Source organism: Schistocerca americana, chromosome 3, assembly GCF_021461395.2.
Source record: "Schistocerca americana isolate TAMUIC-IGC-003095 chromosome 3, iqSchAmer2.1, whole genome shotgun sequence".
NCBI lineage: Eukaryota > Metazoa > Arthropoda > Insecta > Orthoptera > Acrididae > Schistocerca > Schistocerca americana.
In genome coordinates, this window is record NC_060121.1 from 360,881,402 (window position 1) to 361,104,845 (window position 223,444).

General features: G+C 43.3%; 1 protein-coding gene across 1 annotated transcript; it reads left to right on the forward strand.

Annotated features, from left to right (window-relative positions):
• The first annotated feature begins 99,044 nt into the window (after positions 1 to 99,044).
• On the forward strand, positions 99,045 to 213,125 carry LOC124606082. Its single transcript, XM_047138047.1, has 6 exons — positions 99,045 to 99,073; positions 148,400 to 148,594; positions 167,150 to 167,310; positions 179,563 to 179,775; positions 189,926 to 190,142; positions 213,052 to 213,125. The coding sequence occupies exons 2-6, from the start codon at positions 148,447 to 148,449 to the stop codon at positions 213,123 to 213,125; spliced, it is 813 nt and encodes a 270-aa protein (XP_046994003.1). The 5' UTR covers positions 99,045 to 99,073; positions 148,400 to 148,446.
• The last annotated feature ends 10,319 nt before the right edge of the window (positions 213,126 to 223,444 follow it).

Sequence of the window (223,444 nt, forward strand, 5' to 3'; positions counted from 1 at the left end):
GCTAAACTTCTACAAAGTAAAGTCGGATGGATGAAGGAAGATGGACCTGGCATGGAAAAGGACAAAGAGGATGGAATACAAATAAATGAAGGAGGGAAAATTAGGAAGAAGAGAAATATTTGGCGTAGATCAGATCTATATATTGGTTCTTGGAATGTGAGATCCCTATATCGACCAGGAGCACTGAAAGTAATGCTGGATCTAATAATGAGTCTGAAGCAAAGTATAATAGCACTACAAGAAATTAGATGGACAGGGAGTGGAGTTTTAGAAAAGAAAGAGGCAAATATATTCTATAGCTGCAGTGAAAGAAATCACCAGCTGGGGACAGGATTTGTTGTACATCATCAATTGAAGCATTTGGTTATAGGGTTCACACCCATTAGTCCAAGATTATCAACACTCAGGATAAAGAGGAAATTCCAGAATGAGATTTTCACTCTGCAGCGGAGTGTGCGCTGATATGAAACTTCCTGGCAGATTAAAACTGTGTGCCCGACCGAGACTCGAACTCGGGACCTTTGCCTTTCGCGGGCAAGTGCTCTACCAACTGAGCTACCGAAGCATGACTCACGCCCGGTACTCACAGCTTTACTTCTGCCAGTACCTCGTCTCCTACCTTCCAAACTTTACAGAAGCTCTCCTGCGAACCTTGCAGAACTAGCACTCCTGAAAGAAAGGATATTGTGGAGACATGGCTTAGCCACAGCCTGGGGGATGTTTCCAGAATGAGATTTTCACTCTGCAACGGAGTGTGCGCTGATATGAAACACAGTTTTAATCTGCCAGGAAGTTTCATATCAGCGCACACTCCGCTGCAGAGTGAAAATCTCATTCTGGAAACATCCCCCAGGCTGTGGCTAAGCCATGTCTCCGCAATATCCTTTCTTTCAGGAGTGCTAGTTCTGCATGTTTCGCAGGAGAGCTTCTGTAAAGTTTGGAAGGTAGGAGACGAGGTACTGGCAGAAGTAAAGCTGTGAGTACCGGGCGTGAGTCGTGCTTCGGTAGCTCAGTTGGTAGAGCACTTGCCCGCGAAAGGCAAAGGTCCCGAGTTCGAGTCTCGGTCGGGCACACAGTTTTAATCTGCCAGGAAGTTTCAAAGAGGAAATTCTTTACCTACTCCATAATTAATGCCCATGCACCAACAGAAGAATCCGAAGAAGAAGAGAAAGAAGTATTCTATGAATCTTTGGAAAGAGTATATGATGAGTGCCCAGGGCATGATATTAAAATAATAGCTGGAGACCTAAATGCTCAGGTGGGCAAAGAACAGATTTATAGACCGATAATTGGCCCCACAGCAAACACGCAACAAGTAATGATAACGGAGCAAGGCTTATACTGTTCGCAGCATCTAGAAATATGGTAATAGGATCAACACTGTTCCCACATAAAGAAATTCATGGAACTCACTGGATGGAAACACAGTAAACCAGATTGACCACATGTTGATAAATGTGAGACACAAATCGGACCTATTGGACATGAGGAGTCTCAGAGGCCCAAACATAGATACAGATCATTTTCTGGTATGGGTATGGGTGAGGGCAAAGATATCTAACGCAGCAAAAGGAGACTGACCCAGGGTACAGAAATATAATATAACAACTTTAGAATCAATGGAAGTAAGAGAACAGTATCAGGAGAAGATAACTCGGATTCTGGAAAACGCTGGAGAATATAACAATATTGAAGATCAGTGGGAAGCGATAAAAACGACGGTGGAGACATTGGCAAGAGAGATACTTGGAATTGGGGCAAGACAAGTAAGACCATCATGGTTTGATACCGAATGCAAAATAGTAACTGAAGAAAAGAACATATAGAAGGACACTGCGATCACACTGTACGAGGAGGATAGTAGAAGAATACAAAGAAAAACGGAGGATTGAAAAGAGGCCTCACCAAACAAAAAAGAGACAATGGATGAAAGCAAGTTTCAAAGAAGTGGAGCTCATGAGAAGCAAAAATGAAATAAGAAAATTCTGTAGAGAGGTGAATGCAGCACAGAAGCCTTTTGGTAGCGAAACAAGCTTAATAAATGATGAGACAGGGAATATAATAAGTGAAGGGAAGGGAATATGTGAAAGATGGCGCAGGTATTTTGATAGTCTCCTCAACCCTAGAATAACTATGCCAGAGAACCCAACAGACACGAATAGGGAAGAGGACCCACACAACAACACTACCCCACCAAATATAGAAGAAGTGAAAACTGCCATGAAGAAACTGAAAAACAACAAGGTGGCATGGACAGATGGTATTCCAGCAGAACTGTTTAAGCAAGGAGGCAGAGAGCTGGAACGAAGCCTTCTGAAAATGGTCACCAGAATATGGGAAAGAGGAGAAAATGCCCCAACAATGGAAAGAGGATATCATACGTCCCATATATAAGAAAGGAGATAAGATGGAGTGTGGCATTTACAGAGGGATCACACTACTTAATTTGGGATATAAAATACTCTCTAACATACTATTCGACAGAATACTCCCAATCATACAGAGGGAGACGGGGCCGTACCAATGCGGATTCCTTCCTGGGAAGTCAACCACAGATCAAATATTCACCTTAAGACAAATCCTGGAAAAAACAAGCGGATACTTAGTTGGCACGCATCACCTCTACATAGATTTCAAAGCAGCTTATGATAGCATAAATAGAGAGCAGTTATATCAAGCTCTAAATGAACTGGGAATCTCTGAAAAGTTGGTAAGGCTGGTGAGAATGACAATGAGCGAAACACGAGGTAGTGTAAGAATAGGAGGAATGATGTCCGACACATTGAGTATTAAAAATGGAGTGCGACAAGGGGATGCATTGGCATGCCTTCTCTTTAATGCCACCCTGGAGAAGGTGATGAGAAACGCAAACCTTCTGAACAGAGGAACGATCTTCTATAAATCGGTGCAGATACTGGCCTATGCAGATAACATAGATATAATAGCATGAACCCAAAAAGCAATGGAAGAGACATTTACAGCTCTTGAACAGGCCTGTGGGAACATGGGGTTAATTATTAATGAACAAAAAACAAAATATATGGCAGCTGGAAAAGCACATAGAGAAAATATGCCAAATGTAATAACAATGGGCAATCATACATTTGAGAGAGTTAAACATTTCAAGTATCTGGGCTAGACAGTTACACATCTAAATGATACCTCCTTTGAAATTAAGCAGGGATTAATACTGGCCAACAGAGCCTATTTTGCCCTAACAAGACTTCTATCCTCAAGGCTCCTGACTTGTACCACGAAATTAACTATGTATAAATCACTTATACGACCAGTGCTTACATATGCCTCTGAAGCCTGGACATTAACAGCTAAAGATATTGAAAGATTGGATGCATTTGAAAGAAAGGTACTTAGACAAATTATCAGCCCAATCTGTGAAAGAGGAAGATGGAGTAGGGATACAACCACGAGTTGTATACCATATACAAAGACCAACCCATCAGAAGGATAGTGAAATCATCCAGACCGAGGTCGACGGGACATGTGGCTCGCATGAATGATACAGAAGTATTAGAAAGAATATTACAAGGAAAGCCAGGAGGGCAGAGAGGACGTGGTTGACCAAGAGCCAGATGGAAAGATGGAAAGATGGAGTAATCAAAGATCTTAGGAAGATGGGCTATCGAAACTGGAGAGTATTGGCAAAGGACTGAGAGAGATGGAAGGAAATTGTAGAAGAGGCCAAGGCTCATCATGAGCTGTAGAGTCAAGAAAGAAGAAGAAGGACAATTCCTATTACTCAGAAGGGATCAACAAATTAGAACAGCATTGGACAAAGTGTGTAAGTCTAAGAGGAGACTATTCCTATTATTCAGAAGGGATCAACAAGTTAGAACAGCATTGGACAAAGTGTGTAAGTCTAAAAGGAGACTATGTCGAAAAATAAAAAGGCTTACCCCAAACACATAAGTAGTTTTTATTTTTGCATCGACTTTTCAAATGCCCCTCTTAGATACAGGCAATATTGATTGATCTATGCAGACCAAACTTGGGTTACATTTAAATTACAAAGGGAAACTTTTTTGTGTGAACAAGTTAACAGATTAGTTGAGAAAAGACTCAAAACAAATAAAATGCTGAGTTCAACAAACTGTACAGTCAAGGAAGACCCGCCGGCCATGGTGGTCTCGCGGTTCTAGGCGCTCAGTCTGGAACCGCGCGACTGCTACGGTTGCAGGTTTGAATCCTGCCTCGGGCATGGATGTGTGTGATGTCCTTAGGTTAGTTAGGTTTAAGTAGTTCTAAGTTCTAGGGGACTGATGACCACAGATGTTAAGTCCCATAGTGCTCAGAGCCAACCATTTGAACCATCAAGGAAGAGACAGTTTCTTTTTTAGAGAAAATTGTGAAAGTTTAGTTCCAGAGTCATCACAAAGTACAGATACTTCATGTAAAACACAGGTTCCTAATCGCTTAAAGAGAAAGAAAAGCAAATGCAAATGACTTACTCTCATGCAAGTCAACATTTGCTGTATTAGGAATAAATTATTACAATTGGAACATTTTTGTAAGATAAAAAAATGATGTATTGTGTATCTCAGAATATTGGATTACAGGAAACCAAGTAGCACTATTATGAAACGGAAAGTTGCGACTTACTGTATAGTGGAGATGCTGAGTCACAGGTAGGCACAACAAAACGACTGTGAGTTATGTGTGTGTGTGTGTGTGTGTGTGTGTGTGTGTGTCAGACATTTTGTTGCGCCTACTTGTGACTCAGCATCTCCGCTATATGGTGAATAGCAACTTTCCTTTTCATAATCTTGTTACATTCCGCCCTGGATTTTCTATTATTTGAGGAAATCAAGTAAATTTTTTCATATCTAATGAGTAGATTCTGGCAGTTATAATGTGCAGAAATGGGAGAAAAAACAGGGGGCTGCAATATTTGTCAGACAATATGTAAAATTTTCTACAATATAGGCAAGCTTGTACTGCTCTGAACTACATGGAGAATTTAGTTGTATAAGACTGATCGAACACAATATCATAACTGTCAGTTTGTTTGGATCTGCAAATGGTGATGTTAATTTATTGTTTGAGAAATTTGAACAAATGATGAGAAAAATTTTAAGACTCAAAACAAATGTCACCGTGCTGTCCAGCTCCAATGGGTTCAACTCAAAAACATTTTTAAACTTACTCAGATCATTAAATTTATATTATGCTAACAATAGTCCAATAGGTGGGAATGCCTGTTTGGAAAATATTATAGTTAATTTCTCAAGAGACCTACACTATACACAACCAGATAATGATTATGTGACTACAAATAAGAAGGCATGCACTTTGCGAGTTAGAAGTCAGGAACAGGAATATATTAAGTTATTCACAGACTGCGTTAGAAACACAAATTGGGTCTTTGTTTATGAATATGATGCAGATAAATCAACAACAGTTGATTAATATTTCTTGAAGACACATATTGACTTATGGTACTCTTGCACACCACTGAAAAGAAACAGTTCTAAACCAAACAAAAAAGCAAAAAAAAGCTTGAATGGTACACTGATGATGTTGCTAGTTTCAGGGAAAGAATGCTTCTATGAAAATTACATACAAGCAGCTCTGAATGGATGCAAGGCTGCCTCACATATTATAACACAAGAATCCACTTCTATCAAGACTAAAGATGTTCTGCGTGAGCCAGAAGAGCTCAATAAATACTTTACTAGTACAGTAAATGAATTAAGGTCTTAAATTAACCAGTTGAACACATCAGAAACTGATATCCTTGCTGATCAGTTTCCTAGAGCACATGAATTCCCTTGGGATCTTGTCATGCTGTTTCAAAACGGTCCAATAACAATGAATAATAAGCACCCGTAATAGTTTTACGCTTTTCCAGATAGCTGATGAGGATTATCCCTCCACTGACAGTGGCGAATTTGATTGTGATGTTGGTGCTGTAATCCATCTGGGCCTGAAATGAGATACATGCATGCACCAAATGGACGAAGGATCTCACCTTGCGCCCACTGTCTGCTGCCACTAAAAACCCTGAAAACACAATATCATTCACACTGGACTCGCATTCAGGTGGACGATGGTTCAATCCTGCATCCGGCCATCCTGATTTAGGTTTTCCGTGATTTCCCTAAATCTCCCCAGGCAAATGCCGGGATGGTTCGTTTCAAAGGGCACGGCCGACTTCCTTCCCCGCCCTTCCCTAATCCGATGAGACCGATGACCTCGCTGTCTGGTCTCCTACCCCAAACAACCCAACCCCACAATATCATTCAGCGTGAAGCGATACTTGCGGCCTTCCATTGGCGCCGAATGTTGAGGAAGGTGGAGCAGATGGAGCAGTGTCCAATGGCAGAGACCATGAAACATTTCCGTTGGCAATGGTCCATCTCCTGGACGCGACCAATAGGAGGCAATAAACAGTTGCAGTGCTTGATCTGTGGTGTGCGTAGTGCGAAGTATGGGTATCTGCTGCTTGAAGGTTCTGACAAAACATTCCGCTTCTCCATTGGACTGTGGATGGAATGGTTCACTAGTTGGATGCCGTATGCCATTGTGTTCACAGAATGTTTCAAATTCATTTGACATGAACAGAGGGCCATTGTATGACACTATGACATCAGACAAATATTCGAGCCAAAAAATAGAGGACAATGCCTGAACTGTGCTATGTGACGTTGTTTAATTAATTGACACAGCAAAAGGAAACTTGCTGTAAGAGTCTACCACAATCAGTAAATGCATGTTCCAAAAAGGTCCCGTAAAGTCTGTGTGCACTCATTGCCATGGTGATTGCGACTTACGCCAAGCAGAGAATTTTTGTGGTGGAGCAGCCAGATTTTCCACACATGCCTGATACTGTGACATCATTTGTTCTATTTGGGCATCCATACCCTGCCAAGTACAGTGTCAACATGCTAACTGCTTCAGATGAACAATCCCCCAGTATCCTTTGTGAAGTAACTGCAACACTTCCTTTTGCAAAGCTTTGGGGCTCAACACACATGACTGTCCACTGTCATTTTGAACAAGAATCACACCTTGCTGCGTAGTGAGGCTATGCCAACGTGCAAAGTATCAGTGCATTACAGAGTTCCTTATGCTATGCAATGAGCAAGGCAAAGTGGTGCAAATGTATTTTAGCAAAACATTCAAATCAGAATCAACTTTCGTGGCCTGTGCAATTTTCCAATAGTTCAGAGGAAAGGATTGAAGTAATTCAGAATCCTGGGCATTGATGTGACAATAAGGTGCAGCAGAAGCATCAAAGTCTGCATCAGGGCTAATGGGAGGACGTGAAAGTGTGTCTGCATTACCATGTTGAGCCGTTGGACGATATACAATATTGTACTGGTACTGAGACAACAACAAAGCCCATCTTTGCAATTTTTGTGCAGTTCATACAGGAACCAACTTCATCAGATGAAACAAGGACTGCAATGGCTTGCGATCCATTACTGAGTAGAATTTTCTGCCATACAGATAGTGGTGGAATTTGGTGACACCACACACAATAGCCAGTGCCTCTTTCTCTATTTGTGAATAGTTACCCTGAGCTTTGGACGACACTTTTGATTCGAAAGCAGTAGGCCTGTGTTTATCACCAAATCTGTGCGAAAGCACTGCACCGATTCTGTAAGAGGAAGCATCAACTTGCAACACAACCGATTTGCCAGGATCAAAGTGAACCAAGTATCAATCACTGAGTAATGCATCTTTAAGATTTTGAAAAGCTTCTTGGCACTCATCTGTCCAAACAAAGGGAACATTCTTGCAGTGCAAGTAATGCAATGGAGCTGTGACTTCAATAGAGCTGCAATTTGGGCAGCATTCATTATGAACCGAATATAATAGTTCATTTTCCCTATGACTGACTGCAATTATGTGACACTGCCAGGAACTGGCAGGTCACGTACAGCTAACACATGTGATTGAAGAGGATGTACACCTTCACTGTTTATGACATGGCCAAGATACTGCAACTCAGGTTTAAAAAAAAAAAAAAAAAAAAAAAAAAAAAATCACACTTGTCAGTGTACACTTTAGTCCTGTATCAGATAACACACCAAACAAAGCACATAAATTTTTAATGTGCTCTTCAGATGTATGGCCTGCTGTGACAGTTTGGTACTTGAGCAGCCAGCTGTTTCAAACACCACTGGAAAATCACTGATGCAGAAGCACTGCCAAAAGGCAAATTCAAATATTGAGACAATTCCAAATGAGTGTTCACAACACACATGGTTTGAGATTCTTCATCTTGTGGGATTTGAAGATATGCATCACGTAAATCAATTCTGGGAATGTAGTGACCAGTGGCTAATCTGTCTTTGAGATCCTCTGAGCATGGCAATGGATAAGTATCAGTCACAGTTTGTGAGTTGACGGTACAGTTAAAGTCAACACAGAGCCAAATGCGACCTGAAGGTTTGGGGAGCAAAACCAGTGGATTTGTGAACTGACTAGCTTGTATGGGTGCAACAGCTTTGCAATCCTGCAATTCATTAAGTTCAGCAGTGACTTTGTCCCGTAATGCAATGGGAACAGATGTGGCCTGGCAAAATTTCGGCTGAGCATTGTCTTTCATGGTAATATATGCAACAAAATTATTAGCCTTGCCTAAACCTCCAGGGAATTTTTTTCAGCAAGCTAGCTACACTGTCTTTTGCATGGAGTGCAGACACTGACAACACATTGTCCAGAATGTTAAAGCCAAACAAATCAAATGAATCAAGACCAAATATGTTCTCACAGTCGTGTGATTGTAGTGCCGTAAAAGTCACTGTTCGCATATGTGAGTGATATATGGCAGGCAACGTACATTTTCCGAGAATGGGAATGTCTTGTCCATTACAAGCCATCAGGTGCATGCTAGGTTTAGACAGGCATGGAGAGCCTAAGACTTCATATGTGTTACGATTCAGCAATGTAACAGAGGCACCCATGTCTAACTGAAACTTCACATTTTCCACTGATAAACAGATGAACAAAAAGTTTGTTAGACTGGTGTAGCACTGAAGAAACTGTTTTCTTTCTAGTTCCCCAAAGTCCTGTGGCTGGGCTTGAATACACTGCATTGATTGCATGGGCCTTGTGACTAGATTTTTGAGAGTGGAAGGAATTCTTATGTTTGTTCCATTGCAAATATACAGATTGTATATGACCTTTCTTGCCACAAGCATAACACTGCACTTGTGTGGACAGGCAATCTTGATGTGCGTACCATGAATAGCACCGAGGGCATGACTTAATTCTATTCACTGATGTAGCTGCCTATTTAAAGAATTATTTACACAGCTTGGTGCATGCATGCTGTTGATACCTACTGGCCCAGTCGTGAGCAAGGGACAACTCATCCTGACAAATTGGTGGCTGCTCAAACTTGTTGGCAGCCATAGTACCTGAATAAATACTGATCTAGAATTTCCACTTTGTGATGAAATGATGGGTCTGTTTCAAAATCTGTTCTCCATGTGTGATATTAGTTATGTTGCACACAATCGCATCACACTACATGACATCTGAATATAAAGCACCACAAGCACATCTGAATTTGCATTTCCTTGTTATACCCTGCAGATCTATTACCCTCAGTTATAGTTAGAGAACCTACAACCTGATCATAGGAAAGTCCACTTGGAGTGGTGTTAGGGAACAATTTCTGAATGAGGCAAAAAGACTGAATTTCCCACCGCTGACAAAAAGTAATGGGCGTGGTGTTAGGGAACAATTTCTGAATGGGGCGAAAGACTGTACTTCCTACTGCTGACAAAAAATGTAATTTCATAGTACCTGATAATTTGTGAGCAAGGATGTGGGCATCATACTGTTGCAACCACTCGAGCCATTCCTCTTCTTTTTCGTTAAACTGGCAGAAAGGCAGTATGGCATTTGGAGCCACAGTTGTTGCATGTTGGTTGGGTGGTCACACTGCATTTGTTGCTTGGTTGGCCAGTAACTGCTGTAAGGGTTACAGTCTGCTGTGTCTGAAACTGAAACATCTGTGTTAGATGCATTGCTATCTGAGGTGCCTGAGCAGGGGGTGGGAGAAGTGGGTTGCTCATTTTGGAATAGGCAAATGCAATAAACAGACAATGCAAGCAATGGAAATAAGCACATAGGCAAAGAAAATTTTTGCAACGACCACCTGAAAACACTGAATAGAAAAAACACTATCGGAGACACTGTTAAAACATGTAAACATGCACCTGCAAAGAAAAGACAAGGTAGAAATAAGGCACCAGCAAAACACAAAAGCCCACGACAGAACAAAACAGAGACAATCTGTGGAAGTTGGTGGTTCTGGGTTTGGCATGTTAATAGGTTGTCAGTATGTTATTGCTCCTATATTGTCGACACCATGTTATTTGAACATCTCATTGTCACATTGTTGTATCTAGGATTCCTGCATACTCAGTTCACTAGACAAACAAACAACTCATATTAATGAGTATTATTACAACAAAACAAATTCAAATACATGACATGAGAATTCTTGTAGTCCTTTATAAGAGGGTCACTCCAAAAGAAATGCACACTTTTTAAAAAAAAAAATCCATCTTTTATTTTACATGTTTGAAAGTTTTACATTGTGTAGATACATCCTTTAGGAACATTATTTTCATTTCTCCACATAATTTCCATCCCTCTCAACTGCCTTATGCCATCTTAGAACCAGCACCTGTATACCCGCACGGTAAAATTCTGGACCAACCTGTTGGAGCCACTGTTTGGCAGTGTGCACAAGGGAGTCATCATCTTCAAACCTTGTTCCATGAAGAGAGTCTTTCAGCTTCCCAAAGAGATGATAGTCACATGGAGCCAGGTCAGGACTGTAAGGCGGGTGTTTCAATGCTGTCCATCCGAGTTTTGTGATCGCTTCCGTGGTTTTTTGACTGACATGTGGCCGTGCATTGTCGTGCAACAGCAAAACATCCTGCTTTTGCCGATGTGGTCTAACATGACTCAGTCAAGCTTGAAGTTTCTTCAGTGTTGTCACATATGCATCAGAATTTATGGTGGTTCCACTTGGCATGATGTCCACAAGCAAGAGTCCTTTGGAATCGAAAAACACTGTAGCCATAACTTTTCCAGCAGAAGGTGTGGTTTTGAATTTTTTTTTCTTGGGTGAATTTGCATGATGCCTCTCCACTGATTGCCTCTTCATCTCTGGTGAAAAATGATGGAGCCATGTTTCATCACCTGTCAGAATTCTTCCAAGAAATTCATCTCCACCATTCTCATACTGTTCCAAAAGTTCGTTGCATACCATTTTTTTGTTTCTATGTGAGTCACTGTCAACATACTGGGAACCCACCTGGCACAAACCTTTTTTAACGCCAACACTTTCAGTATTCTGCAAACACTTCCTTCTTCTGTCCCAACGTAGCGTGGCGATTCGTTCACTGTGATGCGTCTGTCAGCAGTCACCAATTCGTTAACTCTCTGCTCATTGTCTGGAGTGTGTGCAGTATGAGGCCTGCTGCTGTGAGGACAATCCTCAATATTGTCGTGCCTGCTTTCATCACGTAACCTGCTTGCCCACCGACTAACTGTACTGCGATCGACAGCAGCATCTCCATACACCTTTTTCAACCTCTTGAGGATGTTTCCCTCTGTCTCATTTTAACAGCACAGGAATTCTATGACAGCACGTTGCTTCTGATGAACGTCAAGTGTAGCAGTCATCATGAAGACATGCTGTGATGGTGCCAATCACAGGAGCAGGTTGAACTAAGTTTGAAAACAAGTGGGAAGGATCTATCTATACACTGTAAAACTTACACACATGCAGAATGAAAACTGTATTTTTACAAAAATAGTGTGCATTTCTTTTGGAGTGACCCTTGTACATGATCACCCACAAGTGCAATGACACAGGTGTGTCACAAGCAATGGGTGACATAAAATAATCAGTCTCCTTCAGAATAGACAAACACAAGTAACACTTCTGGTCCTAGCGACCGCTTCTAACAAAAGTCTGTGAACTGAACTGCAGTGACTGCTGATCTCTAACTTTGCTACATAGAGATTGTTAATGAAGAAGCTACGATGTGTCGGCTAAGGAAATGGCTGATTTTAGGCTGCTATCGAAATGGGCTGCCACCACTTGGGTGCAGCGTTTATGTCGTCTTCACCTAGGAGCCGCTTATGTCATGTTGTCATCCTGGAGGGAGGTCAGTCAGCATGCGGTTGATTGACCTCTTCTCACAGTCTTCTCTTCTCTGTCATTCCTGACTGGCAGACCGGCAATGACTTTATGGTGTAACACTAAATACACAATGAAAAAACAAAGACAATACACCTTATATTCAAACCACTTGCTTTTATTGTGAATAAATACCTTGAATTTGGAGTTTTCCCTTACCAGCTAAATATTTCAAAAGTCATACCTATATACAAAAATGGGGGAGAAGCATCTCCCCGAGGACTAAAGGCCAGTGTCTATCGTTACTATCTTTTCCAAAATATTTGAAGCAATTTTTCATATACGGCTTAGTAACTCCTATGGGGAACATAACTTTCTTTGTACAGGGTGCCCCACAAACATACAGTGGCTTAAATTACACTTAAAAGGTTTTGCAAAAAAATCAGGCAATGAACATGTCATACCTTGAAAAAATAATGAATAAATGTGAATCACAGAAGGTAGTGGAAGTGACCATCCATGTCTTGTAAATGCAGTTGAACACAACACTGCAGATTCTCGAATGTTGTAGCCAGAACTCTAGTGTCACTGTGTGGATTTCATAGATGATGTTCTCTCGTAAATCTTACAAGTTGTGTGGTTTGTTCCTGTAGACCTTGCCTTTTAGACCACCCCAGAGGAAAAAGTCAGGTGTTGTCAAATCAGGTGACCTTGGGGATCACTCTGATGGGGAAAAATGATTCACCCTCAGCCATAGTCACTTGAGAGATGTTGCATGTGGCACCATCCTGTTGGTATGAGCTGAGGGTAAGTTCTTCTTTGTCCAGCTGGTTCACAAATTCCCGAAACATTTTGATGTAAACTGCACTTGTCATAGCAGACTCAAAAAAAAATTGGTCCAATGGTGTGACACTTGCTATTGCACAGAATACGCCAATCTTTTTTGAATGCAGGGGTTGCTCGACCAGTGCATGTGGATTTTCATTATGCCACAAATGTGTCTTCTGAGAGTTTACATAGCCAGAGAGATGGCACTACACTTCATCACTGAACCTGTATTCCTGGCCTTTGAGCAATAAATTGCTGAAACCAGTGGCAAAATGAACGCAATTGTCTTTGTCATTGCCATTCAGTTCATGAACAACTGTAAACCTGTATGGATAAGAGGTGATTTTCTTCACCCCTCTGTGACATGTGCTCCGTGACATTCCACATTCCTGAGATAAATGTCGAACAGACTTTGCAGGAGTGGCCAACAATCATCACTTCACATGAGTCACTTTTTCTTCCAGTAATGGCAGCTGTCCTGCATTGTGAAGGTCCAACACTGTTCCACTCCTCTTCATCTTGTTCACTAACTTTTTTATGCAGCATTTAGACAGTGTATGTTGGTCACTAAACAGTTCAACAAACATTTGCTGACAGGTTTTAATGGAACCAGTAATCCAATATTGTTTCACAAGAAACACGTGCTCTTTGACAGAATAGTGATACGGTGTCACTAAACACTGAACACTATGCTCCATCCACAGCAATGTGTGAAAACACAGTGTTGCATCAAACAATTTTGCAGAGTGTAGTGTTGTCATGTCAAATGTTAGATATTACATGGTGCAATTTCAGTGGAATTGCTACACAAGTTTGTGCAGCCTCTTTTGAGTGGGACACCCTGTAGTAGACAGCATGGTTTTTGACAAGGAAAAAATACCAGTACTGCTGTCCTTTAAACGTGTTAATCAGACGTTAACTGCATTTGAAAATAAGATTATGGTCTCTCTTGATCTATGTTATTTGAGTGAGGCCTTTAACTGTATTCCATATGACAGCTTGCTAACTTAACTACAGTACAGTGGAATAAATAATAAGGCATTAGAAATAATTCAACCTTATCTAAATAACAGGAGGCAACTTGTGTCAGTATTCTTCCCTGAAGAAAGTTACATCTGGAGTGCCCCAAGGCTGTGTCCTCGAACTGTTCCTCTTCATTGTTGTAGTTAATGATCTGCCACATTATGTTGGGCTTCAGTGGGTTATCTGATATGCTGCCGACACAGCTTCAATCACCACAGATCAAGATAGGTTAAGTTTATGGCATAAATCGCAGGATACACTCTCCTTAACACTAAACTGGTTCACATCTAATAAACTACTGTGCAATCCAGAGAAAACTCAACACCTGCTGCTGGGACTAGCTAAAGACATAGAAGCAGAATCTGTAAAACTGTTTGGAATATGTATTGATTCCAAGCTAAACTGGCAACTCTATATTAATCATATCTGCAGAAAGGCATCAAGGATGTCCTATCTCATATGGAAGTTACCTGAGATAGTGTGAAATGAGTATTTAGGATAGCTTACTTTGGACTTTTTCAGTCTCTCATATCCTATGGGCTGTTGTAATGGGGTCACTCATATCATGACGGTGATTATTATGGTACAAAAAAAAGGTGCCAAGAGTAAAGTGTAAGGTTGGTCCAAGGGAACCCTGCTGCCCTTTATTCCCTAGGACCAAAATAATGACACTGATAAATCTTTATATCTATGCATCATTGATACATGCAGAAAACAAAATATCAGAGTTTGGCACCAGAGAGAACATACATTGCCATGACACCAGAAATAAGACAAGAATTGACAATTCTAGACATAAGCCAACAAAAACAGACAACTCTCACAAAGTGATCTGCTTGAAATTTTTTAATAAATTTCCACATTCTACAGTAAATACACCTTTCAATAATTTTAAAAGTAAGTTGTATAAATAGTTAATAAACAATCCATTCTACAGTTTATGAAAATTCTTGGATATTAGTAGTATAGAAATTGAGTTTTAGGATTAGCATTACAATTCTGTACAACGGGTTAATGTAGGATAAATTATTTGTACATGCAATATGAATAGTAAATAATATTGTGCTTACTACTGTATATCAATGTATAGCCCATTATGCTACATGTAGTCAACAGCTAATAACAAATCTGATTCAGTTTAATAATTCATGGTTGCAAAATATTGACACAAATTATTTGGAGAAATATGGAAAAGCTGGTATAATCCAACCCCGAGGAAGATTAATTTGTGTTCAGGAGGAGCATAGCAACATGAGGTGATACTGACCCTATGAATTATTGTAGAAAATATGCTAAAAAAAGGCAAACTTATGTTTATAGAATTTGTAGATTTAGGGAAAGCTTTTGACAGTTTTGACTGGACCACACTCATTGAAATTTTGAAGATAGCAATGACACAGTATAGGGAGTGAAAGTTTGTTTGCAATTTGTACGGAAAACAGACTGAAGTTATAAGAGTTGAAGGAATGAAAGCGGGTGGCAGCAACTGGGAACCCTCACATATGACTTGGAAGAGCAGTTAAACGGAATGGTCAATATTATTATTATATAACAGGATATTATTATATTATATTATATTATATTATATTATAACAGGAATATCAACAAAAGAAAACAAAGGTAATGGAATGTAAAAGACAGTAACAGCAAGTGACAAGTTTTGCAATTTGGCAGCAAAATAACCAACGTGAGGTTGAAACAGAGAGGAAGTACAATGCAGACTGACAGTAACAGGAAAAGTGTTTCTGAAAAAGAGACATTTGTCTACATCTAATATAAATTTAAGTGTTAGGAAGTTTTTTCTGAATGTATTTGTATGGAGTGTAGCCTTGGACAGAAGTGGAACCCAAGCAACAAACATTTCAGACAAGAGGAGACTATATGTTTCTCACACGTGCTGGCGCAGAAGGATGTCAAAGATTAGATGGGTACATTGAATAACTACCATGTTTACCCGATCATAAGACAAAGTTTTACCCCAAATAAATAATTCAATAAATACAGTCATCTTATATTGCAGATTAAGTTATTGCTGCTGGGGTCAACATTTTCCATTGTTTCAGTATTATGAGAAGGAAAGTTACTACTCACAATATAGCAGAGATATATACCATCAAATTACCAATCTCTGGGTGCCACGCCTTCTTCCACAATGACCTCTGCCTGTTCAGATTCTGTCAATCCTTAGTGCTCACCAATATAGTCCTGCAAAACCATATCAACCAAGCCCAAACCTACTTGCAGTACTCTCTCTCCATTCACAAAATTCTCCTGCTATGCAATCCCAAATTCCTGGAACCCAGAATACACATTGAAACTCTTGCTCTGCAGGGACTTGAGCAACATGCACAACACCACCTCAAAAAGCTCTCCATCCTGCTCACTTCCTACTCCCGCCTCGGAGTACCACTGTCCACCACCTCTACAATGATCTCCAACCCCCACATCCCCTCATAGCTGACAAACCCTGTCTGGTAGACCAACTACACTTACTCCACCCTCCAAAACTCCCTCCCATCACCACACAGAATACAGAACCTAAACAGACCCACAACACAGTCATGAACCTTTCCTCCAGAAGCCCTAGCCCCATAGACACATCAGTCCTTTCCAGAGGCCTCACCTTTTGCCCCACTCCCAAATTCAATCATGCAGGGGTTGTTAAAAACCTTCTCTCCTTCTCCCGGTCCCTACAGTGGAAACACTTTTTCACCACCATCCCTACCAATCAGACTCAACCAAAGACCAATGTTGAACCCCGCCTAACTCAGTTCACTCCTCCATCCAACCGTCATCCATCTCTCCTGTCCCCAAACCACCCCCGTTAACTTTCAAGAATTTCTTAACCTCGAACCTTGCCTCGCCATCATTCCCCAAATTCCTCAACATGCAAACTAACCTTACATACACAGAAAGAACTGCAGGTCATCATCTAAAAACTGATCCTGACCTTATAATCCTACCTGTGGATAAAGACTCCACAACTGTTGTTTTGAACTGCAAGGATTACCTGGTGGAAGGACTCTGCCAGCTGTCGGATACTTTTACCTACAAACCTTGCCACAGTGACCCCATTCCAGTAATCCAGTAGGATCACCAGTCACTACTCAAATCCTTAGACCCATCCCAGAAACTCTCCCCGGAGTCCATCTCTCTGCTCACCCCTACCACTCCCCTCACTCCTACCTTCTACATGCTTCCTAAAGTCCATAAACCTAATCATCCAGGACAACTGATAGTGGCTGGTTACTGAGCCCCCACTGAGATAATCTCTACTCTCATAGATCAACACCTTCAGCCTATTACCTGGAACCTACCCTCCTTTATATGAGGTTTGTCTCTAAAATAAGGTTCCCGTGGCCCTACAGTCCTGAAAGCACTGTTACAGTGGATCCCGTGATTCTGTAGTGTACCTTGGTTCCCCCACTCCAAATCCCCTCCCTAGCGAGCTGCCTGCAGAGCTCAGTCTTGGCTTGGCAGCCGTACGTGATGGATCTCCCCCTCGCTTCGCCCACCAGGTGTAAGCTGCACTCGGTGATCCGTTTCCTATCTGCAAAAAATATTGCGCCAGCAGAAATCCATTCCCAGCTATGCAAAGTCTATGGAGACAAGTTTACAAGCATAAAATACATGCACAAATGGTGCAGAGAGTTCAAGAACAGGCGTACTGATGTCCATGATGAGGAACATTTCGGACAGCCATCAGTTTCTGACGAAACAATCACAGAAGTGGAGGCAGCGGTGCTCTCAGATCGAAGAGAGATGGTTCGTGAGCTCTCCAAAATGATCCCTGATGTCAGCAAATCCTCTATTGACAAGATTGTGGCAGAGCATCTAGGGTATCCTGAGGTTTGTGCAAGATGGGTGTCAAGAATATTGACCGAAGACCACAAACGTCAACGCGTAGAAGTGACCCAAGAACTTCTTCAAGGTCATGGAACTCATGGCGAGGAATACCTCGACTCCATCATCATTGGAGATGAGACTTGGGTGCACTACTGCACACTCAAAATCAAAGAACAGTCTAAAAAATGGAAGCACCCAGAGTCGCCGAGATCATGAAAATTCAAACAAACATAAAGTGTCGGCAAAGTGATGGCAACAGTGTTTTGGGACAGGAAGGGGGTACTGCAGTGTGAGTTCTTGCCCACTGGCACAACAATCAAGTCTTCTGGGTACTGCACAACACTGCAACAATTGTGCCATGCAATTCAAAACAAGAGGAGGGGCATGCTGTCCAAAGGGGTTAATTTGCATCAGGATAACACTTGACTGCACACCGCTAAAGCCACCAATGAGCTCATCGCAAAACTCGGATGGGGTATTGTCAAACACCCACCCTCCAGCCTGGACTTAGCCCCAAGTGATTACCATCTCTTCCCTGACATGAAGAAACACCTGGGTGGAATGCATTTCGGCTACAGAGAAGAGCTGGAAGAAGCGGTTCCCAGGTATCTGTGTGGCTTGGCGGCAAATTTTTTTGACTCTGGCTTTCAAAAGCTCATACACCAAATGGAAAAATGTATTGACCTCAGTGACGACTATGTAGAAAAATAGGTTAAAGTCTGCACTTTCCAAAAATGTATGCATTCATGAAATTACATGTTTTACACTGTGAAAAAAAGTTGGGAACCTTATTTTATGGACACCCTTTGTAAAACATACCAACCATTTCCTCCGCCAATTCTCCACAGTTCCTGTCTCTTTACCACATGGTGCTCTGCTTGTCACTATTAATGCCACTTCCCTGCACACTAACATCCCTAAGGCCCATGGCCTTCTGCTATCGAACACTACCTTCCCCAACACCCAACGGATTCCAAACTGACAACTCCTTCCTAGTCATTATGGGCAACTACATCCTCACCCACAATTGCATCTCCTTTGCAGGCATTACCTACAAACATATCTGGTGTACGACTATGGAAACCTGCATGGCACCATCCTATGCCAACCTATTCATGGGCCATCTAGAGGAATCCTTCCTAAAAACCCAGAATCCTAAAACCCTCACCTGGTTCAAGCAAGAAGTCCCTTCCATATAGTCTAGCCACCTGTGGTCATTGCATCTGCAGTGACGAGCAGTCCCTCTCGAAATATACCAAAGGTCTCACTGAAGCCTTCACTGACCATAATTACACTCCCAACTTTGTAAAAAAACAAATCTCACGTGCCTTATCTTTCCAGTCACCCACCACTTCCCAAAGTCTCATTGTCTGGCCACAGAGGAGCATTCCCCTCATAACTCAGTACCACCCAGGACTAGAGCAACTGAATTACATCCCCTGCCAGTGTTTCCATTACCTCTCATCATGCCCTTCAAATGAGAAACGTTGTGCCCACTATCCTTCCCACCCCTCCCACAGAGGTATTCTGCTGTCCACCGAACCTACACAATATACTCATCCATCCTTACACAACTGCTGTTCCCAATCCATTATCTCATGACTCACACCCTTTTAATACCTCTAGATACGAGGCCTGTCCCATACGTCCTCCCACCACCACCTACTCCAGTCCGGTCACTAACATCACCTATCCCATCAAAGGCAGGGCTACTGGTGAAACCATTCATGTAGTCTACAAGCTAAGCTGCAACAGTGCTGCATTCTATGTAGGCATGGCAACCAACAAGCTGTCTGTCTGCTTGAATGGCCACCGACAAACTGTGGCCAAGAAACGAGTGGACCACCCTGTTGCTGAACACACTGCCAAACAGATATCCTTCATATAAATGACTGCTTCACAGCCTGTGCCATATGGATTCTTCTCACCAACACCAGCTTTTCTGAATTGCACAGATGGGAACTTTCGCTGGAATACATCCTACGTTCTCATAACCCTCCTGGGCTCAACCTTTGTTAGTCACTGTCCTCACCCATCCAGCCCCTTCCCTGTTTGCATTCCAGCACTACGCAGCCATCATTCCACGACCACACCCAGTCTTTTTATTTCTCTTCTTTTCCATTACTCCCCCCCCCCCCCCCAAACACCTCTCCCCTGGCCTCAGTCTAACCTGCAGCACTTCGCTGTCTGTCAGCCCCATCACTATCCCTCCCCCTCCCCACTCCAGCTCCTCCTTACCCCCATCCAGTCGCCACTCCCATCATGCACTGGTGCTGCTGCTGGCAGTGTGGTTTCAGTTGTCTGAGATGCAGTTGTGTGTGTGTGTGTGTGTGTGTGTGTGTGTGTGTGGGTGGGTTGGGGGTCGGTGTGCACATGTATGCGCTTATGTCTGTCTATTGTTGATGACGACCTTAACAGCTGAAAGCTATAATTGTGATAGTCTTTTTGTTGTGCCTATCGTGACTCAGCACCTCTGCTATATGGTGAGTAGCAACTTTTCTTCTCGTAATATTGTTACATTCCATCCTGGACTTTCCATTGTTTGATTTTTACATTGTTTAATAGATTCACATAAGGGTTGCATTGCATTTACATTACGTTGCATTAATACTTGTTCCATAGATCATGAATATGAAATTTTGTAATGATGTGGAACACATCAATTTAACATAAGGTTTAAAAATTACTACTTCATTTCTAAGAATTCATCTACTGCATAGAAGGAGTTGTCAGATTTTTAATGCTGTGAGGTAAATGACTAAAGACTTTTTTTTCAGCATAATTCACCCTTTTGTGTCCCAAACTTTGATTTAACCCAGAATAGTGAAGATTATCCTTTCCTCTAGTGTTGTAGCTAAGCAGTTTGTTATCATTTTTGAAGTGGGATGTATTATTAATAACAAATTTTGTAAGTGAATATATGTATTGTGAAGGTACTGTGAATAACACTGGTTCCTTAAATAAATCTCTACAAGGTGATCTTAGGTGGGCTCCAACTATTATTCTGACTACAAGCTTTTGTGCAGTGAATACTTTATCTCTTGATGATGAATTACCCCAGAATATGAAAGCAGTGAATGGAAATAGGCATAGAAGGCTAATTTACTGATATGTTTATCTTCAAAATTTCCAACAATCTTTTGGAATAGGTAGGTGAACTCAAATGTTGATATCAACCTTCTAGATTCTTCCTGTTAAATGCAAAATAAACCATTTGTGCACTGTCCCACTCATACCACAATACTTAAGCTTATCTAGAAGAATTTCATGATTCACATAGTCAAAAGCCTTTGAGAGATCACAAAAAATCCCAGTCAGTGATGTTTGGTTATTCAGACTATTTAATATTTGATCAGTGAATGCATATGCAGTATTTTCTGTTGAAAAGCCTTTCTGAAAACCAAACTGCCATTTGTTAGCACTTCAGCTTTGCAAATAAATGAAGTTACTCTTGAATACATTACTTTTACAAGATGAAGCTTTGGCTGCTGAGGTTCTGTACAAATTTATTTTGAACCATCCCAAAGGGAGGGGCTTAGCAAACAACACTTGCATTTGAGTGCACTTGAGATTTCCTGATATGCCGAAGTGTTCAGTACAGTATTGATCCTTGCTCGAACAATCATGTGACATTTGACTTGTGGCACTAGTGCAAGGAATAAACTAGAAACTATGAACTAGCCACTACAAAAGCCAAAGGCTCTGCTTAAAAGTAGACAAGTCTGTCAACTGTTGTATTTGAACTGGTTTGTAATGGAAGTTCTCATAACTGTACGTGTATGGATATCATACACATATGCAACTTTCTAGGGTAATATTCAAAGGCGAAAATCTTGTCCATCAGAAACCATTACTTAATTCTGAACCCAAGTCAATAATTTATTTGGTTATGTGAAACAGTAATGATTCACCAAGTGGGTTGCAAATGAGAAATTCGTTCGTTGTTCACATATCAGAATGCTGGAGGAAAATGTTACCAACTTTTAATCAACTTTAGAACAAGATGGTGACACTTAGCTGAAATGAGAAAGAAAATCAATGCATAATTAAATACCGGACAAACGAAATAAATCACATTAAACTGATTGCAATTGTAATCACAAAAATAAATTACAGCGTAACGTGTTGTGGAGACACCACCAACAGATGTCACTAGATCACGGGATGAGGAAATACCAAATCAGAGTTTTAAGGCAAATGACCACAATCACGGCTGAAGGCCTCACACGCCAAGAATGGCAATAAACTTAAAAAATCGAAACGTGCTGTAAAACCGCAAGTACAATAGCAAAAGTTAATTTAAAAAACAAGCAACTGATCCAGATGGTGCTCCAAGAATCGACCTCTGAGAAGGTCTGGCAACAAACACTTTCACGAGTGATGAGATAGGCAGCCAAGAGTTGTATTCACTTCTCAAGATGGTAATTCGGACTAGTGGCAGACTAACGAATGACTAATGATAATCTTGCTGAAGCTACCTGACTTCCGATAATCCAAACGCAATGATGGAACAATATGCCAAAACCAGAACTGGTGGTCTGCAGTACGTCCAGAATACTGTGTTTAGAGAGCCCGGAACGAGAAAGGAATGACTATCACCAGAGTAGAAGAATCACCAACCGGCACTAACCCCCAGGGCACGTAACTGTGGCGTTAGAGGCCACCAGGCAAGAAAGATTACCGCTGGTTGAAGTTAACAAACAGTAACAAGTTGAACGCAGTAAATAGTAGGCCTAATAAGAAGTCGAGGAAAGCTAATCAGATCCGCCTTCTCCAAGCACTCCACTCGCTGCCCTTCACCTTGGCGACACTACGAGCAGCAACACGAACCCAGGTCACTGGCGAATCGTGAGATATCACAATGGCGGAAGTTTCTCGACTTGGATTGAAATACACTCATCATAAAGCTTGTTGGATCCGGTTTATTTTTTCGACGAGGTCGTGCACCCTCGTGACCACAGCCCTTCCATTCGGCAGTCCAGACATGCTGCCAGCGGTCCCAGCGTGTTCTCACACTGTGCGGACCTGGCTCTTCCTGAGTCCCCAATCGAACTCGCCCACTCACACGACCCGGAAAAACAACGACGTCGCCCCAATGATAGGGCAACAGTTACTATAACCACCGCTGCTGCCACTAGCGGACTGGCAATGCTTGCGAAACCGAGTGGCACCAGTCAACACGAGAAGAAGCCACTCAACTGCAACCATGCCAACTAAACGATACCGTCTGATCTCCAAGAGAGGGCGGAAACCTACAACAGCACCAACGCGAGCCGCAACATGGCTCAACCTCCCCCTCTCAAGAACAAACCAGGGGACAAACCCAACTAGCGGCCCAACCAAACTCAATTCGATTAAGGTGGACTCGATATTGCTTACTGGTACGGTTGTCCTTAACCAGAAGCTTAACTGGGCCTAAAATCCGCATAATCGTACATGGATCCAGTAAACGGGGAGTAAACTTACCAAGATTGCCAATACGCACCTCACTTCCCGGAAAATTACGGACATACACCTGATCCCCCGGCTTATCCCTGAAGGCTCGTCGATTACGGTTATAAAGACCAGCTTGTCTGTTGTGGGCCCTGAGAATATTGCACCTCGCACGATTCCAGTTTTCTTTGATGACCTGAAGGGTGATCTCCACAGGAATTATATCTTGAATTCCCAGTAATTTCGAAAGGGGGGGATTAAGAGGATAAGCAAACATCAAGGAAACGAGTAGCCTTCATAGCCTCATGGCTGGCGGTATTGAAGGCAAAGCTAAGTCAAGGCAGACTGGAATCCCACTTACTGGAAGACTTCTGATGAAAGATAATCAGTGCAGATTTAAGGTTGCGATTGACCCTTTCCACAAAGGACCCCTGCGGATAATACGGAGTGGTAGTTACACACTTTACACCGCTTTGAAAACAGAAGGCCTTCAAGTGAGCCGAAAGAAAGGCCAGTGCATTATCACTAACGATTTGCTTAGGAGGTCCAAAAACACTAAATACGTTAGTTAAATGCGCAATGGTGGTGGCAGCAGTCACATTACCACTCGAAGAAGCCAGGTAAACCTCGAAAACTCGTCAATAATAATTAATAAATACCGATGGCCCCTTTTGATGCGAGGTGAGGGCCCCACATAATCGATATAGAGTTTGTCCATGGGGCAAGATTCACGCTCAGAACTAAGGAACCCCCGTTGAAGAGCGTTATTCGGTTTGGCCACACGACACAACTGACACCGAGAAACCATTTCTCTAGCGTCTCGGTCAATAGACGGCCAAGTCAGATGCTCCTTAATCTTCTGCAAGGTCTTATAGGTTTCTAGATGGCCGCCAATCAACGAGTTGTGAAGATAATGGAAAACCAGGCATACTAGAGTGCCTGGTAGACAGATCTTAATCTTCTTGGTGCGTCCCACCCTTGTACACCAAGTGCCTTTCCTGATAATGTATTCATCCAAACGCTCCTCCGCCGAAAGCAGTTTCTTAATGGGTCCCCAGGTGGGGTCCTAATCCTGATGGTCGGCAATGTCACTAAACATGACACAACTAAGATTGCCTTCCGAAGCTTCTTGGGCGCCTTCACTGGATGGTCCGCGATCTTATTCTCAGTGCCTCTAATGTGCTTAATCTCGAACTGAAACGCCAAAATGCGTACCACCCACCACGCGATACGGCCAGTTTTACGCGGTTTGGCTAGCACCCAGCTTAAGACTTGATTGTCAGTCTCTAGCTGAAATACTCTATGTTCGAGATAAAACCGGTACATATCCAGCGTCAACAAGACGGCCAATGCCCCACGTTCGTAAATAGAATATTTAAGCTCGGTGCTGCTTAACCAACGAGACGCTTTTGCTAATGGTTGCCTTTGATCCTCGAATTCCTGGAGGAGGACTGCCAAAATTCCTGCATTAGATGGGTCAGTTTGGACAGTAAATTTCTTATTAAAATCAGGCACTCCGAGAACCGGAGGATCGGCTATAGCCGCCTTAATGTGCTCAAACGCGGCCTCTTGAAAAGGTCCCCACTCAAAACGCACCACTTTTCGGCGCAGTTCATTTAAAGGAGCCGCCGACTGAGCAAAATTAGGGACAAAACGCCTAAAATAATTCGCCATCCCTATGAACCTGGCAATCCCTCGCTTATCACTGGGCGGCGGAAGGGCTCTCAAGGCCTTAGTCCACTCCTGATCAATGCGAATACTCTCGCCTGATACTAGGCGACCTAAGGAGGATACCTGCTGCCTGTCTGGGTTTAACAGTCAAACCGGCCCCCTGCAACCTAGCAGAAACTTGCTGGATGTGTTCCAAATGCTCTTGAAACGAACAACTATAAATTACCAAATAGTCCAGGTAATTGTAAACACAGACCAATTTAAAGTCTCCAAGAATATTATCCAACAAACGAATAAGGACGGCTGTGCCAGTAGCCAAACCAAAGGAGACCCTATTAAACTCAAACAGATTCCAATCAGTACAAAATGCTGTAACGTGTTTACATTCTTCGGTTAAGGGAATCTGATTATAGGCTTGATTCAGGACGAGCACAGTCGAGCCGTGGCTGGATGTTACGCGTTGGATTAAACCTTGGTTGCTATTCTGTGTTTAGTCTAACGCGGTTATCGCGACCATGGTGTTATCCTCCCTCTCTCCGCGAGTGGCAGCAGCGGTGTGTATCGATGTTCGCACCTTGTACTCTCTTTGACCTGGCGTTTATAGTTTCGGCTGTGCGGTGTGCGATGGGGCAGTTGGTCGGTTGGCGTGGAGCAGCGAGGAAATCTCTGCTGCATGTAGTTTGGCCGAGGCCGCCGGCGGCGTCCACGCGCGGTCCTAGTGTGTGCTGCTGTTCCCGTTGCTACGAGGTCCGTGGCTCACTGATCTTGGACACGAAAGTTGAGTTTTGGCTTAATCTACCAGCAAGTCACGACAGTTCACATTGTGTCGTTTGGATTTCGTTGTCGGCTGTTGGGACATTCTCGCGAGCAACAACGTGTGTTTTCAAGTTGGAAAATTTTAGCCAGCCTCCGGTGGAGTTTAGCTGTACTTGGTTATTTCGAATTGAAGTGTACCAGCGGAATCTTCTGCCTTGTGGCCGTTAACGTTTTGGTTACCTGCTCTGGCCGTTGACGTAATTTCAGGCAGTGTATTTTCCTCGTCGTGTTGTCGCTGTCCGGCACGGTGTGTAGTTTGTATAATTGGTTGTGGGCGCCAATACCTTCTACGTTCTTCCATTGAACTCCCTGTTGTATGCTGGTCGGGTGGAGCGGAAGTTATCTGGTCGGTGGGTCCGTTGACTGTCTGTCGGTTGGGTCGACTGCCTGTCTCACCTAAGCGAACGTTAGTGTTTGAATTCCAGGCCGACCCTTGGGTGTACTGCCTTTTCTTATTACAGAAAACGAGCGCATAAGGCCCAAATAGAAGATCAAGGGCTCTAACTGTGAAGAACTAAAAAGAGTGTTTCAGTGGCAAGGAAGTCCATCGCTGGGTCATAATGTAGACGTTAAAACGGAAGAACTGGGAGTGGCTATACACAGAGCAGATACCTGTCAGCAGACGTCATGCTAAAGGAGTGCCTTGTATTTGGACTGAGACGCTGCAGAAATTAAGATGAGAAACAAGAAGAGTCAGGAAGCTATATCAGAGCACCATGACCCAAAAGCAATTCGTGGAGGCTAACTTAGAAACCTATCCCTGGGGTTTACCATATAAAATAGTCTGCGAGAAAATACGATCACCAACAGTCTTATCCACGCTCAAAAGGAATGATGGGACGCTAACAGAAAGTTGGGAACAGTCAGCTGCCACGCTAATGGAAGCACTAATTTGTGACAATGGAGAAGAAGGCGCGAAGGATGATAGGCGTAGGTTACGGGAAATGTTATGGTAAGACTACAGAAACAATAAACTTGTTTATCCCTTCGCACAAGAAGAAATTAGGTAAATAATTTAAAGACTGAAAAAGGAAAAAGTCTCCAGGACCGGACAGGATCCCCACCGAAGTAATAGAAACCTTATGTGACCAATTAGATAGCTACTTGTGCGATCTGTACAAATAGTATCTCCTCCAAGGAAGAGTCCCTGCGCCGTGAAAGAACGCTGAGATGGTAATAATTAGTGAAGGGCAAGATAAGGGTCCAATAATACACACTATTTTGTCTTTTAAACATTCTCAACAAGATATTTGAAAAACTATTGTGCAAAGGATTACAAGGTCACAGACTGCTACACGGGATGAGTCCTCAGCAGTACGTGTGTAGGAGACGCAAATCAACTGAAGACGCAATTAATAAGGCGATTTCGCTAGCGACAGGTACTCATTCTAAGTACACTCTAGTAATGATGACTGATATTGCTGGCGCTTTCAATAACATATGCTGGCCGACTATCTTTGGTTGTCTTAGAATTTTGGAGTGCACAGAAGCTCTTTATAATTGCCTGAGAGATTATTCCCACAGGCGACATGCTTCTTCAACATGCCCAGGAAGAAAATAACGAAGACAATAACAAAAGGCTATCCGTAGAGGTCAATGCGTGGTCTAGAGTTTTGGGATGTAGCACCAGAGCTGGTACTGCCGAAATTACATGACAGCTGTAACATAAACTGACTGGTGGCGTTTGCAGGTGACGTGTTGTTCGTTGTAAGTGGTGACCTCAGAAGAATTATAGAAGACAAATGTAATGCGGCCTTCCAAGAACTTGAGGGCTAGTATCGAAGTGTTAAATTGTCACTAGCACCTCACAAAACAACGTCCCCCCTGCTTAACGGAACCTAATAAGAAACTCTGAAATAAAATTAAATGATTTAGCTATTAGGAGAAGTGCAGTAACGAGAGAGCAAGGGGTGCTTCTGGACAAACGTCGTAACTTTGCCCATCATGTGGAGGAAGCAGGCAAAAGAGATACAAACGTGGTGAATAAAATTCCAACCACTGAAATAGGCGATTTCGGCTTCCGTTGAAGACGACCAGAGATTACCACTAATCTATATTAGTATCAGTCGTAGGGCATGGTGCGAGCTTTTGGGTTCATAGATTACAGCTAGTGAAGCCAGCCTCAGTAGTGAGAACAGATCAGCGAGAAATGCTATTCCAGTTGCCTTAATTTACAAACATTCCAAAACTAGTGCAATATTAATTCACAAGCAGAAATGTTTTTAAAATCATATTTAAAGTTGTAATCATAAGACCTGTTTACATACAGGATAATCAGTCATCTTGTTTTATATTATTTTCTAGAGAATCCAAAATGTGAATTTTAGACAATGAATTGTATTAAAGAATAGGATTGACACTGAAATTAATAAATACACATAACTGAAACATGTTTTCTCGAAGTTCTGACTCCTAAATTTTTGTAATTTAGTGTGTGAAATGAGATGATGAGCTGTGCCATTTATGACTCATTTAATGATCTTAAACAATGATTAATATGTGTGACAGTAAGAAAATAAAAGTACAATTTATGTAGACCTAATATTCAAGTAATCTCATGTATTGCATAATTCACTTGAGAAGTTTGTCACCTACTCCTATACGAATCTGTTATTGGGTATTTCATTATGTAGCTCTTCTAATTTAGTAATTACACCTCAACCAGGAGTATCTCTAGTTGAGGGCATGAGGTGGCATCAGATTCAACCTCCACATTGATGACGGGAGTCGCCATTGACTGTTAAAGATCGTGGTATGGGACACATGGAGCACTGTGCAGCATGAAACACGCCAATTTGATGTAGAACAACAACAAGTGAGCATTTGTGGTGTACAGATTATCCACCTCACACATGTACCTCTGTTCACTGCATATTATAGGGAACAGAGATTAAAATGGCCGGGACCATCACCATTTGATGCTTGAGGATGAAAAGAATTACCCAGGCCGATGTGTTACTATGCAAATTGGTACACATCAGTTGCAGGGTAGGAGTAAATTGGCAGCTGAGTGAAGACAGACATCTTGCTTACCAACAGGGTAGTGCTCGATTCTGTCTTGGGTTTGTTCTTCCAGCAGTCTTCGTTGTATGTTAATAGTGATACACAGCTGTATGTATAAGTTTACTGATGAAGAGTTGGCGGATATGTGTCTATTATATGGGTTTACTCGGCTTTGCCGCAGTGGTAACACCGGTTCCCGTCAGATCGCTGAAGTTAAGCGCTGTTGGGCTGGGCTAGCACTTGGTTGGGATAGCGGTGCGCTGACCACATGCCCCTCCCTATCCGCATCGAGTGACACCTGTGGGCTGAGGATGGCACGGCGGCCGGTCGGTACCGTTCGCCCTTCATGGCCTGTTCGGACGGAGCATATGGGTTTACTGAATACTTCGGAAAAGTGGCACAACAACACTATGCCGAGCTTTTCCTGTAGCAATGGCAACCACTTCATATTAGAACGTTTCTTCTGTGGGTTGTCGCATTACTCTGTTTTACGTGGTGTACATTTTGATTATTGTATATTATAGGCTTCTTCACTGTTGTGAAGGTATTTTCGCAAAAATGTTGCACAGGAAAATAGTTTTAGAGTGGAGAATAAAATCTTTGTACCGCTTGGGATGATGTCCTGCCATAACGTGCCTGGCCAGTATGCATTGGTTGTGCAAAGAGGTAAACATTCAGGGGTGCCAGAACACAAACAATCAAGGAGCACATTGCCACAGACTGTGGGAGAGAAAGCATCAGGAACACCTGATTCTGCACAATGACATCACTGCAAAGGAGGCATAACAATGTTCTGTTAGTGGATTACCTTCAACTCAACACTTTGCAAGAACCTATTTCCAGGCTGCAAACCTTGCATAAAAGAATGCTCTGAAGCTAAACATTAGTCCGGCAGAGGATGCTGACTGGCTAGAGAAACTGGGTATGTTTTACCACCCATATGTGAGAATCACATCATCAACCAATATATAACACTCCCCTCCCTTTCACTCAGGCTCAGAGTCTAGTTATTCTGTTTGCATCACTGATATCAGATCCGTTTCTTGCAGGATGACCTGTTGACATACTAAAAGGAGTTGTCTGCCGCTGGAATCTACTTTTGCGTGTCTGCAGCCTTCAGCTTTGAGGGGGAGGAGATTTTAACTCTGTGAGCTGCCATTGCCGCCAGTCCTACTGCAAGCTGTTCAACTTGGCAGCAGGTCCCAGGTGCCGCCATTCCTTAGTAGTGCATGTACCGCATCACTGGCTGTCTGCTGGGACTGCGCTTCAGTCTGGAACCGCGTGACCGCTACGGTCGCAGGTTCGGATCCTGCCTCGGGCATGGATGTGTGTGATGTCCTTAGGTTAGTTAGGTTTAAGTAGTTCTAAGTTCTAGGGGACTGATGACCACAGATGTTAAGTCCCATAGTGCTCAGAGCCATTTGAACCATCTGCTGGGACTTCCCATCAGGCTGTCCTCCATGTCAGGTTGGGATTTCCACCTACTCACCATCATGTCAACCATCATCAGGGGTTTGCAGATTTATGGGGCAAGCCTAAGCGCAACTATGCTCAACATGGGTGCTGAAGCTTTTCCACAGGTGTGCTAGGCTGTAGGCATATGCCGACTGATTCACTGCCATGCATAGATCCACGAAACTGGCTCCAGGCAACCACAGGCAAGTACTGACGTGCCACTCAGCATGTTCCTGTGACATGGACTCAGCTGAGCTGTTTCCAGGCTGTGCCAAGGAGGAGATTGAATCACTGTAAAACTCTCAGCAATAAATGGATGTTAATTTAATGTTGCCTCATTGACGTCTTCTCCAACTGTCCTGAACTCTCTTAGGGGGTCACATCCGATGAACCCCTACAGAAACAAGGGTGACTGCAGTAAAAAACTGAATAAATCATAACTCCATTATTATTCTGTAATGAGCTGTCAGAGATCATCAGTCCCTTATACAGAACTACCCAGAAGTTATCGCTGAACAACCTTTGAAAGTTTACTTTTGAATGCATTACGGGAACAGCAGTGATCAATGTCTTGTAAATAATTACTATTAAAAACAGTCTTGATCACGATTTATTTAACAAGGTGACCGGTTTCGACCACTACTGTGGTCATCTTCAGACCATTGAGTAGGAACCCCTTTCTGTTGGAGAATCACAGTTGTGATTCTCCAACAGAAAGGGGTTCCTACTCAATGGTCTGAAGATGACCACAGTAGTGGTCGAAACCGGTCACCTTGTTAAATAAATCGTGATCAAGACTGTTTTTAATAGTAATTATTTACTTTGAAAGTTTGTTGGTGGAGTTCTGGTCCACCCTTAACAGATATGATAAATTTGATTATGGCATTGCTTACTGGTGTGATAGTATCTTAAAACTGTTGTAACAATGAAGCACCAATTGAATATAAGGCACTAGTGGACAGCAAACACTGTGAATGTAGACAGCCCTCAGCCCCTATTGTCTCTTTAAGGTTAACGAATGTGTCAGCTACTGTGGGAGTCAACACTGACAAAAACAAGGAAGGGGAGGGCCATGCGGGGTAGCCATGCGGTCTGAGGCGCCTTGCCACAGTTCGCGCGCTCCCCCCGTCGGAGGTTCGAGTCCTCCTTCGGGTATGGGTGTGTGTGTTGTCCTTAGCGTAAGTTAGTTTAATTTAGATTAAGTAGTGTGTAAGTCTAGGGACCGATGACGTCAGTAGTTCGGTCCCACAGAAGCTTACCACAAATTTCCAAATTTCCAAGGAAGGAGAGAAGTCGCGATGGCCGGTGGCAGGAATCCAAAATCATCTGTACAAAACACTTTCTAATTAACAGAAAACTTTATTTCTAAAAAGAAGAGGGATATAAGTTAATTTGATTCCTGTGCTTCTTGTACCTGCTGTGCCTTCACATGCAATTGCATTATTCGCTATTACTACTCACAGAACGCAGGCTAACTAACATTTTCCTATGACTCAGTACTGATGCTCTGTAAGTCAGTGACTGAACTGCACCGACCAGCGATGGCCGGCTGGTTAAATCAGCATAGGTTGGGGACGCTGAAATCGTGTCTCCCTGGAGGTGTGTCTCTGCCCCCTCTTTCCATTGGCGCACAGATCAGCGCCTTGATGCCGTTTCGCGGCGCTGCGCTGGTCGGTGTGTAGTCGATGATTTAGGTTCAAAAATGGTTCAAATGGCTCTGAGTACTATTGGACTTAACTTCTGAGGTCATCAGCCCCCAAGAACATAGAACTACTGAAACCTAAGGACATCAGACACATCCATTCCCGAGGCAGGATTCGAACCTGTGACCGTAGCGGTCGCGCGGTTCCAGACTGTTGCGCCTAGAACCGCTCGGCCACCCTAGCCGGCGATGCTTTAGGACTGCACACTGAATACATATGCAGCAGTGTGTATGTGATAGTTATTTTTCATTATTTTTTTGCATGATGCATTCGACTTGCGATATTTATGGCAATATTTCTTGCTGAAACAAATCTGCTGCAATATTTTTGCTGATATATTGTTGGCTTCATGAGAAATAGTTGTGTACATCAAGGCCATTTTTACTAAAGACAGTATGTTTAACTAGGAAATGAGCTGTTGTTCTGAACCTGTTTGAAACAACCGAAGTTATGTTAAGATTTATTTTATTATGTATCTGTCACGCAAGCTAAGGACATTATAACCAGTGAACAGAGTGCTTCTCTGATTTAAGGTCTAGTGCGTATGGGTCATTTTTGTCATCGTGACAAAAACTTTTCGTCACTGTCACGTCACATCATCAAAGTGGCGTGAGCTCATGATGGATGCCGGTCATTAAACTGGCCGGCCATTGTGACCGAGCGGTTCTAGGCGCTACAGTCTGGAACCGCGCGACAGCTACAGTCGCAGGTTCGAATCCTGCCTCGGGCATGGATGTGTGTGATGTCCTGAGGTTAGTAAAGTTTAAGCAGTTCTGAGTTCTAGGGGACTAATGACTTCAGAAGTTAAGTCCTATAGTGCTCAGAGCCATTTGGTCATTAAACATAGTTTTTAAATCTAAGCGTCATTTGTCAATAGCCTACGGATTTAGATGAGTCAGCCATTCTGTGCAAGCTCATGAGACCTAAAATAAAAAAATCATAAAAGTGAATATTGGGAACACATCATTTGGAGTGGTAGCCTAATAAGTCGATAATTTTACACATTGATTCATGAACTCCGACATCATCCAAAGAACTTTTTTCAATATTTTTGAATGGGTGTTGAAAGTTTTGTTAATTACTTCATATTTTACCTGCATTAACATAAAAAATACGAATATGAGAGTGTCTGTTCGAGCTGAACACAAGTTGTCCCAAGAGCTTGAAAATATTCAGCTGATTTCTTCCCAGCCATCAATTTTAATATTTATGCCCGAATAATCCTTCAGATTTTTGCCGAAAAGTGTTGGTCTTTTTTCCACTTCTTCTACACTGAACAGCCTAAGAAACTGGTACACCTGCCTAATATCGTGCAGGGCCCCCGTGAGAACGCAGAAATGCCTCTGAATGACGGGGCATGGACTCGACTAATGTCTGAAGTAGTGCTGGAAGGATTTGACACCATGAATCCTTCGGGGCTGTCCATAAATCCTAAAGCGTACGAGGGGGTGGAGATTTCTTCTGAACAGCGCGTTGCAAGGCATCCCAGATATGTTCAATTATGAACATGTCTGAGGAGTCTGATGGAAAGCGGAAGAGTTTAACCTTTGAAGAGTGTTCCTGGAGTCACTCTGTAGCAATTCTGGACGTGTGGCTTGTCGCATTGTCCTGTCCGAAGTGCCCAAGCCCGTTGAAATGCACAATGGACGTGAATGGATGCAGGTGATCAGACAGGATGATTACATGCGTGTCACCTGTCAGAGTTGTATCTAGACGTACCAGACGTTCCATATCACTCGAACTACACACGCCCCACACCATTACAGAGACTCCACCAGTTTGAAGAGTCACCTACTGACGAGCAGGGTCCATGCTCCATGGATTCATGAGGTTGTCTCCATACCCGTACACGTCCATCCGCTCGATACAATTTGAAGCGAGACTCCTCCGACCAGGCAACATGTTTCCAAATATCAACAGCTCAATGTCGGTGTTGACATGCCCAGGCGAGGCGTAAAGCTTTGTGTCGTGCAGTCATCAAGGGTACACGAGTGGGCCTTCGGCTCCAAAAGCCCATATCGATGATATTTCGTTGAATGGTTCGCACGCTGGCACTTGTTGATGGCCCAGCATTAAATCTGCAGGAATTTGTGGAAGGGTTGCGCTTTTGTCACGTTGAACGTTTCTCTTCAGTCATCGTTGGTCCCGTTCTTACTGGATCTTTTTCCGACCGCAGCGATGTCGGAGATTTGATGCTTTACCGGATTCTTGATATTCACAGTACATTCATGAAATTCCCACTTCATCGCTAACTCGGAGATGCTGTGTCTCATTGTTCGTGCGTCGTCTATAGCATCGCGTTCAGACTCACTTAAATGTGGCTAACCTACCATTGCAGCAGCAGTAACCGATCTAACAACTGTGCCAGACACTTGTCTTAGATATGCGTTGCCGATCGCAGCGCTGTGTTCTGCCTGTTTATGTATCTCTGTAATCTAAATCGCACGCCTGCATCAGTTCCTTTGGTGCTTCCGTGTATAAGGATATCATTATCGATATAGTCTTCACGCACAGTCGTATTGTGTGAAGACGTAGATGCAACGCTTGCATGTCACAGGGTCGATGGTCGGAGAACAAATGCGGAGCGGAGAATGCACGGAGAGTGACAATTTTGTCACCCGCGGCTGTCAAAACCTATTGCCGCAATGGCAGTTTTGTCACAAGCATATTACAGGTTGGCAGACAAAAGTGTCAACCGGTTGTCGCGTCGTAACATGCGCTCATATATTCACAGACGGGACAAGAGTGACGAAACAGTCACGGTGACAAAAACCACCCGTGCACTAGCCGGAAGGTATTTCTCGACATTATTTTCCTTTTATGACACAATTCGATAATCACAAAATCTGCGTTGATTTCGATCTTTCGTGAGCATGCTACCCATACTTGACAATGCTACGGATTGAACCGAAAACATACTTCGCTGTAAAAACAGAATCGAAAATAACTATACGCGAGCTAGTGGAAGAAATTCGGTGTGGTCGAAATACTTTGACCGGTTTTATTGTTCGGTCGCTCTAGTTGGCGAAACAAACTAGAATTAATATGGGCAGGAGGGATAGGAGAAACAAACCCCGCCTCACTCACTCAGGGTAGCCAATCTACACCCGTGTTCTGTGTTTCTGCGAAAGCAGAACTGACACATGGTAATAGGAATCGCCGAACACTTCTGGTGTTGTGAGGGCGTAATTGAACTCTGTGATGCACACTTATTTCAAATAAGAAACCATCGGTTAACGCATAACACAAAGCAGTGGGTAATGAATATGGCGCAATTGCTTGTTGACGTGAACGACCTCTACCAGTATTAGAAACAACCAAACCACCTAAAACTGCAGCGTTAAATTATCTCACTTTTCAACTTTAGCTACAAGACAAACGTACTCGTTTCTTTGGTCTAAGATGCTAGGCTCCATGGCTGAGTGCTACGTTGCACTATGGGGCGAGTATTTTATACACACCACTCAACTACTCATAGTTGGAGTGGAACCAGAGCATCGATCGCAGTGATACTTTGTTATAACTTTTAATGTTTAATATGATATCGATTAATCTCACTTTCCTCTGGTGGTGTCACTGGTGAATGCTGTGAAAATGTGGTCTCTGGTTTGGCGAGATTTGTTGGTTAGTTTTCCTTGAATCCTTTCTTGAACTTACAACATAATACATTGGAACTTGTTGCTGTCCTATTGCATATATAGTTTTTTAGTATTACCTCTAAATACTTATACGTTGTGATGTGTTTAAGATGTTCACCACTAAGCTTGTAATCGGTTTATGTAGGATTGTTGATCTCTGTTACAGGCATTATACTGCACTGAGTCACTTTTAAATGTACCATTTATTACACCAAGTGGAAATTTTCTCCAATTCTTTTTTATTTTCACTTACTATATTTTCCCGCAAACGACAATATCGTTAGCGAACAGAACTATAGCGTATGCATCGTATCTCATAAAACGTTTACCGTATATTTATTGACAACTCTTGTCTTAATCAGGAGAGGAATATGTTGTAGCGACCTTAATCCACGGCCGCGCGGGGTAGCTACGCTGTCTCGGGCGCCTTGTCACGGTTCGCGCGGCTTCCCCCGTCGGAGGTTAGAGTCCTCCCTCGGGCATGGGTGTGTGTGTGTGTGTGCGTGTGTGTTGTCTTTAGCGTAAGTTAGTTTAAATTAGATTAAGTAGTGTGTAAGCTTAGTTTGGTCCTATAGAACTTACCACCACCCCTACCTTAATCCATGTAAAACCATTCTCTGACTGAAATATGGATTGAAAGCTTACACCTATGACTAACTATCCCTTCCAGATTGGACCATACACAATATTTGTTGATGGCCATTCACAACTTCAATAAAACGTTTCCGGGTATGTGACCACGTCGTCATGTTTATAAAACGAATATATAAAGCCATTGGTGCCATTTTGCCTTGGTTACATACACTATCTGAGCAGAAGTATGGGGACATCTACTAGTGGACATTAATATGGGTTGTGTCCGACCTTGTGACGGCTTGAAATCTGCTGGGGACTCTTTTCATGGTATCTGAATGTCTGTGGAGGAATCGCAGCCCATTCTTTCTCAAGAGCCGAAACCAGAGAAGGTAGTGATGTTGGATGCTAGTTTGGAGCGAAGTCGACGCTCTAACTCATCCCACAGGTGTTCCATTGGGTTCACGCTGGGACTCTGGGCTGGTCAGCCCATTTCCGGAATGTTAATGTTCACAAACCATTACCTCACCGATCTTCCTTTCTGATAGGGTGCATTGTCATGCTGATACAATGAGCGTGTCCGAAAGTTTCCTATACTGCGTCCACGGAGTCTTTCACGGCGGCATGTCTGAATAAAATCGTCTCGATGTTCAAGCCGCGTCAGTTCGAATTCTCGAGTTTTCGATGGCTAGCTCTGCCATCGTTGTCAGGAGAAAAGACACTGATTGTCAGGGTTGGTACGGTTTCCTCTTATACAGGGTGAACATCAATAAAACCGACAAACTGCAGGGACGGATTCCTAAATGGAATTGGAAAAAGGTCCTATGAACATGTGCCCGGAAATGGACAGTGTGTATGAAACGGCAACAAATCGTCCTGGGACACTACGGAACTGCATCGCGTCCACCTCATAATAGAAGTTCAAAGTGGCCACCACGGGAATGCAAGTGATTGAGATGGTAGCGGTTGTCATGCAGGATACACATAATCGTACTTTGGCGTACACCATTTTGGCGGGTCACTTATCTGAAGCTTGTACTAGGGTTCGTCTTAACATCCTGTAGACCCGGTCCTCCAAATCTGGTGTACGCACAGTCTACCACCTCCCGCTATTTTCGTCTGTCTGAAAGGACGTATGATCACACAAGCGCCCAAAAAAGCTTCAAATGTTGTGTGATGTGGTTGGTGTCTGCGAGGGTACTTGTTTTGGTATAGCCGTACTGCCTGTCGACCGTTTCCACTTCCTTGGCCGTACACGAACACCATCTCGATTTGCTCCCGACTTGGATACGGAACATTCTGCTGCTTAAAGTACGCTGCGTCAATCACACAACCTGCAACACACAACTAACACACGACACGTTGTCAGAGGAACTTTCATTCGTCAATATCGATGCATTTCCGAACACACATTTCTGAACACATGTTCATAGGACCTCTTTTCCTCTATTTCCAGTTTGAGAGGGCCCAAACAAAGGGTGCGCGGCAGTTGAGTTGGGCAGTTCGTAGCAGGTCTGGCCCGCCGCAAGACCAAGTGACGTCATGTGGCGCAGGGGCCGGAGCAACGTTTGAAAGTGCCACTCCCGCCTTCCTACAAATATGAAGCATCCATCGTTGCTTCCTTTCGACTCCCAAAGCTCGCCCCCACGCCCTACTAAGTATGTACCCTTGCTCTCTGTTAAAATAGTTGCTGTTCATTCTATTTTCAGCCGCCTCTTTTATAATGAAGTCCCACCATGTTGACGCATGAGCCAGACTCATGTTTTCAAAATTTTGTGTCGGTTTTGCGGGCAATGGTCAGCTACGACCGAGTTGTCAAGCTCCCTTTGTTGAATATGTCGCTTGTGGTCACGACAGCGCTCTGCAACTGTGCGAATTGTCTGACCTATATAGATGCTGCTGCATTCGCAAGGGACATCATACACACCGGGCACACGAAGGTCTATACTCTATGTCATCTTCAACAGGGGGCAGGATCTCTCGTATCCTGGGAGCGGGCCTGGAACGCTGGTCTCCGTACATGCCTCTGTAGCACACGAGCTAACTTGCTGCTCGTTGCCCCACAGTATCGCAGGAAAGCAGCCGGCTTGGCCTCTTCTGTCGACTCACAAGTCGTCCTTCTTCGGTGGCACCCGAAAGTGTATCCAATATCTCTCTTGCTATAACCATTCTCTGTGAACATGTGTCTCAAATGCTGCAATTGAGACTGTGCAGCCGGCCGAAGTGGCCGTGCGGTTAAAGGCGCTGCAGTCTGGAACCGCAAGACCGCTACGGTCGCAGTTTCGAATCCTGCCTTGGGCTTGGATGTTTGTGATGTCCTTAGGTTAGTTAGGTTTAACTAGTTCTAAGTTCTAGGGGACTGATGACCTCAGCAGTTGAGTCCCATAGTGCTCAGAGCCAATTGAACCATTTTTGAGACTGTGCATGCTCGTCGTCAGTAATAACTTCTGCTTTGTGTACTAACGTGTTCAGGACCGCTCTTTTGTGTACAGGGTGGTGAAAATCGGTGTTCAAGAATTGATCTGTGTGCGCCGGTTTCCAATACACTGAATGACGAAGCCGGCCTCCTGCCTTCTGTGCAACTAAAACATCCATTAATGGTAGCTTCCCATCCTTCTCAATCTCAATGGTAAATTTAATGTTGGATGGACACCGTTCATGAGATCGACGAAATGTTGTAGTGCATTTTCACTGTGAGGCCATATTAGGAAGGTGTCATCGACGGAACTCGGGAAGCAAGACGGAAATGCTTGGGATATGCTGAAACGATGGGTGCAGTGCTGTGTCCCAATGCCAACCACCACAGATGAACTCTGGAACCAGGTGAATGCAGCTCGGATGGCTAAACCACTGCACGCCATTCGCACCTTATAACGTCAATGCCATCACACATGGAACAAGCTATCAGGGTCCTTGGCGGACCCTGCTACTAGACAACAGGAAACTTGCTGAAGCAAGGTGGCTGAAGTGCTAATCATTTCTGCAGAACATCCTAATGTACATGTCCTGTAAATATGAACATAATATCTCTAGTCGCTCAAAGCGTTCTTTTTTTTTTTAACGTGAATGTACTTATACACTTCATTACTTTCATGAAACTGAAGGATATTTTGATAAAAGGATATTTCAAGAATATACACTCCTGGAAATTGAAATAAGAACACCGTGAATTCATTGTCCCAGGAAGGGGAAACTTTATTGACACATTCCTGGGGTCAGATACATCACATGATCACACTGACAGAACCACAGGCACATAGACACAGGCAACAGAGCATGCACAATGTCGGCATTAGAACAGTGTATATCCACCTTTCGCAGCAATGCAGGCTGCTATTCTCCCATGGAGACGATCGTACAGATGCTGGATGTAGTCCTGTGGAACGGCTTGCCATGCCATTTCCACCTGGCGCCTCAGTTGGACCAGCGTTCGTGCCGGACGTGCAGACCGCGTGAGACGACGCTTCATCCAGTCCCAAACATGCTCAATGGGGGACAGATCCGGAGATCTTGCTGGCCAGGGTAGTTGACTTACACCTTCTAGAGCACGTTGGGTGGCACGGGATACATGCGGACGTGGATTGTCCTGTTGGAACAGCAAGTTCCCTTGCCGGTCTAGGAATGGTAGAACGATGGGTTCGATGACGGTTTGGATGTACCGTGCACTATTCAGTGTCCCCTCGACGATCACCAGTGGTGTACGGCCAGTGTAGGAGATCGCTCCCCACACCATGATGCCGGGTGTTGGCCCTGTGTGCCTCGGTCGTATGCAGTCCTGATTGTGGCGCTCACCTGCACGGCGCCAAACACGCATACGACCATCATTGGCACCAAGGCAGAAGTGACTCTCATCGCTGAAGACGACACGTCTCCATTCGTCCCTCCATTCACGCCTGTCGCGACACCACTGGAGGCGGGCTGCACGATGTTGGGGCGTGAGCGGAAGACGGCCTAACGGTGTGCGGGACCGTAGCCCAGTTTCATGGAGACGGTTGCGAATGGTCCTCGCCGATACCCCAGGAGCAACAGTGTCCCTAATTTGCTGGGAAGTGGCGGTGCGGTCCCCTACGGCATTGCGTAGGATCCTACGGTCTTGGCGTGCATCCGTGCGTCGCTGCGGTCCGGTCCCAGGTCGACGGGCACGTGCACCTTCCGCCGACCACTGGCGACAACATCGATGTACTGTGGAGACCTCACGCCCCACGTGTTGAGCAATTCGGCGGTACGTCCACCCGGCCTCCCGCATGCCCACTATACGCCCTCGCTCAAAGTCCGTCAACTGCACATACGGTTCACGTCCACGCTGTCGCGGCATGCTACCAGTGTTAAAGACTGCGATGGAGCTCCGTATGCCACGGCAAACTGGCTGACACTGACGGCGGCGGTGCACAAATGCTGCGCAGCTAGCGCCATTCGACGGCCAACACCGCGGTTCCTGGTGTGTCCGCTGTGCCGTGCGTGTGATCATTGCTTGTACAGCCCTCTCGCAGTGTCCGGAGCAAGTATGGTGGGTCTGACACACCGGTGTCAATGTGTTCTTTTTTCCATTTCCAGGAGTGTATATGCGTAGTAGAAACACACTTTAACCAATAATAACCTATGTGGCACAGAAGTTTAGACAAATTGAGGAATGCGAACGCTTACGTGACATATGCGGTTATGTGCACGATTATTGTCATGTAAACGTGCGCGTTTCTCCAAAGCATTCATTTTCTTTAGTTTCACTTCAGCATTTATATTTTACAAATTGTTATTTACAGTGATCACAATTGAATTGCCTGTGTTCTTCGTATGGTGTGCATAAATCATGCCATCACTCGTAACACTCACCACATTTTATTCAACTCTCATCACATCCTGGAGAGAGAGACATAAACATTATTCTTTTAGGTTCCGTCCCCCCCCCCCCCCCCCCCCCCCCACCGCCTTCTGATGTGCTTGGTCCAAATCGTCACTTATGAATTTGAAGGTCCCTTGGTTGCTGCACTTTTTTTTCACTTTTCATGTCACCTTGATCGGTTGAGGATTCGTCCTGGTGAGCAATTTTGAAGCTTTTTCCTTCAGACTTGCTTCCTTTTTCTTTTCTTCTTGCTCTTTTAACCTTTGCTTGTTCTCAATGATTTTCTTGTGAGGCGAAGAAGTTAGAATCTTTGATTTCCGCTCATTTCGTTATCTCTTTTTTAAGGTTTTGACATTTAGGTATCGGATGAATGTTGATGAGAAGCATTCGAGATGAAATTAAGGGACTGGCGCATTGATTTCCTTGATCACTGGCGTCTGATTATTGACCTGTGTCGTCTTTCATGGTGGTATCTCCTGCTTATCTCTCCTACTGGTCACCTGCCTCACCATAATCATCGCTGGAGTGAATGCTGGTTACTGATTCATCGAGATCTTTCGCCACTTGTCAGTCGACTTCTCTTGTTTTGGCTAGTAAGAAATCTTCTTCCGAGAATACATCTGGATTGTGAGGGTAAATCCATGTGTCACGGAAAGAAACTACAACATTCCAAACAGTGCGCAGAATAGACGGGACGCTTTCATCTGAGTAATAGCTGTCCCTGCACTGCTTCTATGTCTTTTCTCAATTTCTTCTACATAAAATTTCTTGAATGAGACAAATATGACTTTATCTAACGACTGTAATATACGACTTGCATGAGGAGGCGGACTTAACAATACGGTACGAAGTTGTCTGCATGATACTACAGCCTAGAGGGTACAGTGAGAGAGGCATGGTTATCAAGTGCCAGTAAGCCGGAATAATCTGTAGAAGGCTTAACATGTTTTTCGAAGTGCTGCAACTGGACAAGGAAAAGTTGAGCATCCATGTAACCTGATTCACTCACCAGGCCAAGAGATCCTGCTGAAGCATTGTTGGGTAGCTCTGGTTTATTCTGCTAATGACGAGAAATCAGTGCAAGTAGTATGAAAATCCAGAAGGATTAAGACAGCATAGGACTGTTACTATTTGACCTTACTCTACTGATTTAAGTTTCTTTACAAATTTCTTCTCCTTTGTCGCCACAACTTTGGGAGTCTTCTAAGGAACGGTAGACATGTCAGTCTCGTCCATGTTGTGCAGCCTACGAGGAGGGAGCTTGTACTTCTTCAGAAATTCTTTCAGATTCGGAAAGTGCCTTTCTACTTGTACCTTACTGAACCCTACAGCCGGCCGATGTGGCCGTGCGGTTTTAGGCGCTGCAGTCTGGAACCGCGAGACCGCTACGGTCGCAGGTTCGAATCCTGCCTCGGGCATGGATGTGTGTGATGTCCTTAGGTTAGTTAGGTTTAACTAGTTCTAAGTTCTAGGGGACTAATGACCTCAGAAGTTGAGTCCCATAGTGCTCAGAGCCATTTGAACCATTTGAACCCTACAACCCTTCCTAAGCTGTACTGCTCTGGTGTACATAAAGAGAGGCCATAGTCTTGAAGGAAACGGAATACACGATCTTTTCTTGGAACCTTCAGTTCATTGTTAAAGTGATACTGTAACCCATTCTGCTCAGCAAATTCATACTCCTCTTTCATGAGTATCTTACGGCTCATTCCGAAAAATCTATCCTTGAGATCTGTAATAATGTGGGGCTGGCTGTGCTTCGATGTCATCATGGAAAACTTTACTGTATCTTCCCATGGAATTAGCTATGATACCGTAACTAGAAGAATAAAATACTAATTAAAAATAAAATAATTATATTGATTATTAAATGTAAATTTAGAGAAGTTTAACGATCCCAGACAGCTGAGTTAATGCTCACCAATTTGAGTCTTTTTCTACGGGTTGCTTCACTGCAGCCAATTTTCTTCGCAACAGTCCTCTGATTGGCTCCCTCAGTATTATGTTTTCTCACTTCATCATATTGCCTCCATGAGACCTGATTTGTCGGATTTTAATTTGTATTTTCCCATTTTATTCAAACTGAAAAAACAAATAAATACGAATAAGTGCGCTGTAGGCGAGCTGTTCTAGGCTCTTCAGTCCGGAACCGCGCTGCTGCTACGTTCGGCCGGCCGGAGTGGCCGTGCGGTTCTAGGCGCTACAGTCTGGAGCCGAGCGACCGCTACGGTCGCAGGTTCGAATGCTGCCTCGGGCATGGATGTGTGTTATGTCCTTAGGTTTAAGTAGATCTAAATCTAGGGGACTGATGACCATAGATGTTAAGTCCCATAGTACTCAGAGCCATTTGAACCATTTGAACGAATAAGTGCTCTCACTAGACAGAAACAGACATGGAGTGAAACGCTATAACTTCTACCAAATACACTCTAAACATGGAGGTTATGTGTACAAAGTCTGAATATGGTACACATTCTTGACTTGACCGACTGTATCAGTGTTTCGTTTGAGCTCATATATAGATGGAACTGGTTGTGCAACTACCGGCTAGAAATGTGCTAATCAACAAAAGTAGCTTTATCCGTGGTGTTAAAATCAATCACGTTCATTTATTTTGACGACTTTGAGAGCCTATCTAAGGTCACTGTAAAGTTACAGTCAAAACAATGAAAAATGATACCTTACTTGTATCCCTGCAATAATCACATAAATAATGCTGTTATACGATTACACCTTCTCTTCACAGTCACACTACCACTCTAGATAGTCAGCTGTTATTCTGTGGTGCCAATAGCTGAAAAAAAAGTGTGTAGACTTACCCGCCTGCGCCCAGTTACCCTTCATCACATTAAATAAACAGCGCTTTTAACAGGCGGAATGTCCAATATGGACATTTTATGACTTCTCATGCAACAAAGATTAAAAAAGTAGCAAATGAAGAGTGGAAACAGAAGTTCTAAGTGCCATTTTTTTTTACAAAAAACGCATTTTCATTGCTATTATATCCTCGTTATTTTGCTGGATGTCTCTAGACTTGATCCAGCCGTTAATATTGAGGCACTTGTAATCATACAAGTACAGAAATAGAGCTTAGGTTTTTAACTTGTAGAACTGTAGTCACCAAAAACCAGTTTTCATGTCTTTTAAATGTTGGAACTCCGGAGGCAAGCACAACTTGGCACCAGTACCATGTTTCATCCACTAATGATGTCTGAAAGGTTTGGTTTGGCAGCTGGATCAATCTAGAGACATCCAGCAGAATAACGAGAATATCATAGTAATGAAAATGTTTTTTTTTTTTTGTAAAAAAAAATGGCACTTAGAACTTCTGTTTCCACTCTTCATTTGCTGCTTTCATAATCTTTGTTGCAGGAGAAGTAATAAAATGTCCAGGTTGGAATATTGTGCTCTGTGAAACTCGAGGACGATATAGCTAAAGTAACATAACAAACCAACAACTTGGTGGAAATGAGTGAAAGTGCAGGAGCATGTTGCCAATAGTCTCCCTGTCGCGCACGGGAAGCTGCACATCACCTGGCGTGAGTTCAGCGTGACTATACCTCTAAATGAGGCTGGCCCCGCAACACGAGGCGGTTGAAGGAACGGGAAAAGACAGTCTGTGTTAATCAGAGAGCAAGTACAGTCCAATGTGATGGTGTTCTTAATTACAACATGATCTGGAGACAACAGTTGGACGACTTAACAGGAAACGGAATCATTGAGGACGAAGTGTGACGAGTGTAGTCCATGAGTTTGCTATTGCTCACAGCATTGTTTCACGTACTTGGGGGGCGTTCCGAACACAGCCTTGCTGTCCGAACTAAAGGGGTTGGTCGACACGGTCATCTACAGCCACTGATGACCGCTACATTGCGCAACAAACAAGGAGGGACCCATGTCAAACAGTGCGTGAAATTGCACCCACATTTAATAGCACTGCAAGGCACACAATCTCACGCTCCACAGTGGCATGGCGACTGTATGAGGGTGGGCTCTTCACCTGACGACCAGTGTCATGTTCCGTTGACAGCCGCACATCGACAACGCCGTTTGCGATGGTGCCAGGAACATAGGGACTGGACCAACGGGGAGTAGGGTGGTGTGGTCTTCTCGGACGAGAACATAGTCTGAGTAGTGGTTTTGGGCATACCTCATATGGCGACAGGTGGGAACACGTAATGCACCCGAGTCAATCGTGTTCTTCTTTGTATTATATTGTGGGGGAGATGTACTATCCTGCGATCGGCAGCAATGAACCAACAATCAAATTTGAACACACTTTATTTAACTAAAACGCCTTCTTGGCGTGCACTAATTTTCAAACGCAAGGACAGCAAGAAACACAACAATTCTTGTGGTGACAAAAGCCAGAGAAGAGTACAGGACAATGAAAAGAAATAATAACCAAAATACTATACTACAAAATTACAAGTGGCGTTACGCCCAACAAGATACAACTTTCTGCTGAAGGCTACGGCGAGTGTTTACTAGGCTAGAGTCGGTGTAGGTATTGGCCAGAGCTGTCCTAGCTGCAGATACACACTGCCTGTCTGACTTTTTTTTTTTACTTTATTGTTATTTTAAAACCTGTACAACAGGCAGGCTGTCAGCAGCACACTACGCTGCTCTTCAGCCATAGAAGACACAAGCAGCAAAAACAGGGAGAAGACACATAAGTCACAGAGCGGTGGGCAATAAAACAGGAGACACATAGAGACAATCACGGAGCCGTTCACACTCGTCGACAATCCACACTGCTAGCTGATGAGACGACGCACAACCACTGAAGATGATGATGGCACTGGTGAACGATGGAGGGGACGGTGAACACTAAACACTAAACACACAAAACACTGATGGCGGCGACCTCCGGCGCGCGAATGTCCACGTAACGTGTGCGAGTCCGGGGACCTGCCAAGAGGGGTAGAAGGGGGAGGTGGGGGAGAGGGGAGAAAAAGGATGCCAATGGCTGAGGAGTCGGGGGCAGGAGGAGAGGAACAGGGGAGGGGAGGCCCAGGGGAGGAGGGGGGGAGAAAAGGAGGAGGGAGGGAAAAGGGAGAGGAGGGAGGGAGGGTGCCCGGAGGAATAAGTACAGGAGGAGGGCGGGAGGATCAAAGTTGGTAGGAGGGGTAGATGGAAGGGAGGAGGGCATCATCAGGGAGGGGGAGCTGGCGGAAGCCACCTTGGGAGAGGGTAAGGAGGGTGGAGAGATGGAGACCTGGTGGGACGTGCGAATACAGGCGCGGCAGCGGGCGGGGGTGGGAGAGGATCGGGGAGACGAGCGGGTGAGGAGGATCGAGTTTGCGGGAGGTGTACAGGATCCGTATCCTTTCAAGGAAAAGGAGGAGGTGGGGGAAGGGGATGAGATCGTAGAGGATCCGCGTGGGGGAGGGGAGACGGATGCGATAGGCGAGGCGGAGAGCATGGCGTTCAAGGATTTGGAGGGATTTATAAAAGGTAGGGGGAGCGGAGATCCATGCTGGATGGGCATAACAAAGGATAGGGCGGATGAGGGATTTATAGGTGTGGAGGATGGTGGAGGGGTCCAGACCCCACGTACGGCCGGAAAGGAGCTTGAGGAGACGGAGGCGGGAACGTGCCTTGGCTTGGATTGTCTGGAGATGGGGAGTCCAGGAGAGGCGACGGTCGAGGGTGACGCCAAGGTACTTACGGGTGGGAGTGAGGGCGATGGGACGGCCATAGACGGTGAGACAGAAATCAAGGAGGCGGAAGGAAGGGGTGGTTTTGCCTACAATGATCGCCTGGGTTTTGGAAGGATTGACCTTGAGCAACCACTGGTTGCACCAAGCGGTGAACCGGTCAAGATGGGATTGGAGAAGGCGTTGGGAGCGCTGTAGGGTGGGGGCAAGGGCAAGGAAGGCGGTGTCATCGGCAAACTGGAGAAGGTGGACGGGGGGTGACGGCGGCGGCATGTCCGCCGTGTACAACAGGTACAGAAGGGGGGAGAGGACGGAGCCTTGGGGCACACCGGCAGAGGGGAAAAAGGTGTAGGAATCGGTGTTATGGATGGTGACATAGGAAGGACGGCGGGAGAGAAAGGAGCCGATCAGACGGACGCCTGTCTGACTCTGCTGGCGTGCTTATAACACCGATTCGGCAGAGTGCTACACGTAGTCACATTAGTTCCAATTGGGTGATCTCCGTCACGTGGCTTTTCACGAAGTAGTGTCGTGTTTATGCGGGAATTCTGTTTACGTTTACATCCACTGGCGATGTTTTGGTCTGAGCTCTTGAAGGGAGGTCGGCAGCCCACCTTGCTTGTCTGTTGTGCGGGCCCTCCGAGAAGGGGCGGATACGACACTTATATGGACATACCGATCTCCAAATGTTCGGACACGATACACACTCTGACCAACTGTGAAACTGTACTCCTTTCCCGTATGTTTCTTTTCAGGGGTGCAGTCGCTCCTGGCTTCGCTATTATACGTGACAATACGCGACTGTATCTAAAAGCGCAGGTGGGGCAGCTCTTGAAACGAGAGGGTACTAGGCGAATGGAATGCTGTGCCTGGTCTCCCGACTTAAAAGTCTACTGAGCATGCGTGAGATGCGTTGGGATGACGAATTACAGGACGTCTTGCATCAACAACCATCCAACAGTTGTCAACCACACTGGTGGAGGAACAAAACGTCCCATCACAAGAACTCCTTGTGGCCAGCATGGGAGCACGTTGCAGAGCACGTACTGCCGTTCGTTGTGAGCACGCACCCTACTAAGAACAATGACCCGCCTTTTGTAATGCCCAGGGGACCGTCATATATTGTGATGAGTTCAGCGTAACTATTGTCTTTGCTTAAGAGTGTCATTTCTGTTTGTCTCGCTGCGTATTTCGTTCAGTTACCTTCTGTACTATACTGTGCCAGTTCGTTCTATGTGGGTTCAAAGTTTCATCGAGCCATGTTCTTGACGATGACACATTGTGCGACGGTTGCTTTCGTCGTTAAGTTTTGCACACCATTGTAGTTATGCCAGCATTAAACTCTGGAGCAAGCCTTTCGTTCTGCAGCGGAGTGAGAGCTGACAGACAGAAACTGTGTTCCAGGCCGCGATTCGGAGCTTTGTTCTTCGCGGGCAGCACTCATACTGACAAATCTATCCATGCACGATTGACAACCCTCCCTCAAATTAAAAAAAAAAATGGTTCAAATGGCTGTGAGCACTATGCGACTCAACTGCTGTGGTCATGAGTCCCCTAGAACTTAGAACTACTTAAACCTAACTAACCTAAGGACATCACACACATCCATGCCCGAGGCACGATTCGAACCTGCGACTGTAGCGGCCCCTCGAATTTCAGTCTCGACAGCAGCTCTCCCCCGCTTTCCAGACTTCACAGATCTCTCACCACACATTGCTGGAGTAGCACTAGTGGAAGAAAAGATATCGCTTTGGCGCAGATTAGAAGTTTCTTTCCAGTGGGAGTACTTCAGTCTTTAGCGGAATGTGTCCTGTTTCGGAACTTCCTGACAGACTAAACCTGTATCCTGGACAAGAAACAGATATCGGAACCACGCCTTTGGCAGGTAATGATCTTTATCCACTGAGCTACGCAGGCACGACTCACGACCTGCCGTTACAAGTTCAGTTGTGCCACTTTCCCGTCTTTCCAAACTCACCCTGTAGAAATCAATTTCTGTGTCCGGCTCTAGTACCGGGTAACAATAATGACACTGTTTGAGGGAATATGCGCAGTGACAGTCGCCTTCACTTACGCAAGCGCTGCAGACAGGCCTCATTTCAGAAGGTGTTGACAGTTTGTAGCCTGCTCATTTCTGGTGCAAACACCGCCCATTAAATGTCTAACGCAACAATAAAAGTTCTAAGGCAGGGGACCCTAATTCCGTCTCTACTCCTAATTTCGTCCCCACAGATAATTCCGGTTGCCACAGTCGATAACTAATATTTAGCTGCGCGCGAAGCCATCGTCTTGTTGAGGGAGTCTGTTCCGTGCATCACGTTTAGCTTCCGTGTACGAAGGAACTGACTTTTTACGCTGAACTGAATGAGTGCAGCAGTCAGGTTAACAACCTGCTATTCATAACGTGGGCACATATTTGTGTACAAATATTGGCCTGTATGTTTAATGAGTGTCTTGTAGTTTCTGGCGTGTAAACGCTGTAGTCAACAGTTTGAGGTATGTTAGTATAGCGGCCATTTTAATAAGCATGGAGAGGTTCGTAATTTCGTTTACCTTGCAGTTGGTAGTTTCCTCCCGGGAAATAAATTTAGAACTGCTACAAAAATCTTATTTTATCTGCTTTTTATAAACTTTTTTCTTAATTTTTGAGATGAGGGAACGCAAGCAGTGGGATAAAGAGGCCATGAAACCGGCTACTAAAGCAGTGAGAAAGAGGGATTGGGTTACAAGCGCTCAAGTAAATTTTAGAATCCCTCGAGCAATATTGAAAGACAATGTAAAAAGATCTGTGTATAAAGATATCTGTCTCGTAAGAAAAGGAAGGTACGATGCTCTCGTTAGAAAACCTAAGGAAACAAACACAGTCAGGAGAAAATCCTCTGGTTTGAGTGAAAGTGAGTGTTGTGGTAACACGTTTGTTCAAATGGTTCAAATGGCTCTGAGCACTATGGGACTCAACTGCTGAGGTCATTTGTCCCCTAGAACTTAGAACTAGTTAAACCTAACTAACCTAAGGACATCACAAACATCCATGCCCGAGGCAGGATTCGAACCTGCGACCGTAGCGGTCTTGCGGTTCCAGACTGCAGCGCCTTTAACCGCACGGCCACTTCGGCCGGCAACACGTTTGTATGTCGACTGATAACGAAGGTAGTGATGAAGGTGAAGCTGAATGCCCTGCCTTGGTAAGCTGCATTCATCTGATAACTACGGGGAGAAATGGATTAGTTGCACGAAATGTTTAATTTGGTATCATGGAGGATGCTGTTCGTCTACACAGACAAAAATTCACACGTGAATCATGTTTAAAAGGCTGAAAATAACAATATTGTCCCTTCACGATATTTGTGGTTCACATTAGTGCAAATGTTTGATACTATTAGACTGGAAAAATACACATAAATTAAATATGTTTTTCAGAATTATTATGGGAGACGAAATTGTGAACACTTTTTTTGTATTTATGTTTCTGCAGTGTTGAAGTATATGTCAAGTACTGGCTGTAGTATAACAGTGTGGGTGTAAACTGCCAACAAATAGAGAATAAATTCATGAACATATATAACAATTTTTAGCTTTGTCCATAACGTCTGGGTGCTTATACAGGCCCTAAGCTACTAAGGAGACGAAATTTGAGCTACGTACCTTAATAAATTAATCTAATAAATGTGAGCTTAGGTCCCGTTTCTAAGAGTGTCATTACAGTAATGCCAACGTCAGCATATGGTAAATAATCTACGATCGTTGTTTTTTACGATTTTGACAGCCGTTACTCGGTGAGCACCTCAAGGAAGTAATTATAGAGAGTAGAAGCTCGGTTTCTTGTATGAAACCGGCCGTACCCTTCTAAAACGAACCGTGCCCTTATGTTTCTTAAGCGACTTAAGGAAATAATAGCAGACGTAAATCTGGATGGCGGCACGGGGAAGTGAACCAGCGCCATCCGGAAAGCGAGTCCAGTAGCTAACCCCAGTGCGCCAGCACTCTCAGTCTTGAGCAGCTGAATGGCAGCTCTTAAAGGCTGTGACGTAGCAGACTTGCCACGTGGCGACGGCGGAGCTTCCGGCACTTGTAGTGTACGTGACCACTGCGCGTCCTATCGAGCGGCTGCCATGGTGACAGCACAACAAAACACGTGGGCATCACGGCGGCGCTTCTCTCGACACGTTTCTGCTGGTGAAATCTGATTCCTGCCGCTGGTCTGCCCCCTCGTAAAATAACGACCTACTTCCAAGAGGCAACTGGACTCTGACCAAGAGCTTTAGCCGAATCACAGGCACGTGTGCTATCTGCGTCTACATTCAATACTACATGGCGGAGCGTACTTCGCATTGTATCAGTTATTAAGGCTTTTTCCAGTTCCATTTACGGAAATAAGTTCAAGAAGAATGTTTCCGTGCGCTTTGTAATTAGTCTAAACCTGTCGTTACGATCGTTACAGGAGCGACTCTTAAGGGGTTTCAGTGTATTCCTAGACTCATCATTTGAAGTTGGCTCCTGAAAGATTGTAAACAGGCGTTTTCGAGATAGTTTGCGTCTGACTTGCAAGTATCTGCCAGTTCAGTTTCTTCGGTATCTCCGTCACACTGCCCTTCTCTGCACACGTTCAATATCCTCTGTTAGTCCTATTTGGTATGGGCCTACACACTTGAGAAATGTTGTAGACTGACTTGATGTGTTTTGTAAGCCACGTCCTTTGTAGATACGAGGGCCGTATGAAAAGTCCGTGCAAAATTAAAAACTACTTGCGTGTTTGGGGGAAACCTTTTTTATTTTTCGATATAGTCTCCTTTTAAACTTATACATTTCGTCGAATGCTGTTCTAATTTGTTGACCCCTTCCGAATAATAGGAACTGTCCAAGACTGCAAAATCGCTATTAGCTGCAGCAATCACCTTCTCGTTTGAATAAAATCTTTGTCCCGCCAGCCGTTTCTTCAAATTGGGGAACTAATAGTAGTCCGAGGGAGTCAAGTCTGGAGAATAGGGGGGATGTGAAACGAGTTTGAATCCTGTTTCCACTAATTTTGCGACCACAACTACTGAGGTGTGTGCTGGTGCATTGTCGTGATGGAAAAGGACTTTCTGCGGCCCAAATGCCGGTGTTTTTCTTGCAGCTCGGTTTTCAAACGGTCCAATAACGATGAATAATATGCACCTGTAATAGTTTTACCTTTGTGAATCCCAAAAGACAGTCGCCTTAACCTTTTCGGCCGAAGGAATGGTCTTCGCCTTTTTTGGTGTAGATTCTCCCTTGGTAACCCATTGTTTAGATTGTTGTTTGGTCTCAGGAGTATAATAATGAAGCCATGTTTCATGCACAGTGACGAAACGACGCTTTAAGTCCTGCAGATTCTTCCTGAACAGCTGCAAACCATCCTTGCAACACTTCACACGGTTTCGTTTTTGGTCAAGCGTGAGCAATCGTGGAACCCATCTTGCGGATAGTATTCTTATACCCAAATGTTTATGCAATATATTATGTAAACGATCATTCGAGATGCCCACAGCACTAGCAATATCACGCACCTTAACTGTTCTGTTATCCATCACCATATCATGGATTTCATCAATGATTTCTGGAGTCGTAAGCTCCACAGGACGTCCAAAACGTTGAGCATCACTCGTGCCCATATGGCCACTCAGAAAATTTTGAAACCACTTATAAACTGTTATAATCGAAGGTGCAGAGTCACCTTAATACTCATCAAGCTTCTCTTTAGTCTCCTGGCGCGTTTTGCCTTTCATAACGTAATGTTTAATCACCACACGAAATTCTTTTTCGTCCATTTTTTGGCAATCACTCGACTTCCTTGATTCACACAATGCCAAACGCAAAGAAATAGACCAATATGGGTGAAACTTACAGTGCGTTCTTTCCAAAGATGCTAATAATTAAACATGACCTCGATATGAGCCGGTGGTGCCATCTCTCGGACTTTGCATGGACATTTCAAACGCCCTACATAGACTGCATTCCCCTAGTGTTCCACCAATGGAATACCTGATTTATAGTTACAGAAAACAGCATAAAGACATCGGTGTCTGCAGGAAAATTAAGAGTGTCTGTTGGAATAGTTGTGCACAATGACATTCAGTATACTAACAAATTCAATCAGTACGTGCCTTTACTTTATATGGGTAACAGACACCATTAGTGTGAGCGCGTTGTGTACACAAACCACGATTGTGGCAATGCCACGTCCCTCCAGATCCTTGAGCGTCATGCACTCCGCCTCGCCTTCCGTATACGCCTCCCGTCCCCCACACGGATCCTCTATGATCTCATTCCTTTCCCCCATCTGCTCCTATTCCTCGAACATATCCACATCCTCTACACCTCCCGCCGTCTTGAACCCCCTCACCCCCTGGTTGCTCCTCTCCTCTCCCATCCCCGCCCCCTGCCACGTCTTCACCGTTGTGTCCCCCCTACCCTCCATCTCTACACCTTAAATCTCCTTTCCCAAGGTGGCTTCCATCAACTCCCCCTCCCAGATGATGCCCTCTCTCCCTCCTATCACCTCTGATCCTCACTCCCCCTCCTTTCCTCTGTCCTTTCCCTGGGCTCTCTCTTCCCCCCTTCCGTCCTGTTTTCTCCCCACTAAACCTCTCCCTACCTCCCTTCTCCCCCCCCCCTGAGTCCTTTTGTCTTCCCCTCCTCTGCCTACCCCACTCCCTGTCGCGTCTGCCCAGCGCCCCCCACCCCTCTTATGAGTCCTCATCCTCCATCAGCTCCTTTCCCGGCTCCCCCCCCCTTTTTTATTTTCCCATCATCTGTGCAGTTTCCCCCCACCTGCTCTCGGCTGCGGTATGTCACATTTGCCAACTTTTTAGTGCAGTGTTCCAGTGACTGTTCAGTGTTGTTCGTCTTTCTCGTGTTGCGAACAGAAACCATGCTGTGCTGGGTGTGAATTTTATGTCTTTTGCGAACAGAAACCAGACTGTCGCCGTGTTTTTTTAATTGTCTGTCTATTGTTTTACCTGTCTGCTTTGTATGTATTTTCTTAGCGTCATCATCCCTCTGTTCTTTGTTTTAAGTTCCACGATTTCTTTTCACCATGTTACTCTTTAAGTCTCCGATTTTATCGCCTGTTTTTATTATTTATTCTCTTCATCTTTCTAACAAAGTCTGTAGGCTGAAGAGCGGCATACTAAGCTGCTGCCAGCCCGCCCCCTTCGGGGGGAATTGAAATGCAATAAAGGGGAAAAAAAACAATGCCACGCGGAAGACAATTATCACGTGATGAAAACGCAAAAATCGGTGCGTTCAAGGAACTGGTTCTCTAATCGTCAAACTGCCAAGAAATTGAACTGGTCAGGTACAGTGATTGATTATTTCGTTAAGTTTCTTACCAAATTCAGTATTGTACCACGAGTAGGGACTGGATATCACTGCTGAATCACGAAATTCTTACGAAAGGCATGTTGCACGCGCACGATAGATTCGCCGTAGCGAAAATAGCACTCCACCGCCAACGCACGATATTGCTTCGACCAGTGCGACCATTGCGACACGATTACTGCCTGCCACCTATAGGATGAAGCATGACGCTCCGCACTAGTAACAGACGGTGACACCGTCGCTGTATCTTGTTTTTAGCGCGTATTACTCAAATCTGAAATCGTCAGAACGTTGTGAAAGACCTTGTATCATAGGAAGAAGACAGCATATTCCCACACACGAAGTTATCATTCTCACTCACACACTCTCTTTTCCTCCGACCAAAACAAGACAGACAAGACTCTATACTACGAAATGGATAGCCAGGAACACGATTACAATAGATGGCTGCCTACCTAACGGCTTAGAGGGGCATCAAAATTTTGATTTTCCATGTTATTGGTCAAATTTAAAAAAATTAAAAATCCTGTCATAATCTAGTCTTGAAGAGGTATAATCTTAAGTTAAAGGTTTAATACAGTAATACACATATTACAGTTAGGAACCGTGTAGCCCTACATGTCTTGATGCGGCTATACTCACGGTGCGTAAATTATCCGCGACTTCCAACATACTATAGACATAATTTCAAATCTTTAAGATACTTTTTCTCCCTAGCGCCCTCCACTATATTTTCACTGTTCCCTCAGTAAGACTTCAGCACCAACCATGGCGTTTTAATTTATTACTTCGTTACTACTAATTCTGTCCGCAACACATTTCGGAAACACTATGTTCATGTATCAGTAAATGTACTTCCAAAATTATATCATTTTACGACACATAGTTCAGTACATACGACGTCATAAACCTTGAGATGCGTGAAAAACGAGCTTTTTTCTAAAACGGAAATTAGATTACCCAGACGACACTTATCCAGTGTTTGACTCCGAAACCACTTAGCGATTTCTAACAAACAAAAAGCATAATCTACAACTTCTCTAAACTTTTTTTACTTCTCTACTTAACGTCAAATCTTAATGCGGGATAGCCGCTCGGTCTCGGGCGCCTTGTCACGGTTTGCGTGGCTTCCCCCCGTAGGAGGTTCGAGTCCTCTCTCGGGCGTGGGTGTGTGTGTTGTCCTTAGCGTAAGTTAGTTTAAGTTAGATTAAGTAGTGTGTAAGCGTACGGACCGATGACCTCAGCAGTTTGGTCCCATAGCAACTTACCACAAATTTCCAAGTTTAGCACATTAACTCATTTGTAAAGTAATCAGGCGTGTAAAGCCGTTTTATACAAGGGCGTTCGACTCTTTAAAGATCCGGTCGGGGGAGGGGGGCGGGAGGCGTTGCTGATAATAATATATCATAAAACAAAATATTAAGTACTGTCAACATGAATTTGTTTTATTATCAAACACACCACTTATTCAACCCGATATTGCAGTGCAGTACCTGTGTATTCTGATTACGGTGCAAAGTTCCTTTGGAGAGGCAAGCATGTTCAAAGAAACAGACGCTGTGGTAACTACAGCCGTTATGAAAGACATTAGATGTATTCGCAATTGCGGATAATGACAACCATCGGCTGTACTTTGCATCTTAATAAGAATCACACAGGCACTGCAGTATCGTATTTCTCTGCCGATACCGGGCAAGCGACATCAAAGTACAGCGTCTGACCTGTACGGGAATATACATAACGGACGGATTTACGAGTCCAGGTCGTAGACCCATGGTTGACGATATATGGAAGTTTGGTTCTGGCCGTGAGTCGTGCACGAATAGCCAAATGGTAAGGCGACCGCTCGCGATAAGTGGGAAATCCGAGTTCGTGCCCCGGTCCGGCACAGATTTTCACTGAGGGTTTTAATGAAATGAAATTAAATTTAAAAAAATAAACAGTTACCTTTTTTTAAAATTTGTTTTTTTTTTTATTTTTTACTCTTTCTTTCAGTCAGTACGCACGAACTTTGTTGTAGAACCTCTTATTTGCGTGTGGTAATAAAAATTCATTTAGACAGAATTAAGTAAATTTAAAATTACGTGAACTTAGTCAACCCTCTCATGCTGATAAATTCATATTAACTGATTAAGAATATTTAGTTGAGAATTAAATCCTTTACATGATTTGGCCTTGGCACACATTTTCTAAATGCAGTGGTTTTTTTTTTAATATTTACTGAATTCCTTCCCGGCGTTAGCTATGGAACACAAGACTGTCTCTATTAGCAGAAAATGGTTAAATATTGCCAAGCCGACGTTTAGTTATCATTGATAAAACACACTTCACTATACATTTAAGTTATTTGAAAGAACCAACAAATTGTTAAATATCAACGTAAACTATCCGCCTATGAATGCACAAATGTGAAACTAGTAATAAATTACGTCAGTCTCAGGATCGCTGTAAAAGAAAAAAATTTTCTTAATTCACTGCTAATTTTTATCTGCTCCCGATTTACGGGTTTGGTAAATTTTTCTTAGCGGAACAATTTTTTAAATGTGCTGCCACTGCAAATCGTTCGGTCGCGGCACAGTCCAGCAACACCGCTAAAAATGCTGAAAATTCTTTAAAGAAATATTATAGATGACATGGGCAAGCTAATTTACATTAGTAATACACACTTTTGATAAATTATAATGTATTTAGACCACAACAATAATTCAACTTACATTAGTTTGTAATTTCTCCTCTAATGGCGGCTAACTCTAGGTACAGACAGAAGTCTACCCATTCATAAAATGCTACGTCACAGCTTCCTGTCACTCTCAGCTCTCGAGGAAGACGACAAAGAATACACACTATGTGGTGGTTTTTATACTACTGCTGACCATTAACATCTCTTTGTAATCTTACGACATTATTTTCCTCTGTGGCTGAATTTTACATTTTTGTTATCGCAGATATTGACCCATTTCGCAATTACATTATGAGTATAGAAATATTACCATTCCAAATACATCGAGAATATTACTACAGAAAATATTACAATAATAACGAATGTCCTTTACACAAAATTAAATAATTTTTTGTTAAATAATTACAGTATATACAAATTGCTTCATAGCGGCGTATATGGTACAATTAAATTTTAGTTTATCAATAGTTCGAGTTTGCCAGGGAACGTTACAGGGTGGTCATTATTTGCAATTGCGAATACATTTAATGATTATCCAATCGGTTCTAAATGTAAGTAGAACTATGGTTGCAGACAGGACATCGCTGTTACGGTATTCTACGGTAACCAGTTCTTACGTACCTTCCTCTGACGGGATCGTGTATGCAATGGGAGTCCACCCCCCCCCCCCCCCCCCCCCCCTCAGCGTCAGTTACGGCCTGAAGATCGATGTACTGAGTCATCGAAACTGGCTGCAATGTAATAAAATGACATCGAAACGACGGCTGCAGAAGTTTCATTTTATTACGTAACGTTGTGTTTCATTTTATTATGTAAAGTTCTGCTTGTTGATCTAACTGGACGAATGGAAATGGGCCTCGCCACTCATTCATAAATTGTTTACAATGACTTCTTCATTAATTAAATTCAACATTTCTTCACAAAAACGTTTTGGGTTCACGTAATCTCTTTAAGAGTTTGTACAGTTCGAATCTTCTAAGGATGATAGTGTCATTAGTTGTGTAAAATCCGTACAACCGTTTTGTTTGTATTTCAGCGTGTTGTGTCACACCAGTGAGATGAACGATACGGGCTTCTATCGATTGCAGCTCTCGCACTATCGATGTTTTCAGGAGTTCGCACTGACGTTAGTTTCAGAGTCTTCTTTATCGTCTTTAACGCACGTAACATTTACCGTTTCATTAATGAAACGCCGCTCCAGTTGCTTTTTTTTAGAACTTTAAGAAGTTCACACGACCGGTTTCGGTCTTTATATTACGCCATTATCAAGCGTATGTAAAACTACTAATATCAATACGTAATATGATCCATAATAAATCCATTTGACTTATACTGTTTTCATCACTTGACGGTGCTTCTCCACAGTGTAAGTTTATATTATTTCTGCACTTGAACCATATGTATGTAAGAATAGTGTCTCATCTCTTATTATAAAAAATAAAAAATGTATGTATGCCCATATATTATGTATTAATATTTGGCACCCTCAGATGCGCTTAATAACAGCCTAGTACACTGAAGCGCCAAAGAAACTGGTATAGGCGTGCGTATTAAAATACAGAGATATGTAAACAGGCGAATACGGCGTTGCGGTCTGCAACGCCTTTACAAGACAACAAGCGTCTGGCGCAGTTGTAGAGCTTTGGAAATTGGAAATTTGTGGTAAGGTCTTATGGGACCAAACTGCTGAGGTCATCGGTCCCTAAGATTACGCACTACTTAATCTAACTTAAACTCACTTACGCTAAGGATAACACACCCCCATGCCCGGGGGAGGACTCGAGCCTCCGACGGGGGAAACCACGCGGACCGTGACAAGGCGCCCAAGACCGCGCGGCTACCCCGCGCGGCTGTTATGTCTTTGGTCGTAGGGTTAGGTACTGGCCCCTCCGACCAGTTAGCCAGCTAGTTTGCAATCAATAACGCACATCGATATCTCCAATGCTGAGATGACAAGATCTTTATTCGTCCGCTCGGAAATTAATGCAACTTGGGCCACCCTTCTCTGGTTCTCGTGCGTCATAAGAATAACTGTGATGCCTGAAGGAAATTCTGTGCTTCAACCATATAACATAGAAAGTTCCTGCGATGTAAAGAAAAAGGATCGACCGAGGTGACGCAGTTGTTAGCACACTGGACTTGTATTCGGGAGGAAGACGCTTCAGATTCGCACCAGGCCCTTCAGATTTAGATTTGTTTTGATTTCTCTAAATCGCCCAAGGCAAATTTCAGGAAAGTTCCTTTGAAAGAGAACTGCCAATTTCCTACTTCATCCTGGTGCCCCGCCTGCAATGACCTAGATGTCGACGGGAAGTTAAACGAAATCTTCCTTTCCTGCTTGAAACAAATTGGTTGTGTTCTTGTTTATTCCACATCCATATTGAGAGAACGTACGTATGTTCTCAGTAGAACGAAAACAGGGCACAGGGCCACATCACTAACGTAACTAGGAGCAAAAAACACACTATTTGAGTGTTTTTTTGGCATTGCATCTGGGGTTTATGGGCCAATAGAGACTGGTGTAGCTTATTCATTTCTGTAACATTTTCGAGGAGTGCTGTAAATATATTTAAATAATTAATCATCATTTTGAGAATACATTTGCCGGCCGGAGTGGCCTAGCGGTTCTAGGCGCTACAGTCTGGAACCGCGCGACCGCTACGGTTGCAGGTTCGAGTCCTGCCTCGGTCATGGATGTGTGTGATGTCCTTAGGTTAGTTAGGTTTAAGTAGTTCTAACTTCTAGGGGACTGATGACCTCAGAAGTTGTCCCATAGTGCTCAGAGCCATTTGAACCATTTTTGAGAATACATTTCACGCTTGTGTCCCGTTTCGTTGTAGTGTCATCACAAACCCGGCAGCTGGTCGAAGGTGTGTGTATGTCAACGTTATTGCGTATATACATATAAAATTATGCAGGGTGAATCAGAACTCCATAGATATATTTCCAGAGGTGGTAGTATGGGCTAAAACAAGAAAAAATCCAGTAAACATTCGCTTTTAAGTGCGTGCTTAAAGAGCTATGAACACTTTATCATCGCTACTGTGAGACACATTTCTTCTACCGATCAAGTGCTCATAACTTTCCATGACGCATTGTAGAGCACACGTTTCACGGACACTTTTTCTTGTTTTGATCCATGCCACCTCCTCCCACAATATCGAAAGCAAAGAGCTTGCAGTAGGAGAGATGGGCTTCATAGTATCGAAGGTGAACAAGACTCATAGCTCTTAAGGTATGCATGTTAGAGCCCATGATTATTAGACATTTTTGTCTTGTTTTTTGTCCATACCACCACATCTGAAATTTGTTGCTGGTACTTTCAGTCCTCCCTGCATGAATATACTGACGGGAAAAATTCGCAGCACCAAGGAGGAGCTGTGATAGACGTATTTCTGCATCAGAAAGGTGACGTCTATTGAAATTTTGCGCCAGTCACGTAAGTGGCACTAGTAGAGCCGCTATGAGGATGCAGATCAGGGTTCTTTAAATATACACTGTAACGGTCGTGAGCATTAGTTACCTTTGAGACTGGACGTGGTGAGCTCATGTTAGCCAAGAATGCCTTTAAGGCGACCAATACACCAATATCAATCCTTCACCAAGTTTGAACGAGGTCCTGTGATATGGATACGAGAAGCTGGACGTTGCTTCTGCGGTATTGCAGAAAGACAAGTCAGGCATGTAGCCAATGTAAATGACCGCTGGCAGCGGTAGTCACTAGAATGTACGATCGCAAGAAGACAGATCTCCGGACGGCCATATGGAATTACCGAGAGAGAAGACCTTCGTGTTCGACGTATGGCCCTGACACGTCACACTGCATCTGCAGCAGCAATTTGAGTAGCAGTTGGCACCACAGTGACACAACGAACGGTTTCAAATCGGTTACTTGAAGGACAGCTCTGAGGCAGATACCCTGTAGCGTGCTGAGTGGTGTCTAGCGAGAGCTCATTCGAGGGCAGAGTGGAGGCCTGTTGTGTTTTCTTATGAAAGCTGGTACTGCATTGGTGCTAGTGATGGCCGTGATTTGGTTAGGAGGAAGCAAAATCTAGACATCATTTGGTTAGGAGGAAGCAAAATCTAGACATCCTGGACCTACACGTGGAGTTATGGTTTGGAGCGCGATTGCGTATGACAGCATGAGCACTGTCGTGGTTACCACACGCACACTGGATGCAAATCTGTACGTCGATCTGGTGATTCGACCTGTTATGCTGCCATTCATGAATAGCCTTCTGGGGGTGTTTTACAACAGGATAACGCTCACCCATATACCGCTGCTATAAACCAACCTGCTCTACAGAGTGTCGAGATGTTGCTTTGGCCTCTTCGATCACCAGCTCTGTCTCCAATTTAGCACATATAGGACATCATGAGATGACAACTCAAGCGTCATCCATAAACAGCACTAACCGTCCTTGTATTGACCGACCAAGTGAAACAGGCATGGACTCAATCCCTCAGACTGGTATCGACACCTGTACAACACAATGCATACACGTTTGAATGTTTGCGTTCAACATTCTGACGGTTACAGCAGCTATTAAATGTACCAGCATTTTACATTGGCAATGGTTTACCTCACATTTACATTAACTTCTGATGTTAATCACTATAATATATTAGCTAGAAAAATGTATTCGAGAAATTTCGTTACTCTACAGTAATTATTTTTTGATGTTCCCATATTTTTCCGTCAATGTATGTATGTACATACACATACATACGTATACTGAGGTTACAAAAGTAGTCATGGGACAGCGATATGCCCATATACAGATGGCGGCAATATCGCGTACACAACGTATAACAGGTCAGTGCAATGGCGGAGCTGTTATTTGAACTCTGGTGGTTCATGTGAATATTTTTCCAAAGTGATTGTGGCCACACGACGAGAGTTAACAGACTTTCAATGCGGAATTGTAGCTGGAGCTCGACACATGGGACACTGCATTTCGGAAATCGTTGAGAAATACAATATTCCGAGATACAGTGTCAAGAGTGTGCCGAGAATACCAAATTTCAAGCATTACCTCTCATCACGGAGAACGCAGTTGCTGACGGCCTTCAGTTAACGGGCGAGAGCAGCGGCATTTGCGAAGAGGTAGCACTACAAACAGACAACAGATCTACGTGAAGTAACCACAGAAATCAATGTGGGGAGTACGACGAACGTATTAATTAGAACAGTGCGGCGATATTTGGCGTTAATATGCTATGGCAGCAGACGTCTGACGCGAGTGTCTTGCTGACAGCACGACATCACTTGCAGCACTTTTCCTGGTCTGTGGCAAAGCCACGTCTCCGCAATATCCTTTCTTTCAGGAGTGACAGTTCTGCAAGGTTCGCAGAAGAGCTTCTGTGAAGCTTGGAAGGTAGGAGACGAGGACTTGGCAGAACTGAAGCTGTGAGGACGGGTCGTGAGTCGTGCTTGGGTAGCTCAAATGGTAGAGCACTTGCCCGCGAGTTCGAGTCTCGGTCCGGCACGCAGTTTTAATCAGTCAGGATGTTTCATATCAGCGCACACTCCGCTGCAGATTGGAAATCTCATTCTGGAAACGTCCCACAAGCTGTGGTTAAGCCATGTCTCCGCAATACCCTTTCTTCCAGGAGTGCTAGTTGTGCAAGGTTCCCAGAAGAGCTTCGGTCAAGTTTGGAAGGTAGGAGACGAGGACTTGGCAGAATTGAAGCTCTGAGGACGGGTCGTGAGTCGTGCTTGGGTAGCTCAGTTGGTAGAACACTTTCCCGCGAAAGGCAAAGGTCTCGAGTTCGAGTCTCGGTCTGGCTAAAAAATGGCTCTGAGCACTATGGGACTCAACTGCTGAGGTCATTAGTCCCCTAGAACTTAGAACTACTTAAACCTAACTAACCTAAGGACACCACAAACATCCATGCCCGAGGCAGGATTCGAACCTGCGACCGTAGCGGTCTTGCGGTTCCAGACTGCAGCGCCTTGAACCGCACGGCCACTTCGGCCGGCAGTCTCGGTCTGGCACTCAGTTTTAATCTGCCTGTATGTCGGAAGCCTACTGATAAGCACTCTTACAATTCTATTCTGTGTCTTTGTGTAATAATTACCGAATCGGTTTGCTTATGGATGCTGCTATTACTGGGCAGTTTCCTCCAAATTTGCTCTGGTGCCTAACGAATAAGCCATATCAATTCAAATTACTACAGACGCATGTAACTGAAAAGTGACATCTTGATCGCTCCATTAGCAAAATATTCCGGACCAGCCTCCGATTAGGATCTCCGGCGTGGGAGCCGGCCGGTGTGGCCGTGTGGTTAAAGGCGCTTCAGTCTGGAACCGCGTGACCGCTACGGTCGCAGGTTCGAATCCTGCCTCGGGCATGGATGTGTGTGATGTCCTTAGGTTAGTTAAGTTTAATCAGTTCTAAGTTCTAGGCGACTGATGACCTCAGAAGTAAAGTCGCATAGTGCTCAGAGCCGTTTTCTGGCGTGGGGACTGCCGTTGGGGAGATGGCTGGTGGGAAAGCATCAAAAATCTGAAAAGGAAAATACTAAGGCTCAATTTAGATATAGTGGGAGTCAGTGAAGTGAAATGGAAAGGAGACATGGATTTCTGGTCATATGAGCACAGGGTAATATCAAAGCAGCAGAAAATGTTATAACGGGAGCAGGATTCGCTATGAATAGGAAGGTAGGGCAAGGAGTAAGTTACTGTGAAGAGTTCACTGATAGGGTTGTCCTCATCAGAATCGACAGCGAATCATCATCGACAGGGTTCAGGTTACATACCGACATCGCAACCCGAAGCTGACGAGACAAAGTATATGAAGATATTGAACACGTAATTCAGTACGTCAAGGGAGATGAAAAACTAATACTTATGGGGGACTGGAATGCGGTTGTAGGGGAAAACTTAGACGAAAGTGTTATTGGAGCATATGGGCTTGGTACTAGGAATGAGAGAGGAGAAAGATTGAGTTCTTCAAAATATTTCACCTAGTAATAGCAAATAATCTGTTCAAGAATCACAAGAGGAGTAGGAGGTATTTGGCAAAGACTGTGACATACGGGAACATTTCAGTTAGATTACATCATGGTCAGGCAGAGATTCCGAAATCAGATATTGGTTTGTGAGTCGTACCCAGGAGAAAATATAGACTCATATCATAATTTATTACTGATAAGGAGTAGCTGAAGTTTAAGAGATGAGTCAGGAAGAATCAATGCGCAAAGAAATGGGATACTGAAGTATTAAGGAATAAAGAGGTACGCTTGAAGTTATCTGAGGCTATAGATAATGCGATAAAGAATAACTCACTAGGCTGTTCAGCTGAAGAGGAATGGGCATCTCTAAAACGTTTCCGCTACAACTTGCGCCCGCCGCGCAGACGAGGCATTCTTTCGTGTGATCTGTTAATGGAACTTACACTACACTGACCGCAATTTGTTGATGAGATTTGCTTTCGTACGTGACTGCGCGTGGACTTTAATACTGGGTGGGTACCTTCTGTTTATGTAGCACGAAACTTAGGGGGTAATTATATTATCTGTGTGCCTTCACTGTGTCAGTGTATTTCGCCCAATAAATTGTATTAGTAACAGAAGACTTCAACTGTAGGGACGAGTAATTCCGAACTCGTAGTGCACCGATATATTAGGCAAATTTTACCCGGATTTTAAAAAAACAGTTTCTTCTCCAGCTGCAGGAAAAAACGTCAGTTTGACGGGAACTACTGGAACAACAGCAACAGCAAGTGTCTTTACTACAGCAGCAAATCACAGCGTTGTCCATCATGAACGAGGCGACTTCGGCAGTTCCACCAACCCTTCGTTTCTTGACGGCTTACAATCTATCCAATTCAGACCGGTAACAGCCATTTTTTCTTTCGTGGTCTTCACATAGTATGTTGGGTTTGCTCCTAAGTTGTCCCCACGAAAAATCCTGATAGTTTGTTTTTTGATGACCTTTGTAAACTGTTGTTGGATTATTAAGGGTGACAAACCCGTGTGGCATCTGCTAGATTGAAATTTTACTGGCGCTGTAAACGAACGTCGGAAACCTATAAAGACTGGGTCACTGACCTTCGAGGTCTTAGTCGCCGCTGCGACTGCATTTTCTGAAGAATGCCACTGGTTGTAAGCTGATTCTTTTATTCAGGGCTTGCTTCTCCAGAATTCGCCCGACGAGGAAGCACGCGCACAGGCTTTTCGGCATTCGGACCCTTACATAGACGAAGTCCTTAAAATTGCTCAGGCTTTCCAAGTCGCAGAGGAAACCGAAAGCCAATGGGAGGCTCAGACCGCAGTGTCCGCCATCACCACTGGTTCGATTGCAAACACTTCCCGTAAGCACGATAGGAATTAAAACACTCATGTTTCCCACTCCGGTATGTATGTTACGCCGCTCCACCACATCGATCTGGAGACATGCGAACAGGGCAGCGACACTTCAAGTGTCTTCGAACGATCTCTCTCTCTCTCTCTCTCTCTCTCTCTCTCTCTCTCGTAGTTCACTTTCAGAATCTTTTCGGAGTTTACCGTCTCGACGGAACTCCAATCCACGCACTTTTCCCTTTTATCCTCAGTGTTCCCACCGACACCCACATCTGTTGGACACTTGTTTTTCGTGCGGCATTTGGGGCCACATTAATGGTGTGTGTCCGTCGTCTGACACCCGCCAACTTAGGTACGATGCGGAGTCTGGTTCTGCCATTCCCTCCCTAGGTCGAACTCGTCAATGCTTTCCTAATGAAGAAACATTGACTCATCCTGATAGTGGTAAACCTGTCAAATTATTAATGCTACAAGCGAATGGTTGGGAAGTTTCTTTTCAGGTGGATAGTAGCTCATCCTCTTGTATTAATATACGTTGCGTTAGATGCTCCTCCGCTACTATCCTTTGCGTAGGAAAGTAACGGCATATGGTGGCCATGATATAAACGTAAAAGATGTTGTTGGCATTAAAGTCTCTTATAAAAATATTTCAAGGAATCTGTAATTTTTTGTTATTACATCTCGTATGGTTAGATGTTTCCAAACAGTATGGGTTTCGTCTTTCTAGTTCCCTCTTTCCAGTGAGCCTGTAATTCATTATCGTTTTTGGCAATCTGTTTTCTGTCATTCTATCATACCATTTCATTCTATTCTCATCTGCCTCATTTATTACAGCCTCTTACATATCTCACGAACTTCATCTCTGCTGCTTGTATACGTGATTTTTATTTCTTTGTTACTGCCCATGGTTTGGAACCATATTCAAAAGTACAACAATAACTGTGTAGACTTTAACTTGTGTTTCTTTCCTTGTTTTTCTTGCTAAATTTCTTTCAGTTGTTCCGCAGATATCTTGATATTTATTAACCTTCTTCTCAATGTCTTCGTCCTAGGTAAAACTAATATCATGTCCTAGATAGCTGAAGTGGGATACTTGGTCCAAATTTTTTTCATTTGCTATTATTTTCGATCTGACTACAATCTTTCCTTTGAAAACCATTATTTTTGTGTTACTTACAGATACAATTAAGTTGTAATATATTGCGTTTTGGCTCAGTCTTTACACTGCAGCAAAAATTCATTTAAAATCAGAGTAACTACCTCGCTTCTCGCGAGCGTACCCCATCCCGCACGTCCCGACGGACGATGTTACGACAAAATTACACTACTGGTCATTACACCAAGAAGAAATGCAGATGATAAACGTGAATTCATTGGAGAAATATACAGGGTGATTCAAAAAGAATACCACAACTTAAAAAATGTGTATTTAATGAAAGAAACATAATATAACCTTCTGTTATACATCATTACAAGGAGTATTTAAAAAGGTTTTTTTTTCACTCAAAAACAAGTCCAGAGATGTTCAATATGGCCCCCTCCAGACACACGAGCAATATCAACCCGATACTCCAACTCGTTCCACACTCTCTGTAGCATATCAGGCGTAACAGTTTGGATAGCTGCTGTTATTTCTCGTTTCAAATCATCAATGGTGGCTGGGAGAGGTGGCCGAAACACCATATCCTTAACATACCCCCATAAGAAAAAATCGCAGGGGGTAAGATCAGGGCTTCTTGGAGGCCAGTGATGAAGTGCTCTGTCACGGGCTGCCTGGCGGCCGATCCATCGCCTCGGGTAGTTGACGTTCAGGTAGTTACGGACAGATAAGTGCCAATGTGGTGGCGCTCCATCCTGCTGAAATATGAATTGTTGTGCTTCTTGTTCGAGCTGAGGGAACAGCCAATTCTCTAACATCTCCAGATACTGTAGTCCAGTTACAGTAGCACCTTCGAAGAAAAAGGGACCAAAAACTTTATTAGCTGAAATGGCGAACAAATGTGCAACTAAATGAAACTTTATAGCTCCCTTAATTCGCCGACAGATAGTGCTTAGCTCTGCCTTTTGTCGTTGGAGAGTTTTAAATTCCTAAAGTTGTGGTATTCTTTTTGAATCACCCTGTATTATACTAGAACTGACATGTGATTTCATTTTCACGCAATTTGGGATCTTGAGAAATCAGTATCCACAACAACCACCTCTGGCCGTAATAAAGGCCTTGATACGCCTGGGCATTGAGTCAAACAGAGCTTGGATGGCGTGTACAGGTACAGCTGCCCATGCAGCTTCAACACGATACCACAGTTCATCAAGAGTAGTGACTGGCGTATTGTGACGAGCCAGTTGCTCGGCCACGATTGACGAGACGTTTTCAATTGGTGAGAGATCTGAAGAATGTGCTGGCCAGGGCAGCAGTCGAACGTTTTCTATATCGAGAAAGGCCCGTACAGGGCCTGCAACATGCGGTCGTGCATTATCCTGCTCAAATGTAGGTTTCGCATGGATCGAATGAAGGGTGGAGCCAAGGATCGTAACACATCTGACATGTAACGCCCACTGTTCAAAGTGCCGTCAATGCGAACAAGAGGTGACCGAGACGTGTAACCAATGGCACCCCATACCATCACGCCGGCTGATACGCCAGTATGGCGATGACGAATACACGCTTCAAATATGCGTTCACCGCGATGTCGCCAAACACGGATGCGAGCATCATAATGCTGTAAACAGAACCTGGGTTCATCCGAAAAAATGACGTTTTGTCATTCGTGCACCCAGGTTCGTCGTAGAGGACACCATCGCAGGCGCTCCTGTCTATGATGCAACGTCAAGGGTAACCGCAGCCACGGTCTCCCAACTGGTAGTCCATACTGCTGCAAACGTCGTCGAACTGTTGGTGCAGATGGTTGTTGTCTTGCAAACGTCTTGCAAACGTTCCCTCGTCCAGGGATCGAGACGTAGCTGCACGATCCGTTACAGCCATGCGGATAAGATGCCTGTCATCTCGACTGCTAGTGATACGAGGCCGTTGGGATCCAGCACAGCGTTCCGTATTACCCTCTTGAACCCACCGAATCCATATTCTGCTAACAGTCATTGGATCTCAACCAACGCGAGCAGCAGTGTTGCGATACGATGAACCGCAATCGCGGTAGGCTACAATCTGACCTTTATCAAAGTCGGAAACGTGATGGTACGCATTTCTCCTCCTTACACGAGGCATCACAACGTTTCACTAGGCAACGCCGGTCAACTGCTGTTTGTGTATGAGAAATCAGTTGGAAACTTTCCTCATGTCAGCAAGTTGTAGGTGTCGCCATAGGCTCCAACCTTGTGTGAATGCTCTGAAAAGCTAATCATTTGCATATCACAGCATCTTCTTCCTGTCGGTTAAATTTCGCCTCTGTAGCACGTCATCTTCGTGGTGTAGCAATTTTAATGGCCAGTAGTGCAGACAGACTGGAGGCCCCCGTGGTTATTATCCCTTTCTCACGGAGCCAGTGGGATTCACCCCTTGCGATTGAGAAAAGCTGGATGGTTCTTCCGATGACATGGCAATTTGAGACCGTTAATGCCCCTAGTCATCGTCGATACTACACTCAAGCGTATAGGCATGCGTATTCAAATACAGAAATATGTAAACAGCCAGAATACGGCGCTGCGGTCGGAAACGCATATATAAGACAAAAAGTGTCTGAGGCAGTTGTTAAATCGGTTACTGCTGCTACAATGGCAGATTATCAAGATTTAAGTGAGTTTCTACGTGGTGTTACAGTCGGCGGACGAACCATGGGACAGCATTTCCGAGGTAGCGATGAAGTGGGGATATTCCTGTGCGACCGTTTTACGAGTGTACCTTGAATATCAGGAATCCGGTAAAACATCAAATCTCCGACATGGCTGCGGCCGGAAAGAGATCCTGCAAGAACGGGACCAACGACGACTGAAGAGAATCGTTTAACGTGACAGAAGTGTGGCCCTTTCGCAGACTGCTGCAGATTTCAGTGCTGGGCCATCAGCAAGTGTCAGCGTGCGAACTATTCGACGGAAGATCATCGAAATGGGCTTTCGGAGCCGAAGGCTTACTCGTGTACCCTTGATGACTGCACGACACAAAGCCTTACGCCTCGCCTGGGCTTGTCAACGCCGACAATGGTTGATAACTGGAAACATCTTGCCTGGTCAGACGAGTCTCATTTGAATTTATATCGAACGGATGGACTTGTAATATGGAGACACAATTAATAAAATGTTCAGGGCGATTGTGTCGTTGTCTAAAGTTGTTTTTTTTTTTTTTTTTTTTTTTTTTTTTTTTTTTTTTTTTTTTTTTTTGGTCATCAGTCTACTGACTGGTTCCTGTGCTAACCTCTTCATCTCAGAGTAGCACTTGCAACCTACGTCCTCAATTATTTGCTTGGCGTATTCCAATCTCTGTCTTCCTCTACAGTTTTTGCCCTCTACAGCTCCCTCTAGTACCATGGAAGTCATTCCCTCATGTCTTAGCAGATGTCCTATCATCCTGTCCCTTCTCCATATCAGTGTTTTCTACATATTCCTTTCCTCTCAGATTCTGCGTAGAACCTCCTCATTCCTTACCTTATCAGTCCACCTAATTTTCAACATTCGTCTATAGCACCACATCTCAAATGCTTCGATTCTCTTCTGTTCCGGTTTTCCCACAGTCCATGTTTCACTACCATACAATGCTGTACTCCAGACGTACATCCTCAGAAATTTCTTCCTCAAATTAAGGCCGGTATTTGATATTAGTAGACTTCTCTTGACCAGAAATGCCTTTTTTGCCATAGCGAGTCTGCTTTTGATGTCCTCCTTGCTCCGTCCGTCATTGGTTATTTTACTGCCTAGGTAGCAGAATTCCTTAACTTCATTGACTTTGTGACCGTCAATCCTGTTGTTAAGTTTCTCGCTGTTCTCATTTCTACTACTTCTCATTACCTTCGTCTTTCTCCGATTTACTCTCAAACCATAGACTGTTCATTCCGTTCAGCAGATCATTTAATTCTTCTTCACTTTCACTCAGGATAGCAATGTCATCAGCGAATCGTATCATTGGTATCCTTTCACCTTGTATTTTAATTCCACTCCTGAACCTTTTTTTTATTTCCTCGATGTACAGATTGAAGAGCAGGGGCGAAAGGCTACAGCCTTGTCTTACACCCTTCTTAATACGAGCACTTCGTTCTTGATAGTCCACTCTTATTATTCCCTCTTGGTTGTTGTACATATTGTATATGATCCGTCTCTCCCTATAGCTTACCCCTACTTTTTTCAGAATCTCGAACAGCTTGCACCATTTTATATTGTCTAACGCTTTTTCCAGCTCGACCAATCCTATGAAAGTGTCTTGATTTTTCTTTAGCCTTGCTTCCATTATTAGCCGTAACGTCAGAATTGCCTCTCTCGTCCCTTTACTTTTCCTAAAGCCAAACTGATCGTCACCTAGTGCATTCTCAATTTTCTTTTCCATTCTTCTGTATATTATTCTTGTAAGCAGCTTCGATGCATGAGCTGTTAAGCTGATTGTGCGATAATTCTCGCACTTGTCAGCTCTTGCAGCCTTCGGAATTGTGTGGATGATACTTTTCCGAAAGTCAGATGGTATATCGCCAGACTGATATATTCTACACACCAACGTGAATAGTCGTTTTGTTGCCACTTCCCCCAATGATTTTAGAAATTCTGATGGAATGTTATCTATCCCTTCTTCCTTATTTGACCGTAAGTCCTCCAAAGCTCTTTTAAATTCCGATTCTAATACTGGATCCCCTATCTCTTCTAAATCGACTCCTGTTTCTTCTTCTATCACATCAGACAAATCTTCACCCTCATAGAGGCTTTCAATGTATTCTTTCCACCTATCTGCTCTCTCCTCTGCGTTTAACAGTGGAATTCCCGTTGCACTCTTAATGTTACCACCGTTGCTTTTAATGTCACCAAAGGTTGTTTTGACTTTCCTGTATGCTGAGTCTGTCCTTCCGACAATCATATCTTTTTCGATGTCTTCACATTTTCCCTGCAGCCATTTCGTATTTGCTTCCCTGCACTTCCTATTTACTTCATTCCTCAGCGACTTGTATTTCTGTATTCCTGATTTTCCCGGAACATGTTTGTACTTCCTCCTTTCATCAATCAACTGAAGTATTTCTTCTGTTACCCATTGTTTCTTCGCAGCTACCTTCTTTGTACCTATGTTTTCCTTCCCAACTTCTGTGATGGCCCTTTTTAGAGATGTCCATTCCTCTTCAACTGTACTGCCTACTGCGCTATTCCTTATTGCTGTATCTATACCGTTAGAGAACTTCAAACGTATCTCGTCATTCCTTAGTACTTCCGTATCCCACTTCTTTGCGTATTGATTCTTCCTGACTAATGTCTTGAACTTCAGCCCACTCTTCATCACTACTATATTGTGATCTGAGTCTATATCTGCTCCTGGGTACGCCTTACAATCCAGTATCTGATTTCGGAATCTCTGTCTGACCGTGTTGTAATTTAATTGAAATCTTCCCGTATCTCCCGGCCTTTTCCACGTATTCCCCCTCCTCTTGTGATTCTTGAACAGGTTATTCGCTATTACTAGCTGAAACTTGTTACAGAACTCAATTAGTCTTTCTCCTCTTTCATTCCTTGTCCCAAGCCCATATTCTCCTGTTACCTATTCTTCTACTCCTTCCCCTACAACTGCATTCCAGTCGCCCATGACTATTAGATTTTCGTCCCCCTTTACATACTGCATTACCCTTTCAATATCCTCATACATTTTCTCTATCTGTTCATCTTCAGCTTGCGACGTCGGCATGTATACCTGAACTATCGTTGTCGGTGTTGGTCTGCTGTCGATTCTGATTAGAACAACCCGGTCACTGAACTGTTCACAGTAACACACCCTCTGCCCTACCTTCCTATTCATAATGAACCCTACACCTGTTATACCATTTTCCGCTACTGTTGATATTACCCGATACTCATCTGACCAGAAATGTTTGTCTTTCTTCCACTTCACTTCACTGACCCCTACTATATCTAGATTGAGCCTTTGCATTTCCCTTTTCAGATTTTCTAGTTTCCCTACCACGTTCAAGCTTCTGACATTCCACGCCCCGACTCGTAGAACGTTATCCTTTCGTTGATTATTCAATCTTTTTCTCATGGTAACCTCCCCCTTGGCAGTCCCCTCCCGGAGATCCGAATGGGGGACTATTCCGGAATCTTTTGCCAATGGAGAGATCATCATGATACTTCTTCAATTACAGGCCATATGTCCTGTGGATCCACGTGTCTTTAATGCAGTGGTTTCCATTGCCTTCTGCATCCTCATGTCGTTGATCATTGCTGATTTTTCCGCCTTTAGGGGCAATTTCCCACCCCTAGGACAGGAGAGTGCCCTGAACCTCTATCCGCTCCTCCGCCCTCTTTGACAAGGCCGTTGGCAGAATGAGGCTGACTTCTTATGCCGGAAGTCTTCGGCCGCCAATGCTGATTATTTATCAAAATTTAGGCAGTGGTGGGGATCGAACCCGGGACCGAAGACGTTTTTGATTATGAATCAAAGACGCTACCCCTAGACCACGGGTACCCATCCTAAGTTATTTCACTTCACAACCCGACGTTTCGTTCCCATCTGCGGAGGACATTTTCAAGGAGGATCGTAGCTTTGCCTAACGTCCATTTCACACCATGGCTCGCTACGGACTACAGCAAAATTCCGCTTCCGCGAGCTTTCGTGCAGTGCCGTGACGTCACATGTTTTGAATACGCGAACGGAACTGGCCGGTGTCGACTGCCTACGTCCACTGTTTCTATCATCCCATGTGGAAGACTGGTACACTTCAGCACCGCCATCCAAATTTCATCCAATTTCACGCCCTCCTCCTTCCTATTATAATTCCTGGGGTATTTCACAATCTCTATGGCCTCTCTGTATAGGCTTTCGTGGTATCCGTTTGTGGCTGCCAGTGCATGTGTCCGGTCAAAATGAATTGATGGTCTCTTGGCTGTAAAGCATGTTCCGAAACAGCTGATCTGTCAATATTCCCTCTTCTGAAACTGCCCTTGTGCTCCTCGAGTCGTTTTTTGACAGTTCTTTTTGTAGTACCCACGAACACCTCCCCGCAACTACACGGAATCCTATCAATTCTATCTTTTTCCAGTGGTTATTTTACATGATCTTGTATCTTCCATTTGGATGTGTAAATTACCGCAATGTTCCGCTTTCTCAAGATTTTTACTATGCGGTCAATCACGTCCTTAATGGAGACAACCTCGTAAATCCATGGACCCTGCATGTCAGCAGGGTGGAGGCTCTGTAATGGTGTGGGGTGCATGCAGTTGGAGTGATATGGGACCTCGATATGTCTAGATACGTCTCTGATAGGTGGTACGTACGTAAGTATCCTGTCTGATGATCTGCATCCATTCATATCCTTTGGCTTTTCGACGGACTTGGGCAATTCCAGCAGGAGAATGCGACACCCCACACGTTCAGAACTGCTACGCAGTGGCCCCAAGAGCACTCTTCTGTGTTTCAACACTTCCTCCCCTGAGCCAGGGCGGCCGAGCGGTTCTAGGCGCTTCAGTCTGGAACCGTGTGACCGCTACGGTCGCAGGTTCGAATCCTGTCTCGGGCACGGATGTATGTGATGTCCTTAGGTTAGTTAGGTTTAAGTAGTTCTAAGTTCTAGGGGACTGATGACCTCAGAAGTTAAGTCCCATAGTGCTCAGAGCCATATGAACCATTTTGAACCGCCTAGAACCGCTTGTTCACAATGGCCGGCGAATGCTAGTCAGAGTATTGCATTCTCCGCATTTACACAGCAAATGAATGCAGCGTAAATACCTCATAGTTTTTTATACTTATGTTTTTATTTTATGTCTAGTTTACTAGTTTGCCAGTAACTTTATTTAAATGTTGATTGAAAGTGCTGTTAAAAAACAGTGCTAATTTAAAAGTGGTCAGTCGCATGTGTTAGCGGAGAACCCTTTGTAAAAGAATGCCAAAAGACACTTCTGACCTAGCAGGTGTAAATAATTAAAGTTTTAAACATGGCTGCGTAGTCAGCGACAGTTCACAAATTAAAGTTAAAGCAATTACAGCCCTCGGTCGCAAAATTTAAGTCTTTTGACCTGGTTTTGACACTTCACTTGACCAAGGGCTTAAACTTTAAGGTGTAAATAATTGTTTAAACTATATTCAGCGACAATTCATGCTTATTTGCGCACGAATGCTACCTTATTTATTTATGACCCAACTATTATGTATTATAAAACGTCTGACTGTAACCGAATGATTATAACATATCTTTTATTTAAATATTTTTGTAATATAAGCATGTCTGTGGAGCTTGACAGCGACGTATTTTTGGTGGGGACACAGCGGAGGCAAGTGGAGATGGGAACTGTTCGAGTGAAGAGCTCAAGGGAGCGATTCGGGGCACTTTGTCAAGTGTAGGAAGAAGACAGGCCTGCCTAGGGTATCGTACGTGATTCATTGATGGAGACGATTGATCCTGGGCGTTGAACGGCTTTTGAAGGGACTCTAACTCACGAGAGGTCTGAATCTGCTCTGCCTATGTTACGGAACTGAGGACAGACGGAGTATGGCTTACTATTCTTTGTATCGGTAATGTTAATTTATGAATCATCATGTTGAACTCTGAACTGTTTTGAGCTGATGAATATTTCGTATACTGTGATCACAATATGGACTTTGTTTTCGCTAGTTTTTGATAACTGATTAGTTTGGGGATTTTGCTACCATTCTCGTAACGCTCTGCATGTAACTTTACTGCAGTTGATAAGGGTATTTTCTGCCCGTATTTTAACGGAATATCGTACGACCACTTCCCGTTTATTTGAGATGTCTTTTTTGAATAAACATTATTCAACATAATTCTCTGTCGCCTACATCAATTACAGACGTTAGAATAGAACCCTTGTTATTAAATTAGTCGTTTAACTTTTACATTGTATTTTTGCGTATTTTAATAACTCAGTTCTATTCAGTGCCAAGACTGACTGCAGGATCACAGCTACAGGTTATTATTTGTAGCGAATGAGCTGCGAGGCACGAAAGCAGACGTGCACGGCCCGACCTTATGACTACATCGAGCCATTATTCTTTTTAAACAGAACCGTGCGTAGCCCAAGTACCCAAAGTACGAGTAACTGAAGGTAAAGAAGCAACTGATTTACTGTTTAGGAAGAGCAAGTGCTGAGCAGTAGCCGTTAAGTAGTGTCGCATTTGGGGCCTCGTTCGGGATATGAGCCTAATCCCTTTAGAATTGCGATTGTAATTCTAGCTCGTTACAATATTTTGAGATCTAGGCCCCAAACCTGCTACGTGATAGACAGGTTGTGTGGGGGTTAGAGCATGCGTGCTTGAGAATAAAAAAAAAATGGTTCAAATGGCTCTGAGCACTATGGGACTTAACATCTGTGGTCATCAGTCCCCTAGAACTTAGAACTACTTAAACCTACTTAGAACTTCTTAAACCTAACTAACCTAAGGACATGCCCGAGGCAGGATTCGAACCTGCGACCGTAGCAGTCGCGCGGTTCCGGACTGAGCGCCTTAACCGCGAGACCACCGCGGCCGGCGCTTGAGAATCGATAGCAAAAGTTGTCTGTGGGGAAGTTAGCAGCGGACCTTGAAGAAAGAAGATGGAGTATACGCCTAGGAGTCCTGAGTTCGAGTCTGCAGCGGCCAGCAGCAGCGGAGACCTCGACGGCGGCATAGCGGCAGTAGCGGTAATGGCAACGCGTGCTACCGGCGGCTACTTCGAGTTCATTGACAGCGTCTGCATTTTCGTTAGCAGCAGTACCGTCGAAGCATCCCACTGTGTTGGCGTCCAAGAGGCTCAATGCTGCCCAATGCAAGAAGCATTGGCCATCGTTTACACAGGTAGGAAATTTCACACCTATCTGCATGGCGTCAAATTGCACCTGCTGACTGACCACAAACCACTACTCACACAGTTTGGACCGCATTCTAGCCTCCTGGACAGAACGGCGCAAAGGCTGCAAAGATGGGCATTGTTCTTATCAGTCTATACCTATGACATCCTCTATAAGCCGCCCAGCCCCCACGCAAACGCCGATCCATTGTCCTGGCTTCCAGTGGGCCCAGATTCTGAATTTGGTGTACAGGAAGTGGTTATATTTCAGGTGGACCCTTATTCTGCATCGACCGTGCACGATTTTCCCCTTGATGATACTTCGGCCGCAGCCCAGGCCAAAGAGCAGACCCTTCGTCCTGTTGAGTTACTTGTTGGTTTAAATACAGGTGGCCGCAGCGTATCTTGGCAAAGGACAACAGTGTCCTCAAAACTTTCTTTCCTTGTAAAAGAACAGCTTCTCCCTCCATGATGACGTTCTCCTGCTGCAAACAGAACAAAAACTGCCTGGGGTCGTTGTTCCCCCAGCTCTGCGCCCCGGGGTTCTTGAACTCCTACAGTTGGGTGACTGGGTGCACCCCATGTGAAACAACTGGCATACCACCACTGATACCGGTCGTCCGTCGACGAGAACATCAGAACAATGGTCTGGTCTTGCACTGCATGTGCTCAGACACAATCTGCACCATCAAAGTGTTTTCGTCCTGGGGCTCTGTCAGGCCCTTGGAAGAGACTCCATAAAGACTTCACTGATCCTTCCTTTCTTGCATCAGGTTAGTTGCGATAGACTCATACTCGAAATATTTGTATATAGGCTTGTAGTATCATATTTTGATACCATCTCACGAGCATTCTACAGTTGGTAAAAGAATTGCAAGTTTCCGTTTGAGCCGATAGTGGTCACGCGGGATCTGGTGGACCCAGTTGTGTGTGCCCTCTGAGCCACGACTTCAGCGGCTCTGCACTACGAACGCCCTCTGCTTCTGCAATATAGGATGGCCAGTGGCAAACACGGAGTCTATTTGCACTTGGAGCCTCGGCGCTATGACACCATCGTTCATATTAACTGCAGCCAGCCTCATCGTAGTTGAAATTGTATGAGTTGGACTCAGATTCTTGCTGCATTATTTGTAACTAGTCTCAGTTTATTGGAGAAATGCGTGTCAAGTAAATCTTCTTTTTATTGTGGTAACTTGTTCGCTAATCATTCTTGGTCCTGTCCAGCTTTCCTATGACGACAGTTTATGCACCACTGTGTAGTCTACCTCTCCTTACAATGGAGTATGTGGTCATACACGACACGACCTCATGGGCTTCAAGCCAATGACGAATGTGATCAAGGCCCTGTCGCAAATCTTTGCCATATTCAGGCCATCGTCTCTAACAATGGCCCCCAATTCACCTCTGCCATTTTCCTGTTTCTGCGACGAGCACAGGATACAAGACCCTCGTATGGCTATTTCACCCTCAATCCAATGGGGAGGTGGAATGGATGCAGCTGACTTTCAAAAAGAAGAAGGTGGTCGTGGCAAAATCTACCCTGAGAACGAAGTCTTTCGCGAAAGCACTTACATGTAAAACATTCTCGGTTTTCTTGCCGCGTCAATTCGGGATACAATCTCAAGCTTTCGACGATAGCCTCCATCGTCAGTCAGTTGCTCCTGACGGTGACGATGGAGGCTATTGTCGAAATCTTGCGATTTTATCCCGAATTGAGGCTGCAAGAAAACCGAGAATGTTTTACACATCAAATCTACCCTATCAGATGATGCCCTCACCTTTTTCTTGGCCACCACCTGACACCCCTCTCTTCCAGTACCAGCTGCAACAGGTCTGCCTTCCACAAGTGCCGTAGTCTTGGCGGTACCTGCCTCCATGCAGCCTGAAGTCCTCGAGAGGGAGATCCAGGAGCGTCCGGATTCGGCTCCAGCGATGGCCCCCCAGATCCAGTTCCAGAGCCCCAGGTGAAGCTGGCACAAGCTGGGGAATGGGGCGGTACCACATCTATGTGCGAGGGAGGGAGCGATATGGAACTGTCACACTTGTTGGAGATCGATCCCTACCTCCAGCTCTCTGCACTGGTAGTTTTACGCTCTACTAGCTGTCTCCACAACCAGCGTTCTGGGTAGAGGCCACACCCTGCGCCACACCCTGCTGCAAAGGTCACTTCTCCTGGCAGGACCACGTGACCACCGACCGGCTATAACCATGAGCCCGCCGTTCAGAGATGGGTGGCATTGTCTCGTGTGTTCTCTTGAGGGAAATTTCACTTTACTGACCGCTATCTGTTGACGACATTTCCTTTGATTCAAGACTTTTGATGGACTTTAATATTGACTGGCTGTCTTATATTTGCGTAACACCAAACTTAAAAGAAATTATATTAACTGTGTAGCTCTACTATGTCACTGTATTTCGCCCATTAAATTGTGCTCATAATTGCAAACATTGCACGCTGAGTGCATGAAAAATTTCATTTATATTTGTGGCAACACTGCGTGGCTTTATTCTAAGATAGTTCGATTCTAGAATTGCTAATCCATTTCCTTTCTAGGAACATTTTGTGTATACTGTAAATTGTTATGAGCATATATTTCAGACATGGCCCAAATGGATGTCGTCCTACAACCAGTTCTAAACATAGTGCAATAGCTGGCAGCAACACAGGAGCTCGTGGTGGCGTGCTAGGCCCGACTCGAAAAGCACAAGGAATACTATCGGTGAGTGGAGTCCTGCAACAATTATATCCAGCGGCTAGAATAACAATAACCCAAGAATTATATATCAGGTGATGTGGTGCGAAAATAATTTTTATTAATATATGGAGGATCCGCTGTTTTTCATCTTCTTCAGGTATTGTCACCTACTTGTGAACAAGCGACTGTCGTATTCTGACGTTAATGAATGGCTTGCAACATATTTCCACTCGAAAGTTCAAGTTGCTGCTCACATAGATTTCTTCACTGTTTCTAGAAGTCAAATCAAAGCTATAAAGACTGGATTAATCAGTTACAGAGCAGGACATAGGAATGTAAATTTCATTGTCAAAATGATTAATGGAAAAAATCTTATGGCGACTGACTAATTCGCGGCATGCGTATCATGAACGTCATTGACAATAAATTAAAGAAGGACCTGCTTAAGCTAACAGACCCATCATTACAAGATTGTTTGCCATTGATCTGGGCATACGAACAAACGCATGTATCTGTGGAAGCGATAGAGTGCGACGATGCTGACGTATTCGTTACACTTCAACAGCCGGCATTGCCAAGCAAACAGAAGGCCAGACCCGGAAATCACAGTGTGTGGATGCTACTCGAGGCAAACAGGTAGATGTGGCGTAAAAAGCAGAACAGACGATTGTTAGTGTCGCAACATGTGTTGTAATTGAGAATGAGATTTTCACTCTCCAGCGGAGTGTGCGCTGAGATGAAACTTCCTGGCAGATTAAAACTGTGTGCCGGACCGAGACTCGAGTTCATAGAGGTGAGATGTGCTAAATGAAGGAAACCGCCAGAAACAGTGGCACTCAAACATACATCATGTAAAAATTGAAAAACTTTCACAGAGGAAACGTCACTTGAACGCCACCTTTGCAGGCAATAACAAGTCAGAATCTGTAACTCATAGAGTTGACAAAGCACCAATCAATTTTCAAATTTACACATGGTCGTCAATTTCAATCGTTAACTAGCACGCACATCGAAGGTTATGGATACCAAAGTTAGCAGACTTTCAAAGTTCGCTGTTTAGTTACTGTAGTCAGTAGATGCCGGTCAAACAACAATTTTCAACAGTTGTGTAAAAAATTCGTAGTTGTAAGTTCAAATGAATCGACGAATTTAGTAGGACTGAATCTCTTCAATGTTTTGGGCTTCACTATTCAAGAGGGAGCGAATCAAATTCAAACTCACATCCCGAATACAAAGTCAGCTCTTGTAAAAATATGACATTTTTCCGACGGGAAGAGTAGTGTCTAATGTTGTTGTTGAGTTGTTTTTTGTGGGAAGAGACCAAACTGCGAGGTCATCGGTCTCGTCGGAACGGGGAAGGACGCAGAAGGAAGTCGGCCGTGCCCTTTCAAGGCAACCATCGCGGCATTTGACTGGAGCGATTTAGGGAAATCACGAAAAACCTAAATCTGGACGCGGGATTGAACTGTCGTCCTCCCGAATGTGTCGAAGGAAGGCATATGTTATGCTGATGCCAAAAATGCGGTTTCGAAATTTCGCGACGCACTCGGCATATCTTTTGTTAAAAAAATGAAGTGAAGCAGGAAATCAAAATAACTAGAATGAGTTTACCGAAGGCATAGGATCTACATCTACATCTATATCTACGCACATACTCGTCAAGCCATCGTACGGTGCGTGGCAAAGGGTACCTTGTACTACTACTACTAGTTGTTTCCTTTGCTGTTCCACTCTCAGACAGAATGAGGGAATGAATACTGTATGTGTCTCCGAATGGGCCGTAATATCACGGGTCTTATCTTCGTGATTCTGCAGTCAGCTTCAAAAGCCAGTTCTCTAAATTTTCTCAATAGTCTTCCTCGAAAAGAACGTCGCCTTCCCTCCAGGGATTCCCATTTGAGTTCCAGGAGCATCTGCGTGTTTTATTCGGACCTACCGCTAACGAATCTAGCAGCCTGCGTTTGAATTGCATCGGTGCCTTCCTTTAGTCCAACCTGGTGCGAATCCCAAACAGTCCTGCAGTACTCAAGGACAGGTCGTACTGGCATCCTATATGCAGTTTCCACACTTTCCCAAAAATTCTCCCAGTAAACCGAAGTCGATCATTCGCCTTCCCTACAACAATCCTCACATGGTCGTCCTCTTTCATATCATTCATAGTCCCGTGCCGTTTTACCTGCAGACATTTGAAGGACGTGGCTGTGTCAAGTAGAACATTACTAGTGGTGTATCCGAACATTACGGGTTTGTTTTTCCACCTCAACCGCATTAAGTTAAATTTTTCAGCACTTAGAGCTAGGTGCCATTCAGTACACCAACTAGAAATTTTGTCTACGTCATCTTGTATCACTTTCGACACTTTCCCGTACGCCACAGAATCATCAGCAAACAACCACAGATTGCTGCCCCCGTTGTCCGCCAGATCATTTATCTCTATAGAAAATAATAGCGGCTCTGTCACACTTCCCTGGGACACGCTACCCTTGTCCCCGATGAACATCTCTGATGAACACTTGTCGTAGAGTACAACATACGGGGTTCTATAACTTAAGAAGTCTTTAAGCCACTCACATACCTGGGAAAGTATTCCGTGTGCTCGTACCTTTGTTAACAGCGTGCAATGAGGTATCGTGTCAAATGATTTTCTGAAATCTAGAAATATGTAATCTGCCTGTTGCTCTTGTAATCTTATTCTCCCGCACATTACCTGTTGATTATCACTCATTTCCTAGTTAATTTCTTTTAATAAACTCCGAGAGGACTAAGATTTACAAATAAACTTTTTTACTTATCTTCTTTTCTCGGGAGTAGCTCCAGTTAGTCATGTCTAGGGATTGATTCTTCGGGCTGAAATTTTGGACAATGTTGGTTTCAAATGACATGATAATGTTTAAGTAAACCCGCTCCGTAATTTCTTTTCTTGTAATGTTTGTTATGTCAAATTTTTCTATATCACACCGTCTTTTCAATTTCCACTTCATTTTCAAAAATTACATTTTTATTGCCAAGCATAAAAACACGTCCGATCACATCAGAGACATCCCCACTACTACTCATTCTACGGTACTAACAATATTCCAAAGAGCTCACAAACAAAAGGAGTTTACAAACTTTCTTGACAAAAGAAGATTCTTCACCAAGTTATATCATTATTTTGTAAATGAGTGCAGAAATAAATTTAATAATTAGCGTCAGATTGCGTAATTAATAATAGGAATTTTAAGTATGACAGATATTTCGTAATTTCAAATTTTTCCAAAAGAAGAGCAATTTTAACTGTCCATTCAGAGTTAATACATATCGATTGTTATAAAGTAATAAAATAATTTCTTTTTATACATTTTTGCCTGAAATGTAATACATCGTATACAAAATCATATGAAATTCTTTTAGGAAAACAGCTGAGATAATATTAATCTATACAAGATTCGAAAATATTTTTGGTATCAATTACTTCTGATGCATAAAGGTAATGCTAGAGGATGGTGTCCCTATACACCCTTCATCCATAGTTCGTAGTATATCATGCGATAAACGGACGCGCTGAGTTTCACATGAGCGATGATGTCTAAAACGGTACTGATTCGTTGACCAGTAGTCAATGGCAGACGTCGATCGTAGTTGTACGGAAACCAAATGGCTCACTTCAATTCTGCGGATATTTCAAAGCGATCGTTAATTCTCGATGCATTACTGTTTCATATCCTATACCTCGCCAGAAGAAAAGATGTCAAAACAAGCTGATGGTGTGTACTTTGCCACGCTAGACTTAAATGAAGCATTTTTGGAAATTCTTTTGGACGAAGTCACTCAGATTTATGGCGACAGACACTTCATTTGGTTTCTACTGTTACAAACGGTTACCTTTCGTAATAGCCAGCGTACCGAGTTTGTTCCAGCTATATTTAGGTCAGTTGGTTTGGAAAGCTCTGAACACTGTGAACTATATTGATGCATTGTTGTTTCAAGTACAACTCCACAGGAACTCTTGTAGAATTTGGAATATGTTCTCAAAATACAGGGCGTTTCAAAAACAATGATCTGATTTTGGATGATGATAATTACGAAACATGAGACGAGATAGCAAGGAAATGTGTGTTGTTTGAAGGGACGTGGCCTGGAGTTTCAGAAAATCGCCGTTAGATGTCAATCTATGCGTCTTCTCAGGCATAAGTAAGATGGTGTCCGCTCAACAGAAGCCGTTTTGTGAGCTGTAGTTTGCAAAGAGTGAGTCAGTGATTTCGGTGTAACGTGCTTTTCATCGACGGTTTTGTATCGATCCGCCTGCACCCAAGAACGTTCGTTGTTGGTATCGCTAATTAGAAGAGACGAAGAGACAGGATGCTTGTGGAAAGGTAAGAGTCCATGTCGACCTTGCACTTCCGATGGCATGGTGGAAGGAATTCGGCAAACATTTCAGCAGAGTCCCTGATAGTCTATTCGCCTCGCAAACGCAGAATTGGCAATGCGTCATACGACTGTATGGGGATTGTTAAGGCGTTGTTTGGTCCATAAACCACACAGACTACAATTACTGATAAAAGGAAACGGGATGACCTGAGTAATGCTCTATTAGAATACAACGAAGACGATATTGGTACCAAAGTTAATTTTCAGTGATGAAGCAACATTTCATATTAGTGGTAAAGTAAACTGACATAACGTGTGTGTATGGGGACTGCAGAATCCTCACGAAAGAGTCTCACGTAAAGAGAACTTTTCTTGTGAAAAAGTGTAGGGTTTCCTGTTTCTTAAGGAAATCACTGTGACTCGAATGAGCTGCCTTCAAACACTGCGGAAATGACTTTTGCTACAACTTCAGAAGGACTCTGATGATTTCATTTTCAACAGGGTGGCGGGCCACCACAGTGGCACAGCAACGTACATCAATTTCGCAATAACACTCTGCCTCAACGCTAGACAGGGCATACAGGACTCCGAGACACTGCCCTGCATTCTGGACTTCAAAGATCGCCAGACATGACCCTCCACGATTTTTCTTGTGGGGATATGTGAAAGAGCGTTCATTTCCCCTTTATCTCTGACATAGAAGAAGTGAAGAGCAGAGCAACAGCCGCCATAAATTCTGTAAAATCAGATACGTTATGTGACGTTTATCAGGAATTTAGCTATCCTCTACATATCGTTCGTACTGCTGCTGGTGGACGTATAGAGCATTTGTAATAGCACAGCTAAAACTTTAAGATTTTGTGACTATTTTGCAACGCATACTATGTTGGTAATACGTATTTGTCAATAAATATGGAGTTTTGAAAGCAGATCATTGTTTTTGAAACATCTTGTACTACAAGCGGCACATTTGAAATACAACGAAGATAAGTGCATCTTTTTTCAACGGGAAGTGCAGTACTTTGGACACATACTGTGAGCATAAGGCATCAAGCCAATGACACAACATACTGACGCCATTAAAAACCTTCTGGCTCTCAAGAAAGTCGAGAAATTACGCTCGTATTGGGACAAATAAATTATCAGAAGTTACTGCCTCATGCAGCTTCCATCAGGGAACCACTGCAGAAGTTGCCATATAAAGGCATCTTGTGGAACTGGAACAGTGAATGCCAACATCAGTTTACAAATTGAAACAATGTTTACCTGACGCCAAATGTCTTACAACATATGATCCGAGCAAAGTTACAATTACTGCAGATGCCTTAGACTAAGAAATAATCACCGTACTGCGACAACCGTTCACATGGACATCATGGTTTGAATGACTCTGAAAATGACATCAATTGTATTTGCGGACAAAAAGTGAGACGAACTGCCAAACCCACAGGACAGGACAGGTAGTTTAAGTTGTGGAAAGAGGCCAAAATAAGCGGCTGTCAGTCATACTCGAACATACAACCTTTCGTTTGATCAAACATTACAAGAGCCAAGAAAAATTTTTGTTTAAAAAAAAACACAGCTTTAGTTTTGGAACTTAATTAGCAGCTGAATGCGCCGTACAATCTCATGCCTTAAGGGGAAGACCACTTTAATTTAAAAACGGCTGAAAGCCAATAACCTAAAGCTCAACCAAAATCAAAAATTTAAAACGCAAAGCCTTATCTTACAACAGTTCCTTAATTAGGCCGAAGGCCCAAAGACCCAAAGAATCTGACACTTTAAGAGCAAAACAACTTAATTCACAATCAGCTGAAGACCCAACACTTGAGACTCAATAACATTAATTTTAAAAATGCCAAAGGCTTTACGTAATACAGTTCTTAAATTAGGCTGGAGGCCCAAACCATCGGACGCCTTAAGGGCAAAACAACGGTAATCTAAAAATCGGCTAGAAGCCAAACAAGTACAAACAACAAGAACAAACAAGAAAAGGCAGTACACCCAAAGGCGCTCAGAAGTTCTGAGGGTCGGATTGGAATTCAAACACTAACGCTCCCTTAGGTGAGACAGACAGTCGGCCCAACCATTGTCGATCCGACGACAACTCAACTGACAGACAGTCAACGGACCCACCGAAAAGCTAACCTCCACTTCACCCGTCCAGGACACAACAGGGAGTCCAATGGAACAACGTAGAAGGTACTGGCGCCCACAACCAATTATACATTGAGCTGTCAAACTACACACCATTCTGGACAGCGACAACACGATGAGGAAAATACAATGTCTGAATTTATGTCAACAGCCAGGGCAGGTTACCGGAACGTTAACGGCCACAAGGCAGAAGATTCCGCTGATGCACTCCAATTCAAATAACGAAGCACAGTTAAACTCCACCGGAGGGTGGCTAAAAGTTGCCAACTTGAAAATACACATTGTTGCTTGCGGGAATGTCCCAACAGCCGACAACAAACTCCAAACGACACAATGTGAACAGTCGTGACTTGCTGGTAGATTAAGTCACAACTCAACTTTCATGTCGAGGATCGGTGAGCCACGAGCCTCGTAGCAATGGGAACAGCACCACACACTCTGACTCCACACAGAGGCCGTCAGCGGGCCCGGCCAAAGTACGCGCCGCGGAGATTTCCACGCTGCTCTACGCCAACCGACCAACTGCCCGCACACAGCCCAGCCGGAAACTATAAGCTCTAGGCCAAAGATAGTGGAAGGTGCAGATATTGATACACACTGCTGCTGCCACCCGTGGAAAGAGAAAACAACAGCATATTCGTGATAAGCGCGGGAAACTAAACACAGAATAATCCAACGCACTGCATGAGCCAGCCACGGCTCAAAAAGTTTCATGGTTGTACTGACGAACGTAAATTTATTATTCTCACAGATCATAAACCTTTAGTGGCTATGTCTGGACCGAACAACTACTCCTACACGGACAGCTCGAAATTTGCGGCACTGGGCGTTATTTCTGTCGGATTACGACTACATACTCAGGTCCACAGCACAACATGCGAACGCAGGTCTGCTTTCGCGTATGCCAGTAAGGTAAGACAATATGTTTAACTCAAGATTGATGTTTGTTTTTCATCAGACATCAACGGTCAAGACACCCTGAAATATTTCCCAGTTTACTCAACTTTAATTGCGAAATTTGAGCCTAAATATCACGTTTGTTTAAGATCAGACAATATACTCAGACGAAGTGGTCTAATGATAAGAAGTTACCTAATAAAGAAGAGATTAAATCTTATTAGAATATGACGCATTCACTTACAATGTACAAAGGTGTCATTCTGGAACGTTCAAAAACAGGCAAGGCATGAGCGGTTATTCCTGCGGTGCTTAAATCTAAGGTATTACAGATGCTACATCGGTGTCATTGGGGCATAGTTCGTACCAAACACAGAGCCTTGCTACTGGAAATATATTGACAAAAACATTGAAATTGTGTTGGCTAAATGCTGCCTACGCCAAAAATGCTAGTCAGCTCCATCTTGACGGTATAGTCCGAGGCTACAGGCGTCAGAACTCTGGTCGTGTCAGCATACTGATTTTCGCTTTGAAGCTGCTGGTTCATCCTCATCTGTCTCCATACGTGTATTTGTGATACGGATGTCGTCGGTATCTTCAGCCTTTGTCAAAGGTCTTCTCTATCGGAGGACTGTCGCAGTATAATGTTTTTAAACTGAATGATTCAGTACTCATTTCAGTGTACAAGGATGAGAAAAAGACATCGATAATAGGCTTAGTCATAGAACTGCTCGGCAATGCTATGCATAAGATTAAATGTTCGCATAGAATCGCAACGTGACATAAAAAGCAAAGCGGCCACACTGTGCTCGCATGCATATAGGCATAACTCCTAAGGCAGGGCTTCACAACATACGTGCTCGCGGAGCAAGCTGTGAGCAGCAAGGCACGAGCACGGAGCAGCGCCAGCACGCTACCCCCACTACCGAACCAGAGCGGAGAGTGGGGAGAGTCACGTGGGGCACACAACAGCTGCCGCCAGTCAATGTAAATCCGCGGCCACCTGCAGGGATATCACTCACGAATTATTACTGCGACAAATGAAACAAATAAGGAGAATGTACACATGCCACATAATTTTATTAGCTTAGTGTATGCCTCTACATTCGCATTAATTTGTGAACTGTTACACAATAAAAGGTGTCACTGAAGTGTGGGATTCTCGAATATCTTGTACTTTTTGCCCTTTACAATTGCGTCTATGTTCGGAGTAATTGTTCTTGTGCATTTTAGGCGCAGCGTGCAGTTTAAATTTCGATCAGACAATGCGTTTCTCAGGCGCGTCTTGTTACATTTCATTGCAGAGAACAGATGTTCACAAACATACGTGGAACCGAACATTGATATTATTGTAGCCGCCAGTTTGTGCAAACGAGGAAATCTATCCTGAGGGAAGTGTCTGTAGAATTCCAAAATGTTTTTCTTGTTCTGAAATTTGTCTCTGTATTCTCTGTCACACTGCAGGTCAATAATTTCTTCCTGCAGCTCAGGACGAATCTCTTAAATATTCGCTGAATATGGAGAGAACAGATCAAAATCACTGTCTAGTGCTGTCAGATCTTGAAAGCGCTGATCAACTAAACTATGTGAATAACGTTCACAGTCTTTGTGAACATCTTGCATGGATGATAATTTAGGAAAATGAGCTAGGTTTCCTGTTTCCAGCTGACTCATCCAAAGTGTCAATTTCATTTTAAAAGCTCGTATTCGATCTATGAAATGAGTAATTAGCAGATCTTTACCTTGTAGTAAAATGTTCAAAGCATTCAGATGGCTAGTTAAATCTGCTAAGAACGCGAGATCACATTCAAACGTGCGCGCGAATTTCCCCTCCCTCCCCTCCCTCCCAACTCAGCGACCTTACACCTGCTCGCGAGCACGCGCCTGAGCAGACGCGAGTACTCGCGCTCAAAACCGGCCAGTTGTTAAGCCCTGTCCTAAGGGAACGTACATTAATTACATTAGTTCAAAATGAATGGAATGGGTGTGGCAAAATCTCACCAAATCTCATTTAAATCTCATGTTGGCTTTTTAATTCAGAGAATGTATATTATTATATGGACAATATTAATCCTTATGGGCTATCTGAACTGAACTGAATGCTGCACGTATGTGTATCCCCAAGGTTCCCCGATTTGAAACAAGTGCTGCACAAGTGTCATATTCCATTCGACGAGTTCTCTGCTGCACCATTAGAAATGACTGCGTGTTAGGCAATGAGTCAGTCGTGATATTCTTGAACGCAAATAAAGCCGATATTACTGTGTTCAAGGTGAATGTGTATCAAAACGTTTACAACGATATGCGAAGCTGAATGCTGGCAAGTCGAAACACATGTGGCAGCAAGAAGTTAATCGTTTGTGGAAGGAAGCTAAACTGAAGTTCACGGACAAGAATTGTCTTAGTGATCATATAAATCAAGAGACTGAAAAACTGTGCCATCGTACAGTTCAAAGGGAGTTACAAACAATGTTGTCTTTCATCTGCAAAGTAATTAAATGTTCAATGACGTACAATGTATATAATATTCCAGTAGATATCAGTATTTTTCAGGGGTCTGTCAAAACAGTCAATACTATTTTCACGGGGCCTGTTTTTGTCCGAATGCCTCTGTCTGTCTATCTGAATACTACTTAGGGTTGGTATGTTTGAAATAATGCTTTCAATCATGCGCTAAAAACACTGTTCAAATCACTTTCTAAATAAAACATAGTTTTCTTAAAGTGTATTAATCAATCTATGAAACAAAAGTACCTTTTTTACGTATTTTTAGCCAGTTATGGGGTAACTCTCACATGAGGGGGAGGAGTTCCCAGCACATATCACGGGGGAGAGAGGAGGGGTCCAATCACATCTCACCAAATGGGGGGCGGAGCACCTAATTAAAAAAGTACTCCTCGTGTAATTAATGAACGTCCCCTAAGGCTGTTTCCTTATTGAGAATCAGGAGAGCTGACTGAGGGATCTTCCAATACAGCCGGCAGCCACCCTTACTAGGGCTTCCAGCAAAGGGACCCAGCTGCATCGAGCCTGCAAAGAACTGATGGAAGTGGATGTCAGGCCTCCCATCTCAGATCAGCGTAAGGATGTCAAAAAGGCGGAAATTTGACCGGCTGCCCCCTTACTATATTTTTTTTCTTTATTGAATTTCGATTCCCCCCGAAGGGGGGGGGGCGGGCTGGCAGCAGCTTAGTATGCCGCTCTTCAGCCTACAGACTGTTTTAAAAAGGTGAAGATAATACATAATAAAAAACAGGCGATAACATTGAAGACTTAAAGGGTAACATGGCGAAAGAAAATTCGTGGAACTTAAAACAGGACAAAGTGATGATGATGTTAATAAAAATACATACGAAGCAGACAGGAAAAATAATAGACAGACAATTAAAAAACACGGCGACAGTCTGGTTTCTGTTCGCAAAGGACATAAAATTCACACCCAGCGGCAGCATGGTTTCTGTTCTCAACATGGGAAAAGATGAAACAACACTGAACATGCACTGGAACACTGCACTAAAATATGACATACCACAGCCGAGAGCACGTTGGGGAAACTAGACAGATGAGGGGAAGATAAAAAAGGGGGGAAGGAGAGGAAAAGCGAAGGGGAAGGAGGCGGGAAAGGAGCCGATGGAGGATGAGGACCCATAAGAGGAGTGGGGGGTGCTGGGTAGACGCGATAGGGAGTTGGGAAGGCAGAGGAGGGGAATACAAAAGGACTTGGGGGGGGGAAGGGATATAGGGAGAGGCTTGGTGGGGAGAAAACAGGATGGAAGGGGGGGGGGAGAGGGTGCCCAGGGAAAGGACGGAGGAAAGGAGGGAGGAGGGATCTGAGTTGATAGGAGGGATAGATGGAGGGCTCTTACTATGGTATTGCGTGGGTTTTCTGTGGTGCCACAGGCGTTCGCCAACCAAATAGCCGGCCGCGGTGGCCGTGCGGTTCTGGCGCTACAGTCCGGAACCGCGGGACTGCTACGGTCGCAGGTTCGAATCCTGCCTCAGGCATGGGTGTGTGTGATGTCCTTAGATTAGTTAGGTTTAAGTAGTTCTAAGTTCTAGGGGACTTATGACCTAAGATGTTGAGTCCCATTGTGGTCAGAGCCATTTGAACCAACCAAATTCGCACACTGGCAAACAGGAAAGCAGGACGCTAATGAAAACAGCTGGCTTCATCGGCTCCCCCTCCCCCCCCCCCCCCCCCCCCTCCACGCTCGCCTCCACCCTCACACCCACAAGGGCGGGATGTTGTATACCAGGCAGAAGGTACATAACAAATTCCGCGAGAGACCGCTACCACCTAGGCACAACTACTCACATGGTGTCTCATTTACGTGTAGCAGCATCCAGATGGTGCTGACAAACCGGAATCTGTGCCTCTTTCCGAACCACTTCCTTTTGGGCATCGTGTACGCCCACAGACAGTGTGGACAGAGAATAGGGAATGCTGTGAACTACGAACTACACTCCTGGAAATTGAAATAAGAACACCGTGAATTCATTGTCCCAGGAAGGGGAAACTTTATTGACACATTCCTGGGGTCAGATACATCACATGATCACACTGACAGAACCACAGGCACATAGACACAGGCAACAGAGCATGCACAATGTCGGCACTAGTACAGTGTATATCCACCTTTCGCAGCAATGCAGGCTGCTATTCTCCCATGGAGACGATCGTAGAGATGCTGGATGTAGTCCTGTGGAACGGCTTGCCATGCCATTTCCACCTGGCGCCTCAGTTGGACCAGCGTTCGTGCTGGACGTGCAGACCGCGTGAGACGACGCTTCATCCAGTCCCAAACATGCTCAAGGGGGGACAGATCCGGAGATCTTGCTGGCCAGGGTAGTTGACTTACACCTTCTAGAGCACGTTGGGTGGCACGGGATACATGCGGACGTGCATTGTCCTGTTGGAACAGCAAGTTCCCTTGCCGGTCTAGGAATGGTACAACGATGGGTTCGATGACGGTTTGGATGTACCGTGCACTATTCAGTGTCCCCTCGACGATCACCAGTGGTGTACGGCCAGTGTAGGAGATCGCTCCCCACACCATGATGCCGGGTGTTGGCCCTGTGTGCCTCGGTCGTATGCAGTCCTGATTGTGGCGCTCACCTGCACTGCGCCAAACACGCATACGACCATCATTGGCACCAAGGCAGAAGCGACTCTCATCGCTGAAGACGACACGTCTCCATTCGTCCCTCCATTCACGCCTGTCGCGACACCACTGGAGGCGGGCTGCACGATGTTGGGGCGTGAGCGGAAGACGGCCTAACGGTGTGCGGGACCGTAGCCCAGCTTCATGGAGACGGTTGCGAATGGTCCTCGCCGATACCCCAGGAGCAACAGTGTCCCTAATTTGCTGAGAAGTGGCGGTGTGGTCCCCTACGGCACTGCGTAGGATCCTGCGGTCTTGGCGTGCATCCGTGCGTCGCTGCGGTCCAGTCCCAGGTCGACGGGCACGTGCACCTTCCGCCGACCACTGGCGACAACATCGATGTACTGTGGAGACCTCACGCCCCACGTGTTGAGCAATTCGGCGGTACGTCCACCCGGCCTCCCGCATGCCCACTATACGCCCTCGCTCAAAGTCCGTCAACTGCACATACGGTTCACGTCCACGCTGTCGCGGCATGCTACCAGTGTTAAAGACTGCGATGGAGATCCGTATGCCACGGCAAACTGGCTGACACTGACGGCGGCGGTGCACAAATGCTGCGCAACCAGCGCCATTCTACGGCCAACGCGGTTCCTGGTGTGTCCGCTGTGCCGTGCGTGTGATCATTGCTTGTACAGCCCTCTCGCAGTGTCCGGAGCAAGTATGGTGGGTCTGACACACCGGTGTCAATGTGTTCTTTTTTGCATTTCCAGGAGTGTATTTCGCTTTCACCTTGTGATGGCGGACATGGATATTCTTCTGCCGAGAGGCTGAGAGGTATATTAGAGATCTACCACAACTACGGTTCGCTTGTTTTGGTGCAGTACATACGTGACGTAGGAAATGGTAGGATTATTGACAGTATTGGTAGCATTGGTAGGAAAATAAACTTAAGTGAATATCTGAGAGAAACTGGCAGTCGACGACGTCTCCTTTTTTTGTTTTGCACATATTTATAACCGCACATCATTCAGTGTTAGACTGCTGTGTCTTTTATATCCTTACAAAGCAGAAATTGCATTTCATAAATAACAAAAATTAACTGACTGCGCGACTTCTGCGCTCTTATACAACCAAAGCAACTACTTTTGATGCAAGCACAGTTTACATGCACTAACATAAAATAATCCAGATAATTAGTGTTGTTATTTCGTACACAATGTAACGTTCTTCATCATGAACAAAGGCAAGGATTTCCTGTTATTATTCCTAAGTGCGAAATTTGTTTATGAATAGCAGAAAAATGTGTTATAAAATCTCTACGAAGCACTGAAGCGGTGTTTGATTTGTTTTTGTTTTGCGTTTTTTTAATAAATTTTGGTTTTATTTGATGAATTTGCATTTTCTAGTGCAGTATAATGAACCTGTATTGTTTTTCTTTATTTATACTACAACATCCCTTTGTTTCACGTTATAAATAAACAATTTCCGAATAAAATCTGAATTAAACATTGACAATTTCAATTTTGATATGAAATTCTGTTTATTTTTAAGTAATAGATAGGAGGATAGGCATGTAAGAAAAAAAATATTCGCATGTTATGCTGCTATATATATATATATATATATATATATATATTCTCACTCCGTTTCTGGATGGTTCACCGTTTCTAGTTTCTAGGTGAATCTAGTAAGTCACTGCATACACATACAATGAGATCGAAATACGGTGACGGCCAATAGGTATGCTACAAACTTAATGTACAGGGAACGCGGTTACGATCCTAACTGACCAAAGGTACTACGAAAACTACAGTAGTCTACGATTAGTGGTGATAGTTTGCTGCAGGCTATGGTAGACTTACAGCTCTACACAGAACACAATATGCCGTAGACACAGACAGTTTCACACCAGCGATTAGGGAGTATTGTTCAGTGCCTGCAGTTAGCTCAATACAGTACTCTGAAGAGTATCTTCCGACTTAGTAGCCACTATTTACGAAGAACTACAATCGATAACAGAGTGACTGCAAACATTACCTTCAGTGATAGTGACTTAGGTTTTGAACGTCTGTCTATTATTTATTTGCTGCAAATTTAGATACCTGTTACTTGACTTTTGAAACATCTAATAAATATTACAGTTTTCGTCTGTCATCTTTCTCGTTTTTTTTTTTTTTTTTTCTTCTTTGACTGCAATATTTGACAGGGAATATATACTTAAAAAAAAGACAAATGATTTGAGGTTGAAATATAAATAAAATTTCGTTGTTTTAAGAAGAATGTAAAAAGATGATAGGGTAGAGGAGAGATTGTTAGTGCCATGCCCTCGGAATGGTTTTATCGAGCTGTTGACTGCCAATTACAACAAAATAATTTATAGTTAGTTGCAGAGAAATGATATTGCTGATGCTATACGTTAACATCAGGTATTCATCCAGGTACTTTCTTCTTAGCTAGATTGCCGGTGCCCGCATCTCGTGGCCGTGCGGTAGCGTTCTCGCTTCCCACGCCCGGGTTCCCGGGTTCGATTCCCGGCGGGGTCAGGGATTTTCTCTTCCTCGTGATGGCTGGGTGTTGTGTGCTGTCCTTAGGTTAGTTAGGTTTAAGTAGTTCTAAGTTCTAGGGGACTGATGACCATAGCTGTTAAGTCCCATAGTGCTCAGAGCCATTTGAACCATTAGATTGCCGGCACCTTACACTACGTTTAGTATTCGTAATCCTTAACTATTATTTGACTGATATGTGCAATTTATCAGTACATTTGGCATGTTATGTCTGATTCATAAATGTAGGTATCTTATTTGCTGTTACATTTCATCTTCCTCCTCCCCAGCCTCTTCAATGTCACTGTTGTCATTGCCACTGTGGGTGTCGCTGTCTAGCCTCTGGAGATTGTTGTTACGTTGAATATAGGGGTGTTTGTTATGCCATGTCAGCAGGTGGTCTTAATGTGTTGTTTTTGAAATACCATCTGTTAATGCGTTTAATTGTGCCCATTGATCTTGATCTCTTATTGCTGTGTATATATGCATTTCTATTTCTGTGCAGTCTAAGTGTAACGTATGTCTGCTGTTCGCATATTGCCCGCAGAAGAACACAGTGTGTTTTGGGGAACCTTCCTTCCCGCATGTGCATGTGTGTCTCAGAGACACACAGTTGAAGCGCGTGGGATGAGGTCCGTATCCAGTTAAGAAAAGTACTATAACGCGGCTGGGATTGATATGTTTCATTCCCAACCGCTCCCTTATATCAGGGAGAAAGTTGTGCAGTTTACATCCCTTATCACTTAGTCCGCACTCACTTGCCATGTATTCAAATGCCAACATTTAAGGTGACGTATCGTCTGTATCGGTACACCAGTCATTGTTTGTACCGTATCTAGCCTCCCCATATTTATCTAGTATCTTGCAGCTTGCAGCTCTGCATTTGATCGTGATATCTATCGGGCGTTTTCCGAGCACTACACATTGTGCATCCACTGAGGCGGTGCCGAAGGCTCCTGAAAGTCTAAATAGGACACTTCCCTGTCCTTCTCTCAGTAATGCTTTGTTCGTGATCAGTTTTAGTCTGCGTGCCTACGTGCTAGCTGCAAAGCTGAGTACTGATTCAAGGAGCGCACAGTGGTATGTCCGTAAGGCTCGTGGAAGTAGTTCGTACTGTTTTGGATTTAACCTCACCAGTCTGTGTATCATTTTTCCTGCTTTGTCTGTTGTTAGCCTTATGTGTTCGTGGAAATTGAATTACTCATTTATGTACATCCCAAGATAATGTGTTACATATGCTCATTTGATGTTCGTGTCTCCTATTTAAACTGGAGGATTGCTTTGGAGTGATCCTTTCAGTAACGTGTATGTTGTTTTGTTTTCGGCTACCTGAATGTGTTGTTGTGACACTACTGTGTAATTGTTTGTAGTATTCCACCGGCTTTCTCTTCTAGCTGGGCTCTGTTGTTTGCAGTAAATACAAATAATAGGTGATCTGCGTAAGCGACAATTCCGTCTGACGTGTCATACCCATCTAGAAGTTGCAGGTTTTGAACAGCATTACCCCACGCATAAAACTGTACCAGAGTACCATTTTGTGACATCCTCTTAATAAATGTTATTTGTTATTTCTGATTGTGCTGCCGCACCATTTTTGCAGTGTCGCCCTACCAAACAAGTTTTTGTTAGCAAGCATGCAAATCAGCCACCAGAAAAGAACTGTAGCAGGGAAATAGTTTTCTGCTACCGTGAATGTTTGGGCTGAATTAATAGTAACATTCAGTTAGTACATTTATAACAGAATGAAACCTCTGTACTTAGGTTCCGGGAGGGGCAAGGTAGGGATGGGAAAAACCGACTGGCTGAAACCGATACGGAAATTTTAGTTCTGAGTAACCGGTATTTTTTGCCATTTTTTTGGTCTCGGTTATAACAGGTATTTTGTTTTTTACTTATAAGCAGTTAAAAACTGATATATCAATTTCCCATGGCAGTGGTGCAAATTTTTTTTTATTTTTAAATAACACTTTTTTAAAAACGAGTTTGGTAGGAAGTGCTATGGATTGAAACTTCCTGGCAGATTAAAACTGTGTGCCGGACCGATACTCGAACACAGGACCTTTGCCTTTCGCGGACAAGTGCTCTACCACTAGAGCACTAGAGCACTTGCCCGCGAAAGGCAAATGTCCCGAGGTCGAGTCTCAGTCCAGCACACAGTTTTAATCTGCCAGGAAGTTTCATATCAGCGCACACTCCGCTGCAGAGTGAAAATCTCATTCTGGAGTGCTTTGGATTCTCAAAGATTCGTATCGTCTTTGAATAACGTTGTTTCACGTTAAAGGAGTCAGTATACAGATCAATACATAAGAAAACTAGTATTTATATACCAACTGGAGAATAAGTATTGGCCAATGCATTAATTTATTATTGAAATTTTGTCACGTAATCGCTTCTAGTATAATTTCCCTATTATCTAACTTGTTCGTTAAATATTTTGAAAAAGCATTTTTAATTTTGTCAGTAAAAAGTTAGTTGCATTAAAGTCCCTATCAAGTAGTAAATATATATATTTGACTACAACATGGGTTTTCATTTCGAAATAATCAATGAAAAAGAATGTTACAAATTTGATACGAACGCCATTATTTGTCCGTCATTTCTAGGAAATAATTAAAGAGCAACGAATTTATGGGATCAGTAATAATTTAAGAACTTAGCAATTCATTAATTTTTTGCAATAAAAATAGAAAGTAGTTGATCTGCTGCCTACGTCTAAATACTGTGCCTCTATCTGCATGTAGCCCTTGGTAAAACACGAAACTTAATACGGAAAATATTCTCTAAACACATTTTTTACCCTTTAGCACTAACCATTCGTATGATTTTTGAGACTAGATATAAAAAGTTAGAATCAGTGGGAGAAAACTGGTGATTTTGTTTGTAGTGTTCGACCCCTCATTATTTTACGAGAAAAGCAGTAAACGATGGATGGAATACGTTTTCTTTTTTTGTTTTTCCTTTATTGAGTTTCTATTCACCCCGAAGGGGGCGGGCTGGCAGCAGCTTAGTATGCCGCTCTTCAGCCTACAGAATTTGTGTTAAAAAGATGAAGATAATAAATAATAAAAACAAGCGATAAAATCGGAGACATAAATGGTAACATGGCGGAAAATCGTGGAGCTTAAAACATAGAACAAAGGGATGGTGATGCTAATAAAATACATATGGAGCAGACAGGTAAAATAATAGACAGACAATTAAAAAAACACGGCGACAATCTGGTTTCTTTTCGCAAGAGACATAAAATTCACACCCAGCCACAGCATGATTTCTGTTCGCAACACATTGGAAAGATGAGCAACACTGATTGTTCACTTGCACACTGAACTAAAAAGTTGGCAAATATGACATACCACAGCAGAGGGCAGACGGAGGAACCTGAGCAGATGATGGGAAAGAAAAAGGTGGGGGGGGGGGGGGGGGGGAGAGGAGAGGAAAAACGAAGGGGGGAGGGGGGAAAGGAGCCGATGGAGGACGAGGACCCATACGAGGGGGGGTGGGGTGCTGGGCAGACACGACAGGGAGAGGGAAAAGGCAGAGCAGAGGCTCAAATGGTTCAAATGGCTCTGAGCACTATGGGACTCAACTGCTGAGGTCATTAGTCCCCTAGAACTTAGAACTAGTTAAACCTAACTAACCTAAGGACATCACACACATCCATGCCCGAGGCAGGATTCGAACCTGCGACCGTAGCGGTCTCGCGGTTCCAGACTGCAGCGCCAGAACCGCGCGGCCACTTCGGCCGGCAGAGCAGAGCAGGGGAACAGAAAAGGACCCGGGGAGGGGGATACCTTTTTTTTTTTCTTTATTGTCGTTTTACACTTTACACGAGGTGGGCTGGCAGCGGCAACAGTATGCCGCTCTTCAGCCACAGGCAGTACAAGAGAAAAAACAACGGAGACACAAAATGAACATAACATAACGGTGGACAAAAAATAGGAGACACAGTAACGAAAAAACACGAAGCCGTTCACACACGAAGAAAACCAAAGAAACTGTTAGCACTGTACATGAACACTGATGATAGAGATGACACACGTGAATGATGGAGCGTGGGCGGCGAAAACACTGAAGCACAAACACGACAGCACACACACAAAACCGATGGCGATGATCTCTGGCGCACTAATGTCCACTTAACGTGTGCGAGTCCGGGGAACTGCCAAAAAGGGAGAAAGGTGGGGGAGGAGGGAGAGGGGAGAGTGGAGATGCCAGTGGCAGAGTAGATGGGGGGAGGAAAGAAGGTATGGTGGGTAGGAGATGCCCGGGTGGAGGAGGGGAGGAGGGAGAGAGGGTGCCCTGAGGGGAAAAAAAGCACAGGAAGAGGAGGATCAAAGTTGATAGGAGGGGTAGATGGAGGGAATGAGGGCATCATCAGGCAGGGGGAGCTGGTGGAAGCCACCTTGGGAGAGGGTAACGAGAGTGGAGAGATGGACAGCAGGTGGTACGTGGGAATATAGGTGCGGCAGCAGATGGGGGTGGGAGAGGATAGGAGAGACAAGTGGGTGAGGGGGATCTAATTTACAGGAGATGTAGAGGATCCGTATCCGTTCAAGGAAAAGAAGGAGGTTTGGCAACGGAATAAGGTCGTACAGGATCCACATGTGGGATGTGATAGGCGAGGCGGAGAGCACGGTGTTCGAGGATTTGAAGGGATTTGTAAAAGGTAGGAGGGGCGGAGATCCAGGCAGGGTGGGCGTAGCAGAGGATAGGGAGGATGACGTTTTCTTTTATTTAGCTACTTTATTTGATATTTTGAGAGTATGCCTAGTGCGAGCGAATTTAAGTATTTTTCAGTCTTTGTTCGATGTCTACCTTTAATGCTGAAATAACAGCAACAAAAAAATAAAAAAATCGGTTATTTCAGCAACCGGTTGTTTCGTGCGGTTTTTCCATTCACGTTGAACTGGAGATGGAAAGGCTTCAGCGATAACCGCCGTCCCTGGAGCAAGAGCGCCCTCTCGCCTTCATTGCTGACTCCTCTGCCTGTATAGCTGATCGCTTGGTCGTGCACTGCCGCGTGCGTGTGTAGGAGCTTGCGTCGTGTGAGACGGCAGACTCGAGCGGCGCAAATAAGCAGGAATCAGGTCAGGTAGAAAGATATGTATAGTGCAACACGGCCATTTCCAGCGGGGAGCGAGGCTGTCCGTCCGTCCGGGCCGCTGCGTGACTGATTCGGCGGCCGGGCCTGACAGCGCGGGCGGGCTCGCTTAAGGCGCACGCCGAGCACCTTTCGGGGCCGACGGAATAGGGCCGTACACATCACGCCCGGCTGAATAATTGAGCGGCGCCATCGACCGGAAGCGGGAAGCGCCATCCAAGTGGCAGGCGGCCAGTGCGACGGCCGACAGCGCCGTGGGAACACCCTGCCTGCCTGCCTGCCTGTCTCGCTGCGTGCGCCGACCGCCGCGGCTCTCCACAGCGCCGCTAGGGGACAGCGGCACCGCCACCTAAGTCACCACGTAAGGCGCCGCGCTCCTCCGGAGGTTCTGGACCGAGTGAAACATCTTCATAGAATTACTACTGATTAGCATTTTGACCTAATGCCAACCTAACAATCATTTGCAACCGATTATTTATTACGATCACAGCTGCTGCATAATATACACTGAAGAGCCAAAGAAACTGGTACGCGTGCCTAATACCGCACAGGGCCCCTGCGAGCACTCAGAAGTGTCGCAACACGACGTGGCATGGACTTGACTAATGTCTGAAGTAGTGCTGGAGGAAACTGACACCATGAATCCTGCAGGGTCGTCCAAAAATGTCTCTGAGCACTATGGGACTCAACATCTGAGGTTATCAGTCCCCCAGAACTTAGAACTACTTAATCCTAAATAACCTAAGGACATCACACACATCCATGCCCGAAGCAGGATTCCAACCTGCGACCGTAGCGGTCGCGCGGTTCCAGGCTGAAGCGCCTAGAACCACTCGGCCACACCGGTCGTCCACAACTCCGTGAGAGTACGAGGGGGTGGAGATCTCTTCTGACCAGCACTTCGCAAGGCATCCCAGATATGCTCAATATTGTTCACGTCCGGGGGGTTTGGTGGCCAGTGGAAGCGTTTAAATTCAGAAGAGTGTTCCTGGAGCCACTCTGTAGCAATTCTGGGCGTCTGGTGTCTCGCATTGTCCTGCTGGAATTGCCCAAGTCCGTCGGAATGCACAGTGCACAGCAATGGATGCAGTTTATCAGACAGGACGCTTATGTACGTGTCACCTTTCACAGTCATATCTAGACGTATCAGGGATCCATCACTCCAACTGTACATGCTCCAAACCATTACATAGCCTCCACCAGCTTGAACAGTCCCCTGCTGACATGCAGGGTCCATGGATTCAGGAGGTTGTCACCATATCCGTAGACGTCCATCCGCTCGATACAATTTCAATCGAGACTCGTCCAACCAAGTAACATGTTTTCAGTCATCATCGGTCCAAAGCAGGTGTTGACGGGCCCAGACGAGGCGTAAAGCTTTGAGTTGTGCTGTCAACAGAGGTACACGAGTGGGCCTTCGGCTCCGAAAGCCCATATCGATGATGTTTCGTTGAATGGTTCGCACGCTGACATTTGTTGATGGCCCAGCACTGAAATCTGCACCTGTTTGCGGAAGGGTCGCACTTCTGTCACATTGAACGTTTCTCTTCACTCGTCGTTGATACCGTTCTTGCAGGCAGCAGCCGTGTCGGAGATTTCATGTTTTACCGGATTCCTGGTATTCACGGTACACTCGTGAAATGATCGCACGGGAAAATCCCCACTTCATCGTTGCATCGGAGATGCTGTTTCCCATCGCTCGTGCGCCGACTATAAAACCACGTTCAAACTCACTTAAATCTTGATAACCTGCCATTGTAGCAGCAGTAACCGATCTAACAACTGCACCAGGTACTAGTTATTTTATTTAGGCGTTGCCGAACGCAGCGCGTATTCTGCCAGTTCACATGTCCCTTTATTTGAAAACACATGCATATACCAGTTTCTTTGCCGCTTCAGTGTAGCCTCTTTACTAGTTTCTTCCATTAGTGCTCATCTTCATATACCCTCACAGTAAAAAATCGCAACCCCAAACAATAAGTAACGTAGAGTAAAGAAATTTTAGGAATATATTTGCCTTGGTAAACATTTTTAACTTATTGACATTGTAAGATCAAAGATTAATGTAAGCATGAAATAAGCCATTGAAAAAGTGAAATGATGGAACATTAATAACAGTTATAACCGCCAGAATGTTGAATGCAAGACTGCAACATGCATGCATTATGTTGTATAGGTGCCGCACGTTAGTTTGTGGTATGCAGTTCCATGCCTGTTGTAGTTGATCGGTCAGTACAGGAATAGTTAATGCTGTTGTGGGTGACGCTGGAGTCGGATGACATCCAATTTGTGGTCCATTGGAGACGGAACTGCTGATAGAGGCTGGCCGAAGTGGCCGAGCGGTTCTAGGCGCTAAAGTCTGAAACCGCGCGACCACTACGGTCGCAGGTTCGAATCCTGCTTCGGGCATGGATGTGTGTGATGTCCCTAGGTTAGTTAGGTTTACGTAGTTCTAAGTTCTAGGGGACTGATGACCTCAGAAGTTAAGTCCCATAGTGCTCAGACCCATTTGAACCATTTTTTGCTGATAGAGTAGAATAAGGCAACATGTCGACGCTCTCTACAGCACGTCGGAATACAATAGTGGTGTACGGTCGAGCGTTACCCTGTTGGAAAAAACACTCCCGGATGCTGTTCATAAATGGCAACACAATTAGTCGAATCACCAGATTCACGTACAGATCTACAGTCAGCGTGCGTGGGATAACCACGGTAGTGCTCATGCTGTCATACGAAATCGCACCCCAGACCATAACTCTAGGTGTAAGTGCAGTGTGTCTAGCACGCAGACAGGTTGTTTGCAGACCCTTAGCTGGCCTCCCAATAACCAACAAACGGCCATCACTAACACCGAGGCAGAATACACAACAGACCACCACCATTCCTTCCAATGTGTCCCCGCTTGACACCATTGTAGTCGCAAACGGATGTGGAATGCAGTCAGGGTGTCTGTACCGGAGCTGTCTTTGATGTAGCCGATTTATAACAGTTTGTCTGCTCAAATTGCTGCTGCTGCTGCAGAGCCATACGCCGAACACGATGGTCTTCCCTCTCGGTAGTGTCACTTGGCCGTCTGGAGCCTGGTCTTCTTGCGACCCTGTATTCTCGTGACCAACGCTGCCAGCAATCATGTACAGTGGTACATTCCTGCCAAGTCCTTCAGTTTCTCGTGGTCCTATTGCGCGACCTTTTCCAAACTCAGTGAGGTGCTGATAATGACGTCTTTGTTGTCGTGAAGACAACTCACCACTTCCAATCTCAAAGGTAGCTCACGCTCATCATCACCTTTAGATGTTTATTTGCATCAGCATTACTAGCGCCACTCTTATGCAACTGGCACAAAATATGAACAGGTATCATCTTTGCCGGCCGGCGTGACCGAGCGGTTCTAGGCGCTTCAGTCTGGAACCGCGCGACCGCTACGGCCGCAGGTTCGAATCCTGCCTCGGGCATGGATGTGTGTGATGTCCTTAGGTTAGTTAGGTTTAACTAGTTCTAGGTGACTGATGACCACAGATGTTAAGTCCCATAGTGCTCAGACCCATTTGACCCATTTGAGCATCAACTTTCAGATGTAGAAACACGCCTACCAATTTTCGTTTGGTGTAGCGATGTCTTTCCCGTCAGAGTATACAAAATGGAAAGAAAAAATGGGAGACAAACGGAAAGCGCCAAGGCAGCCTCCTGCATTATTAAATATACGGAATCGTTTGAAGTAAAATATGCACGGGGGTCATTTTTTCCATCTTCGATCGGTCGCAAAATAGAAATGGTGTAGCACTTAGGTGCGCCTTCCAGTTACTTCCCTACATAGCCACCGCTCCCACTTAGACATTTGTATTATGGTTCAAATGGCTCTGAGCACTATCGGACTTAACGTCTGAGGTCATCAGTCCCCTAGACTTAGAACTACTTAAACCTAACTAACCTAAGGACATCACACACATCCATGCCCCGAGGCAGGATTCGAACCTGCGACCGTAGCACATTTGTCTTAGCGTGATACGAACTTTCCAATATCTTTGCCGTAGAAGGCAGCCGCCTGTGATTTCCGCCTATTCGCTATGCTAGCCTGCAGTTCTTCGTCTGTGTCAAAATGCTGCCCTTACAGTCAGCGGTTCATGAGAGACACGAGACGAGAATCAGAGGGAGCCAAATTCGGGCTTTCCTATCGAAAGCGCCTCAGCAGCGTGTTCGTTGCACCTGAAATATGCGACTGACAAGGGAATCTCCCCATCGCACCCCCCTCAGATTTAGTTATAAGTTCGCACAGTGGATAGGCCTTGAAAAACTGAACACAGATCGATCGAGAAAACAGGAAGAAGTTGTGTGGAACTATGAAATAATAAGCAAAATATACAAACTGAGTAGTCCATGCGTAAGATATGCAACAACAAGGATAATGTGAAGTCAAGAGCGCTGTGGTCTCGTGGTTAGCGTGAGCAGCTGCGGATCGAGAGGTCATTGGTTCAAGTCTTTCTTCGAGTGAAAATTTTACTTTCTTTATTTTCGCAAAGTTATGATCTGTCCGTTCGTTCATTGACGTCTCTGTTCACTGTAATAAGTTTAGTGTCTGTGTTTTGTGGCCGCACCGCAAAACCGTGCGATTAGTAGACGAAAGTACGTGCCTCTCCAATGGGAACCGAAAACATTTGATCGGAAGGTCATAGGTCAATCGATTCCTTCACAGGAAAACACGTCTGATATATTCTATACGACACTGGTGACGGCATGTGCGTTACATGACAGGAATATGCTGTCGACCAACCTAACTTGTACACTTGGCGAATGGGTAAAAAGATTCTTCTACCTTGCCCGAATTAGGTTTCCTTACGGATGTGATAATCACTCCCAAAAAAGTGATGAAAACATAAGAGTTTGTCACATAAACTGAAAATAAAAAATTATACTTTTCACTCGAGGGAATATTTGGACCAGGGACCGCTCGTTCCGCAGTTGCTCACGCTAACCACGGCGCTCCTCAGCTCACAGCCTCCTTGATGTTAATTATCTTGCACATCAACTACTCAGTTTGTATATTTTGCTTATTTTTTCACAGTTCCACACGACTTCTTCCTGTTTTCTCGATGGATCTGTGTTTAGTTTTTCAAGACCTATCCACTGTGCCAACTTATAACTAAATCTGAGGGGGGTGCGATGGGGAGGTTCCCTTGTGAGAATTGTCGTGAAGAGGGAAACGCATGGGCTCCATGAAATCAGCCGAAACCCCTCAGCAGCACTTCGCCTTTGGCAGGAGACACAATTTTCTAGGCATCTTGACACGCTCACTGCGCGCTCAGAAATGAAAAGTGCTACTTGATGCAATAGACGGGCATACTGGAGACGTTGGGCAACACGATGCGCAAAACGTTGTCGTGATTTTAGTTTCGCGACCGTTCGCAGGCTGAAAAAAAAAAAAATTCGTATACTGGAAAACAAACCTGGCGCACAAATTGTAGGACTTGAAACAGTCGAAATGCGAGAAGTTTTCAGTAGGAACTTATTGTCTTGGAAATAATCCGAAGCCAGATAAAGCTCTGGAATGTCAGGAACAACAAGCACAATCAGTTCATATACGCCATAAATTTAGTAAAGATAATGTAATATTTTCGTGTACGTGAGGATGGGTGTAACTGGACTTAGCATCTGAACACTTTTCGTTGCATGTACGTGACGTACTATAGTATTATATATCCCAGGCGTTGGATCGGAAAGGGAGGTCCAATTGAATGACCAACTCGCTTCTCTGATCTGATACCATTTGATTTTTGGAAGAAAACATTCCCTGTGCAGAGACTGTGATTGCCTTCTTGCAAGGTATTATTATTTTTATTTTTGACTCAGTCACTTTTTATGACACAGTCATAACCAGTTTCGGCCTTCAAAACGCTTGAACACTTGATCATCAAATGCTGCCCATAGCATTAGAAGATGGTCTTCGATGGCCTAAAATGGTTATCACGGTATCACAAAAAAGTGATTGAGTCAAAAGCAAGAAAGATTTTTATTTGTTATCAAAAACCTCGACTACGTGACAAAAATTTTCGGCAAAGAAACACGTCTCACCAGGATACTTGTAGCATCTGATGGGGTTCGTAAATGAATGGTGTACTTGGCAGAGGGCGCCAGAATTATCTGCGAAGGCGTTATGCCAGTATTGAATGTGGCAGTTGCCGTTCTCAACACCTTCGTACATTACCTTCGATGAACTTGTTCCTGACACTCCAAAATATGCAGGATGTTAAAAAGAAGTGTTCCGTATTTTGAGACGTGGTGGTGTGGACCGAAGAAGAGACAAAAATGTCCAGTAGACGGTGTCTAAACTGCATACCTTAAGAACTATTAGCACTTCATCTTCACTATTGCGAATCACCTCTTATACTGGTCAAAGCTCTTAAGGCATGAATTTTGCAGCCCATGTTTACTGGACATTTTGTCTTGTTTTAGTCCATACTACGCCTCTCGAAGTACGGAACACTTTTTTTTAAAAAACTCTTAATATTATCCCATACATTTTGAGCACCCCAAAAAACTTTGTCGAAAAGTAAAATAAAAAAAAAATGTATCAAGCAAATATTCTTTAGCTAACAGGGGGGACATTAACCAACATGGCTCTCTTTCTTGTACGTTTGTTTGTAAAGAAGAGGCGAACAGCGGTACGACGTTTTTTAGATAATATCCTGCGTTTTTTTTATTCAGTAGCCCACTTAGCCTCCTCACATATTCACATAAACTAATATTAAAATTAATAGGAAATAGAAACAGGAATTTTTAATACCATTTTGTAGAGCTGCAATCCACTATGGGTACAAAAGGGGGTAGAAAATTCAAAGGCGCCCATACTGCTGACCATGGACTGTCACACACTGCCCCAAACGTTGGATGAAAGAATTCATTGCTGTTTCCAGCGTTGGTGCTGAGGTGAATTACAAACAAGGACAATAATTTCCTGTACGGAACTGTTGCAGTGTCGTGGAACACAGAGTCTTTTAAGCATCCTCAAAGAAGGAATTCCACATGTCAGGGGTCGAGCATGCCAATTCACTATTCCTGCACTCTCTATCAATCTGACAAGATATCTTCCGTTCAGACCACGATGTGCAAGCAAAGCATTTTTTCTGGTCCGCAGCTCGTGGTCGTGCGGTAGCGTTCTCGCTTCCCGCGCCCGGGTTCGATTCCCTGTGGGGTCAGGGATTTTCTCTGCCTCGTGATGACTGGGTGTTGTGTGCTGTCCTTAGGTTAATTAGGTTTATGGAGTTCTAAGTTCTAGGGGACTGATGACCATAGATGTTAAGTCCCATAGTGCTCAGAGCCATTTTTGAACCATTTTTTCTGGCCATCCATAGACTTGGTACCACATAATCATTCTGAATCTTAGTAGCACTTCACCCAGAACACGAGTATGAATTTATGTGTGAAAGATGCCATATGCCCTTCCATTTAGATTCCAATTGATGAAACAAGGGCCAATAATTGTACACCAAGAATGCCACACCAGACATAAACTCTCCATTGCGGCTGATGTTCCAGCCGCAAGACATCATGGGTTTTCTCTGGAACCAATAATGCATGTTCTTTGTCTTTGCCTGTCCTTTACTCGAGAAGGAACATTCGTCGGTAAAAATAACATCGGAGAAGTAGTTCTGGTTGGCGAGAATTTGCTGCTGTGCCCACGATTCTGGAAATTATTCTCATGAAATACTTGATGTAAGTGTACCTGATAAGGGCGGAAATCATGACGGGTTACAGTGCGATGTACACCGATTTTAGGAATGCGAATCGCCTGTTCAAGATTTCGTATGCTGACGTGTGCATTCACTCCAACAGAACCGAAGACAGTAATTTTGTCGGCTCTATCTGTGCGAGTTGTGCTATGATTATATTGTCTTGGGTTGAAACTACCCATTTTCTAAAATATCACAACAAGACAAGGAAACAACCGTCGAGAATATGGGTTCTTTTAGAGTTTCTCTGCCTCAGTAGCATTAGGTTTACGTTCATCCACAACAAAAGGAAAGTAACGATGAGGCAGATTTTAATCAGGGGCTACCTTGACTGTAAATACTTGCAACATATTGTTCAAAAATACCAGAGCACTGTACCACCTGTACCTGTAGCATAAATAAGAACACGATGGCAAATACTGTTTTGCTGTCTCACATTCATCGTGTTCAATGATTTTAGGAATACGAAACACCTGTTCAAGCTATCGTATGCTAAGCTGTGGATTCATTGCGACACGACTTATAACAGTAACTCTGGCAGCTTCGTGTTATGATTGTGCTGTCTTAGATTGAAACTGCCCGTTTCCTGGAGCATCACAAGAAGACAGGGAGACAACCGCCAGAAATGTGGGTTCTTGTAGAATTCCTCTGCCTCAGTAGCATTAGGCTTACATTCAACATTCATCTTATTTTCATTGATGTACATTGTACTCAGGCAAATTTTCAACTTAAAACAGTTGATGGGAGCGTAAGAGTCAGTAACGTGTCTGGTTTTTAGTAACATCAAGTTTACGTGAGTCGTGCACTGTGATGGGTTTTTGAGCATATTCGAGGAGAGGAGGTGGATTATCGGAAAAAAAGTAGGGTTATACTTAAAAAAGACATGCTGCTGTTCATATCTTCTCAACGAACAAAAATACAACAAAGGCGATCATGCCGGTTGAGGGGAAACGTTCATGAAAATTTTCACAAATACAATATAAACTGAAAATGTGAATTTTCAGTTTATTTTGTATTTTTGAAAATTCATGGTGAAACCTTCTTTATTCCTAAAGTTTCAATGATGAAATCACATGAAAAATAATTTAATATATGATGCGACCTTCCTGCCACACCCACTTCAATACTAGCTCTGTGAACAACTATTTCGGGATCCATCTAGAAGGCTGTGATATATACTCTTTGGTGTTCTAGATCATCTGTGACTCTTGTCTGTGATATGAAGGGCAAGAAGTTGGAAGTAGAAAAGGGCACTGGTGGACACAACAGACTCTCAAAGAAGATGATATCGCTCTTCAATTGCACTATGGCAAGGCTATCAGACTGAACCTATCCAATGTAAATGACATGGAAAGTGGAGTGTGGGCTATATATTTCCATATGATTTCACCAGATAAACATCCCGTTCATCATCTGTGCCACATTAGCTGGTGTAAATATCTGCAGGCTCAGAGCAATAACAGCCCCTTCGTTCACAAGGAGAGGCTTCCAAATTGTATCCTGGACGTTGTCAAGCCCACTTACAGGTTTCTGGCCGAGCCTGAACTTCTTAAAATGTGTGTTCATGCCAAAACCTAGAACCAAATGAGCTTCTAAATCCAGTAATATAGAAACGGTGCCTTAAAACAAATTTTCTCCTACAGTTATCAGAATTGCAACTTATGATGCAGTTCTTGTATTTAATGATGGAAAGGTAGGGAGGATGAAGATATTAGGAAGAATACCCTTTAAGATAGGAAATTTCACTCAAAGCATCTTGAGAAAAATAGATTTACAGTGCTTCAATGTAAGTTGAATATCTGGTAAGGGAAAGAAGGCAGAAAACAGGAAACCAGAAGAGAAGCCTTGAAAGAAATGAGGACCTGAGTACAAAGCAGGGGCCTCCTGAAGAGATGGCATTAAAAGAACGTTGCGTTCAACTTTAAATTTCGCTTTATGAATTTTTTTAAGTTTATGTACCTTTTTCTCAGAATCTATGAAGACTACAACTATGAATTTTGTACAGTTATTTCTGCAAACCCAATAAATGTTGTCTCAAGAGTAAATTTTGAAATTCTGAGAGTAAGCTGATATATAGGAGAAGAGTAATGGAATTTCGCAAGAATTTTATAATATACTTACAGAATTATAATTAAAAATTATTACAATTTTCCTGTTATATGTATTCACAAAAATCTCAAGAGAGAAGCTTACCCTTTGCAAAAAGATTGAACAGAGAAAATTTTGTAGCAATCTCTTGAATACTTTATGAAAAAAGGTACATATATTTTTTTGGAAATAAAATTTTAATTCCATAAAAAAGTTAAATATGTATAATGCAAGGAACTTAAAAGTAAATATGTTAGTTTAATATAAGCATGGTACAAAATTCTTTGCCATATCTTCAAACTTGTGGATTTGGTGCATCTTTTAAATAGTATGTGTTTTTCTTGAACGTCCCTCTTTAACGTCGCATTGGTTGCTAAACATTATTTGCCTGATACATTTTTTGAAATTTTGTTTCTGGATTAATAGTTATTTGGGAAGGACAAGATAAATGGGACATACCATATATATTACATACTTAATGTACTTAATCTTGTACAAACTGAAATATTGACGCAGGTATGGAGTTTTGAATGGCTTTCGTGCTAAACCATCATCACCAAAGAACACTCGACGGTGGTATAAACAGTTTGAAGAAACAGGGTGCCACTGTTAAGGCAAAAGGCCTGGTCGGCCAAGCGTTCCTGAACAAACAGTGGAACAAATCCGCCGAGCATTTGAGCAGAGCCCCTGCAAGTTTACGCGTAGTGCTAGCCGAGAACTTGCGTAACCGCACACAACAGTGTGGCGTGTGTTACTGCGTCGATTAGCCATCAAACCATATCGATTACCACTGGTACAAACTCTTCGAGATACTGACAAAGTGAAGCGAGTGGACTTTAGCAATGCTATTCTAGAGGACATGGAAGATGACCCTTATGTCACGGTTGATATTCAGCGATGAGGCAACTTTCCATATTAGCGATAAGGTTCACCGTCATAATGTGCATATATGGGGGCTTGAAAATCCTTATGAAACAACTGAACATGAACGTGATTCACCAAAAATGAATGTTTTTTGTTCTGTTTCGCAAAGCAAGGTTTATGGACCCTACTTTTTTGAGGAAGAAACCGTAACAGGACAATCATATCTTGCAATGCTTCGGAACTGGTTATTCCCATAACTTTAAACTGACAGTTTCATCTAACAGCAAGATCGACCACCACTACTGGCACAACAACGTGTACAGTTTCCTCAATGCCAACATGCCTCAACGTTGGATAGGGCGTACAGGACCGCGAGACCAGGCTTTACACTCTTGTCCTCCTGGGTCCCCTGACTTAACAACATGTAATTTCTTCCTATGGGGATATGTTAAACAATGTGTTTACTTTCTTCCCCTACCTAGTGACATTGATGAACTAAAAACAAGAATATCAGCTGCTGCAGCTTCAGTGACAGAAGACACCTTACGCTCAGTTTGGGATGAATTCGGCTATTGGCTGGATGTCGTCTGTGCGGCCAGTGGAGGATATATTGAACATTTATGATGGATTTTTATTAACTTCTGTCTTTTCTGAGTAATTTAGTATGCAATTTTATGGTGTTAAGCCCTTCTTCCTATTAATAATTCTATTTAAAATCAGGTCATTCTTTTTGGGACACCCTGTATCTATGTAATAGACAGCTATCATGGTACCTTCGATTATTATCACATGTCCCATGAAAGACAAGGTTAATATCCCCAAAAGCACACTACTGCCCCAAAATGCTGCGTCCGTGGCGCAGTCCATGTTTCGAACAGTCCTTCGCTAGATGACGACGCATCCAGATGGGACCATCGAGCTGGTGTACTAAGAAACGCGATTCATCTGGCCAGCCGAAACGTTGCTATTGATTCACGGCCCTATCTTGATGGTGTCGTCGGACATACGTGGGAAGGCGTAGGGGTTGTCTGCTACGAAGCTTTTTGTACTGCAGTGTGCGCTTCTACGGTCTGCTCCGAAACAGTTGTGCCTGCACCTGGAATGTACACCGTTGTCAATTAGCCACAGATCGCCGCCTATCCTCGTTTGCCTGCTCGACCAAGACCTTATCACCAACTCGTGATTTTATCGCACTTCAACCACTCTGCATAGATTCTCAAGATAGCGCACGCGAGCAGCAGACTAGCTTCGCCATTTCCGAGATGTTCGCTCCCCGGCGCCGAACTTCATCGTCGAAGTGTCTTCACGGATTTAGCCCATTTGCAGCTCATGTATCTTGTGAGGCGCCTAATTTTTGTACCCAAAATTGTTTTTGTCCATTTAAATACCATTCTTTGCAGAACTAACAGTTCATAAAACAGCATTGCGGTACATTAATAACCGAGGTACAGATATCAACTTCTTCTTTAAACAGAACTGAGCTATTTTTTCCGCCAGAATACCAGACCTCCATGAGACAAATTCGGCGATCTGGCTGTTTCTGTGATCTGCAAAGATCTAACCGAGTAAAAACACATTGACCATTCTCATATAAATTTTGTACTGTTGCTGCGGTCGTTGAATGCTCTGCAATCCAAAAGTTTAACTACTCTCCAATGAATCTTGCTTAATGGGGAAATAGGAACTGTTAAAAGTCTACGATAACACAAGTAAAAATATTCTGGCAAACATGGTTCCACAAACCAGCCGTTTCGAGGAAGATGCGAATGTGCGGTTACCAGCTTCATCTGACTTCAGTACCAAGAACACTGGCGGAAAACAATCGCGACATCAAAAGATAATTAATGTAGACTAATGAAATTTCCGGAATATACAGGGTGAGTCACCTAACATTACCGCTGGATGTATTTCGTAAACCACATCAAATACTGACGAATCGATTCCACAGACCGAACGTGAGGAGAGGGGCTAGTGTAATTGGTTAATACAAACCATAAAAAAATGCACGGAAGTATGTTTTTTAACACAAACCTACGTTTTTTTAAATGGAACCCCGTTTGTTTTGTTAGCACATCTGAACATATAAACAAATACGTAATCAATGCCGTTTGTTCCATTGCAAAATGTTAATTACATCCGGAGATATTGTAACCTAAAGTTGACGCTTGAGTACCACTCCTCCGCTGTTCGATCGTGTGTATCTGAGAGCACCGAATTACGTAGGGATCCAAAGGGAACGGTGATGGACCTTAGGTACAGAAGAGACTGGAACAGCACATTACGTCCACACCTTTTTATTGGTCTTTTTCACTGACGCACATGTACATTACCATGGGGTTTGAGGTACACGTACACACGTGGTTTCCGTTTTCAATTACGGAGTGGAGTAGAGTGTGTCCCGACAGGTAGAACTACAACGCATTCTCTGTTAATGCCCATTGACAGAATTACACTCGATGATTAAAGTCACACATGAAACGGGTGAAAGCGGTGACGATGCAGTATGCGCATGACACTACTTTGACTCAGTCCACCGGCTCTCGCAATGTCCCGTGTACTCATGCGTGGGTTCATGGCAACAGCAGCTAACACACCAACTGCACCCGCTTCTCCTGTGACAGGCCTGTTACGGACCCGTTTGCGTGCTACGACCATACCTGTTGCATACAGTTGGCGGTAGATGTTTTGCAATGCGCGGCACGTTGGATGCTCTCTGTCCGGGTACCGTTCTGCATACACCCTGCAGGCTTCAGCTGCATTTCGTCGACACTCGCCATAGATGAGTATCATCTCCGCCTTTTCAGAGTTCGAATACACCATGGGCACAGTTCCTACAACACTACACTATCACAGACGTCTGGTAACACGGTGTGCTACAGTTGGTCTGCGTGCGGAGACGAATGCAGAATAACAATAGCAGCAAGCGCTACATCCGGAAACTGCGACAGCTAGACCAAACCACAACAGTGCACTACAGCCACACTCGTAAACACGGTCGTCATCTAAACATGTCCCTGCAGATGCTGCTCGCCGACCGTGGCCCGTGTTTTTTACAACACGCAATTGAACGTCGGAGGTTTCAAGCGTCAACTTTAGGTTACAATATCTCCGGATGTAATTAACATTCTACAATGCAACAAACGGCACTGATTACGTATTTGTTTATATGTTAGGATGTGCTAACAAAACTAACGTGGTTCCATTTAAAAAAACGTAGGTTTGTGTTAAAAAACATACTTCCGTGCATTTTTGTATGGTTTGTATTAAACGATTACACTAGCCCCTCTCCTCACGTTCGGTCCGTCAGTATTTGATGTGGTTTACGAAATATATCCAGCGGTAACGTTAGGTGACTCACCCTGTATTTGTATGGGTAACACATTCAAGTGATTAACATCGCAAATTAATGTAAGCGCGAGATAAGCCACTGCAAATGTGAAATGCTGGTACATTAATAGCAGGTGTAACCACTAGAATGTTGAATGCAAGCATGCAAACGTGCACACATTGTGTTGTGCCAACGACGGATGTCAGTTTGTGGAATGGAGTTCCATGCCTCATGCACTTGCTCTGTCAATAGAGGGGCATTTAATTGTCCTTGTGGATGACGCTGGAGTTGTTGTCCGATTATGTTCCATATGTGCTCGATTGGAGACAGTTCTAGTGATCAAGTAGGCCAAGGCAACATATCGACACTCTTTTGACCATGTTTGATCGCAACAGCGGTATGCCAAATACTGCTGAGCCTACAGTATACAATATGAAGAGACACATGACTCGAATGGTCAAAGGTTCGTATCACTCGGCAATTGCGAATGTAACGTCGAAATTCTGCAATTAAATTCATGTAAACGATTTATAACAGTTTGTGGTGTCCCTGCAGTGCGAAATACTTCTGAAACTGGTGCAGCAGTTGCAGTAAGATGCCCCAGAGCCAGATCACAAACACTATGGTCTTCCATCGTGGTAGTGCCACTTGGCCGTCTGGAGCTTGGTCTTCTTGTGACCGTTGCCAGAAATCATGTATAGTGGCTACATTCCTGCCAAGTCTTTCTGCAGCGTCGCAGAAGGAATGTCCAGCTTCTCATTACCCTATTAGACTTCGTTCACACTCAGTGAGATATTGATAATGTCGCCTTAAAGGCATTCTTGACTAACATCAAGTCACAACATCAAGTCACCACATCTAGTCTCAAAGGTAACTGACGTTCGCATCTGTTACAGCGCGTATTTAAAGCAAACCTGATTTTTATCCTCATACTGGCGCTACTAGCGCCACTGTTATGCGACTAGCGCAATATGTGAATAGGTATCATCTTTCAGAAGTAGAAAAAGGTCCACCAACATTTGGTAATGCCACACAAGTCCTTCTTGGTGTTGTGATTTTTTTCTATCAATGTATTATCCTGGTTAGTACACATTATTTGAAATGCAAACCTTTCGATTAAGCATCCCATTTATTTCAGATCAAACCACACCAATGGCCTACGATTGGGGAATCTGGTGCATTTGTGACGTGGCACCATCACATTGTGCAGCTGATGTAAGACATCTAACGCGCCTAGATGGTCGTAAATGGACAGGTCAAGAAGGGCGTTTTCATCGGCCGCTACGATCACCTTACCTTCATCCTGTGCAATTTTCTGTCCGGGATCATCTCGTTGATACTCTTGAAGAACTGGGAAAGTATTGTCACGATGCACGCGAAGATGTGTGTGCGTCTGAATGAATTCGTAACTCATTGCAGAGATGAGTGCAATATTGCTTCCAAACAGACAACATGTGGGACACTTTCATCTAGTACGAGTCTACTATAAACTGTCAATGTGCGGTGCTGAAACAGTCTTGCATTTCTTCTTGAGGTAGGACGTAGGTGAATCGTGAATCTCATTAAATGGGACTTTGAAAAGTTTACACTTCAAGTACATTTGTAGTAACGAGGACAATATTTCGTACTGAAGTCAGTGGCAGCTCATAACCACAGATCCACACTTATCTCTGAAGTGGCTTGGTTGCGGACCTTTTATGCTAATAATTATGATACACTCTTGTAACTCAACAGGGTATAATTGATAACAGTTTGCAAAGTACTGCACTGGTACATGGGGAGTCGCGACGAAAAAATTGATACATGACACTTGTGGTGGTCTACAAATGTCCTCTCGCCCTCTTACGCCACCGACTTACTTGGTCGTAACCGTCTGAAGTTCATTCCCTTTTTTCGCTAAAATCTTCCGTGAAGATCAAACAAACTTTGTTCTTGCAGTTACATGTCATACTGTTGGTGTCTGTGTAAATTTTACGTCATAAGTTTGTGAATTTAGCGTAAAAATTAACAATTAAATAGTATGTTTCTTTGCTCCTCTTACTACGAGACTATTGCCATTGTAAGGTGTAAATTTAGATCAAATTTACAAAAGTCTTTTTTTTCGCTACCAGGATGTTAAAGTTTAAATTACTGAAATTAACGAAATAAAATGTTGCAAAAATCTGACCGATTTAGGTCGGTAGCTTAAGATAGTGAGAGAGTATTGAAAATCTCGCGCATCTCTCATGTACTGTAGCGCATGTGGTTTCGACAGACCAATTTCAGGTGGATTATCACCTTGATATATCACATTTATTCTCTATCAAATTGTCTCGACTTCCCCTCTACCACTGTGGTACGTTGTAAACAGTTACCGCATATACACATCTGATTTCACGACTGTAACTTCTACACCGCCTCCGTTGATGAGGGGCAGCGTAGAAGGCTCCCATGCGGAGGACCCATGTTCAATTTACTGTAGTGCTAAGGGCTTTTTCTTGGATTTTCCCTTAGTGGAAGGATTGGCAAGCGATGTACTCAGCTCGTGATGCCAATTAAGGAGCTGCTTGAATGATATATTATACTAGAACTGACATGTGATTACATTTTCACGCAAGTTGAGTGCATAGATCGTGAGAAATCAGTACCCAGAACAACAACCTCTGGCCGCAATAACGGCCTTGATACGCCTGGGCTTTGAGTCAAACAGAGCTTGGATGGCGTGTACAGGTACAGCTGCCCATGCAGCTTCAACACGATACCACAGTTCATCAGGATAGTGATTGGCGTATTGTGACGAGCCAGTTGCTCGGCCACCATTGACCAGACGTTTTCAGTTGCTGAGAGATCTGGAGAATGTGCTGACCAGGGCAGCAGTCGAACATTTACTGTATCCAGAAAGGCCCGTAGAGGACCTGCAACATGCGGTCGTGCATTATCCTGCCGAAATGTAGGGTTTCGCAGGAATCGAATGAAGGGTAGACCACGAGTCGTAACACATCTGAAATGTAACGTCCACTGTTCAAAGTGCCGTCAATGCGAACAAGAGGTGACCGAGACGTGTAACCAATGGCACCCCATACCATCACGCTGGGTGATACGCCAGTACGGCGATGACGAATATACGCTTCCAATGTGCGTTCACCGCGATGTCACCAAACACGGATGCGGCCATCATGATGCTGTAAACAGCACGGATTCATTCGAAAAAAATGGCATTTTGCCATTCGTGCACCCAGGTTCGTCGTTGAGTACACCATCACAGGCGCTCCTGTCTGTGATGCAGCGTCAAGGGTAACTGCAGCCATGGTCTCCGAACTGATAGTCCATGCTGCTGCAAACGTCGTCGAACTGTTCGTGCAGATGGTTGTTGTCTTGCAAACGTCCCCATCTGTTGACTCAGGGATCGAGACGTGACTGCACGATCCGTTACAGCCATGCGGATAAGATGCCTGTCATCTCGACTGCTAGTGATACGAGGCTGTTGGGATCCAGCACGGCGTTCCGTATTACCCTCCTGAACCCACCGATTCCATATTCTGCTAACAGTCATTGGATTTCGACCAACGCGAGGAGCAATGTCGCGATACGATAAACCACAATCGCGATAGGCTACAATCCGACCGTTATCAAAGTCGGAAACTTGATGGTACGCATTTCTCCTCCTTACACGAGGCATCACAACAACGTTTCACCAGGCAACGCCGGTCAACTGATGTTTGTGTATGGGAAATCGGTTGGAAACTTTCCTCATGTGAGCACGTTGTAGGTGTCGCCACCAGCGCCAACCTTGTGTGAATGCTCTGAAAAGCTAATCATTTGCATATCACAGCATATTCTTCCTGTCGGCTAAATTTCGCGTCTGTAGCACGTCATCTTCGTGGTGTAGCAGTTTTAATGGCCAGTAGTGTATATAAAATGAGGCCTTGTCGGAAGGCTGTAAAAGTCGACATGACAACACAACACTACGCTACAACAATCTCAGAAGTATAGATGGAACAAAATATTTGTAATTACGTTACAGTACATGAGGGTGTCACTAACTATTAATCAGTTGGGAAATAAGCACCAGGATCGATATCTTAATTAGGGGAGCGTCATATTTGTCGAACGACATGATGTTTTATTCAAAAATCTTAGAAGTAAAACTTCCAGTATATCCAAACTCCACTCGTGACTCACACGTAGTCAGAGGTTATAAATATCGGCAGTGCGTAACGTATTGATGACGACAAGAAGGGCATCCGGTCAACTCATAAATAACCATGCGACCCTGGAACTATGCGGGACAAATGCCCAAAAACAAGGAGAAGTGCAGAATGTATTGAGGTGGCTGAAGTCCCGTCGAAGCGACACACTTTATTTGCACGCGGATACTGTAAAATGCTTCATATTTCCTTACATACAGAATTAAACAGTTGCACGGTGCACAGCAACACAATTACATAGCCTGATTTCCGTTTCATAAACTCATTTTTCTACATACACTGCGTTTCAAACGAAAACAGTTAAAATAACGTGATATTTTGCTACTGTTACATGTTTTAATCTTCCCGTCTTTTAATAACATAAGATACTCTGATGTTAGATGCTTTTCTATTAGTTCTGAAGCATGGTGAATAGCTGCGACTAAGTTTCTGGTGGCACTGCTCTGATACGTAAGCGATGTTGTAAAATTGTTTTTAGTGTCTCAAGTTGTTCTTTGGGAAGGTCACTGTAACAAATCCAAATAATTTTCTTGGAATCAGGGTATCTTGGATCTTACTTCATGTACAAAAGTATTTTGGACTCACGTTTATCCAGAAAATGTTCGATGCTATACTATTGTCACAGTACGAGAGGTATTCTGTTGCTCAGAATCACCTTACTTGTGTTTTCCTATATACAAAAACTAAGGGCTTGATCCAAAATCAGGAGAGATAGTACTAAACCATCACAGAGCCTCCATCGCATCTAGCGATTGATTGTTATGGTACGCTTTACAAAGATCCCATCAGTTAATTTTTGGGATCTATCAGAGCGGAGATGAAATCTAATTCTAATGGAGAACTAGAAGTCAATAATAGGAAATGGAAGAGAAGGCGAAATAGTATGGGCACATGGAATGCGGAAAGAAATAAAATGGGAAGTCGTCTAATAGCATTCTGCTTTGACCATAAATGAATTATTGGTAACGGTTGCCGGCCACTGTAGCCGAGCCGTTCTAGGCGCTTCAGTCTGGAACCGCACGACCGCTACGGTCGCAGGTTCGAATCCTGCCTCGGGCATAGATGTGTGTGATGTTCTTAGGTTGTTATTTTTAAGTAGTTCTAAGCTCTATGATGACGTCAGACGTTAAGGCCCATAGTGCTCAGAGCCATTTTTGAGCTAACGGTTTGTTTAAAAAGAATGAAAGTATGTTCTGCACTGGGAAATGTTCTGGGAATATCGGAAGGTTTCAAATAGATAAGTTACGGTAAAACAGAATAGCGGACCAGATTAAAACTGCAAAAGATCTCTTGAACAGACGTGAACTGGCCGTAATTTGTTATGAAGTATAGATTCCAGCTGACGAAAGTGGAGAAACCTAGGAAATTAAAGAGATGAGAAGTGGATCAATTGAAACAAGAAGAGGTTGTTGAGAGTTTCGAAGCGATCATTGGGAAACGAGTGACAAATTCATACCAGTGCTGACTAACTACAGTTTGCAGCCCCGGATCTGAACATGAACTGCTGGGCATATCGAGATCGGTAATGATTAGTAACACGGATAATGATCGAGAGACTGTTCTTCATTCAAAGGAAAAATACAATAGAAGATTAATGAGTGGCTTTGAGAGACGGTATAGTGAAGGCAGTATAGGAACAATTAGGCAAAACAACTAGGGCTGGTCGAAATGCTTCAATAAAGCAAGAGATATTAAATTTAACTAACGAAAGAAGAAAATAGAAAAATGGTGTAAATGAAATAGATAACAGAGAATACAAATGTTTAAAACTGAGATAGAAAGTACGAAATGGGAAAATGATTGTTTAGAAGCGGAAGGCAAAGTTGCAGAAGCATTGCGTGAATATAGGACAGATATATGCCACGTGTCAGACAATTAAAAGAATTTTCAGAGAAAATAGAGAATTTTATGAACATCAAGAGTTACGATGACAAATTATTAGTAAGCAAAGAAGTGAAAACTGAAAAGTGGAGTAGACAACATTCGCTCATAACAATTACGTTCCTTGGGAGAAACTACCAGGACAAAACTATTCCGTCTGGTATGAGAGTTGTCTGAGACAGTAGCAACACTTCAGATTTGAAAAATAATGTAATAATCTCAATACGAAAGAAGGCAGATACTGATAAGTGTGATTATTACAGAACAATCAGTTCAGTAAGTCTTGGTTGCAAAATGATAACACTAATTATCTACAGTAGAATGGAAGGACGAGTAGAAACTGAAGTGGAGGAAGATTATTTTTAGTCTCTGAGAAGTGTAAGAATGCGTGAGTCACTACTGATGCAAAAGATAAATTTCAGAAGCACAAATCTCCACGCGTTTGACATCGTTGACTACAACGAAGTCTCTGAATTTCTGAAGATATCACGGATAAAATATAGAGGGCTAAAGCACATCAACAACTTGTAGAGAAACCACACAGCAGTTATGAGAGTCGAAGGACGTGACGGGGAAGAAGTAGCTGAGAAGGGAGTGAGACGCGGTTGTGGACTTTACTGTATGTCACACAGTCTGTGCATAATGCAAACATTAAAAGAAACGAGTACAGCGGGAGGAAACAATTATTTGTAGGCTACCTATGATACTGTAACACTGCAAAAGTCTTGGAAGATAAGACGAACAGAATGAAAGTGTCTTTAAAATAGGTTATAAGGCGGGAGTCAGTAGAGCAAGGGCACTGGAGTTACTCGAATTAAGTGAGGTGATGATAAGGGGAATTCATTTAGGAAATGAGACAGTGAAAGCAGTAGACAAGCTCTGCTGTTTGGGTGGTAAGCTCCCTTTGACAGTAAGAGGATATAAAACGAAGAGTGGCAATGGCAAGAAAAGTGATTTCAAAAACAGAAATTTGTTAAAATAGTATATAAATTTAAGAGTTTGGAAAGTATTTGTGTGGAGTTTAGCCTTATACGAATCTGAAATGTAGACGATAACTAGAACATTTGTTATGGCGTAAAGTCAAGCGCCGGCAACCCTGTCGGGAACGAGAGAGAAGAGAAGGCGGTGAGAAGAAGTCAGCCAATCGCACGCCGACCGACTCCTCTCCAGGACGACAACGCGACAGCAGCGGCCCCTATGTAAAGAGGACAAACGCCGTGCCCGACTCGTCGCGGCCAGTTCTATACCAGCTTCAAGACTAGAGACTTGGATAGAAGCGTCGACTCTGATCACTTGCTTCTACTGTCTATGTAACACAGACTTGAGATTATCTATAGTGAAGAAACTTGATTATTCCGCATGTCGCCCTTTGCTTGAGACACATCCGTGTAATTGAGAAATATTGCCTCTATTTCATTTTGTGATAAAACTCATTAATACGATTTGTTTGAATTGTTTGTTTAGCGAACCGATATGGCAGGGTTCCTAGACCCCATATTTGACGACAAGGCTGGATTTAATAACATATAAGAACAGAGCGGAAATATTTGAAAGCTGATGTTGGAAAAGAGTGCTGATGATTAGAGCTAATGAAGAGGCATCGAATTGAGTCTGAGAAAAAAGATGACTAAAAGAAGGGACACAACGTGAAGCACCAAGAACTAGTCGTTTGGTAACTGAGTCGGTGGTAGCAGCTGTAAGAGGAAACTAAATTTTATCTACAATAAGCAGGTTCAGATAGATGGTGATACTTGGAGGATGGACTAGCTCCACAATTACATCAGAACGGTCATCGGATTTAGTTCTTACCAATTTGATCACCATCTACATCTTATGGTGTGTGACGGAGGGTGCTTGTTATTTACTCTTCTATTCACGAGTGGAAAGAACGATTGTAGGAAAACCGCTGTATAAGGTCTAATTTCTGATTTTCACGTATTGGTCATTTCGTGAGACTGGAGGATTCCTCTCGGAACACAGACATTCGGAATTTTAAAAATACTCTTCTACGTGATGCACACATAGAGCGACATGGTGAAGTGGTTAGCAAACTGGATTTACATTCTGGAGGACGACGGCTCAGATTCTCTTCCGGTCTTCCAGATTTAGATTTTCCATCATTTCCCTAAATCATTTCAGGCAAATGCCGGGATGATTTCTTATAAAGGGCACAGCCGATTTCCTTTCCCCTCTTTGAAACACTCCGAGCTTGTGCTCGGTCTCTCATCACCTAGATGTCAGCGGGACGTTAGATTCTAATCTCCTACTCTTCTTCCCTGACGCATGACCCTCTACTGCAACTTTTGTCATTGGAATCTGTTATCGCTGTAACGCTCTTGTGCTTACTGGACGAACCCACGATGAAACTCGCAGATTTTCTTCAGATTTTTTTCTTTCTCTTCTATTATTCCTGGACTGTAATGGTCTCGTACGAACGAGCAATTCTCAGGAATAGGTCGGTCAAGTCTTTTGTAAGCTGTTAAATCCTTCTTATGGCGGATATTCCCATCCCTAAGGGCAAAGGCTTTGCCACTTTACATCAAGCATAACAGTCAACAGGTCAAATGGCCCGTCGAAGTGGCTTACAGCACAGCTGCGCATTGAAGATCGGACTCGTAGTAGTGGCTTGCGGTGAAAGTTGCGATCTGTTGACTGCTACCTGCGATTGTTGTCTCTTGGCTGACGTGAAGCGACGAGAATGCAATACAACTGAACGGTACCAGTCTGGAGGGAACGGTGGAGGTTGTGAGGAACCGGGCTGTACTCAGTCTCCTGAACACGACCTGTTTTGCCCATTACAAGCAACAGTGTCGTGAGCACATAGAGACACAAACAAGATGGGAAAGATAACCTGTACCGACCTTACCGTCAATTTTAGTATTTAACTGACGACTGATGACTTTGGATATTACCACTCTCAGGTTTGATGTACGAACGCTACTCAGCAACAGATTTTGATTTACTGTTGTGCAAAGACGTGCACTTTCGACTATCGTGCACTTTACGTTGGAAAGAGTTTATGTGCAAAGGAAAACAGAGAGAGAGAGAGAGAGAGAGAGAGAGAGAGAGAGAGAGAGAGAGAGAGAGAGTGATGGCGACGGAGTTTGCTTTGGCTGGAGGAGATAATTAATTGCCTTTCGACTCAATTAACGGTGAGGTATAGAGAGGAGCACAGTCTCATTGACAGCCGTATATTTATGGAAACAGATGTACAGAACGATTAAAAACTGGGAGGGTCTTCGACGTGATGGCCACTTTACACTGCCTATTCATGTGGTTACTGTCTTGTTTCTGTGATCTAGGACGCCGGCACGGTAGCTCAGCGTGTTCGGTCAGAGGGCTGCTCGCCCTCTGTAATAAAAAACTGAGTAAAGGAATCAACGATCAACATGAACGGATGTCTTGTGACGTCCGCCCAGACCAAAACACAACGAACAATACCGAACAAAGTGAAAAAAAAAGAAAAAAATAGGTAGCGTCTTTGATTCATAATCAACGTCTTCGGTCTCTGATTCGAATACCGCCGCTACTTAAATTTTGATCAATAATCAGCACGGACCGCCAAAGACTTCCGGCATAAGAAGTCAGTCTCATTCTGCCAACAGCCTTGTCAAAGAGGGTGGAGGAGCGGACGGAGGTTCAGGGCACTCTCTTCTCCTAGAGGTCGGAAACTGCCACTAAAGGCCGAAGAATCAGCAATAATCAACGGCATGAGGATGCAGAAGGCAATGGAAACCAATGCATTAAAGACACGTAACAGGACATGTGGCTTATAATTGGAGAAGTGTCATAATGATCTCTCCATTGGCAAAAGATTCCGGAATAGTCCCGCATTCGGATTTCCAGGAGGGGGCTGCCAAGGCGGAGATTACCATGAGAAAAAGATTGAATAATCAACGCAAGTATAACGCTCTACGAGTCGGGGCGTGGAATGTCAGAAGCATGAATGTGGTAGGGAAGCTAGAAAATCTGAAAAGGGAAATGCAAACACTCAATCTAGAAATAGTAGGCGTCAGTGAAGTGAAGGGGAAAGAAGGCACGGATTTCTGGTCAGATGAGTATCGGGTAATATCAACAGCAGCAGAAAATGGTATAACGGGAGTAGGATTCGTTATGAACAGGAACGTAGGGCAGAGAGTGTGTTACTGTGAACAACTCGGTGACGGGGTTGTTCTTATCAGAATCGACAGCAAATCAACACCGATAGTTCAGTTATACATGCCGAGGTCGCAAGCTGAAGATGAAGAGATAGAGAAAGTGTATGAAGATATTGAAAGGGTAATACAGTATGTAAAGGGAGATGAAAATCTAATAGTCATAGGCGACTGGAATGCAGTTGTAGGGGAAGGAGTAGAAGAAAAGGCTACAGGAGAATATGGGCTTGGGACAAGAAATGAGAGAGGAGAAAACTAATTGAATTCTGTAACAAGTTTCAGCTAGTAATAGCGAATATTCTGTTCAAGAATCACAAGAGGAGGAGGTATACTTGGAAAAGGGCGAGTGATACGGGAAGATTTCAGTTAGATTACATCGTGGTCAGCCAGAGATTCCAAAATCAGATACTGGACTGTAAGGCGCTCCCAGGAGCAGATACAGACTCAGATCACAATGTAGTAGTGATGAAGAGTAGGCTGAAGTTTAAGACCTTAATCAGGAAGGATCAATACGCGAAGAAGTAAGATACGGAAATACTAAGGAATAACGAAACACGCTTAAAGATAAGGAATGAAGAGGCTCTGCGCAGAATTGGAGAGGAAAGGAATATGTGGAAAACTCTGATAAGGAGAAGGGACAGGATGATAGGACATCGGTTAAGATATGAGGGAATGACTTGCATGGTACTAGAGGGATCTGTAGAGGGCAAAAACTGTGGAGGAAGACAGAGATTGGAATATATCCAGCTGATAATTGAGGAGGTAGGTTGTTAGTGCTACTCTGACATGAAGAGGTTAGCGCAGGAGAGAAATTCGTGGCTGGCCGCATCAAACCAGTCAGACGACTGATGGAAAATAAAAATGAAAAACGACATATTTGTTCTGCCAGATCTGGTAATTCTTTATTCACAACAGATTAGGATCTTCATATGTTGTTTAGTTAACTTTAAGTTTAAATTCATCCTTTACTACACCGTTTTGGTTGCACGTATATATAATGATCACTAGTTTCTATCAATATTTGATTTTTAGATCTATGTATCCATACAGAACTACCTAGTACAATGCGTTTGTGAGCTTTGGTAGTCCAAATACAAGTCAAAAAGACAACATGGCTCGTTTTTATTCAATGTTGATTTTAAATTTAACACTGGAATAAATAGGGAGTATGTTTGCTGCATGCGGACGCGGCAAGAGAAGGCGACAGGTCTGAACATCTGGTGACGCTGCTGGCCATGGTCAGCCGTCTGCTGGCTGCTCCTTCAGGGTGTAGCGGCTGCGGGAAAACTGGCACCCCACATGAGACACCTCAGATGTCGCTTGATTTGCCCAGAGTCTGTGCTGCCGAGGCACCTTGATGCAGAGAGACCGCGCTGTCCTCTTGTAACACATCACTGGAGGAGAAGGTGAACGTAGGGACTGTGTCTGACTTCGCGCACTCGCCCTACGAGCGGACACTTGGTTGCTCCTTCAGCAGCATACGAACAAGCTCAAGGCAAGAGGGTTTGCTAGCTTTCTGGATGTCCAATGTTAGGCACGTAACGGATCCTGTTGGGGAAATAGCGTCCAGGGCGGGAAAAAAGACAAAGGTGCTCTCGGTATTTCTGCTAGGGAGCCTCATCCGAGAGTTGGACGATGCGGCTGCAGCCATCTTCAAGTTGGGCCCATGTCGACACCAGTGACTCCTGTTGCTTATGCCCTAAGGCCATTCTCTGTTCCTACAGGCAGCTGGGGGAAGAGGTGAAGAGTGCTGGCGTGGCTCGCGGGATGTAAGCATAGTTCAAAATTTGCAGTGTCATACCCCTTGACGACAGGGGTCCTTTTGTTTGGAGAAGAATGCAAGGACTCAACCAGAGGTTCTCTGTCTAGGTTTGAACAGTAAATTTCCTAAGCAATCGTGTAAATATGTTCCTGAATTTACCGCCCTCCAGGAAAGCTGTCATGCTCTGTGAGAGTTAGATGAAACCCGGTGCACATACTTAATGGGGCCTGTAACGTATATCGGAAAGACAGAAGGGATGGGAGTTTATTGCAATCGACAATTGTGTTTATTCAGATCTAAATTGAGCCTACCTGCTAAGTTATGTGGACGCCAGTAAATGGCCTAGGTGGACTTAAACTAACCATCCGAAGATTTTACTGTCTGCCCTATTCTGCCGTAACAGTTGTAGTATCATTCAAATAAAATATACGCAGGAGTATCCTGATCATGCAGTACCACTTCTTGGTACTTCTAACCTGCAGAGTAGCTTGAGAACCGGCAGAAATTTATTCAGGAGGATTGAGGAATAGGACTGTCATTTTTGATATCAATAAGTTGGTAAGTTTAGAGACGTGTCATGCCGCAAGAACTAAATTATATTGATGTCATAACAAAACTTACGCGTATATCTCAGAGAATTGATGGTTGGCACTCAATTCTAGAAGTGTGCGAGGCTTCTGTAATGAAGACCCCAGGGGGGAGGGGGGGGGGGGGCAAGTGGCCACTCTACTCTTGCCCGCCCCTCCCCCTTCGCCCATGCGGACGTCTGTGCCGAGTGTAGACTAGGACGCCTATGAATTCGTTGCAGGTGGTACGGATAGTCAGTCATCCGATGAAGTTTTGAACGCTTTCTCCGTATAGTCTTGAACAACTAAAGCAACAACCATCACGCATTGGAAATATTTTAGACCTCATAGCAACAAACCAGCCCTGAGGTTATCGGCAGTGTCAGAATAGAGGCAAGGGTTAGCCATTATATCTTCTGCATGAAGGTTATTAAATCCGTCAAGAACCCAAGGAGATATTCTTTTCTGGAAAGATGAGATAAGCAGTTGTTAGCGTCCTACTTGCACAATAAATCGATGTTATTTATTTCCAATATGACAGATGGAGAAGTATGTGCCTAGTAAGCGGACTAATGACGGAAAAAGAAAGACTGTTTAATTCTCGGTTCAAAAAAAGAACATAGAAAAGTCGACAAGCAAGTCATAAATACGCTTGTCCATAAAGAGATCGATGCGTGAAGCCACGTTCGTCGTTATCGAAAGATCTCGCCGAGAATCCAAAAAATTCTGACTCTACATAAAATCAATAGGCGGGCCGAAGGCCTATATTCAATTACTCTTACAGTAGTACTGTGTGGCAATAGCAGAAATAAGAAAGAAAGCTGAAAGCTTAGAATTAATATTTATAAAAGCACTCACGCAGGAGGATCGTACAAATGTAACATCGTTTGACTGCCGCACAAACTCCTGTTTAGAGAACGTAGACATAGCCATCCGTGGCGCTGATAAGCGTTTAAAAGAATTGAAAATGAGTAAGTCATCAGGTGCAGATGGAATCATAATTCGGTTTTACAAAAAGTACTTTCCACATCGGTCCCATACTTAACTTGGATTTATCGCCGATCTCTCGCTCAGAGGAAATGGAAAAAAGCACAGGTGACACGTGTGCATAAGAAGGGTAAAAGATTGGACATGCAAAATTATGCCATCGAAAACGCTGCAGTGACGTCCTCATCGCCCCGTGCAATGTGTGGCTGAGAAATATCATGGAGAAGGAAACGCATGACTGATACGTTATTTGGGGTTGCATGAAATAAGGCGAAACTCGCAGTGTGGCTACTATTCTCGGCATCTTTAAGTCCTCAATGTGTGCTCGGAACTGAAAAGAGCGGCATGACGCTATTATCTAAGGGCATAGTAGCGACACTGCCCAACACATCTGTGCAAAGCTTCATCGGGTTTTCACTGTCGTTTCCATGTTGCGACCTATCGGACCTTACTTTCCGAATACCCTTCTTAAGTTTGAGTATTATAAATTTCCGCGAGAGCTCCTATTCACAGATAAACATGGATTAAGAAAGCACTGCTAGTGCGAAAATGACCTGACCGTTTTGCTGCACGATATCCTGCGAATCATGGATGTAGGGCAACCTTCCTACAGTTATGGAAGGTGATCGGTAGTTCCCTACTGCAGACTGTTAACGGAAGTCCCATCATACGGAACAGGTTCTGAGGTATGTGTTTGGTTCGAAGACATTTTAAGTAATAGAATCCAGTACGTTCTCTTGGAGAGTGAGTTTCATCAGAGACTAGGGTATCGTCAAAATTTGTCCAGTGGAAACTGACAGAATCGCTGTTCTGCACATTTTTTTTTGTCATCAGTCTTCTGATTGGTTTGATGCGGCCCACCACGAATTCCTCTGCTGTGTCAAGCTCTTCATCTCAGAGTAGCACTTGCAACTTATGTCCTCAATTATCTGCTGGATATATTCCTATCTCTGTGTTCCTTTACATTTTTTGCCCTCCACTGCTCCCTCTAGTACTATGGAAGTCATTTCCTCATGTCTCACACATGTCCTATCATCCTGTCCCTTCTCCTTGTCAGTGTTTTCCACACACTCCTTTCCGCTCCGATTCTGTGCAGAACGTCTTCATTCCTTACATCATCAGTCTACTAATTTTCAGCATTCGTCTGTAGCACCACATCTCAAATGCTTTGATTCTCTTCTGTTCCGATTATCCCACAGTCCATGTTTCACTACCATACAACGCTGTGCTTCAAACGTACATTCTCAGAAATTAAGGCCTGTCTTTGATGTAAACTTCTCTTAGCTGGGTAAGTCCATTTGGCCATTGCTAGTCTGATTTTGATGTACTCCTTGCCCGGTCCGTCACTGGTTAGTTTACTGCCTAGATAGCAGGATTCCTTAACTTCATGACCAACTTTGACGTTAAGTTTCTCGCTGTTTTCATTTCTGCTGCTTCTCATTACTTTCATCTTTCTTCTATTTACTCTCAGTCAATATTCTGCAATTATTACACTGTTCATTCCATTCAGCAGATCATGTAATTTTTCTTCATTTTCACTCAGGATGGGAATGTCATCAGCGAATCGCATCATTGATATCTTTTCACCTAGAATTTTAATTCCACTCCTGAACCTTTCTTTTATTTCCTTAATTACTTCTTCGATGTACAGACTGAACAGTAGGGGAGAAAGACTACAGTCCTATCTTACACGCTTTTTAATCCGTGCACTTCGTTCTTTGTCTTCAACTCTTATTATCCCCTCTCGGTTCTTGTACATATTGTATATTACCCGCCTTTCCCTATAGCTCCCGCTAGTTTTTTTTAGAATTTCGAACATCTTGCTCCATTTTACACTGTCGAATGCTTTTTCCAGGTCGACAAATCCTAGGAACGTGTCTTGATTTTTCTTTAGTCTTGCTTCCATTATCAACCGCAACGTCAGAATTGCCTCTCTAGTGCGTATAACTTTCCTAAAGCCAAAATTGGCGTCATCAAACACATCCTCAATTTTCTTTTCCACTCTTTTGTATATTATTCTTGTCAGCAACTTGGATGCATGAGCATTCAAGCTGATTGTGCGGTAATTTTCCCACCTGTCAGCCCCTGCAGTCGTCGGAACTGTGTAGATGATGTTTTTCCGAAAGTTCGAAGGTATGTCGACAGACTCAAACATTCTACTCACTAACATGAATAGTCATATTGTTGCCACTTCCTCCAATGATTCTAAAAATTCAGATGGAGTGCTATCTATCCTTTCTTTTCCTCCAAAGCACTTTCAAATTCTGACTGGAATACTGCAACCCATATCTTTTCTAAATCAACTCCTGTTTCTTCTTCTATCACATAAGACAAATCTTCCCCCTCATAGAGGCCTTCAATCTACGCTTTCCTCCTATTCGCTCTCTCCTCAGCATTTAACAGTGGAATTCCCGTAGTACCCTTAATGTTACCACACTTGCTTTTAGTGCTACCGAAGGTTGTTTTGACTTTCCTATATGCTGAGCCTGTCCTTCCGACTATCATTTCTTTTTCCATTTCTTCACATTTTTCTTGCCGCCATTTCGTCTTAGCTTCTCTGTACTTCCTAATTATTTCACTCCTCAGTGACTTGTATTCCTGTATTCCTTGAACATTTTTGTACTTCCTGCTTTCATCGATCAGCTGAAGTATTTCTTCCGTTACCCATGGTTTATCTGCAGTTAGCTTCTTTGTATCCATGTTTTTCTTTCCAACTTCCGTGATGGCCCTTTTTAGAGATGTCCGCTGCTCTTCAACTGTACTGGCTACTGAGCTATTCCTTATTGCTGTATCTACATCCTTAGAGAACATCAGGCGTATTTCGTCATCCCTTAGTATTTCCGTACCTGACTTCTTTCATATTGATCTCCCTTGCTAATCTCTCAAACTTCAGTCTGCCCTTCATCACTACTATATTCAGATCTAAGTCTATATCTACTCCTGGGTACGACTTACAATCTAGTATCCGATTTCGGAATCTCTGGCTGACCCTGAAGTAACGTAAAGGAAATTTTCCCATATCACTCGGCCTTTTCCAAGTATACCTCCTCTTGTGATTCTTGAACAGAGCATTCTCTATTACTAGCTGAAATTTATTACAGAACTCAATTAGTCTTTCTTCTCTCTCATTCCTTGTCCGCAGTACATATTCTCCGGTAACCTCTTCTTCTACCCCTTCCTCTACAACTGCATTCTAGTCCCCCATGACTATTAGATTTCCATCTTCCTTTATGTACTATATTACCCTTTCAACAGCCTCATATACTTTCACTATATCATCATTTTCAGCTTGCGACGTCTGCATGTATACCTGAACTATCGTTGTCGTCTTTCGTTTGCTGTCGACTGTGATAAGAACAATCCTTCACAGAATTGTTCCAGTAACACAATCTCTGCCCTACCTTCCTATTCATAACGAATCCTAATCCCGTTATATCTTTTCCTGCCGCTGTTGAAATTATCCTGTACTCATCGGACCATATATCCTTGTCTTCTTTACATTTCACTTCACTGACGCCTACTGTATCTAAATAGAGCCTTTGGATTTCCCTTTTCAGATTTTCTAGTTTCCCTACCACGTTTAAGCTTCTGACATTCGACGCCCCGACTCGTAGAACGCTATTCCTTCATTGGTTATTCAGTCGCAAGGCCACCTCCCCCTTGACAGTTCCCACCCGGATATCCGAATGGGGGACTATTCCGGAATCTTTTGCCAATGGAGAGATCATCATAACATTTTTTTGAATTACAGGCCAGATACAAAAACAATCTAATGGACAGAGTGAGTAACAGTCTACGACTGTTTGATAAAGTGGCTGTGGTGAATGGGGAAAGTGTCGGCGTTGAGTGATTCTCGGAGGATACAGGATGACATAGAGAGAATTTCTATTTGGTGTGATGAATGATGGTTTCTTTTAAATGTGGAAAAATTTAGATTAATGCTGGAAAGTAGGAAAACTGTCCTGTATTGTCGGAGTACTGTAATGGTGATATGCTGTTTGATAATAAAGTCGATAAAATGTGTAAGCGTAGCGTTGCAGAGCGACGTGAAAAGGAAGAAGCGCATATTGGCCCAAGATAACTGGGTTTTTGCGTTGTTCTCCTCGTTTCATCATCACTCATAAAAGTGGCGAGATTGGACTGAGTAAAGGTTGGGAATTTGTACGGGCGCTGATAACCGCGCAGTTGAGCGCCGCACAATCCGAAACATCATTAACATCATAATGGTCCACCCCCATTGGGAAATTTCTAGGAATGTCCAGCTCGTCTACAAAGAAGACTGTGTACTTGTGCGATCCTTTCTTGAGTATTATTCGAGTGTTTCGGATCAGTACCAGATCGTATTAAAGAAGACTTGGAAGCATTTCGGTAGTGTCCTGCTGGATTTCTTACTGGTTGGTTCGATCAGCACGAGAGAACTTAAATGGGTATCACTGGAGGGAAGAAGACGTTCCTTTCGACAATCACTATTGAGAAAATACAGAAAACCTGCATTTAAATCAGACTGTAGAACGATCGTACTACTGCCGACTTACTTCCGGTGTAGGGACCGCGAAGACAAGATAAGAAAAACCAAGGCTAATATGGAGACATACATAAAGTCATTTCCTCATGCCACATTTGCAGCTGAAAGAGGAAGGGGATGACTAGCAGTGTACCGTATGCTGTCTACGGATAGCGTATGTGGATGTAGAATGTCGTAAGATTTCTCAACTTCGCTGCGCTCTTGGATCCAGAATATTCTGTCTGGATACGGCTGGTAGCTTGAACGTTGTTACAAGAATCTGACTATCAAGTATCGAGCGAAACCAACCGAGAAAGTAAATGTGTAACTGAGGAAATAAATTAAAATTCTGATAGAGTTAACTGGGGGAATTAGCACTAAAACGACTATTCACGTTGGTGTGTAGAATATGTGAGACTGGCCACATACCATCGAACTTTCAGAAAAAATTCATCCACACAATTCCGAAGATTGCAAGAGATGATAGGTGTGAGAATTATAGCACAATCAGTTTAACAGCTCATGCAACCAAGTTGCTGACAAGAATAGTATATAGAAGAATGGAAACGAAAATTGAGAATGTGTTAGATGACGACCATTTTGGCTTTAGGAAAGCTAAACGCATCAGCGAGGCAATTCTGACGTTGCGGTTGATAATGCATAAAGAAAAATAGAGACACGCTCCCAGGATTTGTCGACTTGGAGAAAGCATTCGACAATGTAAAATGGAGCAAGATGTTCGAAATTCTGAGAAAATAGGGGCAAGCTATAGAGAAAGACGGGTAATATGCAATATGTACAAGAAAAAAGAGGGAATAATAAGAGTGGATGACCATGAACGAAGTGCTCGTATTAAGAAGGGTGTAAGATAGAAATGTAGTCTTTCGCCCCTACCGTTCAGTCTGTATATCTAAGAAACAATTATGGAAATAAAACAAGGGTTCAGGAGTGGAATTAAAATTCAAGGTGAAAGGATATCAATGATGCGATTCGCTGATGAGATTGCTACCTCGAGTGAAAGTGGGGAAGAATTACATGATCTGGTGAATGGAATGAAGTCTACTGAGTACAGACTATGGCTTGAGAGTAAATCGAAGAAAGACGAAAGTAGTGAGAAGTAGCAGAAATGAGAACAGCGAGAAACTTAATATGAGGATTGATGGTCACGAAGGAAATAGCGTACAGGGCTGGAAAGAAATCCAACGTGCACTCGGTTTGTCCGCCGGGGGGCCTCATCCAAGATATGGAGGCGGCCTTGCCTGCGGCTATCGAGCGTACGGGGTGCAGTCGTCAGCAAGTAGTTGCTCACTTCGGCACCAATGATCATCTTCGCTTGGGTTCTGAGGCGATCCTCAGTTCGTACAGGCGGCTGGCGGATTTGGTGAAGACCGCTGGCCTCGAACGCGGTGTGCAAGCACAGCTCTCTATTTGCAGCATCGTTCCCAGAGTGGATCTGGGTCCTTTGGTTTGGAGCCGAGTGGAGGGTCCCAACCAGAGGCTTCGTCGACTCTGTGACGGTCTTGGCTGCAGATTTCTAGACTTGCGCTATTGGGTGGGGAATTGTAGGACACCCCTAGATAGGTCAGGGGTGCACTACACAAAGGAAGCGGCTACTCGGGTAGCAGAGTACTTGTGGCATGCACATGGGGGTTTTTTAGGCTAGCAGTAGTGCGAGGTGTCCTGATGAACACTCACCAGTCGACGAGCAGGCAGGGAAATCAGTGTAAAGACACTTCAGCTATCAAGATATTAGCAGTAAATTTTCAGAGTGTTCGGAATAAAGTTCCTGAATTTACTGCCCTCCAGGAAGCGTGTGGCGCGCAAATTATTCTCGGGACTGAGACCTGGCTGAACCCTGAGTAGGAAGTTCTGAAATACTTAGTGAGGGTTGGAACATGTATCAGAAAGACAGATTATACACCGTAGGAGGTGGTGTCTTCATTGCAGTTGACAAAAATATTGTGTCTACTGAGGTCGAAGTAGAGTGTGATTGTGAAGTTATCTGGACACGTTTAACAGGGCTAGGGGAAATAAAGTTAATTGTGGGGTGTTATTACCGGCCACCAGGTTCCGCCGTGACAGTTCTAGAATCATTGAAAGGGAGTCTGCACTCTGTATCGCAGTCGGAGGCGACTTCAACCTACCAAATATAGACTGGGATGTCTATGGATTCATTACAGGTGGTACAGACAAGCCGTCGTGTGAATTACTTTTGAAGACATTATCCGAAAACTGTCTTGAGCAGCTAAATCGACAGCCAACACGTAATGGAAATATTTTAGATCTGGTAGCCACGAACAGACCAGACCTCATCGACGGTGTCAGTGTCGAGACAGGGATTAGTGATCATGATGTTGTCATTACGACTATGGTTACGAAAGTTAAAAAGTCGGTCAAGAAGGCTAGGAGATTATTCTTGCTAGAAAGAGCAGATAAGCAGTTGCTAGCATCCCACTTAGTAAATGTATCGACTTCATTTACTTCCGGTACGATGGACGTGGAAGAATTATGGACAAATTTTAAACACATTGTAAATCACGTATTGGACAAGTATGTGCCGAAAAAGTGGGTTACGGACGGAACAGACCCACCGTGGTTTAACAGCGCAATTCGGAGAATGCTCAGGAAGCAAAGGCAGTTGCACTCGCGGTACAAGAAAGATCGGGAGAATGAGGACACGCAAAATTTAGTAGGGATTCGTGCTGCTGTAAAAAGAGCGATGCGCCAAGCATTCAACCGCTACCACCGTCATACCTTAGCAAAAGATCTTGCTGAAAACCCAAGGAAATTCCGGTCTTACGTAAAATCGGTAAGCGGGTCGGAGGCTTCCATCCAGTCACTCACTGATCAGTCTGGCCTGGCAACGGAAGACAGCAAAACGAAAGCTGAAATTTTAAATTTAGCATTTGAGAAATCTTTCACGCAGGAGGATCGTACAAACATACCGCCGTTTGAGTCTCGTACAGATTCTCGTATGGGGGACATAGTGATAGACATCCCTGGCGTTGTGAAGCAGCTGAATGGGTTGAAAATAAATAAATCGCCAGGTCCTGATGGGATTCCAATTCGGTTTTACAGAGAGTACTCTACTGCATTGGCTCCTTACTTATCTAGCATTTATCGCGAATCTCTTGCCCAACGTAATGTCTCCAGCGACTGGAAAAAAGCGCAGGTGACGTCTGTATATAAGAAGGGTAGACGGACGGATCCTCAAAATTACAGACCAATATCGTTAACATCGGTTTGTTGCAGGATTCTCGAACATATTCTCAGTTCGAATATAATGAATTTCCTTGAGACAGAGAAGTTGCTGTCCATGCATCAGCATGACTTTAGAAAGCATAGCTCCTGCGAAACGCAACTCGCCCTTTTTTCACATGATATCTTGCGAACCATGGATGAAGGGTATCAGACGGATGACATATTCCTTGACTTCCGGAAAGCATTTGACTCGGTGCCCCACTGCAGACTCCTAACTAAGATACGAGCATATGGGATTGGTTCCCAAGTATGTGGGTGGCTCGAAGACTTCTTAAGTAATAGAACCCAGTACGTTGTCCTCGATGGTGAGTGTTCATCGGAGGTGAGGGTATCATCTGGAGTGCCCCAGGAAAGTGTGGTAGGTCCGCTGTTGTTTTCTATCTACATAAATGATCTTTTGGATAGGGTGGATAGCAATGTGCGGCTGTTTGCTGATGATGCTGAGGATACAAGATGACTTGGACAGTATTTGTTATTGGTGTAAAGAATGGCAGCTAACACTCAATGTAGATAAATGTAAATTAATGCAGATGAATAGGAAAAAGAATCCTGTAATGTTTGAATACTCCATTAGTAGCGTAGCGCTTGACACAGTCACGTCGATTAAACATTTGGGCGTAACATTGCAGAGCGATATGAAGTTGGACAAGCATGTAATGGCAGTTGTGGGGAAGGCGGATAGTCGTCTTCGGTTCATTGGTAGAATTTTGGGAAGATGTGGTTCATCTGTAAAGGAGACCGCTTATAAAACACTAATACGACCTATTCTTGAGTACTGCTCGAGCGTTTGGGATCCCTATCAGGTCGGATTGAGGGAGGACATAGAAGCAATTCAGGGGCGGGCTGCTAGAGTTGTTACTGGTAGATTTGATCATCACGCGAGTGTTACGGAAATGCTTCAGGAACTCGGGTGGGAGTCCCTAGAGGAAAGGAGGCGTTCTTTTCGTGAATCGCTACTGAGGAAATTTAGAGAACCAGCATTTAAGGTTGACTGCAGTACAATTTTACTGCCGCCAACTTACATTTCGCGGAAAGACCGCAAAGATAAGAGAGATTAGGGCTTGTACAGAGGCATATAGGCAGTCATTTTTCCCTCGTTCTGTTTGGGAGTGGAACAGGAAGAGTAGATGCTAGTTGTGGTACGAGGTACCCTCCGCCACGCACCGTATGGTGGATTGCGGAGTATGTACGTAGGTGTAGATGTACATTAAGTTAAGAAAGTCTACTACCTAGGCGGCAAAATAACCGATGACGGTCGGAACAAGGAGGATATCAAAAGCACATTAGGACTGGCAAAAAGGGGAGTTCCTGATCAAGAAAAGTCTACTAGTCCTTAAAGTGAGGAAGAAATGTCTGAAAATGTACGTTTGGAGCACAGCATTGTATGGTAGTGAAACACTGACTGTGGGAAAACCGGAACAGAAGAGAATCGAGGCATTGGGATGTGGTGCTACAGACAAATGTTGATAATTAGATGATCTGATAAGATAAGGAATGACGAGGTTTTGCGCAGAGAGAAGAAAGGAATATATGGGGAAGACTGACAGGAAGAAGGGACAGGATGGTAGGACATCTGTTAAGACATCAGGAAATGACTTCTGTGGTACTAGAGGGAGCTGGAGAGGGCAAAAACTGTAGAGGAAGACAGATTGGAATACATCCAGCAGATAATTAAGGACATAGGTTGCAAGTGCTACTTTGAGATGAAGAGGTTGACACAGGAGAGAAAAAAAAAAAAGTTGCACATACTCTTGTGACGAAGTCGGCAATACTAATTTAAAGGTGTTTGCAAGGCAATATTAAAGCTGTGGCATCATTTCCATGTAAGCTGTTGTAAACAACTAAGATATTTAAAAAAACGTCATTGTATTCTGCGGAAAGTTACTGTATTGTCTCACTTGTCGAAACCAGTTTCAATCATCTAATCTTCTTCAGTCAGAAGCTTTTACCAAACAGGATGTATTATCATCAATACATAACTTCAATTTTGCGGCGAAGTTTATAAGGCAAAATCCTTACAGTAATAAATTAGAAAAGTCTCACTATTATACTTGTGAAAGTTTTCATGTCCCTTGCACAAACTGTTTAACGTAACACCGAGCTAGGTGGTGCTGTAGTTGACACCCTGGAGGCACACTCGGGAGTGGGCGGTTTGAAACTTAGTCTGGCCAATCCAGATTTAGGTTTGTCGCGATTTTCCTAAATCGATCCAGATAAATTTCGGGCCCTCCCCCCATGAACCATGGGCCTTGCCGGTGGTGGGAGGCTTGCGTGCCTCAGCGATACAGATAGCCGTACCGTAGGTGCAACCACAACGGAGGGGTATCTGTTGAGAGGCCAGACAAACGTGTGGTTCCTAAAGAGGGGCAGCAGCCTTTTCAGGAGTTGCAGGGGCAACAGTCTGGATGATTGACTAATCCGGCCTTGTAACACTAACCAAAACGGCCTTGCTGTTCAAATGGTTCAAATGGCTCTGAGCACTATGGGACTTAACTTCTGTGGTCATCAGTCCCCTAGAACTTAGAACTACTTAAACCTAACTAACCTAAGGACATCACACACATCTATGCCCGTGGCAAGATTAGAACCTGCAACCGTAGCGGTAGCGCGGTTCCAGACTGTAGCGCCTAGAACCGCTCGGCCACTCAGGCCGGCGACCTTGCTGTGCTGGTATTGCAAGTGGCTGAAAGCAAGGGGAAAGTACAGCTATAATTTTTCCTGAGGGCATGCAGCTTTACTGTATGGTTAAATGATGATGGCGTCCTCTTGGGTAAAATATTCTGGAGGTAAATTAGTCCCCCATTCGGATCTCCGGGGGGGGGGGGGGGGGGACTACTCAGGAGGACGTTGTTATCAGAAGAAAGAAAACTGGCATTCTACGGATCGGAGTGTGGAATGTCAGATCCTTTAATCGGGCAGGTAGGTTAGAAAATTTAAAAAGTTAAAGTTAGATGTAGTGGGAATTAGTGAAGTTCGGTGGCAGGAGGAACAAGACTTCTGGTCAGGTGAGTACAGGGTTATAAATACAAAATCAAATGAGGGTAATGCAGGAGTAGGTTTAATATTGAATAAAAAAAATAGGAGTGCTTGTAAGCAACTACAAAGAGCATCGTGAACACATTATTAAGGCCAAAGTAGACATGAAGTCCACACCTACCACTGTAGTACAAGTGTTAGGATTGTCAGAGTTCTTGGTGCAAGTGTTTACGTGGAACTGTGTGTAACTTCTGTGATTTTCACTGAGGCGTTATGAATGCTGTCTGCGTACTGGAGTAGCAGTTAGTCGGTTGCGACAGAGCAGCGAGGAAGTCTCCACGGCGTGAGGTCAGGGTGGGGCTGCTGGCGGCGTGCAATTGCGGTTCCAGTTGTGTGGCACTTGCTGCGAGAGCTGCAAAGTTCGTTGCCCACCGAACTTGCATAATGGAGTTGAGTAATCAGTGAACCCGTTATGAAATCTCAACTGCTGTGACGTCTCTTCGTTGATTACTGGTTGTTGCTTCCTGGGCTGTTCCCACAAGCAGCAATGTGATGATGTGCTGGAGTTGGCGAAATTTTGCAGCCGTCTTCCTGTATGGTGTTTAATTTTTGAAATGATAATATATTAGTGAAGCGCACCAGCGGCATCTGCTGCCTTGTGGCAGTTAACGTTTTGTTTACCTAACCTGGTCATTAGCGTAGTTTTCTGGCAGTGTATTTTCCTCGGCGTGTTGATGCTGTCTGGCATGTCGTGTAGTTCGACAGCTTGATGTTGTTCTCCCTTTTTCTTTGAGTGGTTATTGTGCCTTGACTGTGTTTAGATGCCAATTATTAAGACATAGTTCTGCTGCAATCCTCGTCCTCACTGATATTTTTGGTTGTTGTCCCATTGGTCGGGTGGAAGGGAATTGATTGGGTTGTTGGTTGGTTGTTCAGTCATCCCTAGGTCGTGCTACCACCCGATTATTTAGTGTTACGCTTGGCTGGTTGTCTCATCTAAACTGCTGTTAGAGTTTCCTCCCCAGGCCGACCCTTGGAACACTTCTGTGCACCACTGTTCTGTTGTTTGTGATTGTGATTTTCTTTTGTCACAAGTACTGTGCTAGGCCTTCAGCCGTGTATTAATTTTGTCTGTTCCATGTTCAGTATATTGCCTTCAACTGAACCTTATGTGAAGTATTTTAAGATTAGGCCTTCAGCCGTGTTTTATTTAAAATTCTTGTTTGCTCTGTGTTTAGGACATCAGCTGCATTTGTTTTAAAATTTGTGGCTTTCAGCAGTCTCTTTAATTATCTTGAATTCTTAAAATGATCTTTAGCAGTACTGTGTAAATGCTTATCTTAAGGTTTGTCTTTAATCATTTTGAATAATTGTTTGGGCCTTCTGCTGTCTAGATATTTCAAGTTTTCTTAAGATGGTGTCTGTTGTATTGTGTAAATGCTTGTATTTAAAGGTTGCTTTTTATGATGTTGAAATATTATTGGGCTTTCAGCTGAGGAATTAATTTAAATTTTCCATAATATGTCTTTTAGCCGAAATTGGTAAATGCTTGCCTTTTAAAGAATTTCCTTTCTTGATCTGAAATATTAATGAGGCCTTTAGCCGAGAAGATATTTTAATTTTAACTTAAGTAAGACCTTCAGCCGTTTGTCTAAATTCTTAAGCCTTAAAACGAAATATTTAAGGATATTTTAATTTTACTTAAGTAGGGCATTCAGCCGTTTCTGTAAATCCATGTCTTTTAAAAGGAATTATTTAAACCTTATTACTGAGAAGTTATTTCGGCCCTCAGCTGTGAATTGGTTCTTGTTTTAAAGAGAAAACTGTGCATAGTGTTTTCGAGGAATAAAGTTATGTGTTCTTGTGTAACTAACAGTAACTGATCTTGGCCCGTTTCCACAACCTGAATCACTCTGTCCTGCGACACCACACTGCAATATTGTTCTGTTTAATCATTCGTACGTGTATGCGTATTTGTCTATATGCATGTATAGTATTTATACGTGTGTGTGTGTGTGTGTGTGTGTGTGTGTGTGTGTGTGTGTGTGTGTGTGTGTCTTACACTCTCCGCAGTCTCACTAAACAAAGCTTCGTTAGACGCCATCCAATCCTGAGAGTGGCTCTTTTTTATCCGGTCAGTGGTACATTACAACAGAAAGATTGAAGATTGCACACTGTTTCCATGTTACATCACAGCTTTATACCGTACCACACTTCAGTGAGAAGGAACGCGTTTACGAGTAAGATGCGACCGCAGTGCCCTCTTTCTTGGACTCTGCATCCCCGTAGACTGACAGTGGGAAGGAAGGAAGGAAGCCAGTATTATACTAGCATAACAGCAGCTCCTTCATTTCTAATATTCGCAACAGTCAACACTCGACTAGTACTCACTCCGTTTCTGATCTCTGTGATTAGGTTATAATTTAATACCATAAGGCTCAATCTTTTAGTTCCCACTCCACTTGACTCTAAGCCCTTTCACATTTGCAGATACACATGCGATGCAAAACCTTTCTTTTAACACAACTGTGTTTGTTGCGGGATCACATCCTCTTAGAGCTTCTTAAATGTAATCACAATATTCATCGACTGTTCTATTTATTACAAATTGGACTGCAATTCCTACCCCAGGTCATTTTCGTGTTGTTACAGGTGTACAGGTGCTGACGACTGGTGACTACTTCTGTGTTATCAGCACCTGTAACCACTTGAAAATGACCTAAGGTCGAAATTGCAATTCTAGAAAGTGCAATAAATAGTACAGTCGACGGCGAGTATGACATCCTTCCCTTTCAGTAGTTGAAGAGCCTATTACTGCTTAGGTAGTAACTTATTAGCACTGTTAGGTAGTACACGTACATTGAGAGAGAGAGAGAGAAAAGGAAACATAAAATTGGGATTGTTGGCGCGACTTAGACAAATGAAACATCATGCACCATGAATACACAATAGAGCTGTGTTTACTGTTAAATTTATGCGAGTTACAGTGAACCAGTAGTGTCAACGGCAGTATACCCGAAGAATTCAGAATTCCCAATTGAACATATCAATAACATGCACTGTAAGCACTCTTGAATTTTACGTAAAATTTATATGTGAACTGTTTTAAATGGAAAATCAGTATCTGTTGTGAAATAGGACGCCCCTCAAATATTAATTTATGTAGAGATGACTTTCATCTAATAAAATGCGAGGAACCCTGATACGTGTTCCCTGAAAACTCATGCATGTAAATTGACCGTTAAGTGAAAACAGGAATGTTTACTTTTACCAGGATCAACTGAATATTACACCCAAAAACGCAAGGAAGGCTCATAAAAATATAACATGTAGAGTATTCACGCATCTGCCAAAAACAAAAGTTTCCCGGTACGAAAGTACTTCACGAAACATATTGGATGCATATGATTGGCTACTCCGTTCTAACGTAATGCCGGACACCGCACAATGCACGAACTGCTTCAGCAAAAGCCGATAATCCACTTCGGCATTGGAACAAAAACAAATAGATATGCAAATGCGAAAGTAACACTAGAAGACAACATAAATATGCACAAGCCGTTAAAAGCAGATAAAAAATAAAGACTGAATGATTTTAGTCTCACTGATAATAACAGCAGTTATTTACAACAATGTGAACTGTGTTTGAATTTAACAGGTCTGCAAATTTATGAAGTTTATGGCAAAAACTGGTTTAGTCAACGAAATAACTTATATTTATTATTGTGAATGTTAATGAGAAAACTGGTTCAAAACTGCATGTCATTTACCTGAAACACAGTCACCAAAAATATAATAATTGGCATATAAAGTTCTTTTCGCGAGTGTTGAGCTTTTGCGTGATAAGTCAATCCTCACTTAGTGTTGTTGGTCGTCCGCAGCTCGTGGTCGTGTGGTAGCGTTCTCGCTTCCCGCGCCCGGGTTCCCGGGTTCGATTCCCGGCGGGGTCAGGGATTTTCTCGGCCTCGTGATGACTGGGTGTTGTGTGATGTTCTTAGGTTAGTTAAGTTTAAGCAGTTCTAAGTTATAGGGGACTGATGACCATAGATCTTAAGTCCCACAGTGCTCAGAGCCATTTGAACCATTTTGTTGTTGGCGAGTTGTCAACGGCCATATTATTGGTCCATAATCCTTAAGCGTGTAGTCCAGTGGTTTGCTTGCTGAATATCTTGATCATAGCAACTCCTTTTGAACGCGGCAGGAACGCGGAGGATGACTGTAGAATCATCTCGCGCATCTACATGAAGCGGTGAAAGTAGAACACACATCATTCAAATAACGCGTGACGTATCCCGACATCATAATGCTTGTTATCAGTTTCCAGTCACAGTTTTAGATTTATAGTTTTCCGCTCGGTCGGTGGTCGGCACAGTTCACGTTACCTGCCATCATACACTATGTGATCAAAAGTATCCGGACACCCCCAAAAACATACATTTTTCATATTCGGTGTATTGTGCTGCCAGGTACTCTACATGAGTGACCTCAGTAGCCATTCGACATCATGAGGGAGCAGAATGGGACGCTCCGTGGAACTGGACTTCGAACGTGGTCAGGTGATTGGGTGTCACTTGTGTCACACGTCTGTACGCGAGATTTCCACACTCCTAAACATCCCTAGGTCCACTGTTTCTAATGTGATAGTGAAGTGGAAAAGTGATGGGACACGTACAACACGAAAGCGTACAGGCCGCACAGTTGAAGAGTCAGTCAGTCAGCCAGTCAATCAGGCAGCAGTAGCCGACCGAGACAAACGCAGCAACACATAAGCAAACCGCTTTTGTGACATTTACGAGTTCCTAACCAGGAGCGAATTTTATTCTATCATCTGTGTGCTTTAACAGTTTCGTTTCTTGAGTTTCTGCGTGTAAATTTGACATCTAATAGCCACAGTTATCGCGTTTCCGTTTGCATCAGAAAGTAAACCGATTTTGTGACATATTAAAAGTTCCTAATCAGGGTCAAATTATTTAGTTTCACTTGAGTGCTTCAGTAGTTAGGTTTTTGAATATCGGCGTATTACTAGACACAGATCATGCGTTTTCGTAAGGGTCTACAGTAGAGTTGCGCAGCACGTACCGATAGTCCGTTTATCTGAATAGTTTAGTTTTCCACGGTCTTTAGTATGGACAGGGACTGCGGATGCGAACCCAGTTGTAGACACTTCGCTCTCAGCTTCAGTCTGTGATGGTTTCGGTTACATAGCTTGAGGCTGCAGTGGATGGGCACCACTGTTGTGGGCCGGCCGTGGGAATCCAACGGACGTCCAGCACGTCAGAGTCCTCCGATGAGTCCTCACCGGTGGCAGACCCAGTTACTGCTCGCACTGAGGCCGACCCCTCACCTGTGGTCGAGTGGGAGGTTGCCCCGGGGCGAAAGACTTCCCAGGCGGCCGCAAGTAAGGTCTCCCCCCGCCGGTTTGCCTGACAAACAGGTTCCAGGTGCTGTCTGTGGCTGTCGCTGAGCCGCATGCTGTCGCCTGTCCTGTTTCAGAGGAAACCACTCAGCCTGCAAGATCCGGGCAATCGCAGAGGGTGGGATTATTGTTAGTTTGGGGCTCCAACGTTAGGCGCGTCATGGGGCTCCTTAGGGACTTGGATGACAAGGAGGGGTAAGAAAAACAATGTGCACGCTGTGTGCATACCGGGTGGAGTCATTCCAGATGTGGAAAAGGCCCTCACGGATGCCATGAAGAGCACAGGGTGCAGCCAACTGCAGGTAGTTGCTCAGGTCGGTACCAATGATGTGTGTCACTTTGGATCAGCAGAGATTCTCTCTTGTTTCGAGCAGCTAACAGAAGTGGTAAAGGTTGCCAGTCTTGCTTTCAAGATGAAAGCAGATCTGACCATTTGCAGCGTAGTCGACAGGATCGATTGCGGACCTCTGGTACAGAGCCGAGTGGAGGGTCTGAATCAGAGGCTCAGACGGTTCTGCGACCGTGTAGGCTGCAGATTCCTCGACTTGCACCAAAGGGTGATTGGGTTTCGGTATCCGCTGAATAGGACAGGTGTCCACTACACGCAGGAGGCGGCTACACGGGTAGCAGGGACCGTGTGGCGTGGACTGGGCGGTTTTTTAGGTTAGAAGGTCTCGGGAAAACACAAGAAGAGCTTCAGTCACAAAGGGTGCAGGCCGAACACAGGAAGAACGTAGATATAGAACCATTGGTATAACAGTTGTAAATTGTCGCAGCTGTGTTGGGAAAGTACCAGAGTTCCTAGCGCTAATAGAAAGCACTGGTACACAAATCGTTACAGGGACTGAAAGCTGGCTAACGCTGGATATAAGCCCAGCCGAAATTTTTGCGAAGAACCTAACGGTGTTCCGAAAAGATAGGCTAAACACGGTTGGCGGAGGCGTGTTTGTTGCTGTCAGAAATAGTTTAACTTGTCGCGAAATTGAAGTAGATACTTCATGTGAGTTAGTGTGGGCAGAGGTCATTGTTGGCAATCGTAATAAAAGAATGGTTGGATCCTTTTACCGATTTCCCAATTCAGGTGATACAGTTGCTGAAAGGTTGAAATAAACCATGGGCTTGATTTCAAACACATACCCGACTCTTACGGTAATAGTTGGTGGTGACTTCAATTTACCCTAGATATATTGGCGAACATGTACGTTTAATTCCGAAGGTAAGCATAAAATATCATCCGAAATTGTGCTTAACGCATTCTCTGAAAATTATTTCGAGCAGTTAGTTGATGACCCACGCGAATAGTAGACGGTTGTGAAAACACACTTGACCTCTTAGCAACAAATAATCCTGAGTTGATAACAAGCATCAAAACCGATGTAGGGATTAGTGAACACAGGGTTGTCGTAGCGAGACTGAATATTGTAATCCCCAAATTCTCGAAAAATAAGCGAAAAATATACCTATTCACAAAAGCAGATAAAAATTCACTTGTGCCTTCCTGAGAGACAATCTCCACTCATTCCAAATTAATAATATGAGTGTAGACCAGATGTGGCTTAAATTCAAAGAAATAGTATCGGCAGCAATAGAGAGATTTATACCAAATAAACTAACAAACGACGGAGCTGGCTCTGAGCACTATGGGACTCAACTGCTGAGGTCATTAGTCCCCTAGAACTTAGAACTAGTTAAACCTAACTAACCTAAGGACATCACAAACATCCATGCCCGGGGCAGGATTCGAACCTGCGACCGTAGCGGTCTTGCGGTTCCAGACTGCAGCGCCTTTAACCGCACGGCCACTTCGTAACGACGGAGCTGATCCTCCTTGGTACACAAAACGGGTTAGAACATTGTTGCAGAAACAAACAGACGCAAAATCCCCAAGATTGGCGATCCTTTACAGAAGCTCAAAATTAAGCGCGGAGTTCAATGCGAGACGCCTATAACAGTTTCCACAACGAAACTTTGTCTCGAAACCAGGCAGAAAACTCAAATAGATTCGTGTCGTATGTGAAGTATGTTACCGCCAAGAAACAGTCAATGCCTTCTCTGCGTGATAACAATGGAGGTACTGTCGAAGACAGTGCTGCCAAAGCAGAGTTACTAAACACAGCCTTCCGAAATGTCTTCACAAAAGAAGATGAAGTAAATATTCCAGAATTCGAATCGAGAACAGCTGCCAACATGAGTAACGTAGAAGTAAATATCCTTGCAGTAGTGAAGCAACTCAAATCACATAATAAAAGCAAGTCTTCTGGTCCAGACAGTATACCAATTAGGTTCCTTTCCGAGTATGCTGATGCATTAGCTCCATACTTACCAATCATATACAACCGTTCGCTCGACGGAAGATCCGTACCTAAAAGTTGCACAGGTCACACCAATATTCAAGAAAGGTAGTAGGAGTAATCTACTAAATTACAGGCCCATATCGTTAACGTCGATATGCAGAAGGATTTTAGAACATATATTGTGTTCGAACACTATGAATTACCTCGAAGGAAACGGTCTATTGACACACAGTCAACATGGGTTTAGAAAACATCGTTCCTGTGAAACACAACTCGCTCTTTATTCACATGAAGTGCTGAGTGCTATTGACAAGGGATTTTAGATCGATTCCGTATTCCTGGATTTCCGGAAGGCTTTTGACACTGCATCACACAAGCGGCTCGTAGTGAAATTGCGTGCTCGTGGAATATCGTCTCAGTTATGTGACTGCATTTGCAATTTCCTGTCAGAGGTCACAGTTCGTAGTAATTGACGGAAAGTCATCGAGTAAAACAGAAGTGATTTCAGGCGTTTCCCAAGGTTGTGTTATAGGCCCTTTGCTGTTCCTTATCTATATAAACGATTTGGGAGACACTCTGAGCAGCCGTCCTCGGTTGTTTGCAGATGACGCTGTCGTTTATCGACGAGTAAAGTCATCAGAAGATCAAAACAAACTGCAAAACGATTTAGAAAAAATATCTGAATGGTGTGAAAAGTGGCAGTTGACCCTAAATAACGAAAAGTGTGAGGTCATCCACATGAGTACTAAAAGGAACTCGTTAAACTTCGGTTACACTATAAATCAGTCTAATCTAAAAGCCATAAATCCAACTAAATATCTAGGTATTACAATTACGAACAACTTAAATTGGAAGGAACACATAGAAAAAGTTGTGGGTAAGGCTAACCAAAGTCTGCGTATTATTGGCAGGACACTTAGAAAATGTAACAGACCTACTAAGGAGACTGGCTACACTACGCTTGTCTGTCCTCTTTTAGAATACTACTGAGCGGTGTGCGATTATTACCTGGTAGGACTGACGGAGTACATCGAAAAAGTTCAAAGAAAGGCAGCACGTTTTGTATTATCGCGAAATATGGGAGAGAGTGTCACAGAAATGATACACGATTTGGGCTGGAAATCATTAAAAGAAAGGCGTTTTTCGTCGCGACGGAATCTTCTCACGAAATTCCAATCACCAGCTTTCTCCTCCGAATCCGAAAATATTTTGTTGACACTGACCTACATAGGGAGGAACGATCACCACGATAAAATAAGGGAAATTAGAGCTCGTAAGGAAAGATATAGGTGTTCATTCTTTCCGCGCGCTATAGGAGATTGGAATAATAGAGAATTGTGAAGGTGGTTCGATGAACCCTCTGCCAGGCTCTTAAATGTCATTTGCAGAGTATCCATGTAGATGTAGATGTAGGGTCGTAATGTGTAATGGGCAGACTTCTATCCAGACCATCACACAGGAATTCCAAACTGCATCAGGGTCCATTGAAAGTACGGTTAGGCGTGAGGTGAGGAAACTTGGATTTCATGATCAAGCGGCTGCTCATAAGTCATACAACACGCTGGTTAATGCTAAATGACCCCTCGCTTGGTGTAAGAAGCATAAAAATTGGATGACTGAACAATGGGATAACGTTGTGTGGAGTGACGAATCACGGTACACAATGTGGCAATCTGATGACAGGGTGTGGGTATGGTGAATGCCCGGTGAACGTCATCTGCAAGCATGCGTAGTGTCAACAGTAAAATTCGGAAGCGGAAGTGTTATGGTGTGGTGTTTTTTATGGAGGGGGCTTGCGCCCCTTGTTTTGCGTGGCACTATTACAGCACAGGCCTACGTTGATGTTTTAAGCACCTTACTGCTTCCCACTGTTGAAGAGCAATTCGGGGATGGCGACTGCATCTTTCAACACGATCGAGCACCTGTTTGTAATGCACGGCCTGTGGCGGAGTGGTTTTGGAAAGCCGACTTCGTGCCATGCCTCACCGACCGACATCGATACCTCTCCTCAATACAGCACTTTGTGAAGAATGGGCTGCCATTTCCCAAGAAACCTTCCAACACCTGGTTGAAGTTATGCCTGCGAGAGTGGAAGCTGTTATCGAGGCTAAGGGTGGGCCAACACCATATTGAATTCCAGCATTACCGGTGAAGGGCGCCACGAACTTTTAAGTTATTCTCAGCCAGGTGCCCGAATACTTTTGATCACATAGTGTAGTTGTGCTATGATCCGCACACCGTGCATCCAAGAGTAAAGCTGTTAACATCAGTTCACGACAAGGAAGTGCGTTACCATATTTCCGTTTAACTCTACGGTCCGCGGTATGTACTAAAGGGTATGTGCTGTCTAGAAACAAAACCATGCAATTACAGCATTCACACAGCTTCGTCGTCTGAATATCATAGTTCTTAAGATTAACCTGTCGATCGGCAGGCCGGACAAATAAGCTACGCTATACGTATGGCTATTCTTTCAATCTTTGAGGGACACATCTAAACCACAAAAACTTATCACTGATGAAAATTAATTGACCTCGGCTACGCCAGACGGTGCACTCGCACTCGCGTGACACGAGAATGAAATTCATGCTATAGCGCCAGACTTTTTGTTAATCAAGAAAAGCATTTTGAGGCACCAGCTGTACATATATATACACCTGTATCCTCAACTTGCATCAGTTTTAGCAAACATAATCATGCAGAGAAAGCTGGCCTTAAATGAAATTCAAATAGGTTACTGCTGCATGTCCAGTACAAATTTGCTCCATAATAATAAGCGTACGCCCAATAACCCTCTAGACACCGTCAGGACATCTTTCTCAATACTTTTCTGTGTCGACCTATCGATATCTTTCTACATCACTCGACACTTATTATTCAGCACTACACCGAGTATTACGATTTACAGTTTCATATAAAATTGCAACATATCATTATTTTGCCCATGGAAAATGAACTTGAACATCTTAATATACGCACGAACAAATAACATCAGGAAAAATGATAATAGCAGTTACATTCACGACAACTGTTTTGTATCCCGCGTGGATAGGCGGCGCGTGGATCTGCTCCTGCAAACTGAAGGGTAGGCCGAATGTAGGAAGCGAGTAGGAGCAGGAAAAGGTGAAGTACTGCGGTACTGCGTATAAGTTAAAATTCTTTTGCTGGTGTATGAACATGTACAAACTATAATATTACTTAACTTTGGCTGAGATGAGCACGTAGTTGCGAAGCCGTGCGGGTATCAACGCTAAGAGCTGCTAGTAGTGAGACAAACTATCATTGAAGTAACTGAAGTAACGAAGTCTGTAATGACTAGCTCCCTATGAAGTTGCTTGGTCGTCGGCTCGGAATCAAATGGGCTGAATCTGGATCGGCGCTCGTAGAGCTGCGCAGCGTCGGCTAGAGGGCGCTGTCGTCGGTGTCTGTCGTAGTGCCAACCTAAGAACTTGCACCTAAGCTGTGGCATTGTAGCGATCGATACCAAAAACTGCTTGATGCAAACGGAAAAAGAAGTTGTACAAAGAAATGAATTTACACAACTCACCGCAAAGAATTCTATCAATCACGAAGATAAAGCGGAGAAAAAGGAAATACAGGAAAAAGGAAAAAAAATGTTATATAGTGTCGTAACGTTATCTTTACACTGTAATTCAACATAATGAAACATTCCAGGGAATCCCAACGCTGTGCAGGTGCGTGTCCCAGAGGCATGTAGATCGCTGAGCGGCAAACGGGCGAGATGGCAGCGACGGTGGCGGCACCGGCGGAGATGAAGCGCGAGGTGCGCCAGCAGCGCGCCAAGATGTCGCTGCGCCGCAAGAGGGCGCTGGCGCCGCTCCAGCAGCAGCAGGTCAACGGCCTCTACGTGCACTCCAGCCCGCCCAGAGGTACGCCAACGCACGCTCACCGCCACCACTACCCTGAGGCAATGCTGCTCAGCTACGGATACAAGATGGGGGCGTCACGAACACTGCCAGAAAAGGAAATGTAGTGTACTAACCACTGATATAAACAAGTGTCCCATGATAAAAAAGAAGCACCTAGAAGACATGTTCAGATGTCAGCTTGTCTTCGTACACGGTGGGTATGTAAATGATTGGAATTGCAGTTTTCTGTACAGGTAAAGTAGTCATCAGAGTGCATTACTGTTGTTCGTGTTGTTGTTACCAGGCCTAGTAGGGTATATAGGCTAAATCACTTAAAACTTGCACCACAGATATTGCGGAAATGGAAAGTGCTATCGAAGTGCGGTTTTCACAGAACTGATTGGCACTGAGGATCTCGTATTGTCAGCCAATAAACATATTGCAATAATACTTAGATAGAATATCTTTTGTGTTATAATTTCTAAGACTTTCCCGGCGATTTGTTGTCATCTCGTAGAATCGGGTGTACTGCCGGTGGTCCGCGTCTTCCCAACACGATATTTCGACGTCGTAACTGGGCATCACCATGCTACAGAAAAATGCTGAAGATTAGATGGGTAGATCACATAACTAATCAGGAGGTATTGAATAGAGTTGGGGAGAAGAGGAGTTTGTGGCACAACTTGACTAGAAGAAGGGATCAGTTGGTAGGACATGTTCTGAGGCGCAAGGGCTCACCAGTTTAGTACTGGAGGGCAGCATGGAGGGTAAAAATCGTAGAGGGAGACCAAGAGATGAATACACTAAGCAGATTCAGAAGGATGTAGGCTGCGGTAGGTAATGGGAGATAGACTTGCACAGGATAGAGTAGCGTGAAGAGCTGCATCAAACCAGTCTCAGGGCTGAAGACCACAACAACAACAACAACTGGGCATCTTCATCAGGTGTTCCCTGAGACTGGTTGACGAGCTGGCCTTCTCCCATATTTATGCCTGGGCGGTGTGTGGCGCTCCGTATGCCTTCCGCGCCCACTGTGGCCATTTCTGGTTGTGGTATCAGTCTCTACGCGCTCCATCTTCGGTCCGCGCCCGTTGCGGCTCTCTTCTGAGGTAGCCGATATCCCAAGGAGTTCCCTATTGGGTCCGCGCCAGATAGGCGCGATCCTAGCACTATCATGGCTCTGTTGAATTTCCTTATGCTGTCCGCGACCGCGGCCAGTTTCTCTCGTGGCCGAGCCATTCTCCTGGCCTTCTGAACCCGGTATGCGCCTGTGAGGTGCGCTTCCTGCATCATCCGGCTGCTGTTGGAGCTGCATTTTATGATGGCCATCCTCCAAGGAGCTTGCAGCCGCCTGGTATCGCGTGTGCCGTTCTGTTCCGTTACTTACGCCCTTGGACTCTGTAGTTCATTCCGGCAGGAGGGAACTTTTGTTTCTGTAGTACTTCCAAAGCAGGATTCCACGCAGTACTAAGCTGTTATCCTGCTTCCGGTTGATCAAGTTGTCTGCCAACCTGATTTCAATCGATTCATTAATGACACTAGCCAAGAATAGGGGGGTCTGAGCAAGGATCCTGGTTTTGTCATAATCCATGGTGTGCTGAAGTTCCCTCCTCCAGGAATGAACTACAGACGTCCAAGGGCGTAAGTGACGGAACAGAACGGCATACGCGATACCAGGCGGCAGCAAGCTCCTTGGAGGATGGCCATCATAATATGCAGCTCCAACAGCAGCCGGATGCCGCAGGAAGCGCACCTCACAGGCGCATACCCGGTTCAGAAGGCCAGGAGAATGTCTCGGCCACGAGAGAAACTGGCCGCGGTCGCGGACAGCATGAGGAACTTCAACAAAGCCATGATAGCGCCTATCTGGCGCGGACCCAATACGGAACGCCTTGGTATGTCGGCTACGTCAGAAGAGAGCGGCAACGGGCGCGGACCGAAGATGGAGCGCCTAGAGACTGATATCACCGCCGGAAATGGGCATAGTGGGCGCGGACAGCATAGGGAGAGCCACACACCGCCCAGGCATAAATATGGGAGAAGGTCAGCTCGTCAACCAGTCTCAGGGAACACCTGATGAAGACGCCGAGTTACGACGTCGAAATATCGTGTTGGGAAGTCGCGGATTCTACGAGATGACAATATCTTTTGTGCAAAAATACACTTTTTAAAATGAAAAATGCGTACTGATACAAACAACCAAAAATTATGGTAAACTAGGATGTCCGTTCTGCATGTAGCAGGATTATAGCGCGAGTTGTTTAAGAGATACCGTATTTTGGAAAGTTTCCACACCGACACTTGTTTGTGGCAATCAGTCTGCGTAGTTGCTGGATACAATGCTGTTACGGTTATTCACAGAGTGCTTGTGTGTTTCTTGAGTGCATTGCGACTTGCTAGTCAGTCAGTGTGTCACAGTCCAAGAGCAGGTCGTGAGTGGAGGATGGGATATATCGATGCAGAAAAAATCGATATACTCATGGTGAGTGGAAAGTGTAGGAAGAATGCAGTTCGTTCTTGTACGGTGTATGCGGCAAGATATCCCAATAGACGTCAACCATTTCATCAGTTAGTTATCAACCAGTTAGGTGAAAGTGGTAGGGTAACACGTAAACAGCGTAACAGAAGGGAACAAGTGACAACGGAAGAAAGGGTATGTTCCTGCTGCTGTTACAGTTGATCCACACATTTGCTCCTGCGCAATCCCACGAGGAAGTGGCATGAGTCACGGAGGTGCCCTAAGCATTCTCCATCGGTATAGATTCCATCCTATCACATCTCTCTCTGCCAAGAGCTGCATGAAAAGGATTATGAGCATCGTGGTTACTTCTGTACATGGGCATTAAGACAGCATAATCCAGATACATCGTGCACCCTGTTTAGTGATGAAGCGACATTTACCAATTGTGAAATTAGAATTATATTAATACCTTCAGCTGTCGACGGGCTTTGATATATATCAACGGGGATACGTGAAAATGTGTGCCCCGACCGGGACTCGAACAGGGGATCTCTGCTTATGTGGCAGACGCTCTATCCATCTGGGCGACCGAGGGCACAGAGGATAGTGCGACTGCAGGGACTATCTCGCGCACACCTCCCGCGAGACCCACATTCTCACCTTGTATGTCCACACACTACATTCGTAGTGTCCCACCCCCACATGTCCGAAAGAACAGACACCATATCCATATAAGTATATATTTACCAATTGTGGCGATGTAAATCGCCGAATCATGCACTATTGGTCTGATCACAATCTCCGTTGGCTTCGTCAGGTGAAACGTCAGCGTCCATGTGCAGTGTAAACGTTTGGTGTGAGATGGACACTGAACGCGCACAGGTATCGCAGCCAACTGACAGATCATCTAACACTGATCCTAGAAGACGTTCCTCTGCAGACTAGGAGGAACCCGAGGTACTAACATGTTGGCTGTCCAGCCTGTACTGCACGGAGTACCACAGTATCTTTTCACGAATTGTTTCCAAATCGTTGGACTGGGCGCAGAGAATCAATACCTTAGCCGGCCTGGTTCCCCGGATTTGACACCTGTATACTTTGTTCTTTGGGGAAAGCTGAAAGACGCCGCCTACAAGGACATACAAACGACATCCGACGATACGCTGCAGACTGCTCGGCCATCTCCGCGGGAAAGCTAGCATGTGCGCGGCAGTCGTTCCATACCAGACCGGAAGCTCATATTGCCGCTGCCGGTGGTCATTTTGAGCACAACCTGTGATGGTCCATTGTCTCGTTACTGATCAGAACCCAATAAGTAGTATACGCACTTGTTTTGTTCTTAAGTGTGTGCTACCACAGGTATTGTACAAGCGTCCGTGTGAGAACTTTTCAAAATACGATATCTCGTAAACGACTCACACTTAGAATCCTGCGCAAACACCACTGACATATTTATTTACGCTACTTTTTGTTTGTTAATGTCCGTTGATATTGTTCCATTTAAAAAGTGTACTTTTGCACAAAAAATACAGTTTACAATTACTATTACAATCCGTTGATTGGCTAACAATACAAGCCGCTGATTGACGATCCATTCTGTGAAAACCGCACATAAACAGCACTTTCCATTTCCGGAATATTTGCGAGTTAGGTGATTCACGCTGCAGAAGTGGCAGACGTTGGCTGGTCACTGTGAAGGACAGGGAGATGCCTTATACTCGCACTCGCGTGAGACAACTTTTTCAGCACTTGACTTTCAGTAGTTTGAAACGGGCCTCAGTGTGGGCTTCCATTTGGCTGTGTGGTGGAAGCTTGCAATATCTAGATTTGTGGGGCATTCGGATGTTACAGTGGCCCGATTTTGGACAGCTCTATAGCATGAGAATAGATATACTCGTCACCATGGTTCCAGTATGCACAGTATCACAAGGGAAGATCGCTGTATTGTGCATCAGGCACATCATAGGCTCTTCATACCTACGCCTTGGATCCGAGAACAAGTAACTGACTACCTTAGCATTCTGTGTAATCCAGTACCATCGGATGGAGACTAGCAGCAGCCAGATTATTACATTCCCATGTGTGGCTTGTCGTTAACACTACAGACAACTGTCCGCAGCTCGTGGTCGTGCGGTAGCGTTCTCGCTTCCCGCGCCCGGGTTCCCGGGTTCGATTCCCGGCGGGGTCAGGGATTTTCTCTGCCTCGTGATGACTGGGTGTTGTGTGATGTCCTTAGGTTAGTTAGGTTTAAGTAGTTCTAAGTTCCAGGGGACTGATGACCATAGATGTTAAGTCCCATAGTGCTCAGAGCCATTTGAACCATTTTGAACTACAGACAACTGTGTTTAGAGTGGTGCCGTGACGTGTGTGCATGGACGGCTAAATACATTGAGAAGAAGAAAGACATAGGATTGCTCTTAATATCGTGTCGGACGTGCAGCAGCTCGTCGTGCCAGGAACTGAAAAAGTCATTGGAAGTACTCTGCCGAAATACTGGCCATGCTGCCTCTATAGCGTCACATAACTGCGAAACTGTTGTCGGTGCTGGATTTTGTGTACGAAATGATCTCTCGATTAAATCCCATAAATTTTCGAAGGGATTCACATCGGGCAATCTGGTTGACCAAATAATTGGCTCGAACTGTCTTCAACTGTTTCCCAGTGACATGGCACATTGTCATCTATAAAAATTCCATCATTGTTTGGGAGCATAAAGTCCATTAATGGCGGCATATGATTTCCAAGTAGCCGGACACAACCATTTTCAGTCAATGGTCGCCTCAGGTGGACCATAGCATGCAGTCCATTCCATGCAAACACAGCCCATCCCATTATGCAGCCACCACTAGCTCGCACAGTGCTTCGTTAACGGCATGGCCCCATGGGTACTTGGAGTCTGGTCGACACACGATCCCTACTATTGGCATTTACCAACTCAAATCGGCACTCATCGGCACAGGCCACGGTTTTCCGGTAGTCTAGGGTCAACTTACACGGCCACGAGCCCAGGAGAGGCACTGCAGACGATGTCGTGCTGTTAGCAAACGCACTCTCGTCCGTAGTCTGCTGCCTTAGCCCACTAACGTCACATTTCGCAGCACTGTCCTAACGGATACATTCGTCGTAAATCCTACACTGACATCTGCGACTATTCGTGACACTGTGGATCCCAGAATATTGAATTCCCTAACGTTTTCCAAAATGGAATGTCCCATGCGTCTAGCTCCAACTACATTCCGCGTGGAAAGTCTGTTAATTCCTGTCTGACACCGTTTCAGATGAATGACATGACAACTGAGTGCTACGCAAATGCACTTCCCTTTCATACACGGTGTACACGATACTTTTCTCACCTCAGTGTATGTGTTCATTGATAAATCAAGGTTCCGCACCAACCCGAATGACATCTTCGGCAACTATGGCGGCTACCTGAGAAGACGTTCCATTCTTCCAATGTTTTGGAGTGACAGAGCGGTGCTACTCATGGTGTCATGGTGCGAGGAGCCATCGGGTATGACTTCAGGTCACAACTGGTAATGACTGAGGGAACTCTGACGGTACAACAGTACGTGACAGGCATCTTGCACCTTCATGCGTTACGTCCCATGGCACAGTATCGCGATGCCATTTTTCAACAGGACAACGCTTGTCCACGCTTCACGTGTCTCTATGAACTGTCTGAATGATGCTGAGGTACTCCTGTAGCCAGCAAGATCGCCAGATCGGTCCCCAATAGAACATGTGTAGGACTAAGTCGGACGTCAATTCTGTCCCAGACCCAGTATACAGGATGTCGGGGACCTGTTAAAACATTTGTGGGCTACTTTGCCTCAGGAGAAGATACAATGGTCTCATGATACTGCCAACTGCTTCCTAAATTTGACTCTGTTTTGTTATCACTGGAATAACATCACATACCCTCTCAATCACTGAAGTTTTATTTAGTTTGCACCTCTCCTTCTGGGTGGTTCTCTTTTTTTGTCGGAGCAGTGTATGTTTACGAACCATAATAACTTTTTGTCCAGAAGCCCTGTAAAAACTGTATCAGTATAATATTTTTAGCTACCATTGGGAGATTAAGCAGCATAATTACCTTTCTTTTGTATTTCTTCGTTACCACGATATGAAGAGCAGTGTAGTTTTTAAGTGGCACATATTTTTTATTCCGTTGTCCACTTCTTTTACTGAAGACTTGTTTCAAAGTGTATTACGGTGTGCCATTCATGTAAATATGGCGTTACTAAAAAAGTAACACAAAATTGGTGCTGTGTTATAGTAACTCGTCCATTTGCTGAAGATGACACTAAAGTAATGGATACACAAGAAAAATGTGCACCGGTCATTCAGTCATCCATCTTCAGTTGAAGGTTTGTGTGAGTACTCGTATAAAGTACACTAGTGGAGAGAAATTGAAATGCTATTCATCGATGGAGAATATTTTTTTGACTACACCAGGTTATCAGTAGCAAATATAAAACATTTATTAAAAATATTTGTTTCGCCAAAGGCATCTGTTACCAACTTGCAGGGCACAGTAAAATTAGCTGATACATTTCGAGGCTAAATAACTTCCAAACAAAGTATATGACAATTTTTATTTCATTGTCATCTGAATGTACATTAAACGCCATTTGTTACAGTAACTACTTCTTTTTAAAAAATAATGTCCGTTAACTGAGTGCTGTTGTTGCGTGCACACTGATGAAGGCTTCCATCACTCGGGTGATCATTTCCTGTGGACTAGTGGCCACTTCCTGACGAACTGTGTATTTTATTTGTGTAGAGCCGTACGAAAAATACACTTGAGACATTCGCTCCGGCACTGCAATGGGGTCTTGCAAGCCTAGATGTACTTCTGGAGAAGGCCTAGTGTATATTGCAGCACACACAATATAAAATATCACTTTATTTAGACGTGAACAAGGTAAAATACTTAACTCGGAAGCAATCTCTCTCCAGAGGACTGTTCTGTATATTTGCTACTGTCGCTGAACACTATCACTTGATACAATACACAACGATAGTCTCATATCAATTTACAATTGGCTATAAACTTCGATACAGTTCGACTTCTAATACGAGGCGTACTCGGAATGTAAGGTCTCATTAGGCACGAAATGGAAACCACAGTGAAAATACGATGGAACTTTGCACAGATGTGTTGGACAGTGTCTTTAGTGTGCCTATCGATCGCTTCACGTCGCTCTTTTCAGTTCAGAGCGAAAACTGATCACGTAAAATGCTAAAACAATGTCTCCCGCCAAGTATGTGGATCTGATGAGAGATTTCACCTGAGGCTATGCAGACCACATAACATAAATGTCATAAGTTTCTTTCTGCAAGACAACTTTCAGCGGTTTTCTGCAGGGGTAATGAAGACGTTCCTGCAGCGTTTTCAATCCGCCACAATGCAGCCCTTAATTGGATCCCTCCGTTGTTCATCTCACATGAACCGCTGGCTACGAAGACAACATTTTGGCACAAACAACGATGTTATACCGGGACCAAGGTAGCCCCTCAGGGCCGGCAACCCATATAACACCACAGAAGACGAGGTTGTCTATGCCCAAAGGCGTACCCAAAAGCACCATGATAAACACCGGCTATTTACACACAAGATAATGGAAACAGACATTCCGAGCACTACTTCCTGCAAACTAAAGGCAGACCAGCATAGAGAATAGGCGGAAAGCACAGTTGGCTGCTTTCTGTGACGAGTGTACTGGTAAGTTTGTACAACGCCACGACAAATGTCTAAATCGGAGCGGTGACTTTTTAGAGAGGTAGGTGGAAGGTGTGGCTAAATGTTGCGAATATTTTTTTTAAATTTTCGCTGTGGTTTTCATTTCACGACCGATCGGACCATACTTTCCGAACAGCCCTCGAATATCTCGTGCTGCTAGAACTAACGAAAACGATGGTGGTGTCGTAAGCGATAGCTGCAGTGTGGTGGTGAGCGGGAAAGCGCTCTGACGTAAGTAATCTTCCAGCAGCAGCGGCGTACAGAACCTCTACAGTCTGTGTCTATCCCGACGACTGTATGCTGCTGCGAAAGGCAGCGACTATCCTTACTTGTGGGTCCGTCGTGAGGTAACAACTTTTTGCCATGGCACCTTGTTCTTCAGACGACACCACAAGCTGGTCAATAGTGCGACAGCGATGAGTGTAAAGCAGGGATGGCGAAAACCAAATAATTTGGGCACAGCATAAAATGAGGAATTTAGGTAGGCCTTCCCTACCTAATCAAAATAATTCATTTGTCCGTCTGCAACTGAAGTCATTGTACCAAAGTTCATCGTGAACGGGCTGTCGGTGCCGACGTGACGTAGAAATTGGAGATGACAGATCTTCGCTCATGCTCTCTCACTGTGAATCGCGGTGTACTCAGATACATCGGTAATAACACACTGTCATCCACTGTCAGATCGCATAGGTTGGCAGCTGTTTCAACAACGACGACTTGTGACCTCTACCAGCAGATACCGTACTGCCGAATTATCGCGACGAAACAGTGTTACTATGCTTATTTTTCTTTGTTGAACGCTTACGTCGTGTGCTGCTATTACACGTAGTCAGGACCATTTTTAAACTTATATTACTAAACAGGACTAGTTTGGCTTGGAAAAAATTGCAAGATAAGTGTAATAGAGAGTTTTAAACTTGGTAGACTGAGGAACATGGCATGATTAATATAGGCCATAAAGAGGTGTTTCTTTTATGTTAGAGGACAGTAGCATGTCGAACATCGTCTGTAAAGCGGCACTATGAAGCAAATCACAAATATTTTTGTTAAAAGAGCGAACCAAAGCAAAAGCAAAGCATTGCATGTGCAATTAAAGACAGGAATAGACAGTCGGATTCTATGATTAATTATGTTAACGAAGATTTTCATACCAGGGCCGCAGGATCTGGGATGCAAGCGTCACTGCCCGGCGAGGTAAACCTTTTGTAGTCGGGGAATTTTTGAAGGAAGCTTGTTTAGCGTGTACCCCGTCACTTTCTGAAGATTTTGAAAATAAAGATAACATAACGGAGCGCATCGAAGATGCTCCTTTATCTAGAAACACAGTAATCCTACAACTGGCGGGAAATGTAAAAGAAATCACACCAAGTCTTCTTACATTTCGCTGAGTCTTGACGAAACTACAGATGTAACTAAAGCTGCTAGATATTGTGTTGTAAATGACGTCAAAGAGGAATCAACTGCGATAATATCGTTGCCAGCAACTATAAAGGACACATATATTTGTAGGTCTGCTAAAAATGCGCTAAGCGAAAAAGAAATACATTAAAAAAATGTATCGATAATTACTGTTAGTGCTTCCAATGTGGAGGTAAAACAATAGTTTTATTATTTTATTCCAAGCACACATTAGACATGCTATTCCTGAGTTACAATGCTTCAAACATCAACAAGCCTTGCGTGAGAGGGGTGATTTCACTTCCCTTTGTAAGAAAATGGTCGTAGTAACGAAAATAATAACCTCATATCGTCGCAAGCTTCTAATAAAAGAAACTTCGAAGCGTTGGCAGAAGCCAGCTCGGTGTACTATGACTTACTGACCTGTAACAATGTTCACTTGTTGAGTCGCGGCAAAACATTTTAAAGATTTGTGCATTGTTTGGAAGAAATGAGTGGAAAAGCGTGCAGTAATTTTTGAGTGCATGTCTCCTCGGAGTACAGCTGTATATTTATTACTTAAAAATGAATATGAATAGTCATAACAGCAATAAACTTTTTAAATATATATGAAGTTGCCGGTTTCGGTCTGTTTTAGATCATCTTCAGACCTTGCACTGAAATATGTACATACAATAGAATTAGAGGGATGTAGTAATATACAAAATACATCTTACATAACGAATAGCAAAATAAGAAACTATGCCCATGATGGTAGATGGTGGCTGTGAACGGAGCAGGCGCCACACCACCTCCACGAACGTTAACTGCTGATGAGTGTCGCAGCTCTTGCCTAAATGCGCGATGCTCCGCCCACTGCACAGCAAACTATATCAGCGATAGCCAATCAGGCATACAGGACGTCAAACGGTTTTTACAATACAGTATGTATAAAACTGTCACACGAAAGCTAACAACAGATGAAGAAATAGGTCCCTTATACAATGTAACTGCTATAATTAACATTACGTCAGTCTCTGTTAAAAATGTATGTAAAAGAGATAACCAATCATAATCTATAGTGAGAACATCAATAGGCATGTGTGGGTATTTATGGTAAACTCGTAGACTGCATGGCAGCAAAGATAGCTTTTAGGCGACGCTAAAGGTTCCGGTTGAGACGGCGAGGTCATAAAGATGTCTGGCATCCAACAGGAGAGGACCTGAGAGCTGTAACTGTGGCAGGACAGGATCTCTATGAAAGTGCAGTAAAGTTTTTTAACATCTGTTAAAGTTATAAAGCACATGTATTGTTTACAACTTATGGTATATGTATATGCTAGTCTTTTCCCCGTGGCTTACTGAGCGAGGTGCCGCAATGGTTAGTGCACTGCATTTGCGTTCGGGAGGACGACGGTTTAAATCAGCGTCCGGCCATCCTGATTTAGGCTTTTCATGATTTCCCTAAACCGCTTCAGGCAAATGCCGGGATAGTTCCCTTGAAAGGGCACGGCCGACTTCCTACCCCATCCTTCTCTAACATGATAGGACCGATGACCTCGCTGTTTGATCGTCTCTCACAAATCCACCACCACCACCCAGTGGTTTTGCCCACATATATGTTCAACACATTTACTGAACACACCTCTTCCTCTTTTATCTGTGTCCCTCTCTTCCTCCCTCTGTTCACATTATCCTCCCACTTCTGTCTGTTGCCTCCTGCCCAATCTCTCCGCCCATTTCCTCCACCGTCTCTCCAACCATATCATTCTCCTCCCTCCCTCTGACCATACCCTCCCCCACTCTTTTTCCATTCCTGCCTCCCCCTCTTCTTTTCCACCTGTCCACTACCCCTCTACACCTTCCACCTGATTAATGCATCCCACCTCCTACACTCTCTCCATCCATTTCCTACTCCCCCCCCCCTCCCCTCACTTGGTCCATCGGCCTCCTCTAACCATCTCAACCTGTCCCCTGCCACACACATCAGTATATGCAGCAATGCAGTAAGATGAAGCAGATTATTACTACTCTCAACAAGTCTCTCATTAAGGGTAGGTCTATAAGGCAGGCCAATACTACTCGTGGCACAATATGCTTGTTATGCAAGGCAGCATACAGGTCAGGGCCTGGAAAACCGTTTCTTGGCCCTGACATTAGGCTGCCCTGCAAACCAAGTTGATTTGACAGGCTGGTACTGTTCCCACACAACATGCCTGTGGTGCAGGGAAGCCTAAACACCACACGTTTCAGACAATACCTGCACTGCTATTGGAGCCAGGGGGATACAAGCCCCACAGTGCTAATACTTATGAGTTCTGCTGTTTCTGTGTCAAATTTGGTTGAAATCGAGCCGGGGTTGGGAGGATATCCCCAAATAAATAAAATAGAGTTGGAAATGCGTGGAGTAACTAATAATAAAGAGAAAATGCCGAAGGTATGTTGCAAATTTAGAGTGTACGAAGGGAAATGATCAATAATCATGGATATGACAGGAAAGATTATTTGAAGGAAAAACTTCTTATGAACATATGCCCTATTGCGAACTGTCGACGAGACAGAACACATTTAACGTACATTGTTACTGATTTTCTGTTTTATTCAAAAATCCTCAGGTTTACACACATATATCAGTTATTAAACGTTACAACTTGTGTTCTAAAATATATAAATTGAAAAATTCGTATTTTAAATACATTAAGCTCCAAGCATTAGCAAACATATCACATTATAGCTGTTGTGCAGCTCATGACAAATGTTAGAATATCCCACCGCAAGCTTCAGTGCGTTTGTTCACTCTGCGGAGAGCACATTGTGTTGCTTGTCTGACTGCCTATGGACGTTCCTTAATGACGCGACCAAGCAGTTCATCTCGCTTATTCACCTATCGTTTGTACACCTAGGCCTTCATCCAACCCCATGAACAAAAAGCTAATAGCGTAATGTCTGGTGATCTTACAGCCCAATTAACTGAACAACTACGGCCATTCCAGTGATTAGGGTAAGTACGAATGAGACGTTCCCTCACAGGTCTGGTAAGGCGTGGAAAAGCTCCATCACACTGGAAATACACGTTAATGGCCAAAGGAACTTATCAAGATATAAAACAATGGAACTTTCCAAAAAGTTCAAGTAATTCTGTCTCGTCATTCGCTCTTTTAAAATAACTGGACGTATCAACATGTTTCCGACCGTGCCACACCAGACATTGACCCACAAACGAACTTTGAATTCGGTTTCCTTCAACCATCGATGATTATTACGTGTTTTGTTGATTCCATTCCGTGTGAACGTGGTTTCATCAGTGAATAGTACTACTGTAAGCAAATGACTATTGTCATCTAACCACTGACAAAGATCAGGCAGTGTGTCATTTGAGTATTGTGGACACGCTGTATGTGAAATGGGTACAAGTTTTTGGGTGTAATGTTCGCCATACACGGTTCGTGGGGCATTGATACGTGCATAAAGTCGCCGCCTGCTGGTAGTAAGAGTACGCTGCACCGTTCCAACAGCTTGTCGCTGTTCCTCCTCACGTTATTGAACTACATGTTCACGAGAAAAATGAGAACATGCAAGAATACCTGCTTGAGCATTTTGCTGAAAACTCTGGTAATCCCTCTGCGATCAGGAATTCGACGCATCTGAAGGTTCCGACGGCATTCTTCATTAGTAGCACGATTACTGCCATCGCAGAAGCTGTAAACACAGATCAAGTCTGCGTATTCGTCATTAGTGCAGATGTTTGGCACTTTAGCAAGTGCGTGTACAAACACAGTTAAGCGACGCTTCTATTTTGAAGGTAGAATATTCAAAATTTCTAGGTGTGTGCATTGATGAGGGTTTGAACTGGAAAAAACGCACTGAAGATCTGCTGAAACGTTTGTGTTCATACTTAGGCTATTAGGGTCATTACAAATTTTGGCGATATGCATCTCAGTAAATTAGTTTACCACGCCTATTTAAATTCTCTGCTTTCGTATGGCATCATATTCTGGGGTAACTCATCATTGAGTAAAAGAGTGTTCATTGCACAGAAGCGTGTAATCAGAATAATTGCTGCAGCTCATCCAAGATCATCCTGCAGACACTTATTTAAAGAGCTAGGGATCTTCACTGTAGCCTCACAAAATAAATAAATAATATATATATATATATATATATATATATATTTATTTATTTATTTTGTGAGGCTACAGTGAAGATCCCTAGCATTTAAAAGGAAATTAAAAGAATGTCTTAATGACAGCTCCTTCTGCTCATTGGATGAATTTTTGGGTATAGTAAGTCGGTAATTTCCCCCCCCCCCCCCAAACACACACCAAAAATATATATATATATTAAGTGCCATGTATTATTTTGTGTAATGTAATATCTTGTATAGAAACCTTTTATTAACCTGACACGTTCCACATCATTACGAAGTGTCGTATTCATGATCTATAGAACAAGTTCTAATCTAATCTAATTTGGTCTAACCTAATCTCTGATATAGTCTCAATCCCTCGCACTACATCACTCACAACACACCATAAACAACTATGCTTTCAACGTGCTAATTTGATGGGGGAAAGACATTCTGAGTAAAAAGCTTGAAAACAACGGAGTAGGGTGGACATAATAAAACGTCAAAGAGGCTGGATCGATAAGATACATAGATGTGCTCCACAAGCCGAGAAGCAAACGTACATTAAATGTGTTCTATCTCGGATTAGCCATTCGGAATAGCGGATACGTCCATATGAACTTTTTTGCTTCAAATGACCATTTCTCCTGGGATACACTGTATTTGCTACATACTTTCGGCACTTTCTCTTTATTATTCGCTATGTGGCTATTTCATACTCGTAATGTTCCACTTCCCACGAGGCTAGGAAGCACACAGAAAAGCACGTGAAGTTACTGACATCTCGTAGTCGGCTAGTCGAGATTACGTCATGGTTCCATAACGGTGTTAGACACATCATATCAGTCAACAAATTCTTCGTAGTGCGGTACAACAGTTTTTCACGACCTGCTCAGTTATATATCCTTTCCAAGAATGTTATCTCGTTCGAAAAGTGGTTGAGATGAAACTGTACTCTTCGACGGCAGAGTTACTATCGGGTTTGAAACAGAATCCAATTAACAAGGTTTCATACTCGGCACTGTTGAAGTTCCGAGGAGAGTCACCCAATATATTGCTTCCTCCGACTTATACCTCGCGATTAAAACATGAAGATAAATTTTAGACAGTTTTGAGCTCCCACGGAGGGTTACCAACAATCTTTCTTCCCATGAACCATTTGCGAATGAAACAGTAAAGGCGGAAAATGACAATGGTACGGAAAGCGACATCCGCTACGTAAGGAGTTTTGCGGAATACGGATGTAGACGTAGGATATTTTTACCAACACTATTCTTAAGCTGTACTACGTGTCTGTAGGTGGTACAACACACTCTCTGTTGGCATGTTGCAGAATCCGCGTTGATACGCCAATGAATCTGGCAGTTTCATTTTTGATGTGTTCATGGACAACCATAATAGATTGCTCATTTCTGCCAGGCTCTAAGGTCCTCATGTCGATCCACCTTTCTTCGCTGGTTCTCATAACCGAATGGCACAACGGAACTTCGTTGCCATAACTTACGTTAGCGGTGGAGTGTCACCTGACCGACTACTAGCATATCTTACACCATCTACGGCGATCCAAAGAGATCAGTGTACATTTGTAAGGGGTGACTACTAATTTACCCGGTGAGCTTCAAATATTGTTTACACTTGTGAGTCCGGATGGACAAACTAATAACATGTATACGATCACAGGTAGAGGTAAAGGTGGATAAATGGGCCCCCACTCTGTTTTTTTTATATAACACCTTTTATTTTTAGTATAATTACCTGAAATTAACATAAAACGTTTCTCTAGTATGTCCTGCAATAGTTACGACATGTTTTGGTCCAACTGTTTAATATTTAAAACAAAATTTTATTTTTTTCCTGATACTCTGCATTTTGTTGCGTCAATGATTTGTGCTGGTAATATGGGCCCCAAGGTAGTCTGAAATAAAAAGAAACAAAAATTTGAAAAATATAATTTTATTTAATTTTCGTGTATAATGAAAGAAAGATTCACTCTGAACATTGTAAATTAGTCTACTGGTGGGATGATTTTCACAGCCTCCGCCTAGCGTATTTACAATAGTCATACACATAAGTATCTTTTTCGCATCCAGCGCATTCGTTTTGAGCCCACATCTCACAGGCTATACACTGGACCCAAAGTTCATCTTTTGTGTCCTTTGAAAAAATCCCTTCACAAAATAGACATACAGCGTCGTCAACATCAGGGACAGAAACACCAACTTTTTATTTCTTGTGCAAAGCTGGTAGGCCATGCGCCTGACGTCATTTCTGGTAAGGCCGTAGAATTTGGATTCCATAATGAGAAGATATTTAACCAGTTCGTCCTCAAGTCCCTGTGGTAAAACCGGTGGAAAGCCTTTGGAGCGTAGAACGAGGGACAGAGTACACTTTAACCGCTTTTTTCAACCCCATTTTTTTCTCTTTAATAGCTACAATAGCATTTGCCATATTTGCTTTGTCCCATGATTGCCGTTTCGATTTTTTTGGGGGTACAAGATGTGTTCGAGGCATCTGAAACATAAAGAGTAGCAATATATCATTGATTTTACGGGGCCCATAATACCAGCAGCAAAAGGGGCCCATACATCCACCCTCGCCATCTTGGGAAAAACGATCTTGCCTACGGTTAGTTTGGTTCGCAGCCGACGTTAATTAACGAAAAACGGTATCCCAACAGCAAGCCAAATACGTTCCTTACCTTAGTTCTACTAATAACATGTTAGAAATTTGAGTTTTATTCAAGTAAACACTAACCTTTCAAACTTTTGATGACAGCGAAAAAATTCACAGCACAACTACTCACAAACCATGACAGCTACTACGTCTGCGCACTGTACAGTGAAGTTTGGCGACTAGTTTTAGTAGTTCATGTGCTCTCCGCTAGAATTCGTGGCCTGTACTTCCAAATATGTAGGGGGCCCATTTTTCCACCTTTGCCTCTACATGTACGCTTGAAAATTAACTTTTGAAATTGGCTATCAATGATAATTTAAAGGATATTATTCAAATATGCAGCCTCAGTTTAACACCGATTACTTCTCAATATTTTGGGGAAACTTTTTGGTACAGGAGAGAAAATTCTATAATTTCTTGCATAGCTTCTAGTCATATTTCTCGTAAATGACATAAGTTCAGAATTACTAGCAATAATGGAGTTATTCAGTCTGCGCTGTACATGGTTTCCCAAGAGTAACGATTCACTTTTATGAAAAATTTGTTTAATATAGAAATAAAATGGAAATGTCGTGTGGCTAGGGCCTCCCGTCGGGTAGACCTTTCGCCTGGTGCAGGTCTTTTTGATTTGACGCCACTTCGGCGACCTGCGCGTTGATGGGGATGAAATGATGATGATTAGGACAACACAACACCCAGTCCCTGAGCGGAGAAAATTTCCGACCCAGCCGGGAATCGAACCCGGGCCCTTAGGATTGACAGTCTGTCACGCTGACCACTCAGGTACCGGGGCGGACGTTTAATATAGAAAAGATATATCTATACGACAAGAGCACATATAAGACAGCAGAAGTCATTAAAGTACAACGTGTTCAACCTGCATGTCGACACCAAGAGACACTTTTTCCACCTCAGCCCTGAACACATTAAGTAATACATGATATGTGATGATGAAACTTCTTGGCAGATTACAGCTGTTTGTCCCGGACCAAGACTCGAACTCGGGGCCTTTGCCTTTCGCGGGCAAGTGCTCTACCATCTGAGCTACCCAAGTTTCTGTGAAGTTTGGAAGGTAGGAGACGAGGTACTGGCAGAATTGAAGCTGTGATGACGGGTCGTGAGTCGTGCTTGGGTAGCTCAGATGGTAGAGCACTTGCCCGCCAAAGGCAAATGTCCCGAGACCGAGTCTCGGTCCGACACACAATTTTAATCTGCAGGGAAGTATCACGTCAGCGTCCCACACTCCGCTTCAGAGTGAAAATCTCATTATGTGTGATGACGTTAGCCGCCTCCACAATCCGTTCACACTGTTGATACAAGGTGCTGATTTTAAGCCTATGCACAAGGGACTTGATCAAACGCCAGGAGAACCTCTGTCGATCCGCCATTCAGGAAACATACAACTGACGTAATACCGAACAATGAGATCAAAATTGGTAGGAGCCCCGCCCTGCTGGCACACAACGGAATTCAGAATTCCATTAGGCTCCAGCTGCGGTTCCAGGAAAAGCTCAGGCATATCACGGTAACTGATATTTGTTAAATTTAGTCTCCAAAAAAGAATGGTCCTTAATCCTTAGTCTTGGTCATCCTTAACCATACCATTTCTCCCATTCTTGTACCTTAAACGCCTACCGAAAGGTCAGTACACACTTCCATATGGGGGGCACGATCTTCCTCCACCAGGGGACTCGTTACCTGGATGCTATACGTCGTCTTCTTCAGCGTAAAACGGAGAGAGCGGCAGACAACGGATCATGGAATGTTCAACTCACGGCTCAGTTGATGACAGGAAGGTCGTGGGCTCCTGTCAGTGGTTTCGTCAATTGCCAGGGCTTTGTCGTCAGATGTTGATGGTGTCATGAAGTTCCTCATTAATTATTAATTGGTTAATAAATAATTAATATATTGTCAAAAAGTCAGATATTGGTACTTGTTGATAGCCCTTTTCTATACCATCGACGGTGCAGCTCATGCACCTCCTAGAACTTTGTGGTAAATCACGAAGTTTCCAGGAAACAATGGCTTTTCTGTTTTTTACAGAGAGTACCCGGAATACTCGTGAGAGGTGAATTAAAAATACTGTCGAATCACGGGGGTATACCTGGTCTTATCAAGCAATCCAAAAAGCCTAATGTGCAGAGGGATGACGAAGGGAAAGCAGGCGGTTTGGTGATTCGAAGTGGTGTGTTGCAGTGGTGCAGATGAACCCGAGCACGATCCGGCAGTGGCTGCGCGGTGGCGACCTGGAACGGCTGGAACAGGTGGTGCTGGAAGGCCACGGCCACCGTCTGGTGGGGGAGTACAGCCCGGAGCCCAGGGTGCGCGCCTTTCTCAAGACTGTGCCGGACTACATGGTGAGCCACACACGTACACACACACAAACAAGTTCGTTTTCTCTGAAACGTATCGTCCTTTTAAGATAGCACATGAAAAAAGTTGAACTGTGATTTTTAACTAACAACTCAGTAATTCTGATTATACCATATTTCTAGATTTCCTGAACATTTCGGACACTGTTCTTCAAAAGCGGCTTCTAAGCAAATCACGTGCCTATGGAGTATCGTTTCAGTAGTGTGACTGGTTCCTGTCCTGCCTACATAAAGGATTTAGAAGACAATCTGAGCAGCCTTCTTGTCTGTTAATGATGCTGACTTTTAGCCTCTAATAAAGCCATCAGAAGATCGAAAAGAATTAGAAATGATTTAGACATCGGTTCAGTTCAGTCCACCTCCGTAGTTGCGAGGTTAGCGTACCTGAGTGCCATTCAGAGGTTCTGGGTTCGATTGTCAGTACTACCATGGATTTTTCCTTGGTGGGACAGTAAGATGTGCACTCACCTCGTGAGGCCAATTGAGGATCTACTCCACCGATTAATAGATATGCCAAGGTTAAGGAACCCGACAACGACGGGGAGAGTGATATGCTGAATACATTCTCCTCTATATCGCATCCGATGACGTCATTGGCAGAGTATGGCATGGCGGTTGGTTGCTCTCGATTGGCCGTCTGTGGCCAGAACGCGGAACTTACTTTGTCTGTATAGGGCAAAAAGTGTCAGTTGATCCTAAACAATAGATAACGTGTGGTTTTCCACACGCATGCTAAAAAAATCTAGAGATTCGTCTGTTGCACCCAAGATTTCTGGCTTTGTGTGATGTATCCTCATACTGAGGAGTGACCGAAGACACTTTGAAAGAATAACGGCTTATTTACAAAACTCAATTATAATGTTCTCGGATGAGCATCCGCACAACTACATACAACAGAAATGTCTCTCCTGTGACGTGATGTGGTTACACGGCGAACCCCAGAATCGTAGCAGGCAGCGACGTGAAGACGTGGTATATTACTTGAGCCGGTGCTGCCTGCGTATGACGGCTGACGAACCACTGGTGAAGACTACGACGAACTGAGCCGTGTCTGCCGTCGTGGAACGCTGAGACGAAACTGCTAGTACTGCCAACTTATACCTCTGAGACTGAGATGCTGGTACGGAGGGACGGAACTGCTGCTACTGGCGACTTGAGGCGTAGGGCGTAACTGACTTCGCACCGTCGGGCGATGACGTAAGTATTTGACTTAGACGGATGTCCGCGTGGCGCTGCGAGGGTACGTGACCTGGCGTAGCAAAGTCGTACCCTGCTGACAGCACTCTCTACTGCGAAAGCCACACCGTCTATCGTCGAGGTTGGCACCCCCAGACGCTGTGAAGGTGACGTGTAAGCAGGCGATATAAGGAAAATATCTCTGTATTACACTGAGGTGTTAAAAGTCATGGGACACTTCCTCACATCGTTTCGGACCACATTGCCGTCCGTTGTGACCGAGCGGTTCTAGCCGCTTCAGTCCGGAACTGCACGGTTGCTGCGGTCGCAGGTTCGAATCCTGCCTCGGGCATGGATGTGTGTGATGTCCTTAGGTTAGTTAGCTTTAAGTATTCTAGGGGACTGATGACATCAGATGTTAAGTCCCATAGTGCTTCGAGCCATTTGAACCATTCGGACCACATTTTGCCCGCCATAGTGCAGAAAATCGACATGACATGGAAGCCCCCTGCAAAAATATTGAGCCATACTGCCTCGATAGCCGTCCATAATAGAGAGAGTATTGCCGGTGCAGGTTAATTTGCACGAAATATTATGTCCCATAAATGTGGGTGGCCAAGCGATTCGACTGAATTGTCCAGAATGTTCTTCAAACACATTGTGAACAACTGTCGCCTGGTGACATGGCGCATTGTCATCCATAAAAATTTCAAAATAAAACACCTACAGCCGTCCTTTCGATTTTGTTTTATTTTGTTGCAACCAGTTTCAACTCTTCAATGTGTCATCTTCAGGCCTGTATGCATAAAACAGTAACGATAGCATTATCAACTTATCAATTAAGTTACATAGAAACAAATTAAAACAGAATGAGAAACAATGGCAAGACTCTACAAGTGAATTTACACCGAACATTTTATAGAACGAACAGACACATCCATTGTCACATATCTAAAATATTCCATCACGAGGAACTAGATAGGTTGAGGAGAGTGAAGGGTGGTGAGGAATGGGAACTGGAAGTTGGCAAGAAGGCAGATAGGAAGAGGAGGTATTCAGACAGTTATACTTTGTGTGTATGCAATACATTTGATCAACTGTCAGAGTTGAGTGGAGAGGAGACTCGTGTAGCTGTAGATGTAGGGAACATATAGCAGTCCTCTGCAGTTAGGAGTTCTAGATCAGTTGTAGAGTCTAACAGAAAGAAGAAGGTTCTGCTGCTAGGTAGTTCGCATGGTAGAGGTGTGGGCCAGCAGTTGCAGGAAGTGTTGGGGAGTGAGTACCAGGTTACCAGCATTGTGAAGCCTAACGCAGGGTTGACTCAGGTGACTGACAGCATAGGGGAGTTGTGTAGGAATTTTACGAGGGAGGATGAGGTAGTGATAGTGGGTGGAGCAGGGAACAGTCTTGATAGGGATGGGGAATATGATGTAGGTGGTGACCTGGTAAAGATAGAACTCAAACTGGTGTCGCTAATATGTCGTGCAACTGTTTCAGCGTCATGATCGGCCTCATCTTAGTGCGGCTGTTAGGCTCATTAACATGAGGCTGGGGAGGGCGTTGATGGCTGAGGGCAGTGGTGCCAATTTGGTCCATCAGTAGTCGGGATTCACTAGGTATGGCCTGCACCTCAGTAGGTATGAGAAGGGGAGGCTGACAAAGCTTATAGATGACAGTGTAGTGGGTGGTGGTGGGATCACTCATGGAAAAATTCTGTAGTAGTTGGTGTTAGAGCTGAAGTTAGCTGATAGGTATACCTGCTTAAACGAAGTCCCTCTACCTAAGTGATCACCTGAGGATGTAATGTTTCGAAGTAGAGAAGGAATTAGCATATTTAATCGAAATATAAGAGGTATTAGGGATAAAGTTAGTGAACTGTTTATAGATGCTGACTGTGAAATTTTTGGTATATCAGACCACCACATAAATAATTTGACAATTCAGAGGCATCCATCACCAGGATACAGATTAGCCGGCAGTTTTTCAAGGAGTTCCTTGCGGGGTGGGGGAGTGGCTATGTACGTAAAAAACAGTATTCCATTTGAGTCCATAGACGTATCACGACATTGCACTGAATAGATATTTGAATGTTGTGTGAGGGCAGTTCAATTTAGTGAAACTAAACTTCTAATTGTTGTTGTTTACAGGTCCCCTAACTCTGACTTCAAAGCATTTCTGCTCAAGCTGGAAAGGGTTCTTGATTCACATTGTAGGAAGTACCAGATATTAGTTATAGGTGGTGACTTCAATATAAATTTTGTATATGATGGTGCAAGGAAAAGGAGGTTTGTAAATCTCATAAATTCAGATGATCTGATGCAGTCTGTGTTTTTTCCAACGAGGCTGCAGGGGAACAGTAGCACAGCCATAGACAATATTTTTATTCATTATTCATTACTGGATGGGCATTCTGTTAGTATAAGGGTGAATGGCCTTTCAGACCATGATGCACAAATACTCAAACAAATGTCACATTTAATCACAAACTATGTAGGAAAGTATCCAAAAGCAACAGAGAGTTTTCAAAACCTTGTCAAGGAACAAGAGTGGCAGGATGTTTATAGTGCTGATAACATGGGTGACAAATATAATGAACACATTTCTCATGCTCTTTGAGAGTTGCTTTCCATTAAAACGTTCTAAACTGGGTACTAGCAGTAATAGGCAGCCTGGGTGGCTGACTAGTGGGATAAGAATATCTTGCAGAACAGAGTGGGAATTATATCAAAATGTTAGAGGTAGTCACAATCAAGCTACAGTAACCCATTACAAACAGTATTGTAAGGTGCTTAAAATGTTATTAGGAAGACAGAGAGTATGTGGTATGCAAATAGAGTAGCTAATTCACGGGATGAAATTAAAACCATATGGTCAGTTGTGAAGGAAGTGTCTGGTCAACAGCACGGGATCGACGATATAAAGTCAGTTCGCAGTAAAAATATTTCTGTTACTGATAAATCAGACATGTGTACAGTATTTAACAATCATTTTCTGAGCAATGCTGGTAAAGTAAATAAAAATTTGGTTTCTACAGGGAATCATACTACTTTCTTGGCAAATGCCTTTCTGAGATTGATGTCTGAAGTACTCCTCAGTGATAAAGATAAGAGGGAGATTGTGCCAATAATTAAATCACTGAAGACTAAGGACTATCATGGTATGAACGAGTGCCTAGCAGTATATTAAAGTGCTGTGTTGCACATGTTAGCACTGTATTTAGCCTATTTCTAATTTTTCCTTTAGGAATGGTCAATTTCCTGAACAATTAAAGTACTCAGTGGCAAAGCCTGTCTATAAAATGGGGAAAGGGCTAATGTAAATAATTTTAGACCTATTTCTATGCCATCAGTGTTTGCTAAAGTTATTGTAAAGGCTGTGTATATAAGGATAATTGATCATTTTATATCACACGATTTGCTATTAAATGTACAGTTCGGCTTTAGAAGTCGTTTAACAACTGAAAGTGCTACATTATCTTTTTTCTCTGTGAGGTATTGCATAGGTTAAACAAAAGATTTCGAACGCTTGCCATATTTTTTGATTTAACTCAGGCGTTTGATTGTGCTGATCAGAAAATATTGCTCCAGAAGTTGGACCATTACGGAATACGGGAAGTAGCTCGCAACTGGTTCCCTCTTACTTTATCAACAGACAGCAAAAGGTCATTACTCACAGTTTTGAGAATGGCTGTGATGTGGGGTCTGAGTGGGGTGCAGTCAAGTGGAGGGTACCCCAGGGATCAGTGTTGTGGCCACTCCTCTTCCTTTTTATATAAATGATATGCCCTCTAGTATTACAGGTGACTCTAAAATGTTTCTGTTTGCTGACGACACTAGCTTGGTAGTAAAGGATACTGTGTGCAACATTGCCTTTGTTTCAAATACTGCAGTTCATGACCTAAGTTCATGACTTCTAGAAAATAAACTAACGCTATATCATAGTAAGACTAAGTTTTTAGAGATCCAACACACAATTCAACAAAACCTGACGTTTTAATTTCACAGAATGGGCATATGATTAGTGAAACTGAGCAGCTCAAATTTCTAGGTGTTCAGATAGATAGTAAACTGTCGTGGAAAGCCCACGTTCAGGATCTTGTTCAAAGACTTAATATTGCCATTTTTACTATTCGAACGGTATTTGAGGTGAGTGATCGTTCGATACGAAAATTAATCTACTTTGCTTATTTTCATTCGCTTACATCGTATGCTATTATATTTTGGAGAAACTCTTCCCATTCTAAAAGGATATTTTTAACTCAGAAACGGGCGGTTCGGGCAGTTGGTGTAGGTTCACGAACCTCTTGTCGACCCCTGTTCACGAGTCTGCGTATTTTGACATTGACCTCTCAATGTATATATGTATTCCTTACTGTCATTTCTTGTTAACAATATTAGCGTATTCCCAAGAATAAGCAGCTTTCACTCAGTTAACACTCGGCAGAAATCAAACCTGCATTTGGATCGGACTTCCTTAACTGTTGTTCAGAAAGGTGTACAGTATAATGCTGCATCCATTCTTAATAAGCTACCACTCGAACTCAAAAGTCTTAGCAGTAATCCACGCGCTTTCACATCTAAACTGAAGAGTTTCCGCATGGGTCACTCCTTCTATTCTGTCGATGAGCTCCTTGAAAAATGAAGCTGATTCTTGTTCCATTGTTGACTGCGTTTACTTAAACTTATGGACTGACTTTTTTCGGGTTCATAAACATTTTATTTTTATCTGTTATCACTTTTATGTTGTAATTTCATGTACTGACACGTTCCATGACCTTAGAGGTTTGCTCCTCAAGTTGGTCCTACGGAACTTGACGTGTAAATAAATAGATAAATAAACGAATTTCCACTCAGTACATTGTACAATTATACTATCTATTATATCTTCTTTAAACAACTATTCATGATTTTTATTGGACAGTCGGACGTACATTATCTGCACAACCGTGAAATAACCTACTGTAAGACAAAATAACTGTAGAAGGTGATAAATGGAAGGAAGAAATCCCTCACAAACAAGTAAAAAGGTGGAACGTGACCTATGTGTCGTGTCAAAGTATAAGATGCTTAGTTGTACACAGATGAGGGGCATACACTATGTCATATCTATAAAATGAACGTCCAAGGCGTTTTATTTTTATTGTTTTCATTTATCTGCCCATGTCTTTAGAAGGTTTCCTACACGAATGTTTCTTATCAATTTGAGAATACAAGGGCGTAATATTAAATGTAAAATTACAATTGGATTTTACTATGCGTGTCACACATTTATTATATTGTATATGTGTGTTTTATATATTGAGGGCTTACAATCTTTTTAAATTCTCATATTCTGATATTTCATTCTTATATCAATTATTATATTAATTCTTATATCTTATTCTTATGTTTATTATTCAGGAACATTTTGTGCACTTCCTTGGATGATACCGATCGTAGAAACTTTTGGAACGCAGACATTCCGAATACCACGAGCATCGCACGGAGACGCGTTTGTCACAGTGAGATTTCTTCGCCTGAATCTTACTCGAGAAAAAAAGAAAAAAAAAACGACACTGTCAACGATGGTGAAGACTTCGCGCGTTGGCAACAACTTCGCGGCAAACTATGCATAAGGGATCAGTTTTTCGAAAACTGGCACCTGCAGTTGATTATGAACCAAGATACACTACTGGAATTTAACCGAAATCAATTTCAAATAATTTTCTCATTTCTTAAAATTCATTCATGTGATATACAATTAGTACGCGAGTAAGGGCAACATTATATCACTATACACTGGAAATAATCGTGTAGTAATCTTCTACAGACATGCGTATATAAAGGAAAAAAAAACAGAAATAATCGGGTTTCGAACACGAGGCGCACAATTAATAAGCCGCGATGCTGACCATTGTGTCATCATTTCGTCTGACGGTGAAGCATGGTAAAAGACACATAAAGGACGTAGAATATATCTCGAAAACTTTGACTGTCGTTTTTTCAGAAACGGTCGATTATCTTTGGATAAGCCGAGTCACGTGTTCGCTTATTTTGACCACACTTCCACTGAGCGAGGTTTCTGGGAAACAGGGTGATGGCACTTGCCGTGTTCTCCTCGTAATTAATATTCCGCCATCCTCCACAAGAAACCACAGTCATTGCTTAACACGTGGTCAAGAAATGAAAAAAAAACGCATAAATACCACATACTTCAGAATTTCATTAATAGAACTCAGCGACTGAAGTCTAGAAAACCACTGTAGCCCACGACACTCAGTGTGCAGGACAGTCATTTCAACATGCAAGATACCTGGAACTATCAAAGGCGGGAGCAAACTTCCTTGATGCATCAACGTTGATTAAAACTCCCTGGTAGTGACCAGCAGGTTATCATCTACTCCGATGACCCTGGTGCATACTGCATCGGATCAGACCTGACAGGGCGACTGCTGCAGCCATGGTGATAAAAGCCTTCCCTCAATATTAACACTAAGCGAGGTGGTGCAGTGGTTAGCACCCTAGACTCGTATTCTGGAGGACGACGGTTCAAACCCGCGTCCTACCATTTTGATTTAGGTTTTCCGTGATTTGCCTAAATCGCTTCAGGCAAATGTCGGGATGGTTCCTTTGAAAAGGCACGGCCGACTTCCTTTCCCATCCTTTCCTAATCCTATGGGACCGATGACATGGGTGTTTCGTCCCTTCCCCAAAATCAACCAACCAACTATCAATATTAATACGGCGAAGAACATTTGAATGTTCACTCAGAGCAACCGGAGGGACAAGGGAAGAGGAAAGGCCTTTACAATTTGTCTGCAGTAGCTTCTGGCAGGATTTCGAAAGTGGACTTAGGACACTGAATCCACTACGAACTTGTGGTTGCGTTTATGTGTCCAAATTTACATTTTTCTTGCAAGTAGTTGTCTAGTATTTTCTCCTGTCTTCACACGATAAATAAATAATTGAGAAATTTGGAGGTAGTAGGTCAGCTATACCGCTTCGTGTGTAACATAACAAGTAGTTCAGTTGTTAAAATGAATGCTCGATTTGGCGTGTAAATGAGAAAAACTGCTTCTAACGATTCCAATCCATCCAGCGCATAACGACTGAAACGCGGCATTTTGCCCTTCATCACTGGAGTCAGTTGTTGGATTTTAACATTAATACTGCAGAGATAGTGATGTAAATAGAATAGTGTGAAAGCTCAATATATCTGGAAAATTGGTCGATGTACGCTCTTGGTTCGCTACCACGCCACCTGGAGCGCTTCAAGTTTATCGGTCCATCATCTACTTATTTTATTGGCTCATTTTTGGTCTTTCATGTGTTGTTTCGTTTCTTAATTCACACCCAGATTCGTAAGTAATAAGAGCTACACGTCAGTCAGCAGAACACCATGCAACGAAAACAGCCTCTGTTTTATATGCCACAAAAACAAATTTGGAATCTTTCACTCCTCCCAATACAGGGTATTTCAGAAGTGATAGTCAATATTCAGAGATATAACAGTAATGTCCATTCAAAACAAATAAATTAAGTAAACATGGGCTCTAAAGGGCATATCTTAAGAGCTATGAACAATTCTTGATCATCGATACCGTGAAACAAATCTCTTCTACCGCAAGCCGTTTGCTTTTTGTATTTTGGGAAGTGGTAGTGTGGACTAAAATTAGAAAAGAAATGTACAGTCAATATGTGCTCTAAAATGAATACCCTAAGAGCTATGAGCACTTGTTCATCTTTACTGCTTTGAAACACAACTCAAGGAAGATAAGGGAGCCCATGTTTACTTGACTTTTTCGTTTCGAATGATCGTACCTATCTTATCCCTGAATATTGACCATCACTTCTGAAACAGAACGCTATCAGAAATCGACTAACATATTTACAACGCAATTCGAAGAGCGCAATATGCACAAGATGGCTGCAATCAGGAACATAATTTTTTCTTGATAACAGCCACACGGTTTTACAAATAAATGCACTTTACAACCAGGCTACCAGACCCACCCATAAAGTATAAATGACAAATACAATCCTTTAGTTCTAGTATTTCCGCGCCACATTTCTCGTACTCAAAGTACGCTACCACGTCACTTGGAGCACTGCTTTCGTTCTCTGTTTCAATGTCGTAATGTGGGCATTGGACTTATATTTTGGCGTTCTGTGCTCAGTGGGTCTCGCGAAATGGCCTGTGAGACAAAGAGATGCATTGAAGAGCCAAAGAAACTGGTAAACCTGCGTAATACTGTGCAGGGCCCCCGCGAACACGCAGAAATGCCGCAACACGACGTGGCATGAACTCGAATAATGTCTGAAGTAGTGCTGGAGAGAATTGACACCGTGAATCCTGCAGGGCTGTCTGTAAATCGATAAGAGTACGAAGGGGTTTGAGATCTCTCCCGAACAGCACTTTGCAACGCAGCCTAGCTAGATATGCTCAGTAATGTTCATGTCTGGGAAGTTTGATGGACAGCAGAAGTGTTTAAACCAAGAAGAGTCAGTCTGTAGCAATTCTGGATGTGTGGGGTGTCGTATTTTCCTGGTGGAATTGTACAAGTCCGTCGGAATGCACAATGGACATCAATGGATACAGGTGATCCGACAGGATGCTCACGTACGTGTCACCTGTCAGAACAGTATCTAGACGTATCAGGGGTCCCATATCATTCCAGCTGCACTCGCCCCACACCAGTACAGAGCCTCCACCAGCTTGCACAGTTCCCTGCTGACATGCAGGGTCCATGGGTTCATGAGGTTGTCTCCATACCCGTACACGTCCATCCGCTCGACACAGTAAGAAACGGGACTTGTTCGACCAGGCAACATGTTCCCAGTCATCAACAGTCCAACACAGGTGTTGACGGGCCCAGGCGACGCGTAAAGCTATGTGTCCGAAAGCCCATATCGATGATGTTCCGTTGAATGGTTTGCACACTGACGTTTTGCTGATGGCCCACCATTGAAATCTCCAGCAATTTGCGGAATGGTTGCACTTCTGTCACGTTGGACGATTCTCTTGAGTCGTAGTTGGTCACCGGTTTTGCAGGATCTTTTTCCGGCCGCAGTGATGTCGGAGATTTGGTGTTTTACGGGTTTCCTGATATTCGCGGTACGCTCGTGAAAAGGGTCGTACGGGTAAATCCCCACTTCATTGCTACCTCGGAGATGCTGTGTCCCATTGCTAGTGCGCCGATTATAACACCACGTTCAAACTCACTTAAATCTTGATAACCTGCTATTTTAGGAGCGGTAAACGACCTAACAACCGCGCCAGACGCTTAAGTGTCTTACATTGGCGTTACCGACCGCAGTGTCGATCAGTCTACCTGTTTGTCCATTATAATTATCCGGGCTGTTATGCCGTGGTCGGTTGAAGAATTCTGTGTCAATTCCCAACGTTTCGACCCCGTCTGCGGAGGACATCTCCAAGGGGTCTGTAGCTCGATGGAAGGTCCAACACACCCACTGGCTCACTACTGACTGCCGCTAAATTCCGTGTCCGCGCGCTCCCGCACCGAAGCGTGATGTCACGTGTTTTGAAAACGTCAGTGCCATTGGCCGCTGTCCGCTGCCGTCGATCGCCGTTGCTATCACCCAGTGGTGGACGGGTGGTACACATCTTCTTCAACACCGGCATCCAGAAACCGTTTAATTTCACGCCCTTCTCCTTTCGATTGATATTATTAGGGTGTTTGGCGATTTCGATTGCCTCCCTGTAGAGCCTTTCGTAAAATCCGCTTGTCGCCGCTAGTACTTGCGTCTCCTCGAAACGAATATGGTGGTTACCTGGCTGGAAAGCATGCTCCGCAACAGCTGATCGTTCCGTTTCTACTCTTCTACAATTGACCTTGTGCTCTTCCAAATGTTTTGAAACAGTTCTTTTAGTGGTACCCACATAAACATCTCCACAGCTGCATGGGATCCTACACACTCCAGCTTTTTCCAATGGTTTGCGAGCGTCCTAGGCAAGCTTAAGGTATTCACGTATGTTCCTGGTGGGCTTGTAAATTACGGTAATATTCCGCTTCGTCAAGATCCTCCCTACTGTTTCCGTTACATTTTTAACAAACGGCAGGAAAACCTTAGATGGTACAGCTCCAAATGCACTAATGAGGAACGGATATTCGTCCGCCGAAATAAAACGTGCGTTGAGACAGCCACGCAGAAACCATAGTGATGTACAGGCTACTACAAAATCTAAGGTTTTCCTGCCGTTTGTTAAAAATGTAACGGAAACAATAGGGAGGATCTTGACGAAGCGGAATATTACCGTAATTTACAAGCCCACCAGGAAGATACAGGAATACCTTAAGCTTGCCAAGGACGCTCGCAAACCATTGGAAAAAGCTTGAGTGTGTAGGATCCCATGCAGCTGTGGAGATGTTTATGTGGATTCCACTAAAATAACTGTTTCAAAACGTTTGGAAAAGCACAAGGGCAATTGTAGAAGAAGAGAAACGGAACGATCAGTTGTTGCGGAGCATGATTTCCAGCCAGGTAACCACCATATTCGTTTCGAGAAGACGCAAGTACTAGCGGCCACAAGCGGATTTTACGAAAGACTCTACAGGGAGGCAATCGAAATCGCCAAACACCCTAATAATTTCAATCGAAAGGAGGAGGGCGTGAAATTAAACGGTATATGGATGCCGGTGTTGAAGAAGATGTGTACCACCCATCAACTACTGGGTGATGGCAACGGCGATCGACGGCAGCGGACAGCGGCCAATTGCACTGACGTTTTCAAAACACGTGACGTCACGCCTCGGCGCGGGAGCGCGCGGACACGGAATTTAGCGGCACTCAGTAGCGAGCGAGTGGGTGTGTTGGACCTGCATCGAGCTACAGACCTCGTTGGAGATGTCCTCCGCAGACGAGGACGAAACGTTGGGAATTGACACAGAATTTGTCAACCGACCACGGCATAACAGCCCGGATAATTATAATGGACATGACATTTCCGGACATGAAAGTCTACATTTTAGTAGCCTACCTGTTTACATATCTCTGTATTCGAACACGCATGACTATACCAGTTTCTTTGGCACTTCAGTGTACGAGCTAGGTGAACTTGCAGGCCCGGATAGAGCTGGTGCACGACGCAGCGTCGCGCGGGGACCTGGAGGAGCTGCAGGCGCAGCTGCAGGAGGCGGGCGGCTTCCGGCGGCTGGCGCAGAGCAAGGACGCGGCGGGCCTGGGGCTGGCGCACAAGGCCGTGCTCGCCGACGACGAGCGCATGCTGCGATGGCTGCTCGACGCGCACCCCGCCGCCGCCGGCGTCAAGGACCGCGTGAGTCCCCGCTCTGGCACACAACTACTGGCAGTTCTGAAGGGTTACTAGCAAGTACAGCAACCAAATTTTTGTTGCACAGAGGCCCGATATAAGGACTATACAGGGTGGTCCATTGATAGTGACTGGACCAAATACAGGGTGGTGCACGAAAATGTCTTACCATTTTGTTTTTGGATATAAACTTCATTTTCAATACAATCTGAAAGGAACATACACTACAATGAAGAGCCGTCCATGGAGATCTAACTCAGCACATGCTCAATATGTCCACCATTTCGTTTCCTAACTTCCTTCAAACGAACACTCAAGTTAATGATTACCCTACGCCACATGTCTTCCGTAATTGCACTGCAAGCTTGAAGAATAAGTCTTCAGAGCTCCATTAAATCACGTGGACGTTTCGGGAAAATTATTTTCCTTTAGGTACCCCCAAAGAAAAAAGTCACGTGGATTGAGGTCTGGGCTACTGGGGGGCCAATTTTGTCTCTCATTGAAGCGACCTGAAAACCTGAGTGAAATGATCCGTATGTCGAAATGCTCGTGTAAAAACTCCAACACAATGTTTGCAGTATGTGGCCTTGCTCCATGTTGCGTGAACCACTGCGTGTTGAAGGGCAAGGGAGTAGCAAGAAGCTGTGGAATCAAGCTATTGCGAAGCATGCTCAAATAACGCTCGCTGTTCACAGTTTCTTCAAAGAAAAAGGGTCCAATAAGTCCGTGACTGGAAATTGCTGCCCACGCTGTAATCCTCGGAGCATAATGTTCTCATTCGTGAAGCACTTGTGGGTTTTCAATGGCCCAAAAGCGTACATTTTGTTTGTTAACCACACCGTCTAAATGAAAATGCGCCTCGTCTGAAAACTACTGAGCAAACAGTAGTCTCTGCTGCTTGTGTTCTTCAGTGAGCTTCTGTGCTCAGGTCATCTTGTATGGGTACATATGGAAGTTACATTTAAGGATGTGTTGAACGGAGCGTCTGGGTATTCCCAGTTGCACTGCTGCCTTTCTACACGATTTCCCGAGACTTCTCTGTACAGCAACTCGTACCGCTTTAATATTCTCCGGCGAACAAACAGACTTAGGCCGTTGTCACTTCGCTTCCAATACTGTTCCTTCCTGTACAAATTTATCGTACAACCTATGGATGGTCTTCTTGCAAGGGACCCATTGTGTGTTAAACTGTTGTCGAAAACGCCTCTGAGTCACAACAAGGCTTTTCGTTTCATGAAAAAGTAACACAATTGCCGATCGTTGCTGTGTCGTCAGTCTTCCATTATCAGCCATTGCTGCTTACTAGTCTCCTAGCGGCAGTATCGTAAATTACACGTTATCTCGTAACTCATTTGTTTTCCAAGCACTGCTGGTACTGCTGTAGAGATCCCAGCGGGATATCTAATGTGCGTCGTAAATTGTCAAGAAACAATTGGTAACACATTTCGTGCGCCACCATGTATCTCACGACGTAAGCATCAAACGAAAAAACTACAAAGAACGAAACTCGTCTAGCTTGAAGGGGGAAACCAAATGGCGCTATAGTTGGCCCGCTAGATGGCGCTGCCATAAGTCAAACGAATATCAACTGCGTTTTTTTAAAAATAGGAACCCTCTTTTTATATTACATATTCGTGCAGTACGTAAAGAAATATGAATGTTTTAGTTGGTCCACTTATTTCGCTTTGTGACAGATGGCGCTGTAATAGTCACAAACGTATAAGTACGTGGTATCACGTAACATTCCGCCAGTGCGGACTGTATTTGCTTCGTGATACAACACCCGTGTTAAAACGGACCGTTTACCAATTGCGGAAAAGGTCGATATCGTGTTGATGTATAGCTATTGTGATCAAAATGGCCAACGGGCGTGTGCTATGTATGCTGCTCGGTATCCTGGACGACATCATCCAAATGTCCGGACCGTTCGCCGGATAGTTACGTTATTTAAGGAAACAGGAAGAGTTCAGCCACACGTGAAACGTCAACCGCGACCTGCAACACATTATGATGCCCAAGTAGGTGTTTTAGCTGCTGTCGCGGCTCATCCGCACATCAGTAGCAGACAAATTGCGCGAGAATCGGGAATCTCAAAAAACGTCAGTGTTGAGAATGCTACATCAACATCGATTGCACCCGTACCATATTTCTATGCACCAGGAATTGCATGGCGACGACTTTGAATGTCGTGTACAGTTCTGCCACTGGGCACAAGAGAAATTACGGGACGATGACAGATTCTTTGTACGCGTTCAATTTAGCGACGAAGCGTCATTCACCAACAGCGGTAACGTAAACCGGCATAATATGCACTATGGGGCAACAGAAAATCCACGATGGCTGCGACAAGTGGAAAATCAGCGATCTTGGCGGGTTAATGTATGGTGCGGCATTATGGGATGAAGGATAATTGGCCCCCATTTTATCGATGGCAATCTTAATGGTGCAATGTATGCTGATTTCCTACGTAATGTTCTACTGATGCTACTACAAGATGTTTCACTGCATCACAGAATGGAGAAGTACTTCCAACATGATGTATGACTGCCACATAGCTCGCTAGCGGTTGAAGGGGTGTTGAATAGCATATTTCATGACAGGTGGATTGGTCGTCTAAGCACCATACCATGGCCCGCACGTTCACCGGATCTGACGTCCCCGGATTTCTTTCTGTGGGGAAAGTTGAAGGATATTTGCTATCGTGATCCACCGACAACGCCTGACAACATGCCAACATGCGTCAGCGCATTGTCAATGCATGTGCGAACGTTACGGAAGGCGAACTACTCGCTGTTGAGAGGAATGTCGTTACACGTATTGCCAAATGCATTGAGATTGACGGACATCATTTTGAGCATTTATTGCATTAATGTGGTATTTACAGGTAATCCCGCTGTAGCAGCATGCGTTCTCATAAATGATAAGTTCACAAACGTACATGTATCACATTTGAACAACTGAAATAAAATGTTCAAAAGTACCTGCGTTCTATATATTAATATAAAAAAATCCTACCTGTTACCAACTGTCGCCTAAAATTGTGAGCCATATGTTTGCGACTATTACTGCGCCATCTATCACAAAGCGAAAAAAGTGGTCCAACTAAAACATTCATATTTCTTTACGTACTACACGAACATGTAATAAAAAAGGGGGGATTCTATTTTAGAAAACGCAGTTGATATCTGTTTGACCTAAGGCAGCGCCATCTAGCGGGCCAACCATAGCGCCATCTGATTTCCCCCTTCAAGCTAGACAAGTTCCGTTCTTCTAGGTTTTTCGTTTGATGCTTATTTCATGAGATATTTGGCCCGGTCACCATCAATGGACCACCCTGTATGTGGTGTCTACTGTGATATATCTCCAATTCACATTATTTTTCGAAGGGTTAATTAGCGGTCGCAAATTTAATCGAGTCCGTTGGAAATCATTTTAGTTGTCTGGCAAGAAGTTTCTTTGACCTGGAAATTCTTAGAAAGTATATGTTGATGCCAGAGTGATTCCGGCTGGTTTCTACCCTAAATTAATAACTATTCACATTAGTAGAATAGTGCTATGTGAAAAAAATATGTTGTTCTCCATTTATTAAAATTGATTTAATACTATTTTGAGAGATATATTTGTCTAATTTCGTCTTCGTTTATACAGATTTATTTTCTGTAAATGCTGCTGATACACTAAGATTTACTTTTGTCTCTTTCTAATTGTATTCCTTTAATTGTTTGTGTTTTAATAGTACTGGCGTTTGTGACATTATTAGGAGTTGAGATTTTTATGTTGCTTTCATATTTTTGAGGCTCCTAATAAAACATGATCTTTTGATACGCCTCGATCTTTCAAAGGGCCATTAATTTAAACTGTAAGGACTAAGCAATTCCTATTGTATCAAAGTATTTACCTTACTACTTTTCATCAGTTTTTAAACCACAAATTTCTTAATTTTTTGATTATTTTTCTCTATTTTAATGATGTAAGTTCTTTTCCTTATTGAGTTTTCTGTGTCGTCTGAGTTGACCACCAATGTCAATTTGTTCCTTACTAGCTTCTTTACATTCGGTTGCTACAACGTACTTCATGAGAAGTCAGCTTAGCTTTATATTACTATTTTTAATTATTTTAATTGGTGAATTGAAAATTAATCTTATATACATTATCAATTTTATTATTGTTTATTTTCTATTTCTTTTCCTTTAGTTTTAGCTTGTTTGGCTTCCTTTTTAGTACAAAGATTCCATACTCCTCTTGATTTTGCTAAAGCATATCTTGGTAGGTAACAGGTTCTCATGTTGAGTGAATTGAAAGAGGTTTATTCTCATTTTTTTGCTGAATATTGTGAAATTTTTTCGTAAGTGTTGTTTGGCTTTTATTTTTTATGATGTGATTTTTCTAATTTAATATTTTTAAGTTTTCTGTTATCTTTTGGTTTTATTTGGTTTCATGGCTTTTTACCACTGTCCCATTCTTGCCTTTGTTGTTATCGTCGCCTTCTCTCCAAAGACTGGTTTGATGCAGTTCTCTATGCTAGTCTATCCTGTGCAAGTCTCCCATCATCTCCGAATAACTACTGCAACCTACATCCATTTGAACCTGCTTGCTATTCATCGCTTGGTCCCCATTTTCTGTTTTTGCCTCGGCACTTACCTCCAGTATCAAACAGACAATTCCTTGATGCAGAGAATGTGTCCTACAACGATCCTTTCTTTTAATCAATCTGTGCAGTATATTTCTTTTCTCACCAATTCTATTCAATACTTCCTCATTAATTGCTGATCTACCCATCTAGTCTTCAGGTCTCTTCTATTGCACGGCATTTCAAAAGCTTCCATTCTCTTCTTGGTTGAACTAATTATTGTTTATGTTTTGCTATCGTACAAGACTACAACCACACAAATACATTCACAAAATACTTGCTAACACTTAAATTAACATGTTAAAAATTTCCTCTTTCACAGAAATTCTTTCGTGCTATAGCCAATCTTCATTTTATATTCTGTCTACTTCGTATATCATCAGTTATTTTGCTGCCCAAATAACAGCGTTTATCTATTATTTTTAATATCTCATTTCTTAATCTAGCTACCTCTACATCGCTTGATTTAATTCGACTACATTCCATTACCCTTGTTTCACTTTTGTTGTTTTTTATCTTATATCCTTTATTCGAGGCAGTTGCCATTCTGTTCATCTGCTCTTTTAAGTGTTTTGCTGCCTGAAAGAACTATAATGTCATCGACAAACGCAAAGTTTTTTTCTTGTTCTTGAATCTTAATATCATCTCATAATTTTTCTTTGCTTTCCTTAATTAATTGCTCAATGTATGTACAAAGTGATTAATGTCGGGGATAGGTTCACTTTCATATCAGCCTCTGCTTTCCTTTCATGCCCTTCGACCCTTATAACTGCAGCCCAGTTTCTGTACAAGCTCGCCGGCCGTTGTGGCCGAGCGGTTCTAGGCGCTTCAGTCCGGAACCACGCTGCTGCGACGGTCGCAGGTTCGGATCCTGCCTCGGGCATGGATGTGTGTGATGCCCTTAAGTTTAAGTAGTTCTAAGTCTAGGGGACTGATGACCTCAGATGTTAAGTCCCATAGTGCTCAGAGCCATTTGATCCATTTTCTGCACAAGCTCATAACGTTTAGCTCCCTGTATTTTATCCTTCCTACCTTCAGAATTTCAAATAATGTATTCCAGTCAAAAGCTTTAAGTCTACAAATGCTGTAAATAGAGCACTAATATAGCATTCGAATTAGCTGTATTTGATGTGATGTTTTCTATTAGTTATTCTTTATGGATGCATACATTAAACATAGGAGTAATATTGGTATTAAGAATTTGCTAGGGCCTGACATATAACATTCAAAGATATTACGATGTAAAGTAGCATCCCTATCACTAAACTGTTCACAATAACTCACTCTCTACCCTACCTTCCTATTCATAACGAATTCTTCTCCCGTTATAACGTTTTATGGTTGCTGTTCATATGATTCTATACTCATATGACCAGAAATCCTTGTGTTCTTTCCGTTTTACATCACTGACCAGCATTATACCTAAGCTTAGCCTCAGCATTTCCCTTTTCAGATATTGTGGCTTTCCTACCATGTTCAAACTTCAGACATTCCGTGCCTCGACTCGTAGAACGTTATCTTTTTGTTGGTTATTCCACATTTCTACCATTTTTACATCCCCTTTGCAGTTCCCTTCTGGGGATCCGAATGAAGGACTAATCCGGAATCTTTTGCCAATAGAGAGATCTTCATGACACTTTTTCAGTTACGTACCACATGTCCTGTGGATAACATTACATATCTTTAATGCAGTGGTTTCCATTGCCTTCTGCACCCTCATGCCGTTCTTCATTGCTTATTCTTCCTACTTCTAGAGGCAGTTTCCCATCCCAAGGCTAAGATAGTACGCCGAACCTATGTCCGCTCCACCGGCCTCTTTGACAAGGCTGTTAGCTGAAAGAGAGTAAATTCTTATGCCGGAAGTCTTTGGCCGCCATTGCTGATGATTTTTATTCAAAATTCAAGCAGGAGAGGGCTTGTTCGAACCCGGGACCGAGGTCGTTTTGATTAATGGTCAAAGACGCTAGCCCTAAACTATGGGTGCCACTCGCTGTTCAGTCACTCGTCAAAATATTCTTTCCAAGCCTGTAATATATCATCTGGCCGAGTGATAATGTTTACATCGATGCAGTGAAGAGGCGCTGTCCACGGTTTATATTCGTTCCTGATGTAATTTAGACTCGATATACTTTGCGTATGTTGTTTTCCTTCTGGTCGTTCTCAACAGTCTCTGTTTTGTGCCGTGGGTACAGCCTTTTTTTTAATCTGCAGTAGGTCTTGCTAGTTTCCTTCTGTCTCTCCCTGTAGCGCAGTTCTTATTCTTCGTTTTTCCTGTCCTGCAGCTGCGCCACCTGGTTGTGATGCTAGCTTCTGCTATCTTTTTTTGTGTATCGTTGAAGCGTTTCTTTTTCTTTCGTTCTGTTTTTGGCAATGTGTTTTCTGCTGACGTTTGAAATCCGCCAAATTCCATTTAGTACTTGTAAATTGTTGCTCACTTCCACTTGACACTTATACGTTTCACGACTGTAACTCAATGGTTGAACTTCGTGCTGCACTGTCTGTCCTTGGTGTTTTCTGTAATTTGTTTTCAGCTTGTCTTCCACAGATGCAACAACCACATAATGGTCAGAGCCTATGTCGGCTCTCTGGTACATACGAGTATCGCTATATGCGCGTGAGATTAATATATGGCCGGTTTGGTTTGCTGTCTTCCCATCTGGCGAATATCAGGTCTCTTCGTATATATCTTTGTGTGGAAAGATGGTGCTTCTAACACTCATGCTTTTTGATTCAGCAAATGAGATCATTCTCAGTTCGTTTTTATAGGTTTTCTCATGGAAGCTTTCATTGCCTGTCGTCGATTGCAAATTTCCCTCTTTTCCTACCCTGGTATTAAAGTCTCCTATTCCGATTTTGATGAATTGCGGCAGGCAACCATACACGTTCTCCAGCAGTTTATAGACATTCTCTTTTACAGCATCTTCTTTTTGTAGGTGTATGAACACACAACAGATACATTGGACTATCGACCTTTCGCTCATACGTAGCACATTATTTCATTAATTGCCTCAAACTTGATGGCAGTTTCAACGAGCTGCTTTGAAATGAGAAATGCTATTCCAAATTCGTGTCTTTCAGTTTGTATTCCGCCGTTAGATATAGTATGTTGTCCGAGGTTCTGTTGGCATTTCCAGGAAATCATCTTTCTTGTGCTGCAGAAATTCTTACACTGTGTTTATCAATTTCTTCTTGCAATCTTTGTATCTGCCCAGGTTGCCACAGACTCCTTGCATTTCATGTACCAATTCGGAAATCCCTTTTTCGTTCGCCATATCGTCATATAGGGTCGTTTCATAGAGGTTTGTTTCTTAAATTGTGGGGGGGGGGGGGGGGGGGTAGGGGGGCAGGGGCTGTTCTGTCGGAGTTACTATAACTTAACCAGGAAAAGATGGTGAAGAAATAACTAAGGACAGCAGGAGATTCAGAGTTGCTTCGTTCACCAATCTGCTCTTGCGGATAAGAAAACGACAGGTAGTTGTGGGACACACTTCTTTTGGCTCTTCAGTTAGACAAAAACAGAAAAATATTGTTTGACATAAAATGCAAAACAACAACACAAAAAACAATTTACGTCACGAACATTGTTTGCCTTTGGGTAATGGTTATGATTTTGACAAAAAGTTTGGTACAAGAAAACGACGTGAAAGCGTTACATACAAAAACAAAAAAAGTGAATGATGCTCGAAAGATGTGAGATTGGAGCAATAATGTTTGCTCAAATATGCATCATGTGAAGAGCAACATTACGAACAATAGTTAAAACACTTAGTTAAACTTTCATCTCATTCAGTTGTTGAAGAAAGTAAATGCATGTTAAGTGCCCTAGAGCGTCATTGAAAGATTACGCCACCCAGTGCACACATCCGTATGGCTTCCTTATATTTCCATCTCAGACGCAGCTCAAACCACACACAAACTGGGTGTGTCCTTGAGGCCAGGAATAATGAGAACGTTCTTCTGAAGGCTACTTGGGGAACAACCTGAAAAGACCACCGCACTGGAAGGTCTCGATGGCGGTACAGCGTTCAACAGCGACCGCGCCAGTTGTCTCCAGTCTCGCTGCTGAAGGATTGTCGATGCAGCCCCTGTAGCATCCTCCACACCAATCTCGTGCAACGCAGTAAGTCACGCTCGTCTGCAGACATGGTCGCCACATATTGTCGCTGCTGACTGTCACGTTGATGGAACTTGACACACAGATTGGTGGTCGTGTCGCCGCTCATGACGTTTTGAGTATGTCATTGGCATGGCAGCCAGTGTTAAATTGTCCAGACTTCGCACTGACCAGAGTATCAGCACAGATCTGCCACGTTGAAGGGACCTGACATGCAGAGCGGTGGGCGTACGCCCTCTGATGATATCTTGGCTATGTGTCAGGCATGGCAGCTGGTGTTAAAATTAAATTGTCCAGACTCCTCACTCACCACAGCATTTGAAAATGTCTGCCACATTGATGGAACATGAACAGCTGGTGATAAAATTAAATTGTCCAGATACCGCACTGACCGTACCATCGGAACAAATGTTCAGTATTGATTGGACATGAGACTCAGACTGGTGGACACGTTCCCTATCATGAAATCTTGGGTATGTGATACACATTACAGCTGATGTAAAAATCAAACTTTTCAGACACCAGATCATATGGCCTACCATCAGGAGAATGACATATAAGCTCTTTATGTTCCTGATATTAGCTTGCAAGTAACCCAGTTGGAAACATTGTCCACTACGCTACATTTTCTACCCTTTTTTATTTTACGAGATTACATTCCTGGGTGCATGGGGTCGATCTTGTTTGATTCCTTTTTTACGTGACTGTACTCTCTTGTGAGGCGTTGTTGACTGAGGGTTCATATTTCTCAAATTATTGGTCGTAGTGACTTAACCTGTTAATACGATCGTTTGCAGACTCGCTAGCTGTAGCTTACAAGTTACGCGGGATAGACGTACGTACCTAGATTTCAGGTGATTATCTGTATCTCCCTGCCGTATGGTGCATAACGCAGCCGTCATCACTAACATTGTTCCTTCTCCTACTGCGCTGCCTACACAGCTATGGACAAACTTCTACAAAGTTGACATTGCCCGAGAAATGTTTGGCGTACTTCTAGAAAATAGTCATTGGCATTATAGCTCCACAACAGTGCATTTCCGGCATATGGTTAATTGGAAAATGGTGCTCGGTTCAATATTTCTATCCTGCTCTGATCTTATAATCAGGTTCTTTCTCTGTCCCCTTTATAAGTCTAGCAAACAACACAATCTAAGCCGCAAGCCATCACCCGGCATAACTGAACAACATAATACATTCAAAACACAAGACTTGGTGGTATGGCCCCCAGACGGGAAAGGAAGCACGGCCCGCGATTTACAAATAAAAACATCCCAGACGCGATCTAGATGACGTCCGATGCCTGGCGTTTTCCACTTGACCCATTTTGTTTCGCAATGTGTGGGGTAGTCCCCTCTAGCATCAGGCCTCGTCAAACAATGTAAAGAGTCGAACGGTGGATGACTTCACAGGAGGGCCGCACGGCGCTGCATTACTGCTCGGGCTGCGCGGACCCGCGCGAGACGTGGTCGCTGCTGGAGGCGGCGGGGGCGGACGTGGGCGCCGTCGACTCTGCGGGCCACACGGCCGCCTTCTACATGCAGCACCCCGAGCAGGCGCCCGCCAGGCCCAGCCACAGCGCCGCCAACGACGCCTCGCAGGCGCGCAAGCTCACCACCGGCAAGGAAGGTAGGGCCGTCTGCTGTACCCTCATAGGGATGGGTAGTTCGCGAACGAACGGGTGCAAAGGAACGGTTCACCACGATGAACGAAAGGACCGAGGAACGAATTCCAAGGAACGATCTGTTCATAGTTCACTTCGGTCGCGGCGGTCTACTTATAGTTCCCGGGAACGAGGAACCATCGGTTCATAGTTCACTAGTTCACTTCGGTCGCGGCGGTCACTTCGGCAGTTCTCGTTCCAGTCTCGGTCGCGTGCTCGTCTCAGTATCGGTCTCCCTCGGCCGCACTCGTCGTTCTTCGCATGGCCACCTGTCTCAGTTCCACTGCCGACTGCTCCTAGTTGTTCAGTATCCAGTTGTTCGTTTCGTTCACTGCGCTCGCCCATTTTACATGTGTTCCAAACCGTTCTTCCAGTTGGGTCTGGCTATTCAGCGTCCACGACCGGTAATCAAAAAGTATTTTATAGTTACGTAAATGACATAAAAATCACGTTGTATGTAGTACGTACGTCTTTTCAGGTAACAAAAGGGCATATCAGCTCACTTCATTATATCGATGAACAGCAGAAGACATACTTACAAAAAGGCAAGTTTTTTTTGTTATTCATATATTTTTTGGTTTCATCGATTTGATTTAGCAACTAACTTTCAATAATTTGCTTAATTTTTAGTGTAAGAAAATTCATATAAAACTATTTTCGTGTATCTTTCATATACAAAATATTACATTTAGGAAGGCTCTAATTATTTTTAAGTTTGATTGTTTCCAATTTGCATTACCTGCTAGTTTGGTTTCTTTGAAAAAAAATTGGGTTGTGGGTTATTTTGGCTCAGTAGCAAAAGTGGTGCCTCTCCATTGGAAAAGACATAGATTGCCATAAAATCGTATTTACTTATTATCTCAAAAACATTTGTTCAGAAGGAGCTTTCAAGCCAAAAACTTTATTACTATTGCTGCATTAACTTTAATAATGCAACATAAAAACCTAATTTTTACTAAGCGTGTGACGCAAGTATGATGAGAAAATCACATTTTATTTTATGCTTCCATGAAGTCTACTTCGCCTACGAACTCAGAGACAACGTGAAGTATATATAGGGTGTAAACGATTATTGTTTACAACGTACCATAGCTATGTAGTGGAAGTCGAAACGAAGAACTTCATACAAAATACTTGTGGTCTATTAAGTTGGGAAACAGCCACCAACAGGTTTACATGACTACATGTGCTATAGCCCATCCGCGTCGCGTGAGATTTTCATGTTCTCTTCTCCAGCTCTCTACTCACCATCATCGATTGTTCCGCAATTGTTGCTTGCATTAGCTTATTTCTTCACTGCCTAATTGTTACATGTTTGTCTGTTTGTTGAATATGCTCGTAACGGGCAACACATCGTCCCTAATTGGCGAGCGGTCTGCACTCGGGGCCGGTTTTCCGTGCGCCACCCTATATTATTTCCCTGCCATCAGCCACACAACGTTACAGTTGGCTAAACGAGAGGTTCTGCAGAATCACAGAAGTTCTTACACACTTCTAAAAGTGTGTAAGAATTCTGTGATGAATAAAAACTCTATACTCCAGGGGGGAGGCAAGTGCCCTCTCTTAGTGCCCTCCATCCTTCAGTCATCTACATTACTAGATTTCAGTTTTTCATAAAAACCATATACCAAGCACAAATGAACGGTGAACGAGTAAAAATGAACGGTTCCCAAAAAAGAACGATCAGCAGTGAACTAGTTCCCAAGGATGAACGAGTTTTCCCATCTCTACTTATAGTCAGTTGCAGGAATAGCCAGTAAAATAAGTTGCACTTTCGGGCACAGGTTAGCGTACATCTTACTATTTAGTTTCTGGTCCAACACTTTATTTTACAGGCCAATTTTGATCACATAAAACTTTTATACATCCTGTTACCGATTCCGGTTACTGCCATCTTCAGATTTTATCAAACGAAAACAGTTTGTAACCAACTAAGTTCAATTTGCTGACGCTAAATCTACAAAAAGCCTGGTGCTACATGATCAACAGCGATGCACACCAGCTGCACATACCATAAAATATTCTGACGTAGGTATCAACGTCAAATTATGCATGTAAGTACACAGTAAGCGCTGGTGACGATCGGGATGCGACTGGTATTTATACAAATAACTGAGGCCAGCAGAAAGCACTATAGCTAGAGTACATAATCAGTATCCAAAGTTAGTAGTTAAAATGCAGTGTGCGTAGCCATTAATTAAAATTACTTCACATGGCAAAATAAGCATCTGACAATAAAATATGTACTGAGATACAGGGTGTTTGTAAATGAATATCGGGGCTTTAACGCTTTATAATATTTATTACATTAAACTCACAGTTATAAATGATGTATCAAATGAAAGAATAACTCAAACAGTTTTACTAAGAACCTTATAAATGTTCAATGTCAGCATCATTTGTCACAAGGCACACATCAAGTCTATAGCCGAGTTCTTCCCAAACGTTGATAAGTGTGTCTTCAGTGAGTGTAGCAACAACTGCTTCAATCAGGTTTCTTAATTCAGGGAGGTCTGGTGGTATCAGAGGCACGTACACACAATCCTTGACGAAGCCCCAAAGGAAAAAATTGCATGGCGTTAGGTCAGGTGCACCTGGAGGCCATGCAAAGCAAGCCCTGTCATTGGGCCCCTTGCGGCCTATCCAGCACTTGAATACAGTGAAGTTCAACCAATCACGTACTTCGCTATGCCAGTGAGGTGCTGGAAAATGAAGTTCTCTGGCTCATCTTCTTCCAGCTGAGGGAAGAGCCATTGCTCTAGTGTATCGAGGTAAGAAGTGCCAGTTACAGTAGGTTTACCAAAAAAGAAAGGCCCATAAACTTTCCGCCGGGATACGTCACAAAAAACAGTCACTTTAGGGGAATCTCGTTGGATTTGTACCACCGCGTGAGGATTTTCTGAGACCCAGATGCGCTCATTATGAGTGTTAACATGTCTACTAAGGTGAATGGTCGATTCAGCACTGAAGACAACATGATCCAGAAAATCTTAATCGTCATGAAACAACATTTAGTTTTCGAAGTTGGCACATAATCCATGGTCTGTCGACTTTAGAGCCTGTAATAAATATAAACGGTAAGGATGTAGTTGTATGTGTTTTCTTAAAACTTTCTAAACAGTCGACATGGGATCTTGTAATTCACGACTAGCCTTCCGGACAGATTTCTTTGGGCTACGAGTGAACGACTCTCTCACTCGGTCAACAGTCTCTTCACTAACTCTTGGTCGTCCTGTGTTCTTCCCTTTACAAAGCCAGCCGGTATCTTCAAATTGATGATACCATCTACGAATGTTATTATCACTTGGAAGATCACAACCGAGCTTCAGCCGGAATGCACGTTGCACGATAACTACAGATTCGATCTTTGCAAAGTGCAAAACACAAAACGCTTTCTGTTCACTAGTCGCCATCTTCGCTACTACTGCTGTCTAGCGGATTGCGCCGAGAAAACTGCGCGCTGCGCATGCGCACTGGTGCCAAACACAACTGTTTGAGTTGCTCTTTCATTTGACATATCATTTACAACTGTAAGTTTAATCTAATAAATATTATAAAGCGTTAAAACCTCGATATTCATTTATAAACACCTTTTCCAAAAATAAAAATGGTTCAAATGGCTCTGAGCACTATGGGACTTAACTTCTGAGGTCATCAGCCCCCTAGAACTTAGAACTACTTAAACCTGACTAACTTAAGGACATCACACACATCCACGCCCGAGGCAGGATTCGAACCTGCGACCGTAGCGGTCGCCCTGTTCCAGACTGTAGTGCCTAGAACCGCTCGGCCACCCCAGCTGGGCACCCTTTCCAATACGTACAATTAGATCCATACTTAAAATCCACATAACAAGTGCAGATAGTAATAATGGGAAGCTCCTAGCCTGTCAAAGTGAGACACATAATTGTGTAAAAGCCAGTATAAAAAGTTTAAAAATAAAATCACGTCTATAAAACGAAGTCTTCCAGCTTGACAAAACAATTAAACCGTAACATAAGTGTAAGGTAATCAACAAAAAAAGAGTGACTAGTATTTAAAAAGTCGTTAATACATTCGGAGTGGTATCTCAATGGCGCCGCCTCGTGACTTCTCTGTATGACGTTCCTGTTTTCTTGTGGCGGAACTTGCGGAGGCGGGGCCCAGTCTCCTCGTCGCTGGCGGCCGACGCACACGACTGCACGCCAAGCAGTTGAGGACCTCGATGTTGCTCAAACCAGATTGAACAGTAATTCCAGTTGCAGTTTTCTTTGTACATAAATCTCCATTTCCTCGAGTAGGTTCAGTAATTGCCCCTTTGCCGTCCTATGCAACACTTTTGTATTATTCTCTGTTTCCTGTCGAATGTTTCTCTCTGTCCAAACGTGTACCGAAAGCGCCCTTATTTTTGTAATACGTATACTCTCTAAAACGTGTCTTCAAATTCATTCCCGTCTGACCGATGTAACAGATCTGAAGATTGCAGGATGTCGAAACCGGTAATAGTGAAGAGTAAAATATGATCACGGACTCATTTTCAGACTTTACGTCTTCAATTGGTAAATCTTGTTCAGCGCTTGGAACATGATCGTGCAGGGACTGTATTAATTACTTGGAACAAATAACAGCACAAGCTACGCTTTTATGTTCGGTCATCATGAGCAGTTTGGTTCTCCAAGGCCGCTTTCAAGTGGTTGTAAGAATATGTCGTGGAAGTACACTTGCAGACTGTTTGTGAAGTGTTGGTCGTAACCTAGGTATAATCAAACGAAAAAAAAACTTTAGTTGAATAGAGAGAAACACAATTCACGCTAATAATGACAAATCTTGGGAATCATGAAACAAATTAAGCTCGTTTCGTTAACCAGAAACATTCTTTCAACACTTGGAACGACAAAACATAGTTTTACAGGTATGAACTGTGTTTTATCCTAGCAAGAGTTGAAACACTGTTCGTGCTAAACTAGCTCTGAACTATCTTAGCAAAGGAAACAACCAGACGAAGTCTCCGAATCGAATATAAAAATTGTCCATCTTTCTGGCAATGACGAAAACAATGTGATACTGGGCCCTGGCTCTAAAAGATAGGAAAACGACTCTCATCATTAACTTCACAACAACACATTTACGATAATGACAAAATCCGATATAAATTCTAAATCTGACAACACAGTACCGTAGGGAAAAGCTAGAGTGTAAGTTTCAAACAAGAATGTTCTATGTCCAGTGAGGCCAACAGTAGGCAGTCACAGAAATACTACGAAATCAAGAATCAGTCTTCCTGTCCGGGCCGCGTCTTCTGTAGAGTGGCCATGCTGTAGGATCCAGCGCCAGGAGGCTGGATCGGGCAGCGATTGCAGCGTAGCGATAACCACAAAGAGAGTTCCTGATACTGGAAACGCGATAAGCATTCGGCGCCCTGCGATTTTTCCAAATGAATCTCCACTTCCTACACAGACAGTATAACCTTCGACGTGCAGTTAATTTAAATGAAAATGAGACTAATGTTGGTGTGACAGGCGGTAGTTTACTTCCAGTTATTTCATGCTATTGATATTATTTTCATCAACGAACTGAAAACGAAGACATTGTACGTACTATGATTACAAACTTCCCTTAAAAGTGAATGGTGACCGGGTGCTCCGTGCTGTGTTATGAACAGGTTTCATAATCTGTTCTTTTGTTCTGCCTGCTTTGGGTGGCTTGTGGTCACTGTCCCATCAAGTCAGCCGACTAATGTGATGCTTTCTTAGAAGGCATTTGGCTAAAGAAATCAAAGTAAACAAAGTGTGTACATAAAGCAATCAATGAATTTAACACACAGACCAGGACTTGTGCATACTTTACATTTTATCTGGAAATTTATCTAAAATCCAAGTAGCATGCACAATTAGATAAAAAGGATCAGCGAATAAGTGAAAATGGAAGATTCCCCAAAAAGAACGATCATCAGAGAACTACTTCCCAAAGATGAACGAGTTTGCCTATATATACTAATGTTCATGATGTATTACGATTAATGATAATAGTTCACTTCACTTCGTATAGTTTCACTACTAATCACCATGTATACACATAAATATACCCATAAGCATACACATATATTCACAATTGCTCTCACATTTTGGTAGTGACATTTTTTTAAGATCCTTATTGGGTTGCAACCCTCTTACCTTGCCTGTTCTAGAATAACTCAATAAATATGCCCCCCCATGGGGTATACTAGTTACTATGAAAGGACCATTGTATAACGGTTGAAATTTTGTATTTTTAGTATGTATAAGAGAGGAACTATGATGGTTCCTTAGTGATACCTTCTCTCCTAACTCATAGCTTTGTAACTTTCCAAGCCTTTATCAAAGAGCTTCTTCCTCTGAGCAGTTGTTTCAGTTAATGTTACAATAGCTTTTCTCATTTTTCTCTTCCCAATCGATGTTATCTCTGGATTTACTTGGTAAAAGGACTTATCCGTCAGTCTCTTTCTACCTTTTGAAACACTAATTGACTAGGTGTGCATCCAGTAGACCTGTGAGGTAAATTATTAACAGTTTATTCAAACATATGTAAATAGATAATTTCCTGGACTGCTTAATTAATCAATATGTTCTAATGAATCTGTTTAGCTCTCTAATTGTTCTTGCAAATGGGTTTGCCTCTGGATGGAACCTGGAGATTAATATTCTATTTGATTTACCTCATTCACTCAAGAAACTTCTCCCGCTAACATTAGTGAAGTTCTGTGTGTAGGCTTGTCAACCTTGAGGATGTAATCGTTTACCATTCTGCATGTTATGGCAGTGCTTGTGGCAGTTCTCAGATTGTAAAGTTTGATATGCTTTGAAAAAAAGGCATTCACTGCTGGTATGTATTTTGCTCAAGATTAAGGATGAGGAAGAGTGCCACAAACATCTGTTGTAGTGATTTGTAAGAGTTCAGTGATTAAAATACTCTTTAGCTCTTCCTTGCAGCAAATATTAGGAGGTTTCGCCTTCTGGAATACTAAACATGTTCTGATAATTCTTAGCATTTTCCTCCACCTTTTGGGGAAGTAACAATAAGGACTTATCTCACTCAAATACTTAATAACATTGAAATGTCACGAAGCTTGATGTGTGTACAGTATTAATTTCTTCTCATACATGATGGGAATATACACACACCAGCTGATGGACACAGGGACCTAGCGAGAAACAGTACACCCTCACATAGTGATTCATAAGTTTTGTAGGAGGATTAGTGGCTAGCTGTTGTTTAACATTGCTCCAATGTAGATCCTTATCGTGTATGCTGATCATGTTTTTATACATATCAGTGTAGTATTTCCATTAATGCGTATCTTGCAGTAACAGGACCCCAAATTCAGATTATGTTTCTTCTTTGAGGTAAGTGGGATAATGCATTCATCACCAAGTTATTGTATAATTTCGAAAATATATTCAAGTACTATGAAATATCACGTGACAGGTCACTCATGCAGTAACCTGCAACTCAATAAAATCCTTAGTTGCTGATGCTCGCAAAATAAGAATGAAATTTTTTGAATGCCCAAACAACTGCTAGGGCTTCTAGCTCTGCTGTCGAAAATGCTGTTTTGCACTTGGATAATAAGTGCCTGGCAAAGGCTTGGGCTGAACAGTTGGTATTTTAGTATCATGTTGTATTTGAATAAGACATGCACCAAATCCACCCAACAGTGTGTGATAGGTAGATAAAATTCCTTTGACACATCCAGAGCTGACCAGAAGAAATGATCTAGGTCAGATTTAAAATTTGTCTTGCTGCCAGTAGACATTTTATGTTACCAGGAAAATAATCAAAGATAATTGTTGCTGCATATGGATTTGATACACTGACAGCTATAATAATGGGTAATAAAGATCATTTTCAATCTAGTGTTGTAGGCCCTTACTGATCTTTGCGTATTGTGATGGATTATTTATGACAAATTTCACTAGCGAATATATGTATATTGACAGTGCAGTTAAAATGCCTATCTCCTTCAAGAGGTACCTACATAACATCTTGGGTGCACACCCCAGATTCTTCTTATTACTCGCTTTTCTGCAACCTATATTTTCTTCCTAAGTGGAGAGTTACTCAAAAAATTTTCTATAAGACATTATTGAGTAGAAATATGGAAAACATGTCAGGAAGTTAATTCGTTGCTTCTGAGATTAGCAATTACACGAGGAGTAAAAATGGTGAACTTAATCGTTCGTGACACTCAGTAAGATTATTCTTCCAGTTCAAGTTTTTTCATGAATATGTTCACCCTAAAATTTGAACCATTCTAACCTATTTACTGACTTCTGCTCATGTAGTACAACAGTTGTTAGTATGACCCTATATGTTGTACAGAACTGAATAAAATGTGTTTTTTTTTCAAAATTTAGATAGAATCCATTTTCTGAGAAACACTTAATATTTTTCTTTGGAAAAATTAATTTGAAATCTCTTCTGTTGTTTTGTCTCTAATTAAGATTTACGGTAATACTAGTATGATCTACAAAAAGTACCAATTCTGTTTGTTGAATGTTAGTGGAAGTTCATTTACAAATCTGAGGGATAAGAGTGGACACAAAACTGAACTCTGTGGGACTACTCGCTTTGTGATTTCTCTCCAGCACAGACTGAATTATTCAGCACTACTTTTTACATTCTGTTCAGGTATTATTCAAACTAACTGGGTATAAAACTATCAGTTCCACAAAATGTAGATTTTTACAAGAGAGTAACACGATCTACACGATCAAGCACCTTGGAAAGATCACAAAAAATACCAACTGGTGACATTTTATTACTTAAGGCTTCCACTACTTATGGAGTGCATGTATAAATAGCATTCTCAAGGGAATCCAAACTTATATTTTATAAGTAAATTGTTTCTACTTGTCACTCTTGAGCACATTACTTTTTCGAATATTTTGGAAAAAGATGTCAATAAGGAAACTGGATGATAATTATTTAAGTCTTTCTTTTCGACTTTCTTATGGAGAAGATTAACAATTAATAATTTTGATCTGTCTGAAAAAAATCCCTGTGCCAATGACGCATTACCTATACCACTCAGGACACTGCTTATTAAGTTGAAACAACTTTTCAGAATTCTATTTGAAATTCCCTCAACACTACATGAGATTTATGATTTTGTTAATTTCGGCGAATGTAGATGCTACTTCTTGTTCCTTAAATATTTATGGAGTGACATTTTAATATATTTTATTGCTTCTTCAGTTGAACAATTTAATCCTATTTTTGCTATCACATTTAGATTGTTAAAAGTACATGAAGCTTGTTAATTATCAGTCACGTAATTGTCATTTAGTTTAATTGTTATGGTATCTTGTACACTGACTCGCTCTCCTGTCTCCCGTACAGGTTTCTAACATGTATGAAACTGGTTCTGGTCTACCTTCCTACCATAGTTGCGCTAGGACGCTCTGTGAATGTTACAGGAATTTGTGTTGAACCTGCGACCTGCAAGGTAGGAAGATAGCATCTCACACACAGAAGTATGCAACAGTGTGGACAGTAAGGTAACCAGACAATGACCTCAATGTCAGTTCCACCACACTACCTGTAAAGGAAACGGTATCGCTAACAGAAATTAGTGTAAGGTTTCAGGCGTAACTATATGTTAGCAAAAAATGAAAATGTTAGACTTTCGTTATTAAGGTGTATTTTTACTCTAAGTATGACTTCATGACATATTATAATACGTACAGGATGGTAAAATATTGATATGGGGTGTTCACAACTGTGAAGCAAAGTTCCTAACTATTCTAAGGTTCTTTAATAGTAAGATGGTGGATGACCATGTCCAGGGGTCGATAACACACAAACAAATTAAATACAGTTGGGGCCAGAGATATCAATTACGTTAAAAAGCGTAATGAAAATACCCAAAATTGGATGGGGGTCGTTAAAGAGCAATCAAGAAGAAGTACACATTTAAAACAATTCAATAACGACAGGGTATAAAGCACTCTACAGTGGCTGATCAGTTCTTTTCGTTAAATCGGATATCGGATATCGTCAATTGACCCAGACAATCGTGAATATCCAGAATGAGACTTTCACTCTGCAGCGGAGTGTGCGCTGATATGAAACTCCCTGGCAGATTAAAACTGTGTGCCCGACCGAGACTCGAACTCGGGACCTTTGCCTTTCGCGGGCAAGTGCTCTACCAACTGAGCTACCGAAGCACGACTCACGCCCGGTACTCACAGCTTTACTTCTGCCAGTACCTCGTCTCCTACCTTCCAAACTTTACAGAAGCTCTCCTGCGAACCTTGCAGAACTAGCACTAGCACTTGCCCGCGAAAGGCAAAAGTCCCGAGTTCGAGTCTCGGTCGGGCACACAGTTTTAATCTGCCAGGAAGTTTCAATCGTGAATATGTTTAACTGCAGGTCATGGCTGAACGTACAAAACAATAGGAGAGACGGAGACGACAGCAATTTTGAGTGTCAACTGAATATCACTTGCCGACGTAGCACGAGCGCTCCTGTTTACCTTTCGTCGGCGGCGGCAGTGGCGGCTGTCAGCGCGAGCTGTGAACTTGAGAATATGTTCTAAATCTCTCTCGACTGTTAAACCCCAGTCTGATACATTATCTACGTCTTCAGTGAAGCCGAGACTCCAGTTCTTCCATAGCTAATTTAATTGGCATTATACACGCCATTTGACTGGAATAGCGCGTACGTCGTTGCCCTCAAATCGCTCGCAAGTGTTAACCGTAAGTGCTCGGTGCGATTCTCCGTACTAAGAGACATTGCAATTTAACTCCTTACGAGTTAAGACGAGCCTATGGACAAGTGTTCACATAATGATACTCGCAATCGTCTCAGCATGGCGCGAGTCGCCTTGCTCGAACACTCGACGATTTGCTGCAAGAGAAGAGCGAATTTCTCTGTCTACATTTGCCTTTATCAAAGCTGGTGGCCACGCGTTTTCTTTCTCGCCAATCATAACGTTCATTCTTGTTATAACTCCACCCATAAGAGTTTTTGAAGCCTATCACAGGCGTTGTTCGTAGGACAGAGTTTAACTTCTGTTAAGTAATACTGAGATAAAAGGCATTATCTTTCATGCGAGTTTAAAAACAGGTGGCTGCGGTGAGGCACCAGTGTTTTGAGTTGGGTTTCTCCGGACACTTATCTGCCCTCTCCAGCCATGTTGCTGCAGAAAGGCTTTCCGAAGTGTCGTCTTTAAAAGCAGGGACAAGGGCGGCATTTGCCGACTGCCTGCGCAATGGCTCCGGCGTCGCATTGTTCTGCTGTGTGGGTTTCAGCCTAACTTTGGGATGGGCGTTGCTATCGTAAAATTCTCCTTCCCTCAGAACTGCCTCTCATAGCTTGGCTCTGGACAAATTACTTGTGTACAATTACTGGTGTGAGTGTTAGTGATTTATATTCATGAAATGCTGGCTTGTTTATTCACATTGTCTATCAATGATTCGTACATTTTCATGTAACTACACTATGTGATCGAAAGTATACGGACACCTGGCTGAAAATGACTGACAAGTTCGTGGCGCCCTCCATCGGTAATGCTGGAATTCAGTACGGTGTTGGTCTACCCTTAGACTCGATGACAGCTTCTACTCTTGCAGGCATACGTTCAGTCAGGTGCTTCACGGAGTGCTCCACTGAGGAGAGGTATCGACTTCGGTCGGTGCGGCCTGGCAGGAAGTCGCCATCCAAAACAGCCCATGGTGTTCTATATGATTCAGGTCAGGACTCTGTGCAGCCCAGTCCATTACATGGATGTTATTGTCGTGTAACCACTCCGACACAGGTCGTGCATTATGAACAGGTGCTCGATCGTGTTGAAAGAAGCCATCGCCATCCCCGAATTGCTCTTCAAAAGTGGGAATCAAGAAGGTGCTTAAAACACCAATATAGGCCTATGCTGTGATAGTGCCACGCAAAACAACAAGATGTGCAAGCCCCTCCATGGAAAACACGACCACATTATAACAGCACCGCCTCCGAATTCTACTGTTGGCACTACACAAGCTGGCAGATGATGTTCACCGGGCATTCGTCATACCCATACCCTGCTATCGGATCGCCACATTGTGTACCGTGATTCGTCACTCCACACAACGTTTATCCACTGCTCCTTATACCAAGCGAAGTATCGTTTGGCATCTACCGGCGTGATGTGTGGCTTATGAGCACCCGCTCGATCATGAAATGCAAGTTTTCTCACCTCCCGCCTAACTGTCATAGTACTTGCAGTGGCTCCTGATGCAGTTTGGAATTCCTGTGTGATGGTCGGGACGGATGTCTGCCTGTTACACATTACGACCCTCTTCAACTGTCGGCGGTCTCTGTGAGTCAACATACGAGGTCGGCCTCTACGCTTTTGTGCTGTACATGTCCCTTCACGTGTTCACTACCACATAGGAAACAGTGGACCTAGGGATGTTTAGGAGTATGGAAATCTCGCGTACCGACATATGACACAAGTGACACCCAATCACCTGACCACTTTCGATGTTCGTGATCTCCGAGGAGCGCCCCACGATGTACGTATAATGACTACTGAGGTCGCTGATATGGAGTATCTGGCAATAGGTGGCAGCATAATGCACCTAATATGAAAAACACATGTTTTGTGGGTGGTCTGGACACTTTTGATTACATAGTGTATGTCGTATGACATATCGATTTTACCGAAATTGTTTCAGGAATTCAATGTAAGGTATGTTATTTGTTTGACACCTTACAGTTTTAATCTCATTATCCAAATCGTTAATTTCTGTCAGGGTATACATACATTTGAGATTTTTATCAATTTTCTTAAAATATTACAGTATTTTTCGAGTACTCAAATAATGTCGCATCTTGAATTGTTGTGCCCTTTAAATTTCCCTCTAACTCTTACACGAGATTTTAATTCCGTTAGCTATCCACAACTTAATTTTTTAAATGGATTTTTTGGATAACTTTCAGGCAACCAATTTTCTAATGTTGACACAAATTTATTATAAAACAAATTGAATGTGACTTTTTCATCTCGTCTGCAAATGCCTGAAGCCATACCACATCTGTTACCATGCTCTTAAAACGTTGTATCCTGGTCTCCCAATAAGCTTCATTGCTTTATATGATCCCCGCCCAGGGCTACATGGTGGTTTGTTGTTTGTTTACAGTGATTGTGCATTATGATCAGATAGTCCATTGACACTGTCCTGAACACCATCTATAAAAATGTTATTAATCTGTGTCCTATTATCTTGCTGCACGTGAGTTGGTAAATTGACTTCTGAAATTTGATCCAAACTCAACAAAAATGGTTCTAGTTCATTTCTCCTGCCCGTATCTTATAAGAAATTTACACTGAAATCTCCAAAAAGTTCTAACTGTTTCTTCTCCTCTGAAGGTTACTCAATAATGCATCTAGATTTCTCGTGAGTAGCTGAATGTTTCCTAGAGAAGATCTGAGACTGTTGCTATTATCAGAGAAGAATTTTGCAATAAAACCTCAAAAACACAAGCTGCTAGGTTCTTATCAACACAAAAACTATTCATTTCTGTAGTTTTGACTTTAAGTTCAACTTTTACTTATATTGAAATTCCCCATTTTTGCATCGACTCGACACGAAAGTGATGCTTATCTGTAATCCCTGATATTTAACTTCTAGATCCATTGGTTACATGGTGTCCAGACAGACACAGAACATCTATCACTTCAGAATTTTTCACATACTCTAGAAGTAGCAGAAGCTCATCTAACTCGTTCTTCAACCTCCTAATTTAATTTTATTTTTCTGGGAACTATTACATATTTTACTGTCCTGTTCTGCTATGTTTAATTCAATACTGTCCGTCTGACATTTTAACCTAAACAATTGGCCCCTTTGGCTCCAGCAATCACAGGGATTTTGCGTTGTGTGGTTGTAGCCCTCCTTGCCCCATTATACTTTCTGCAAGATGCTCAGTTAATATTACCTTGCCCTTCCAGTCAGGTGCAGGCCATTATTTGTGTATCCCCATCTCCCAAATGCTGCAAAATTCAGTCTGAATTGTGAAACTCTGAACTGAGTACTACGGCAAGTGTAGAGAAATGCAGCATACTTGCGTGATTCCTCGTCCCTCGCCTAAGGTGATCTGCCATTGTGAGGCACAAAATCAGTATTAGTGAGGTATCTTACTCCATGAACCGTTTGAAGTTCATGATAATCCTATTAATGTCAATGATGTCAGCAACACGTCATACACTACCATCAGACTTATCCACAGCGACTAGCCGGTTACAATTGAGAATCATAGATGGTTCTATATTACCATTCCCGCATTTTCCGTATTTCCTAAGTGACAGCCAGTCGTTTCGCCAAATGGAAGGAATAGGAAGTATGGCATTATGTGTCATGTGGTACACCATTGAGGTGGCATACATATTCTCTGATAGCCCGTGAACTCCCTTCAAACACTTTGGCATACTATAGAAAAATACTTCCTAAACTTGTGCTCTGCTCATGACTTAAGTATGTAGACTGCCCTACTCTTTATTCGTTTTTCCTGCATGTCGGCCACAGTAGTAAACGCCACTAACTGCTCATCTTTTTAAGTGGACTTGTTGCTTACCATTTTAATTTGCAGGCTCTGATAATACGAGTATTTACCATGCCCTACTTCAGATTTTAACAAATCCACCTGTACCTTACCTTCTGTAATAATCATGTGACATTGCCCTTTGAAAGTTCAATTGTTACGTCCCTTTCATGAAGAAATTCTATGCCTAGCCTATTTTTCTGTGCTTTCAAGAGATCGAATCCTTAAAACATGTGTGGTATGGCTACATTTTTAGTGTCATTGGTATACAGATCTGCCATCTTACGTTATGTATCGCTCCAAGCATTTTGTGATTACTAACTGGCAAGGTATGTACACAGTTTTTTTGTAGCAGGCTAACTCAACACAGCCCCAGAATTACTGTAGTTAGGATATCGCCTGCTTACACTTTGACTGCTGACTATGACTCTGTTACACACCAGTTATCGCAGTTCTCACCATCAGAATGCAATTTATTCTTAATATCATTACCATAATCGTATTTGATCAGTTGGATACATTGATCACTGCCCATGTTCTACTCCTCGACTGCCACATTGGGGCTTGGTCATTTTACAGCTTCAGTCTAGACAGATGGCTAGCAGTTCTGTCACATGACTAATCTGAACTGTACTATGCTGGTTCGGATGAACTGCAATATTTTGCTGTTTGGTTGCCACTGACAATCATTATTAACATTACCATATCCAAGATTAACCTGTCATTGTGGCGCCTTTGTTTGCACTTGTTCATGAGACTGCTGTAATTATTATAATTATTGCTGTCATTACCATTCTGTCGGCCTCGTAACCCATTCTCTGGCATGATATGACTTGTAAACTGGTTTTATTCTGAATTCTGGCTGTGACTATGTCTATCAAACTTGAGACGATGCCTTTGCATCCTGATGAATCAGGTCAATGGAATCTAATATAGAGAGGAATTCCTCCAGTTTAGGTTCTGACCAAGTAACGAGATTTGCTCTTATACACACGAGTAGTTTGGGCTTTAAAATCTGTGGCACATCACGGTGTGTCATTGGATTCCCCCAATATCTCATTTTGTTAATATACTTTTCAAATTATTACCTGAGACTTCCTTGCCATGCATGGAAAGTTCTGCATTAAAACTTTTTTATCGAAGTCGTTCCTGGACTCCAGCACACCAGTACTTTGCGAGACGTCTTCTCAAATTCTTGGTACGTTTCACGGGATTCTGCAGCTGTAGCTCATCACGCGGCATTGCGCTGGATGTAACCACTGACCAGCCTAAGTTTCTGTGCATCTGTCCACGATTTTGGCATTACTCCTTGAAAGGAATGGATGAACACAACAGGGTGTGTTGTTCTTTCATCTGGTGCGAAAATTTCAAATTGCCTGTGGCATGTCGAATATCGTCTAACATTATTGCATTTAACAGTGTATCTGCTATGGCACTGGACTGTGATTCACGCAAGAATGCCACGGATAGTTCCTGTTGTCCGTGCTACGGCAGATTTAACACAAGCTCAGAAATGCGCCCATTCTCTGATCCTTGTCCTGTATGGTTGATTATCTTGCACGATATCTCCCATTCTGGCCAGTTGTCTTTTCACATTATCTATTTGTTCATGGACAGCATCCTGCCACCACGAAGAGCTTTGGTCTAGTCTTTGCATAGTGTTACACAACTCAAACTCCGTTTGACTCTCCGCAAGCTCATGTTCCACTATGGCGCCGTTCGCAATTTTAGTAACCACTGTTTGAACTTTCTTTTCTATGGCTTGGTCTATTGTTGCATTCTTTGCGGTTATCCAAGCCTTATTGTTTCCCTTGTTGTTCAATTTTCTCCTGCAGTGGTGTTTATTCTTCTGTTGTCATATTATCCATCCTCGTGGATACTCTGCACAGCTGCGGTCAAATAAGACTGCATCTGCTGAATTTCGGTAATTTCGTTTGCTAGTTTCTCTACCACTGTCGATAAATCACGCGCTGAAGTGTCTTGGTTCCATGCGAGTTCTTAAATTCTGGATGCGATAGCATCCCGTTTATGTGCCATTTTCTCCCGATTTTGAGCTATTGTCTCCAGATTTTGCGACAATTTTGTCATCATTAATGACATAACTTCCAACTTTTTACGAGTACCACGATCTAATAAGTCGATGCCTTTCTTGTGACGTGGCTTCTTCCGCTCCAGATTCCAAAGCGACAATATTCAAAATGGTTCAAATGGCTCTGAGCACTATGGGACTCAACTGCTGAGGTCATTAGTCCCCTAGAACTTAGAACTAGTTAAACCTAACTAACCTAAGGACACCACAAACATCCATGCCCGAGGCAGGATTCAAACCTGCGACCGCAGCGGTCTTGCGGTGCCAGACTGCAGCGCCTTTAACCGCACGGCCACTTCGGCCGGCGCGACAATATTACATTCGTTCGTTTCCACAGCTAACTTTTGCTACCTGATTTTTACCATAGTCTAAAATTACCATAGATCTGGTAAACACAATGCCTATTTTGCAAATACACTGGTTATTAATGCTATCCCGCTGTCAAGTGGCAAAAGTGATTGCAACGTAAGACGCTTGGCAATGAAAAAATAATTACTTTCCGCGCAAACTGAATTAATACTCGGCGGCATGTTGATGAGAGCGACCCTAAACGCATTTCCCATTTACGTTCGCACCCATCAGCCACAGCGCCAAGTGCCAAAAAATTTAGTCCGCGCGGTCAGTATCGATCCCTAGACTAATTATTGTCAGAGGGCGCAAATTTTCGACAAAAAATGACGGGAATTTCGGTACTGAGTGAAATTACACACTCTTCCTAGACAAATCTACAGATCTGACATTTGAGTTCTCCTCAGCGGTTACCTGGTTACAAGGTTGTCTGTATGAAAAACTGAAGTTTAAAATAACGGTTTTTCTGCTTCGCCTGGGAATTCCTTTATAACTTTTATTTATAACTACCGACAAGTAAAGGAAGAAACACACAGAGTTTTTCTGAAAATTTATGCCTGTAGTGATTTGCGAAATCCCTTTCACATGCAACCTGGTAAGGTACCCGGAACTACTTTGCATCTCAACGCTTCGAGCTGCAGACACAGAAGCAGGCCCCATTTGGCAGTTTACCTGCATGGTGGTGAGACGTAGCTTTGGACGAAAACTGGTCACTGCCCATCTACCACCGTATCCTGCAAAAGCTGTACCTACGATGTTTCAGCGTCTTACTGTGTACGCAGCCCGCACTGCAGCACTAAAACACCTTTAGTTTAATTATAACCACCCAGTACATTCTTTCATGATTAGAAATCGAAGTGTAAATATTGAGAGTCAATGAAACGATTAAAAAGTAGGAAAATGGAGCAGTTCGTGCAAAGATAGAGTTAATATGATTATTGTGGTTTTTAGTATTGGACTGCCACTATGCAGATGCGCGGAAAGTGATGAAGCAAGTACCATGTTATCCTCGTCAGGTGTGATTATTTTTTCATTCCCCTGGGATTTATCAATTCATTAAAATTCAAAAGTTAGCATATCAATGACATATAGGAAAAAAGCAGTCGCAAACACAACCATCTCTATTTTGGAAAACTTCATACTGTAAGTGCAACATGTACAGTTTATTATACACATTCTCATCAAATTTATGTGGACGCCCCTACGTAATGTTGAATGAACCACTAGATGTCACCAGAGGCAGACTTACTAACAAGGAAACAGGGACTATTGTGTTGGCAGCAGAAAAGCAGTAACAGCGGAATAGATCTGTCGGCTCAGTGACTTCGTATGCCGGCCTTTGTGGGCGAGCGGTTCTAGGCGCTTCAGTCTGGAACCGCGCGACCGCTACGGTCGCAGGTTCGAATCCGGCCCCGGGCATGGATGTGTGTGACGTCCTTAGGTTAGTTAGCTTTAAGTAGTTCTAAGTTCAAGGTGACTGATGACCACAGATGTTAAGTCCCATAGTGCTCTGAGCCATTTGAACCATTTGACTTCGTATGTTGACTAGTCATTGGATGTCACCTATTCTAAAGGTGCCCAAGTCGACTGTTGGTGATGTAACTGTGGAGTGAAAATACAACGGAAAATCCACAGCTAAACCAAGAACAGGTGGATCTGATGTACTGATGGACAGCGACTGTCTAGCATTGCAGAGGGTGATTGAAAAGAAAACGTATCTAATCAGCGGAAGGAATCACTCGTGACTTCCAAAGTGCTATAAGCAGTCCAGCTAGCACACTGTGCTTTGGGAGTTACTAAGGGTACAATAGTCCATCTGCTCCTCATAAGCTACACATTGCCGTAGTCAGTGGTAAGCGTCGCTTGAGGCATTTAATGAGCGACGGCCATTGGACAGTGCATCACTGGAAACGAATGATTTGCGGGTGATGAGTTATGCTGTACCCTTTGACAATCAACTGGATGCCTCGAGAACCTGCCGTCATACACTATGTGATCAAAAGTATCCGGACACCCCACAAAACATACGTTTTTCATATTAGGTGCATTGTGCTACCACCTACTCCCAGATACTTCATATCATAGACCTCAGTAATCATTAGACATCGTGAGAGAGCAGAATGGGGCGCTCCGTGGAACTCAGGGACATTGAACGTGGTCAGGTGTTTGGGTGTCACTTGTGTCATACGCCTGTACGCGAGTTTTCCACACTTCTAAACGTTCCTAGGTACACTGTTTCCGATGTGACAGTGAAGTGGAAACGTGAAGGGACACGTGCAGCCCAAAAGCGTACAGGCCGACCTCGTCTGTTGACTGACAGAAACCGCCGACATTTGAAGAGAGTCGTAATGTGTAATAGGCAAACATCTATCCACACCATCATTCAGGAATTCCAAACTGCATCAGGAGCCACTGCAAGTACTATGACAGTTAGGCAGGAGGTGAGAAAACTTGGATTTTATGGTCGAGCGGCTGCTAATAAGCCACACGTCACGCCGGTAAATGCCAAAAGACGCCTCGCTTGGTGTAAGGAGCGTAAACGTTGGACGATTGAACAGTAGAAAAACGTTGTGTGGAATGACGAATCACGGTACACAATGTGGCGGTCCGATGGCAGGGAGTGGGTATGGCGTATGCCTGGTGAATGTCATCTGCCAGCGTGTTTAGTGCCAACAGTAAAATTCGGAGGCGGTGGCGTCATGGTGTGGTCGTGTGTTTCATGGAGCGGGCTTGCACCCCTTGTTGTTATACGTGGCACTATCACAGCACAGGGCTACACTGATGTTTTAAGCACCTTCTTGCTTCCCACTGTTGAAGAGCAATTCGGGGATGGCGATTGTATCTTTCAACACGGTCGAGCACCTGTTCATGATGCACCACCTGTGGCTGAGTGGTTACACGATAATAACATCCCTCTAATGGACTGACCTGCACAGAGTCCTGACCTGAATCATAAAGAAAACCTTTGAGATGTTTTGAAATGCCGATTTCGTGCCGGGTTTCACCGACCGACATTTATACCTCTTCTCAGTGGAGCACTCCGTCAAGAATGGGCTGCCATTCCCCAAGAAACCTTCCAGCACCTGATTGAACGTATGCCTGCGAGAGTGGAAGCTGTTATCGAACCTAAGGGTGGGTCAACACCGTATTGAATTCCAGCATTACCGATGGAGGGCGCGACGAACTTGTAAGTCATTTTCAGCCACGTTTCCGGATACTTTTTCACATAGTATATATAATGTCAACTGTGAAGTATGAAGAAGCTGCTGTTACAGTATGGGCGTGTGTGTCGCTGTTAGGGCGTGTTCGCCTTATTGCGCTTAAGAAAACATTAAAACGGTAAAGATATGGACACATTTACTGCATTGTGAACCGCTTACAGTAGAGGCACAGTTTGGAGACGGTGAATGTATTAGCATGACAACGTGCCGTGTCATAAATCAGCGTCTGTGAGGAGGCAGTGGTCTGTGAACAGTAATTTTCCTGAAATAGACTGGCCTGCGCAGAGACCCGACATGAGACCAATGGAACACATGTGAGATGACTTAGAACGTCGACTTCGCTCCAGACCACAGCGTCCATTACTGCTGACCTCTCCACAAACATTCAGACCTCTCACTGAAATCACATTGTTTTTGTTTGTGACATACGTGTTTTTTAACAAACCTATGAGGAATTTGCTTCACACTTCCACGACAAATTCAACATGGCATCTGTGATACAATCATAATGGAACAGAAAATATTAAAATTTTCTTGGATCCAGATGATGACAGTCTCAACTGTTGAAACCCGCCATCAGGAATAAATAGCACTGAATACGATTTTGGCTGTTGAAGGTTTCTTAAAAGTATCTCCATCAGAGTTCAAGCCGTCATAAAGCCGAATGGTGGATACACCACATATTAATCCCAACTTCTAGGTGTGCCGATATTTTTCATCAGATAGTGCATATAGCTTCAATCAGTTTTTTATCCTTTCACCAAATAATACGTCATGTGAATCTGCTGTCCATAATTGTCCGTTACACGTTATTGTTTCTTAAGTGACTTATTCGTCAGTTGCCTTTTAAATTCGTTAACATTCAAATAGACTTTTACCTCCATGAATGATAGAACAGAAACATATCGGTTTTTACCATAATTTTTATTCAGGTTCGGACGTTCGAAGTGGTATACTTCTTGTAAGGGTAATGTTTTCTGTGAAAACATCTCTTGAAGTCCATGAAAGTCTTTCTTGAAATTTCGGCAATATTTTCCATGTAACTAGATTACAAATTAAGATTGTTACTCAGTGTCAGCCCATTCAAATTCTGATACTGTAGTTTGCCAACGAATTACAACAGCTGTACTCGAAAGAGTTATAAGGCAAAGTTTTAATTTGCCTTCTTCAGTTGAACCGCAGACCTATTCCGAGGAAAACAAACTGGAGCATTTGTCTTTCTCTCTTTCCTGCCAGCGTCGCTTACAACCGAGAAAATCAGTTTCGACTTCACAGACATCTTTACACAACTCTCAAGTTGCGAGAAAGCTCTGCCATTTTTATGTTCGAGCATGCAATTCGAAGAATCGCTCGTGTTCCGTGAAATGTCAGAACTCTGCTGGTCGATTGTTAAGTGAGCTGTTGCGTGTTGGGCCGTGAGTAGATCGATGTGCTGTCCATTATTCAGAGAGATCGACCAGCTGACGCATGTGAAATGTATGCACGCGTCTTTCGCTGACGCTATGTAGGCTGCTCTACTGGTTGCAAAGTGTGTGTTAGTAGATCAGGGCGCACGAGGAGTTTGCCAGCTGCGTGTAGCTGCTCAAGGACTATTCTACACCGTACAATACTTTACTCTCACAATTTATCCCGAAACTTTATGGACATATCGATTCGAATGCTAAATAAGCCTCAACAGGATATTTCTATATGAGTAACTAATGAATATTTAGTTTTTTGTTGACACAAACAGCCTACACACTGCAGGAACGACCAGCAGGGTAACTAAGGTGACTGGCGGCCATTGGGAACGCTAAGTATTCGTCCCCGCCACCCCCCCCCCCTCCCCTTGTTGACAATTATCTATTTTTAGTTTCATACTCATCACTGCTTAGCATGTATATTTCTTTATTGCCGTCAACACGAGTTAGGATGAAGTAAAAGATACACATTTCAATAACAACACCGTCAGTACAAGAAGTTTCGAGACTGGATTAATAAAAATATTGAAAAAATGTAATATGGTGGTTTTAATGCTCCAGATGTTCTACGTATTCTTCTCCCCACTTCATCACAACTCACGGAACGCTCATACAACCAAATGAAACTGTCAGAACACCCCTTTTTTGGGATGTTATTCAACTTGTGCTTCACCTTCGCTTGAATGTCGGTTATGTAGTCAAAGCGTTGAGGGTTCGTACTGATAATACAAGGTCTCGTTACCAGTAATGATTTTTTTCGCAGAAAAGAAATATACGTGATTTGCCTTTCAATGAAGTTGCGACAGGCGTCCAGTTGTTTCTTTTGTTCGGGACAGAAGATGTGCGGGAAAAAAGTCTCTCCTTCGAATATAACATTCTGAGGAATGTCTTGAGGATTTAGGTATGGTGCAGCTTTGCGATTCCTGGCACAACAACGTCGACACTCTACGGCCACATGTTCATTACTTAACACCGCCTTTTCACAACTGAGTGGTTGAACGCACATCTATTGTTCACAATTATTAGTTTAAGCTGACACCATAATTATAGCCCAGACATTTCAGAATTTTTTAGACGAACGTTGTATGTATAAATCTGTGTTTCCGACTAAGCTTGTTTCTGTTCGAAGGAACAGTTTCAAAAATAATGTTGCAGGGAGAAAAAACGTTAGAAGAATAGCAGAGATGACAGTAATAAGTTGTTTTTACTGAAACAGCCGTCAGTTTATTCAATCATCCGCCGATGAGCGGCAAAGGGATTGCATATGCAGGTCCAGAAAATAGTGAATAAAGTGCTTCACTGAGGTAAGATTATATTCAGACTCTTCAATAAAGCAGCACCCTCTGTTTAAAATATCTTGTATGTACTTCTTTTCACCTTTTCGCTTTGCAGATGTAAAATGTATCATTAGATGGAAAATACATTCATGCTCAGCTCGTAAATCAAGAATAATGCTGATACATGGTGAAACAACGCTCTGGTTCGCAGTTTGCGGGTTTAAATCACCTCAGGTTATGACCATGAGATGCATTTGACCTGCGGTCGTCGCACGGTGGCGCTGGAAGCAGTCCACATACGCAGAGGTGTGATGGTGCACGTCAGAGTACGGTGCAGCGAGTATAAGTGTGCAGACGTTTTTAGACGCACTAATGGTGAATGTGTGTTGAAAATAGTTCAAAGAAAACATATTGATGAACTTATGAGGGGTAGAATACTAGGGCGACTGGAGGCTGGTCAAACACAGCAGGTCGTAGCAAGAGCCCTCCGTGTGCCACAAAGTGTGATCTCAAGTTTATGGCAACGATTCCAGCAAACAGGAAACGTGTCCAGGCGCTACTGTACGGGACGTCCACAGTGTACAACACCACAAGAAGACCGATATCTCACCATCAGTGCCCGCAGACGGCCACGGAGTACTGCAGGTAGCCTTACTCGGGACCTTACCGCAGCCACTGGAACAATTGTCTCCAGACACACAGTCTACAGATGACTGAACAGACATGGTTTATTCGCCTGGAGACCTGCAAGGTGCATTCCACCGACCCTGGTTACAGGAGAGCCCGTAAAGCCTGGTGTCAAGAAGCCTGGTGTCCTTGAAAGGGACCTGTATAGTGGTTTGATGGTGTGGGGTGGGATTATGAATGATGCACGTACACCCCTGCATGTCCTTGATAGAGGAACTGTCAGGTGTATCGGGACGTCATTTTGCAATGCCTTTTCAGGGGTGCAGTGGGTCCTACCTTCCTCCTGATGGATGATAACGCACGGTCCCATTGAGCTGCCATCATGGAGGAGTACCCTGAAACAGAAGATATCAGGCGAATGGAGTGGCCTGCCTGTTCTCCTGACCTAAACCCGATCGAGCACGTCTGGAATGCTCTCGGTCGACGTATCGCTGCACGTGTTCAACCCCAGGAGCTCCGACAGGCACTGGTGCAAGAATGGGAGGCTATACCCCAGCAGCTACTCGACCACCTGATCCAGAGTATGCCAACCCGTTGTGCGGCCTGTGTACGTGTGCATGGTGATAATATGCCATATTGATGTCGGGGTACATGCGCAGGAAACAGTGGCGTCTTGTAGTACATGTGTTTCGGGACGATTTTCTTAACTTATCACCAATACCGTGGACTTACATATCTGTGTCGTGTGTGTTCTCTATGTGCCTTTGCTGTTAGCGCCAGTTTTGTGTAGTGCCAAGTTGTGGCACCACATTCTGCAATTATCCTTGATTTGTGAGCATCAGTGTACTTACATTGAACACTGAACTGCTATTAATTTCATTTGTCGCGCACATACATGTTAAGAAGACTGACTCTCAACAGGAATAACTTCCGAATCCGTTAAACAGACCAAGGAAATACATAGACTAATTATCTTAATTGTTACTCTGGTGCTGCAACACTGATCCGAAGTTATAGGGCAAAACTCGAGCGGATCTCTGAGAAGCGATGAGCCTTAGAAGCGTTGTAGGTGGTGACCAGACCCTCGGCAGCACTCTCCCATTGATAGCCATTACATGAAAATGAAATACATGATCTCTGCACATACGTAGCGAACACATATTTCAACACATTCTAAAACTTGCACAGTGCTGAGTATATACGAGCACATATGCTCGTCTGTTGCAAGGATGAGTGTCACAAATACCTTTGTGACACCCCAAACTCCAGACTGTCCAGAGCCACATTGCTTGCAACAATAATGCGATTCCTTCTTCCTTGTTCTATTACCGATCAATGCAAAGCCCTTAAAAATGGTTCAAATGGCTCTGACCACTATGGGACTTTATATCTGAGGTCATCAGTTATCTAGAACTTAGAACTACTTAAACCTAACTAACCTAAAGACATCAGAAACATCCATGCCCGAGGCAGGATTCGAACCTGCGACCATAGAGGCCGCGCGGCTCCAGAATGTAGTGCCTAGAACCGCTCGGCCAGCCCGACCGGCAAAGCCCTTAAAAAGGAAACAAAAACTCAAAATAAATTGTTTACACGTTCACTGCGTAGCTTGACTTCGCATATCGAGAGAGCCGTAAGTGGAGCACAAACGTCTTCAAACCAGGCACAGGCAAGTCTTACGGAAATGTTGCTCAGCACAACCCAATCCGAATTGCCTCATGAGTGCCTTTCATACACTGATCAAAAGTATCAGGACAACTGTTAATCGATATTAATATGGATTGCGTCACCTTTATCCTTTAGGACGGCCTGAGCTCTACTGGAGACACTTTCAAAGAGGAGTCTGATTGTATGTGGAGGAATGGCAGCCCTTTCTTCTTTATGAGCCGAAAGCAGAGATGATAGTGATGACGGACGCTAAGGTCTGGTGCGAAGTCGACTTACTAACTGATCCCAAAGGTGCTTCAACGGGTTCAAGTCGGTAACGGGGGAAGTGCAGTTCATTTCTGGAATGTTATTATCCACAAATCATTGCCTTATAGGCGCTGCTATTATGGCAAGTTGCACTGTCGTGTTAATACAAATTATCATCTCCGAACTGTACCTCTACTGTACGCAGCACACGATGTGAAAACTGTGTTCACATGTTCTCACATTTAGCGTTTTCTTGAGTGTTGCAAAGGGACCATGCCCTCACCACGAGAACCACCCCCATACCGTAGCACCACATCTTCCATACTTCACTGTTGTACTACACATAATGGCAGGTAAAGTTCTCCAAGCATTCGCGAAATCCAAACCATTCCGTCGAAATGGCAGCTGGTGTAGCGTGATTCACCACTCCAAAATCACTCGTTTCCAGTCATCCACTGTCCAGTGACGTCACTCTTTAAGCCACCTCCAGCAACGCTCAGTGCTGACAACGGAAATCTTTGGCTCATGGAGAAGCTGCTCGACTATAGTACACCGTTCTTCGTTCAGTCAGTGAGCTTGCTGGATTGCTAATAGCTATCACTACTGATCCCTTCACGTTGTTTCGTGCATTTTTTTTTTTTTTACAACCACCCTTCATAATGATCCATGGTGCCTGCCCGTCAGTACGTGAGGCATACCTGATCCTCGTTTGGCTGTTGTCATTGCTTCGTATTTCCACTATATAATCACGTCACCACCAGTGGACTTCGACAGCTTTGGAAGAAGTGAGACATCCCTGATGGGTCTGTTACTCACGTGACATCCAATGACTAGTCTACGTCCAAAGTCAATGATCTCTCCTGACCGACGCATTCTACTGTCACTGCTTCTGTTCTGACAACATATAAGTAGCATTCTTCTTCTCCTTTTATACTGGCGGGTCCGCCTCGCATGACGTCTAGTGAACAATTCCGGATTACACTGGTGTGTCCGGAATTTCTGATCTAATTATGTACATGTCCACCCCTTCCCTATTATAGTATGCTACAGCCCTACAATTTTCTTCTTCTTCCACCTCCTATTTCACCCTAATTACTCAAATCTTTTCGCGTGTCGCAGAATTGCGCTGCCACAGAAACGGTGTCTAAGGCACGCACTCAAGTTGCCGCACCGTAGCTACATCACTGGCGACAACCTACGGTGAATGCAGCTCGGGAAGGTGACAACTACCAGTCTTGATGTATGCCTTAACACGTAATACGAGAAATTAGTCGTTGATGGGTCCGGCCCTGGCTACGAAGAAAAAAAGATGACATGAACGAACTAAGGCCGAAAATCCGAAGGAACGTCGGAACTTAGAGGATGTGGCTTCTTTGTACAAGCTGCTGTCGTTGTCTCAGGAAGCAATTCGCTAAAGTGACACAGTAATGAGGAGACAGTTCCACTTAGTCGTAAATAAGACTTAACAGTTTGTTTATTCATCCTGCGAGCGGACTCTGTCGCCGACTATAGGCAGTTTCTCCTTCCTAGCATGCTGAAATAAAGCTAAAGATGTAATCAAATCAAACGTGAACTTTTGTCCTTTAAGGAGCTACGAATACAAATCGAAAATTACACATATAAAGTTTTATACACATTTACTCATAAATAAACGGTTGCTGTCGCGCCTTATTATGATACAGCGGGTCCTGAGGATCATACACAAACCTTTATTGACTATACACTTGGATTAGGACGTTTAATGCTTGTTTGGTCCATTCCATTTCTAGAATATAAAGCAATCAGCACAAAGAATCCTGGACATGGGCTTTCCACAACAGCTTACTATCTATCCGAACGCCTAGGAACTTGAACTGTTCCGTCTCGTTTATAATATGCCCATTCCGTCTGATCAAAATATCGATTCTTGTTGAATTGTGAGTTAGAAAGTGCAAAAACTGAGTCTTACTGTGATTTAGCATCAAATTATTTTCCACAAGCCACGATCTTATTTCATGAACTACATTATTTGATACTGTTTCAATATTGCACACAAGATCCTTCACTATCAAGCTAGAGTCATCAGAAAGGTAGCGCTGATACAGTAGACGATAAATATAATGCTTTTCTCAAGACTTTTCTCGTGCTCTTTGAAAGTTGCTTTCCGTTAGAACGTTCAAAACTGGGTACTAGCACAAACAGGCATCCTGGGTGGCTGACTAGAGGGATAAGAATATCTTGTAGAACAAAGTGGCAATTATATCAAAACGATAGAAACAGTCAAAATTCTGAGGTACAAGACCCGATCAGCTGCTTACAAGTCAGACATTCCTATGGTCAATGCTACGCAACTATTGAGGTATTTAAAGAGCTGGCAGAAATCGAGTGGCTCTGAGCACTATGGGACCCATCATCTGAGGTCATCAGTCCCCTAGAACTTAGAACTACTTACACCTAACTAACCTGAGGACAACACACACATCCATTCCCGAGGCAGGTTTCGAACCTGCGACCGTAGCAGCCGCGCTCTGCCGCACTCAAGCGCCTAGAACCGCTCGGCTACAGCGGCCGGCCAGACAAAAAGTGTCCGGCGCAGTTGTTAATCGTTACTACTGCTACAATGGCATGTTATCAAGATTTGAGTGAGTTTGGACGTGGTGTTACAGTCAGCGGACTAGCGAAGGGCACAGCATCTCCGAGATTGCGGTGAAGTGGGGATTTTCCAGTACCACCATTCCACGAGTGTACCGTGAATATCATGAATTGCTGCGGCCGGAAAAAGATCCTGCAAGAACGGTACTAGTGACGACTGAAGAGAATCGCTGAACGCGACAGTAGCTCAAAGCATCCGCAAATAGCTGCAGATTTCAATGCTGGACAGTCAACAAATGTCAGCTTGCGAACCATTCAGCTAAACATCATCGATATGAGGTTTTGGAGCCGGAGGCCCAATCGTATGCACGGCACGAAGCTTTACGCCTCGCCTGGGTTCGTCAACACCGACATTGGACCGTTGATGACTGGAAACATGTTGCCTGATCGGACGAGTCTCGTTTCAAATTGTATCGAGCGTATGAACGTGTACGGGTGTGGAGACATCCTCATGAATCCAAGGACCCTGCATGTCAGCAGGGGACTGTTCAAGCTGGCGGAGGCTCCGTAATGGTGTTTCATGTCCATTGTGCATTTCGACGGACTTGGGCAATTCCAGCAGAACAATGCGACACCCCAAACATTCAGAATTGCTACAGAGTGGCTTCAGGAATACTAATCTGAGTTTGAACACTTCCGTTAACCACCAGACTCCTCAGACATGAACATTATTGAACATATCTGGGTTGCCTTTCAGTACGCTACTCAGAAGAGATCCACTCCCTCGTACTCTTATGCATTTATGGAGAGTCCTTCAGGATTCATGGTGTCAGTTCCCTCCAGCACTACTTCAGACATTAGTCGAGTACATGCCACGTCGTGTTGCGAAACTTCTGCGTGCTCGCGGGGGCCCTACACGATATTAGGCAGGTCTAGCAGTTTCTTTGGCTCTTCAGTGTAGGTCACAGCATGAAAGAAGTGAGAGAAGTGTAAGATATATGATGTACTTCGGTTTCTGAGTGGTTGATCTAGTAGTAAAATTGGCGTAAGATATTTTTCCTCACGGCCAATTTAAGAACGTGGAACTTCGAGATAGTTTTCAAAGATTAAATGTATTCTTTTTCACGCCACAAAAGTCAGTTTGTTTTTGCCGCATACCATCAGACGGACGAGGAAAACATACTACCATATATTTAGCTTGGGGATGCGTAACATTTTATAGTCTATCTTGAAATTCTTCTTCTTCTTCACTTTATGTATTGGGCAAATTGCCTGTTACGATACCCATCTCTTGTATGGTCTTCCTACATTTATTCTTCTAGTGCATTTATAATTTCGATCCTTTACCAGGAATCTTTCTCCAGCAATGTGGTCTACTCGTTCCTAGCATTTTCTCCCATTTTTTCGTTTGGATTATATATTCCTCAATCTTTCCTAATATCTTCATTTCTTTTTCGATCATCCCTTTTACATCCTTCCCCTCTTCTTAGAATCCTCATTCGTCGAGCCTGTGTTCTTCTTCCTTGGTGTCTTGTTGTTGCCCATACTTCACTTCCATAAGTAAGAGTTTGTACTGCTATTGTTTTATAAAACTTCAGCTGGGCTTCTTTCCTAGCCTTATCCTGCAAACGTTTTACCATGGTTTCATTTGCGGAAGTAATTTTATTCAATTTTTGGTCCTCGTCGTGGTTGTATTCACAAGTAATGTCGCATACTAGAAATTTAAAGTGTTTCATATTCTCCAAGACTTTATTATTCAAGCCTATTTTAGCTCTTACTGGTTGTCTGACCTGAAATGCCATTTCTTTCGTTTTATCCACTGGCAATGTTAGGTTGTAATCTGTGGCTATCTGCTGCAACTTATAGACTCCATCTGAAGATTATCGTCATTCTCTGTAGTCAGAGTTAGGTCATCTTCATATAAAATTGTATTTAATCTAGTGTCGCGTTCTAAAGGTCTCTATGTTTAACATTTTCCATTTGCTGATAATTTCATCCGTATATATGTTGAAGAGTGATGAAGAAATTGAGCATCCTTGTCGTACCCCTCTCTTTGCGTTGATTGGCTTTGTTATTATATTTCCTATATGTACAACAATGCCGGTTTTTGTGTGTAGAGTCTTACTAGGATTTATAAGGTGAGATGGAAACCGGGATCAGCCATGACATCCCATAGCATTTCTGTATTCACAGTATCGAATTATTTCCCAGAATGCACAAAAGAAGATGGGTTTCCGTACTGAACTCTCGTCTCTTTGCTGTTACTTGTAGCAGTGTACAAACATTGTCAATAGCTAATCGTCATATTCTGCAACCTGATTGAGCTCCAAATATTTTTTCCATTTAAGATTTTGGCATATAATTTATAGGGTAAATCCGGAGGGCTTATACCTTAATAGTTATTACATTTATTTTTATCGCCCATTTTAAAGATAGATATTACTTTGGTTCTCAGCTCGTCTTTTGAGACCTTCTTTTTTCGCCAACATTGATTAAATATGCGAAGAAGTCTTAGATGTAGGAATAACCCTCCATATTTCCACAGTTCCATGTTAAACCATCTACACCCGTGGATTTCCTATTTTTGTAGCTTTAAGAGCTTCCGTCAGTTGTCTCATGTCAATGTCGTCCAGGTAGAGCTATCCATTTATTGTCTCCTGCATTATTAATACTAATAACATCATTTTTCTATCTGTTGAGTGATTTTATCACTTCATAAGCGATAGTTTGTTTCTCACGTAAATCATGTTCTATGTTGCTAGTAAAGCTTTCCCGCGATTCTGTGTGAGCTTTCAGAGTTATGCGTTTCGCGTTATTTCTTTTCTCTTTGTATTCATTATACTTTTCATCACTGGGCTTATCTATGTAGTTCTTGAGGGCTTCTTGGTTTTCTTTAATTGCTGTTTCCGTCTCTGGCGTCTACATCCTTACACCTCTACGTTTTCTGTGTTTCCATTTTTTTCCAGAGTCTCATTACCTGTGTTCGATAATGCTATTTTTATATTGTTCCAGTCTTCTACCATTTCTAAATTTGCTAATGTTTTTGTTGTACGGTTTGGTAGAGACCTCTTATGCTGCTATATTCTAAAAGGCAAACTTTAAGAAATTGTTCTTCCATTTGATCCTGAATTGTTTTCTTCGGTTTTTTAAATTTTACATAGACGTCAATTATTGACATCAATAACAAGTGGCCTGATCCAGTATCCACACCTCGATAAACTATGGTATCTCTAACCAGTCCAGGAAATCCCTCATTTCTTATTACATAATCTACGAGTATAATAGACCTATACCCTTTGCTGACCAGATGAAATTGTGTATGTCTTTATTGCTAAAGAAGCTATTGGTAATTTTTAAATGATTAAAGGAATAAAAAAACCTCTGACTGTTTTTTCCGTTTCTTTACATACGTGTTCTTCAAATGTGCCTACTGTTATTGGAATGTAGCATATTTCCAGTTCTGGCACTGAGACCTCCTTTAAGAACAAAATGATTTTTATTGTAAATGTTTAAGATCACTTGTAATTGTAAAAGGCTTTGCACTCGTCAATTTTTTTGCTCCTTCGGGTCATAAGTTGCTATTATTCTTAGGATTCCTCTTGGACCTTTACTTTCTACTAATACAATGCGCTCAGTTACATATTCATAGCCTAATATTTTATCTTCCCATGACCTGTGGGTGTAGATGGCAACACTTTTACTTCCTCTTTGTACCTACTTTACACCGTTGTACGTCATATTATTGTTGTCTACATATTTAGTTCCAGACGTTTTCTTCTTTGTTTCCATAATTGCTGCAAAACCTATTTCCCTTTCTTTCTTTCCAATGTTTAGCTAATTCGACTTCGTTAAGACTGTGCAACTTAACGTTCTAGGCGGCGTCTTTGCAAGCTCCATTTTTCATTTTCTGTTGGTCCTATTTCTTGCCCCTGTCATATCCCGGTAATCCGTCCTGTTTCCGGAGCTAGACTGACTACTGGAAGTACTACTATTGAGTCCCTGGATTGGGTACTGGCTCCCTGCAGGTAAGACGTGATGGGACTGCCATCTCTGAGCTTTACCAGCTGCTGCTAGTAACTCACATAAGTGAGTGTGGAACACCATTTTCTTTGTACTCAATGTTATGGTTGTACTGCCAATACTCGGTTTGAAATTATTCTTACCTGTGGTATTTTGGTTGATATTCATACTGTCCATTCTACATTCGCAGCTGTTCTTAGTCACACGTACCATCAGAGATTACATATTTGTCTGTGACTTCCTGTCCACCTTCGACAAACAGATTTGAACAGAAAAATCAAGTAAACTCTACTGTGGACACATATGGGCTATTCTATGAGGGCTGTCCAGAAAGTAGGTTCCGATCGGTCGCTAAATCGGAACAACAGTGAAAATCAGAAACATTTTATTTGCAAGAGCTAGCCGCACTTTCCAGATACCTCTCTACATAGTCGCCGCTCCGACTTAGACATTTGTCGGATTGTTATACCAAATTTCCAACACCATCGTCATAGGAGTCAGCCGCCTGTGCTTTCGGGTAATTCTCTACGCTGGTCTATAGCGCGTAGCCTGCGCCCAAGTGTTGTCTTCGTATCCAGCGTTTCATGTGAACAGAGATGATACTCTGGACGAGCCAATTAGGGCTGTGTTGTGGGTGATCGAACACTTCCCATCGAAAAGGCTGCAGGAGCGTCTTTACTGCACCTGCAGAGTGCGGCTGAGAATTGACATGAAAAAGGAAGTGCTTGGCAGTTGTGTTAGGTGGGCTGCATTCATTAAGGCGAAGTCTCTCAGTGGGCCATCCTTCTTGGCGGGAGACATTGTTGTTCTAGGCACCTTTACTCGCTCACAGTGCGCTCACAACTGAAAAGAGCGCCTTGATGCGATCGACGGTCATACTAGAGACACAACCCAACACATCTGTGCAAAGCTTCATCGGGTTTTCAGTGTGGTGTCCATTTCGCGACCGATCGGAACTTACTTTCTGGACAACCCTCGTATATTGTTTTTCAAATCTCCGTCATCATCTACGTGAGAGACAGCCGTGTATTACGAAACGTAAATGCCTTACCAGCACTTGTACACGTTACTCAATCGAGGCGTCGGACCGCCTGAAACACTCGTTAGTGACTAATATTTCCTAATCTCTAAATACTCGGTTTGGGATTCTCTGCTGTCTATACGATTTTGCGATTTTGACTCTAAAGGTTTTGGTCACTG

What these genes read in the sequence shown, in the direction of transcription:
- LOC124606082 (XM_047138047.1), top strand. Translation starts at nt 148,447, where the DNA reads ATGGCAGCGACGGTGGCGGCACCGGCGGAGATGAAGCGCGAGGTGCGC. An exon ending in GCACTCCAGCCCGCCCAGAG is followed by an intron (nt 148,595 to 167,149) that starts GTACGCCAACGC and finishes GGTGTGTTGCAG; the next exon opens with TGGTGCAGATGAACCCGAGC. An exon ending in GCTCACCACCGGCAAGGAAG is followed by an intron (nt 190,143 to 213,051) that starts GTAGGGCCGTCT and finishes TTACTGAAACAG; the next exon opens with CCGTCAGTTTATTCAATCAT.